Raw genomic sequence first — 288358 nt, 5'->3', positions numbered from 1 at the left:
TTGTATATAGCCCCCATATAAGCGACACCCATATTTCAATTCTGGCTCCCTACGTACCGTGCAAAAGTCTATAGCGATTCGTAATTATTTGTAGATTTACCTATACATACCTTTTTTGTCTAATATATACCACGTATGGACTAACTCACAATTTAGAAAACGATGTTAAGAAGTTTTAAGATACCACAACCCAAGTAATTCGATTGTGGATGACAGTCTTTCGTAGAAGTTTCTACGCTATCCATGGTGGAGGGTACATAAGATTCGGCCTGGCCGAACTTACGGCCGATATACTTGTTTTTGTATAATTTTTCTCCGTTTTTTTAGTTTATTTAACTAACGTACGCAAAAAATTATTAGAGTACCTGAAAAATTATCCAACCATAATAATTCCATGAACTAAAATAAAGTTTAATTGGCACATCGGATAAAAACTACAGATTCTAGCAGCCCAAGAAGTAAATTCGTGAGGTAGGTCTATATACCATTTTCTACACATCTCTTTATGGTCCTAAAATACCTCTAGATTTCCAATTTCTGGCAAATTAGATAAAAAACTGCGGATTCTAGAAGCCCAAGAAGTAAAATCGGGAAATCGGTCTATATAAGGGGGCTATACCAAAACATGGACCATCTTTAACACACCAATTTTTGGTCCTAAAATACCTCTTGATTTTCAATTTCAGGCAAATCGGATTGTAAATACAATTTCTAGACGCCCAAGAAGTAAAATCGGAAGATCGGTCTATATGGGGGCTATACCAAAACATGGACCCATACCCTCCATTTTCGGCACACCAATTTGTCGTCTTAAAATACCTCTAGATTTTCAATTGCAGGCAAATCCGATAGAAAATACAATTTCTAGACGGCCAAGAGGCAAAATCGGGAAATCGGTCCATACCATTCTATTGTGGTGGGTATACAAATATGAAAAAAGATTTTAAAATATTGGATTAAAAAACTTTGTATGAAGTTACAATGAAGAACATCTTTGGAAGTGCTTTTAAAATTGTGCCTTTAGCAGAGCTTCCAAATTTTTAGCTGGTAGTGCCCATATGTAATAGGTACTTTTAGTTAAATGTGGTATCACAATGGACTGAATAGTCTAAGTGAGCCTGAAATTTAATCGGGCTGCCACTTTAACCTAACCTTACCTAACCTAGCTGGGTGCCGATCACGGTTGCCACATGAGCCAAAAAAAATCTACCAAGCTTTGAAGAAAATTTTACCAAAAAACTACCAAATAGTTCATGAAAATTAGTTGATTTTAGTTTAATTTTTTTCCAAATGTAAGAACAAGTTTTATACAAATGTAGTACAAAATTTTACTAAATATAAAAATAGTTCATATTTTCTTAAAATTGGTGAAGTGTGCTATAACTGAGTTCCTAAGATTCTCAAATCGTATCATAAACCTTTTTTCGGAAGATTCAAGTGGGTCCATCCAACCATCTTGTAGTCTATAGGGCGTTGCCCAAATAAATTTGATAAACATTGTATTCCTCTGTTGGTTAAGCTAACTCATAACTTGTACTCGTAGTTTAGTCAACGCAATGGTTTTTAAGCTGAGATCAAAACAACAAATAAAATTTTATTTCTAGAGAAAATTTTGACAAAATTTTCTCTAGTAGTAAACATTTTGACAAAATTTTCTATAGAAATAAAATTTGTTCGTTTTGTTTTGTTATTGTTGGTGCAAGTAGAGGTTGCTGATGAGGAATGTGGTAATTCCGAAACGTGCGTCCATCCAACCATCTTGCTGTCTATAGGGCTTTGCCCAAATAAAATTGACAAACATTCTTTTCCTCTGTTGGTTGGCTGAAATAAACAAAACAACAACAATAAATAAAATTTGTTAAAAAAATTTACAAAATTTTCGACAGAAATCAAAATTTTATTTCTAATAGTAAATTTTATCAAAAAAATTTACTATTACAAATAAAATTTTGACAAAAATTTCTAAAAAAAATTACTTCTATAGAAAATTGTGTCAAAATTTTATTTCTATAGAAAATGTTGTGAAAATTTTATTTCTGGAATATTTCTACTCTTAGTTGGGGAGGAACATTTTGCAACATCTACCAAAACCACAAGATTTCTACCAAACAGTAAAAAAATCTACAACTTTTGGTAGAATTCTACCACCTATGGCAACCGGGGTACCGATAGGGTAGTGCTAGAGAAGTTTATGAAAACATTTGAGATGAACAAGATAATCATATGTGTTCCCTGACCATGGAGAACAAAAAAAAATAAAACTTATTTAAAATTATTAACCTTTCAATGTAAAACTGAACTTCAATCGAAAAAGGCAAAAAAAATAATCTGTTTTGCATGTCCACACCAAATAAAAACCTAAAGTGTTCTCTGTCTATATATTTCATTTTATTTAGGGAGAACAAAAAACAAAACCAACAATAATGAAATGGGAACCATTAACAAGTCTGCTAAGAGAATAGCATTAGCATTTATCCTTGGACATGCATTTTAATTTGCACAAGCATTTCAATGAACTAGCGCTAACACCAAAAAACAACACCAAGAGTTAATTGGAATCTCGTGTGCCAATAAACAACACTGGATTAAATTCTCACCATTGGATTGTCTGATTCACATTTTGATTCACGCGTAGCAGTAAGAACTTTCCGAAATGGTATTTTCTATATCTGGGAAACAAGAATTTTTTGCTCTCCCTCTCTTGTCTTAATTGTTGAAATTTAATAAAACCAAAGTTATATAGCGGGAAAAAGGCATTCATTTATTAAAACTACATATAAAATACATTGAAATAAGCCACCACACTTGAAGTTTGCAGAGTGGCAATTATTATTTGCAAACAATTAAACAGATTGTTTTGCGGTATATTATTGAAATATATTGTCAGCAAAATGACATGAAATTAGCTTAGGTTAAAGAGGCAGGCCAATTTATCTACAGTTCACTTAAGTCATTCAGTCCGTGGTGATACCACATTAAATATAAGTACCTATTACATATGGGCACTTCGACGTTAAACCGCTGAACATACTCGATTACTTTCTTCTGCTGAACCAACCAGACTGTTCCATTTACATTTACTTAATAATTAAAGAACTCATCGGTGAAATGAAATTGTGTATATCAATCTCTTTTTCCATTAATTATTTTTGTGTTGCTGTTATTAATAACAGAAACTATAGTTAAATAAAGTTGATTAATTCATTGATTTAACCCTTTCACTACCGAAATAAATCTAATGTTAAAAGCTCTAATTGTACCCTCCACCATAGGATGGGGGGTATATTAAATTTTTCATTCCGTTTGTAACACATCGAAATATTGCTCTCAGACCCCATAAAGTATATACATTCTGGGTAGTGGTGAAATTCTGAGTCGATCTAAGCATGTCCGTCCGTCCGTCTGTTAAAATCACGCTAACTCCCGAACGAAACAAGCTATCGACTTGAAACTTGGCACAAGTAGTTGTTATTGATGTAGGTCGGATGGTATTGCAAATGGACCATATCGTTTCATTTTTACCTATAGCCCCCACACACAAAAAATTTTCACGAAAATTTTTCCAATTACAATATTAATTGAGTTTTAAAAAATATTCAATTAAAAATTTAATTGATTCAACAAATTTTTTAATTGAAACAAAAATCAATCACAAAAATAATAATATCAATTAATTTTTTAATTGGATCAATTAACTTTTTAATTGACCTTCAATTAATTTTTTAATTGATACTATCATTTCTGTGATTGAAGACATTTCAATTAAAAATTAATTGGATCAATTAATTTCGTGATTGAATCAGAAAAAAGTTTTTTGTATGCATATAAATGGATCCCCAGATTTGGCTTGCGGAGCCTGACAGAGAAGCAAATTTCATCCGATCCGGCTGAAATTTGGTACATGAGGTTAGTATTTGGTATCTAACAACCATGCCAAAATTAATCCACATTGGTTCATTATTATATTGTTACGAATTTGATATTTCTAGATTTAAGTTTATTTCAATTAGTTTCCGTTAATTTAAATTTCGAATTGTAACGATAAAATTACGTCATAACTTGTTAGAGTCATTTCTTTATTTTCTAGTACTTTTCTAGACATCTTTTGTGTTCTTAGTTTTCCAATCGTTCATTGTAAAAGTAAAACCTTTTGTTTTACTGTTATAATTATCAGTAATATGACCAGAATGCACTAGCCAAGATAAGAATAAGCCTAAAAGTATGTGTGCCATATCACCTGTAAAATAACGCCCCATCGAAAGTTCAAGATAACCGAGACAATGAACATAAGTCGATAAATATGTGCAATGTCGCCGTGCGACATCTACAAGGTAGTAGCTTAATCTCGAAGATTGTAGGCCAATTAGCGAGAACATTCGAAATCGTCATATCTCGGTATATAAACCCCTAGCGGAGAGAGCAGTCAAGTCAGTCGTAAGCTAAAGTTTATACAGTACACATCGTAGAGAAAATAAGTGAAACCAATCAGTTAAACCAATAAATTGTAGATTGTCGTTATTTGAAAAGAACTGTGTTTTAATTATCGGGTAATTAAATACGCCTCAAAATAAAAACGTAACAATATATAGCCCCCATATAAACCGATCCCCAGATTTGACTTGCGGAGCCTCTAAGAGAAGCAAATTTCATCCGATCCGGATGAAATTTGAAACATGGTGTTGTTATATAGTCTCTAATCGGTCCACATCGGTCCATAATTATATATAGCCCCCATATAAACCGATCCCCAGGTTTGGCTTGCGGAGCCTCTAAGAGAAGCAAATTTTATCCGATCTGGTTGGAAATTTGGTATGTGGTGTTAGTATATGGTCTCTAACAACCATGCCAGAATTAGTCCATATCGGTCCATAATTATATATAGCCCTTATATAAACCGATCCCCAGGTTTGACCTCCGGAAGCGTTTGGAGGAGCAAAATTCATCCGATCCTGTTGAAACTTAGTACGTGGTGTTAGTATATGGTCTCTAATAACCATGCAAAAATAGGTCCATATCGGTTTATAATTATATATAGCCCCCATATAAACCGATCCCCCAGATTTGACCTCCGGAGCCTCTTGAAGGAGCAAAATTCATCCGATCCGGTTGAAATTTGGTACATTTCAATAGTGTATGGCCAATAACAACCACGCCAAAATTGGTCCGTATCGATCTATATTATATATAGCCCCCAAATAAACCGATCCCCAATCACAAAAAAAAATCACGATTGTCACTCGAGCCAAAAATAATCTACCAAAATTGTATTGTCAAAATTTTGTCAAAATTTTATACTTCTATAGAAAATTTTGTCAAAATGTTAATTCTATAAAAAATTTTGTCAACATTTTATACACACAAAAAAAATTTTCTCATTCAATCACGAAATTAATTGATCCAATTAATTTTTTAATTGGAATGTCTTCAATCACAGAAATGATAGTATCGATTAAAAAATTAACTGACGGTCAATTAAAAATTAATTGATCCAGTTAAAAAATTAATTGATTCTATTAATTTTTGTGATTGATTTTTGTTTCAATTAAAAAGTTTGTTGATTCAATTAAATTTTTAATTGAATATTTTTTAAATCTTAATTAAAATTTTAATTAGAAAAATTTTCGTGAAAATTTTTTCTGAGTATCTTTAGGAAATTTTGTCAAAATATAATTTCTATACAAAATTTTGTCAAAAATTTATTTCGTTTAACTCGACTTAACTGCAAGTGTAGCTTAACCAACAGAGGAAAAGAATTCTCAGGAAAAGAAAACTCAAATCGATGATTTGACGGTGGCAAAGGAAAAGAGATATGTTTGTACGAATTTATTTCGGCATAAGCCGGCTATCATGTAAAACCTATTTTCGGAAGGTTCAAGTGTGGTTCATTGTTGGGTTTAATGAACTGCCTGAATTTACTCTGATAATTGGTTGATAGTTTTTGCTGCAAGTAGAGGATGCTGATGAGGAATGTGGTAATTCCGAAACGTGCGTCCATCCAACCATCTTACAGTCTATAGGGCTTTGCCCAAATAAATTTGACAAACATTCTTTTCCTCTGTTGCTTAAGCTACACTTGTAGTTTAGTCAATGCATGGTTTTAAGCTGAAATCAAAAAAAAAAAAAAAAAAAACAACAACAACAATGATTAAAGAACAAAACCAACAATAGCAAAACAAACAAAAAATGTATTTCTATAGGAAATTTTGTCAAAATTTTATTTCTATAGAAAATTTTGTCAGAATTTTATTTATGTGGAAAAATTTGTCAAAATGTTCTATAGAAAATTTATGAAGCATTTCATAGTTAGAGAGAAATATTTTTGCAAAATCTTCCAAAACAGCAACAATTCTACCAATCAAACAAACAGTAAAACATCTCCCATTTTTGGTAGACACGTGTTCATAATTGTATATAGCCCCCATATAAAGCGACCCCCATATTTCAATTCTGGCTCTATAATTACCGCACGAAAGTTAACATCGGTTTGTAATTATTTCTTCCCTATATATACCGGTCAAGAACTGAATATATATGTATTTAATCGACCTTTCTTTTGTCTACTATATATCCCGCATGGACTAACTTACAATTTAGAAGATGATGTTAAGAAGTTTAAAGATGCCTTGCCATCGGCCGCAACCCAAGTAATTGAATTGTGGATGACCGTCTTTAGTAGAAGTTTCTACGCAATCCATGGTGGAGGGCAGGGATCCGGAGCGGAGCGTGGAGCGGAGCAGAGCAAGCCCTTTTTTACCCGGAGCGGGAGCGGAGGGGGAGCGGCATTTCTAAAATCCGGAGCGGAGGGGGAGCGGAGCGGTTTCCAAATGAAAAACCGCTCCGCTCCGAATAAAATATTACTTGAATGAAATGTGTAACTTTGAAATTACACTGTGTAGTTAATTTCAAATTTAGCTAGTACTTAGCGTAGTGTGAGCAAACGTTTAAAATGTACGATATGTATTTTTGTACGTACGTACATTGGGGAAAACACAACGTGTTTTTTTAGTAATTGTTTTCAAAAACGGCAAATGTCAAAATATATCTCTAGTATGTGTTGTAAAAGTAACAACAGTACTTTCGATCAATTTCATCCCGTATTACTACAAAGATGGTTGTAATGAACGTCAAATAAATGCAATTAAACGATCTTATTTATATTTAATTTTTTAGTTTTCTACACTGAAAAAAATATTGTCGTGAAGTCAAAGATTCCATGTCCTTAGAATAAGAATGCAAATTTTGCTTAACATGTAAGACGCATTTCTCTAAAATAAAGTTTTTTTTCTTGTCCAAAAGGCAATAAACTTTTGAATGAAGTTGTACTGTCCTTACAATTAAGTGATTTTACTTAAAAATGTGTATCATAACATGAAAGATAAAATTTTTGAGGTAAGGTCAACGTGACTTTAATAATTAAGAAAAATTCTTTAAAATTAATAAAATTGTCTTTAAATTTGTTTTCTTTTTGCATCTTGCCTACAAAGCAAAAAATCGTTAAAAAATAAGACATGTTTTTCAACACTTTATTTTAAAGACGCTTTTTACTTGAAACATAGCATAATTTCTACTGGAAGTCGAGCCTTAATATGGAAAAAAAATAACTCGTTAACTCGTTTTTAAAGGATTTTGATAACAACTGACGAAAAAAATCTAAAAAAATGAAAAATTAACATTTGCTTCCTAGAAGCAAGTACATAACCCCCAAATTTAAAAGAGAATTACGTTTTTAAAGTATCCTTACTTGTATTCTCCGCTTCTTTGGCTCGGAATTAATACCCAAACTGTTAAAGTAAAGACAAAATCTTTGGAACCGGGCATGCTTTTTTTCAGTGTAAGGACATTCATATTTGCTTTACTATTGTACTATATCCTAGCATTCTCTTATTTCTGATATTAGTACTCGAAAATTTAATTAAAATTATGGATAGTTTCAATTTTGGTTGAAAAATGTGCGCATATACATTTATTATACAATAAAGGGGAAAAAAGCGAAATTAGGTAACACTAGATCTGAGTAAGAATATTCGTAGGTATACCACGGACTGATGTCGATGGAGGTTGTTGCAAACATAAACATACACACACACATTACAAATATAACAAAACCTCTTCTCTACGTCTGTTGCAAAACAAAAAAAAAACTTTCGGAGAGTAGTTACTTCTACTCTGTGTATAGACTTTCAATTCCAATCAGCGTTGCCGTTTTGGTCCGATCGGACCAAAATTGGTCCAAAAGATTTCTAATTTTTAAATTTGGTCCGATGGTCAGACCAAACAGAATTTGGTCCATTTTCATAAATTTGGTTTCTATCACATATTAAATAGTAGATGGTGCACCGCAAAGAATATTGTCGGGAGGCCAAATATTTCACATGCTTAAAATACGAATACGAATTTTGCTTAGAATAGAAGACGTATTTCTCTGAAAAAAAGTTTTTCCTTGTCTAAAAGTCTCTAAACTTTTCAATGAAGTCTGTTTGTCCTCATAGCTAAGTGATTCGACATAAAAATGTGTATCCTAACATGAATGCAAATTTCGTTTTAATGAAGTCAAAATGGATTTAATATTTCTGAAAAAATCTTCAAAATTAATAAAATATTTCAACACATTGTTTTAAAGTCATTATACCCTAAACCACATAGTGGTTAGGGTATAATAAGTTTGATCTGCCAAAAAATGTGCCTACAAGAAATATTGATTTTAGACCCCATAAAATATATACCGATCGACTCAGAATCACCTCCTGAGTCGATCTAGCGCTTGGCGTCCGTCCGTCCATCCGTCCGTCTGTCCATGTATTTGTTGTTCACACGATTTCGGTCGCAATTATTAACCGATTTTGATGAAATTTGGTACAGGGAGTTTTTTTGGGCACAAGGACGAACGTTATTGAATTTGGAAGAAATCGGATCAAATTTAGATATAGCTCCCATATATATGTATTGCCCGATTTCGACAAATGGGGTCACGTTGCACTTTTTTACTAACCGATCGTCGTCAAATTTAGCACAAAATAATCTTCTGTATCACCCTTTAAGTCTGAAAAATTCATCGAAATCGGTTCAGATTTAGATATAGGTCCCATATATATGTATCGCCCGATTTTGTCAAATTAGGTCATAAAACCCTTATTTATCAACCGATCTTACTCAAAGTTGGCGAAATGTTATCTTCTATAGCACTAACTATATGTGCAAAATATCATCGAAATCGGTTCAGATTTAGCTATAGCTCCCATATATGTACCGCCCGATTTTTCTAAATAAAATAAAACTCAATTGAACAAATAATACAATGTTTGTACTATAATTTTCTCGAAGAGGAGCGGAGCGGAGCGATTTTTTTTTCTCGGAGCGGAGCGAGGAGCGGAGCGATTTTTTTTTCTCCGTAGCGGGAGCGGAGCTGAGCGAAAAAAATGGACCGCTCCGGATCCCTGGGGAAAACATCCTTTTTCCGCCATCACTGGCTGTGTTGATATTGTACCTACGGAGTTAGTATGCCACTAATATTGAGCCCATTATTAAAAAAGAGAAAATCGTTAAATTAGTGTGGGAAATAAATACAAATTTGTAAAAATCGAGCAATATTCTTATGTAAGAGCTACAAGTACGTATAAGTACGATCGGCTAGTACATCAAAATTTAAAATTTGAGTAACATTGGTTAATAAATAAGAGTACTATGTCCAAATTTGAGAAAATCGAGCGATGCATATATATGGAAGCTATATCTAAATCTGAACCAATTTGCATAATATTTTTCGGGTTTGATTAATACCACAAAAGGTACCTTGTGCAAGATTTGAGTATGATCAGTTAAGAAATGAGGCCTGTATGGTCAAACATAAGATTATTAGGGGCGAATTTTTCAAAATCGGGTGATACATATATGGGAGCTATATCTACATCTGAACCGATTTTGCACATATAGTTAGTACTATAGAGGACTGGACCTAGCCAACTTTTAGTAAGATCGGTTAATAAATAAGGGTTCTATGGTCAAATTTGAGAAAATCGGGCTATACATATATATGGGAGCTATATCTAAATCTGAACCGATTTCGATGAAATTTTGCAGACTTGAAGGGCGATGGAAAAGATTACCTTCTACCAAATTTGGTGACGATCCGTTTGAAAAAACGCGCAACGTGACCCCATTTGTCGAAATCGGACGATACATATATATGGAAGCTATATCTCAATTTGATCCGATTTCTTCCAAATTCAATGGTGTTCGTCCTTGTGCCCAAAAAAACACCCTGTACAAAATTTCATCAACAAATACATGGACAGACGGACGGACACCAAGCGCTAGATCGACTCAGGAAGTAATTCTGAGTCGATCGGTATATATTTTATGGGGTCTAAAATCAATATTTCTGTTAGGCACATTTTTTGGCCGATAAAACTTATTATACCCTGACCACTATGTGGTTTAGGGTATAAAAACGTCTCAGGAAGTAGTTAGAATTTCATACCATGGTATCATATTAGGTTCATATCACAAACATTTGAATAGACATTTTGTTGCATCGTGTTCAATAGCATTTGTGGCTGAGTGTGCTAAGGTGTAAAGAAAATAAAAGTGTAAAAAAATACCGATAAAAATAAAAAATGAAATTGGAAAAAAATTTAGTTTTTTGTTTTTTTTTTTTTTTAATTTCTTCATCCAAATGAACCTCCAAGGCACAACTTCTAAAGCAATGCAAACGATCCAAACATGGAGTTCTTCCGTCTTTTGACAAGCCCATGTAAAATTCATTGGAGATGATTCAAGTTTGCACTACTTCCGGATCACAAATTCTTCATCCAAATGAACTTCCAAGGCAGAACTTCTAAATCCATGCAAAAGATCCAAAAATGGAGTACTTCCGTCCTATGACAAGCCCATGTAAAATTCATTGGAGATGATTCAACTTTGCACTACTTCCGGATCACAAATTGGGGATCCATACTACTTTTTTGGATGCTCTTTGTTTGCTGGGAAGCAAAAAAAGGCTAAATATTTTTTCTACCCAAAAGTTACCTTTTTATACCCTCCATGGATGAGGTGTATATTAACTTTGTCATTCCGTTTGTAACACATCAAAATATAAAGTATATTCTGGGTCGTGATGAAATTCTGAGTCAATCTAGCCTTGTCCGTCCGTCCGTCTGATGAAATCACGCTAACTTCCGAACGAAATTAGCTATCGTGAAACTTGGCACAAGTAGTTTTTATTGATGTAGGTTGAATGGTATTTCATATGGGTCATATTGGACAACTTTTACGTGTAGCCCCCATATAAACCGGCCCCCAGATTTGGCTTGCGGAGCCTCTTAGCGTATCAAATATCATCCGATCCAGTTGAAATTTGTTACGTTGTGTTAGTATGTGGTCTCTAATAACCATGCAAAAATTGGTCCATATTCGTCCGTAATTACCCAGTAAAAGAGCGTCGTCAAAACAGTGGTCAAAATGTTCTTTTTGAATCCGGAAGTGGTGCATAATCGCTTCTGCTTAAATTTTGCATCACTTCCGGAATCGAAAATGAACATTTCACTACTTTTTGGCGGCGCTTAGTTTGCTGGATAGTTCTTACCGTTAAACCCATTCGATTAATTCCTTCTGTTGAACTAACCTGATTGTTACATATACATTAGCAGACTGCGTATGTTAACAATTTACAAGTCCTCTAGTAATCTAAAGCTATATGACCCTAAAATTCGCTTACGCCTTACACAAAATGCAAGACACTCACACAAGAGGTGTTTAATTGATTTCTTTTCCTCCGCATCACGACAGCTCCGCGACAGCAACCCGTTAAGAATACGTCTCTTCGTTAACCCTTCGTTGCATGATTTAATTTGAGCAAGGATAAAAATTATTTAGTATGTTAGAATTGTTGTATATGGAGTTATGATACCGTAAACCAATTTTCGTTCGATTCTGATCACTGAAGCAAAAGTTACGTAACATTGCATATGTGCAATTTCATGCAGATAATCAATTTCTTTAGTCCACTTTGTTATCTCTATATATCACAGGTAGAGGAAAAATTTAAAAAAAAATTTATTGCTGAATGGGGAAAATGGAACATTTTTACTTAAAAAAAATTTGTTTTCTCGCCAAACATAAAATGTTTGCCAAAATCAGATAGCATGGTTGCGTCAAACATGTTACATGTTCCCCATCGAAAACTAACATTTTACTTCAGAAACATGTTTGAGGTGATCACATTCCTTCTCGGGGTGCAATATTAAAAGTCAAACTCTTGGGATTCTAAATAATTTCTGCCTTTTTTGATGCACAGAATTCCCCAGTTTTGCATTTAACACAAAGGGATGTGAACTTGGAGAACGCAATCCCATAGATGCGAGACCGTTTGCCGTTTACCATTGCACTGTTCCACGTAGAACAGTGCAATGGTCGGAGGGGAGTGACCCAAACAAGAAAAACACTGGAGAACTACCATGCTTAAAGAAAAGAGGAACAGAAACGTCATAGCAATCATTACCTGATACCTAGAGTTGGAGGCACATCTGTGCCGAGTAAGAGCAGCGGATGTTTGTGTATGCAGTCGAAAAAGAGACTTTGGAACTCTATTTATGTCAAATTCTACGCTTATGAATCGGATGATGGAACAAAGAAGTTGGAGCGTACCACATGCTGAAAACTGGTTTTGTTATATACCAGCTTATATGATACACGGAAATCTGGACCCTCGTTTTTACTTAGGGTAGGTATAATGGCGACTTTTCAGTTAATTATGATACCACAATATTGACCTTCTGTTTATCACTGAGTGTAGTTCGATTCAATATTAAGCTCTATAGTTCCGAGTTCGAACGGTCTTCCACCATGAGGAAGCTTTTAAACACCTAAAATTGTCACCAATATATTGACAGGGGATAGACCACCGCAAAAACATGTTGAACCCATTTAACCTATCTATCACGATGATATACGTGTAACAATTACAACCCAGCAGCTTGTATGTTATACGATTCTCCAACGATGTAGGGCAAGGATCAAATCGAATCTTCTTCTACGACCTCGATTTATATCAAACTCGGTGTTCAAATCTCTATCATCATCAAAATACTCGTCTTTATATTCATATTCGTCGTTAAGTGTCCTAGTAGTAACAAAAATTGATTGAATGCATGACATTGCACATATGCAATTATATGGCATATATGCAATGACAGTTCATATCGGCTCAAACGCATGAAATTGCAGATATGATATCATTCATTGTAGAGCACTTGTAAATATAATTTGTATTATAAAACTATATACGTAGCGTTTAGAATAGAGTAAACTTTTCATTTTATATTTACATTTAAAAAAATGTTAAGAAAGTTTCATAACATTAAAACAAATAAGTTAAATTTTCGAGGTACTCAAAATGCTATTTTAATTTCGCTTTATTTAAATGAAATTGTTACGATACTGGACAAAATCTTTATAAAATTTAATCTACGGCTTCCAAAATGTGAATAACAAAAAAAATTATGTTAAAATATGTAAAAGAATAGGAGCTAGACAGGCAAGAAACTAACATTGCATGTATGCAATGTCATGCAACGAAGGGTTAAAAGTTCGTCTATTAGCCTAAGACACACAATTAACATGGCTAAACTGAACCAAATCTAATAATGATTTAATTTAAGTTATTATTTTTACCTTAGCCGAAAGGTGCAAACACCATGGGAAAAACATGGGTACTCGGAATATCCCAAAAATATTTAGACGAAGTTCCTTCCTACGTTGAATTAAGCACGTGCGTAAATCCGCCTAGTTGGTTGGATGGAATACATAATATCTACGAAGTTGATAAAGAGAAATATTCTCACGAGCATAACTCGATGGACCACACTTATCATTCATAGTCATTGCCATTATGATAGTCGCAATAGTCAAATTCTCAGAAGCACAACAAATCTCTTTATTTATAAAATTGAATTCAAGAAACCTTCTTCTACTGAGACTCAAACTGCTTTCATTGGCCCAACAGATAAATGCCTGCAAACTGTCACAGCGTTTTCAGGTATGGTAGAAAATTTCTTGTTATTCAAAAATCTCTAAAATATTTCATTATTGCAGCTGACGAATTCAAAACGATGATGGATGTCCCAATGCTTATTGCAGTTAAGAACAATTTTCCATTACAGCTACCACAGAAAAAAGGATTTCAACTTTTGTGCAAGAAACTACAGCCACCATACAAACCACCAAGGATTATAACTACACATTTTTTTTGCTGCGGTACCATGCAGGGTTATCTGGTATTAACCGCACATTATTTGCAATGTAGAAATATTCAAACGTTATTGGTATTAAATGTTTTAAATAATTTAATAGAATGATGATGGGGGTACGAGTATAATAAGTTTGTCATTCCGTTTGTAACACATCGAAATATCGATTTTCGACTATATAAAATATATATATTCTTGATCAGGGAGACTAGACTAAGACTATATAACGATGTCCATCTGTCTGTTGTAATCACGTTACAGCCTTCAATAAAAAATCTATCTTGCTTAATTTTTGCACAAACTCGTTTTTTGTCTCCAAGCAGGTCACGTTCGAAGATGTTTTGGTACAATCCCCATATAAATCGACGCCCTGATTTGGGGTCTTGGGCTTCTAGAAACCGTATTTTCTAACCGATTTCCCTGAAATTGGAAATCTAGAGGTATTTTAAGACCATAGGTTAGGTTAGATGGCAGCCCGATGTATCAGACTCACTTAGACTATTCAGTCCATTATGATACCACAAGTTCACCAACTTCTCTCTTATCACTGAGTGCTGTCCGATTCCATGTTAAGCTCAATGACAAGGGACCTCCTTTTTATACCCGAGTCCGAACGGCGTTCCACATTGCAGTGAAACCACTTAGAGAAGCTTTGAAACCCTTAGAAATGTCACCAGCATTACTGAGGTGGGATAATCCACCGCTGAAATCTTTTTGGTGTTCGGTCGAAGCAGGAATCGAACCCACGACCTTGTGTATGCAAGGCGGGCATGCTAAGCATTGCACCAAGGACCATAAATAAGTGTGCCGAAAATGGTGCCTGTTTCCGATGTCCATGTTTTCGTATAGCCCCCATATATACCGATCTCCCAATTTTACTTCTTGGGCTTCTAGAAACCGTATTTTCAATCCGATTTTCCTGAAATTGGACATCTATAGGTATTTTAGGACCAACAATAGCTGTGTCGAAAATAAGGTGTATCGGTCCATGGTTTGGTATAGCCCCCATATAAACCGATCCCCCGATATGGGGTCTTGGGCTTCTAGAAACCTTATTTTCTATCCGATTACCTGAAATTCGAAATTTAAAGGTGTGTTAAGGCCACAAACAGGTGGGCCGAATATGGTATGTATCGATCTATGGTTTTCTGTAGCCCCCATATAGCCCGATCTCCCGATTTTATTTCCTGAGCTTCTAGAAACCGTAGTTTTCAATTTGCTTGAAATTTTAAATCTAGAGGTTTTTGAGTAGGACCATAAATAGGTCCCGATTTAACTTCTTGGGCTTATATAAACCGTAGTTTTTATCCGACTTGCCTGAAATTGTAACGGATTTAGTTTTTTACTGCTCCATTTGGTAATGCCTCCATATAAACCGATTTCACTTCTTGGGGGTACAAAGGCGCACTGGTCATGAAAGTTGCTTGAAACTGAAAGTAAAAATTCCAAATCTATAGATTTTAGATTTCAAATCATACATTATCAAGTAACTCGCTACGACGAAAAGTTTCAAAGGTAACTGTTATATTTGATTCATGGTGGTGGGTATTTAAAGTCCGGCCTGGCCGAACTTACTGCTGTATATACTTGTTTTTTTTTTTTTAGTAAGGGACAGGTAAGGTTTGCACCTGACAGTCCACCGGTGTACCGGTCTCCATCACAATCAACGATACCGTCTAAAACCTCTTCCCTCTGGTTATGATTACAACTTCGGAAACGCCTTTGCATTACCGTCTCCTTTTAGTCCCCATCCACACTAAACCTTACATTATTCATGTCATCGTGTCCATGTCAACCTTTTTCTCTCTTGCCACAATTGTATGTCGGCTATAAGTCGGTGTGTCCACCTGCACTTTTCTCTTCTATCGTGCCATAATTGTATGTCGGGTATAAGTCGGTGTGTTCATCTACCCTTCGTCTCGTTCCTCCATCGTGCCTACCATTTATCAGCCGCGCCTTGTTGATTGCACGGAAGAAAAAGACTGTTTTTCATATGTTTGGGTGTAAAAATTATATGTTTGGAACTCAAAGTTTTTAAAACAATAGTTTTAAGTGCAAGCATACAATGTTCACAAACTAGCATAAAATGTTTGGGACATATATGTTAATATGTTATTATGTTTGTGATATAAAATGTTTGTAAATATAATATGTTTGGATGCAAACATATATTAATTTAGAAATAGCCTTTAAACATATATGTGTTTAGATAGAGAGACCTAGAGAGTATGCTGCAAGTAAATGAATGGAAGTAACCAACTTAAAAGTATATATACACAAAGAAAATTGCATTAAATTTTTTTTCTTCCAGTGTATGCCTAAGGTGAAACATAATATGTTTGAACAATACAAACAATATTTTGTTTGGACCAATCCTGAAAATATATATGCTTGAAGCAAAATGTGTTTGGGGTATATGTTACAGAAGCGATTTTTTTTGAGGGTGTGGATTTGAAAACCTTTTGTCGCTCAATAGCCTGGAGGTCTATTGGGATCGTTTCTGCTATTAACATACTAACGTGGATTTCCCTAATACTGTGCTGTATGCTGAAGTGGTTCTCACACCCTCAAAAAAATCGCTTCTTTAACATATGTTCCAAACATATTTTGCAGGAAGCACATATATCATTGGATACTGCCGAAACATTAATATGTTTGTTTTATGTGAACATATTATATGTTTGGAAGCATTTTGAGCCCAAAAATATTATATGCTTGGAAGAATTTTTTACAAAGACGATTGTGCTCATTGCCTAACATACTCTTAATTTTCACTTCCACGAAATATTTTAGTTCTTGGCACCTTTTTCTGTAATACAAATAATGTTGAAGAAATTATTCACTTTTATAAATTATTTAAATTTTACCTTTCGCCTGCACGGAGAATCGAACCGAGGACCATACAGTTTGTAAGCCAACACACTATCCACTGGGCTACGTAGCTGTTATAGTCACCAGCAGATAATTATCGTTATACGTTATATTTATATAGCATAGTTTGCAGCGCCCACGAGCCCATGCAAACATAACATTATTTAACAGAAACATACATTTGTTTGTCACGTGGAGCAGTGGTTACCATGTCTGCCTTGCATACAAAGGGTCGTGGGTTCAATCCCTGCTCCGACCGAACACTTTTTTTTTAATTTACACATTTATATTTATGCTATATTAAATTTTTATAATGAAACTTGGAAATGTGGGTTATTAAAGATTTATAGTCAGTAACAGTGCTTGATATAAACCAAATTGACTGATTTTTGGATAAAATACTATTTTTTTATTGCAAAAATAACAATTTTGTAACAAAAAACTGTTTTTGGTACAAAACTTTAAAATTTGGAAGGAATTCAAAAACTCTAACAAAAGAAGAACGTGGAGTCGAGTATAAACATACATAAATAATTTTATAATATAAACATAAATTTATTTAGGCGTGAACAGTTTTATACTAGCATTTAACGCCATCGCTCTAAAATGCCTTTTATTCTTTAATAATTCATTTTAAAGAAAATAAACTTTTTAAATTGTTGCAAAAAAATTGTTAATGCCCGCTTTTATATTTGAAGTTGTCCGTCAACTCCTCGTGGGCTACTTATTAATAAAGAGGAACTAAACTTTGTTTTTATACATTTTACTGTGTAATTTTTCACTATTTCCTCCTTATTTCATTTTACTGTCCCAACTCTAAAAAGAGTATAGTGCCCTTTCGTTATTTTTATGAAGACCCCTGATTTCTTTTAACGAACCAAGAAAAAAATTGTGCCCATAATGCCAAAATGATAAACAAAACACATGTCCACACATACATAACATAAAATGCTGCTCTCAAGGCGAAAACATATGCTGTTTGTTTTTCAAATGTCTATTCTCTTGGTTCCGAATGTCCATTCTCTTTATTCAAATTAAATAATATTTAGACTTAGCATATCAAATTTTTGGCCTTATCATAAAACAGTTTTCCGAAATAACATACAAGCGGTTTCACAGAAATTGTTCTCTTTTGATTCTTTCGCTGTGTTATGTTGATATCTTTTGTCAACTCTCCCGGTTTCCATCTCTATTTCTTTCTCTATACTCTCTCTGTCGCTTTGAATAAAATATCACAACATATGTATGTTTAGTCGAAATTTGTAAATTTATACATGTTTGCATTCACACGTATGATTTTTATGAAACATTCATGCCCCAAACATAATATATTCTAACATATTAACATAGATGTCCCAAACATTTAGTGTTAGTTTAGGAACATTACATGTTTGCACGTAAATATATTGTGTTTTAAAATTGTGCCCGAAACACATTTTGTTTATATCGGAACATATGAAAAACATATTTTTCTAAGAGTGCATATATACTCGTTCTCTCTACTGAAAGCAGCTTTTTCGCTCTATTAGCGTCGTATTCCTCGCTTTTATCACAGCGGTTATGTTATCAGTGTAGCCAACAAGAAATGTATCGTCTAGCATGGATACATTCAGTATTTCGTCGTATGTTGCGAGATCTGGTTCGAGAATTGAGTCTGGTATGGCACCTGAGGTTATTTCCATAGTGTCATATATCAAAATTGGGTCTTTCATATAGACTTTCAATATACTCGTTATTTGAAATTTCATATCTGACGTGTATATTGAGTCTGCAAAACTTATACTGTACTGTAATTGTGTTTTTGCCTCCTTATACGCAAAGTGTTCCGTCTCTGGTTCACAACTACAGTTACGTCTGAATTCATCGAAGTATAGTATGATTGACAATCTGCCTTGCGTCTCGTCTGTTCAGATTCTCCTCCGAGAGCCTGTCCCTTTTAGAGATTAAGGCATCCCTTTCGCGCTTATTGAATTTTTATCTTCTAGAAGTTTCGCGAGTTGCTCTTCGTCGTGTAGCAACTTCGCCGTGCAGCCGGAAAGGGACGTATTGGCGGTCACTTCCTGTGTATGTCTCTAGTACTCTCCATTATTTTATCTACTGAATAATATCCACAGACACAAAAGTAATACACGGAATGGTGCACTCACAGCCGGGTCGACGAAATGTAGCTGTAGTGCCAATATTCGCAACAGTCAAACCTATCCTTGCGAGCATATTTAGTATCTTCCATCCCCTTGTGTCTGCAGTTCTCTTTCCCCATTCAATCGCACGTTAGTTAAAGTCCCCCGATTTAACTAGATCGCTGTGTCTGATCGTGAAAGTCCTCGAAGTTATTTAATTTTGCCTGGAAGTGAGCGATGTTATCACTAGAAGTTTAGTAGCAGCTTACAATCGTGTAATTCGTAATCTGTACCCAAATGAAGTCATTTCCGCGTCCTTTATGGGTGGCCTGCAAGTTGGAAGCCATATTGCAGATATTCCACTCTCGTCTTCGAACCAAAATGCGTTTGTCATACTGCTATATTGCTCAGAGATAATATCAAAATCTCCATCCTCTTTCACAATCTGAAGTCTGCTAGTAAGAACTTCACTATTTGCTATTTGTCGTGGGGCTACAGCTACGGAAGTCCGGCATGTGTTCTGTTGCTTTACCCTAGCTCTTACAGCGTTTGAGACTCTAATCCCCAACTGTGAGGCGTGGTGCACACAGACCCCGGTGAATAAAGAATATATAGATTTCTACACTGATGGCTCCAAATTGGATGGACAAGTGGGTTTCGGAGTATATTCTAATGATCTGGAACTTCGAATAGCGAAAAGATTACCTAATCACTGTAGTGTTTTTCAGGCTGAAATATTAGCAATAAGAGAGGTGGCGAATTGGCTGAGAAGTAATGTTCCAAAAAATGTGGGCATTAATATATACTCAGACAGTCAACCTGCAATAAAATCCTTGGACTCTGTGTTCCTCAACTCGAAAACGGTCATCGATTGCCGCTAATCTCTCAATGAGATGGCTGAGCAGTACAATATTCACCTAATATGGGTGCCTGGCCATAGAAACATACCGGGGAACTGCGAAGCGGATGAGTTGGCAAGGCTAGGGACTACCTTACATATTCCAGGGGAACTAGAATCTGTTGGTATGCCCCTGGCTACATGCAAGCTCATGCTGCGTGAGAAGGCTGTTATGATGGCAAATGTTCGATGGGAGAATTGTAAGGCCTGTAACGACACCAAGCAAATATGGCCCCATTTAAACTTAAACCGCACACTAGATATGCTAGTGTTCTCGAGACGTCAGACATCACTCCTGATATCTGCTATAACGGGTCGCTGCCTGATATTCTCTTTTGTCCTCTGAAGTGTGTCGCCATAAGTCGTACACTGCCACTTTCCTAATAGACTCTCTTACCTTTCCTTCTGTCGTGAGTGCATCAAGGTCTTGGAAATCTATTGTGCCGTTTGTACAATTTAGTTCAATTTTCGTTTGAGTTTTACCGCCTTTCTCGGTATACCGCCTTTCCTTTCTTTCTCTGCCATCTTCCAGGTCTTCCGGCAGTTACCGATAAAATAAATTGTTCGTCTACCTTCGTTTTGAACATCCCTAGTAATGTTCTTTTGTCTATTTATTGCGGCCTTCATCTTTAGGAGTGTCAACTGACACTTAGCTAGGATTTTAACTTCTGATTTTCTCATTTTCATAATGAACTCGAACTGTAATTCGAAAAAGTTCTCTCCGATAGGGAGTGTTCTCCGTTTTCCCTTAGATTTCTCGGAGTTTTGGGTTCCTCGAGATTGGGATCTACTCAAATCACGAATGGTATATCTGTACCAGCCTTCCTTCATTAGCAAGTATCGTGCCTGTGGGAGGCGTTGTCTTTACTGGCGACCGCATTATCCTAGAACTGCTTCTAAAGATTGATCCTAGCTTTTTTATACCCTAAACCACATAGTGGTCAGGGTATAATAAGTTTGATCGGCCAAAAAATGTGCCTACCAGAAATATTAATTTTAGATCCCATAAAATATATACCGATCGACTCAGAATCACCTGCTGAGTCGATCTAGCGCTTGGTGTCCGTCCGTCCATGTATTTGTTGTTCACAGGATTCCGGTCGTAATTATAATCCGATTTTGGTGAAACTTGGTACAGGGAGCTTTTTGGGCACAAGGACGAACGCTATTGAATTTGGAAGAAATCGGATCAAATTTAGATATAGCTCCCATATATATGTATCTCTCGACTTCGACAAATGGGGTCACGTTGCGCTTTTTTTTAAACGGATCGTCACAAAATTTGGCGAAAGGTAATCTTTTCCATCGCCCTTCAAGTCTGCAAAATTTTATCCAAATCGGTTCAGATTTAGATATAGCTCTCATATATATGTATCGCCCGATTTTCTCAAATTTGGCCACAAAACCTTTATTTATCAACCGATCTTACTCAAAGTTGGCTAAATATAATCTTCTATAGCACTAACTATATGTGCAAAAAATCATCGAAATCGGTTCAGATTTAGATATAGCTCCCATATATATGTATAGCCCGATTTTCCCAAATTTGGCCATAGAACACTTATTTATTAACCGATCTTACTAAAATTTGGCTAGATCCAGTCCTCTATTGTACTAACTATATGTGCAAAATTTCATCGAAATCGGTTCAGATGTAGATATAGCTCCCATATATGTATCACCCGATTTTGAAAAATTCGCCCCTAATAACCTTATGTTTGACCATACAGGCCTCATTTCTTAACTGATCTTACTCAAATCTGGCACAAGGTAACCTTTTGTGGTATTAATCAAACCCGAAAAATATTATGCAAATTGGTTCAGATTTAGATATAGCTTCCATATATATGCATCGCTCGATTTTCCCAAATTTGGCCATAGTACTCTTATTTATTAACCAATGTTACTCAAATTTCAAATTTTGATGTACTAGCCGATCGTACTTATACGTACTTGTAGCTCTTACATAAGAATATTGCTCGATTTTTACAAATTTGTATTTATCACCCACACTAATTGGGCGATTTTCTCTTTTTTAATAATGGGCTCAATATTAGTGGCATACTAACTCCGTAGGTGCAATATCAACACAGCCAGTGTTGCTAGAAGTAGGGGAAATTCCCTATATGTAGGGTTTTTCTAATATTTAGCGCCTTGTAGGGACGTAGGGCCACAATGTAGGACATTTTCACTCAACACAATTTGTAATAATTTTTACATTTAGGTGGCTCTAGAGGAGGAAATTAGAAGCCGGCAAGGCTTGGTCTTTAACAATGTGTGGTAAACGTTATTCCTGTAAAAAATTTTGTCAAAATTTTATTTCTATAGAACATTTTGTCAAAATTGTATTTCTATAGAAAGTTTTTTTTCAAAATATTATTTCTATAAAAATTTTTCTCAAAATTTTATTTCTGTGGAATTTTTTCTCAAAATTTTATTTCTATAGAATTTATTGTCAAAATTTTATTTCTATAGAAAAATTTCTCACACAAAAATTTGTTTATAGAAACTTTTTCCAAATTTTATTTTTATAGAGATTTAACAAAAAAGATTACTAATTTGGGTAGAATTCTACCAACTGTGGCAACCGTGGTGGTAATATAAATTTATATTCTAAGTTATATACGTTGCATATTCATGTTTTAAGATAATAAAGTACTTAGAACCATTTTTGTTTTGTAAAATTTTTTAAATTTAACGAAAAATATAGTAGGGAAAATTGTTTGGGAAAGTAGGGAATTTTTTTTTGTCCTTGTAGGGTAAACCGAACATTTTCCCTGGCAACATTGACTATGAGCTATAGTCAGATTGACACAAAGTATCCATAGACATGTACCCCTTAATTTTCTTAAATATGCAACTGCGGTTTATCTCCCAGACCTATATGTTACCCCACAAATGCTTATGATTACTAATTCTGTAATGGTGGTTTAGGGTATGATATAGTCGGCCCCGCCCGACTTTCTACTTTACTTACTTGTTTATTTTATTTAATTAATTATTTCTAGAATTTATTTATATAAGCAAATGGCTCCAATATAACCCTTGTTATACATCATATATGTATACATAGAGTAGTTTCTAACAAAACCTAAAGTCTTCCCCGAGTTCGGCAATGGCATTGATGGTTAACTGCTGGAACCAATGAAGTATTATACGAGTATGTATTGTTATGTGAAGACCATTCAATGCTCCATAAGTTTATTGTTCTTCTCATAGAAATGAGAAAAGAAAAATGCATCAGAACAATTTGAAACTAAACTTTAATAGGGAATTATTTTAAAAGCCATTTTCAATGGAAATAAATAATACATTTAAGGTATTTATGTGTGAAATGCATTCATTTTGAAAATTTCACAGAGAATAATTTTTAATGTACTAATGAAATTAGATAGCACAAATAAGTTAAGTATTTTGCATCTAAAAATCCCTTTACCAATGAGAAAGAATGTTTAAACTAAATGAGAAACGACTTAAATAGAGCAACAGAACTATATTTTTAGTCAATACTACACCCATCGAAAGAAATTAATTTTTAAATGGAATGGTGATTTGATGAATTGAGAAAAATAATTTATACGATTTTGTTGAATTTACTTTAAACAAGTATATACAACAGTAAGTTCGGCCGGGCCGAATATTAAATACCCACCAACATGAATCAAATATAATAGCTTCCAATTTTGGAATCCTTTGAAAACTCTTCGTCGTAGCGGGGTACTTCATAACATAATATTGAAATCGTTCTATATGAAGACCTTATCAAATGGACCGATAAACATAAAATCCGTTACAATTTCAGGCAACTTGGATAAAAACTTATATAAAGCCCAAGGTGTTAAATAGGGAGATCAGTCTATTTAGGTGCTATGCCAAAAACACACCAAATTGTGTTTCTGAAAATCCCACATAATCTAGACCCCAAATCTGAGACATCCTATTTAGGGTCCTAACAAGTATACACGGCCGTAAGTTCGGCCAGACCGAATCTTATGTACCCTCCACCATGGATTGCGTAGAAACTTATACGAAAGACTGTCATCCACGATCGAATTCCTTGGGTTCTGGTATCTTAAAACTTCTTAACATCGTTTTCTAAATTGTGAGTCAGTCCATACGTGGTACATATTAGACAAAAAGGTATATATAGCTAAGTCTACAATTAATTACAAAACGATATGGACTTTTGCACGGTACGTAGAGAGCCAGAATTGAAATATGGAGGTCGCTTATATGGGGGCTATATACAATTATGATCTTGATATGGACCAATTTTTATGTGATTGGGGATCGATTTATCTGAGAGCTATATATAACTATAGACCGATATGGACCTAGTTAGGCATGGTTGTTAACGGCCATATACTAGCACAATGTACCAAATTTCAACTGACTCGGATGAAATTTGCTCCTCCAAGAGGCTCCAAATCTAAATCTCGGGATCGGTTTATATAGGGGCTATATATGATTATGGACTGATATGGACCACTTTTGTCATGGTTGTTAAATATCATATAATACCACAACGTACCAAATTTCAACCAGATCGAATGAATTTTGCTTTTCCAAAAGGCACAGGAGGTCAAATCTGGGGATCGGTTTATGTGGGGGCTATATATAATTATGGACTGATATGAACCAATTCCTGCATAGTTGTTGGATACGATATACTAACATCACGTACCAAATTTCAACCGAATCGGATGGATTTTGCTCTTCTAAAACTCTAGATTTCAAATTTCAGGCAAATTGGATAAAAACTACGGTTCCTAGAAGTCCAAGAACTGAACTCGGGAGATGGGTCTATATACCAAACTTTGGACCGATGCACGCCATTTGCTGAAAACCTATTTATGGACCTAAAAAACCTCTACATTTAAAATTTCAGGCAAATTGGATAAAAACTATTCTAGAAGCCCAAGAAGTAAAATCGGGAGTTCGATCTATATACTCACCATTTTCGGCACACCTATTTGTGGTACAAAAATATCTCCAGATTTCCAATTTAGGGCAAATCGGAGAGATATGCAGTTTCAAGACGCCCAAGAGTAAACTCAGGAGATAGGTCTATATGGGGGCTATACCAAAACATGGACCGATAGGCACCATTTTCGGCATACCTATTTGTGGTCCTAAAATTCTTCTAGATTCCTAATTTCAGACAAATCGGTATGAAACTACGGTTTCTAAGCAAGAATTAAGATCGGGAGATATGTCTATGTGGGGGCTATACCAAAACGTGGACCGATTCACATCTATTTGTGGATGCCCAAGACCCCAAATCTGGGTATCGGTTTATATGGGAGCTATATCAAAACCTTGACCGATATAGCCCATTTTCGACCTTGACCTGTGTTCAGACAAAAGACGAGTTTGTTCCAAACAGTGCTGCCGCTAGTGAAAAATTGAGTGAAGTAGATTTTGGAAAAAAGTGGAGTAGATTGAATAAAATTGAAGTAGCATACATTTTTGAAAACAAAACAATAGAATTCATTTTACTAAACCCTCCACCATAGGATGGGGGTATACTAACATTGTCATTCCGTTTGTAACACATCGAAATATTGCTTTAAGACCCCATAAAGTATATATATTCTGGGTCGTGGTGAAATTCTGAGTCGATCTGAGCATGTCCGTCCGTCTGTTGAAATCACGCTAACTTCAGAACGAAAGAAGCTATCGACTTGAAACTTGGCACAATTAGTTGTTATTCATGTAGGTCAGATGTTATTGCAAATGGACCATATCCGACCACTTTTACGTATAGCCACCATATAAACGGACCCCCAAATTTGGCTTGCGCGGACTCTACGAGAAGCAAATTTCATCCGATCCAGCTGAAATTTGGTACATGGTGTCAGCATATGATCTCTAACAACCATGCAAACATTGGTCCACATCGGTCCATAATCATATATAGCCCCCATATAAACTGATCCCCCGATTTGGCTTGCGGAGCCTCTAAGAGAACCAAATTTCATCCCATCCGGCTGAAATTTGGTACATGGTGTAAGTATATGGTCTCTAACATCGGTTAATAATTCAATGATTAAAACCGCTATGTTCATCGTAATTAAAGGAATAGGACAAACAATTAGGTAATATGAGGAAAAATTTTAAAATTTGAAGCAGAACAAAAAGTGAAGCAGATTTTTGAAAGAAGGAGTGACGAAGTAAATTTTGTGAAAATGAAGCAAAATACTTCGATTGAAGTAGTAGCGGCAGCACTGGTTCCAAATTTCAGGACGATAGCGCCATTATTGAAGACTTTAGCGTGATTACAACAGCCAGACGGACATGCTTATATCGTCTAAAAATTTCTCCCTGATTAAGAATATATACTTTATATAGTAGGAAATTGATTTATCGATGTGTTACAAATGGAATGACAAGCTTATTATACCACCATCCCCCATTATGGTGGATACACCGAAAAAAAAATTGAACTGTTTTATAGGAAGAATGAACTACCACGCACGAAAATTGAACTAACTTTTACTCCACATTTTGAGATTTCCACAAAGCGCTGTTAAAACCAGGAAATGTTAATGCCCTGTTGTACTTTTTAACTGCAGTTCACGAAATTACATCATCTCATACAAGAAAAAATTAACTAAAAGTAAAGAAGAAAATCATTGGCGCCAAATCATGACCATTTGAACCATACAGTAGTTCATTCTTACTATTTTTGGGAATCGTACGAAAGTTTTCATTTGTTTTAGTTCATGTTGAACTTATGTGTACGGTCATTGAACTTTATGCTCACGTTTAGTTCATAAAATTTTTGAGACATACTTAAAAAAATAAGATTTCATGAAGCTGTGGAAAATTTCGATAAAAATAATAAAATTTAACTACAAGCAAATAATTTTTTTCCAATAAAAATAAGTTAAATTTAGCGTTAGTTTAACTACGGAACTTTTTTTTGGTGTATAAAAGTCGACCCGTGGAGGTATGTTTTTAACAAATGTATTTGAATAATCCAACTGTTTTACTATAAAAGACACATTGTGTTGGCATTTGTATATCAGCTATATTTATACATATACTCACAATGGAGTGAAAAGTCTACATGAGCCTGAAATTAGCAAAAATAATAACAACCGTTGTGCTATAATAGCCTTTTGATATTGAACAGAAAAATATATTTTTGTCTTCAAACACAAAATTAATTGATCCAAATTAAATTTTCATTACATTTTGTTCCATCATCGAAAAGATAGTATCAATCACCAATGTCGATTAAAAAATTATGTTTTTGCTGCACCCTCAAAAACAAATCGCTTCTGTAACATACAGTCAGCAAAAAAAACAAAATTGTACACCTATCAATTTGAAATAAATTGTGAAACAACAAGAAAAATACGAAAAATAAATATATATGTATTATACCTTAAATCGAAGCTTGAGATCCGGGCTACAATACAGAAAGAAAATTATTTCAGATTTAAATTTGTTTAGGGAAATAAAAAAAAAAATAAAAAAAAAAAAAACAAACAAAAAAGAGTTAATTTCACTTCGCCAAAAAAAAAATACACTAAAAATAAATACAAATTATTGGTTTAAACGCTAAATATTACAAATTTTTAATATTTTGTAGGATAGCCCTTAGTATTTTCTACTGCCTGGAGTCTATTTGGCGTTGAATAGGTTAGAATTTTCGGGACGATTTGACGAGGTTATTTGCTAAAAATTGAGAATTACAGATGAATAGCCAAACTAAGCGCTATTCCGAAGCTTTTTGAGCGATTGGTTACTGATAGACTCGTTCCCTCATTAAGGTCTATATTTTCGGTGTATCAACACGGTTTTATAAAAGGGAAGTCGACGTCGACGAATCTTCTGGAGTTTACCTCATATATACATGATGCATTCTCAAGACGTAATCAGGTTGATGTTATCTATACTGACTTCAGCAAGGCCTTTGATAAGGTTAGTCGTCGTCTATTGTTGTATAAGTTATCTGCGCTAGGGTTTCCTCCAACTTTACTATGCTGGATTTCATCTTACTTGTCTGACAGGGTTCAATGCGTTATGTTTAAGGGTCAACCATCTCGTAAGATATCGGTTACATCTGGGGTTCCTAAGGGAAGCCATATCGGACCAGCACTGTTCGCTCTTTATCTTGACGATCTGTCATCGGTCATCCATCACTCAAATATATTAATGTATGCGGATGATGTGAAATTATTTTCGTCGATTAGCACGACGGTTGATTCTTGTCGATTACAGGGCGATTTGGATGAGGTTGTTCGCTGGTGCGACATTAATGGAATGTGTCTCAACTTTGGCAAATGCAAGAAGACGACCTTCTTTCGGTCCAATGCTTTATTGATGGAATATTATATTGACAACGTTAAATTGGATGACTTTAAACTATTTAATGATTTAGGTGTGTTATTTGATCGCAGACTGAAGTTCGATTCTCACATGTTGAGTCAATTGTCTCCAGGGCTATGTCCACACTTGCTTTCATTAAGAGATGGTCGAAGGAATTTAATGATCCTTACCTGTCGAAACGTATCTACACTTCACTTTTCCGTCCGGTCCTGGAATATGCGTCTGTCGTTTGGTCTCCCCGTTATCAATGTTATATTGATAGAGTAGAATCCGTTCAGAAGAGATTTCTACTTTTTGCGTTATGTGGTTAAGGTTGGCCTGATCCTTTGGATCTCCCGCCTTATGTCAATCGCTTGAAATTGATAGATTTACCGACTCTGGAGCGAAGACGTTTAGTGTTTAATGTAGTTTTGATTAGTAGACTCTTGAAAGGTGAAATTAACTCACAACAATTGATTAGTAAACTTGACATTAATGTTCCTTCACGTGTTACGCGACAATATTTTCCATTGAAACTACGAGTCTGTAGAAATAATTACGAGGAACACAGTTCCTTTTACCGGCTTTGTAAACATTATAATGAATTTAGAAACGTATTTGATTTATCTGATCCGATACATACTGTTAAACGGGTTTTGCTACACATCGCCCAGCATCGAACAACACTTTAAGCTTTGCCATGGAACTTCGTTATAATTCTACCTAAGTTTTTTCCCTGTGCCTTGAAAATTGGCTGTCTCGAGAATTGTTCCAGTAAACTTCTCTCCTGTTCCGATCGTTTCACTGTTCCTGCCTTCCAAGTTGTTCCTGCTAACCTATCTCACCTGTCAGAAAATTGTTCCTGCCTCTACCGTTCTATTTGTCTCTTCTATTTACTGTTTCCTGATTGTAGTCCCACCGATTTCCTGTAATCTGATCGCTTCAATTGTTCCTGTCACCGGCTTACAATTTTTGCTCCTGTTTGTGACTATTCCGTTATTATGCCAACGTACACCAGTTTTTTTTCTTCTCAACTTCAAAAAATTTGAATCTATCTATTTTGTTCATTAAACCCAGTTTTTTTATCCTTACTTATTTTTTTTTCTGGTCCGTATTTTTTTTTTTAACTTTAACGTAATTATAAACTTATTGTATTAATGAATTTATCTTTAATCTGGCTTACCATAGCTGAATAAATAAATAAATAAAATGTTAAAGTTCTTCACCTTGTCTTCATATATACCCACAGGTGTTCAATTAGATTCAAGTCCGGGTTCTGCGGAGGGTGAAGTGATACTTTTTTGGTGTTGTATAGCAAGTATTCCTTATGACAATAAGACGAATGCTTGGGGTCATTATATTGGACAAATCCGTCTTCCAGACCCGTTATTTGGGCAGATTCGGCCAAATTATTCTTCAGAATATATCAATTATCTATTGTGTGTATATTTCCCTCAAGAAATATAAGGTTTCCAACGCAATTTGCATGTCGTCTCATTCTTACCTACGTAGTTAATAGTATGCGTAATATTTCGTAAGCTTTAATTTAAGGTATAATACATATATATTTAATTCGTATTTTTCTTGTCGTTTTACAATTTATTTCAAATTGTTAGGTGTACAACTTTTTTTTGCTGACTGTATACTCCCAATACTCTGTATACTCTCAAGCATATACATTTTCCGAATTGGTCCAAACAAAATGTTGTTTGTATTGACATTTTTAAAGGCTTGGTTACTGCCATTTTTTACTTGCAGCATACCCTCTCTCTCTCCATCTAAACATATAGTGTGTTGGATTATAAAACAACTGGGATGAGTTCGCACTTTTTGGGTATCTTTATGGTAAAAATATTATTTTTGGAGAGCTGGTATGCTTGCGAAGAAGTACTTATTTTTCGACTGCTGATATGCGTGCACGGAAGTACTTTCCTCCAATGTCATGCCCGTATAAAAGTATTACTACTGATATATGTACGAGGAGGTTGTTACTAATTTGGCGCAGGCATACTCCCAGCAAAAACTGGTTAAGCACTCATGATTCTTCCAGTAATACCCGGTAATCAAAAGCTTATTACTTGCAGTATTACTTTGGATTTAAAAATAATAACTTACCTGTGTAGACCAAAAGTGATTCATTTTATTAATACCGGTAATCAAATGAGGTCCGGGTTCAAATCCTGCACTCTTAGAAAAATATGTTTTTCATATGTTCCGATATAAACAAAATGTGTTTCGGGCACAATTTTAAACCACAATATATTTAAGTGCAAACATGTAATGTTCCTAAACTAACACTAAATGTTTGGGACATCTATGTTAATATGTTAGAATATATTATGTTTGGGGCATGATGTTTCATAAAAATCATATGTGTGAATGCAAACATGTATAAATTTACAAATTTCGACTCAACATACATATGTTGTGATATTTTATTCAAAGCGAGAAAGTATAGAGAAAGAAATAGAGATGGAAACCGGGAGAGTTGACAAAAGATATCAACATAACACAGCGAAAGAATCAAAAGAGAACAATTTCTGTGAAACCGCTTGTATGTTGTTTCGGAAAACTGTTTTATGATAAGGCCAAAAATTTGATATGCTTAAGTCTAAATATTATTTAATTTGAATAAAGAGAATGGACATTCGGAACCAAGAGAATAGACATTTGAAAAAAAGCCTGTGTTTTCGACTTGAGAGCAGCATTTTCTGTATGTGTGGACATGTGTTTTGTTTATCATTTTGGCATTATGGGCACAATTTTTTTCTTGGTTCGTTAAAAGAAATCAGGGGTCTTCATAAAAATAACGAAAGGGTTGGGACAATAAAATGAAATAAGGAGGAAATAGTGAAAAATTATACAGTAAAATGTATAAAAACAAAGTTTAGTTCCTCTTTATTAATAAGTGGTCAAGAGGAGTTGACGGGCACCTTCAAATATATAAGCGGGCATTAAGTTCGAGTTTTGCAGCTGAAACAATTTAAAAATTTTATTTTCTTTAAAATGAATTATTAAAGAAAAATAAAAGGCATTTTAGACCGATGGTGTTAAATGCTAGTAAAAAACTGCTCACGCCTAAATAAATTTATATTTATATTATAAAATTATTTATGTATGTTTATACTCGACTCCACGTTCTTCTTTTGTTAGTTTTTGAATTCATTCCAAATTTTAAAGTTTTGTACCAAAAACAGTTTTTTGTTACAAAATTGTTATTTTTGCAATAAAAAAATAATATTTTATCCAAAAATCAGTCAATTTCGTTTATATCAAGCACTGTTAATGACTATAAATCTTTAGTAACCCACATTTCGAAGTTTCATTATAAAAATTTAATATAGTATAAATATAAATGTGTAAATTTAAAAAAAAAAAAACAAAAAAAAAGTGCTCGGTCGGAGCAGGGATTGAACCCACGACCCTTTGCATGCAAGGCAGACATGCTAACCACTGCTCCACGTGGCAAACAAATGTATGTTTCTGTTAAATAATGTTATGTTTGCATGGGCTCGTGAGCGCTGCAAACTATGCTATATAAATGTAACTTATAACGATAACTATCTGCTGGTGACCATAACAGCTACGTAGCCCAGTGGATAGTGTGTTGGCTTACAAACTGTATGGTACTCGGTTCGATTCTCCGTGCAGACGAAAGGTAAAATTTAAAAAAATTATAAAAGTGAATAATTTCTTCAACATTATTTGTATTACAGAAAAAGGTGCCAAGAATTAAAACATTTCGTGGTAGTGAAACTAACGAGTATGTTACGGAATGAGCACAATTGTCTTTGGGAAAAATTCTTCCAAGCATATAATATTTTTGGGCTCAAAATGTTTCCAAACATATAATATGTTCACATAAAACAAACATATTAATGTTTCGGCAGTATCCAATAATATATGTGCTTCCTGCAAAATATGTTTGGAACATATGTTAAAGAGGCGATTTTTTTTGAGGGTGTGCTAAGACCCTCCATTTTTAAAATTTTTTTTTTTTATTGAATATTTTGGTATCCATCAGGAATCATTCGTTTTAAATTAATTTTTTTTTTTCTTGAAAATTGGATTTTTTCTTGATTTTCTTTTAATAGAATAGCCTCTACAGCGATTGTGTATCGTTAAGTGTTGCATAAAGTAATGCTAAATCGCATTTCAGAAAAAATTGCAACATTATAATGACTAGATGCCAATAAAACCTACCCTTGTTTTCTTAAGTTGTATAATACATCATTTATATTGCAAAACTACACCATTGAATAAATCCATGCAGTAGAGTAGGGTGTTGGATTACAAAACAATAGGTCTGAGTTCGATTCCTCCTGGCGTGAACGACATTTGCAAAGTAGAAATTGTACCATAAATATAAACAGACGAAAAGACCGAGAATACGAAACCAACTTATAAGAGAGAAAAAATTTACTCACTCGCTCTTTTTGAATCTATTTATGGTAAAGCTATTATTTGTGGAGAGCTGGTACGCTTGCGACGAAGTAGTTATTTTTCGACTGCCTTCACCGAAGCACTTTCCTTCAATGTCATGCCCATGTAAAAGTATTACTGCTGATATATGTACAAAGAAGTTGTTACCTATTTGGCGCAGGCATACTTGTACTCATACCTGGTAATATGAGTTTTTGCTGGGTATGTTTGTAGGCAAACAATGATATGTTCTAACATATATATATTGCAAGCATCTTATGCTAGTTTATGAACATAAAATGCTTCCACTTAAAAATAATGGGCTAAATATATAATTATAAATATAATATATTATAAATAAATATAAATTTTTTACATTCAAACATATGAAAAACAGTCTTTTTCGTCCATGTGGGTAGTATGAATTTTTCTTTTCTTGTTTAGAACAACATAAAAAATTGTCTGATATGCCTCAGAAAATGTTTTTCAATTACTCAAATTAAAAAATTTTACGAGATTTATTAAAGTTTCCTTTTAAAGAAAATGCATCGTTGTGAAAGAGAGAGGGGGATTTCTCTAAAATAACAAGTTTTTATTTGCATTCCAAACAAATAACTATAAATTAATTTGTTTTCGTTTGAAAAAAAGGAAAAACAAAACTCATCCATACCGTTAGTTAAAAACCACAACATAACTCTTGGGCGCCAAAACTCTACCGCATCCTTTGCTATGATTATTTGCAGTACCAAATGTGCCTTGTTACAACTTCTGGTTTTTTTCATATCCAAATGTTTTCAAATGATAATAAACCACTAAAAATAAACTTTTTGCATTTTTTTTTTGTATCCAGGCATACTATATGACTATTATCAAAATTTGCCTAAGGCCACATACAAAAATATTTGTTACAGGATATTAGCCAAAATGTAACTGCCATAAAACAAATCGGACATAGCAATAATCTAATATTCCAACTCCATATTAAGGTCATGCTAAACATGAGATGTGCAAAAAAACAAATATATAAAAAATTTTGTTAATTAATTTCTTAACGGAAATGTAAATTTAAATGATATCTTTGCTCTGGAGGATAATTTGGGGATATTAAAAATTTCATTTAAATTTAAATATAATTGATGCAATTGCCCAGCGAAAAAAGGGATCGAAAATAGGATCGGAAGAAATGAATTTAACATGGTTTTTATACCCTTCACCACTACTGTGGTACAGGGTATAATAAGTTTGTGCATTTGTATGTAACGCCAAGAAATAATTGTCACAGACCCATCTTTTAGTATACCGATCGGCTTAGAATTAAATTCTGAGTCGATTTAGCGATGTCCGTCTGTCTGTCTGTCTGTCTGTCTGTCTGTCTGTCCGTCCGTCTGTCTGTATATGTAATTTTGTGCACAAAGTACAGCTCGCAATTTAAGTCCGATCGTCCTCAAATTTGGCATAGGGCCGTTTCTAGGGACAGAGACAATCGCTATTGGTTTTGGAAAAAATCGGTTCAGATTTAGATATAGCTGCCATATATATTTATCCCCGATGTGGTCATAGTTAGCGTGTTTATCAACCGATGTTCTTCAAGTTCAGTATATCCGAATATTTTGTGAGTCTCGAAAAACAAAATATCAGCCAAATCGGTTCAGATTAAGATATATCTCCCATATATATCTTTCGTCCGATTTAGACTCATATGACCACAGAGGCCAAAGTTTACTACCGATCTTCGTGAAATTTTGCACAGAGGGTAGTATTGACATTATACCAATGCTTGGTAAATTTGATTGAAATCGGTTTAACTTTAGATATAGCTCCCATATATATCTTTCGTCCGATTTGAACTTATATGGCCATAAAAGCCGGAGTTTTGCCGTGATTTGCTTCAAATTTTGCACAAGGGGTACGTTTAATAGTATCGTTAAGTGTGTCAAATTTTGTTAAAATCGGTTCAGATTTAGATATAGCTAACATATATATATTTCGCCCGATTTGGACTTATATGGTCTCAAAAGCCAGAGTTTTGCCCTGACTTTTAACGGTACTTTTAACGGTACTATTGTATGTGCCACATATGGTCAAAATCGATTCAGATTTAGATATAGCTCCCATAATATATATTTCGTCCGATTTGAACTTATATGGCCTCGAAATCCAGGGTTTTGCCATGATTTGGTTCAAATTTCGCAAAAGGAGTACGTTTAGTAGTATAGGTAATTGTGGCAAATTTGGTTGAAATCGGTTCAGATTTAGATATGGCTCCCGTATAAATCTCCCGTCCGATTTGCACTCGTATGACCAGGGGGGCCAAAGTTATACTCCCATTTACGTGAAATTTGGCATAGATAGCAGAATTATTATTCTAACTATGCATGTCAAATTTAGTCAAAATTGGTTCAGATTGTATATAGCTCCCATATATACGTACACCAGAGTTGGGGAAATATGGTAGACTGTTTCATAATTTAGACCCATTTTCAATGGGATTTTCCTCCAATTGACTGGATAGTTTCCTCAGAGAATACAAATATGGCCAAAATTCTCACACTTTACACAAAATTCGGTGATTATTTCCCCATATCTTAGCCATATCCTACACACTGCAATGCCAAAATTTCCACAGAACGGATGAGTTTTAAATAAGGCTCCAAGTCGCCCGACTAGACCAAATAATATATCACAACCCACACTTGACCACACATCTTGGCGAGATCTAACCAATATCCTTGTAAAATCGCCACTGCTGAGTAGCAAAAATTGTAAATATTACTCTAATTGTCCTATCTATACCTATATCTCGAATACATATGTATCGCCTGAAAAATCATAAATCTCTTTTGTACAATTGCATTAAAATTTCTCTCGCTTCATATTTCCCATATTTTTTACTAACATTGTGTTTCATCATAGGGCGTTAGCCGATTTAAATTTTAATTCTAGAGTTTTTGTAGAAGTACAAAAAATTGTTTCCATTAAAAGTATTTGTATCTGGAAATGCAAACTTTTATATAGCTCCCAGCAAATTTTAAGTAGTTGAGATGGTAACACAAATGTTTGTCTACATAGTGGCGAAGGGTATAATATAGTCGGCTCCGCCCGACTTTAGACTTTACTTACTTGTTTTTTATGTATTTAACATGGTTTTTTCATTACAGTGAAACCACTTAGAGAAGCTTTGAAACAATCAGAAATGTCACCAGCATTACTGAGGAGAGATAATCCGCCACTGAAAAATTTTTTGGTGTTTGGTCGAAACTGGGTTCGAACCCACGACCCTGTGTATGCAAGGCGGGCATGCTAACCATTGCACCATTGCACCACGGTAGCAATGGTTACATCCTATAACAACTTAGTAGTGTTACCTCTAAACAGCTCCTCATTAACTAACATAGTCTGGGACAAACTCTCCACTATAAAGAAAAACCTTTGGAGTATATTGAACAACAGATTATTTTGACAATTTTATTTTTGACAAGTACGAGTATATACGGCCATAAGTTCGGCCAGGCCGAACCTTATGTACCCTCCACCATGGATTGCATATAAACTTCTACTAAAGACGGTCATTGACAATTAAATTACTTGGGTTGCGGCCGATGGCAAGGCATCTTAAAACTTCTTAACATCATCTTCTAAATTCTAAGTTAGTCCATGCCGTACATGTATATAGTAGACAAAAGAAAGGTCGATTAAATACGTATATTTTCAGTTCTTGACCGGTATATATAGGAAGGGAAGAAGATAGGGAAGAAATAATTACAAACCGATATGAACTTTTGTGCGGCCTCTGGGGAGGGGGCTTAGACCCCTCCAGAAAAATTTTAGCCCCCCCCCCCCCCCAGAATTTGAAAGCCTATTTACGATTTTCCATTGTTTTTATATATCCAGCAAAAAAGCGTTACCAAAAAAGTAGTGAAAATGTTATATTTGGATCCGGAAGTGGTGGAAAATTGGCGCAGAAGTTATGAATTTAACTAGGACGGATGTCCACCATTTCAACAGCCGTTGCACTGAATGTGAACCACTTTTTAGGGTGTGATCTGAATTCAGTGTTTTGAATGTGAATTAAAAGTTTGTGTGATATTTTTCCAAATAAATAATTTTTATTTTTTTAATGTGCTCTTACACCGAAACGTTTGAACTCGAACATTTCCAAAAATTATCGATATTTCTAGAATAGATTTGGCTTTTTTGGGGCAAAATGTTATTAATGTTTACCCTTTTTTAATGTATTTAAAAAGATACCCATTAAAAAGGTTACAGAAATTGAATTTAAAAACTTCTTGTATAGCTAAAACAATTAGCATCTTAATGAGGACATTTTTGGAAGTGCTTTTACCATAAAATTGTGTCTTTAGAACAACTCTCAATTTTTTTTTTGCTGGGAAAAATTATGGAACTATGAGTTGCTTTATTATAAATAAATTTTCTAGTTATGTTAAAGTCTGACTTTTTATTTATTTTTATAAAATCAAATATTAACCCTCTAATGCCCCAATTTTTTTGCCAGCTGACTAAAACTCAATGTTAACGATACAAACTCAAGAAAACAAGAAAAATTTATACGGTAAAATTCAGTATATGCTGCAAAGCCTCTTGAACAGTTTTAACGAAATTTTCTTTTTATTTTACCCAGTTTTGTTGGCTTAAGGTGTGTTTTACTAAAGGCTTCCTCATATAACGAAGCCCGCCTAAAGGCAGGATTGGGCATTAGAGGGTTAAGTTAATCTATAACTTCAGTCTATTAATTTTTAGCTAGTGGGGCTATAGCCCCCCCTAGGAAAATTGTCTAGCTACGCTACTGGCGGTAATATACATAGAGCCGCAGTCGCTTTGATTTCAACAGACGGACGGACATGCTTAGATCGACCACGACCCAGAATATATATACTTTATGGGGTCTGAGAGCTATATTTTAATGTGTTACAAACGGAATGACAAAGTTAATATAAATTATCAATTATAAATTATCAACAATAATATCAATTTTCGAAGAAAATCATCTTCAGTGATGAGGCACATTTTCACCCCTGTGGATTCGTCAATAAACAGAATTGCCACATTTGGGCGAATGAGAATCCAAGAGTGATTGTCGGAAAACCAATGTACCCACAAAGAGTGACTGTTTGGTGCGGTTTATGGGCTGGCGGCATCATCGGGCCGTTTTTTTCCAAAATGAGGCCGGTCGGGCAGTTACTGTGAATGGTGTTCGTTATCGTGAGATGATAACGAACTTTTTATGGCCCGAATTGGAAGATATAGATGTGGACGATATGTGGTTTCAGCAGAACGGTGCCACTTGCCACACAGCTAACGAAACAATAGCTGTTTTGCGCAACAAATTCAATGGCCGTGTTATCTCACGTAATGGCGATGTCAATTGGCCGCCAAGATCATGTGATTTGACACCCTTGGACTTTTTTCTTTGGGGTTATTTGAAAGAAAAGGGGTACGTCGATAAGCCAGCAACAATTCAAGAGCTAAAGGATGAGATAATTCGGAACATTAACGGCATAGAACCTCCATAATGCCTCAGCGTCATCGAAAATTTGGACCGTCGGATGAAGGTGTGCCACCGAGGTCGCGGCGCCCATTTGGCCGATTTTTTGTTCCATACATAATTGAGTAATACCAATATATCATAATAAAATAAAATTACAATAATTTCCTAAATAGTTTGTGTTTTATTCAAAATCAAAATCGGCCCTTGAAATTTTAACCACCCATTATTTTTAAATTTCATGTATACTTTAAAAAGAAGCCTGTGCAAATATCATAGAATTATGTACCGCGTTCCCATTTATCGACAATCCTCTAATTTCAAAATTTTCAAAAAATTGGCCAAAGGGGAACCCTCTCCCCTCCTTCGGCCAGATATCGAGAAATCACGTACCCCATATTCATGTCACCAACTACCCAATCAATTCCAAGTAAATCGATGAAGTTAATTTCACTATTTCCCTTCCCCAACCAGACATCGAAAAATCATGTATCCTGTATTAATGTAGTCACCTTCTCCAAAATTCACTGTAAATTTCAAGTATAGTGTGATAATATATAGACAAATACAGAAGGGGATAGCACCCTTAACCTTCCCTAAAAATTTCAAGAAAATCTGGAAACTTTGTTCCAGTTTTAAAGTGTGTGGCAAGAAGAAGATTCCCTCCCCGTCCAAATGCCCAAAAATCAGGCATACCATATTAATTTTATAACCTTCTTATATGGCCTTTGCAAATTTCAAGTAAATTTGAGAATTTTAGTTTATTTCAGTTTTATAGGAGCCGATGATGTATCGTACCATGTGTAGACGTCCCAAAAAATTTCAAGCAAATTATAAGCCCAATTTGTAAAAAGCAGGGCAAGGGGAGGCCCCTCTTCCCGTCCGAATATCACAAACTCAGGTATCCAATATTAGTTTCATAACCTCCCCCTCATGTCCTCTGTAAATTTCAAGTAAATTGGAAAAGTTTAATTGTTTCACTGTATGCACTTAAGAAGAAAGTAGGTCTCCCTGTGCCCTTTTATTTTCACACGACCAATTATTAAAAAATCAGGTACCTCATATAAATTTCATAACCTCCCCCATGTTCTCCGTACAATTTCAGTAAGTAAGTTCCCCGCCTCATTTAACCTTCCCTAAAATTTCAAGCAAATTGGATAATTTTATTCCAATTTTCAAAAAGTAAATTTCTTAACGCCTCCTTCAATCTCCCCAAAAATTTCAAGCAAAATGGATAAGCCGTGCGAGAGAGAGGTTCCCCTCCCGTCCAAATATTAAAAAATCAGCCACCCCATAATATTTCCATAACATCGCCGCATGTTCTCTGCAAATCTCAAGTAAATCAAAGAGTTTTCGTCCCCCTCCCCGACCAAATATCGAAAAATAAAGTAGTGGATCTTTGTCTAGACATCACCCTTAACCTTCCTTGGAAAATTCACCCAACTCGGAGAACTTTGGTCTAATTTTGAAAAAGTCGGGTAAGGTGGAGGACTCCACCCTCCCCACCAGATATAAAAATAGAAGTACTATATTTTCACAACATGATAACATGATAACCCTCTACGTTCACCGAATTTAAGTAAATCGGTTCAGCCGTTTGCCAGCTTACTCGCAACATACAAACAATCAAATAAAAACACACAAAATTCTTTTCTGATTCAATCACAAAATAAATTGATCCAATAAATTTTTTAATTGAAATGTCTTCAATCACAGAAATGATAGTATTAATTAAAAATTTAATTGAAAATCAATTCAAAAATTAATTGTTACTATTAATTTCTGTGATTGATTTGTGTTTCAATTCAAAAATTTTGTTGAATCAATTAAAATTTTAATTGAATATTTTTTAAAACTCAATAAAGACTTTAATTGGAAAAATTTTCCACATACTTTGAATTTTATATATATATATATATATATATATATATATATATATATATATATATATATATATATATATATATATATATATATATATATATATATATATATATATATATATATATATATATATATATATATATATATAGATTATAAGATTCTTTTTTTTTAATCTGGCAAATGCGCTTGGCCTCAAAGTATATCCACAATATTCGTATTGTCTTCAATCACAGAAATGAGAGTATTAATTAAAAACTTAATGGAAAGACAATTAAAAAATTAATTGATACTATTAATTTTTGTTTCAATTCAAAAAATTTGTTTAATCAATTAAAATTTTAATTGAATATTTTTTTAAAACCCAATAAAGACTTTAATTGGAAAAATTTTCCTGAAATTTTTTTCTGTGCACATACTTTGAATTTTATATATATATATATATATATATATATATATATATATATATATATATATATATATATATATATATATATATATATATATATATATATATATATATATATATATATATATATATATATATATATATATATATATATATATATATATATATATATATATATATATAATATCCTTTTTTTTTTAACTGGCACATGCATTTGGCTTTAAAGTATATCCACAATATTCGTATTGCAAAGATTTTTTCTATTCTTCTCAATAACTCTAGGATTTTCGACCGCCATGTGCGACAATTTTGCCTATAAATGAATCATCCGACCTCTTGATCATCCTCATGGAGAATTTCCGAATTTTATACCTTTCTTATTTTGATTTTTTGTTTTTAATGATGTTCATTAATACAAGTACTTAACTAACCGGTTAACATGTTTACTTCACAAATCATTAATAACAAATGTTTTGCGTTCTAAGATAAAGCGGCGAATTTCTAAAAATATGTCCCAATAGAAAGTAAAAGTTTTGGGACAAATTGGCCTTAACACCGGCACAGTAACCCAAATGCTTAATGCGCATACGCAAGAAATGGCATTGGATGGATTTGAGTATGGAGGAATGGTCCATTCATCAACATCTTTCGAAAATGGGAACAGTTTGAAGTAGAGATGCCATTCGGGATTTAGTATTATAAAACCTGGGATTCGGGATTTAAAATATTGAATAACGGGATACCGAGATTTTCGACGAATTTTTTTTTGGTTCCCGCATTTTCGGGATTTTTAAAATATTTTGGGTAATAACAATATACAGCACCATCAAATTGTAGTACACAAAGCCAATTTGGTTCAAATGATATTAATAAAAAAAAACAAATACAACAAAAGAACATACGAGTAAATTAACAAGTATATACGGCCGTAAATTCAGCCAGGCCGAATCTTTTGTACCCTCCACCATGGATTGTGTAGAAACTTCCACGAAAGACTGACATCCACAATCGAATTACACGCAGAGAAGAAACATGATTGTCACAATCATATTCGAAGAGCAAAATAATATGATAGGAGCTATTTTTGCGGCAACCATGTGATCAATGTTTTTATAAAATTCTTTTCGCTGCAAAAAAAAAAAATTAAAAAATTAAATGGTCACGAAAACAATGTACATGGTCTTTATTGTCATGTAATGGTTCTAGACATGTCTATACGTAACCTATAAAAGTACTTTTTTTCTGCAACAAAGTGAAAAAAATGGATGGTCATGTACATGATTTCCCGACCATGTAATGGTCTCTCATTCTATCATTTAAATAATAGAACATGTTTGCGGCATTTGAGAACCATTTAAATGCTTATTGCCAACATATATTTTTCTCCGAAAATTATTTTTACAAAGACAAAATACATGGTTTTCGCGACAGGTAATTGTCGCTCTAGATAAGCATTAAATGGATGCGGCAACCATCTTCAAACATGTTTTTTTCTGTGCTTGTACTTGGGTTGTGGTATCTTAAAACTTCTTAACATCGTTTTCTAAATTGTGAGTTAGTCCATACGTGGTATATATTAGACAGAACATGTCTAATATATACTACGTATGTCTACAAATAATTACGAATCGATATTGAATTTGCAAAGTACGTAGAGAGCCAGAATTGAAATATGGCTTATTTGGGGACTATATACAATTATGAACTTGATATGGACAAATTTTTGTGTGATTAGGGATCGATTTATCTGAAGGCTATATATAACTATAGACCGATATGGACCTAGTAAGGCATGGTTGTTAACGGCCATATACTAGCACAATGTACAAAATTTCAACTGACTCGGATGAAATTTGCTCCTCCAAGAGGCTCCAAAACCAAATCTCGGAATCGGTTTATATGGGGGCTATATATGATTATGGACTGATATGGACCACTTTTGTCATGGTTGCTAAATATCATATACTACCACCACGTACCAAATTTCAACCAGATCGGATGAATTTTGCTTCTCCAAAAGGCACCAGAGGTCAAGTCTGGGGATCGGTTTATATGGGGGCTATATATAATTATGGACTGATATGAGCCAATTCCTGCATGGTTGTTAGATACAATATACTAACATCACATACCAAATTTCAACCGAATCGGATGAATTTTGCTCTTCCAAGGGGCTCCGGAGCTTAAATCTGGGGATCGGTTTATAAAGGGTGATACGGTCAAAATTTGGTCAAGGGAAAACGCGTGTAAATCGGTGAAATCGTTTATTTAAAAAATCAAATTAAATTTCTTTTTCAAGTTCAATTAGTATAAAATTCAGGAAAGATATTCAGTTAGGCTTTCGCTTTTCCAAATCCGAATTGCCGGGCCTCACGCTTGACACCTGCCATCAGATTTTGTACATCCACCTTGTCCACCTTCTTCGCCGCAGAAAGCCTTGAACTGCTGCTCGTCCTTAGCAGTTTGTTTTGGTCTTCTTTTGGTTCCGCTTGACAATAGCCGAGTATTTCTCAATTGGGCGGAGCTCTGGCGTGTTGGGAGGGTTCTTGTCCTTGGGAACCACCTGCACGTTGTTGGCGGCATACCACTCCATGGCCTTTTTACCGTAATGGCAAGATGCCAAATCCGGCCAAAACAGTACGGAACAACCGTGTTTCTTCAGGAAAGGCAGCAGTCGTTTATTCAAACACTCTTTCACGTAAATTTCTTGGTTGACAGTCCCGGAAGCTATGAAATGATGCTTTTCAAGCCACAGGTACAGATGGCTTGCTAAACCAGATATTTCTTTGCGAACTTTGACAGTTTTATGTGCTTGAAAATATCTGCTACCTTTCCCCTTCCTTTTGCCGTATAAAACTCCTGTCCCGGAAGCTGCTTGTAGTCGGCTTTGACGTAGGTTTCGTCGTCCATTACCACGCAGTCAAACTTCGTCAGCATCGTCGTGTACAGCCTCCGGGATCGCGCTTTGGCCGTCGTATTTTGTTTATCATCGCGATTTGGAGTCACTACCTTCTTGTAAGTCGATAGTCCGGCTGTTTTTTTGGCTCGATGCACGGTTGTAGACGATACACCCAGCTTATTTGCGGCATCTCGGAGAGAGAGGTTAGGGTTTCGCTTGAAACTACCGGCAACTCTCTTTGTCGTCTCAGCGGCTTCCGGTTTTCGATTTCCCCCCGATCCAGCCTCCCTGGCTGTCGACAAACGTTCCCCAAACACTTTAATTACATTTGTAACGGTTGATTTGGCAACTTTTAGCGACTTTGCCAGCTTTGCGTCGGAGTAGCTCGGATTTTCGCGATGCGCGAGCAAAATTTTGATACGCTGCTCTTCTTGCTTGGACGGCATTTTGAGAACTGAAGAGTGAATTCCAAAATCAAAATAGGAGCAACATTCTACACACACACACCTTCAAATTGAGGGGTGTTCAGGTGTTTAAATGCAAAATTGAAAGAAATACGTCAAGTTTATATTGATCAAATTTTGACCGTATCACCCTTTATGGGGGCTATATATAATTATGAACCCATTTCGACCAATTTTTGCATGGGAGTTTGTGGCCATATATGAACACCACTAACACCATGTACCAAATTTCAGCCGGATCGGATGAAATTTGCTTCTCTCAGAGGCTCCGCAAGCCAAATCGGGGGACCGATGTGGACCAATTTTTGCACGGTTGTTAGAGACCATATACTAACACCATCTTCCGAATTTCAGCCGGATCGGATGAAATTTGCTTTTCTTAGAGATCCCCAAGCCAAATTTGGGGATCCGTTTATATGCCCCATATAAACGGACCCCCTATACGTAAAAGTGGACCGATATGGCTCATTTGCAATACCATCCGACCTACATCAATAACAACTACTTGTGCCAAGTTTCAAGTCGATAGCTTGTTTCGTTCGGAAGTTAGCGTGATTTCAACAGACTGACGGACATGCTCAGATCGACTCAGATTTTCACCACGACCCAGAATATATATACTTTAAGGGGGTTTTAGGTTAACCTAAACCTAACCTAAGGGGGTCTTAGAGCAATAGTTCGATGTGTTATAAACGGAATGACAAAGTTAATACACCCCCATCCTATGGTGGAGTGTATAAAAAGCAATTTCACATCGCTACCGTACTAAACAAAAGGCTTTAAGGATTTTCTTTACACTGCGTACATTTTCATTGTTTAAAGTAGGTTAGGTTAGGTTAAAGTGGCAGCCCGATTTATTTTCAGGCTCACTTAGACCATTCAGTCCATTGTGATACCACATTAACTAAAATTACATATTACATATGGGCACTTCTAGTTTTAGTCGCTAAACCTACTCGATTTTTTTCTTCGATTGAACCAACCAAGTTGTTCCAAAAACATTAACAGACTACTTAAGTTAACATTTCCCAGGTCCACCAGTAATCTAAAGCTCTATGCTCCTAAAATTCGATTATGCCTTACACAAAATGCATGACATTCACACAAGAGGTGTTTAATTGATTCCTTTTCCTCCATACAGTAGTCATTATACTTCGCGACAATAGCTTTTGAAAACTCGCCTATCGGGTAGCCACCCGTTATCGCAGATATCAGAAGTGATATCTGACGTCTTGAGGACACTAGCATATCTAGTGTGCGGTTTAAACTTACATGAGGCCACATTTGCTTGGTGTCGTTACAACCCTTGCAATTCTCCCATCGAACATTTGTCATCATAACAGCCTTCTCACGCAGTAAGAGCTTGCAGGTAGCCAGAGGCATACCAACAGATTCTTGTTCCCCTGGAATATGTAAGGTAGTTCCTAGCCTTGCCAACTCATCCGCTTTGCAGTTCCCCGATAGGATCCTATGGCAAAGTACCCATATTAGATGAATATTGTACTACTCAGCCATCTCGTTGAGAGATTTGCGGCAGTAGATGTCCGTTTTCGAGTTAAGGAACACAGAGTCCAAGGATTTTATTGCAGGTTGATTGTCTAAGTATATATTAATGCCAACATTTTTGGAAACACTACTTCTCAGCCAATTCGCCACCTCTATTATTGCTAATATTTCAGTGTTTAGGTAATCTTTTCGCTGTTCGAAGTTCCTGATCTTTAGAATATACTCCGAAACCCACTTGTCCATCCAATTTGTATTTTCGCCTTGAGAGCAGCATTTTATGTATGTGTGGACATGTGTTTTGTTCATCATTTTGGCATTATGGGCAAATTTTTTTTCTTGGTTCGTTAAAAGAAATCGGAACGTACGAGGAGTAAGTCAAAATATTCAGGCAAAGGAAATTAAAAAAAAAACGGTGGAAAATATACAAAAATTACAAAGGGATCTTCATAAAAATAAAAATTATTTATGTATATTTATACTCGACTCCACGTCTTCTATAAATGTGTTAATAAAAAAATTGGTGTTCGGTCGGAGCAGGCATTGAACCCACAACCCTTTGCATGCAAGGTAGACATGATAACCACTGCTCCACGTGGCCAACAAATGTATGTTTCTGTTAAATAATGTTGTTTGCATTGGCTCGTGGGCGCTGCAAACTATACTATATAAATGTAACTTATAACGATAATTTTCTACTGGTGACTATAACAGCTACGTAGCCCAGTGGATAGTGTGTTAACTTACAAACTGTATGGTCCTCGGTGCGATTCTCCGTCCAGGCGAAAGGTAAAATTTAAACAAGTAAGTAAAGTAGAAAGTCGGGCGGGGCCGACTATATCATACCCTAAACCACCATTACAGAATTAGTAATCATAAGCATTTGTGGGGTAACATTGATATAGGTCTGGGAGATAAACCGCATTTGCATATTTAAGAAAATTAAGGGATACATGTTTATGGGTGCTATGCCTCAATCTGACTATAGCTCATAGTCAGTGTTGCCAGGGAAAATGTTCGGTTTACCCTACAAGGATAAAAAAAGTTCCCTACTTTCCTATACATTCCCAAACAATTTTCCCTACTATATTTTTCGTTAAATTTAAAAAATTTTACAAAACAAAAATGGTTCTAAGTACAACGTATATAACTTAGAATATAAAATTGTATTACGACCACGGTTGCCACAGTTGGTAGAATTCTACCCAAATTAGTAATATTTTTTGTTAAATCTTTATAAAAATAAACTTTTGGAAAAAGTTTCTATAAACAAATTTTTGTAAGAAATGTTTCAATAGAAATAAAATTTTGACAATAAATTCTATAGAAATAAAATTTTGAGACAAAATTCCACAGAAATAAAATTTTGAGAAAATTTTTTATAGAAATAATATTTTGAAAAAAATTTCTATAGAAATACAATTTTGACAAAATATTCTATAGAAATAAAATGTTGACAAAATTTTCTACAGGAATAAAGTTTACCACACATTGTTAAAGATCAAGCCTTGCCTTACAAATTGTGTTGAGTGAAAATATCCTACATTGTGGCCCTACGTCCCTACAAGACGCCAAATATTAGAAAAACGCTACATATAGGGAATTTCCCCTACTTCTAGCAACACTGGCTGTGTTGATATTGCACCTACGGAGTTAGTATGCCACTAGGTTAGGTTAGGTTAGGTTAGGTTAGGTGGTAGCCCGATGTATCAGGCTCACTTAGACTATTCAGTCCATTGTGATACCACATTGCTGAACTTGGAATGCCACTAATATTGAGCCCATTATTAAAAAAGAGAAAATCGTTAAATTAGTGTGGGTAATAAATACAAATTTTGTAAAAATCGAGCAATATTCTTATGTAAGAGCTACAAGTACGTATAAGTACGATCGGCTAGTATATAGAAATTTGAAATTTGAGTAACATTGGTTAATAAATAAGATACTATGGCCAAATTTCGGAAAATCGAGCGATGAATATATATGGAAGCTTTATCTAAATCTGAACCAATTTGCATAATATTTTGCTGGTTTGATTAATACCACAAAAGGTTACCTTGTGCAAGATTTGAGTAAGATCAGTTAAGAAATGAGGCCTGTATGGTCAAACATAAGGTTATTAGGGGCGAATTTTTCAAAATCGGGTGATATATATATGGAAGCTATATCTACATCTGAACCAATTTCGATGATTTTTTGCACATATAGTTAGTGCTATAGAAGACTACATTTAGCCAAATTTGAGTAAGATCGGTTGATAAATAAGGGTTTTATGGCCAAATTTAGAAAAACGGGCGGTACATATATATGGGAGCTATAGCTAAATCTGAACCGATTTCGATGATTTTTTGCACATATAGTTAGAGCTATAGAAGACTACATTTAGCCAACTTTTAGTAAGATCGGTTAATAAATAAGGGTTTTATGGCCAAATTTAGAAAAATCGGCGGTACATATATATGGGAGCTATAGCTAAATCTGAACCGATTTCGATGATTTTTTGCACATATAGTTAGTGCTATAGAAGACTACATTTAGCCAAATTTGAGTAAGATCGGTTGATAAATAAGGGTTTTATGGCCAAATTTGGGAAAATCGGGCGATACATATATATGAGAGCTATATCTAAATCTGAACCGATTTGGATGAAATTGTGCAGACTTGAAGGGCGATGGAAAAGATTACCTTTTGCCAAATTTGGTGACGATCCGTTTGAAAAAAAGCGCAACGTGACCCCATTTGTCGAAATCGGGCGATACATATATATGGCAGCTATATCTAAATTTGATCCGATTTCTTCCAAATTCAATAGCGTTCGTCCTTGTGCCCAAAAAACTCCCTGTACCAAATTTCATCAAAATCGGTTAATAATTGCGACTGGAATCCTGTGAACAACAAATACATGGACAGACGGACGGACACCAAGCGCTAGATCGACTCAGGAGGTGATTCTGAGTCGATCGGTATATATTTTATGGGGTCTAAACCAGGGATCCGGAGCGGAGCGGAGCAAGCCCTTTTTTTGCCGGAGCGGGAGCGGAGCGGGAGCGGCATTTCTAATAAATACTTGAATGAAATGTGTAACTTTGAAATTACTTAGTACTTAGCGTAGTGTGAGTAAACGTTTAAAATGTACGATATGTATTTTTGTACGTACGTACATTGGGGAAAACACAAAGTGTTTTTTTAGTAATTGTTTTCAAAAACGGCCAATGTCAAAATATATCTCTAGTATGTGTTGTAAAAGTAACAACAGTACTTTCGATCAATTTCATCCCGTATTACTACAAAGATGTTTGTAATGAACGCCAAATAAATGCAATTAAACGATCTTATTTATATTTAATTTTTTAGTTTTCTACACTGAAAAAAATATTGTCGTGAAGTCAAAGATTTCATGTCCTTAGAATAAGAATACAAATTTTGCTTAACATGGAAGACGCATTTCTCTAAAATAAAGTTTTTTTCCTTGTCCAAAAGTCAATAAACTTTTGAATGAAGTTGTAATGTCCTTATAATAAAGTGATTTTACTTAAAAATGTGTATCATAACATGAAAGATACAATTTTTGAGGTAAGGTCAACGTGACTTTAATAATTAAGAAAAATTCTTTAAAATTAATAAAATTGTATTTAAATTTGTTTCCTTTTTGCATCTTGCCTACAAAGCAAAAAATCGTTAAAAAAAAAGACAAGTTTTTCAACACTTTATATTAAAGACGCTTGTTACTTGAAACATAGCATAATTTCTACTGGAAGTCGAGTCTTAATATGGAAAATAAAATTGTCGTTAACTCGTTTTTAAAGGATTTTGATAACAACTGACGAAAAAAATCTAAAAAAAAATAAAAATTAGCATTTGCTTCCTAGAAGCAAGTACATAACCCCCAAATTTAAAAGAGAATTACGTCTTTAAAGTATCCTTACTTGTATTCTCCGCTTCTTTGGCTCGGAATTAATACCCAAACTGTTAAAGTAAAGACAAAATCTTTGGAACCGGGCATGCTTTTTTTTCAGTGTAAGGACATTCATATTTGCTTTACTATTGTACTATATCCTAGCATTCTCTTATTTCTGATATTAGTTATCGAAAATTTAATTAAAATTATGGATAGTTTCAATTTTGGTTGAAAAATGTGCGCATATACATTTATTTTAATTTTTTCTCACATTGAAAACTAATGACTTGATTTTATTATTGCATGTTATCTACTTTTTTGAGAACGAACATTTCTTAAAAACGCTGTTTGAAAATGTATTTTTACAATAAAGTGGAAAAAAGCGAAATTAGGCAACACTAGATCTGAGTAAGAATATTCGTAGGTATACCATGGACTGATTTCGATGGAGGTTGTTGCAAACATACACTGAAAAAAAGCATACCCGGTTCCAAAGATTTTGTCTTTACTTTAAAAAATTTGGTATTGATTCCGAGCCAAAGAAGCGGAGAATACAAGCAAGGACACTTTTAAAACACAATTCTCTCTTAAATTTAGGTTTTGTGTACTTGCTTCTAGGAAGCAAATTTTAATTTTTCGCTTTCTCAGCTTTTGTTCTTCATATGCTATCAAAGTCCTTTAAAAACGAGTTAACGGCAACTTTATTTTCCAAATTAGGACTCGACTTCCAGTAGAAATTATGCTATGTTTGAAGTAAAAAACTTCTTTAAAATAAAGTTTTGAAAAACATGTCCTATATTTGAACGATTTTTTGCTTTGTAGTCAATATGCAAAAAGACAACAAATTTAAAGACAATTTCATTAAATTTAAAGAATTTTTCTGAATTATTAAAGTCAAATTGACCTTAGCCTATAAATTTTTTGTTTCATGTTAAGATACCCATTTTTAAGTCAAATCATCAAATATTACAAAACCTTTTCTCAACGTCTGTTGCAAAACAAAAAAAAACTTTCGGAGAGTAGTTACTTCTACTCTGTGTATAGACTTTCAATTCCAATCAGCGTTGCCGTTTTGGTCCGATCGGACCAAAATTGGTCCAAAAGATTTCTAATTTTTAAATTTGGTCCATTTTCATAAATTTGGTTTCTATCACATATTAAATAGTAGATGGTGCACCGCAAAGAATATTGTCGGGAGGCCAAATATTTCACATGCTTAAAATACGAATACGAATTTTGCTTAGAATAGAAGACGTATTTCTCTGATATAAAGTTTTTTCCTTGTCTAAAAGTCTCTAAACTTTTCAATGAAGTCAGTTTGTCCTTATAGCTAAGTGATTCGACATAAAAATGTGTATCCTAACATGAATGAAAATTTCATTTTAATGAAGTCAAAATGGATTTAATATTTCTGAAAAAATCTTCAAAATTAATAAAATGTTTCAACACATTGTTTTAAAGTCATTATACCCTAAACCACATAGTGGTTAGAGTACAATAAGTTTGATCTGCCAAAAAATGTGCCTACAAGAAATATTGATTTTAGACCCCATAAAATATATACCGATCGACTAAGAATCACCTCCTGAGTCGATCTAGCGCTTGGTGTCCGTCTGTCCATCCGTCCGTCTGTCCATGTATTTCTTGTTCACAGGATTCCGGTGGCAATTATTAACCGATTTTGATGAAATTTGGTACAGGGAGTTTTTGGGCATAACGACGAACACTATTGAATTTGGAAGAAATCGGATCAAATTTAGATATAGCTCCCATATATATGTATCGCCCGATTTCGACAAATGGGGTCACGCTGTGCTTTTTTTCAAACGGATCGTCGCCAAATTTGGCAAAAGGTAATCTTTTTCATCGCCCTTCAGTCTGCAAAATTTCATCCAAATCGTTTCAGATTTAGATATAGCTCTCATATATATGTATCGCCCGATTTTCCCAGATTTAGCTATAGCTCCCATATATATGTACCGCCCGATTTTTCTCGAAGAGGAGCGGAGCGGAGCGATTTTTTTTTCTCGGAGCGGAGCGAGGAGCGGAGCGATTTTTGTTTCTCCGGAGCGGGAGCGGAGCGGGAGCGGAGCGGAGCGAAAAAAATGGACCGCTCCGGATCCCTGGTCTAAACTCAATATTTTTGGTAGGCACATTTTTTGGCCGATCAAACTTATTATACCCTGACCACTATGTGGTTTAGGGTATAAAAAAATATAAAATTGAATAATTTCTTCAAAATTATTGTGTTACCGAAAAAGGTGCCAAAAACTAAAATATTTCGTGGAAGTGAAAATTATGCGAGGGAATGAGCACAATCTTCTTTGGGGAAAATTCTTCCAAGCATATAATATTTTTGGGCTCAAAATGCTTCCAAACATATAATTTGTTCACACAAAACAAACATATTAATGTTTCGGCAGTATCCAATAATATATGTGCTTCCTGCAAAATATGTTTGGAACATATGTTAGAGAAGCAATTTTTTTGAGGGTGTATTTATGGATCTCAAAATTCTCTAAATTCAAAATTTCTGACAAATCTTATGAAAATTTTAGACTGGGAAAAAATTTTTAAAACAAATCGGAAGATAGTAAGATAGTTATATGTAAGTGCTATATCACAAAATTGTCCGTTATGACCCATCTTCGAACTCGACATGCCTGCCAAAAATTCAGAACATACTGCTGTATTGCCTTAAAATTGTATATTTATCAAGAGTACATATAGGGTCAAAAATCGATATTTTAATATGTTAAAAATGGACAATACAATTAATCAAATCAGTTCACATTCTAGTAAAACCAACTTTTTATATCACCGAGAAATTGCATCCATATAAATACACTTTGAATAGCCTGAAATCCAGCACTTCGTTTTTCGTTGTTCGATTAAAAACCCTAATCTATCTAATTTGTCAAATATTTTTTTAGTTACAAATATAGGAAGTATTTTTCACATTTTGTTTTGCCGGAGTCGACTCCGACTCCGACTCCAGCAAAATCTTCAGACTCCGGCTCCACAACCCTGGTAGAAATCTATATATCGTTTATTTTCCGGGGTCTGTGTGCACACCGCCTCACTGTTGGGAATTAGAGTTTCAAACTTTTTGTCGAAAAGTAATTTGCAGAGTGTAATCCACTACGTGTGGCACATCTGGCATTATTTTGAGGACCGCACTGTGAACGTACCTTTTTTCCGACCACAGCGATAGCTCGCGCAACCACACAGCCGTTGTTGCAGATGACTGTTTGGCCAAAATGTCTAAAGGCAGAGAATCTGTTCCTGTCTTACTGAATACGCCTGGCCGGCTGCTGAATTGCCGGCCACCAGACCACAACACCATATAGCATTATAGGTCTAACCACTGCAGTGTACAGTAAATGCACGATTTTCGGTTTTAGTCTCCACTTTGCCTTTTTGCACGAGTACAAGGCTACCGTATCTTTTCTCGCTCTTTCTTCAATATTCAGCTTAAAGTCCAGCTTCCAGTCCAAAATCACGCCAAGGTATTTTGGACACTCACCAAAGGGAATTTCAATACCCCTAAGGAGATGGGCTTAACCGTGGGAATTTTGCGTTCTTTGCAGTACATGACTATTTCTGTCTTTGCAGGATTTACCCCTAGACCATTCTCCTTCGCCCATTTCTCATCCGGAGGGGTTTCTGTATAATATATCTAATTATGGACGGAAAATTTCCCATGGCTAGGGATCTATAAATAGAATGATCGATTATTCGAATTTTTGCATACAAAATCTAGAAATCGTAAAAGATTATTAACCTAAAAATAATCGCAAAATCGATTTTAGATTTTCGATTTTCAACTATTTCCTAATTTTGACTATCAAAAATCGATTTTAATGTTTCCTGGTTTCATATTCATTGGTGTCAATTGAATTGGAAAATACTTAGATGTGGGGAACAGCGCACATATTTCTTAATTTTTATACCCACCACCATAGGATGGGGGGTATATTAACTTTGTCATTCCGTTTGTAACACATCGAAATATTGCTCTAAGACCCCATAAAGTATATATATTCTGGGTCGTGGTGAAATTCTGAGTCGATCTGAGCATGTCCGTCCGTCCGTCCGTCCGTCCGTCTGTTGAAATCACGCTAACTTCCGAACGAAACCAGCTATCGACTTGAAACTTGGCACAAGTAGTTGTTATTGATGTAGGTCGGATGGTATTGCAAATGGGCCATATCGGTCCACTTTTACGTATAGCCCCCATATAAACGGACCCCAAAATTTGGCTTGCGAGGCCTTTAAGAGAAGCAAATTTCATCCGATCCGGCTGAAATTTGGTACATGGCGTTAGTATATGGTCTCTAACAACCATGCCAAAACTGGTCCACATCGGTCCATACTTATATATAGCCCCCATATAAACCGATCCCCCGATTTGGCTTGCGAGGCCTCTAAGAGAGGCAAATTTCATCCGATCTGGCTGAAATTGGGTACATGGCGTTAGTATATGGTCTCTAATAACCATGCAAAAATTGGTCGACATCGGTTCATAATTATATATAGCCCCCATATAAACCGATCCCCCGATTTGGCTTGCGAGGCCTCTAAGAGAAACAAATTTCATCCGATCCGGCTGAAATTTGGTACGTGATGTTAGTATATGGTCTCTAACAACCATGCAAAAATTGGTCCACATCGGTTCATAATTATATATAGCCCCCATATAAACCGATCACCAGATTTGACCTCCAGAATCTCTTGGAAGACCAAAATTCATCTGATTCAGTTGAAATTTGGTACGTGGTGTTTATATATGGCCTCAAACTCCCATGCAAAAATTGGTCGATATCGGTCCATAATTATATATAGGCCCCATATAAACCGATCCCCAGATTTGACCTCCAGAGCCCCTTGGAAGAGCAAAATTCTTCCCATTCGGTTGGAATTTGGTACGTGATGTTAGTATATGGTATCCAACAACTATGCAGGAATTGGTTCCTATCAGTCCATAATTATATATAGCTCCCATATAAACCGATCCCCAGATTTGACCTCCGGTGCCTTTTAGAGAAGCAAAATTCATCCGATCTGCTTGAAATTTGGTACGTGGTGGTAGTATATGATATTTAACAACCATGCCAAAAGTGGTCCATATCAGTCCATAATCGTACATAGCCCCATACAATCTGATCCCGAGATTTGGTTTTGGAACCTCTTGGAGGAGCAAATTTCATCCGAGTGAGTTGAAATTTGGTACATTGTGCTAGTATATGGTCGTTAACAACCAAGCCTAACTAGGTCCATATTGGTCTATAGTTATACATGGCCCTCAGATAAATCGATCCCCAATCACACAAAAATTGGTCCATATCAAGTTCATAATTGTATATAGCCCCCATATAAGCGATCCCCATATTTCAATTCTGGCTCTCTACGTACAAAAAGTCCATATCGATTCGTAATTATTTGTAGACTTAACTATACATAACTTTGTTTGTCTAATATATACCATGTATGGACTAAATCACAATTTAGAAAACGATGTTAAGAAGTTTTAAGATACCACAACCCAAGTAATTCGATTGTGGATGATAGTCTTTCGTAGAAGTTTCTACGCAATCCATGGTGGTGGGTACATAAGATTCGGCCTGGCCGAACTTGTGGCCGTATATACTTGTTTTAGGTTAAAGTGGCAGCCCGATTAAGGTTCAGGCTCACTTAGACTATTCAGTCCATTGTGATACCACATTAACTAAAAGTACCTATTACATATGGGCACTTCTAGTTTTAACCGTTGAACCTTATCGATTATTTTCTTCTGTTGAACCAACCAGATTGTTCCAAAAAACATTAGCAGACTGCTTAAGTTAACGTTTTCCAGGTCCGCTAGTAATCTGAAGCTATATGCCCCTAAAATTTGCTTACGCCTTACACAAAATGCAGGACACTCACACAAGAGGTGTTTTATTGATTCCTTTTCCTCCGCATCATGACAGCTCATACAATAGTCATTATACTTCGCACCAATAGTTTTTGCAAAATCGCCTATCAGGCAGCGACCCGTTATAGCAGATATCAGGAGTGATATCTGGCGTCTCGAGAACACTAGCATATCTAGTGTGCGGTTTAAGTTTAAATGGGGCCATATTTGCTTGGTGTCGTTACAACCCTTACAATTCTCCCATCGAACATTTGCCATCATGACAGCCTTCTCACGCAGTAAGAGCTTGCAGGTAGCCAGAGTCACACCAACAGATTCTAGTTCCCCTGGAATGTGTAAGGTAGTTCCTAGCCTTGCTAGCTCATCTGCTTCGCAGTTCCCCGGTATGTTCCTGTGGCCAGGCACCCATATTAGGTGAATATTGTGCTGCTCAGCCATCTCTTTGAGAGATTTGCGGCAGTCGATGGCCGTTTTCGAGTTGAGGAACACAGAGTCCAAGGATTTTATTGCAGGTTGACTGTCTGAGTATATATTAATGCCAATATTGCTTGGATACCCTCCACCATAGGATGGGGGTATATTAACTTTGTCATTCCGTTTGTAACAAATCGAAATATTGCTCTAAGACCTATAAAGTATATATATTCTGGTTCGTGGTGAAATTCTGAGTCGATCTAAGCATGTCCGACCGTCCGTCCGTCTGTTGAAATCACGCTAACTTCCGAACGAAACAAGCTATCGACTTGAAACTTGGCACAAGTAGTTGTTATTGACGTAGGTCTAATGGTATTGTAAATGGGCCATATTGGACCACTTTTACGTATAGCCCCCATATAAACCGACGCTCAGATTTGGCTTACGGAGCAAAATTGATTCGATCCGGTTGAAATTTGGTACGTGGTGTTAGCATATGGTCTCTAAAAACCACGCAAAAATTGGTCCATATCGGTCCATAATTATATATAGCCTCCATATAAACCGATCCCCAGATTTGGCTTGCGGAGCCTCTAAGAGAAGCAAATTTCATCCGATCCGGCTGAAATTTGGTACATGGTGTTAGCATATGGTCTCTACCTACTACGCAAAAATTGGCCCATATCGGTCCTTAATTAAATATAGCCCCCATATAAACCGATCGCCAGACTTGACCTCCGGAGTCTCTTGGACGAGCAACATTCATCCGATCCGGTTGAAATTTGGTACGTGGTGTTACTATATGGTCTCTAACAACCATGTAAAAATTGGTCCATATCGGTCCATTATCATATATAGCCCCCATATAAATCAATGCCCAGATTTGGTTTTGGGGCTTCTTGGAGACGCAAATTTCATCCGATTCCGCTGAATGTTTGTATTTTGTGTAAATATATGAACAATACAAACCATGCAAGATTTTATCCATATCGGTCCATAATTACATATAGTCCCCATATAAACCGATTCCCAGATTTAACCTCCATAGCCTCTTTGACTCGGGTCCAAGGGAGGAAAAAGGATTTTGCTGCTTTAGAGATTCTAAAGCAGGAACTAAATGCAAAGGCCAAAGAAGGCTTTATTCAAGCATGGTAGAGGTTATAATAACGGTTGCCACAGTTGGTAGAATTCTACCAATAATGATAAATTTTTTACTGTTTGGTAGATTGATAGAATTAATGTTTCGGTAGATTTTGCAAACTATTCTTCTCCAACTAAGGGGTACATTATAAATTTGCTACAGAAATAACTTTTTGATAAAATTTTCTATAAAAATAAATTTTTGACAACAATTTCCAGAGAAATAAAATTTTGACAAAATTTTCTATAAAAATAAAATTTCGACAACAATTTCCATAGAAATAAAATTTTGACAAAATTTTCTAAAGAAATAAAATTTTGACAAAATTTTCTAAAGAAATAAAATTTTGACAAAATTATCGGAATAAATTCGGGTAATTCACTAAACCCAAAGTTAACTACACTTGAACCTGTAGTTAACTTTGGGGTTGAAGAAATAACATTTTGACAATAATTTCCACAGAAATAAAATTTTGACAAAATTTCCAAAGAAATAAAATTTTGACAAAATGTTCTCTTTTATATTTCTATAAAAAAAAAACAAGTAAGGAAAGTCTAAAGTCGGGCGGGGCCGACTATATTATACCCTGTACCACTTTGTAGATCTAAATTTTCGATACCATATCACATCCGTCAAATGTATATATAAAGGTTTGTCCCAAATACATACATTTAAATATCACTCGATTTGGACAGAATTTGATAGACTTTTACAAAATCTATAGACTCAAAATTTAAGTTGGCTAATGCACTAGGGTGGAACACAATTTTAGTAAAAACAAGTAAGGAAAGTCTAAAGTCGGACGGGACCGACTATATTATACCCTGCACCACTTTGTAGATCTAAATTTTCGATACCATATCACATCCGTCAAATGTGTTTGGGGGCTATATATAAAGGTTTGTCCCAAATACATACATTTAAATATCACTCGATCTGGACAGAATTTGATAGACTTCTACAAAATCTATAGACTCAAAATTTAAGTCGGCTAATGCACTAGGGTGGAGCACAATGTTAGTAAAAAAATATGGGAAACATTTAAATCTGAAGCAATTTTAAGGAAACTTCGCAAAAGTTTATTTATGATTTATCGCTCGATATATATGTATTAGAACTTTAGGGAAATTAGAGTAATTTTTACAACTTTTCGAGTAAGCAGTGGCGATTTTACAAGGAAAATGTTGGTATTTTGACCATTTTTGTCGAAATCAGAAAAACATATATGGGAGCTATATCTATATTGGGCACGCATAGCTACAATGCTAATTCTATTCCCTGTGCAAAATTTCAACCAAATTGGGCCAAAACTCTGGCTATTAGAACCATATTAGTCCATATCGGGCGAAAGATATATATAGGAGCTATATCTAAATCTGAACCGATTTCAATCAAATTTTGCACACTTAACTGCACTACTAATTGTACTCCTAGTGCAAAATTTCAAACAAATTGGACCAAAAATCTGGCTTCTAGGACCATATTATTCCATATCGGGCGAAAGATATATATGGGAGCTATATCTAAATCTGAATCGATTTCAACCAAATTTGGCGCGCATAGCTACAATGCTAAATCTACTCCCTGTGCAAAATTTCAAACAAATTGGGCCAAAACTCTGGCTTCTAGGACCATATTAGTCCATATCTGGCGAAAGATATATATGGGAGCTATATCTAAATCTGAATCGATTTCAACCAAATTTAGCACGCATAGCTACAATGCTAAATCTACTCCCTGTGCAAAATTTCAACCAAATTGGGCCAAAACTCTGGCTTTTAGGACCATATTAGTCCATATCGGGCGAAAGATATCTATGGGAGCTATATCTAAATCTGAACCGATTTCAATCAAATTTTGCACACTTGACTATACTACTAATTGTACTCCTAGTGCAAAATTTCAACCAAATTCGGCCAAAAATCTGGCTTCTGGGGCCATATTAGTCCATATCGGGCGAAAAATATATATGGGAGCTATATCTAAATCTGAACCGATTTCAATCAAACTTTGCACACTTGACTATACGACTAAGTGTTATGTTTGTACAAAATTTCAAGGAAATCGGTATAAAACTCTGGCTGCTGGGTCCATATTAGTGCATATCGGGCGAAAGATATATATGGGAGCTATATCTAAATCTGAACCGATTTCTTCCAAAATCAATAGGGTTCTATTCTGACCCAAATTAGGAACATGTGCCAAATTTGAAGGCGATTGGACTTAAATTGAGACCTAGCCTTTGATCACAAAAATGTGTTCACAGACAGACGGACGGACGGAGGGACGGACGGGCATGGTTGTATCGACTCAGGGACCCACCCTGAGTATTATTGCCAAAGACACCATGTGTCTATCTCGTCTCCTTCTGGGTGTTACAAACATATGCACTAACTTATAATACCCTGTTCCACAGCGTGGCGCAGGGTATAAATATGGGAAACATTTAAATCTGAAGCAATTTTAAGGAAACTTCGCAAAAGTTTATTTATGATTTATCGCTCGATATATGAGTATTAGAAGTTTAGGAAAATTAGAGTCAATTTTACAACTTTTCGACTAAGCAGTGGCGATTTTACAAGGAAAATGTTGGTATTTTGACCATTTTTGTCGAAATCAGAAAAACATATATATGGGAGCTATATCTAAATCTGAACCGATTTCAATCAAATTTGGCACGCATAGCTACAATGCTAGTTATACTCCCTATAGAAATTAAATTTTGACAAAATTTAATTTCTATATAAATTAAATTTTTCAAAATAAAATTTTTTGTGTATTATTTTTATTGAAATTTATACTTACATTCCCATTGGTTTTTTGCCCACTAAACAAACCAACAACCAATCGATTTATGCAGGATTTTTATGATATTTTTTTTTTATTTTCATTAAAACTTGCAAATAATAAATATCGTTTGCTACATTTTATATTTATTTAATTAATTTATTTATTTAATTTATTTAAATGATTATACACTTTTTCCAATTTTTATTATTAGTTTTACCATTTCATACACTGATCTGAATGAAGGACTATTTTATTTTATTCATTATTATTATTATTATATATATTTGGGTTCCATTTTTCATTCATTATTTGCTTTATAATCTAATACTACTTGTTGTTCATCTTCTTTATCTGCATCTGAATCTTTTGCTATTTCCTATTGTAGCTGATGGTTCCGTTTCCTGGGGGGAAATGAAATTCTTATTCTCTCTGGAATGTTAACGATCTTATGCTCCATCTTCTCAATAATTATTGTTGCTGTTGTTGTTGTTGTATATAGTTTATAATAAATATAAATAGTATTTGTTTTTTGGTATTTCTTTTATTTTGTGGCTTCATAATATTCGCTCTTTTTCATATCATTTTCTTATTCATTCGCAATTTTCCACTAGCTTGTATGGATATTTGGATTTTTTTGTTGTTTATTTTATTGTTAATAATACTATTTTGTTTTCATTTTGTTGCTGTTTTTCTTGTTCACTTATGAATTTATTTGCCAATTTCTTTATCGCTCTTTGTTCTTTTCTTTGATTGGTTTGGTTTTGGTTTGCAAAATAAATAAATTTGTTTGCTTTCCTTTTCAAATATATGTATGTATATATATATGTGAATGTATATATAGATATTTGTATATATAAAGTAGTATATATGTATGTATAGGTGTAGCTTAAAACCGAAATTGAATTCTCTAAGAAGCACACATACACACACGCACACATATTGAAAAAATTATCTAGAAAAACGAATCCTTGAGAGTGTGAGTGAGAAATAGCGAGAGCGAATTGTGGGGAAAACCAAATTAACTACATTTAAGCATTTTTGTTGTTGTTGTTGTTGTTGTTGTTGTTTTTGTTTTTTTTTTTTTTTTGTCTGGAGAAAATCAACAGAACGTGAAAATCTATAGCTAAACATTCTCAAATAAATAAATAAATACACAATATATATATAAATAATATCAAAACATGGACTATCATAAATACATTTAGAAAAAAAAAATTAAAAAAAAAAATATTTATATATGTTTACAAAAATATTACTTCTATGTACAATTGAAAATATATATTTATATTTATTTTCTTTGCTTTATTTATTTTATGTATATTTCGTATGTATGTATATAACAAATTCAGTTAATAGCAATAATTATAAATATTTATAAACAAACAAAAAAAGGATTAAAACATTTTTTTTTTGTTTTCAATTACAGTTGTATGCAAATATAAGTAGCAGTAGAAACTGTTTAAAGTTTTGATTTTTCTAATATGAAAATTTTATTACAAAAAAAATCTAAAAATGTTTTGGCGCCCTACGTAAACATGAAATTATCATTGAGGTGGCGCCCAATGCAAAAAGAAGACGGAATAAAAGAGTATGTCGTATATTAGTGAAGTGGGCTAGAATGACCTATATTTTCTCTGTGGGCTCAATGTATATATAAAACTTCAATAGTGGCGCCCAACGGAACATGAAAACGAATGACGAGAATGTCCAATAGTAATTGAGATTATTAGAAAGCGTATGTTTTTCTCTGTGGCAACCATTGCAATCATGGAATTAACATTGTTAAGAGGTTATTTTGTTAGTATAAACCATTAATGATATTGCAACTATCAATAGTGTGGCACCCAGCGGAAAAAGAAGACCGAAAAGCTTCGATTTCTTTAAATATCAAAATTTTATAAAACAAAAAAAAGCTGATAATGATTTGCCGGCCTATGCTGACATGGAATTATCAATAGAGTGGCGCCCAACGGAACAAGAAAACGGATGACAGAGAATGTCTTATAGTAATTTGGAATATCGTATATTTTCCTCTATGGCAGCTTTTGTAAACTTGGAATTATCATCATTAAGAGATAATCAAGACATCATTTTGTATTTGATTATTTAGTTATTGAAACTATCATTAAAGTGGTGCCCAACGGAAAACGAAAATCGAAAAGCATCGATTTCTTTAAATATGAGATTTTTATAAAAACAAACACAGTATGATTTGGCGGCCTACGTAGACATGGAATTATCATTAAAGTGGCGCCCAACGCAAAAAAGCTATAAAGTGGGTTAGAATGACTTATGTTTCCTGTGTAGGGCCCAAATTATGCCATATCATTAAAGTGGCGCCCAACGGAAAAACAAAATGCCTAACAGAATATATCGTATATTAATTAAAAGAATTATAATTATGTTTTCCTCTGTGGAGACCATTATAAACATGTAATTTTCAATAAACATGCTCTGTACTTTAAGATAAATACGAAATAACAGCATTAATGCGATTGAATTTAATTTATTGTCTATAACATCCATTTCAAATATTTCTTTCACTAATTTTCTTTAAAAAAGAAATTAGCTAATATTATATTTCATTGTTGTTTTCCTTTTACTTTTAATTTTGACTCTCAACATAATTTTTCATAATAGAAAAATTAGTGGAATCAAGATTTTCCCATAGGACTATGGGAAAAATCAATATCTCCATCAATATCTCTTTCCAATTCAAAAGCATTCATCCTTGTACAAAGAAACGCTTTAACATATTCAATTTAAATAGATGGGATACAAAATTCCTAACTTTACCGCCAGCTACTGCTAGATGGACTCAGTAGGATATTTTGAGTGGATGTGTGTTTAATACAAGGTCCAATATTCTCTTTAAATCAATGCTGGTTGTTGTAATTGTGGCTCTTTGAGTACATATAGGCACAAGGCAATATCTAACCACCATCACCTGAATCCGATAAGTCGAGGAAAAATATCGATTTCATTTAAAAATTACCTCTATAGGCCGATAACATAGTCAAATTCTCGAAATTCGAATTTGGAAATTCTTTGGAACAAATCAATTTCACTATTTATACCTCAATACGAAATCGTTAACATGGTAATCAAATCCTGAATGCAATAACCGATTATTATTTATAAATGATTATCAATTATAATCGATTATTATTTATAAATGATTATCAATTTTAAGCGATTTATTTTGAAAAAAATGAATTATAATTGTTTTATTGGCAATAACTTTTTCGCAATGATTGTGTTTTTTTATATATGGCCATTTGTTTACTTTCCGACGCAAGGCAATATCTGACCAGTATTTCTTGATAATTCGATAATTCGTGGAAAATATCGAAATCATTAGAATAAACTTCAATAGGTTTGGTAACATAGTTATCGATTTTAAAACTACATCCTTTTCAAAATATAATCGTTTGCTACATTAGCACATTCAATTCACGGAAATAGTTATCCCCTATGTTCCGATATTCGGACTCGGATATCACAAGAATCTTGTTTTACTTTAACGAAAAAATTGACATACTCGGGGACATAAATCCACTTTCAAATTTAACTTCTCACACACAAAAAATTTTTTTCTGATTCAATCACGAAATTAATTGATCCAATCAATTTTTTAATTGAAACGTCTTCAATTACAGAAATGATAGTATCAATTAAAAAATTAATTGATGCTATTAATTTGTGTGATTGGTTTTTATTTCAATTAAAAAATTCGTTGAATCAATTAAATTTTTAATTGAATATTTTTTAAAACTCAATTAAGATTTTAATTGGAACATTTTTTCCTGAAAATTTTTTCTGTGCATTACGTACCATGTCAAGTTTTTTGGTTATGGGGTGTACAATTTTAAAAATTATTTTCTTGTGTTATATAAGTTAATTATATTTTTTTAAGTTTTGTTGAAATTTCTTATACATCTTGATGCAGGGAGAAATAGAATAGAACAAAATATATAAAATACATTTATATGTTTTTTTTTTTTGTGGGAATTGAATTAAATAAGTTTAAAATATCATTAATAGAATTTTTGATTCTTATTTACTTGTTTCAAAATTCAAGAAAAAACAAAACAAATACATCAAGTTTAAGTTAAATGTAACTTTTAAAGATTATTTTCTTTACTAGGATTATTACAAAACAAAAATAAGAGATTAAATATTTTAGAATTTATTTTTTTTAATAAATATTTTAATTAATATTTGATCATGGGGCTTATTTTGTATAAACTTTGTGACATTGTTTTTTTTTTTTTGGAGGGGGAGATAAACATTTATATATTTCTTTCTTTCCTTTTAATTTAATGTGGATGTATTTAATGTGGTCGTATTTCTTAATTCCGAAACGAGATTTTTAACAATATGACTTTTCTATACAGGAAACTTGAGGGACATATGACTTTTACCCCCTTAAAACTTGATTAGGCCATAACAAATTTATTTGTTTTTGTTTGCGTTAATTTATAGTCGTTGACGAAAAGAATCTAATTAGACCTTTTAGGGTCTTTTGATTTTAAACTCTAATATGAGTACAATTTTTGTTGGAATAAACTAATCGCTCTAAAGAGCTTATTAAACATTTTGTTATTTCATAGAGTTTTATTTGTGTACTATAAATTGAGCTATTATCCTGAGAGAATTAATCTGATAATGGACTATTTTTACCGCAAATAGACAATATTTAGACCAAACATCACATGGATATATTGGCTAAATATTTATATATACACATAGAATTTCTAAAAACCTTTGGTTTTTTTTTTTGAGTTTTCATAAGAAACTATTAAATATAATAATTTTTTGGAAATTATTATGCCTTACAAATAAAATGCATTTTTCATTAAGTATGACATGTTTAAAATACCATTGCTAGGTTTAAGTATTGGCTTACTTAGGACTTTAAAATACTGCTATTGTATATATAGAAATTTTAATGCATACAACTGTTTTTAAATTTAAATAATAATATCAATAATACAATAATAATAATAAATACATAAACCTTGTTTAATAAAAATTTAAAATCTGCAGCATTGCCTTTTCATCTTCTTCTTCTCATTCTTTCTGTTTAAATATAACCAACAATAAAGCATTTGAATATGTTCCGTATATAATAGATAATAGTTGTAATAATCAATTTTGAAAATCTCTTGGGGTTTTTTCTTTAGTTTTACTTAATTTCTTGTTGATGCTTACATTTAAAAATTATTTTCTTGTGTTATATAAGTTAATTATATTTTTTTAAGTTTTGTTGAAATTTCTTATACATCTTGATGCAGGGAGAAATAGAATAGAACAAAATATATAAAATACATTTATATGTTTTTTTTTTGTGGGAATTGAATTAAATAAGTTTAAAATATCATTAATAGAATTTTTGATTCTTATTTACTTGTTTCAAAATTCAAGAAAAAACAAAACAAATACATCAAGTTTAAGTTAAATGTAACTTTTAAAGATTATTTTCTTTACTAGGATTATTACAAAACAAAAATAAGAGATTAAATATTTTAGAATTTATTTTTTTTTTAATAAATATTTTAATTAATATTTGATCATGGGGCTTATTTTGTATAAACTTTGTGACATTGTTTTTTTTTTTTTGGAGGGGGAGATAAACATTTATATATTTCTTTCTTTCCTTTTAATTTAATGTGGATGTATTTATCTTGCTTCATTTGCTGCCGCATTTTCTACGGTTCTTATATATGTTTTTGTTTTTTGTAAAATACATTCTTTTTGTTTTTTTTTTTTTTGTTTCTTAAATATAATATTTTTAGTTTTTCTTCTCTGGTTATGGGGAGGGTTTTCATTTTTTTGAGATTTTTTCTTTTAATATAATTTCAATAATTTCTTTATATATTAATTATAATTAAATTTTCTGTGTGTGTGTATGTTCTTTATCATCTTAATTTTCCTTATATAAGTAAATGTAAACAATCAATGCCTGCATTTTCATTATTCATTTTGTTCAATATTTGGTTTTCTTTTTCATTTTTTTTTTTCATTTGTTCATATTTATCGATGGAATCCGTTTACTTTTAGCTTCTTAAGGGCCCATAATGTTGATTAGATGAGATAGTGACCCTTTTTTATTTTAATCCTCCTGTAATTCTGATTTATTGCACATTTTTGTTTTAACAAATTTTCCTATTTGCCTGTTTTTCTCCATTTCAATCACAATTCCTTGTTTTTTCCCAATTTCATATGAAGTTGGAAATTTTCCTATTGATTTTTAGAATAGAAAGTGTGTTGCTGTGTGTTTTGTGTCCCAAGGGGAATGGAGGATTGGTTGCGACATCGGTTTTCTTTAGTACACTAAAACGGATTCCATCGTAATCGTATCTCATTTATTATTACTACCAGTATTTGTAGCAATTGTAGCTTGGATTTGTGATGCGGTTTGTGAGGCGGTCTCTTGTGTGCGTCTGGCCAAACGAGATCTGTAAAATAGAACATTTAAGTTACGCTTGTTTTATTATTTAATTTATACCATAATTAAGTTTTATGAAATACCTGATTTGTCCAGCCAACAATGGATTAATGGCATAGAGCCAATCGTGAACCTCTTTGTCAGCCAAAGTTTGCAAAAGATAACCACGATGTTTGGTCACCACACTGTAATAAGAAAAGAAAAAAACAAAACATGAAATAAAATGTTGGGGTGTAAAGGAAACAAACAAAACTGCTATAACAGCAGAAAGTATATGATCATAAATGGTTATTAGCCACTGACAGTTAAAATTATAATAACAAAGGTTATTTCTAGGTTAGGTTAGGATTCAGGTTGCCTTGTCTCATATCGGCTGACATACACCTAAGCCAGTATTCGGCTTACTGCGTGCTTTAATTTCTTCTTTCCCTTCAATTATTCCAGGAACTTTGTGTCTAACGAATTCCCTAATTTGTTTCCAGCCCCTGTTTCATATCACACATGTCCCAAATCGCCTCTTGGCCCACATCGCTTTATGGTCTCTCGTGGCCATTCATCCAACTCTGCCCGTGTTGCCTCTATTGACTTTGCGTTCTCAAGGTTCACTTCCCTATATAACTTAGCTCTCATCGCCAGTTCATTTTCTTTTACGCTTCCTCTTGTTTCGGCATGTCCCGTCACTCATATTATGTGGATCCAGCCGTATTCCGAATATTCAGTGATCATTGTTTTGTATTCTAATAGGGTTCGTGATCGAACCGTAATGCGTGCTATTGCCTTCATTGCCCTGCGACAATCTGTGAAAATGTTCACGTTTTGTAGCCTCTTGTTTTTTTTCGGGCCAATTAATAAATTCCGTGATGGCACGTACTTCTGCCTGCGAGATTGGGTCATTCATATATACGCCCAGTCTCCTCCTCTCACCCATCGGCGTTATTTTTATTTTTTCTTCACTTTCGAAATCTCGGTAACGCTGTCTACCTGGCCGCACACCACAATTTACCATGGCCGAAGTTACCGATGTCATCAACAGCGCGAAACCATCCAAAGCGCTGGGCCCTGACGGAATCTCTATGCTAATGCTGAAGCATCTGGGAATACTTGGAGTTGAGTACTTGACCAGACTCCTCAATTTGTCATATAATGAATACACGATGTCTGGAAAATGGGAGGGTGATTCAACTACTGAAAACAGGCAAAGAGTCGAGCAAGGGTGAATCGTACAGACCGATTTCACTTCTCTCGCCAGTAGCCAAGACAATTGAGGCACTACACTTTCCCAGCCTTGTGGAGAATTTTCCAGCTGCTAATCATCAACATGGAGTCCGCAAAGTACACAGTACTATAACGGCTTTGCATACCATTCCAACATTTATAAATAGGGGACTCAATCAGCCCAAGCAGTGTCACAGGACGGTCCTAGTGGCAATTGACCTATCGAGGGCATTCGATACGGTCAACCATGCCAGACTTTTCGAGGACATCGAGAACACGTCCCTACCGACAGGAACCAAGCTTTGGGTTACTAATTATCTGTGCGGACGCCAGTCGTATGTGGAATTTAGAGATAGGAAATCAAGACCCCGCCCAACAAAAAATGCAGTACTATTTAAGCAGTATTGTAAGGGAGAGAGGCAGTACCAACTGCTTACAAAACAACCAAATCAGCGCTGATATAATCTTGAGTATAGCATTGTTGGCGTGAAGGAAAACAGCACTACCGATCCCACGGCGGCGGATCCCACCGGATCAACCCGATGGTCCCCATCCATTGGCCAGCGGCTGCCACATCAATGTACGTGTTGTTTCGTCCGTCTTTTTGTGTTGGAGAAGGTGCATCCCGGGGAGCCTTCTCCGTTTGCTGTTGGTCCGAGCCGGGATAGAGGAGAACCCCGGACCATGTTATTGTTATGTCTGCCGAAACCTGATCCACCACCGTTCGGTTTCGGTCAGGTGTAACCGGTGCTTGGAGTGGGTGCACTTCCGGAACTGCTACGGCTTAACATCGCTGCGGGAGTATAGTCATACTGACTACGTTGCAGGATGCTGTGCCAGCGATAGCAGCAGCGGATCGTCTGACTATGCCACTCCCCCGGCATCTCCCGTACAACAATATACTCCGCCGCAGCATCTCACACCCAATATTGTTGTTCCAGTTCCGGATAGTGCATCGTTTTTGTAATTTAATTGCAACGGGCTCCGGGGTAAGATTAGCGAGATCGTCGACTTTATGAATCGGAAAAGGAAAAGGGTCGCGGCGATCCAGGAAACTAAACTGAATTTCACCTGCAGCTTACGTCATTGTGATGGATACAATGTGCTTCGAAAGGATCGCACTAGAAGTGGAGGTGGTGGCCTGGCTTTCATATTACACCGTTCCGTGCAGTATAGCCCTATACCGCTTGTGGCAGACACTAGTGACCCGTATATGGAATGTATGGGGGTAGAAGTCAAGTCTGGGGCTGCCGAGATAGAGCTATACAATGTGTATATACCGCCGGTTGGTAGCTGTGCTCCAGGTTATAGCCCAAACATTGAGTGGCTGTTGTGCGGGCATAACCGATTGGTTCTAGGAGACTTTAATACCCACCATGAACTTTGGCATTCTCTCCTAGGTAATGACCAGAGAGGCATAGCTTTGGCAGAGCAGATAGATAGGTTAGGTGGCAGCCCGATGTATCAGGCTCACTTAGACTATTCAGTCCATTGTGATACCACATTGGTGAACTTCTCTCTTATCACTGAGTGCTGCCCGATTCCATGTTAAGCTCAATGACAAGGGACCTCCTTTTTATAGCCGAGTCCGAACGGCGTTCCACATTGCAGTGAAACCACTTAGAGAAGCTTTGAAACCCTCAGAAATGTCACCAGCATTACTGAGGTGGGATAATCCACCGCTGAAAAACTTTTTGGTGTTCGGTCGAAGCAGGAATCGAACCCACGACCTTGTGTATGCAAGGCGGGCATGCTAACCATTGCACCACGGTGGCTCCAGATAGATGACTCCACATTTTGCACGGTGAACGAAGAGGCACCCACGAGGATTATGAGTGACTGCAGCAGTTCGCCAGATTTATCTTTAGCGTCGCCTGGTCTGATAAATGACGTCTCCTGGCAACCCGTCATTTCATTGGGATCGGACCACCTCCCCATAATTCTCACCATCAACCGACCCTCCGATTTCATAACCTCTGAACGCCGGACGTTTATTAATAAAAAGAAAGCCAACTGGGAAGGCTTCAGAGAATACACCGATCGCCGCTTCAGTGAGATCCCGTCCCCCTCTCATGTTTATGTTGCCCAGAGACGTTCCGGGACATCATCAACGCAGCAGCCGCTCGCTTCATACCCGCTGGTCGAGCATGATGAACGCCGTCGTGCTAACTCTGCTGATCCTAGAATCAGAGAACTAAATCTAGAAATTAGTAAGATAGTTGACGAGCACTGAAGCATTGTAACTTAGGCACAGGGACTGGTAAATTGTGGTCAACATTTAGAGGCATCTCGAACCCCGCTACAAGGGATGATGGGATTTCAGTCACCTTTGGCGACGTGACTGTGACTGATCCGAAGAGATGCGCCAAATACTTCAACCGACAGTTTGCTGAGCATCCCGAGAGTGATAGAGCGAAAAGGAGAGCCACTCGTCGCATACGTGGTCTCCGAGCCGACGACACACCACAATTTACTGCAGCCGAAGTTACCAATGTCATCAACAGCGCGAAACCATCCAAGGCGCTGAGCCCCGATGGAATTTCAATGCTAATGCTGAAGCATCTGGAAATACTGGGAGTTGAGTACCTGACCAGATTCCTCAATTTGTCCTTAGAATCACTCATTATACCCGCCAGTAGCCAAGACACTTGAGGCACTACTCCTCCCTAGCCTTGTGGAGAATTTTCCAGCTACTAATCATTAACATGTATTCCGCAAAGTACACAGTACGACAACGGCTTTGCATGCCACTTCAGCATTTATAAATAGGGGACTCAATCAGCCCAAGCCATGTCACAGGACGGTCCTCGTGGCAATTGACCTATCTAAGGCATTCGATACGGTCAACCATGCCAGACTTTTCGAGGACATCGAGAACACGTCCCTACCGACAGGAACCAAGCGTTGGGTTACTAATTATCTGTGCGGACGCCAGTCGTATGTGGAATTTTGGGATAGGAAATCAAGACCGCGTAGAGTGAAACAGGGAGTTCCCCAGGGTGGGATGATATCTCCGGCACTGTTTAACCTCTACCTAACCTCTATTCCACACCCTCCAGACGGGGTCGAGATTGTATCATACGCAGACGATTGTACAATCTTGGCATCTGGGCCCAATCCCAATATTGATGACATCTGCGATTGTTTAAACTCCTACAACGCTAATCTTACCAGTTATTTCACTGCGAGAAAATTGAGGAAAGAGCTGTTTTCTTTTAGCACTGGATACCCTAAGCCGTGAAGGACTAAAAGAAAACAGAGTACTCGTTTATCCAGAACATCTCCAAAAATATGCAACACTGTCATCAGCTGTTTAAAAGCAATCACAGAAAAGAAGTGAAATCTTGCATTTTTAATGTATGAAATGCTCCAATTAGTAATAAATATTTACTGCTGCGATTATTTATGACACTGTGCCACTTTAAATTTCATGTTCTTCGATAAATTAGTCACAATAAGTTGCTATTGTGAATAGATGAAGCGTCACTTTATCAAAATACAATCTGGCAACATCGGCGCGCCTTGCACTGATGAGATGTTCTGGATAGAACACCAGTGCAACGATGTTCTGGATAGCCCATACAAATATCGCATCCAGTCCAAAAGAAAACAGCCCTGAAATTGAGTTGAGTCACTTACCGGCAGTACTTGGGGTGCGGACAAAGAAACCTACCTATAAGGCAATTGGCCGGTCAGTGGACACAGGCAGACTAGTGATACGCAGTGGAATAACATACAGACCTTCCAGAACGCTGCCCTTAGAACTGCGACTGGGTGTCTCCGCAGCACACCCCTGGATCACCTTTATGTGGAGACAAAGCTCATCCCTGTGCGAAAACACAACTACATGTTATCAAAGCAGGATCTCTTAGGTTGTTATCATCCAAACCACCATCTTATGGATACACAACCACCACCCAGGAATGTAAGGGTTGATATACATCATCTAGAGCGCGAGATCCAGCGCTACAAAAGAGAGCCTCTAGATCAAGCAGCGTACCAGGTAGGTTTGAACAGGATTCATAAGAATACTGTAGGTGAAGCGGTGAGAAGCTACAAGGTTAATCCTGTTCTCGGAGTCCAACCACCGCCCATAGCACCGGAGGAAAGATACCTCCCACGGCAGACTAGGGTAGTTTTAGCCCAATTAAGATCAGGCAAGTGCAGCCGTCTCAATTCCTATTTATCAGTGATTGATAGCAGCGTAGCTGACGTATGTCCAATTTGCAACCAAGGGCCATACGACACGCGTCATCTTTTCTCTTGCCCAGCTAAACCAACCCGACTTACCACCAGATCACTCTGGACACACTCTACCTTAGTCGTACTTCAAGCTGAAGTACAAAAGCGTATTACATAAAATGGATGACATCACAATAAACTGTTACAACAACAACAACCTGGCTGCAGAATAACATCCCGAGATTGCGTTTCGCTGTCCTTGTCTGAACCAGCTGTGATAATCATCCCTGTATAACTCGTCCTTTTCACAAGGTGCCCTATTGTAAAGTCTTCGGACCTCTTTCTCAATGTCAAGGACTTACTTTGTCACCGAGGGGGGTTTTTTTTGCAGTGTGGACAACTCTCTTCGAAGGCCCTTACTAGTGTCGCCGTTAGTGTCTCAACATTTTTATCAATATCCTTTACCCCTGGTCTGTTTGGGCTAAATCGCTCGGTTTTCGCCTTATTTCGGAATCCTAATGGGCCCGGTTCTGTCCCAGATAATAACAGACAATGTTTTAATATTTCAATAAATGATTACTTTCTTTTTTAGCAGACTATTTGGGCTAAATCGCTCGGTTTTCGCCCCAGATAATAGCAGACAATGTTTTAATATTTCAATAACTGATTACTTTCTCTTTTAGCAGACGTTTTAATGTTTTAGCAGATTTTCGGGTTGTGTCTACTATGAAATTTCTTTATCTGCATAATCCCAATATACATTCATGATCACAATTGATATAAAACTTATAAAGTATTTGCTTTTCTTAATATCGTATAGAAATCTTTGAACAAATTCGATTTTATATTTACCTGAATGTATTTGGAATTTTAACCATGGCTGCTTGATCCTCACTGCATTCAACCTGGGCTGTGCCCAAATTCAAAATTGCACGTTCCACTGGATCTTTTTCAGATTTGTAAATAAAGACATAAGGACGGCGGACAATCTAAAATAAAACAAATGAACATTTTTAAAATAAATTTAAATTGAATTGCGAGTATACCACGATAACTTACCACCCAGCGTTTCTTCCAACCAGAACCGCCATGTTCCAAGACATTTAGTAAACCCTTGCGGGCCACAACAGGGCTAACACGAATCTCTTCCAGTTCGGGGACATACAAACGAAGAGGGAGAGCTGGTTGAGTAGCTGGAGCTGGTGCTTCCCAGCCATTGGGGGCATCTGATCGATCAGGAGAACATAATCTAAAGAAAGAAAAACGAAATTAAACGCAACGTTAGTTTCCAAGGATTTCATAAGAACTTTTTTCTTTGAACAAACGATTAACATTGAGAGAGCATTAGTTTCGACTTTTGGAAATTTTGAATTTGAAGCATTTTATATAATATAAATATTTATGAAAACATTAATTTTAGTTAATTAAATTTTTAGAACAATATTAAATTTATTTTAATTGACTACAAACACAAGAAATAACAAAATCAAAGCCACATTAATAATAGTAAGGGGGGTTAGGAAAGGATATAATGGTGTTTATATAAAGGTAACGAAAAATATTTTGAACGATTAGTTACTGATGAAGAGAGGAAAACGAAAAAAATAAAGTAATAGAAATTTGTTTTACCTTCGTCTAATACGGTAGTAACCAAATAAGAGTATTTTTTTAAATACACATAAATATGAAAAAGAAAAAGTTTACAAAGTTAAAAAGAAAGGCAAATAATTGATGTTTTTTTAGATTTTCTTTTCTTTAAATAAATAATTTGAGTGTATGCTGGCCTATTAAAAGTATGTTTAATAAACGAATATTAAGAACGCCGAATACAAATGTGAAAAATTGTAGAAGATTTGCTCTAAATAATGCCCCTTATTCCAAAATTCGGAATCGCAAAATTTTCGTTTGGCCATAATTTCTTAACTCTAAACTAGTTTGATGATTTTTTTGCAAAACAATCTACAAGTAAAGTAATCAAAGCCGTGGGACGAGGTTTATCTTCGTACAATGATTGTCCGTTTTGATGAACGTCCTATTTTGGATGCACGCATAGAATCGGTGTTTTAAAGAACACAACAACAGACTTTCCAGTTTTGTTTTATTCAGTGAATAATTGCCAATTTGATGTGTCAAATGTAGGCATATACATTTGACTATTTAATAAACTGTAATGAAAACTCTTCTGCAATTTAGAAAAAATGTGCCTACAATATTTTAAAAAATTATCGAATTGCTTTTCGTTTATTTTTCATGACAATAAAATTCGATTTTCCCTTCAAACTTACGTGTTTTTATAAAAACCGAACCGATTTTGGCGGTTTAATGTTTCAAAATCGACCGTCAACCGATTTAGTGAAATTGATCCGTTTTTTTTTTAACCGATAAAAGTCGACACCCAAAATATGAGGCTTCTTTATAGATATAACAAAATAGAGATTAAATCCGAAGAGAACCCTGGCAAACCACAGAATTTCAGTCTCTCAAAAAATATTGAGTGGTGTTAGTTTAGGTATAGTGGCAGCCCGTTATTTCAGGCTCATTTAGAATATTCAGTCCATTGTGATCAGAGAATGAGGCCTACCCATTTTTGTCGCAGCGGCTTACACTAATTTTTTGCATCCGGCGACGGCGACTTGACGGCTAAGCCTATATAAATTGGTGGATTCGGCGGCGGACATTTATCCAATTATCCATTATAAAATCAATTTGAATTTATCCAAATGGTAATGAGATTAGTTGTACAACCAATCTTACAATCATATTTAAGGTGGAATTACATACCATGCGGTCATGCGTGCGTACGTTGTATTCGAATGCGTTGACGAATACGATTCTTCAATTGAGTTACACAGCATGCGTCGGAACACCAATGAATTTGCTGATTACATTCCTTGCCTCTGCGCTTTTTGTTGTGTTCTTGCATTCCACGCACTTTTTAAAGTATAGGACTTTATGTATTTTAACTTCAATCAATAACTTTTCGTCCATATTTTAGATTGTTTTTCGTTTCTTGATTTGTTTACATGTTGTTTAATGTTTTCAATGCACCCGACGCATTGAAAAGTTAAAAGTTCGTCAACTTTATGCGTCATATGCATACGTTACTTTTGTCGTGTAACTCAAACAATTGTAGTTGCAACATTTTAACTTTTTTTGACAATAGCATATAACGTATGCACGAATAACCGCATAGTATGTAATTCCACCTTTACATTTCATTCAAATTTTCTGAACTAAATTTGTGCAAAATTATTATAGCAACTTGATACTGACGGATTTTGGATGGAAAGTCAAACATTTTCACAAAAAAAAATATAACAATTATGAATAATTTTTTCTGATTTAACTCAATTATTTGATTAATTGGCCGCTAAATTTGAGTCGAGAAGAGTCGACATATTCGGCGGCGGCTTCGATTGGCAAAAATTGGTCGGCGGCAGCTTCATTCTCTGATTGTGATACTACTGTGGTGAACTTTTCTCTTATCACTGCCTGATTCTATGTTAAGCTCAATGACAAGGGATCTCCTTTTTATAGACGAGTCCGAACTGCTTGCGGTGAAACGACTTAACGAAACTTCGAAACACTCATCCACCGCTGAAAAACATGTTGGTGTTTAATCGAACTGGGATTGAATCTACGACCCTATGTATGCAAGTCGGGCATGCTAATCCCCATGCAACCCCCGTGCAAACATGTGAGAATAGTAGTGCAAGTACCTGGAAGAGACCGATCTTAGATTTGGGTGTGAAAGACGAAACCAGACACTGGTATCACAAACAAATGAACAACAGCTGCCACACTGTCGCAAGCAGAAGGCTGTTGAGAGCATACTATTTCAACGGTCCCCTGCGGTCATTAGCCACAAACTGGGTGATATGTATCTCGCTTACCAAGGGTTTTTTTTGCAAAAATATCATTGTGAGGGATAGAGCTTTCAAAACTTTCCTATCATCAAGTATGAAGATTGGCAGATGGGAGCGATAACATCTGAAGAGAAACCCCGGTCAATCACAGGATTAATCCATATCGCTGACCCATATCTTCAATTCATAATTCGAAACCTTTGAAATTTCAGATTATACAAAGTCTCTGAAAAAAAATTGACTGTCCAATTTCCCACATTGTATAAACATCAGCAAGGTTTTCGCTTGGAGGAGCACTACTATTACCCTGTGTGTTATGAGCCGTCCAGACTATAAGTTTATCCGGACGACAGTGCTCGTGTCGAACATATCCCAGATATTGACCACACTATAAGTTAAGTCCGAAAGCATAATCAATAATGCTGTATGTTTATGGGATCGATAACACATTTACAGATTATTTAGTCATCACCGACAATTGGTATCGATTGGCCACACTGTAAGATTCTTTGCAAACACAGACATTCCGTCCGGAAAAAGTTATAGTCTGGACGGCGCATTAGTTCATTCATTAGAGATTTTACTGATATCTTCTTCCTTGATAGTCTTAAAATATCATTCAATAGATACAAAACTGATAAATAACACTATGTGGTATTCCGAGACATGAGACGTCACCCTAATTTTTTATATCTAAAATTCTACTCCGATGTTAGCTTATAAGCGACTGCTTAGTTCGGAATGCCAAGGTCTTTAAGGTCAGGATTTATACTTGCAGAAGATTTTGCATTTTTCTGCCCAGTTCGGCGGTAACCTAATTCTCGCCCAAGAATTTAAATCGGGATATCGGTATTGGTCCAAAAAATGGACCAATACATACCATATTCGGTACACCTACTTGTGGTCTCTAACTTTAGATTTCCAATTTTATTCTAATCAAAGCAAAAGTGCGGTACCTAAAAGTCCAAGAATTCAAATCGGGAGATCGGTCTATTAGAGATCATGCCAAAACATGAACCAATACACATCATATTCTGTACAGCTATTTGTGGACCTAAAATTCCTCCATATTTCCAATTAAGACAAATCGTATGAAAATTGCAGAGTTTGACTGCTCAAACTACTCTGGGGTCAGTTTATATGTGGGCTATATCAAAACCTGGACCCATATAGCCCATCTTCAAACCCGACCAATTTGCAAGCGAAAAAGGTATCTTTGCCAAATTTCAGAATTTCTGCTATCAAAAAGTGTAGAGCGATTACAACAGACAAATAGACGGTTATCGTTAGACCGTTTTAGAATATCTCACTAATATATATACTTTATGCAGTCGTAAATCGTTATTATGATACCCACGGATTGGCAACGCCTTTTTTCCGATACGAAATCGCCCTATAATTTCCATAACGCGAAACGTTCATTGGTCCATTATTAAACCAGAATTATTAAACTGAAATCAAAAGAATCCCCATACTTACTCTATAGAACTGCTGGATATACAACTGACAGTCATATCAGCACATCCTTCATCGCTGGGTGATACATCCGATTGTGTTTGGTTATCATTATTATCTGATTTGCTGGAACGGCCTAATTTGATATCAAGGAAAAAATAAAACAATTTATATTGGAATTCTTTATGCTATTTCTCATTTTGGGCCCTCACTTACCTTGTATAAGTTTTAGACATTTGTTCATCAGTTCAATTTCACGTTCATTGTACTCTCGGTCGGGTACAATCTGTTGCGAATCTTTAACTGGGGTTTGTGGTGATGGTGGTATCACCATATGTACAGGTGATGTAGCTGCTTTAGCGGCCAAATTGCAAACATCTTTTTCGGTTTTTGTTGTTGGATTTGGATTTGTATCCATGCCCAAACGTTCACGCAATAAAAGTAAATGACGTACTCGTCCAACCTCTTCGAGGCGTGTCAATTTCTCCAATTCCCATTGATGATCGAATATGAGCGAATCGCCACGTGGACGCCAGCCATGTAAGTTTTCTTCACCGCGGACATAGGTTGAGCTAGTATCAAGAACACGACGTTGTCGCCGTTGTACACCTTTTTGAAATGATAATTTTTTTTATAAAAAAAAGATAAAATAAGAACGTTAAGTATGTTTGTACACCAAGTGATTTATTTGCAAAGTAAGCATCTAATTGCATTTTATGGAGAAAAATAACGGTGTGATTAAGCTCAGCTAAAAAGCTGTCAAAGACAAATGTTTTGAAAGACTAATATAAGCTTTTTACTAAAATTTCAAAGCAGTGGTTAACGTAATACTTGAAAGGTATTAAGATAAGATTCAAGTTATCCTTTTTTGGTATATGAAACAAACCTTTCAATTTTAATACAAATTCTTCCGAAACCTGGTATCTTAATTTAAAAGACTGGGGGTCTAGGATTATGAGATCAAGCAATTTAGTTTTTGATTAGGATATAAAATATAATCCAAGCTATTTATATTAGATCTTTTACTGAAGTCCGGTTTTAGTTGGAAGTTGCACTGAATCCCCTCGATTTTTTCTTTGTAATTGTCCTAGCTTATTTTATCGCTATTTGATGGAAAGCCACCACTTGAATTTGATAGTTCAAGGGAGTAACACGATTTACTTACTATAGACAACATTCGTTGCTTAGCTTTATGCTCTTCATGTGACCGTTTGAAAACATTATAGTATGATCACAAATATAATATACCTAATGCTTACAGGAATTAGCGTCAATATTTACAAGCAGAAGGCAAAGGCGTGTCTTAAACGCACTCATACAGGACAACTTCCCTATGATCATCAGCCAAGAGTGTGTACTCCAAGCTATAAAGGCCGCCAAAACTCCACAGACGTCGGCCCAGGTGGTTTGGCTACGAGGATGTGAAAGCACATTCAAGAGAATGGCGCTAGGTTTCTGGCCGATACCTTCAATGGTTGCTTGAACACCCTCGAAATACCAGATATCTGGAAAATAGAGAATATTGTTCCAGTTCCGAAACCAGGAGAGCAAGCACATCTTGGAGACTCGTATCGGCTTATTACTCTTCTTTCCCCCATCCCGCAGATTCTTGAAGCTAGTTTACTGCCCTACTTACAGAACATCTAATATTGGCAGAACTTCAGCATGGTTTGGGTATAACCACTGTGTAATGTATAACCACTGTGTAATGTTTACAGAAATTTTGGTCAACATTTACAAGTAGAAGGCAAAGGCGAGTCTTCCGCGCACTCATACATGACAGCTTATCTATGGTTATCAGCCACGAGTGTGTACTCCAAGCTATAAAGGTCGCCAAAAGATCCACAGCTGTCGGCCCAGGTGGTTTGACTACGAGGATGCGGAAGCACATTCGAGAGAATTGCGCTAAGTTTCTGGCCTATACCAGGCACATCTTGGAGACTCGTATCGGCCTATTACTCTTCTTTCCCCGTCAGAAGATTCTTGAAGCTATATTACTGGCCTACTTCACAGAAAATGAACATGGTTTTCGATTTGGCAGGAGTGCGACCACTGCATTGTGTGAATTAACAACCAACATTGCAGAGAGATCGAATAGTAAAATGGCGCAAAAACGTTCGATTCTCGTAGCATTCGATAAAGCGTTTAATACAGGGAACCATACCACCCTCTTAGGAGATATTATGGAAACCTCCTGCCTCCCCCTAATAATCTTAAGAGGTGGTTGGCGAACTATATCTTATGTGGAATTTAGAGCAAAGCATCTTTGTCCAGGAGAAATAAATAAGGCGTACTTCAAACCAGTGTGTTGCCCGTCCTCTTTTTAAAATGTATGTGGCAGAAACTCCTCTTCAACCACCAGATATTCATCTTATAACCTAAGCGGACGACTGTTCCATAGTAGCATCACATAGAGACGTCAAGGAATTTGAGGTGAAGATTAATGACTGACCTGCCTGCACTATCTTTGTCAACACACTCTGACAGAAGGAATATGATAACCTCGATCACCATGTACGATGTTTGTCGCAAAAATGTTGTTTTCTCGCCACACATAACATTCTTGCCAAATATCGTGAAACATGGTTGAGATGAATCTCAAACTAAATGCTCCAAAATCTAAGGCAACTATTTTCACATCGTGGACCAAAAAAGTGAATCAGGAGTTTGCTATCCATATTCGTGGCCAGAGAACCCCAAAGTTCTTGGTTCGATAATTGGTTGCTAAAAACGTTGGGAGAAGAAATAATTATCCTGAAGGCATTGGCTGGTTTCATTAGGGAGAAACATAAAGAGACGATTTAAAGCACATATGAGTCCATTGGTCGTCCCCTTTATCGATTATGCGACCTCCATTTGGACTCCCAACATTAGCGATACCCAATGGAGAAATCTTCAAACCATGCGCAGCGAATTGCCACTGGATGTCACTCGAAGACACCAGAACAGCATCTGCACCATGAGTTAAAAATGCTGTCGGTGAGGCAACACTGCGCCCTCCTCACCCACCAGTATCTGATAAAGTGCATGTGTTCTAAACAGTAAAAATCAAGCATATGTTTCGCAAAGATACTAAAAGTTGCCACTTTTCCAAAAAGCCTTGTTATTTTTCTTGTACGCTAAATAAAGGTTTTAACGTTGTGCCACTTTTACAGAGCATTGATACTATAATCGAACTTAAGCACCCAATGCTACAATTTTGAGCAGTGTTTTTCTGCTCATGCTACAGTTTTTGAAGCGAACATTTGTGTCGCAAAGGAAAATTTCTGTAGCAGGTAAATGAAATGAAAAAAATAATAATTCGATTAAAAAACGTGTGTAACCTATTTTTGTGTCAGTGTGCTGCTTCTCTTTTTTGCTGTATGGGAGATTGGTAGAATTCTTGATGTTTTTGTAAATTCTGCAACATATTCCTCGCCAACCAACGGTACCTCACAATTTTTTTTAATAATTTTCTATAGATATAACGTTTCTACAAAATTTTCTATGGAAATAAAATTTTAGCAAAATTTTCTATTGAAATAAAATTTTGACAAAATTCCCTATAGAAATAAAATTTTGACAAAATTTTCTATAGAAATAAAATTTTGACAAAATTTTTTATAGAAATAAAATTTTGACAAATTTTTTATAGAAATAAAATTTTGGCGAAGTTTTCGATAGAAATAAAATTTTGCAAAAAAAGATTTGTTTTCGTTTGGTAAAAGTTTCTTTAAATTTTGGTAAATTATTTTTGGCTCGCGTGGCAACCATGATCTTAAATCCGGCATTCATATATGTTTGTCTTATTTTAAAGGCCCCATGTAGGAAGGAGAAAATCCATACCCCAGGTCACGTGTAAGTTACACATATTTAGTCTTAGCAACAATAAGAACCAATCTTGGGTCAGGCTCCTTATAAACCCTAGAGAATCACAATAGAACCAATGTATGGAAAACATTTTTGATTTCAATCCCAATCCATTTCCACCTTAACAACTCTCAAATTTTAAATAAAGCAACACAAAAAAGTGCAACAGCAACGACTACATTTAAAAATTTCTACCTGGACTACCTGCATCTGATGCTCTTCTCAATGACAATTCATAGACTCCAGATAAACGATTGGCCTCGGGATTACGATATTGACCAGAGAACAAATGTTTCAACGAGCGTGGACCGGTACGAGCATCACGACCATAAATAATCATACTCAAATCTTTGGTTATAATAGCTGGGCGAGCACAATTCTCCAACTGCAAGAAGAAGAAGAAAATTTATAAATATGCTAGAAATAAATCCGTTTCAGCAATTAATCTGGAATTAGATGATTACCTCCAAATAAGCACTCAATGTTATATAAACAGTTTCACCACCCTGTGACACACGATTCAACAAAGCCGAATTGTGAAGACTAGAATCCCAAGCAGCTTCAAATCTAAAGAACGAGCGATCATCACCAGGTACTTCGATCACTTCGCCAGGGAATAGACCCAGGGATAAAACACATGAATCTTCATCATCATCCGATGATTCTGGTGTATTGCGAATGCGACCCACAACTAATTCACGTATATCTTTCCATTTGACTTCAGGTGTGGGCTCATGGACGATGGTAATACGTATACGTCGCTGAATACCTTGATGCAATAGGAATAGGCCACGGCAAGGAAGATCATCACTATGTTCAACAACCTATGGGGAGAGGAAGAGTAGATCACTAAATGCAATCCTGGAATTGTTGGCAACCTATTTATTGTATTGTACTTACCGCCGGTACATATTCACCGTTGGGCGCCAATTCGCATATTTCAAACCACACCAAAACATCATGCTTTGCCAAGACCGTCGATGATGGAGGACATGGTAGTGGTCCAAATTTAGGACTACGTACTGGTTGTGAAATCGGTATACTTGGTGGTAACATGCGTCTTGGTGGTGGTCTCGATACGAATTCCTGTTTAGCATCCTTGTGCAATGGATGTGTCTGATAGTGGCCAAATACTTTAAACATAATCGGTTGTGTTTTCAAATATTCTATAAATGATTTGGTTACTGGTACAGTTATCTGAAATAATAAATATAGAAAAAAGAGCTTCAATAACTAAGTCAATTAAGGGAGATGCGTCATTAGCACAGAGTTGACAGATTTTTTTACAAGGGCTTTAGAAATGTTAAAGTGATAACAGGGCGATGTTAAACTTTGCGACTTTTCTCTAGATTTCAGAAGCATTATCCTAAGGGTTAATTTACTCCATGAATCACTACCATCCATCCATGTTTTCGTCAAAAAATGATTTCATCAAAGATAGACTCCTGTGTAGTTTCTGTGGTTGAGGCGATTGCCTGGTATCTTTCGAGCATTGTACTGTGACCAAGCTATGTGGCAGATTGATTTAGATGCAACATGGCGTTAGGAGTATTTGTTCCTACTTTACTATGGTAGGTTTAAAAGACGTACCACTGTGCCATATTACAGTGCCTGCCGTGATAGCCAGGTATTATTGGCCGAACTCTTCTTTCGATCAAGCTATTGTTGTTACCGCCGACTAATTTAGATGTAATATGGCACCAGAAGCACATGTGCCTATTCACCCTAAAACATCATCTACTCCCTGATCGACATTCCACCTGACCGTAGTCCCACTCTTCTTTAGTAGATCGCTAGTCCCCTTTGATTTGTGATCCAATGATTCATAATGTTTCCAACTTTGTTAAGACAGTCGCACTAGTCCACTTCTCTCTAGTGCCAATTCCGGCCATGTGGCATATGGATGCATTTCGCTGTCTAAGTCAACTGTTCTCTCTAACTCATTCATTCCAGTCAATTTCTTCTCCCCTTATGTTAGTGCTGAGATACATTTCGAACATCGCCGGATTTCCTCTTGCCGGATTATGCTCTGATATGTCTGCACATCACATATTTGCTTAGTCCCGTCCTCTTTCTCATTTTAAACCCATCTATGTAACAGTGTTATATTCTGTATTCCCAAACCAGAAGGACGGTATTTCTTACTTCTGAATCCCAATATCAGGGATCATACCCAAATCGGGTATATGACCATGACTTAGAACCGATTTTTAATATCAGATTAATAAGAGCTAATTGTTAACGGCAGAATGTTGGAGGAGGTTCATTCCGCAAACCTCGTTCGTTTGCTTTTGAGCCAATGATGAATAGAAGAAAAATACGGATCGTGGGTCCTTTCATTCTTCTAGAACCAGTCGTTTTAACTACCGATTAGGGAGCCACCGTGGTGCAATGGTTAGCATGCCCGCCTTGCATACACAAGGTCGTGGGTTCGATTCCTGCTTCGACCGAACACCAAAAAGTTTTTCAGCGGTGGATTATCCCACCTCAGTAATGCTGGTGACATTTCTGAGGGTTTCTAAACTTCTCTAAGTGGTTTCACTGCAATGTGGAACGCCGTTCGGACTCGGCTATAAAAAGGAGGTCCCTTGTCATTGAGCTTAACATGGAATCGAGCAGCACTCGGTGATAAGAGAGAAGTTCACCAATATGGTATCACAATGGACTGAATAGTCTAAGTGAGCCTGATACACCTAACCTAACCTAACCTAACTACCGATTAAATGAAAGAAAATGTATAAGCACATGTAGCAGTTCTAGAAAAATTTAATGATAGCCTTTTGTACGTTGACCGAAGATGCCCTAACCAGAATAAAGAGGGATTGCAGCAGCGCCTAGTGTGATAAATGATTTAACTATCCAACACATCATTCCACTGAGTTCAGATCACCTCCTCATAGGAAAGTCAATTGAGACGGCTTTAGAGAATACCCCGATTGCCGATTCAGTACCGAGAGGAAGTTCAGGAACATGATCAACGTGGCTACCACTCGTTTCACACCTGTTGGTTGAATTATTCAGGTGAGGTAAATAGAAGCACAGACTAGAATTAGGGAATTGAATCTAGAGATTGGTGAGATAGTCAAAAACACAAGCAGAACACAATGCTTTCTGGTAGGGCTAAGTTGTCAACTGCAATTTTAAAAGCCTGCAATGAAAACTGAGGTCTGATCCGAAACAGAAGAACTTGCAGACGATCATGAAAAGCTAAGTATTACTATACTAAACCTGCTGATCCTATAAGCAGGTAACTGAATTGAGAGATTGGCGAGATAGTTAAAAATACAGGTGAGACTCATTGCTGGAGCACCCGAACGGATGCACAGAAGTTCCAATCAATAGGTTATTGAGAACCGCGGAAGACATAAAGATAAGAGAAGAGACTTTCGTCTCATCCGAAATTCCCGATGCAATCTACTCGGTAAAATCTTCTAAGGTGCTGGGCGTCGCCAAATCTAAACCCTTATGTTGTTATATCTGTAGCTCAATACCTCCCCAGTCTATTATTATCCTGTATTTACTCATGGATGCGAGTAAGAGAGAAACCCTTAACTCGCCAGTAGTCACTAATCCATCGGAACACCGAAAAGAACACCACTTTCACATTCAGTACTTTGTGGTACCACTGGCGGCGATTTTTTCCCTTATAATTACGTGGTGTCCGAGTCAATGTTAAACACATTTATAAGGGACATACTTATTATAGTCGAGTCCAAACGGCTTGTCACTCCATTTTTGAAACAAACATGGAAATCATTAGATGTGACATCATCAGTTCTGAGAGTAGGTAAATTGCCGCTGAAAAACGTTTTGGGTGCTGGTCGAATTGCCCTTGTAGGGCTAACTTTCCAATAGAAACCGCGAAACTGGCAGACGATCTCGTTAAACTTCACTAGTAGGGATGGTAGGCTTCAGGGAACTGAATCTAGTGATTGGGAAGACAGTCGAAAATGGGTAGAGCGCCAGTCAAAGATTCGAATAAGGTAAATCGTACAGGCCGGCATCCCTCGTTTCGCCAGCTGCCACGACACTTGATGTACTAATCCATCTGAACCTCACTTAGCTATTCAGTCCATTGCAATACCATAGATGGCGAATTTCTCCCTTATCAGTGAACGGTAATTCTATGTGAAGCTCCTTATTATTGTCGAGTTCGAAAGGCCCCAGCAAAAAATTGAGCACTATTTCAGCAGCATTGTGAGGGAGAGAGGCAGTACCAACTGCTTACAAAACAACCGAATCAACCGAAATTGGGTTTGAACCCACAAGATGGATTCCCCAAACACCAAAACCCACTAATATCTTTACATGTTATTACTCCACATAATATAAGAGGTCTCTACGAGTCGAAACCGTGACATTTGTCAAGCCACTTTTGTACAAGTGATTGCTAACACGTCTCTGTCGCCAGGATGGAAGTGTTGAATTCCTGTGCAGTAATTCAACACTTCCCTCAATCACGATTCATTCGACTATATTTGCCACAAAAACTTACATCTCCAGTTCCATTGAATAAGTATCCAATCATTTCGCGATCATCTCAAATATCTGCGTATGGAAAACAGTATCCTAGTTAATACTTACATTTTGGACATGATAGAAACCCAAACGATCACCAGCCGAATTCTTAACAGGTTCTGTTGAAAATGCCTCCTCATGGCGATGTAAGAAGCTAACGGAGAAAAATTATTAAATAAATCAAGAAAATTCTTAATAATTTATAGAAATTACTTGAATTGGCAGAATATGTCAGCATATTCAGCACCAATGCCTGTGGCCTGTAATACGGTAACGCGGAATGTAAACTCTTTGCCAACTTGTAAATGTTCACCAGGTTCATCTTGGGCCTCTTGGCATTCAGAAGCAGAATTGGAATCAATACCACGGCCAGAATCAACATCACCAAGTTCTAATGAAACAACAAAACATATATTGTTAAATTCCTATTTCTATTACAAATACGAAGCTAATCACCTTCCAATTTACTATCCAACACACTACCATTCTCAATATAACGTTGAACGTCATCCTTTTCATTTAGAGCACGATAACGTGGTTTAGCATCATCTTCATTGAATATCAAACGGGCCGATTGTTTAACACCATTATTGAAATCCAAAGACTCTTCATCCTGGAAAGATAAGAATTCGATTACTATGTGAATTGGATCCTCTTCATTTCCATTAGGTCCAACTTACCAAAACAGGTTGTACAGCTATACGCAAATAGCCCCTAACATCACCACGCTCATTAACAATGGCCACTTTGTGAACCAAGGGTACAGGATACAAAAGATTACTCAAGTAGACAAATGAACGTCCCACCATACGGAACCAAGGGAAACGATCATAGAATGGATCACCTCCGGTTAGAGATTCAACATTGTAATCGGGCGATGAAGGACTGAGTTCGGCTTCATTGTGATACATTTCACGCATTAGCTCCAAACGTTGTCTAAAAAGAAATTTATAGAAATTTGTTTTCATTGAATATTATCTGCAACTTCATTTATTGCGGGCAGTTACAAAAAATATTTATTTTGATTTTATAATTAAAAAGCAAATGTATTTGCAATTTATAAACAAAAAGCTTAGATTATATACACATATTTGTATGTTCTAGCTTATTTTATTAATTATAAAAGTGTTTTCTATTAAGTTAAGTGATCAGAGATGCGATAGAAATTATAAAATCCCAATATCAACAATAAGAGTTAGATTATATCTTCACTACTCTTCCTTAACAGGTTGGCTGATAAGTCCCCGCTCTGACACATAGATGGCGTCGCTAGTATTAAATTCATATTATTTTTATATAGTACCAACCTTCAAATGATTCGTGTCAAAATTTGACGTCTGTAAGTCAATTAGTTTGTGAGATAGAGCGTCTTTTGTGAAGCAACTTTTGTTATTGTGAAAAAAAAATGGAAAAAAGGAATTTCGTGTTTTGATAAAATACTGTTTTCTGAAGGGGAAAAATACGGTGGAAGCAAAAACTTGGCTGGATAATGAGTTTCCGGACTCTGCCCCAGGGAAATCAACAATAATTGATTGGTATGCAAAATTCAAGCGTGGTGAAATGAGCACGGAGGACGGTGACACCCGAAAGAGGTGGTTACCGACGAAAACATCAAAAAAAATCCACAAAATGATTTTGAATGACCGTAAAATGAAGTTGATCGAGATAGCAGAGGCCTTAAAGATATCAAAGGAACATGTTGGTCATATCATTCATCAATATTTGGATATGCGGAAGCTCTGTGCAAAATGGGTGCCGCGCGAGCTCACATTTGACCAAAAACAACAACATGTTGATGATTCTGAGCGGTGTTTGCAGCTGTTAACTCGTAATACACCCGAGTTTTTCCGTCGATATGTGACAATGGATGAAACATGGCTCCATCACTACACTCCTGAGTCCAATCGACAGTCGGCTGAGTGGACAGCGACCGGTGAACCGTCTCCGAAGCGTGGAAAGACTCAAAAGTCCGCTGGCAAAGTAATGGCCTCAGTTTTTTTGGAATGCGCATGGAATAATTTTTGTCGATTATCTTGAGAAGGGAAAAACCATCAACAGTGACTATTATATGGCGTTATTGGAGCGTTTGAAGGTCGAAATCGCGGCAAAACGGCCCCATATGAAGAAGAAAAAAGTGTTGTTCCACCAAGACAACGCACCGTGCCACAAGCCATTGAGAACGATGGCAACAATTCATGAATTGGGCTTCGAATTGCTTCCCCACCCACCGTATTCTCCACATCTGGAGAATCGCTCGACATATATGTATTAGAAGTTTAGGAAAATTAGAGTCATTTTTACAACTTTTGGACTAAGCAGTGGCGATTTTACAAGGAAAAAGTTGGTATTTTGACCATTTTTGTCGAAATCAGAAAAACATATATATGGGAGCTATATCTAAATCTGAACCGATATCAACCAAATTTGGCAAGCATAGCAACAATGCTAATTCTACACTCTGTGCAAAATTTCAACTAAATCGGAGTTAAAAATTGGCCTCTGTGGTCAAATGAGTGTAAATCGTGCGAAAGCTATATATGGGATATATATCTAAATCTGAACCGATTTCAACCAAATTTGACACGCATAGCTACAATGCTAATTCTACTCCCTATGCAAAATTTCAACTAAATCGGAGTTAAAAATTGGCCGCTGTGGTCATATGAGTGCAAATCGGGCGAAAGCTATATATGGGAGATATATCAAAATCTGAACTGATTTCAACCAAATTTGGCACGCATGGCTACAATGCTAATTCTACTCCCTGTGCAAAATTTCAACTAAATCGAAGTTAAAAATTGGCCTCTGTGGTCATATGAGTGTAAATCGGGCGAAAGCTATATATGGGAGATATATCCAAATCTGAACCGATTTCAACCAAATTTGGCACGCATAGTTACCATGCTAATTCTACTCCCTATGCAAAATTTCAACTAAATCGGAGCAAAAAATTGGCCTCTGTGGGCAAATGAGTGTAAATCGGGCGAAAGCTATATATGGGAGCTATATCCAAATCTGAACCGATTTGGCTGATATTTTGCAAGTTTTTCGAGACCCATAAAATATTCGGATGTACGGAATTTGAGGAAGATCGGTTGATATACACGCCAATTATGACCAGATCGGTGAAAAATATATATGGCAGCTATATCTAAATCTGACCCATTTTTTCCAAAATCAATAGGGATCGTCTTTGAGCCGAAACAGGGCCCTATACCAAATTTTAGGACAATCGGACTAAAACTGCGAGCTGTACTTTGCACATAAAAATACATCGACAGACAGACAGACGGACAAACAGACAGACAGACGGACACCGCTAAATCGACTCAGAATTTAATTCTAAGCCGATCCGTATACTAAAAGGTTGGTCTATGATTACTCCTTCTTGGCGTTACATACAAATGCACAAACTTATTATACCCTGTACCACAGTAGTGGTGAAGGGTATAAAAATGGTATCAAAAAATTGGAAGGTAGTTATAATCGTTGTATCGCTCTTGAAGGGAACTATGTTGAATAATAAAAACGAATTTTGACAAATAAAATGCGTTTTTCTTTGTTAGACCGTGGACTTATCTGTTACTGTTACTATCAATATTTTGTTATCTCTTCGTTGTCTTTAAAGACTTTATTTTTAAAGTTCAAAGAGTTTCATTTAAACCCTTTATATAAAATAAATATATAAAATATGAAATGTGGCAAAATAATAGAACTTGCAAATAATACTATATAATCCTCAAAGGCAAACACATTAAAATTTAAACCACAATCTGGAAAATATATTTAAAACATGCTTAAATTATGTTAAAAAAAACTTCGGTAAATCGCCAATTAAAAATGGTATAAAAAATCTATATTTTTTAAATACATCTTTGAATTGACTTTTGATCTCAATGGACGATTATAGAGATAAGGTTGTTGTTGTCGTCTATTTACGATATGGCTGAGCAGCTCCATAATGGATATATGCCCGGCCGAATAAATTTAATAGGATGTTGGGTTAGGTTAGGTTAGGTTAGATGGCAGCCTGATGTATCAGGCTCACTTAGACTATTCAGTCCATTGTAATACCACAGTGGTGTACTTCTCTCCCATCACTGAGTGCTGCCCGATTCCATGTTAAACTCAATGTCAAGGGACCTCCTTTTTATAGCCGAGTCCGAACAGCGTTCCACATTGCAGTGAAACCACTTAGAGAAGCTTTGTAACACTCAGAAATGTCACCAGCATTACTGAGGTGGGATAATCCACCGCTGAAAAACTTTTTGGTGTTCGGTCCAAGCAAGAATCGAACACACGACCTTGTATATGCAAGGCGGACATGCTAACTATTGCACCACGGTGGCTCCCATATTTGGTACATGTTATAGATCTTTAATACCTTTAAATTTCCAATTTCAGATGAATCGGATAAAAATTGCGAGCTCTAGAAGGCCAAGAAGTCTGTATAGCCTTCTACACTGAAATACTCTGAAAAAATATTGTCGTTAGGCCAAAGATTTCATGTCCTTAAAATACGAATGCGAATTTTGCTTAGCAAAGAAGACGCATTTCTCTGATATAAAGTTTATTTCCATGTCCAAAAGTCGACAAACTTTTCAATGAAGTCGTATGTTATTATCCTTATAATTAAATGATTCGACTTAAAATGAATATCTTTACATGAAAGAAAATTTTGTTTGACTAAGGTCAACTTGACTTTAATAATTCTGAAAAATTCTTCAAAATTAATGAAATTGTATTTAAATTTATTGCCGTCGGCATCTTGATTTCAAAACGAACAAGTATATGCGGCCGTAAGTTCGGCCAGGCCGAATCTTATGTACCTTGCGTAGAAACTTCTACGAAAGACTGTCATCCACAAATTTCAACTCACATGGTTGTTAAATATCATATACTACCACCACGTACCAAATTTCAACCACACTGAAAAAAATGTTGTCGTGAGGTCAAAGATTTCACGTCTTTAAAATACGAATACAAATTTTGTTTACCATAGAAGACGCATTTCTCTAAAATAAAGTTATTTTCATCTTGACTACAAAGCAAAAAATCGTTCAAATATAGGACATGTTTTTCAAAACTTTATTTTAAAGAAGTTTTTTTACTTCAAACATAGCATAATTTCTACTGGAAGTCGAGTCTTAGGTTAGGTTAGGTTAGGTTAGGTTATATGGCAGCCCGATGTATCAGGCTCACTTAGACTATTCAGTCCATTGTGATACCACAGTGGTGAAGTTCTCTCTTATCACTGAGTGCTGCCCGATTCCATGTTAAGCTCAATGACAAGGGACCTCCTTTTTATAGCCGAGTCCGAACGGCGTTCCACATTCCAGTGAAACCTCTTAAAGAAGCTTTGAAACCTTCAGAAATGTCACCAGCATTACTGAGGTGGGATAATCCACCGCTGAAAAACTTTTTGGTGTTCGGTCGTAGCAGGAATCGAACCCACGACCTTGTGTATGCAAGGCGGGCATGCTAACCATTGCACCACGTTTGGAAAATAAAGTTGCCGTTAACTCGTTTTTAAAGGACTTTGATAGCATATGAAGAAAAAAAGCTGAGAAAGCGAAAAATTAAAATTTGCTTCCTAGAAGCAAGTACACAAAACCTAAATTTAAAAGAGAATTGTGTCTTAAAAGTATCCTTACTTGTATTCTCCGCTTCTTTGGATCGGAATCAATACCAAATTTTTTACAGTAAAGACAAAATCTTTGGAACCGAGTATGCTTTTTTTTCAGTGCAGATCGGATGAATTTTGCTTCTCGAAAAGGCATCGGAGGTCAAATCTGGGGATCGTTTTATATGGGTGCTATATATAATTATGGACCGATAGGAACCAATTCCTGCATGGTTGTTGGATATCCAATACTAACATCACGTACCAAATTTCAATCGAATGTGAAGAATTTTGCTCTTCCAAAGAGCTCCGGAGATCAAATCTGGGGATCGGTTTATATGGGTTCTATATATAAGTATGGACCGAAATCGACCAATTTTTGCATGGGTGTTTGACACCATGTACCAAATTTCAGCCGGATCGGATGAAAATTGTTTCTCGTAGAGGCTCTTCAAGCCAAATCGAGGGATCGGTTTATATGGGGGCTATATATAATTATGGACCGATGTGGACCAATTTGTCCATGGTTGTTAGAGACCATATACTAACACCATGTACCAAATTTCAGCCGGATCGGGTGAAATTTGCTTCTCTTATAGGCTCCGCAAGCCAAATCGGGGAATCGGTTTATAAGGGACTATATATAATTATGGACCGATGTGAACCAATTTTTACACGGTGGTTAGAGACCATATACTAGGTTGTGGCAGCCCGATGTATCAGGCTCACTTAGACTATTCAGTCCATTGTGATACCACAGTGGTGAACTTCTCTCTTATCACTGAGTACTGCCCGATTCCATGTTAAGCTCAATGACAAGGGACCTCCTTTTTATAGCCGAGTCCAAACGGCGTTCCACATTCCAGTGAAACCACTTAGAGAAGCTTTGAAACCCTCAGAAATGTCACCAGCATTACTGAGGTGGGATAATCCACCGCTGAAAAACTTTTTGGTGTTCGGTCGTAGCAGGAATCGAACCTACGACCTTGTGTATGCAAGGCGGGCATACTAACCATTGCACCACGGTGGCTCCCGACCATATACTAACATCAGGTACCAAATTTCAGCCGGATCGGATGAAATTTGCTTCTCTTAGAGGCCTCGCAAGCCAAATCGGGGAATCGGTTTATATGGGGGCTATATATAATTATGGACCGATGTGAACCAATTTTTTCATGGTTGTTAGAGACCATATACTAACACCATATACCAAATTTCAGCCGGATCGGGTGAAATTTGCTTCTCTTAGAGGCTCCGCAAGCCAAATCGGGGAATCGGTTTATATGGGGGCTATATATAATTATGGACCGATGTGAACCAATTTTTGCATGGTTGTTAGAGACCATATACTAACACCATGTACCAAATTTCATTCGGATCGGGTGAAATTTGCTTCTCTTAGAGGCTCCGCAAGCCAAATTTGGGGGTCCGTTTATATGGGGGCTATACGTAAAAGTGGACCGATATGGCCCATTTGCAATACCATCCGACCTACATCAATAACAACTACTTGTGCCAAGTTTCAAGTCGATAGCTTGTTTCGTTCGGAAGTTAGCGTGATTTCAACAGACGGACGGACATGCTCAGATCGACTCAGAATTTCACCACGACCCAGAATATATATACTTTATGGTGTCTTAGAGCAATATTTCAATGTGTTACAAACGGAATGACAAAGTTAATCCCCTATCCTATGGTGGAGGGTATAAAAAGGAAGTGGAGTCTGAATTTGAAAATTTATATTGTCGTCAACACGTTTGTAAAGGACTTTGATAGCATATGAAGAAAAAACTTGAAATAACAAAAAATTAAAATTTGCTTCCTAGAATCAAGTACGCAACACCCAAATTTAAAAGAGAATTGTGTCTTAAAAGTAACCTTACTTGAATTCTCCGCTTCTTTGGCTCGGAATCAATACCAAAATCATTAGTGTAAAAACAAATCTTTGGAACGGGACACGCCTTTTTTGAAGTGCATGGACCGATATACACAGTTTTTGGCACACCTTTTGATGCACCTCTACATTTTGAATTTCATGTAAATCGAATAAAAATTGAGGTGTCTAGATTCGCAAGACCTAAATCGTTGGGGGCTATATAAAGACATGGACCTATTATATAGTATATCTTCGAACTTGACCAGCGTGTAGACAAAACACGAATTTGTGCCAAAATTCAGGACGATAGCGCCATTATTGAAGGATGTAGCATGATTACAACAGACCGACAGTCAGACATGGTTATATCGTTTTACAATTTTTTTCCCGATCAAAAATGTATATATACTTTATATAGCCGGAAATCGATATTTCGGTTACAAACCGACTGATAAACTTATTATACCTTCATTAGCCTATTATAGCGCTGAGTATAATTAATTGATCCAATTAAAAACTTAATTAATACAATTAACTGGTATGATTGATTTTAGTTCAATCAATTCAATCAATTTTTAAAATTAAAATTTTAATTAGAAAAATGTTGGTGATAAACAACAAAATTTTTTCCTTTCTGTAAATATTCAAGCAGAAATGTGCATCAACTTAATTAAAGATCAGGGATGGGAATGCAGGGAATTATAAATAAATATTCAAAGATTATTTGAAATTAATATGCATAACCAGAAATGCAAATAAAATTAATAAAAAACTATACATATTATATACAAAATAAATAATTATTTATATATAACTAGTTAGTTACTTAATTAGATACATATGTATGTAGATAATATACAGCATATAAGAATAAGTTTAGAAATGAAAAAAAGAGAGGAACCTCGAAAAAATGAAAGCCAACCTAGAAGGCATAAGATTTGCCAATGATAGACGGGATGGTGAATTGTTGTTGTTTGATTTCATTTGATTGGTTTTAGATGGTGATGCTTGTTGCTGCTGTTGTAATTGTTTCTGCTGTTGTTGTTGCTGTAGCAATTGCTGCTGATGCTGCTGTTGATGCTGTTTAACAACATTTCCCAAATAACCATTTAGGCCAAAATCTTGCAAACGATTGCAACATTCACTCGTTATACTGGCAACCGTTGATGATGTGGCCGTCGATGAATAAGGATGAGAAGGATCAGATGTGGTGGTATGGGGAATTGGGGGATGATAATTTTGTATGGCCGGACCATCAGTTATGGCTGAAGTATCGTAGAGCATCGATGATGGTGGTGATTCCACATTGTATATTTGTCTCATCATTTCCAAGCGATAACTAATTTTTTTTAGTGTGTGTATGTGTTGGTGGGTAATTTGGTCAAAATTAAGTATGTATGTGTTAGGGAGAGGTTAATTTGTATATAGGAGGGCAATTGTAATGAGTTTATTGGTTAGTTTAAGTAAATTAGAAAAAAATAATAAAATAGTTGTTTTACAATTAAAATAAACTTAGAAGTAGTAGATCAAACATAAAAGATGATGTATTATGGTTAATTATTCAATTAAATTAAGTATAAAAGAATAAAAATCGATACAAAGAGGAACATGAAAAGGTTTTTTTTTTGTATTAAGGATTGTGAATCGTGTTATGGTGGTTCAAGCGTGATTATTAAACTTTGTTACATATTATTTTTGTTATTAGGCTAGTGCGGATTATTATAGACCTCAATCTGTTTATACGACAACAAATTCGCTTTTTCATAAATCAAGAACAATATTAACATCATTGTTGAATCGTTGATGATAGTTATGGAACCTAACCTACCCAGCAAAAAAAAAGCGTCGCCAAAAAAGCCGTGCAAATGTACTTTTTGGATCCGGAAGTAATGCAAATTTGGCGCAGAAGCGATGAATTTAACATGGGATTGTCATAGGAGGGAATTTGCATCACTTCTTAAGGTGTCATCCGAATTCTGTATTTTGGATGTGAATTAAAAAATGTTGTGATATTTTGCTAAGTAAATAATTTATTTATTTTTTATGATTTTTTATGCATTCTACCGCTTGTCTGAAACATTTGACTTCAAAACTTTTAAAAAATTCGCAATTTTTCTAGAAAGAATATTTCATTTTTTTTCGACAAAATCTTAAAAATTTGTACCATTTTATTAATTCTTACTCTGTTTTTAACTTTTTTGAAACAAAAAAGTTAAAAATACCTACTAAAAATATGGAAAAGTCGAGTTATAAAAATTGAATTAAAAGAACTTCCTCTGTAGTTAAACTAAAGAACATCTTTGGAAGGACATTTTTGGAAGTGCTTTTAAAGTTGTGCGGTTAGAAGAACTTCCAAAAATTTTGCTGAGTAATTATGGAATACGACACAGCCGTGAGAATAATGAGGATCAAGGGATTTGGAAGTTCTTCCCAAGTTACTATTTTTAATGTACATCCAAACATGCTCTTCCGCTATTTTCTTATATCTTCATGATATAAGTAAACCTTTTTGTTTTACGCTATCAAGCAAAAAAAAAAATCATTATTTTAATGTTAATCCAATTATACCCTTCTAGAGATGGACTTCACATGAAGTTCTTTCATGAAGTTAATTCATTTTTCGTAATTATTTATTGCTTCTGATGCGATTTTCCATAACTTCCGGATCCAAATATTCCTTTTTCATGTGTGTGTTTTTTTGGCGGCAGTTTTTTTTAATAAAAAATACGATTTTTGCTCGTTAATGCGAACATAGTACCGGCAGTTAGGGAAAATTACTACCAATACCAAAGCTATTCACATTTCTGTCCCAAAAGACAGAAGTGCTGGCTTGGCTCATCTAAGCATCAGTTTTGTATTTCCCCTTAAATTACTTATACATTATGTTAGGTTAGGTTAGGTAGGTCTTAGCAGTTTATGTTTCTATTCTGTCCCTAGATAGGACAGAGAGTGTAATCGGTTGGTAGAATGGCCTTTGTTATCTATGATTCTTTGCGATGCATGCCCATGCAATCACTGCGATAATACCTCGAAAAAGCGCGCAATATTTCTGAATTAACAATTAATACTGAGCCTTTCAAGGGGGCCATTTATCGCTTACATGATCTACAAACCTACGACACTGCTAAAGCTACTGATATCATAAACATCGACAAAGATTCCATTGCTCAGATCTTAGGTAGTCTATACCGGCACTAGGAATATGGGCCTCATGAAAATTAGCCTCAAAATCTAAATGAAGTAGGATACCGAAAACTTATATTCTTTTGGGGCCATTTTTATGAAAATAAAAAATGAATGAGTGAAGCCCAAGTTATTTGTGCTTCGTTTTCATGTGGGGCATATTTTCGTTTTCTACACTGGAAAAAATATTTACGTGATACTAAAGATTACGCAAACTCAATTGAATAATGAAATTTTAATTAAAAGGAACTTTATAATATTTGCTTAAAAAAAATTTTTTTTTCATTAAATTTAGGACACACATTTTGAAAGTTTTGCGTCCCATCGTTAAAGTTGCATGTCTTTAAACTAAGGCAAATTTTCCTTAAAGTAAAGAAACACATTTTTGATTTAAAGAAATCGTCCTTAAATTAACTGAAATATTGTTTATTTAGATCTAAGATATATTTAGATTTAAGATAAAGACTAAGACTTATTTTGAGGATTTGAGGTTTGACGTTTTTTTGGAATTAAGAAAATATTTTTTACTTCGAAGTATCCGTCATAATTTGGATTTTTAAACTGGCATTTATTTTTACGTGAATAGCTTTATTAATATACTGGAAAAATAGAATGAGAACTGTATCCTAATTTTAATTTAATAGATTCTAGATTTAAAGCCAGATAGGTCGTAAAAAATGTCCTTGTTTTAAAGAACCCGCATCTTTGGCTCGGAATCAATACCAAATCCTTAAAGGAAGGTCAAAATCTTTAGATCCAAGTAAACTTGTTTTTGAGTGTACAATTTGAATATTTTCGGGGTTCAAACGCGATTGCATAGTGGTATAAGTGGCAGGACTTTGGCCGGGGCTTATGATGTTCTCCTCTGGACAGAGACCAAAATGGGCTAATCCGATTCCACACTGAAAAAAAAGCATGTACGGTTCCAAAGATTTTGTCTTTACTCAAAAAGTGTTGGTATTGGTTCCGAGCCAAAGAAGCGGAGAATACAAGAAGGGACACTTTTAAGACACAATTCTGTTTTAAATTTGGGTTTTGTGTACTTGCTTCTACGAAGTAAATTTTAATTTTTCGTTTTTTTCAGTCCTTTAAAAACGAGTTAACGACAACTTTATTTTCCAAATTCAGACTCGACTTTCTGTAGAAATTATGCTATGTTTCAATTAAAAAACGTCTTTAAAATAAAGTGTTGAAAAACATGTCCTTTATTTGAACGATTTTTTGCTTTGTAGCCAAAATGCAAAACACAACAAATTTAAAGACAATTTCATTAATTTTAAAGAATTTTTCTGAATTATGAAAGTCCTTATAAAGACCTTAGCCCAAACATTTTTTCTTTCATGTTATGATACTCATTTTTAAGTCAAATCACTTACATATAAGGACAATACGACTTCATTGAAAAGTTTATCGACTTTTGGACAAGGAAAATGACTTTATATTAGGGAAAGGCGTCTTCTATGCTAAGCAAAATTTGCATTCGTATTTGAAAGACTTTGACCTCACGATAATATTTTTTTCAGTGCAAACTGATAAAAGCTAGGATGTAGAACTTTCTTCTATGGACAGATTAAAAAGTCCAAAGAGTGTTAACACGATTCCAAAGTTATATAAGCGGCAAGGAGCCTTCGGCCGGGGTTTAAGACTCTCTCCCATGGTGGGCCATCGCTAATATAAACAGACTTATATGGATTTATTTTCCATAGAAATATAATTTGGACAAAATTTCTACAGAAATAAAATTTTGACAAAATTTTCTATAGAAATAAAATTTTAACAACATTTTCTATAGAAATAAAATTTTGACAAAATTTTCTTTAGAAATAAAATTTTGACAAAAATTACTATGCAAAATAAAAATACTATGCAAAATTTTGCAAAATAAGATTGTTTGTTTGGTAATTTTTTGGTAAAATATGTTATTCTCCAAAGTGTGGTAGATTATTTTTGGCTCGAGTGACAACCGTGCATGCAACACGTAATTTACTGGCGTAACATATTGTTATCGTATTCAGTAATGATATGTTCCCATTGACTCGTTTTCCAAAACATTTCACCGTTCATACCGAGTTGAGATGTTTTACTTTGGCAGTTGCCATGGAAACGCTAAATTCCTATTTACTCTAAAAACAAATATACGCACCGTTTATTCATATAAATATCGCGAAATTTTTTGTGGCATATTTTTAGGAAAAACTATTAAATTCATCATCCTTTTGTAGTTTACCAGCGAATCGGGTGGTAAATGGGGGGTGTTTAGCTCTCGATTACTGTTTTAAATAGGAAGTAAAACTGGTTTGTTCCGTCTTTCCCATTACTGAGTAAAACACAATACTCAATAATCGGCATCCGAAACCCTTACGTATCGGTAATTAAGTTGTAAGGGGTATCATTATGTTTTCGTTTACTTTGTCATGAAGATTGGGAAGTACTTGACTGCTTATGACACGTCAACGTAAAAGTAATACAGAAAATTGATTGGAAATGTGGAGTAGTTGCCTCGACAAAATCGGTAGGATGTAATCGATTTCGTAATGTCGTTTTTTACCACTGGGAGGCGTTTACATTATAAAATTGACGTGTTTTGGAGGAAAACTTGTGTTTTGAATTTGATTTTGTGTATGGGGAAAACGACTCGTTTTGAAATGCTTATAAAGGGAAAACATTTTTTTTTTTTTTTTTTTTTTTATTTATTTCATTTATATACAGTGTATTACAATATTCAAATATGTAATGCCTCAGCGCCCAGGGGCTTAAGAGAGGCTAAAAAAGAGCAAACCCCAAACATGCTTGGTGAGAACGTCGAATAACACATATTTCATTTTCCATCAGTTAGGGTTGATTTTCACACAGTAGTTTAAATCCAAAGTGACAACGAGCCCTAACGTTGCTATTCTTCAGTTACATTTTCTTGGTGCTCATACTCATTATGAAGCGTCGACTCACGCTTCATACCGCCGGCTAATCTGTGCTATCAAAAGCCTAGGCAAAAATACCGACCACCTGACTACAATAACCCATTTATTAGAACGTATAGTACCTGATACGGCGTCAATTAGTAAAACATTCTGTTTTCAACGTTTGTGTCCTTACAATCACATAGGCTCAATAAATGGGTTTTAGTGCATTGGTCCAATGGTAATGTGATTAAACTGTCTGTCAATATGATCTAGATGTTCTAGTTACAAACTATTATCTAATATAATCTATGACATTTTCGTCGAAGACTTCGTCAACAGGTACATTAAGAGATCGCAACCTATTAATGTCCCAATTCCTTTATATTCCGTCTCCAAACTTCGCCATAGGACACAAAATCATTTTTCGAGGTAACTAGTCTCACAATCATGATTATGGAAACAGATTATAATTAAAAAATGTCATTTATTTTATTTCTATATTGTATTCATTAAGTCCGTAGGAAAAAATCTTTTACTTGTATTTATTTCTCATTTATACTTCAATGATTCAATTAATGCTAAGTGCTAAATATTTTAGTAATTAAAACCAAAAAACAACCACCATGCACGTTCCATGTTAATTAATTTTCGTTAAAAGAATAAAAGAACGAAACTTAAAACTGAATATAAGCTCCAACGATTATCATCTAAATAAAAAAAATTATAAAGCCTTTGAGGTTATGAAGAAGACTTAAATGAAATTAGGAACAAACTTTTAAAACAGATAGAACTCTTTGCCGTTTGCTAAACAATGAAATGTGTGAAGAAAGAAAAAAACTCAAACTAGGAAAACAAAATCTCTTCAGAAAACGAGAACAAATATCTGAAGAGTAGAGAAGAGTGGAGAGGGAGCGAAAAATAAAACAAAGACGAAAAGGGGAACTTTCCACTTACCGTAATTTCTCCAAAGACCAATAATGAGTGGCACCATTTTTGGTGTCGGTAACTTCAACGGCCACCAAGGTCTTAGACACAGGTGGTGTACCAAATTCATCTTCGGCTTGTAATGGAGAAGCTGAAGAAGCCAATTCTGGGGGCAAGGGTGAATAGAGAGTGTCTGTGAGTAGGGTGAATTGGAATTGAACTTTCTTTTTCAATTCCACCGAAATGGCATTGGCCTCCTTGAGGAATATGGCATTGCCCCATAAATCATCGCGTAGAGAAGTGAATTGATGATAACGCCATTTGCGGAAAGCCCAGGCAGCCAAGCCGGCCTCACGGGCACTCCAACATGATTCGTAAGCTGGATTAGCTAAAAGAGAAAGCAAGGTTTTAGAATTTCATATCCCAAATTAAATTTTAGTTGCAAATATGTTACTTACAATAGACCTCCTCATCTTGTAGATCTTCGGGAGTGTAACTGCTATACATGGACATGGTCATGGATTGTTCTTCAACCTGTTTTTGCAAAGCATCAATACGGGCCTCATAGGACTAATTTTGGAAACACAAAGAAGGACAATTGAGTTAATACCATTCCATTTTTTTCAGCTTCTCTTCACTTACTTTACGCTGTTCTTCGAATTCCTGATCGGCTTGTAGCTTCTCACGTTTATATTGTTCTTCCAGAACATCCAAACGTTTCTTCATCTCGGCCTTTAAATCTATACCCTGTTTTTCGAGCAATTCGCATTGAGCGAAATTCCAATCAACTTCCTGTGTATCACATTTCTCATTTTCATTTTCAGAATTCTCCACAATTTTCTCACGTATCTCACGAGCCTGATCGGGATTGGTAAAACGGAATACATGATTTTTACCCAAAATAACACGTGAACCAGTACGCAACACTTCGGGTTCCATCAATTGGCGACCATTCAAATAAACCAAAGCATCTTTGTGTGGTATAAGGGTCACTTGATTATTACGATTCTCAAATGTACAATGCTCTTTTAAGATGTGCGAGCCGGAGAGTTGTATATCCTGTGGTACATTAGCTTCGTGGGTACCCAAACGTGTTATGCCATCTTTGATGTAATACAAAAGGCATTCCGACAAATTGGGATCCTCATTGAGATTCACCAAATGTGGAGTCTTTTTGGGGGAGAAAACACCCACTGTAATGCCATCCTCTTTAACAGCAACTCCCATTTCGGCAAAGACAGCCTCACGCTGTAAACGAATTTCTTCGGTACGCTTAAGTTTCTCCTCCCAGGTTTCATTGAGCTCTGAAAGAAATTTAATGAAGAGAATGATGTATTCAGTTTGGAAAGTGGGGGAAATTCGTAATGCAACTAGCTTGGAAGTATAATCCAGGCACTGGAAGAACTTCATTGTACATGAAGAGAAGGAATATGAAAGATGTTTCATGTTTTTGGACGGTGGACATGGATTATTTTTGCCTCCAAAATATTATTTTCGGACATTATATATCTGATTTTGACAAGCGTTTTATGTTTGGTGAGAAAACATTTTTGCGGTAAAAATGTTCCATGTTCCCTATCCCAAAAATAAGATTTTGCTCTAGGAGGTGATTATATTGCTTCTATGTGTGTGTATCAACGAAATGCGTCATAAAAATCGAGCCAACGAAACAAATTCGTAAATTTAACGAAATTTTTCATTATAACAAGGAATTTTTCTTTTAAACAACGAGACATTTCGTACTATTAACGAAAATGTTCATTGTCTTAATTAAAACTATTCGTTGGCTTGATTTTAATAAAATTTGTCTTTGTGTGCTGCATTACAGCGAACGCTAGGTCGATAGAATCCACCCCGTCTGAGATAAAACAAAATGGCGGGCTGGACGCATTTTCTCGGTCGATCGGCACTCCGAATAGCAGGATCTGGAGAACTACTAAAATCGAATAAAAGTTTGCTGCTTACCTGCAATCAATTTTTCACTGGCCTGCAATTGATCCACGGCCATTTCAGTGGTTGATCCATTACGATTACGATTATTGATGGGGGATTTAATGGTTCCACCACCAACACCACCTTTAATTTCATCTTCTGCAAGAAAAATATATATGAGACATTTTTTTTTACAAAAAAACATTTTGTTTATTTGTGCATATTTATGCAATAATTTTTGTATAAATAAAAAAAAATATTATGCGCATTTCTATATATACATTTTTAAGCAATATTTCTATGGTAAATTTTATAAAAAAATAATAAAACAAATATTATTACAAATAAAAAATTTAATTGAATTAAAATACAAAGTGATTATTACAACGGCTTGAAGACGGACAGTGGTTTGGACGACGAAGAAGACACAAAAAATTGTGGACTCTTGGATGATATTCATAGCTTGCTCTATTAAGTTCACTGTAACTTGGTGAGGTAGTTGTTTTGTGGTTTTGTGGCAAACTTGGACTACGACTATGTGGGATGATTAATGGTGACACTGTTAATCTTAATTTAAAATTGCTTAATGGTAAAGTCAGCCCAGAAATTATCCGAAAAGCAAAGGCTAGATTTGATCAACATATACGCAATAGTGATAGAAAACTTGCTCGGGAGCGAGCTGAAGATATCGCGAGAACGGATGCAACGAATATTGACAAATGAGCTCGGACTAAAGTCATTAAAGTTCCAAAAATTGCAAGATCTCACCAATGCAAACAAAGTTAGACTGAACAGAGCCAATGGAAAGTGGCCAGGGTTTCTTCTATGAGAAGACATTCCAAGTTGAGTAGTTTGTGAAGAAACACAATGATCGGGTTTACTTGCCAAAGAGGTCAGCAGAAAATATACACCTTCGATTAGCCTCCAGAACTCAATTTCGCACGAATTGAAGATCTTATCGCCGAATAAACGAATTCGATATGTTCGTATCACCTGCTAAACACATTGACGAAATCATCAATTACCGATTATCTAGAAATCGAAATTCTCACCTCAATCGAATCAAAGAATCCATAAATTCTGACCATTTACAGATCGACACATTAATCAACCTCCGGCCATCCGTGAATTAAAGGTACCGAATTCGTTTACACAACGACCAATTCACCCTTTTCTGCGAATCAACATTTCCTTATAATCATATGGAGACCCAACCTAAGCTGACGATAATATTAATTTTTCGGAATTTTACAACTAAAATAAGGGAAATTTCCAAAAAAAAGTTTCCGGGCAGACGTGGGATAAGCAATAAAATATTTTCTATTATTCAAACGTATTTATATAGAGATAACAAGTATATACGACCGGCCAGGCCGAATGCTATGTACTCTCCATCGTGGATTACGTAGAAAGTTCCACTAAAGACTGGGTTTTTGTAACACTTGCAGATGACCGGCTTAAAACTTCTTAACATTGTCTTCTAAATTGTAAGTTTGCCCATATGATGTCTATGGCAGACAAAAACAAGTAAGTAAAGCAGAAAGTCGGGCGGGGCCGACTATATCATACCCTAAACCACCTCTACTGAATTAGTAAACTTAAGCATTCATTGACAAAGGTTTGGGTACATGCTTATGGGTGCTTTATCTCAATCTGAACAGAAATGTCTGATATTAGGAGCTATAGTTGACTTTGCAGGTTTGGTTGATACCACAGAAGGTTACCCTGTGCTAAATTTGAGTAAGATCCGTTTAAAAAAAGGCCATTATGATCAAAAATAGGGTTATTAGGGACAAATTTTTGAAAATCGGACAAAGTGTATATATGTTATATGGGGGTTATACCAAAAAATGGACCGATACATCTCAATTTCGGCACACCTATTTGTCGTCCCAAAATACATCTAGATTTCCAATTTCAGGCAAATCGGGTAATAAATACAGTTTATAGAAGCCCAAGAATACAAATCGGGAGATCGGTCAATATGGCGCCTATAACAAAACATGGACCGATACGGACCATTTTCGACACACCTCTTTACGGTCCAAAGTACTTCCAGATTTTCAATTTCAGGCAAATCGGATGGAAAATACAGTTTATAGAAGCCCAAAAATAAAAACCGGGGATCGGTCAATATGGCGGCTATACCAAAACATGGACCGATGGGCACCATTTTCGGCACACCTTTTTATACCCTCCACCATAGGATGGGGGTATATTAACTTTGTCATTCCGTTTGTAACACATCGAAATATTGCTCTAAGACCCCATAAAGTATATATATTCTGGGTAGTGGTGAAATACTGAGTCGATCTAAGCATGTCCGTCCGTCCGTCTGTTGAAATCACGCTGCCTTCCGAACGAAACAAGCTAACGACTTGAAACTTGGCACAAGTACTTGTTATTGATGTAGGTCGAATGGTATTGAAAATGGGCCATATCGGTCCCCTTTTACCTATAGCCCCCATATAAAGGGACCCTCAGATTTGGTTTGAACAGAAGCATGTTTCATCCGATCTGGCTGAAATTTTGTACATGGTGTTGGTATATGGTCTCTAACAACCATGCAAAAATTGGTCCATATCGGTCCATAATTATATATAGCGCCCATATAAACCGATCCCCAGATTTGGCTTGCGGAGCCTCAAAGAGAAGCAAGTTTCAACCGATCCGGCTGAAATTTGGTACATGATATTGGTATATGGTCTCTAACAATCATGCAAAAATTGGTCCACATCGGTCCATAATTATATATAGCCCCCATATAAACTGATCCCCAGATTTTGGTTGCGAAGTCTCCAAGAGAAGAAAATTTCATCCAATCCGGTTGTAATTTGGAGCATGGTGTTAGAATATGATATTTAACAACCGTGCCAGAATTGGTCCATATCGGTCCATAATTATATATAGCGCCCATATAAACCGATCCCCAGATTTGGCTTGCGGAGCCCCAAAGAGAAGCAAATTTCCTCCGATCTTGCTGAAATTTGGTACAGGGTGTTAGTATATGGTCTCTAACAACCGTGCAAAAATTGGTCCACATCGGTCCATAATTATATATAGCGCCCATATAAACCGATCCCCAGATTTGGCTTGCGGAGCCTCAAAGAGAAGCAAGTTTCAACCGATCCGGCTGAAATTTGGTACATGATATTGGTATATGGTCTCTAACAATCGTGCAAAAATTGGTCCACATCGGTCCATAATTATATATAGCCCCCATATAAACTGATCCCCAGATTTGGGTTGCGAAGTCTCCAAGAGAAGAAAATTTCATCCAACCCAGTTGTAATTTGGGCATGGTGTTAGCATATGATATTTAACAACCGTGCCAGAATTGGTCCATATCGGTCCATAATTATATATAGCCCCCATCTAAAACGTTCTCCAGATTTGACCTCCGGAGCCTCTTGGAGGAGCAAAATCCATTCGATCCGGTTCAAATTTGGAACGTGGTTTTAGTATATGGCTGCTAACAACCATACCAAAATTGGTCCATATCGGTCTATAGTTATATATAGCCAATCTCCAATCACATAAAAATTGTTCCATATCTGTTCATAATCATGGTTGCCACTCGAGCCAAAAATAATCTACCAAGATTTTATTTTATTTCTGTAGAAATTTTTGTCAAAATTTTCTTTCTATAGACAATTTTGTCAAAATTTTATTTCTATAGAAAATTTTATTTCTATAGAAAATTTTATTTCTATAGAAAATTTTATTTCTATAGAAAATTTTGTTAAAATTTTATTTCTGTAGAAAATTTGGTAAAAATGTTATGCCTATAGAAAATTTTGTCAAACTGAATTACATACGTATTTGATCGATCTTTTTTGATTTAATATATACCACGTATGGACTGACATACAATTTAGAAGACGGTGTTAGGAGGTTTTAAGATACCTTGCCATCGGCAAGCGTTACCGCAACTTAAGTAATTCGATTGTGGATGGCAGTGTTAGAAGAAGTTTCTACGCAATCCATGGTGGAGGGTACATAAGCTTCGGCCTGGCCGAACTTACGGCCGTATATACTTGTTATGTTCCCAAATACCTCTAAATTTTCAATTTCAGGCAAATTGGATCGTAAATACAGTTTTTAGAAGCCCAAGAAGCAAAATCAGGAGACCGGTCTATATGGGGGCTATACCAAAACATGGACCGCTGGGCACCATTTTCGGTACACCTTTTTATGGTCCTCAAGTACCTCTAGATTTTCAATTTCAGGCAAATTGGATTAAAACTACGGTTTTTATAAGCCCAAGACCCCAAATCGGGAAGTCGTTTAATATGGCGACTATATCAAAACTTGGACCGATATAGCCCATCTTCGAACTTGACCTGCCTGCAAACAAAAAACGAATCTGTGCCAAATTTCAGGACAATAGCGGCATTATTGAAGGCTGTAGCGTGATTACAACAGACAGACAGGCGAACAGACGGACATGCTTATTATACCCTGCGCCAAACTGTGGAACAGGGTATTATAAGTTAGTGCATATGTTTGTAACACCCAGAAGGAGACGAGATAGACACATGGTGTCTTTGGCAATAATGCTCAGGGTGGGTCCCTGAGTCGACATAACCATGTCCGTCAGTCCGTCCGTCCGTCCGTCCGTACGTACGTCCGTCCGTCCGTCCGTCTGTCTGTGAACACATTTTTGTGATCAAAGTCTAGGTCGCAACTTAAGTCCAATCGCCTTCGAATTTGGCACATGTTCCTAATTTGGGTCAGAATAGAACCCTATTGATTTTGGAAGAAATCGGTTCAGATTTAGATATAGCTCCCATATATATCTTTCGCCCGATATGCACTAATATGGACCCAGCAGCCAGAGTTTTATACCGATTTGCTTGAAATTGAAATTGTACAAACATAACACTTAGTCGTATAGTCAAGTATGCAAAATTTGATTGAAATCGGTTCAGATTTAGATATAGCTCCCATATACATCTTTCGCCCGATATGGACTTATATGGCCCCAAAAGCCAGATTTTTGGCCGAATTTGGTTGAAATTTTGCAGTAGGAGTACAATTAGTAGTATAGTCAAGTGTGCAAAATTTGATTGAAATCGGTTCAGATTTAGATATAGCTCACATATATATCTTTTGCCCGATATGGACTAATATGGTCCTAAAAGCCAGAGTTTTGGTACAATTTGGTTGAAATTTTGCACAGGGAGTAGATTTAGCATTGTAGCTATGCGTGCCAAATTTAGTTGAAATCGATTCAGATTTAGATATAGCTCCCATTTATATCTTTCGCCCGATATGGACTAATATGGTCCTAGAAGCCAGAGTTTTATCCTAATTTGCTTGAAATTTTGTACCAGCAGAACAATAAGTACTATGGTCAGGTGTGCCAAATTTGATTGAAATCGGTTCAGATTAAGATTTAGCACTCATATATATCTTTCGCCCGATATGGACTTATATGGCCCCAGAAGCCAATTTGGTTGAAATTTTGCACTAGGAGTACAATTAGTAGTGTAGTTAAGTGTGCTAATTTTTTTGAAATCGGTTCAGATTTAGATATAGCACCCATATATATTTTTCGCCCGATTTTCCGTCATAAGACCACAGAGTTCAAAGTTGTAGTTCGATTTACGTGAATTTTGCACACGGAGTAGAATTAAAATACTAAGTATGCATGTCAAATTTGGTTGAAATCGGTTCAGGTTTCTATATAGCTTCCATATATATATTTTTTCCGATTTGGGCAAAAATGGCCAAATTCCTTATAAAATCGCCACAGCTAAGTCGAAAACTTGTAAAAGTGACTCAAATTTCCCTTTATTTCTAATACATCTATCGACCCATAAATGATAAATACACTTTCCTCAAAATTGGTTCAGATTAAAATGTTTCCCACATTTTTTTGCTAACATCCCGGGGCATTAGCCGACTTAAATTTTATATTATAAATTTTGTTCAGATGGAGTCAGATTTAAATGTTTTTAGTTGGGACGAAAACCTTTATATGTAGCACCCAACACATTTGACGGATTTGATATAGTATCGTAAATGTGGATTTACAAAGTGGTGCAGGGTATAATATAGCCGGCCCCGCCCGACTTTAGACTCTCCTTACTTGTATCGTCTTAGAATTTCTCCCTGATCAAGAATATATATACTTTATACAGTCGGAAATCGATATTTCGATGTGTTACACACGGAATGACAAACTTGTTATACCCCCATCACCATTCTATGGTGGTGGGTATAATAAAATTGGTACGATGTCTTCATTAGGACCATACAAAAACAGACTGTATATACATGTAACATATCTTTCTGAGCCATACCTCCATATGTAAAAAAGTTAAAGAAAACTTCAAGCCTACTTTTACCTTCGATAAACTGTCAATAAATTATTTTACATATGGGCAATAAACTTTAAAAATTTATAACATATTTTAAATCACAACATAGCTACTTATACAGTTCATTTCAAATTTCACCAACAGCAGATGTAATGAAAACTCTGTTAAAAAGAAGTTCAAAAATGGTGGAATTGATATGAGTACATATTTTAACGTTATAAGTTCGCAATATCTAACGCAAATAGTAATTAAATGATTACTTTTCCTTAATAATTTTAAAGAAAATAAACTTTCTAGTTTAGAACATTTAATGAAGTTTGAAGAATTGAAGAATGGTTGGCTCGGAATACAAATTAATGTACATAGGCAATGTTTACAATCTTCACATGGGAAAAAAGACAGGTAGACTTTGACACAATATATATGTAAAATAATGTGGGTAATAGTATATATGTAAATATTCGAATAAATAGACATACATATATAAAAAAACGAAAGCTGTTGTCGAGTATATTATAGCAAAGCAAGTGATAAAGACTATTTGGCAAGTTGCGTATTTTTTTTTTTCAAATATTTTTGATATAACAATACAAATGAAATAAGTTCATGATTAAAAATATGAATACTTAGTTTCTACAGTTGTCGAAAAATTTTAGATAAAATACTTTTATGCAAATATTTAAAATTGAATTTTTATATATTTTTTGAAAATCAGGAATTGGTGATTCTGGTTAATGCAATCAATGTAATTTCATTTCATTAAATCTTCTTGAAAAAACATGAACTTATTTGAATTCCATAGTCTCCAAATTACAGATAACCCTCTCTAAACACTTTAAGAATTCAAAGAGTTATCCAAAATTTTCGAAAACGAATGTTATATCAAAAACTATTATTTTATTTGTTATAGCGTTTAGCAATTTATGTATGACAATACGTTTACAAACATACATATATGTAGAATTAAAAAAAGGAATAAGTAGCATATTTGGATTTTTATTACGATTTTTTTTACGAATGATGGCAATCGTTTACGAAACTACTTACTATTTGTATCGCGTTTTTCACAAACCACTTTGCCATCAGGCCCTAAATATGAATAATGGAATTAATTACCAATAAAAAAAATAAATCATAAATTTCTAAACATATACCACAAATCAATCTAAGAATAAGGATTGTAGGTTGTAGAGATAGAGCTTGGTGTGCTGATAGCGATAGAAAGATGATAGTGCACTGAAAAAAAGCATGGCCTGTTCCAAAGATTTAGTCTTTACTTTAACAATGTTGGTATTGATTCCGAGTCAAAGAAACGCAGAATACAAGTAAGGATATTTTTAAGACACAATTCTTTTTCAAATTTGGATTTTGTGTACTTGCTTCTAGGAAGCAAATTTTAATTTTTCGTTTTTTCAGTTTTTTGTTCTTCATATGCTATCAAAGTCCTTTAAAAACGACAACTTAGCGACAACTTTATTTTCCAAATTCAGGCTCCACTTCCAGTAGAAATTGTACTATGTTCATGTAAAAAATGTCTTTAAAATAAAGCGTTGCAAAATATGTCCTATTTTTTAATGATTTTTTGCTTTGTAGTCAAGATGCAAAAAGACAACAAATTTAAATTAATTTCATTAAATTTAAAGAAATTTTATGAATTATTAAGTCAAGTTGACCTTAGCCTAAAAATTTGAGCTTTCATGTTATGATACCCATTTTTAAGTCAAATCACTTAATTATAAGCACAACACGACTTCATTGAAAAGTTTATCGACTTTTGGACAAGGAAAAACACTTTATATTAGAGAAATGCGTCTTCTAACAGGTTGGCTGATAAGTCCCTGGTCTAACAAAGAAAAACACATTTTTTTGTCAAAATTCGTTTTTATTATTCAACATAGTTCCCTTCAAAAGCGATACAACGATTATAACGACCTTCCAATTTTTTGATACCATTTTGATAGTAATCCTTCGGTTTTGCCTCAAAGTAGGCCTCAGTTTCGGCGATCACCTCTTCATTGCAGCCAAATTTTTTCCCTGCGAGCATCCTTTTGAGGTCTGAGAACACGAAAACGTCGCTTGGGGCCAGATCTGGAGAATACGGTGGGTGGGGAAGCAATTCGAAGCCCAATTCATGAATTTTTGCCATCGTTCTCAATGACTTGTAGAACGGTGCGTTGTCTTGGTGGAACAACACTTTTTTCTTCTTCATATGGGGTCGTTTTGCCGCGATTTCGACCTTCAAACGCTCCTATAACGCCATATAATAGTCACTGTTGATGGTTTTTCCCTTCTCAAGATAATCGATAAAAATTATTCCATGCGCATTCCAAAAAACAGAGGCCATTACTTTGCCAGCGGACTTTTGAGTTTTTCCACGCTTCGGAGACGATTCACCGGTCGCTGTCCACTCAGCCGACTGTCGATTGGACTCAGGAGTGTAGTGATGGAGCCATGTTTCATCCATTGTCACATATCGATGGAAAAACTCGGGTGTATTACGAGTTAACACCTGCAAACACCGCTCAGAATCATCTACACGTTGTTGTTTTTGGTCAAATGTGAGTTCGCGCGCGGCACCCATTTTGCACAGAGCTTCCGCATATCCAAATATTGATGAATGATATGACCAACACGTTCCTTTGATATCTTTAAGGCCTCTGCTATCTCGATCAACTTCATTTTACGGCCATTCAAAATTATTTTGTGGATTTTTTTGATGTTTTCGTCGGTAACCACCTCTTTCGGGCGTCCACTGCGTTCACCGTCCTCCGTGCGCATTTCACCACGCTTGAGTTTTGCATACCAATCAATTATTGTTGATTTCTCTGGGGCAGAGTCCGGAAACTCATTATCAAGGCAAGTTTTTGCTTCCACCGTATTTTTTTCCTTCAGAAAACAGTATTTTATCAAAACACGAAATTCCTTTTTTTTTTCATTTTTTCATAATAACAAAAGTTGCTTCACAAACGACGCTCTATCTCACAAACTAATCGACTTACAGACGTCACATTTTGACACGAATCATTTGAAGGTTGGTACTATATAAAAATAATATGCATTTAATACTAGCGACGCCATCTATGTGTCAGACCGGGGACTTATCAGCCAACCTGTTATGCTAAGCAAAATTTGCATTCGTATTTTAAGGACATGAAATCTTTGGTCTCACGACAATATCTTTTTCAGTGTGATAGTGATAGGAAGATGACATATGGTAAGAGGATATTTTGGAATGGTCAATAAGTATCAAGCCTATATAGATCTGTATAAAGATCTGTATAAATTAGAATATGTAGCAACTTTCTAAGGAAATTCTAGGAGGATTCCATATCTTATGTATCCTCTAATTCCCCTGATTGAAATCGATTATTCTCTTTAATTTATTTTAACAATTTGACTTGATACTTGATACGGATTATTTGCTTTGAAGGTTACACTTTCCAAGCTATACGCTTAAATGCTGGTAGTAGTTATTTACATTAAATTCATGAACTTTTTCTTTTGCGTGAATATGGCAATGACCTTCGCATTTTTGCAAACAATTAAATATGTAGGCTAAACGATTAGATATGTACCTTCAAATAAAATAATCCCTATAGATATGAGTAGATGTGTGTTAAATAGATTTCATGTGATGAGTTTAATAAATATTTTATACTTGTATACCAGCTCTATATCGAAAGTATTAAATGCCAATCTATCATTTTCAATTTGATCAATTTTCTTTATGGTAATTCGATGTAACAATGCTTATTCATAAATATAGTAGGAATCAAAATGTGTATTTTCAATTATAAACACAAAGAATAAAAAAATACACAAATCAATAAATAATGTTTACATTTTAAATAAAAACAGATGAAATCGACTTAACATTCTATGGATTTAAAGATTGGAGCTATACAAATCGGAATAGCGTAACTTGCAAGTTTTATTTTATCTAACAGACGGCCATTTTTACACGGCTTACACTTACGATAGCCCTAGTTAATGGTAGTTAGAGGCCATAGGCTGACATTCACGGGATCGCATGAAATTTGTTCCTCCATGAGGCTCAAGATATCAAATCTGGGGACCGATTTATATGCGGGCTGCGTACAATGATGGGCCGATATGGACAAATTTGTAAATGACTATTAAAAGGCATATACAGATTCTTCCAAGAGGAGCCAAATCTCGGTATGGGTTTTTAATTATTGACCGATATGGGCTAATTTTTGCGAGATTAAAGGGTGATACGGTCAAAATTTGGTCAATATAAACTTGACGTATTTCTTTCAATTTTGCATTTAAAAAAAACTGAACACCCCTCATTTTGAAGGTGTGTGTGTAGAATGTTGCTCCTATTTTGATTTTGGAATTCACTCCTCAGTTGTCAAAATGCCGTCCAAGCAAGAAGAGCAGCGTATCAAAATTTTACTCGCGCATCGCGAAAATCCGAGCTACTCGCACTCAAAGCTGGCAAAATCGCTAAAAGTTGCCAAATCAACCGTTACAAATGTAATTAAAGTGTTTGGGGAACGTTTGTCGACAGCCGGGAAGTCTGGATCGGGGGGAAATCGAAAACCGGAAGCCGCTGAGACGACAAAGAGAGTTGCCGGTAGTTTCAAGCGAAACCCTAACCTCTCTCTCCAAGATGCCGCAAATAAGCTGGATGTATCGTCTACAACCGTGCATCGAGCCAAAAAACGAGCCGGACTATCGACTTACAAGAAGGTAGTGACTCCAAATCGCGATGATAAACAAAATACGACGGCCAAAGCGCGATCCCGGAGGCTGTACACGACGATGCTGACGAAGTTTGACTGCGTGGTAATGGACGACGAAACCTACGTCAAAGCCGACTACATGCAGCTTCCGGGACAGGAGATTTATACGGCAAAAGGAAGGGGAAAGGTAGCAGATATTTTCAAGCACATAAAACTATCAAAGTTCGCAAAGAAATATCTGGTTTGGCAAGCCATCTGTACCTGTGGCTTGAAAAGCAGCATTTTCATAGCTTCCGGGACTGTCAACCAAGAAATTTACGTGAAAGAGTGTTTGAATAAACGTCTGCTGCCTTTCCTGAAGAAACACGGTTGTTCCGTACTGTTTTGGCCGGATTTGGCATCTTGCCATTACGGTAAAAAGGCCATGGAGTGGTACGCCGCCAACAACGTGCAGGTGGTTCCCAAGGACAAGAACCCTCCCAACACGCCAGCGCTCCGCCCAATTGAGAAATACTGGGCTATTGTCAAGCGGAACCTAAAGAAGACCAAAAAAACTGCTAAGGACGAGCAGCAGTTCAAGGCAAACTGGCTTTCTACTCCTCCAGGGCATGCTAACCGTGGTGCAATGGTTAGCATGCCCACCTGGCATACACAAGGGCGTGAGTTCGATTCCTGCTTCGACCGAACACCAAAAAATTTTTCAGCGGTGGATTATCCCACCTCAGTAATGTAAGGCGCTGAGCCCCGACGGAATTTCAGTGCTAATGCTGAAGCATCTGGGAATACTGGGAGTTGAGTACCTGATCAGACTCCTCAATTTGTCCTTAGAATCACTCATTATACCCGATGTCTGGAAGATGGGTACGGTGATTCTACTACTGAAGCCAGACAAAGACTCGAGCAAAGGTGAATCGTACAGACCGATATCCCTTCTCTCGCCAGTAGCCAAGACACTTGAGGCACTACTCCTCCCCAGCCTTGTGGAGAATTTTCCAGGTGCCCACCATCAACATGGATTCCGTAAGGTACATAGCACGACGACAGCCTTGCATGCCATTTCAGCATTTATAAATAGGGGACTCAATCAGCCCAAGCCGTGTCACAGGACGGTTCTCGTGGCGCTTGACCTATCGAAGGCATTCGATACGGTCAACCATGCCACACTATTCGAGGACATCGAGAATTTGTTACGTCCCTACCGGCAAGAACCAAGCGTTGAGTTCTGAATTATCTGTGCGGACGCCAGTCGTATGTGGAATTCAGGGACAGGAAGTCAAAACCCCGTAGAGTTAAACAGGGAGTTCCTCAGGGTGGGGTGATAAATATCTCCGGCACTGTTTAATCTCTACCTGTCTTCGATTCCACCCCCTCCTGACGGCGTCGTGATTGTATCATATGCGAACGATTGTACAATCATGGCATCCGGGCCCATTGTTGATGACATCTGCGATCGATTGAACGTCTACCTCGCTGATCTTACCAGTTATTTCACTGCAAGAAATTTGAGGATATCCTCCACCAAATCCTCAGCCACACTATTCACTACATGGACGGCGGAAGCACGCAGGCAGCTGAATGTCAGAGTCGACGGCGAAATAATTCCGACCACAAATTACCCCAAGATTCTCGGGGTCACATTCGACAGCCTTTTTAGGTCGTCCGCCTATGCCACAGTAATTTGTGATAAGCTCCGCGGTAGAAACAAGGTCCTCAAGTCGCTTACCGGCAGCACTTGGGGTGCGGACAAAGAAACCTTGTGGACTACATATAGACAATTGGCCGGTCAGTGGTATACTATGCAGCGCCAGTGTGAACACCTCAAACGAGCGACACGCAGTGGAATAACATACAGACCTGTCAGAACGCTGCCCTTAGAACTGCAACAGGGTGTCTCCGCAGTACACCCCTGGATCACCTTTATGCGGAGACCAAGATCATCCCAGTGCGTCGACACAATTACATGTTGTCAAAGCAATACCTCTTGGGTTGCTATCGTAGTTGTCATCCAAATCACCATCTTGTGGATAGACAACCTCCACTCAAGAATGTAAGGGTTGATCTACACCTTCTAGAGCCCGAGATGTAGCGTTATAAAAGAGAGCCTCTAGATCAGGCAGCATACCAGACAGGTCTGAACAGGATTCATGAGGATACTGTAGCTGAAACGGTGAGAAGCTACAAGGTTAATACTGTTCTCGGAGTCCGACTGTCGCCCATAGCACCGGAGGAGAGAGACCTCCCACGGCAGGCCAGGGTAGTCTTGGCCCAACTAAGATCAGGCAAGTGCAGCCGCCCCAATTCCTACTTATCAGTGATTGATAGCAGCGTAGCTGACGTGTGTCCCATCTGTAATTAAGGGCCACGTGATACTCGTCACATTTTCGCTTGCCCAGCTAAGCCTACCCGTCTCACCACCAGATCACTCTGGATACACCCCATCCTTGTCGCAGAGTTCCTTGATCTGGCTACTAGTTGAACTACACAAGCATAGGACAAAATGGATGAAACTACATCAAAAAAACTGTTACAACAACAACAACAACCTCAGTAATGCTGGTGACATTTCTGAGGGTTTCAAAGCTTCTCTAAGTCGTTTCACTGCAATGTGGAACGCCTTTCGGACTCGGCTATAAAAAGGAGGTCTCTGGTAATTGAGCTTCTCTTTTAAATTTGGGTTTTGTGTACTTGCTTCTAGGAAGCAAACTTTAATTTTTCACTTTTTCAGATTTTTTTCTTCGTCCTTTAAAAACGACAACTTTATTTTCAAAATTAAGAATCGACTTCCAGTAGAAATTATGCTATGTTTCAAGTAAAAAACGTCTTTAAAATAAAGTGTTGAAAAACGTGTCCTATATTTGAACGATTTTTTGCTGAAGTCAAGTTACAAAAAGACAACAAATTTAAAGACAATTTCATTATATTTAAAGAATTTTTCTAAATTATTAAAGTCAAGTTGACGTTAGCCCAAACATATTTTCTTTCATGTTATAATACCCATTTTTAAGTTAAATCACTTAATTATAAGGACAATACGACTTCATTGAAACGTTTATCGACTTTTGGACAAGGAAAAAAACTTTATATTAGGAAAATGCGTCTTCTATGCTAAGCAAAATTTGCATTTGTATATTAAAGACATGAAATCTTTGACCTCAGGACAATATTTTTTGCAGTGTATAGCCGACTATATATGTATGTAACTACCTTACGGGAAATTGGTGCAAATTGCCACTGGCGGACCTAACACAGGACGAGCTATCTATTGCTTAGATAGAAAAAATTTATTTGAAAAAAGTTTAATTTCTGTAGCGATTCGATTGTCCCAGACTGGCTCAAGAGGTCTGTCAATGGGGTGGTCCTACTAAACTGGTCTAGGACGTGGCAAAGTCGTGTCTTAAAGTGTAAGTTTATCCCATCAGTGACACGAGATAGTACCGGTGCTTGGAATGAATCATTTCCCGTAGGGCACTTAGAAACACCGTAGGAGATAAAGCACAACGGAAAAACTTTTGGTATTCGGCAAAGCGGTCATGCTAACCATTCTCTCCCTCCATTCTCTAAGTCTTCCCTTATCTCTTTTTCCAAGTGCGATTATGTTCGGAAATAGCCCTCATGTTCCATTAATCGGAATCGTAAATCTCAAGAATTTATTTTTCTTATAACGGAAAAATCGAGATGCTATCAGACTTCAATGCAATCTCAATATGAACTACTCATTTTTAAAATTTTTATACCCTTCACTACTACTGCACTGTTAGAAAAATATGTTTTTCATATGTTCTGATATAAACAAAATGTGTTTCGGGCACGATTTTAAACCACAATATATTTAAGTGCGAACATGTAATGTTCCTAAACTAACACTAAATGTTTGGGACATCTATGTTAATATGTTAGAATATATTATGTTTGGAGCATCAATGTTTCATAAAAACCATATGTGTGAATACAAACATATATAAATTTACAAATTTCGACTAAACATACATATGTTGTGATATTTTATTCAAAGCGACAGAGAGAGTATAGAGAGAAATAGAGATGGAAACCGGGAGAGTTGACGAAAGATATCAATATAACACAGCAAAAGAGTCAAAAGAGAACAATTTCTGTGAAACCGCTTGTATGTTGTTTCGGAAAACGGCTTTATGATAAGGCCAAAAATTTGATATGTTTAAGTCTAAATATTATTTAATTTGAATAAAGAGAATATACATTCTGAACCAAGAGAATAGACATTTGAAAAACAAACAGCTTATGTTTTCGCCTTGAGAGCAGCATTTTATGTATGTGTGGACATGTGTTTTGTTTATCATTTTGGCATTATGGGCACAATTTTTTTCTTGGTTCGTTAAAAGAAATCAGGGGTCTTCATAAAAATAACGAAAGGGCACTATACTCTTTTTAGAGTTGGGACAGTAAAATGAAATAAGGAGGAAATAGTGAAAAATTACACAGTAAAATGTAAAAAAACAAACTTTAGTTCCTCTTTATTAAAAAGTAGTCCACGAGGAGTTGACGGACACCATCAAATATAAAAGCAGGCATTAAGTTCGAGTTTTACAGCTAAAACAATTTAAAAAGTTTATTTTCTTTAAAATGAATTATTAAAGAAAAATAAAAGGAATTTTAGAGCGATGGTGTTAAATGCTAGTAAAAAACTGTTCACTCCTAAATAAATTTATGTTTATATTATAAAATTATGTATGTATGTTTATACTCGACTCCACGTTCTTCTTTTGTTAGTTTTTGAATTCCTTCCAAATTTTAAAGTTTTGTACAAAAAAAGTTTTTTATTACAAGATTGTTATTTTTGCAATAAAAAATAATATTTTATCCAAAAATCAGTCAATTTCATTTATATCAAGCACTGTTACTGACTATAAATCTTTAATAACGCACATTTCAAAGTTTCATTTAAAAAAAAATTAATATAGTATAAATATAAATGTGTAAATTAAAAAAAAAAAAAAAAAAAAAAAAAAAAAAAAAATGTTCGGTCTGAGCAGGGATTGAACCCACGACCCTTTGCATGCAAGGCAGACATGCTAACCACTGCTCCACGTGGCAAACAAATGTATGTTTCTGTTAAATAATGTTATGTTTGCATGGGCTCGTGGGCGCTGCAAACTATGCTATATAAATGTAACTTAAAACGATAATTATCTACTGGTGACTATAACAGCTACGTAGCCCAGTGGATAGTGTGTTGGCTTACAAACTGTATGGTCCTCGGTTCGATTCTCCGTGCAGGCGAAAGGTAAAATTTAAAAAATTTATAAAAGTGAATAATTTCTTCAACATTATTTGTATTACAGAGAAAGGTTCCAATAACTAAAAAATTTCGTGGAAGTGAAAATTACGAGTATGTTAGGGAATGAGCACAATCGTGTTTGGGAAAAATTCTTCCAAGCATATAATATTTTTGGCTCAAAATGCTTCCAAACATATAATATGTTCACATAAAACAAACATATTAATGTTTCGGCAGTATGCAATAATATATGTACTTCCTGCAAAATATGTTTGGAACATATGTTAAAGAAGCGATTTTTTTTGAGGGTGTGTGGTACAGGGTATAAGTTTGTGCATTTGTATGTAACGCCAAGAAGGAGTAATCATAGACCAACCTTTTAGTATACGGATCGGCTTAGAATTAAATTCTGAGTCGATTTAGCGATGTCCGTCTGTCTGTCCGTCTGTCTGTTGGTGTATTTTTGTGTGCTAAGTACAGCTCGCAGTTTTAGTCCGATTGTCCTAAAATTTGGTATAGGGTCCTGTTTCGGCTCAAAGACGATCCGTATTGATTTAGATATAGCTGCCATATATATTTTTCACCGATCTGGTCATAATTGGCGTGTATGTCAACCGATCTTCCTCAAATTCCGTACATCCGAATATTTTATGAGTCTCGAAAAACTTGCAAAATATCAGCCAAATCGGTTGAGATTTAGATATAGCTCCCATATATAGCTTTCGCCCGATTTACACTCATTTGCCCACAGAGGCCAATTTTTTGCTCCGATTTAGTTGAAATTTTGCATAGGGAGTAGAATTAGCATTGTAACTATTCGTGCCGAATTTGGTTGAAATCGGTTCAGATTTGGATATATTTCCCATATATAGCGTTCGCCCGATTTACACTCATATGACCACAGAGGCCAATTTTTAACTCCGATTTAGTTGAAATTTTGCACAGTGAGTAGAATTAGCATTGTAGCTATGCGTGCTAAATTTGGTTGACATCGGTTCAGATTTAGATATAGCTCCCATATATATGTTTTTCTGATTTCGACAAAAATGGTCAAAATACCAACATTTTCCTTGTTAAATCGCCACTGCTTATTCGAAAAGTTGTAAAAATGACTCTAATTTTCCTAAACTTCTAATGCATATATATCGAGCAATAAATCATAAATAAACTTTTGCGAAGTTTCCTTAAAATTGCTTCAGATTTAAATGTTTCCCATATTTTTTTTTACTAAAATTGTGTTATACACTAGGCATTAGCCAACTTAAATTTTGAGTCTATAGATTTTGTAAAAGTCTATCAAATTCTGTCCCGATCGAATGATTTTTAAATGTATGTATTTGGGACAAACCTTTATATATAGTCCCCAACACATTTGACGGATGTGATATGGTATCGAAAATTTAGATCTACAAAGTGGTGCAGGGTATAATATAGTCGGCCTCGCCCGACTTTTGACTTTCCTTACTTGTTTAAATTACGAAAATTTTGAGATTCACGATTCCATATATTAGAATCCTCTAAATGACGAAATCTGTGTCTTCTGAAAGAAAGGCAAGTGTAGAGAAAACTTCATAAATACACATTCACTGGTGTTTGCCGCTGCTTTTCAACACCAACGTGGCCCGTCAGAAGGCTCACGGCCCTGCTGATAGGTACAATATGCACATTCAATGACAGCTGTATAAAAACGTCATGGTCTCAATCCCCGTTCAGACCGAACACCAACAATATGTTCAGTACTACTATGTCTGTTAATTAAATTAAACTTAAAATTAATCGAAAATATACATTATTAAACAAAAATGATTGAATCTGTGAATAAAAATTTTATTTTCTCTATTAAGCAATTTTACTTAAATAATTATTTCGACCAATTAACGTTATGATTGAGTCGTCTAAAATTCAACCAGAGAAATATGACTACCAAAGACTAGCTCTTAATTAGGTAAAATACATACTACTGTCACTAGTCAAGCTCAAATCAAGTCACATCAATTCGCTTAATCTAGAAACTCAATTTGGTATATGAAATTGAATTTTTATAATAAAATACACATTTTGATTCCATATACACAAAGTATTAAACCAAGGACTACTATTTGTTCGAAACAATAAATATCGAAAACGAAAAACTATTACAATTTCCAAATTACCTTCTTGGACTTCAATGCCTTCGGCTTTAAGGAGATCACGAAGCTTCTGAATTTCTTCCTTAAGTTCTCGGATAAGTTTAGCATTGGCATCTTCATTGACCACGGCTTTGCAGACAATAGCCTTGGCACGATCAGCATAACTAGAATAATTAAAGATGGTATTTAAATAATCAATAATCAATTCAATTACTATTTTTTTAAATCATAAATTAAAAAAAAAAAACAAGTATATACGGCCGTAAGTTCGGTCAGGCTGAAGCTTATGTACCCTCCACCATGGATTGCGTAGAAACTTCTTCTAAACACTGCCATCCAAAATCGAATTACTAAAGTTGCGGTAACGCTTGCCGATGGCAAGGTATCCTAAAACCTTAAATTGTCTGTAAGTCCATACGTGGTTATATTAAATCAAAAAAGATCGATCAAAAATTTCTATAGACATAAAATTTTGACAAAATTTTCTATAGAAATTAAATTTTAACAAAATTTTCTATAGAAATCAAATCTTAACAAAATTTTCTATAGAAATTAAATTTTAACAAAATTTTCTATACAAATAAAATTTTCACAAAATTTTCTATAGAAATAAAATTTTGACAAAATTTTCTACAGAAATAAAATCTTAATAAAATTTTCTATTGAAAAAAAAATTTTAACAAAATTTTCTATAGAAATAAAATTTTGACAAAATTTTCTATAGAAATAAAATTTTGACAAAATTTTCTATAGAAATAAAATTTTGACAAAATTTTCTATAGAAATAAAATTTTGACAAAATTTTCTATAGAAATAAAATTTTGACAAAATTTTCTATAGAAATAAAATTTTAACAAAAATTTTCTATAGAAATAAAATTTTAACAAAATTTTCTATAGAAATAAAATTTTAACAAAAATTTCTATAGAAATAAAATTTTGACAAAATTTTCTATTGAAATAAAATTTTGGTAATTATTTTTGGCACGAGTGACAACCATGATTATGAACCGATATGGACCAATTTTTGTGTGACTGGAGATCGGCTATATATAACTATAGACCGATATGGACCAATATTGGTATGATTGTTAGCGGCCATATACTAACACCATGTTGCAAATTAAAACCGGATCGGATGAATTTTGCTTCTCTTGGAGACTTCGCAAGCCAAATCTTGGGACCGGTTTATATGGGGGCTATATATAATTATGAACCGTTGTGGACCAATTTTTGCATGGTTGTTAGATACCATATACCAACATCATGTACCAAATTTCAGGCGGATCGGATGAAATTTGCTTCTCTTTGTGGCTCCGCAAGCCAAATCTGGGGATCGGTTTATATGGGGGCTATATATAATTATGGACCGATGTGGACCAATTTTTGCACGGTTGTTAGAGACCATATACCAACACAACATACCAAATTTCAGCCGGATCGGATGAAATTTGCTTCTCTTTGAGGCTCCGAAAGCCAAATCTGGGGATCGGTTTATATGGGGGCTATATATAATTATAGACCGATGTGAACCAATTTTTGCATGGTTGTTAGAGACCATATACCAACATCATGTACCAAATTTCAGCCGGATCGGATGAAATTTGCTTCTCTTTGAGGCTCCGCAAGCCAAATCTGGGGATCGGTTTATATGGGGGATATATATAATTATGGGCCGATGTGGACCAATTTTTGCGTGGTTGTTAGAGACCATACACCAACACCATGTACCAAATTTCAGCCGGATCGGATGAAATTTGCTTCTGTTAGAGGCTCCACAAGCCAAATCTGAGGGTCTTTATATGGGGGCTATACGTAAAAGTGGACCGATATGGCCCATTTGTAATACCATCCGACCTACATCAATAACAACTACTTGTGCCGAGTTTCAAGTCGATAGCTTGTTTCGTTCGGAAGATAGCGTGATTTTAACAGACGGACGGACGGACATGCTTAGTCGACTCAGAATTTCAACACGACCTAGAATATTTATACTTTGTGGGGTCTTAGAGCAATATTTCGATGTGTTACAAACGGAATGACAAAGTTAATATACCCCCAATCTATGGTGGAGGGTATAAAAATATATATAATACAATTTTAAAATTTAAACTTACCGTAAAGTACTTAAAGTTTCATCATAGTTAATATCGGCAGGAGAAATAGCTGCTATCATAGCAGTTTTGGAATTTCCACCCAAATTTTCACGCAACAGCCAGGTTAAGACTGAATCACGATAAGGAATGAAATCGGCTTTTTTGGATTTCTTATTTTTGGAAGCCTACATAAAATACAATAGAATTAGTAACAGCGAAGAGATCTAACGTTTATTATTTTTTTAGAGAGTTTTATTGTAGAGATAGAAAAAAGTCATGAGGGTTTCAATGACCGTCATCACGAGTTCTATAACAGAAATTAAAGGCAAAAAACATGCATTTGCATCTACTGATAAGAGACGATTTTTTCTCTAAGTGTTTCTGATAGTAATTTAATGTTTGAGATTTTTAAAATGAGGTTTAAACATAACTATATCGTTGTAGCATGACGATGGAGGACAATATATCTACACATGCATAGATGTAAGATCCATGTTTCATTACACAGAAAAAATTTTCACGAAAATTTTTCCAATTCAAATCTTAATTGAGTTCTAAAAAATATTCAATTAAAAATTTAATTGATTCAAAAATTTTTTAATTGAAACAAAAATCAATCACAAAAATTAATAGTATTAATTAATTTTTTAATTGCATCAATTAATTTTTTAATTGACTGTCAATTAATTTTTTGATGGTATCATTTCTGCGATTGAAGACATTTCAATTAAAAAATTAATTGGATCAATTAATTTCGTGATTGAATAGAAAAAATTTTTTTTTGTGTAGTGGCATAGTCTACACAGAAAAAAATATCACCGACCTTGCAGCATCGACATAGTTATATTTAAAATTTAAGAAATTTTGCAAAATACGCTACATTTCAATTTCTTATTTATTAGTTTAACCCCAGTGCCATTCCATTATATACGGTCTTCTGGATTACGTGTACATGAAATTTTGGATATGCTATAAATTTTTAATATTATTTTTTTAGTGTTTTGAATAAAAACTATGAAATGTTTGTGATATGTTGTGAAACAATAGTAACGAAATTTAAACTTGGAAAAAATGTTCAACGGTGAAATATCACACTAACAATTAATTTTATTTTTTCATTTCTTTTTTTTAGAATAAAATTTAGATTTTTTTACTTTATAAACAAACTCAAACGAAGGAACGTTATTAACATTTTATTTAATAAAATTGATACTTGATCAAAAACGTATATAAAAGCATTTCTTTTTTTGTTTTTTCTTTCATACTTACAGACTGTAAAAGTTCAAATATCGCATTTGTGGTCATTATGGATAATCAATAGATTTTTATTGTATAAAAATCATTGATTATAGTATGGGTGATTGAAAGTAGAAAGCAAAATGAACGGAGATTTTACGAAAATTTAGAAAAATTTTTGTAACAATGATTTTGCACTAAAAACTAGGTCATATACAACATTCAACTAAAAACCGTAAATGGAGAAACAAATTAAGATGAAGTGGAAATTATGATAGAAAAAAAAAATATTGTATGACATGATAAACCAAAGGTAAATGGCAATGTCTTTCTTTATGCTACATAAACCTATCTATGGTACGTTACTTACAATTTCTGCTAGGGCTGAGATAACTTTGCCCAGCGTAGTCAAGGACTTGTTAATATTGGCGCCCTCCTTCAAACGTGTACCCTTGGCACCTGTAGAATCAGCTCGCTCTGACCCAGCCAAATCGACCAAACTAATTTTGGAAACTTTTTCTGTGATCAAATCGGTCATGGTATCATGACGTTGTTGGGTAAAGAATATTGTAAATACAGCGTGGGAACGAGAACTTGTCTCATTCATATTGGTCGCGGCCACAGTACGGGCTTTATTGCCCTCATCAATGAGATCGTGTATGTCTTGATAGCTGGTAACAGCCAATTTTGAAAGATCTTCAACATAAGGACCCAACAAAGGATGTTCACGAACTCGAAGATTTCCCTTATTTTTGGGATTAAGTAAATCCCTTACTCGCTCACAATAGATTTCCATATAAGATACTTCAACCTGCAAAATGAGAGAAAGAAATTAAATTATTGAATTAATTTGTTCTGTGTGTTTTCCTATCTTACCGAATATTTCAAATCAGCTGATTCTGTAGAGGCTATACGCCTAAAGAGATCTTTACATATCATGGGTATTATACCCTCTTGATGTTCTTCCTGTTTACCCATCATGGTGTATGATTTGCCAGCTCCAGTTTGCCCATAGGCAAATATACAAACATTATAGCCATCAAAGGAATGTTGCAACATCTCCTCGCCAATGTCTTTGTAGACCATGGCCTGTGTGGAGAAGCATGGATCTTTGGGCTGAAAATGGATATGAGGGGAAATGTTAAAGCAGTTAAGCATCAATCGGGAAGAATGGGTCCAACATAATCTCACCAAAGACCCTGTATTTATTTACTAATATATTATTTATTTACTTACTACAATTCTAAAAACTATAATAAACATTAAATCACTAGGTACAATGGCTATCAGCTTTTTATATTATAATTTAGATTAATTTAATTTATATTTTCTTTCCAAGCCGCAAAGCAATCTTAGATTAATTGGTTGCATTTATTTATTTTATATTTCAATGCTAATATTATGTTTTATTAAAATTAAATTAATTTATATAATTTTAATTTAATTAATAAATACTTTATTTAGTTTAGTATGTAATTGAATTAAATTTAACTTAATTTATTCATGCACTTAGTTTATAGTACTTATATTATTTAAATTTAAAACATAATATAACACTTATTTCAATATAATTTACAGTAATTTATTTCAATACATTAAAATAAACTCTTTTTTAATTATAATTATATTACATACAATTAAAATAAATTTAAAAAAAACGCTGAATTAAATTTCATTGATTTATTAAATTAAATCAAACTTAAATTAAAACAAGTATATACGGCTGTAAGTTCGGCCAGGCCGAAGCTTATGTACACAGAAAAAAATATCACCAAAATATTTCCAATTAAAAAGTTAATTGAAGTTGAAAATTTTTTCAATTAATAAATTAATTGATACAATTAACTTTTTAATCAAATTCGGAAGACTAATTCCCTTTCACTACCGAAATAAACCTAATGTTAAAAACTTTAATTTTTCTTCTGTTTTTACTTGAACTAACAGCATGTAGAACAAAAATTGCCATTTTGAAAACCTACTTCAAATACTTCAAGAGCTATATGAGCTTGTTTTGTAAATTTGATTCTTGAATTGTGACCAAGTGGCCTTACGAAAATAAGCGCTATTTGGCCTATAATGTCCTTCAAAGTGTGAGCAAAAATACAAAAAAGAACCCGAAAAAGTGTCAGCTATAGTTTTGTTATGAATGTCCATTTACTAGAAACATACAGTAGAAAAATTGTCTCAAATTTACGTATTTTTCGTTTATTTCTAAAGAAGTTTACAAAAATGTATTTTGGACCTCACCAATATGGAAAATATTTATAGGTTATTTAGATTACTTCAAAATAACATCGAGAAATAAATCAAAACTAAGGGGAAAAATAGAATTTGGTGTCTTTTTCGAATGTCCTTCAAAGCGGACATCGGTAGTGAAAGGGTTAAAAAAAAGTGCTGATTTTTTGTTTAAATTTTTAATTAAAAATGTATTTCAAACAATCATTTGTTAATCCAAATAAAAACTCTAAGCCAATTCAGAAAGTAATTAAAAATAGTTACCTTTTTTAATTGATAAATTAATTGAGTTTTGCAATCAACATCAATTAAATTTTTAATTGAATCAATTAAAAAATTAATTGAAATTTGCTGAAAAAATCAATTAATTTTTTAATCAAGAATTTTTCTATGCCCAATTAAAACTGTGATTGGTACTATCATTTTCGTGATTGAAGACATTTCAATTAAAAAATTAATTGGATCAATTAATTTGGTGATTGAATCAGAAAATTTTTTTTTGTGTGTACCCTCCACCATGGATTGCGTAGAAACTTCTACTGTAGACTGTCATCCACAATCGAATTACTTGGGTTGCGGTATCACTTGCCGATGGCAAGGTATCTTAAAATTTCCTAACACCGTTTTCTAAATTGCAAGGTAGTCTATATGTGGTATATATTAAACTAAAAGAGGTCGATTAAATACGTATATAATTAAGTTTGACAAAATTTTCTATAGAAATAAAATTATGATAAAAGTTTATAGAGAAATAAAATTTTGACAACATTTTCTGTAGAAGTAAAATTTTGATAAATTTTTTTATAGAAATAAAATTTTAACAAAATTTTCTATAGAAATAAAATTTTGTCAAAATTTTCTATCGAAATAAAATTTGGTCAAAATTTTCTATAGAAATAAAATTTCGACAAAATTTTCAATAGAAATAAAATTTTGACAAAATTTTCAATAGAATTAAAATTTTGACAATATTCTCTATAGAATTAAAATTGTGACAACATTTTCTATAAATAAATAAAATTTTGACAAAATTTTCTACAGAAATAAAATTTTGACAAAATTTTCTATAGAAATAAAATTTTAACAAAATTTTCTATAGAAATAAAATTTTGACAAAATCTTCTATAGAAATAACATTTTGACAACATTCTCTATAGAATTAACATTTTGACATCATTTTCTATAAATAAATAAAATTTTGACAAAATTTTCTATAGACATAAAATTTTTCCAAAATTTTCTATAGAAATAAAATTTTGACAAAATTTTCTATAGAAATAAAATTTTGGTAGATTTTTTTGGCTTGAGCGGCAACCATGATTATGAACCGATATGGACCAATTTTTGTGTGATTATTTACGGTTAGAAGGACACTCAAAATAAAGAATTACATTAAATTTACTTTAAAAAAAATTTTAAAAATAATTAGGACTACAATCAAGGACTGCAAAGAAGGATACTCAAAATAAAGAATTACATTAAATTTACTTAAAAAAAAAATTATAAAAATAATTAGGACTACAATCAAGGACTGCAAAAACTTGACATATTTATTTATTTATTTATTGTTTATTTTATTCATACAGTAAATGTATGATAAAAAAAAGGGAAAAGTAGCATTGTCTGCTAAGGCCATCAGCTATAACTTGACATATAATTACACCTAAATACTAAGTATATATCTTACTACTATATGTAGACCACGTTACAAAAACAATTTGATATATAAATATAAAAATTTAGGAATTGATTACTACTCTCAAATGCCTACTAACGCAGGTTATTAACCAATAAGTTTAATTATTTGCAACTATAAATTTAATATTTTAAATAATATATATTTTTATGTTAACAATTTTTAATCCTCGAACTTATATATTTGAGTTATTTTATATATTATATATTAATTTAATTAAATTTAATTTTTTATGAATATAAATGAGTTCATTTACTTTAAATTAACTACATAGATAAATTAAATAAAGTTACATGGACTAAAATAATATACAAAGGTATTAATAATATTCATTAGCTAAGATATATTCAATTTCAACTATAATCAATGAAAGTCTTTTTGATTTCAGTTTGTGTTAATTTAATAACTCAATGTAAAAGAATTTGGCTTCATTTATTTTAATTTAATAACTCAATGTAAATGAATTTGGCTTCATTTATATTTTTATTTTACACAATATAATTATAATTAAAAATATAGAATCATTCAATGCATTGAAAGAAATAATTATTTTTAAATATTAATAATAAATTACTTAAATTAAATTAATGAACATACAATTAATTTATAGAATATTAATTAAAACTAAAGTACATTAAATAAATATATTAAACGGAAGTCTATTTTTTAAAATTTATTTTAATAATTCAATGTAGATTATTTTGATTTACATTAATTTATTTTAATAATTCAATTTAGTTTAATTTGGCTTAAATTAATTTATTTTTAATTTAATGTAATACTCGTATAATTATAATCAAAAATATAATACAATTTACATAATTTTAATATTAATAAAATTTTATTGGATTTATAGTAATTTATTTTAATTTAATTTAATAGAGATAAATGTAATCTGATCTAATTTTATATTGAATAATTTACTTTAATGATTTCATTTATTTATCTTGTAATAACTAAATGAATTTATCTAATTTTCCTCTTCGTTTTTTAATCAAAAATAACTCTATATATATTTTTTTTCTGATGATTAATAATAATTTATTTCAAACAGCGTTGCCAGAGTTGGTTCACCAAAAACCGCTCGATTTTCCAAAAAAAAAAAAAAATATAAACGTATTTTTATTGTATTCGACCTGTATTTTGATTTTTCCCAATTAAAAATTATTGACAAAAGCGAGCTCGAGGTTTGTTATACACCCAGAGAAGGAATATGATCACCTCAAACATGTTTTAAGAGCAAAATGTTATTTTTGGCTGGTGACCATGTAACATGGTTTTCGCAACCATGTTATTTTCTCGGAAATCATGTATCTGATTTCGGCAAGCAGGTTATATTTGACGAGAAAATAACATTTTAGTGACAAACATGCTACATGGTCACCATACAAAAATAACATTTTGCTCTTGAAACATGTTTGAGGTGATCATATTCCTCCTCTGTGTGTACCCTCCACCATAGGATGGGGGGTATATTAACTTTATCATTCCGTTTGTAACACATCGAAATATTGCTCTAAGACCCCATAAAGTATATATATTCTGGGTCGTGGTGAAATTCTGAGTCGATCTGAGCATGTCCGTCCGTCCGTTGAAATCACGCTAACTTCCGAACGAAACAAGCTATCGACTTGAAACTTGGCACAAGTAGTTGTTATTGATGTAGGTCGGATGGTATTGCAAATGGGCCATATCGGTCCACTTTTACGTATAGCCCCCATATAAACGGACTCCCAAATTTGGCTTGCGAGGCCTCTAAGAGAAGCAAATTTCATCCGATCCGGCTGAAATTTGGTACATGGTGTTAGTATATGGTCTCTAACAACCATGCAAAATTGGTCCACATCGGTCCATAATTATATATAGCCCCCATATAAACCAATCCCCCGATTTGGCTTACAGAGCCTCTACGAGAAACAATTTTCATCCGATCCGGCTGAAATTTGGTCCATATCGGTCCATAATTATATATAGCCCAAAAAAAACCGATCCCCCGATTTGGCTTGCGGAGCCTCTAGGAGAAGCAAATTTCATCCGATCCGGCTGAAATTTGGTACATGGTGTTAGTATATGGTCTCTAACAACCATGCAAAAATTGGTTCACATCGGTCCATAATTATATATAGCCCCCATATAAACCGATCCCCCGATTTGGCTTGCGGAGCCTCTAAGAGAAGCAAATTTCATCCGCTCCGGCTGAAATTTGGTACATGGTGTTAGTATATGGTCTCTAACAACGATGCAAAAATTGGTTCACATCGGTCCATAATTATATATAGCCCCCATATAAACCGATCCCCCGATTTGGCTTGCGGAGCCTCTAAGAGAAGCAAATTTCATCCGATCCGGCTGAAATTTGGTACATGGTGTTAATATATGGCCTCAAACACCCATGCAAAAATTGGTCGATATCGGTCCATAATTATATATAGGCCCCATATAAACCGATCCCCAGATTTGACTTCCGGAGCACCTTGGAAGAACAAAATTCTTCCCATTCGGTTGAAATTTGGTACGTGATGTTAGTATAGGGTATCCAACAACCATGCAGGAATTGGTTCCTATCAGTCCATAATAATATATAGCTCCCATATAAACCGATCCCCAGATTTGACCTCCGGTGCCTTTTGGAGAAGCAAAATTCATCCGATCTGGTTGAAATTTGGTACGTGGTGGTAGTATATGATATTTAACAACCATGTGAGTTGAAATTTGTGGATGACAGTCTTTCGTAGAAGTTTCTACGCAATCCATAATGGAGGGTACATAAGATTCGACCTGGCCGAACTTACGGCCGTATATACTTGTTTTTTGATTTATTTTTATTATTTTCATTGAAAGACTCATTGGAACAAAAATAAATTAATTAATAAGGCCAGAAAAAAACTCTACATATTTTTTATACCAAGCGTCACGACAGAATTTATGGTTAATGTTTGGATTGAGCTTGAACAAGTTGAAAGTCTTATTCGGGCAGCAGGGTTTAGGAAAAAACGAGTTTTGTCCATATTTCAATAAAAATGGCGTAAATAAGAAATGCTAAAAACCGGTAATAAAACAAATTTTTTCCCGCTAAAAGACTTCAAAAAAAGGCCAGATCTAGCGGAAAACAATTTAAATTAGCAACGCTGCTATCAACATAGATTTAATAGATTTAATTTAAATTAATCTAATTACAGTTAATTTCATTTAATTTTATGTTAACTCATATAATTGTGTTTTAAATGAACAAAGTATTTAATTCAATACATATATACAATTTAATTTAGTTCATATTCGACTTAATTTGCCTTTGTTTATTTTGATGGTATAGAAATTTAGTAATTTGGGTTTAATTTATTTTAATTGTATATAATTAAGTTCATTTCTAACATACAACTAAATCCTAAACTCATGAAACATATTAAAAAAATGTATCTTCCTTCGGTGAGAATATATAAATAATTTTACAAATATATTTTATATAAAATCAACTTACATCATGTGACCAATATGAATAATCAAAATTGAAACGTTTAACCGATTCACTGGTATTTGGTGGAACTTTTGGATTTGTGATGGCTGAACAAAAAAAATATACAAAACGAGAAATTATTTTCATCATTCTTTAAAGTGTATCGTATATTTTTGCAATTACCTGTTGTTGTATTATCGAACATTTCTATGATACATTTTGATTCTCGCCCTATTTCCCGTGAGTTGAAGGGACGCACTCGAACCGCCACTTTAACCGAAGACATCTTGGCGGCGAGAGGCCCAAAAATGGCCTAATACGACGTGGAGATGAAAAATTTACGATGATGTGATCTGCAATGATATTAAGAAATAATTCAATTAATATGAAAGTCAGTACATACATAGAAATAACTTAATTTTTTATAGCTATTCGAATAACAAAAATTAGCATAAACTGAAAGAACAGTTTTCTTTTTTCAGGAACGAAATTTAAAACAAACGATTTTTTCTTTTGTCTCTAAAAACTGTTCATGTAGTGCAAATGAAACAGATGAGAGACAAACATGACACAACTTATAATAAACTTAAGACTATTTTCTACTGAAGAAAATGTTTTACAACAAAATGGAATTTCTTTTCTCCTAAAATTTGTTCGAGAAGAAAGTATTGTTTCTTCGGGTGTATGACAAACCATGACAATCTTATTGTCGTAAGTACAAAAAGTTTTTATCCTATATTTTATTGATTTCTCTGATCTGAATAATTTCACTTGAATTAAATCAAAAATTCATTAAGTCCTTAATAATTCTGAAAGGTTACATCAATATTATGGAAATATGTAGTCCTTCAATTCGACGATTTTTTCAAAGTACAAATCTAAAAAATAAAGAAGTTACACTGTTAGAAAAATATGTTTTTCATATGTTCCGATATAAACAAAATATGTTTCGGGAAACAATTTTTAAACACAATACATTTAAGTGCAAACATGTAATGTTCCTAAACTAACACTAAATGTTTGGGACACATATGTTAATATGTTAGATTATATCATGTTTGGGGCTTGAATGTTTCATAAAAATAATATGTGTGAATGTAAACATATATATGTTGTGGTATTTTATTCAGAGAGAGAGAGAGAGAGAGTATAGAGAAAGAAACCTGGAGGGTTGACGAAAGATATCAACATAACACAGCGAGAGAATGAAAAGGGAGCAATTTTTGTGAAACCGCTTGTACACACAAAAAATTTTCACGAAAATTTTTCCAATTAAAATTTTAATTAAGTTTTAAAAAATATTCAATTAAAAATTTAATTGATTCAACAAATTTTTTAATTGAAACAAAAATCAATCACAAAAATAATAGTATCAATTAATTTTTTAATTGGATCAATTAACTTTTTAATTGACCTTCAATTAATTTTTTAATTGATACTATCATTTCTGTGATTGAAGACATTTCAATTAAAAATTAATTGGATCAATTAATTTCGTGATTGAATCAGAAAAAAAATTTTTTGTGTGTATGTTGTTTCGCAAAACTGTTTTTTGATAAGGCTAAAAATTTGATATGCTTAAGTGTAAATATTATTTAATTTGAATATTGGAATGAGTATTCGGAGTAAAGAGAATAGATATTCGGAACCAAGAGAATAGACATTTGAAAAAAAAAAACAGCATGTGCTTTCACCTTAAGAGCTGCATTTTATGTAATGGTTGGCTGATAAGTCCCCGGTCTGACACATAGATGTCGTCGCTAGTATTAAATGCATATTATTTTTATATAGTACCAACCTTCAAATGATTCGTGTCCAAATTTGACGTCTGTAAGTCAATTAGTTTGTGAGATAGAGCGTCTTTTGTGAAGCAACTTTTGTTATTGTGAAAAAAGGAAAAAAAGGAATTTCGTGTTTTGATAAAATACTGTTTTCTGAAGGGAAAAAATACGGTGGAAGCAAAAACTTGGTTTGATAATGACTTTCCGGAATCTGTCCCAGGGAAATCAACAATAATTGATTGGTATGCATAATTCAAGCGTGGTGAAATGAGCACGGAGGACGGTGAACGCAGTGGACGCCAGAAAGAGGTGGTTACCGACGAAAACATCAAAAAAATCCACAAAATGATTTTGAATGACCGTAAAATGAAGTTGATCGAGATAGCAGAGGCCTTAAAGATATCAAAGGAACGAGTTGGTCATATCATTCATCAATATTTGGATATGCGGAAGCTCTGTGCAAAATGGGTGCCGCGCGAGCTCACATTTGACCAAAAACAACAACGTGTTGATGATTCCGAGCGGTGTTTGCAGCTGTTAACTCGTAATACACCCGAGTTTTTCCGTCGATATGTGACAATGGATGAAACATGGCTCCATCACTACACTCCTGAGTCCAATCGACAGTCGACTGAGTGGACTGCGACCGGTGAACCGTCTCCGAAGCGTGGAACGACTCAAAAGTCCGCTGGCAAAGTAATGGCCTCTGTTTTTTGGGATGCGCATTAAATAATTTTTATCGATTATCTTGAAAAGGGAAAAACTACCAACAGTGACTATTATACGGCGTTATTGGAGCGTTTGAAGGTCAAAACGGCCCCATATGAAGAAGAAAAAGTGTTGTTCCACCAAGACAACGCACCGTGCCACAAGTCATTGAGAACGATGGCAAAAATTCATGAACTTGGCTTCGAATTGCTTCCCCATCCACCGTATTCTCCAGATCTGGCTCCCAGCGACTTTTTCTTGTTCTCAGACCTCAAAAGGATGCTCGCAGGGAAAAAATTTGGCTGCAATGAAGAAGTGATCGCCGAAACTGAGGCCAATTTTGAGGCAAAACCGAAGGAGTACTACCAAAATGGTATCAAAAAATTGGAAGGTCGTTATAATCGTTGTAGGGAACTATGTTGAATAATTAAAATGAATTTTGACAAATAAAAATGTGTTTTTCTTTGTTAGACCGGGGACTTATCAGCCAACCTGTTATCTTAGAACTAGCGTCGATTCAAGTTTGCTCTCGAAACGACAGCATGCATACTCGAAGGGCAGGTCTTCTGAGACCGCATTGCATGAACTAGTCAGCTTTATTGAAAGCTCACTATCGGTCAATGAATACACAATCGTGGCGTTTCTAGACATCGAAGGGTCATTCAATAACGTCCATCCGAGCTCGATATTAAATGGACTGGCAAATATGAGTGTTGATCCAGGTATACTTAGGCTGTTAGACGAACTTCTAATGAAGAGACCTATTTCAGCCACACTAGGACAAGCAAACATACAAAGGTATGTGAACAGAGGTACTCCCCAAGTAGGAGTTCTATCACCTCTTCTTTGGAATGTTGCTATAAACAACCTTCTGGTTTCCCTAGAAAATGAAAGGATAAAAGTGGTGGCATACGCAGACGATATAGCTCTAGCAGTCAGGGGAAAATTCCCATCCTCAATGAGAGATATTATACAGAGAGCCCTTCGGATGACTGAGAAATGGGCGAAAGTGAATGGTCTTGGGGTAAATCCTGCAAAGACAGAACTAGACATGTACTGCAAAGATCGCAAAACTCTCGGTTAAGCCCATATACTTAGGGGTATTGAAATTCCCTTTGGTGAGTGTGCAAAATACCTTAGCGTTATTTTGGACAGGAAGCTGAACTTTAAGCTTAATATTGAAGAAAGGAATAGGAAAGCAACAGGATATAATATAGTCGGGCGGGGCCGACTATATTATACCCTGCACCACTTTGTAGATCTAAATTTTCGATACCATATCACATCCGTCAAATGTGTAGGGGGCTATATATAAAGGTATGTAAAATTTAAATATCACTCGATTTGGACAGAATTTGATAGACTTTTACGAAATCTATAGACTCAAAATTTAAGTTGGCTAATGCCTAATGCCAACTGAAACACAATGTTACTAAAAAAATATGGGAAACATTTAAATCTGAAGCAATTTTCATTTTTACAACTTTTCGACTAAGCAGTGGCGATTTTACAAGGAAAATGTTGGTAATTTTGTCGAAATCAGAAAAACATATATATGGGAGCTATATCTAAATCTTAACCGATTTCAACCAAATTTGGCACGCATAGCTACAATGCTAAATCTACTCCCTGTGCAAAAAAAAATGGAGTTCAAAATTGCAAGAATGTCTTTAGCGCCATACGCATTTCAAGATGGGCGCAGTAAAATTTACAAATTTAAGGAAATAATGAACAGTTTTGTGAGAAGTACCAATTTAGTAAACTTATGCTACATTTGTGTATAATTTTTTCCTATTTTTTAGTTCATTTAACTAAGGTACGCTAAAAATTATTAGAGTATAGGAAATTTTCTCCAAACATAATAATTCCATAAAGTTAAATTGGCTTTAGTGAAATAGAGGGTTCACTTTTTTGAGTGTATATAAAGCACTACAACTGGGCCCGAATATAAAGATTTTTCTGTTCAAAATTAATAATTTCCAAACATAACCTTCTATTACCTTTACTACACGCAAAGAAAAAAAAACGTTTGGAAAACGTGTACCGAAAACGGTTTTCTTTTGTTAGAGTTTTTTGAATTGCTTCGAAAATTTTAAACTTTTATCGCCAAAAAAATTCGTTTGTTACAAAATTTTTATTTTTTCAATAAAAAAAGTTATTTTTGAAACAACAACACAGTCCATTTCGTTTATATCAAACACTGTTCTTTTCTGACTTTAGGTCTTTAATAAGACATATTTTACAGTTCAAAATTTAATATACTACAATGTAATGTTGAACATTTTTTCGGAATCTCCCGAACATATCTGGAATATATGTAAAAAAAAAAACAAAAAAAAACTTCGGTTCGAACCCACGACCCTTGGCATGCAAGTCGGACGTAGCAACCACTGCTCCACGGTGCCAAACTAAATGTTTGTTTCTGTTAAATAAACTTTGTTTATTCGGTTCGTGGGCGCCGCAAGCTATGCTATATAAATATAACTTACATGGGTAATTGTCTATTGATGACAATAACAGGTACATAGCTCAGTGGATAGTGTGTTAGCTTACAAATTGCATGGTCCGCGGTTCGATTCTCCGTCCAGGCGAAAGGTAAAAAAAATTTTAAAAATTTATAAAATCGTATAATTTCTTCTACATTGTTGTTATTACAGGAAGAGGTGTTAAGAACTAAAAAACCTCGTGGATGTGAGAAAGATGTGAGGGAAAATGCAATTAGCAAGAAAACAATGTGTTTTTTTGAGTTAGTCTTTATGTAATTGTTTTTACATCCTGGAAAAGAATAAACGTTTATCACAAAAAGTATATACTTTTCTTCCAAATACACTTACTTACAGCGAAAAGCAAATGAGAAACGAACTTTGTTTGTCTAAAATTTCGTTTGGGAGGAAAGAATTATTTTTTTGCGTGTACTTATTCCAGAGTTGAGTAGAGAATTACTATTTTGTATCCCCTTTTATAGGTGAATAACCTAAGAAGTTGCACCCCTTTCCCTTAGGACTATAGGGAAAAGAAACATAAGAAAATAGTTACATCTTGAAGATACCTTCCAAACACCTCTACATCTGCGTAAACAAAACTTTTCATAGCAACAAATCAAAAGTAATAATCCTTTTTATGGTACCCACAACAAATCAAAATTTTTGGCGTTTACAAGTAAGAATGTCCACATATCATTTTCTTAATGCACTGCAGCAATGATACACAACAACTAAATCATTTCATTCCATGGAATTGTCATGAAAGCATAGATTCCACAATTCGTACATAAACGAGGGGAAAAATGACAAAACTAGCGAATATTTCCAATGCGCACATAACATCCACACTGAATGGTAGAAAATTTGAAAAACAGAAAAAGTACAACAAGCAACGAACGAACTATGGCCAATGTCTACGTAACACACTTCCAGAATTCATTGTATGAGTCATACAAAAGAAAAAGGATACAAAGGACATGATGGAAGGCAGTGGTAGTGATGTAAAGACGTAAAAGAGTAGACAAAGGAATTTTTATTTGAACTCACACAATCACAAACGAAGACAATTTCACATGGAATACAAACACAAAAAGCAAAAAAAATCCCATATCGCGAAATGGTAATAATTCATGGTAGAATTTATTTCTTGTTTATTTGTATTAGAGTATTTTTTGGGGGATTTATTACGATATACAAATGATAAATGTATCAAAGATTTGTTTCCCACCCTACTTTTCATTTCAGTACAGGTGAAATATTGATTCATAAAAAAGCCATATCCAATTGAATTCGTATGCGTCACATTCATATTTGATAACAAGCAATTTGGAATTGGATATACAAATGCTTTTTACACGCAAAAAAAAAATATCTAAATTTTAGATCAACGAACTGGGTTTGAACAGGGTTTTCTTTTTGGCAAAATTTAACTAAAATCAATTCATTTTCATGGACTAAAATTAAGTTAAGTAGAAATTTTTCGTTGACTTTTTCCAAAAATTGTTTAAATTTCTTTTAATATCATTTTCTCTATATTTCTCACACACTTAAAAAAACAGCTTGCTCGGTTCCACAGATTTTGTCTTTCCTCTAATAATTTTGGTATTAATTACGAGATAAAGAGGCGGAGAAATGCACTAAAGATACATTTAACACGAAAATCACTTTTAAATTTAAGTTCAGCGTACTATATACTAGGACTCAAATCTCAATTTATTCATGGTTTCTTCTGTTTTGACATTACATAAATGTCAAAGTCCCTCACAAATAACATATATTAATCCAAAAATAAAAATTTCCAAATTCAAACTATTGAAGGTTAGGTTAGGTGGCAGCCCGATGTATCAGGCTCACTTAGACTATTCAGTCCATTGTGATACCACAGTGGTGAACTTCTCTCTTATCACTGAGTGCTGCCCGATTCCATGTTAAGCTCAATGACAAGGGACCTCCTTTTTATAGCCGAGTCCGAACGGCGTTCCACATTGCAGTGAAACCACTTAGAGAAGCTTTGAAACCCTCAGAAATGTCACCAGCATTACTGAGGTGGGATAATCCAGCGCTGAAAAACTTTTTGGTGTTTGGTCGAAGCAGAAATCGAACCCACGACCTTGTGTATGCAAGGCGGACATGCTAACCATTGAACCACGGTGGCTATTGAAGGCTAGTTTGTATTTGGAAATATGCAGTCGTATTCCTTAAAATAAAGTTTTGAAAGATCTCTCCTATTTTTGAATGATGTTTAGCTTTATAGTCAAGACCAGTGTTGCCAGTCTTGGGGATTTTCCCCAAATCGGTGATATTTTTTCTTGGATGGGTACGAAATTTTCGAAACATGGGAAATTTCTAGAAATTTGGGGATTTTTGTTGGATTTTTTTTAAATCTGTTCAGTATAATAAATTTGGTTTGGCGTAATGGTTTATATGAAATTCTTTTTATCTACATTTTTAAAGAGGGCTTAAAATATAAAAAAAAATCTTTCTATATTCCAAGGCATTTATTTGGGGGGCCCAAGCGCTAATTTCACAGAAAAAAATATTAGTAAATTAATTGATACTCGTATTAACTTTTTAATCAAGATAAAAGCATTGTGTTAACTATATCAATGATTAAAAATTTTAAAATTGTTAATTAAAACATTAATTGATACAATTAACTTTTTAATCAAACGCGGAAGACTAAGTCAAGCTAAAAACAAGTATATACGGCCGTAAGTCCGATCATCTTAAGTACCCTCCGAATCTTAAGTACCCTCCACCATGGATTGCGTAGAAACTTCTACTACAGGCTGTCATTCACAATCGAATTACTTGGGTTTGGCATGGTTGTTAGCGGCTATATACTAGCACACTGTGGATCGGTTTATATGGGGGCTATATATATTTATGGGCCGATATGGAATAATTTTTGCATGGTTGTTAAAGACCACGTACCATATTTCAACAAAATCGGATGAATTTTGCTACTCCAACAGGCTCCGTAGGTTAAATCTGGGGATCGGTTTATATGGGACCTATATATAATTATGGACCGATAACGATAAATTTTTGTATGGTTGTTAGATACCACATACTAACATCACGTACTAAATTTCAACAGATCGGATGAATTTTGCTACTCCAACAGGCTCCGCAGTTTAAATCTGGGGATCGATTTATATGGGACCTATATAATTATGGATTTTTGTATGGTTGTTAGATACCATATACTAACACCACGTACTCAATTTGAACCGGATCGTATGAAATTTGTTCCTCCTACAGGCTCCTCAGGTTAAATCTGGAGATCGGTTTATATGGTAGCTATATATAATTATGGACCGATATCGATAAATTTTTGCATATTTGTTAGAGATCATATATTAACATCATGTACTAAATTTCAACAGGATCGGATAAAATTTACTCCTTCAAGAGGCTTCGGAGGTCATATCTGTGGATCAGTTTATATGGGGGCTATATATTTATGGACCGATATGGACAAATTTTTGCATGTTTGTTAGAGACCATATACTAACACCACGTACCAAATTTTAACAGGATCGGATGCAATTTGCTCCTTCAAGAGGCTTCGGAGGTCAAATCTGGGGATACATATACTAACACCACGTACCAAATTTCAACCGGATCGGATGAAAGTTGCTCCTCCAAGAGGCTCCGGAGTTCAAATTTGGGGATCGGTTTAAATGGGAGCTATATATTATTATTGACTGATATGGTCTAATTTTTGCATGGTTGTTAAATACCATATACTAACACCACGTACTCAATTTCAAACGGATCGTATGAAATTTGCTCCTCCAACAGGCTCCTGACGTTCAATCTGGGGATCGGTTTATATGGGTGCTATATATAATTATGGACCGATATCGATAAATTTTTGCATGGTTGTTAGAGACCATATGCTAACACCACGTACTCAATTTCAACCGGATCGTATGAAATTTGTTCCTCCAAGAGGCTCCGGAGGTCAAATCTGGGGATCGGTTTATATGGGGGGTATATTTATTTATGGACGGATATGGACAAATTTTTGTATGGTTATTAGAGACCATATACTAACACCACGTACCAAATTTCAACCGGATCGGATCAAAGTTGCTCCTCCAAGAGGCTCCGGAGTTCAAATCTGGGGATCGGTTTATATGGTGGCTATACGTAAATACGGTCCGATATATCCCATTTGCAATACCATCCGACCTACATCAATAGCAACTACTTGTGACAAGTTTCAAGTTTATAGCTTGTTTCGTTCGGAAGTTAGCGTGATTTCCACAGACGGACATAGCTAGATCGACTCAGAATTTCACCACGACCCAGAATATATATACTTTATGGGGTCCATAATATATATACGGAATGACAAAGTTAATATATCCTATGGTGGAGGGTATAAAAAGTGATGGATTTTTTTTTTAAATTTTTAAATAAAAATTTATTTGAAACAATCAATTTTTAGTCAAACTTAAAACACAAAGTCAGATAAGAAAGTAATTGTAAATAGCTACGTTTTTAATTCAAAAATTAATTAAGTTTTGCAATCAACTTCAATTAAATTTTTAATTGAATCAATTAAAAGATTATTTGAAATTTTCAAATTAAATCAATTAATTATTTAATCAAATATTTTTTATAACCAATTAAAACTGTGATAGATGCTATCATTTTCATGATTGAAGACATTTCAATTAAGAAATTGGATCAATTAATTCCGTGATTGAATCAGAAAAAAAAACAATTTGTGTGTTATAATTTTCTATACTTGGCGAAGAAATGTTTCTGCTATTGTGAAATTATTTCTTGAGGACTCGGGTCGAAACGTTGCCCCTAATGTATGTACATCACTGATTTAGACAATATATCCCGTAAATATAGAATAGGATTGTATCGACCCCAAAAAGTCGTCATATTAATCGATCTCCCAATTATATTTATGGACTAACATATTTAGAAGTAATCTTTAAACAAATATAATTAATTTTTGATTCATAAATACACATTTTGACCGAACACCCATTTTTAATTATCGAGCATTTAGAAGACAATTTGCATAAGAGAAAAATTCGATGACTTCACACACTCAAAAAAAAGTGAATCCTATATTTCACTAAAGCCAATTTAATTTTATTTCAGTTCACGGAATTATTAGGTTTGGAGAAAGTTTCCTTTACTCTAATATTTTTTTGCGTACCTTAGTTAAATGAACTAACAAAACGGGGGAAAAATTTATACAAACACAAATGAAGCATACAGATTTACTACTACTCACAAAATAGTTCATTATTTCTTTAAATTTGTAAATTTTACTGAAAATGTACCCATCCTGAACTTCGTATGGTACTAAAGACATTCTTGCAATTTTGAACTCAATTTTTTTCCTTCAAACTACAAAATTCTCTATAACAATTGAAAAAATTAAGTCTAATAATTTTTCGAAAAATATTTACTTATTTTTGTGATATCGATTTGATGTCGGCTTCTGTAATACAGTTTAGTTAAAAAATTTTAAAAATATTCAAACTTCTCTAAAATTAACCAAAAGTTTTCTTTCAGGTGGATTCACTGTTTTTTCAGTGGACCCATAATTCCTTCTGATGAGGGCTTGTATCGGATGTTATTTTGAACATTCATCTCCTGGTTTTGTATTTTGAAAACTTGATCTCATTGTAACTCGCAAATAAGCATAACAAAAATTTCATAGTTTTTTTTTTCAATTTTTTAATTATTTCGGATTTTGTTATTTTTTTGTTTCAAAAAAAAAAATTGGAGATTTTATGAGGAATTTTAATTTAAATTGGAAACGAAAGCGTTCCAATTTGGGGAATTTTTCAGAATCATTAAAGCCAAATTGATCTTAGTCCAACAAAATTTTCTTTCACGTAATGATACCATTTAAAGACCAATCACTTAACTCTAACGAAATGCGTCTTTTCTGCTACGCTAAAATGTCATTCGTATTTTAACGACGTGAAATCTTTGTACTTATGACAAGATTTTTTTCTTTCTCGAACGATTTTTTGCTTTGTAGTCAAGATACAAAAAGACAACAAATTTAAAGACAAGTTTATTAAATTTAAAGATTTTTTCTGAATTAATAAAGTCAAGTTGTTCTTGGCCAAACATTTTTTCTTTCATGTTATGATACCCATTTTTAAGTGGAATCACTTAATTATAAGGACAATACGACTTCCATGAAAAGTTTATCGACTTTTGGACAAGGAAAAAACTTTATATTAGAGAAATGCTTCTTCTATGCTAAGCAAAATTTGCATTCGTATTTTAAAGACATGAAATCTTTGACCTCACGACAATATTTTTTTCAGTGTATATAGGCATTTAGGTTAGATTAGGTGGCAGCCCGATGTATCAGGCTCACTTAGATTATTCAGTCCATTGTGATACCACATTGGTGAACTTCTCTCTTATTACTGAGTGCTGTCCGATTCCATGTTAAGCTCAATGACAAGGGGCCTCCTTTTTATAGCCGAGTCCGAACGGCGTTCCACATTGCAGTGAAACCACTTAGAGAAGCTTTGAAACCAGAAATGTCACCAGCATTACTGAGGTGGTATAATCCACCGCTGAAAAACTTTTTTGGTGTTCGGTCGAAGCAGGAATCGAACCCACGACCTTGTGTATGCACCACGGTGGCTCCCCATTAGACAAACAAAGACATTTAATCTGCCTTTGTTTGTCTAACATAGACTCCATATAGACTAACTTACAATTTAGAAGTCGGTGTTAAGAATGTCTAAGATACTTTGCTATCGACCACAACCCAAGTAATTCGATTGTGGATGAACTTTCCACACTAAAAAATATTTACGTGGTATTAAAGATTTTAATTTTAGAATGCGCAATTTATACAATATTAAGGACAAATTTCATTAAAATAAAGAAATTTTAATTAAAAGTAAATTTATAATTTTTGCTTCAAAAATGTTTATGAAATTTGCGTCCCGTATGTCTTTGTACAAAGGCAAAATTTTCTTAAAGTAAAGAAACCCACTTTTGATTTAAAGAAATCCACTTTTGATTTAAAGAAATCGCCCTTAAATTAACTGACATATTGAATCTTTAGATTTAAGATAAAGACGCTTCAAATATAGACTAAGACTTATTTTGAGGATTTTGTCTCTTTGGTTTAAGGTTTTTTGAATTAAGAAAACATTTTTTACTGAAGTATCTGCTATAATTTGGATTTTGTAACTGTAGTTTATTTGTACGATATTAGCACAAAGAGAAAGAAAGTTCCATAAATGAAATCTGTATCCTTATTTTAAATTTATTGTTGCTAGATTTAAAGATAGATAGGTCCCTAAAAATGTCTTTATTTTAAAGAAGCCGCATCTTTGGCTTGGTACCAAAATCCTTAAGGCAAGGTCAAAATCTTTGAATTCAAGTAAACTTTTTCTAAGTTTACACAATCCATGGTGGAGAGTACATAATATTTGGTCCGTTCTAATTTGCGGCCGTATATATTTAATTGTTTTTTAAGTTTTACCTTTTGGCTATATGACGAAGCGACCCACTGACCATAACATACTGGGCTATGTAGCTCTTATACTCAACAATACACAAATATCGCTATAAGCCAAACAGATATATTTATAGACCATGTACCCAGCAAAAAAAAGCGTCGCCAAACAAGTAGTGCAAATGTCCTTTTTGGATCGGGAAGTGGTGCAAAATTGACGCCGAAGCGATGAATTTAACATGGGCTTAGGGAGCCACCGTGGTGCAAGGGTTAGCATGCCCGCCTTGCATACACAGGGTGTGGGTTCGATTCCTGCTTCGACCGAACACCAAAAAGTTTTTCAGAGGTGGATTATCCCACCTCAGTAATGCTGGTGACATTTCTGAGGGTTTCAAAGCTTCTCTAAGTGGTTTCACTGCAATGTGGAACGCCGTTCGGACTCGGCTATAAATAGGAGGTCCCTTGTCATTGAGCTTAACATGGAATCGGGCAGCACTCAGTGATAAGAGAGAAGTTCACCAATGTGGTATCACAATGCACTGAATAGTCTAAGTGAGCCTGATACATCGGGCTGCCACCTAACCTAACATGGGCTTGTCATAGGACGGATGTCCACCATTTCAAAAGCCGTTACACTGAATTCGCATCACACCTTAAGGATGTAAATTAAGAAATTTTGTGATATTTTGACGAATAAATAATTTAAAAAATTTTTTTAATGATTTTTAGTGCATTTTAACACTTGACTTGAACGTTTGGTATCAAATATTTTCAAAAATTCGCAATTTTTCTAGAAAGGATTTAGCATTTTTTTCGGCAAAATTTAAATAATTTGTACTAGTTTATTAATTCTTAATCTGTTTTTACCTATTTGAAACAATAAAATTTTAAATTTCCCATTAAAAATATGAAAAAATTGAGTTATTAAAAAATTGACATAAATGAACTTCCTCCGCAGTTAAAATAAAGAACATCTGTGGGAGGACATTTTTGGAAGTGCTTTTAAAGTTGTGCCTTTAGAAGAACTTCCAAATGTTCATGCTGGGTATATATAAAGCACACAAAAGCATATTTAAAGAAACTTCGTTTAAAGAAAACAAAATTTTGGTTGCAAACGCCTAGGGCTCCGTTAATGCAATTTTTCACCTTTTTCTATTTTTTTCTTCGTACAATTTCGGGTAAATGTAGGATATATAACATTGTATAGCCCTCTATGGGAGCTATGCCTTATTATGGACTGCTTTGAAGCAATTTTTGTGTGATTTCTTCCAGCCTGATCAATTGAAAAGTAAGTTTTCAGGACGCTCAAGATGTCAAATCTGATGATCGATCTACATATATGGGGGAAAAATTAAGAGTGTTGGGAATCGGCGACTGTTATCCTTCGATGGCTACCGGTAAAATTTTGGCTTAACGAGTTTCAACTTTGTCTCAAGTCTCAAGGAAGATAAAATGACTAAAATTAGCAGATGACCAATGGAAGATACGTGAGATAACTGAGACTTTAGGTATTTCAAGAAATTATGTGGATAATACCCTGCCCGTAAGTTTGACTCCAGACTCCTGCGATGTCTAGAAAAACCACAATTGTGTATTCATTGGCAGATCGGGAGCTTTCAATAAATCTGACTAGTTCATGCAATGTGGTTGCACTAGACATGTTCTCCCTCGAGAGCAATCTTGAATCAATATTTATCATTGAACAAGATATTTAATATTTATCATTGAACAAGATGGTTGGTCGAAAATCATTCACACCCGAGAGAAAGAATTTTACCGCTTTAGGAATGAAAACTATTTTGTCCTCTTCTGCTTTCCTAGTATATATATGTTAAGTTGATACAACCTTTATATATTGCCGACAACTAAAAAATAATTCTGTCATTTACTGCCCGTAATTTCACCGGAGTAATTCATTTTTCTTACTTTAGATTTTTGATGTAGTCGAAGATCGACTAAACGACTTTTAACGAATAATATATCTAGGAAGGTTAGGTTAGGTAGCAGCTCGATGTATCAGGCTCACTTAGACTATTCAGCCCATTGTGATACCGCATTGGTGAACTTCTCTCTTATCACTGAGTGCTGCCCGATTCCATGTTAAGCTCAATGACAAGGGACCTCCTTTTTATAGCCGAGTCCAAAGGGACCTCCTTTTTATAGCCGAGTCCTCAAACATGTTTAAGAGCAAAATGTTATTTTTGGGTGGTGACCATGTAACATGGTTTTCGCAACCATGTTTTTTTTTTCTCGGAAATCATGTATCTGATTTCGGCAAGCAGGTTATATTTGACGAGAAAATAACATTTTAGTGACAAACATGTTACATGGTCACCATACAAAAATAACATTTTGCTCTTGAAACATGTTTGAGGTGATCATTAGATAGGGTCACGGCCTAAAGGAAAAAAAAAGGTTGATGCGGTCACCCCCCAGTTTTGTAGCATATTCGAAGACAGTTTCAGAACACCAAAACTTTTTTTTCCGTGCACCCTACGACCCCCCGAAATACAATTTATTGTGCTGTGTCGTCATTTGAAGTCCGATCGAAAAGAAACGCATATCGTTGTTCGTGGTTAATTAGGGGCTATATTTCGTGCATTGGTCATTTTTGACTCCGACGTCAAATTTGATTTTTAATTTTTTTATTTCGCTTCGTATACCACTATAATGCCCATATCTTATAACCATTATAAAGATCTCAACAAAATATGAAACTTTTGCTTTTGAAGTATTAACTTATATTCATAAACAAAAAAGTTACAGAGATTTTAAAAAGTCAATAGGTCACCCTACACACCACCAAATAGTTTTTGATGTGTTGTCATGATGTCCGATCGAAACCACATGCACATCGTTATTCATATCTACGAAATTAATTTATAAGGCATTTAGAACACAAAACCTGTTTATCTGTAAATTTCTAACGGTACCTTTGTATACATACTCGTTGTTTGCACTACGGCATTTCCTGCGTTATGCAAAGTGCATGTGTTTTTGACAATTTTGACAACAATTTGAGAGCCTACTGTTTTCATCATGTTTATTTATAAGGTTTATTAATAATTTTCTAATTTATGTATTTCCGACAGTTTGAATTTTCGTAACTTTCCACAATTCTGTTACCACTTTTATTGCAACTTGTATATAACATGTAAGCTTTTTATTTTTTTTAACACTTGTGGTGCCTGCTTTCTTTAAATATAAAAGGAATTCAATAACTTGATGATTTGTTGGTAATTTAGTTTTGTCGATATCCCGAGCTTCGAATTTTGTTTTCACTTTTTTTTCAAATACTATCAACAGCCTTCTCTCACAAAAATATGGACAGACTTAAAAAATCATGTAGCGAAAGTGATTGTTAGAATTTTAAAACAGTAGGCTCTCAAATTGTTCTAGCAAAAACACATGCACTTGGCATAACGCAGAAAATACCGTAGTGCAAACAACGAGTATGTATACAAAGGTACCGTTAGAAATTTACAGATAAACAGGTTTTGTGTTCTAAATGCCTTATAAATTAATTTCGTAGATATGAATAACGATGTGCATGTGGTTTCGATCGGACATCATGACAACACATCAAAAACTATTTGGTGGTGTGTAGGGTGACCTATTGACTTTTTAAAATCTCTGTAACTTTTTTGTTTATGAATATAAGTTAATACTTCAAAAGCAAAAGTTTCATATTTTGTTGAGATCTTTATAATGGTTATAAGAAATGGGCATTATAGTGGTATACGAAGCGAAATAAAAAAATTAAAAATCAAATTTGACGTCGGAGTCAAAAATGACCAATGCACGAAATATACCCCCTTATTAACCACGAACAACGATATGCGTTTCTTTTCGATCGGACTTCAAATGACGACACAGCACAATAAATTGTATTTCGGGGGGTCGTAGGGTGCACGGAAAAAAAGTTTTGGTGTTCTGAAATTGTCTTCGAATATGCTACAAAACTGGGGGGTGACCGCATCAACTTTTTTTCGTGACACTATCTAGTGATCATATTCTTTCTCTGCGTGCAGTGAAACCACTTAGAGAAGCTTTGAAACCCTCAGAAATGTCACCAGCATTACTGAGGTGGGATAATCCACCGCTGAAAAACTTTTTTGGTGTTCGGTCGAAGCAGGAATCGAACCCAAAACCTTGTGTATGCAAGGCGGGCATGCTAACCATTGCACCACGGTGGCTCCCATATATCTAGGAAACTCTGAGAATATCTGTAGACAATATAATTTATTTTAAATATTATTTTAAAAGGGATTTTTTACTTGACCAAAAAGTTTTCTTTGAAGGCGTTTTGTTAGTACATTCGACTTGTAAGAGCAGCTCAAATGTTTTAAAAATTCTAAAAGTCGAATTTTTTTGTGAATAAGTCGAAAGGTAGAAAAATCTACTGTTTGATTATGATTATAATAACTACACTTGCGATATCACCATGTTTATGTTAGTAAAAATTTATTTATTTATTTTATAATAATTTTTAATAATATTAATATTGTGCAAATTTCGTATCTCTCATAGCAGATTATCTACTTCTTACTAAGGCAATATTTTGTTCAATTTGAAAATCTCATTTTTCATCACATAAACATTATATACACTAATTGAATATTATTTTAAACAACCACAAGGGGTTGTAAAAAATGATTGAGCTGTAAATACCAACCTTGTTATTTAGATTAACTAATCCAAAGAATGGAAGTCATTTATTGCATTTATGTGTTTTTGTTTTGTAATTATTTTATTACTTTAACTGAAATTGCACTGTTCAACTCAATTTATTTAGGGATTTTTACTTCACTTTTTCTGTAAACACTGTTAAGATATTAATATATTTTTATAGATTTAGTTTTCACATTTAAATATAGGTTTTTAATTTTTAATATTTTGTTTAATTGATTTATGGGAATAATGATTTTTTAAACATGCACATTTAGATTTAAAAGAAAATAAATATAAAAAAAATATGGAAATAAAAAAATGTGACTTTTTTTAAATATTGCGATACTAATGCATTCAAACTCTATATGAATTTATTATTCACCTAAAAAATATATTTAAACCAAAAGAAAAAATTTTTCCTCCGGAACAAAAGACAAACTAAATTCTTCTTTGTTCCAAAGTATTTTCTTAAACCCGAATTTACGAAGCGATTACACGATTTTCCCAAATCATGTTTATTTGATTTAAAGAATTTTTTAATGGCAAAAGAAAACTTCTTGTGTTTAAAATTTCGTTTTAGTAAAAACCCACGGAGGGGTTTTTATTAGCCGTAATATCTAATTTTATATATGCTAATAACTTTATTGAGTATTTCTATTTGCCTTGAGTGTACTTCATTGTCCAGTACCAATCCTTAGCTTATTATAGAAATCGACTATAGTTTTTTTTTGTTTTTCAATACAAAGTCTAAATGAGCTTTAACTTTTCAAAAGGCTATGTCAAAAGGCATACTCGTTGATAATAAAACTGGAATATTCTTGGCAAGAGATGCTTCTTTGTTCTTATTCTTCGAAGCAGTAATAATAGAGAACTCATGAACATCTATTATAACTGCCTTCACATTACACTTGAGAGAAAAAGTATATGAGGCTTTGGAATAGAAACTATCAAAGTGAAAAAAAAAACAACAAAGGATATGAATATATCCTACAATAAAGGACTATGATTAGAGTAGACAGACAACAAAAGGTCCACAAAACAAAAATAAAACTTGGCAATGGAAATATTCTTTGTTTCTTCAACATTATAGTAGAGATATGATATTAATATCATTATCCCTTGATGGTAGAATGCTTTATTTTTGTATTTATAAACTTCAAGTAATAAAGTTGTATTTTCATTCAATACTACAATACTAATCAGTGGAGAAATGAAATTATTATCATTATCCCTTGATCGTATAATGTTTTAATTTTTTGGATTTATAAACTTCAAGTAATAAAGTTGTATGTATTTCCATACAATAACAATCCTAATCAGATGATAGCTAGGTTTATAATTTAACCCTATGACAATACCATATGATCTCTTCTCTTCTATTTATTAGTCATATAATAACGTTAAATGACAACTCAATAAAAAATACAAGTGAATCCATAGATGTTTGTGTATGTGTGTGTCTATCTTTTTTTCTTCTTGTCATTGACTTTATTATTGTTTTTGTTGTGATTGTTATGGATGGATGCCCACATAAAATAAGCAACATCCTACCACCATTTATTCAAGATATAGTATACAAGGGAAATAATCATCCCTTGATCCTTTGTCTTTGTTTGATTTTTTCGCTTTTTTTTTTTTGTTTTTTGCCTATACATATTATCTTGACCTTTATTAATAAATTTTCATGTTATCTCTATACTACAGACTTACTACACATAAGAGCTAACAGTTATAAGGAGCCCAAAAGAGAGAAAGAGAGCGCGCGAGAGAAAGAGTATGTGTGTATAAAGATTATAGTGTTGTTAAATGTATTAACCCAGAGAGAATGAATAAGGCTGGTTTGTTTTGATTTCATTCGAAATAACGGTGGGTGGATGTGTGTGTGTGTAGGTAGGTGGTTTGGGGGTTTAAGCATTAACTGTAGTTACGGCTTTAAGAGTATTTACACTATTCAACAGAGAACACAAAACTCTTTATTTTCCATGGTAATTTATTAGCTTTTACCAGAGAAGAGATTTGGTGGATACCCTAAAATCTCCTATTCTAAGAGGTGGACAAAAAAAAAGCAACACTCCCCTATAAAATTTTCACGAATACCCATGGAATGATTAAGAAAAAAAAACTATAATCTATACTAGGGAAAATAGAAAAAAAACGAAAGAATTAACAAAAAATTACACAAATTTTGATGAATTTTGTTTATGAGATTTTACTTTAAGTTTTCTCTTTTAATTTCTTTAAAGAATTTTGTAACTTTTTTTACCAATTTTTTTTTTCTTTTGCTTGTATATATGTTATTTTTCTATTGGGGAAATTGTAAAAATATTGGCTGTTTGTCTTTAATAAAATGTTGCGATTTTAAAACAACATTTGAGGCTGTCGTTGTTGTTGTTGCTGAAGAGGATGTGGAGGTGGTGGTGGTGGTAGTCGAAATAGCCGTAATTGTTGTATTGAATAAATTTTGGACTTGGAAATCAATTAAATGCAGCAACGTTTTCTGTTGTGTAGTGGCACAGATCAGTAATAAAATTAAAATTGTTGTTAAAATCAAGGAAAATATTAAAAAATATCCAAATGCGCACATTAGTTGATCAAATATAGGAAGTTAAAAACAAATCAATATTCATTGGGGTTTGTTTTGACAAAATATTTTTTCTTTCGTTTTTATTATAAAACAAATTTTCGTTTTTTTTTTATTTTTACTTTGAATTTTTAGAAAAAAAAATTTTCCTCTTTTTCACTGGCACTCTTACACACAAACACGCACTTGGCCACAATTTTCTTTTTCCCTTCTTCAAGTATTATACAGAAAAAATACGAGGAGGATTTTTTTCCAACTTTGTGTGTGGCTCGTGGATGAGGGACGTTTTTTCACTTTCTTCGTCACTAAATTTCTGTATATCTATAGATTTTTTTCTTAGTTATATTTCACTTTTATTTAGTTTTAATAATTCTAATAAATTCTTTAGAAATTTTTCATTGATTTTTTCTGGTTTTTATTAGGAAAAAGATGTTATGAAAAAAACTCTTGCAACCGTTGCCGTTTTATGATTCACTCTACTTTGCTTAGTATTCCCCAGCTCTATTGGTAACTTTTTCTGTTCGTTTTATCGTATAGCCACGGCCGTGTTGTATACCCAATAAGGGTAGAAATCGTTTTAAAACCTACGACTAGTCAACTGACTTATGCCACCTCAGAGGGTAACAAAAATTTGCTAGTTTCAGCTTTTGTGTGGGGGAGAGATATTCCATGTAAGTGAATGAGTAATAACAGCTGAGAGATAAAAAGAGAGGGAGAGAACCATAAACAATTCGATAAGGCGCAAGCGCTTCAAACCAAAGTAATTGTCAAACTATTAGAAAAATAAGAAAAAAACATAAATAAAACAATAACATAATTTAAAAAATAAAATAAATTGAAATAAGAATTAAGATATTAAGAAAAATTAAGAAAAGAAACCACGAAATGTTATATATTCTGCATTTTTTTATTTTGCTTCTCCATGTTCTCACAAAGCAACTATCTTATTCTCTCCCAAGCTTTTTTCTCTTTAATCTATTTATCTTACTGCAGTAATATCTCTTTATTTTTGATTTTCTTCTTCTTCTATCACTTCATCACATATTCATTCTTTGTCATAACAACAAAACAAGAAATTTTACAATATCTATACACTTTTCTTAAAAAGCAGCCTACCTCAGATGGGGCTAAAGGTGATGAGCTGGTGTAACATGAAATTTATTTGGGTAGTAATTAAGTTAGACAAGCAGCAATCAGTCTGAGTGAAATCTGTTTTATAACTCCCATCCTACGCATACAAACAATATTGAAGAAAATGGGAAAATATTTCCAATTACGCAAATATGGAATTTTATAGAAAATAGCAAGAATATAAATTATTAGAATAAGGATATCTGTGGTAACAAATAAGAGCGTTATATCAGTAGAGACCAGTTGTGTTATAACATAGGTCTGATAAATTGTGGTAACTTCAAAAATTTAAATACGATGCTAAAGAGAGATTTTTTAGCTATTATCTTTTTGCCACACTGGTTTAAACAGCTGATACACGTTTCGTACATGTACACGTACACTGATGTGGCAGCCGCTGGCCGGTGAATTGTATCCAACTGGTCAATCCGCTACATCCGTGGGATTGCTGAACGTTTCGTGTTTTGTTTCATTGTCAAATATCTTCAGTTTGATCTATAATTTAACCATGAAACAAACAACGTTTGAAGCATTTCAAAGGCTATCGATGCATCCAGAAAAAGTCACAGTTTGGTGCGGTTTATGGACTGGTGACATCATTGGTGCGTACTTCTTCAAAGATGATGTGAATCATAAGACAGGGACCTTTTTTTAATAGTCGGGTCCGAACGACGTTCCATATTGCGGTGAAACCACTTAGCTTAACTCATGACCTTTTATATGTAAACCTTTGTATGTAAAATGGGCATGCTAACCATTGCAGTACGGTGGCCCCCCAAAAAGCTTCAACATATCGTTGCAATCTACATGCCGTAGACAACTAAGGGTGAAAACTCGACCGCCTTGGTAGACTACGGAGTTGAGTAATATGAGAAAATCTTGCGATTGGGAGAACAATCTGATAGGAAATAAGCGAGAACTGAGAAAGGCTCAGAACAACGTTTGGACTGATTACTGTAATAGTATTGGAATCACATCCGAAGCTCCTAGACTCCGGGTTTCATCAAAAATCGGCGACCAACTGGACAATATGGCCCTTCAACGAGGCACTGTATGTGCTATTGAACATACATTTTCCTCGAAATCAGACCACTAAAGCATCTACTGGCAATAACGTAGAGGTTCAACGGTCATTTAATCGTATCGCAATCTAAAATAAATTGGGCTTTAATCCACCGGCCCTGATTGAATTACGCCGGCGGTAATGGAAGCAGAGACTGACAGAATAATCCCGGGGTTTTCCCCGATATACAAGGGCTGTATCAAATTGTCATATATTCCGGAAAAGTGAAAGGAGACAAAAGGTAGTATTCATCCCTAAAGTTGGGATATCCTATCACTCGTGTCCTAAGGATTTCCAATCAATCAGCTTGACCTCATTCCTTCTTAAGATCTAAGAACTGGCATTGATTCAAGATTGGTCTCGAAACAAGCATAAACTTACTCGAAGGGCAGGTTTACTGAGACCGCTTTAAATGAAAGCTAACTGCTTTATTGAAAGCTAACTATCTGTCAATGTGGTGTTTCTTGACATCGAAGGGGTGTTCAAAAACGTCCATCCGAGTACAATAGTAAATGCATTATTAACTCTAAATTTTTATCAAGGGATAGAATGATAGAAGGGATAGAATTCGATACAATGACGAATTTTAGCTACTCTACGACAAACAAACATTCAAAGGAATGTAAACAAAGACACTCCTCAAGGAGAAGTTCTATCACCTCTTCGTTGGATTGTTGCTATAAACAGCCGTCTGGTTTCCGTAGAAAATGAACGGGTAAAAGTGGAGCATACGCAAATGATGTAGTACTATGAGTCAGATGAAAATTCCCAGCCACTATTAGGGATATTATGCAGAGAACCCTCTGAACGAATGAGAAATGGGCAGCGGGGAATGGTCTTGGGGTAAATCCTGCAAAGACAAGACTGCAAAGAAAGAAAAATCCCCATACAGGCTACCCGTTCCGTTAGGTAGCATTAAAATTACATTTAGAGAGTTTATTGGACAGGCGGCTGAATTTAAAGCTTAATATTGAAAAATAGGAGAGGAAATCCACGGTGCGGCGTGTTTGTGTATCTCAGGAGCATTCAGTAAAGGGTGATACGGTCAAAATTTGGTCAAGGGAAAACGCGTGTAAATCGGTGAAATCGTTTATTTAAAAAATCAAATCAAATTTCTTTTTCAAGTTCACTTAGTATAAAATTGAGGAAAAATATTCAGTTAGGCTTTCGCTTCTCCAAATCCGAATTGCCGGGCCTCACGCTTGACACCTGCCATCAGATTTTGTACAGCCACCTTGTCCACCTTCTTCGCCGCAGAAAGCCAGTTTGCCTTGAACTCCTGCTCGTCCTTAGCAGTTTTTTTGGTCTTCTTTAGGTTCCGCTTGAAAAAATCCCAGTATTTCTCAATTGGGCGGAGCTCTGGCGTGTTGGGAGCGTTCTTGTACTTGGGAACCACCTGCACGTTGTTGGCGGCATACCACTCCATGGCCTTTTTACCGCAATGGCAAGATGCCAAAACAGTACGGAACAACCGTGTTTCTTCAGGAAAGGCAGCAGACGTTTATTCAAACACTCTTTTACGTAAATTTCTTGTTTGACAGTCCCGGAAGCTATGAAAATGCTGCTTTTCAAGCCACAGGTACAGATGGCTTGTTAAACCAGATATTTCTTTGCGAACTTTGAGAGTTTTATGTGCTTGAAAATATCTGCTACCTTTCCCCTTCCTTTTGCCGTATAAAACTCCTGTCCCGGAAACTGCTTGTAGTCGGCTTTGACGTAGGTTTCGTCGTCCATTACCACGCAGTCAAACTTCGTCAGCATCGTCGTGTACAGCCTCCGGGATCGCGCCTTGGCCGTCGTATTTTATTTATCATCGCGATTTGGAGTCACTACCTTCTTGTAAGTCGATAGTCCGGCTCGTTTTTTGGCTCGATGCACGATTGTAGACGATACACCCAGCTTATTTGCGGCATCTCGGAGAGAGAAGTTAGGGTTTCGCTTGAAACTACCGGCAACTCTCTTTGTCGTCTCAGCGGCTTCCGGTTTTCGATTTCCCCCCGATCCAGACTTCCTGGTTTGCGTGCGAGTAGCTCAGATTTTCGCGATGCGCGAGCAAAATTTAGATACGCTGCTCTTCTTGCTTGGACGGCATTTTGACAAAATCAAAATAGGAGCAACATTCTACACACACACACACCTTCAAAATGAGGGGTGTTCAGGTTTTTTTAAATGCAAAATTGAAAGAAATACGTCAAGTTTATATTGACCAAATTTTGACCGTATCACCCTTTAAGACAGTAACCGATTTTTTAATGTCATATTCCATCTATTGTCTTTAGATATATTGGTAAAACATTCAGTAATACTGCTGCGCTGAGTATCGCTGTGTTCAGAACAAGTACGGTTCCCAAAATAATGTCAGATCTGTCAACTGTATTTGATTACACTTTTACGAAACCCCTTTTCGAGGAGAAATTTGAAACACTAATTGCCAACATGAAGCGTGATACACACACATCCTGGGGTATAAAAGTTATTGGAGAATAAATTGACAAAGCGGAATCCACAAGAGTTTACGTAGTTCGGGATATACGTATCATCATCATTATCATTTCTAACATAGCCAACATTTAAATGGCCACCGTGGTGCAATGGTTAGCATGCCCGCCTTGCATACACAAGGTCATGGGTTCGATTCCTCCAGCGGTGGATTATCCCACCTCAGTAATGCTGGTGACATTTCTGAGGGTTTCAAAGCTTCTCTAAGTGGTTTCACTGGAATGTGGAACGCCGTTCGGACTCGGGTGTAAAAAGGAGGTCCCTTGTCATTGAGCTTAACATGGAATCGGGCAGCACTCAGTGATAAGAGAGAAGTTCACCAATGAATTACAATGGGCGGAATAGTCTAAGTGAACCTTATACATCGGGCTGCCACCTAACCTAACCTAACATTTAAATGACAACAACGTTCAAAAAGTGGAAGAAAAACGGAAATTATCCGACAAGTGAAGGCCCTATTTGATCCAAAACTTCCTGGTGACCTGAACATGTTCCGAGGACGGATACCAAACAGTGCATTTAAATTCCAAACAGTGCAAGAATTCACCAATGCATACAAAAGATAGACTGGGAAGATCAGTTACCGAATTTTGGTTTTATCGGATGAGAAGCCATTCCAAATTGAAGAGTTTGTGAAGGAACAAAATGATCGGGGTTACTTGCGAAAGAGGTCAGCTGAAAATGTACACCTTCATTTGGCCACCAGAACTCAAACGCCACTGATGGCCTCCGTAAAGGTCAATGGTCGCTGCCAGTTCGTATTAATCGACCGCGGGTTCAAAATAAGTGCCGAATATCATCGTGAAAATTACCTAGAGACAGTACTGAAGCCCCGAGAAGACAAAAATTTCCAGCCGCAGATCATGAACATACCAACAGGACTCAGCATCACCGCAATCAGCAACTAAGAATGGCTTGAAAAGTATGTTCGTCGCTTTATTTCTACCACCAAAATATCGGGATCACAATCCGTTGGACTTTTTCGTCTGGGGGACTTGGGAGAGTAAGGTTGTCACTAAAAAAATACCAAAGTGTCAAGCATTTTATAACAATGCTTCACCGGAATAAGCCAAAATACCGCAGAACCACTTTCTTGTCGGCCGTTTTATAGACATAACTGGCAGTGGAATAACATACCAGACCTGTCAAAATGCTGCCCTAAGAACTACGGCAGGTTGTCTCCGTAGCACACCCCTGGATCACCTTTATATGGAGACCAATATCATACCTGTGCGCAGATACAATTATATATTGTCAAAGCAATATCTTCTTGGTTTCTATCGCAGTAGTCATCCAAATCGCCAGGAATGTAAGGGTTGATCTTCACCTTCTAGAGCGCGACATCCAGCGTTACAATAGAGAGCCCCAAATTAGGCCAGAGAGGTCTGAACAGGATTTATGAGGATACAGCTGAAGCGGTGAGAAGCTAAAAATTTTCCTTAGCTAAACCATAATTTCCTCATCACATCGAAACATTTTACTGAATCTTCACATCAAATGTTCGTTAGATGTAATTTGTCCATCACAAAGTGGAATATGAAATTGCAAAGTTTTCCATAGATGTCCATCAAATATGTTCTACATTATTTTCCATAACCTTTGAAGAAATAATACACGTTTCATCATCGTCATCATCACAAACAAGAAGTTGGTATTATTGCCAACCTACGCATTGACTTGGTTTGTGCATATTTGTACTTTTCACCAAGACCACCAATTCATTCATTCCCATAGAAATGTGTTTGCGCTGACCTCTGTTTGAATCTGCCTGCATACTCTCTATTTATGTAGTGGGATAGAATAATCAGCAATTTTCCTCCTTGCACCTCGCCTGCTGCTCCAACAGTTAATATTCGTTGTCAAGTTCAAAATGTATTTGTTTTTATTATAACATGCGTTTGTTCGTAAACTTAGTCCATATTAGACCAACTATGGTTGTTAATAACGTCAACGAAATTACACTAGAAATCCCTCTTTGTACTGCCGCCGTCTCACTCTTCTGTCTGTCTTCTTCACAAATAGCCCAGGGAAAATATGAAAAAGAGAAAATAGCAGAATTTATATACGCACTGGTTAGTATGACATACCACAACAATGAAGGTAAAATTTTATCGCATTTTCCATGACTTGTGTTGATGGTTGTTGGGAATGTCGTGTCATATTGTCTACTTTTAATGTGGGTATGAAACCAATATAGGTGTTTGACGAAGTTTCTCTGTGTTTATGACTGATATTGTTGGATTGTGCAGATATTACCCTCTACTTCAGCGTGAATATTATCAGGATTTTATGAATAGAAAAGTTTTTTTTATTCTATATATTTCATTTTGCGTTGCAGGTACTGATGGGATTGTCAGGTGAATACAGAATAATATAATAGAACTGTACAATATTGTATTGCATGAATTCATAAAGAACATTTATTTGCAATAATTCATGGGGTTTTGTTGGATGGCTGTTCATATGAAGGGTGCTCAAAGTTTCTTCAAAGAAAACATTTTTGATTTAAAGAAATACTCTCTAAATTATTTGAAATATTGAATCATTGGATTAAAGATAAAATCAAGATTCATATACAGTCTAAAACTGATTTCGAGGATTTTACATTTTTGGTATCAATTTTTTAATTAGGAGAATATTTTTATACCCTCCACCATAGGATGGGGGGTATATTAACTTTGTCATTCCGTTTGTAACACATCGAAATATTGCTCTAAGACCCCATAAAGTATATATATTCTGGGTGAAATTCTGAGTCGATCTGAGCATGTCCGTCCGTCCGTCCGTCTGTTGAAATCACGCTAACTTCCGAACGAAACAAGCTATCGACTTGAAACTTGGCACAAGTAGTTGTTATTGATGTAGGTCGGATGGTATTGCAAATGGGCCATATCGGTCCACTTTTACGTATAGCCCCCATACAAACGGACCCCCAAATTTGGCTTGCGATTGCTCTAAGAGCAATGAAATTTGGTACGTGGTGTTAGTATATGGTCTCTAACAACCATGCAAGAATTGGTCCATATCGTTCCATAATTATATATAGCCCCCATATAAATCGATCCCCAGATTTGACCTCCGGACCCTCTTAGAGGAGCAAAATTCATCCGATCCGGTTGAAATTTGGTACGTGGTGTTAGTATATGGTCTCTAACAACCATGCAAGAATTGGTCCATATCGTTCCATAATTATATATAGCCCCCATATAAATCGATCCCCAGATTTGTCCTCCGGAGCCTCTTGGAGGAGCTAAATTCATCCGATCCGGTTGAAATTTGGAACATGGTGTTAGTATAAGGCCGCTTATAATCATGCCATAATTGATCCATATCGGTCTATAGTTATATATAGCCGATCCCCAATCACACAAAAATTAGTCAATATCGGTTCATAATCATGGTTGCCACTCGAGCCAAAAATAATCTACCAAAATTTTATTTTTATAGAAAACATTGTCAAAATGTTATTTCTATAGAAAAATGTGTCAAAAATTTATTTCTATAGAAAAATTTGTCAAAATTTTATTTCTGTAGAAAATGTTGTCAAAATTTTATTCCTATAGAAAATTTTGTCAAAATTGTATTTCTATAGAAAATTTTGTCAAAATTTTATTTCTATGGAAAATTTTGTCAAAACTTTATTTCTATAGAACATTTTGTCAAAATTTTATTTCTATAGAAATTTTTTTCCAAATTTTACTTCTATAGAAAATGTTGTCAAAATTTTATTTTGTCAAAATTTTATTTCAATAGAAACTTTAAACTTAATTATATACGTATTTAATCGGCCTTTTTTAGTTTAATATATATCACGTATGGACTATGTGGTATATATTACGGTGTTAGGAAGTTTTAAGATAGCTTGCCATCGGCAAGTGTTACCACAACCCAAGTAATTCGATTGTGGATGACAGTCTTGAGTAGAAGTTTCTACGCAATCCATGGTGGAGGGTACATAAGCTTTGGCCTGGCCGAACTTACGGCCTTATATATACTTGTTTTGTTATTGTTAGTTTGTTCTTCAATCATTATTGTTATGATTTGAGCTTAAAACCATACGTTGACTAAACTACGAGAGTTATTCCATCAGAAGTGGTAAAAATGTTGTGTTATATCAGGTCAGTGCAATTCTGGTGAATTCGAGACATTTGTTTGTATGCATGGTAGACAGCTTCGACCGAACACCCAAAAAGTATTTCATCGGTGAATTATCCCACCTCAGTAATGCTGGTGACATTTCTGAGGGTTTCAAAGCTTCTCTAAGTGGTTTCACTGCAATGTGGAACGCCGTTCGGACTCGGTTATAAAAGAGGAGGTCCCTTGTCATTGAGCTTAACATGGAATCGGGCAGCACTCAGTGATAAGAGATAAGTTCATCAATGTGGTATCACAATGGACTGAATAGTCTAAGTGAGCCTGATACATCGGGCTGCCACCTAACCAAACCTAACCTATGGTAGACAGCATAAAAATCATTACACGTTCTCCCTTCTCAATTTTCTCTTTCGCTTACAATATAAAATCTTGCAGCATAAAAGTAAAGCTTGATTTATAGCACAATTAAAATAACTTAAACATCAGTTTCACTACGTAGTAACACTCATACAATGAAAGCGATGACAGTTTTATGACTTTTCAATGACTTGGTGGTAGCTGATAAATTTATGTAACATCGTAAATTTTTGGAAGACAAATCGTATGTGGAGCTTTATTCATAATTAGTTTTCAATGAAATGTAAAACCACCGACACGAAGGAAAATAAATTTAAATATCGAAAGAGATTTCAAGTCTTGAAAAGAAAAAGTAGAAAAACTTGGTTTGATGAGTTTCCGGACTCTGCCCCAGGGAAATCAACAATAATTGATTGGTATGCAAAATTCAAGCGTGGTGAAATGAGCACGGAGGACGTTGAACGCAGTGGACGCCCGAAAGAAGTGGTTACCGACGAAAACACCAAAAAAATCCACAAAGTGATTTTGAATGACCGTAAAATGAAGTTGATCGAGATAGCAGAGGCCTTAAATATATCAAAGGAACGTGTTGGTCATATCATTCATCAATATTTGGATATGCGGAAGCTCTGTGCAAAATGAGTGCCGCGCGAGTAACGATAATATAACATATTATCTTAACATCAATGTTAACTAAATTATTTTATATTTACATTCTCTCCTTCTCCTTTTCTTTTATTCATTCATTTCTCCTTTAGTTTTAATCTTTGTAAATTCTATTTAATCAATACTCTCTTTCGAACTAATTCTCTCTACTTAATCACTCTCTTAATCTCTTTAACTATCTCTTTAATTTTAAGTATTCGAAATAACGGTAAATGTTGATTTCATCAGAACAATTTATATAAATGTAACCTATGTTAAGTATTTCAGGCAATCTATTGTCATACATAGAACTGTTCAGTTGTTGAATATAAAAATAAAGTTTATGAACAGAATCTATAATTGTTTTATTTCGGAAAGTAAATTATAGTTACATAACTGGCGCAGTCTACACATCGAACCTAAAAAAAGTAAACTTAAGTTTATGAAAAATCGTTTTTTAGTGTTAAAAAAAGCAAACAAATCACTTTTTGGCTGCAAAGAATTTTATTGTAAAAAAGTTCAATGTGAAATACTATCAAGAAAGAAAAGTGGAACTTTAATTGACAAATTAAAACGTTAAAAAATCCAAATTTGAATTTTTCTTACCTACAAAGTTCTAATTAAAAATGAAGTAAAAACAAGAAACTATGAATTGGTTGTGAAGTATCGTTCCCTTATTACATCATTATTTTTGAAACTTGGTCATAAAGAATATAGACGCAATAAAAAAATTAAAAAAAAATAGCGGAGATAAATATTATTATTATTATTTATTAATAGATTAACAATTCATAATTCCTAAAATACATATAAATTTGTAAGTTAATCTATATATGACGTAGCAGTTCCGCTGTATGTCATATTACTTAATTATAATTCTGTTTAATGGACATATTCTTTTAAACGTTGAATTCATTCAAGATTAATTTCCTATATTTTATGCAAGATTCTAAGTAATTGTATAGTATTGAAAAGTTCGTGCCATTTAATATATTAATAACTTCGTTTTCATTTAAAGACGTTTTACCAAAATAAGACATTCTAAATCCGCGATAAATTGGACATATTCCTAAAAAGTGAAATGTGTTTTCCTTCGCATTCATATTACACATGCTACACATACCATCTAACACACTTCTGAAGGAACGAGAGTTTAAGTCCAGCAAACCTCCTCTAGCTTTTACAATTAAACTCGTTGCACGAGAGGATAAATTTTCTGTGAGTGTTGGTATATCATTATACTCCAACTTCGGATAAAGGTCATGAGATTGCGAATTAAGAGCATTCATATAAAAAAAGATAAATATATGCCGATAAAAATGGCAAAGTGAACACAAAAAAAAAGAGAAAAATAAAAGGAAGAAATAGGGTTAAAAAATTTATCTATCATATACTCTTCTGAAACTTTGTTCTTATACATCTCTTATACAAATTAAAAAAAAAAAAAAAGAAAATTGAGAGAAGAGAGAAAAAGAACAATGGAGTCTTCATTTGCGATCTCCCTCAATGAGGTACTTAAGGATGCACAAAGAATACATGAATTTAAAGGGGACGATTCGTTTGCTCTAACTTCATTTCTGCGTGAAGTCGATACAGTGCTGGATTTAGTGAAAACAGATCAAGGATTTTGTAATTACATATATAATCGAGTCATATTAAACAAAATTCAAGGCGATGCGCTACATGTTTTGAGAACACTTGGGCCAAACCCAGATTGGAATGAAACGAAAAAGGCGTTAATAAGTAATTTTGGCGTGAAAGAATCATATCATCATCTATACCAGGAAGCTTTTGGAGCAAAAAATTATGATATTGTAAGCTATTATACTCACTTATTATCAATACTATGTAAAATTAATGAGAAATATGAATATGATTTCGAACGGCCAATTGAATTTAGTCCAGAAAATGCAGAAAAGATAATTTTGAGAACTTTTATAAATAATATTGACGTTAATTTAGCTTCCGTAGTCATTAATAAAAATATTAATAAATTACGGGATGCTTTTAGTTTGCTTGAACAGCAGGGATTGATAAGAGACAATGACAAAACATATGGTAACCATACGCAAAGGAAAGATTTGGGTTTTAACAGAAAATATAATGGCAACAAACCTGTAGGTAATGTTCGACATTCGATTGGGGCGAAGAATAATAATGTTAGCCGTGACAATGGAAATGTTCGCGGAAATTTTCCGGGAAACGGAATTCCCCATAATCATTCATACACAAATCTAGGCATGGCATCAGGACAAAATCGTATTTTTAATGCCAATGAACTCGGTCAGACAGGAGTCTCATTTGATAAATTTCAGGGCCCTAGAAATTCAGAACAATTTCGGAATAATCATGGTAATTTTAGACAGACTAGCAGTACTGCGATGGAGATTGACCATATTGATGCAATGGTTCATTGTCCAGAGGGGGTAGAAGAAAATGTAAATTTTCATACAATAGCCTCAAAAAGACACTTCCAATAGTTAACCTCACCATTGGCAATAATCACATCAGATCTTTAATAGATACTGGGTCGACGACTTCAGTGTTAAACGATGGTAAGCTAGGAACATACGAAAGAATACCTCTCAAGGACCATATATATTTTTCCTCTTTAAATGGAAGGACCAAAATTACACATGAGATTATAACGGAGTTACCTATAGAGTTTGGGGAGGATGCAACAATGTCCTGGAAGTTGACAAATTTTGCAGGAAGGAATTTTGATGCTATTCTAGGACAGAATATTTTACGACCTTTGGGTGCTGTTATTAATATGGAAAATGAAACTCTGACAATTAATGGAAGAAGTATACCATTTATACAATTTTGTCCTTTCACCGGGGATGAAGTATACCAGCTGGAACATTTAAATATAGATGAGAAGATTATGAGACATTTATTTTCGAGTTTGAATAAGGAGGAATCCTCGGCATTGGAACGACTACTAAATTCGTTTAAGGACTTGATATATATTGAGGGACAGACCTTAGGAAATACAGATATTATACAACACGAGATAAAGACTGTCAGTGATAGGCCAATATACTGCAAGATGTATAGATACCCACATATTTACGAACAGGAAATTTATGACCAGATAGAGGATATGCTTAAACACGGCATCATAACGGAAAGCAATTCTCCATATAATAGTCCGTTGTGGATCGTTCCGAAAAAGACCGACTTCTCCGGGGAAAAGAAATTTCGGATTGTGGTAGATTATCGGAAATTAAATGAGATCACAGTGGATGATAAATTTCCTATTCCTAATATTGAGGCTATCCTTGACAGACTTGGACGTGCTCAATATTTCTCAACAATCGACCTAGCGAAGGGTTTCCACCAGATCTTAGTGAGGCCAGGGGATAGATGTAAAACGGCTTTTTCTACGCCATATGGTCATTATGAATTTGTTAGAATGCCTTTCGGCTTAAAGAACGCCCCGGCAACATTCCAACGATTAATTAATTATGTGCTTCGAGAATTTATAAATAAGATTTGCGTAGTTTACTTGGACGATATTTTGATATTTTCGACCAGTTTTCAGGAACATGTAGTTAATATAAAGAAAATTTTTGTAAAACTTAGAGAGGCAAATCTTAAAATTCAAATTAACAAATGTACATTTTTTGCAAAGGATACGCTATATCTAGGCCACCTTTTAACAACAGAGGGTGTAAAGCCGAATCCGTCTAAGATTAACACCATATTGCAGTTGAAACTTCCTTCTACCGTAAAGGGTATAAAATCATTTTTGAGCATGGCAGGATTTTATAGGAAGTTTATAAAGGATTTTTCTAGAATTGCTTATCCTATGATAATATATCTTAGAAAGGGTGCTCGTTTGGACATTAATAATTCAAATTATATAAATGCTTTTGAGAAGCTCAAGAATATTCTTACTCAAGCTCCGGTACTTAAGTATCCGGATTTTGGGAAACCTTTTCAATTAGCAACAGATGCGAGCTCCGAGGCAATCGGTGCTGTTCTACAGCAGAATGGTCATCCTATTTGCTATGCCAGTAGGACTTTGAACAGCCACGAAAGAAACTACTCGGCTACTGAAAAAGAACTTTTGGCAATTGTGTGGGCTACAAGTTATTTTCGGCCGTACTTATACGGATTTAAATTTGATGTCCTTTCGGATCATCAGCCACTTAAGTGGTTATTTATCAAATCACAGGGCAGAGAACTGAATCCTCGATTATATAGATGGTTAATAAAACTTAGCGAATTTAACCTTACTGTAGACTATATAAAGGGTAGCCGGAATAATGTTGCCGATTTTTTAAGTAGAATAAATAGTGAAACAGGAGAAATTAATCTTCTACACCGATCCAATAGCTCACTATATAATAATAGTGTTGACGAATTGGCTATAGTACATTCTCAGACCGAAGGGCCAAAGGATTTCATTGGTATCTTGGATACAGTGGTGAATCGTTTTAAGGTACAGATAATTTTGACAGAGGTAAAGACGAAGGATATTGAGATTGTAAATGGAAACACGAGAATTTATATTTCTTCGGATGACTTAGGAAATGGGCTGGAAAAAATCCTTACTGATAATGTGAAAAAGGGAAAGGTAGGTATATACTCGGAGGTAGAGGATAGCCGTTACTTCATCCTTCAGGAAAAGATAAGAGATATATTTGAGGATCATTCAGAAATTAAATTTTTCCGCTGCTCTTATTGGGCTCAAGACATGTCTTCTGAGGATGAAGTGTACAGGTATATCCACCAGTATCATCGTAATGAGACCGGGCATACAGGGATAAGTGAGAACTACGAAGGGCTTAAGCGATTGATACACTTCCCAAATTTGAAGACTTTGATTCAAAAATATATTAATAATTGTGATGTTTGCCAAAGATCTAAATTTGATCGTAGACCAATAAAAGTTAAATTCATTTTAACAGAAACTCCAACCGATATACGACAAATAATCCACATGGATATATACACAAATTCTAAATCGAACTTTTTGACCTTTATTGACCGATTTTCAAAATTTGCTACGGCATTCTATTTGGAGGATAGAAATAACCAAACTATTATAGAGAAATTAAGACTTTATAAATCTCAGAAAGGGACTTTTGAAAAACTGATAACTGACAATGAATTTAAAAGTGTTAATATAAAGGATTACCTTAGGGAAGAAGGTATTGAATTACACTTAGTAAAGTCAAATACTCACACTGGTAATGCTGATATTGAGAGGCTCCATAACACTTTAACTGAGAAAATAAGAATATTATATATAGAACAGAAATCTCTTACAATAAAGGAAAAAATGAGTAAGGCTATAGAGTATTACAATAACAGCTTCCATTCAGTTACCAGGGAGAAACCATTTAATGTTGAATTTGGGAATTGCGATAAGAAGGAAATTCATAGAAGAATCCAAGAAAATAAGGAAAAAAACATTACAAAACTAAATTTGTGTAGGGAATCGTATTCCGAAAGTAGGGAAGAAGGCTATATAAAGAATTATAAATCAGTTAGGCATAAGGAAGAACCCAAATTTAGATTTAGCAAATTACATAATATTCACGGTGTTAATATAAAAAGGAACACAAAATATAATGGCCATGTAAATATTTCCGAAATAAATTGAATTATGTTACTATTATTTATCATTATTTAATGTACTATTAATTTTAAGAATTACAAATATGTCTTGTATATACATATTGTAAAGATCGAGAGAATGAATAGGACAAACAAAAATTTTTTGAATTTCTTTGTTTTTCTCTCTTTTGGTTTTAATTTAATAAAACAGAATGAATAAAAATGACAACCCCACTGCTTAAATTTAACGGGGGAGAAGTAACGATAATATAACATATTATCTTAACATCAATGTTAACTAAATTATTTTATATTTACATTCTCTCCTTCTCCTTTTCTTTTATTCATTCATTTCTCCTTTAGTTTTAATCTTTGTAAATTCTATTTAATCAATACTCTCTTTCGAACTAATTCTCTCTACTTAATCACTCTCTTAATCTCTTTAACTATCTCTTTAATTTTAAGTATTCGAAATAACGGTAAATGTTGATTTCATCAGAACAATTTATATAAATGTAACCTATGTTAAGTATTTCAGGCAATCTATTGTCATACATAGAACTGTTCAGTTGTTGAATATAAAAATAAAGTTTATGAACAGAATCTATAATTGTTTTATTTCGGAAAGTAAATTATAGTTACATAACTCGCGAGATCACATTTGACCAAAAACAACAACGTGTTGAAGATTCTGAGCGGTGTTTCCAGTTGTTAACTCGTAATACACCCGAGTTTTTCCGTCGATATATGACAATGGATGAAACATGGCTCCATCACTACACTCCTGAGTCCAATCGACAGTCGGCTGAGTGGACCGCGACCGGTGAACCGTCTCCGAAGCGTGGAAAGACTCAAAAGTCCGCTGGCAAAGTAATGGCCTCTGTTTTTTGGGATGCGCATGGAATAATTTTAATCGATTATCTTGAGAAGGGAAAAACCACCAACAGTGACTATTATATGGCGTTATTGGAGCGTTTGAAGGTAGAAATCGCGGCAAAACGGACCCATATGAAGAAGAAAAAAGTGTTGTTCCACCAAAACAACGCACCGTGCCACAAGTCATTGAGAACGATGGCAAAAGTTCATGAATTGGGCTTCGAATTGCTTCCCCACCCACCGTATTCTCCTGATCAGGCCCCCAGCCCCCTGGATGCTCGCAGGGAAAAAATTTGAAAAAATAGGCCGAAACTGAGATCTATTTTGAGGCAAAACCGAAGGAGTACTACCAAAATGGTATCAAAAAATTGGAAGGTCGTTATAATCGTTGTATCGCTCTTGAAGGGAACTATGTTGAATAATAAAAACGAATTTTGACAAAAAAAAATTGTTTTTCTTTGTTAGACCGGGAACTTATTAGCCAACCTGTTATATCAGATTCTGGATTTATAAGAACCATTTTTGTTTGAGTTTTAGAGGAATCATTAACATCTCTTGTAAGTGTGCAAGAAAATGATGAAATAACGCCTTTAGATTTTCACCCCCTTAATCTGGAAAAATTTGGAAATTGTACATTCAGTTTCAAGCACTTTTCATGATCAGTGCGCCTTTTATACCCTCAAGAAGTGAAATCGGTCTACATAGAGGCCTTACCAAATGGAGCGATAAAAACTAAATATTCAAACTAAGTATCGGTCTTATGGGGGCTATACTAAAATATGGACAGATACTCACCGTTTTCGGCCCACCCCCAAATCGTGAGGTCGGTTTATATGGGGACTATATGAAAACCTGGACCAGCGTTGCCAGAATTGTTTCACCAAAAACCGCTAGAAAAAAAGCTAAATTTTTTTGTATCAAAAGTCACATTTTTGATTGAAATTTAACAAACTTACCCCCATTTTCATAAAGCTCCGTTAGTGTTCCGTTAACTAACCAACCTTTGAACCGTATAATGAACGAAGCTGCCATCTTGCATATATATTCCATATGCCAGTTAGGAACTTAACTGACGAAAATGTTTTAGTTAAAGTGAACTGGAGAGAAGATATTTGCAATTTACTTTCTGTTAACTGGCAGTTAAAGCCTAACGGAGCTACATGAAAATGGCCGTTAAAGGCTTTATTTCACTTACAATGCATATTATTTTCATTTTAATTCCACTTCTGTGAGACTAACAATATCTAAGGCATATTAGCTCTGTTTCGTTTTGTGGGAGCTACCTTCCCAACACCTCTATTTTATTTACTTGTTATTTTAAAATATTAAATGATCTAATGCTTTGGATTTGGTAAAAAAATGATTAGCCATTTTTTTAAATAAAATTTTAGTTTGGATTTGAAATTGTGAAAAATTCGAAATACATTACTTTTATTTAAATTGTAGAAAATACCTATAGTTTACATTTCCCAGTAAAAACATTTTCCTTTTCTTCATGAGCTATCAAAGTGCTTTAAAAACGTGCTAACGCCAACTTAAATTTCCAAATTCAGACTCGACTTCAAGTAGAAATTATTGTATATATACGTTTTTAAAATAAAGTGTTGAAAAACATCTTCTATTTTTGAACGCTATTTTGGTTTGTGGTTAAGATGCAAAAACTCCTCACATTTAAAGACTATTTCATTAATTCTTCCTTCTTTCATGAAAACATACCCATTTTTAAGTTGAATCACTTAATTATAAGGACAAAACGACTTTATCGTCTTTTGGACAAGGAAAACAGTTTATATAAAAGAAACTCACAAATGCTATTATAACCAAAATTGGCGTTCGTATTTTAAGGAGACGACAATATTTTTTCAGTGCACAAAGCTATTCACATCTACTATTTTAATTTAGTAATATCGTAATAACTTTAGAATATTATAATAACATAAAAAGGATAAACGAGTCAAATGATAATATTCCCAATAATTCACTGACAGGTTATCTAACAAATTTGTATGGTAATAGTAGATTTAAAGTTTACGATAACTTTTATGTATATAATGAAAAAACTTTACAACAAGGTGTATTTGCTACAAAAATGCCCGCATAATGGCTGGACTCATTATTAATGTTTCAACTGAGCTTTGAAATATGTGGAAACCCTTATACTTGCAGTAAGGCTTAGATAAAAACGCCGATTTATCCATATTTCAATAGAAACGTGTCGAAAATAAAAAAAGCCAAAAATAGCTAAAAGGGTCATGAAAAAAGCCAGAAAAAAAGCTAAAAGCTTAATGCATTTTTTTCCCGCTAAACGTCTTCAAAAAAAGCCAAATCTAGCGGGAAAAAGTTAAATTGGCAACGCTGACCTGGACCGATATAGATCATCTTCGAACTTGACCTGCCTGCAGACAAAAGACGAGTTTGTGCCAAATTTCAGCACGATTGTTTCATTATTGAAGACTGTAGCGTGATTACAACAGACAGACAGACAGACGGACGGACATGGCTATATCATCTTAGAATTTCACCCTGATCATGAATATATATACTTTATGTAATCGGAAATCTATATTTCGATGTGTTACAAACGGAATGACAAACTTATTATACCCCCGTCACCATTCTATGGTGGTGGGTATAAAAATGAGAGAAAATAATCGCGGATATAATGAAACAATTAATTGCTGCAATTAACAATTTAATTATAAAATTTAATCGATGTCGATTGCAAAACTCAATTAATTGTTTAAATGATTTAATTGAAAATTAACTAAATAATTAATTGAATCAATTAAAAAAATAATTTAAATTTTTAAATGAAATCAATTAATTTTTTAATCAAATATTTTCTTTAAATCAAAAATGTGTTTCTTTAATTTAAAGAAAATTTTCCTTAGTTCAAAGGCATGCGACTTTAACGGAGGAATGCAAATTTACACAATTTGTGTCCTAAATTTAATGAAAAAAATTTTTGAAGTAAATATTATAAATTTTGTTTTAATAAAAATGTCATTATTTTAAAGAAATTTGTCCTTAATAGTTTGTAAATTGCGCATCCTAAAATGTAGGTTGCATAATCTTTAAAAGCACGTTAATATTTTTTTCAGCGTATCCTTACTTTAATTCTCTCCATCTTTGGCTCGGAATCAATACCAAAATCATTAGTGTAAAGACCTGGCAACCTTTTTTTCAATTTAATATCTTCATTCTTTCTTGGCGTAACGTATTTCCCCCTTCTGGTGTAGGGTACAAGAAAATACTTCGGTAACATAATTCCATATGACGCAATAAAAATATATTTTATTAGCAGTTTAATATTTCCCACTTGGGTTGGCAGAAACTCAAACTCTTGATAATTGCTATCATTTTCATAGACAATTAAAACTTTGGCAATATTTGAACTATGTCCACCACTTACATCTACTTCCTCTGTCTCATGGTGGACACATTCATCTTACTTTAATATGCCATCATATTTGACTTAGGGGTCATTAGCAAATATTTGCCAGGTTTTGCAAGCTTTTACGGTGTAAGGGAAAAACGGAAGGTATATCTTGTACAAGGATATCAACCAAACAAGAAAAGGCCATTAAAATAGACCTCCGGCCCCCAAAAATAAAAACACACATTTTCTATCTCTTTAGAACTACTCGTATAACCACAAAATATTATGGCGATCTCTGGCTTATGACTCACCAAAGTATGTCTAGGCTAGCTAATAAGTAGTGTGGTGAGTCCTAAGGGAATTGATGCGACATTGTTGAATAACCTTGTTATTTAATGCAATTGTTTTTGTTTGTATTTGCCGGAAGATTCCGTCATAAAAAAATATGAATCCTCCGGTCAATATGGTATGGCTAGAATGTTCGTTCTATTTTTGTTCTAATCTCATTTTATTGCTCAAACTAATAGGCAATATGAGAAACAGCAAAAACAGTAGAGACCCTAAGAGATTCCTATCTACATAGATGTAGTAATGACAGGATGAGAATGGGAAATTGAATTGTGATGTCTACGTCATTGCGTCATTCAAATCAACAATTCAAATAAGGAATACATTGGACTTTGGGCAGAGTGATGAGATAGACACTAAGCTGCATTAATAACAACCTTAAAGTCTAAAAAAAGAGATAAATTGATAGTTAGATGGAAAACAGTCTCTTAGAAAAATAAAAATAATGGGGGAGAGAGTAGTTGATATTAAATATCTTAGCTTTTGTTGGATCCAGCTTTAACTCCGAGATTTCCTAAAAAGTCACACATTTTCTCAGATATTTCAATATAAGAAAATGTGCTACTGTATGATCTTACTGCATGCTGTGTTTGCTGTTCTAAATTCAGTTTCGCTAAAGCCAAAACCTGGGAAATTGGTTTTATCTTACCAACCAAGGCATACAGCTTGTTTAGAGTGATGAGATGAGACATTAAGGCTCATTAAAAATATAACTCTCTACAAAAGAGAAAAATGGATAGTTTGGATGGAAAAAGTCTCTTACATAGAAATAACATATCTCTCTCACAGAGGGAAGAGAGAGAAAGAGTTGTTAATGTTAAATATCTTATCATTTGCTGCATCCAAATTTAACGCTGAAAGTTTCCAAACAGTGTCATTTTTTGAAAAAGTTATTTCAATATGGGAAAATATTGGTTGTTCTGAATTAGGTTTTGGTAAAGCCAAAACTTGCGAAATTGAATTGTGATATTTAGGTTGGGTTAGATATAGTGGCGGCCCGATATTTCAGTCTCACTTAGATTATTCATCACTGAGTGCTGCCCGATTCTATGTTAAGCTCAATGACAAGGGACCTCCTTTTGATAGCCGAGTCCGAACGGCGTTCCACATTGCAGTAAAACCATTTAGAGAAGCTTTGAAACACTCAGAAATGTCACCACCATTACTGAGGTGGGATAATCCATCATGAAAAACTTGTGGGCGTTTTGGTCGAAACAAGGTTTGTATGCAAGGCTCGGTGGCTCCCCTTTGTGATATTTGCATCATTGCGTAATTCAAATCAACAATTCAAATAAGGTCGAGCTTGGACAGATTGATGAGATAAAAATTAACTGTGTTAATAATAAGTACGAGGGCAGTTCGGAAACTTCTTAGCCTAGCACAAAAAGCGTGGTGCAAACCGAAAATAGTTAAGTCTTTTGGAAACTTCCATCTCTGTTATGAACACATGTTAAATTTTGTTTCGATCTGGCAACTCCTTCATATAGAAACAGGTGTTCATAAAAGACGCATCCGAATTTTTTTTCAATGGAAAAATTAGAAATGCGTGCTGTCTTTAAATATTTACATAAAAAGTGTTATCGGTACAAGAAATTCATAATGATATGGTGAATGTGTTAGGTGAAAGTGCTCCTTCATGTGCAACAATAAAAAATTGGGTTGCTGAATTTAAACGTGGTCGTACAAGCATTGAAGATGTGGACGTCCAAAAACAGCAACAACAACAGAAATTGTAGCCAAAGTGCATGATATGGTATTAAATGATTGACGAATAAAAGTACGTGAAATTGCTAATATCATGGGCATCTCAAATGATCGAGTCCATTTAATTTTGCATGCCGCATTTGTTAACAGTCGATCAAAAACGCATAAGAATGAATATTTCTCAAGCTTGTTTGGATCGGTTTAAGCGAAATAAAATGGATATAAAGCGTCGTTTCATAACTGTTGATGAGACATGGATCCACCAGACACAAAAGAACAATCCAAACAATGCACTGAAGCTGGAGGAAGTGCCCCAAAGAAGGCAAAAACAATTCAATCGGCTGGTAAGGTTATGGCAACGGTTTTTTGGGACTTCAAAGGTATTTTATTGATTGACTATCTGCAACCTTTTGGATTTAATTGATTTTTTAATTTTTTAATTGATTTAATTGATTAGAGTACTGTTGCAAACTTTTGGATCAATTAAATGTACAAATTCGAGAAAAACGTCCTGGCTTACAACACACAAAAATAATTTTTCCTCAAGACAACGCACCAGCGCACAAGAGTGTTTTAACAATGGCTAAAATCAACGAATTAAAGTACGAGTTGCTTGACCACCCACCTTATTCTCCTGATTTAGCTCCCAGTGACTTTTACTTGTTCCCAAATCTAAAAAAAATCCTTGCTGACAAGCGTTTTACCTCAAATGAAGATGCAATTACAGTTGTAAACCACTATTTTGATTACCTTGAGGAAACCTATTTTAATCAAGGGATAGAATTGCTAGAAAAGCGTTGGACTAAGCGTATTGAAGTTTCAGGAGATTATGTTGAAAAATAAAAATATTTTTGAAAAACTAACTATTCTCTTCCATTGATAGGCTCAGAAGTTTCCGAACCGCCCTCGTATATACAGCAGTAAGTTCGGCCGGGCCGAATCTTAGTAAATACTCACCACGACCATAAATCAAATATAATAGTTTCCTTTAAAAACTCTTCGTCGCAGCGGGTTACTTAATAATATATTTTAGGGGGTTTTGATGACAGATATTCTCCCAAGCAGATCAGTTCAACCAGTACGCTTGCCGAAGATAAATTTAAAGATTCTACCCATGAAGACTAGATCAGATTCTACATTTATAAGAAGCATTTTTGTTTGAGTTTTAGAGGAATCATAAGTGTGCATGAAAATGATGAAATAACGTCTTGATTTGAAATTTAAAATCTATAGATTTTTACCCCATTATTCAAATGATTACGAGAAGTAAGATGTGAAAATTTTACTTTCAGTTTCAAGCAATTTGGATGGACAGTGCGATCTATATGGAGACCTTTCCAATTGGACCGGTAAAAACTAAATCTGATACAGGTTTTTTGAGTCTAAAATACCAGTATATTTACATTTTCGTTCAAATCGGATAAAAGCTACGGTTTTTAGAAGCCCAAAGAGTTAAATTGGGAGATCGGTCTATATGGAGCTATGCCAAAAACAGGGACCGATGGACACCATTTTTTGCATACATCTTTGTGGTTCTACGAAATCTCCAGATTTCCAATAAAAACTACGGTTTTCAGAAGCCCAAGAAGGATATAGGTCTAAATGGGACTATACCAAAACATGGACCAATACACACCATATTCGGCACACCTGTTTGTGGTCCTAAAATACCCTTTAGATTTCTAATATCAGGCAAATTAAATAAAATCAACGGATCCTAAGAGTCCAAGCACCGGGATATCGGTCTATATGGGAGCTATACCAAAACAGGGACCAATGCACACCAGGTTTTGCACACCTATTTGTGGTCCTACGAAACCTCCAGATTTACAATTTCAGGCAAATTGGACGGAAACTACGGTTTCCAGAAGCCCAATAAGTAAATTCGGAAGATAGGTCTATATGGGGGCTATACCAAAACATGGACCGATATAGCCCATCTTCGAACTCGATCTGCCTGCAAACAAAAACCGAATCTGTGCCAAATTTCAGAACAATAGCGCCATTATTGAAGGTTGTAGCGTGATTACAAGAGACAGACAGACAGACAGACATGGTTATATCGTCCTAGAATTTCCTACTGATCAATAATATATATACTTTATATAGTCGGAAATCGATATTTCGATGTGTTACAAACAGAATGACTAACTTATCACCATTCTATGGTGGTGGATATAAAAATTGAAAAATGGATAGTTTGAAGGAAAAAACTCATTATTGTTATTTTGATTTCAGCTTAAAACCATGCATTGATTAAACTACAAGAGCAGCTTAATCAACAGAGAAAAAGTATGTTTTTCAAATTTATTTGGACAAAGCCCTGTAGAATGTAAAATGGTTGAATGGACGGCCGTTTCGGAACTACTACCTTGCAGCGAAACTATCAATCAATTATTACAATAAATTGGGATAATTCACTAAACCCAAAAGTGAATTACACTTTTACACCTCCAGAAAAAAGGTTTTGTTATGGCCGACTTTGCCTTAATAAAATTGCAAATAAGCTCCGGCAACTGCACTAAAATCGATGATTTGACTTTGATAAAGGAAAAGTGATATGCTTTTTGCAAATTTATTAAGACAAAGTCGAATAGGCGCACTGAAAAACAAAGCAGCCTGTCAATTATTAGCTCTCAGATAAGCCGATACCCGGATTTGATATACGAAGCCTTTTCGAGAAACACTTAATTCGATCCGATTGAAAATTGGCCCTGTAATTAGCATGCAAAGATTGGTACATATCGGTTAAGTTTATAAATAAACTCATCTGCAGTGAGCGTTATAATAAGCCTTTGGCACGAAGGATGGTCCTCATAGCCCAACAAGGCCATCACACGTTGCACGAAAATTGCTCTTGAGATGATCGACACTTTGTATTTTTGGTGTCAACCTTATGCTATGGTCACACTAGGCAAATATTTGACAAAAATAAAAAAGAATCCGTCGCCGTAGCCAAACCAGCAAATATTGTTAGCTCATATGGGATACATAACATCATGGTAGAAATATTTTCCAAAACCCGTATCCAGATATTTGGGTAATGGTTCTGGAAAAATGTTTGACACACATTTTGGTCAAATATTTCCCTAGTGTGACCTTAGCCTTACTCTCGAAAATTCCCTAGGTGCAAAAGTCCAACGGATTGAGTTCCGGAGATTTTTGATGACCATTATAGAAATGAAGCGAGGATTCTCCTTTGTTGACGATTGCGATGGTTTTGAGTCCTGTTGGAATGTCCATGGTCTGCGTCCGAATTACAGTCTTCTCGATTCTCATTTGACTTCTCTCTGGAGCAAGATTACTATTCCTAGATTCCATTTTTGAATTTTCAACTACCACACAGAAAAAAATTTCACGAAAATTTTTCCAATTAAAATCTGAATTGAGTTTTAACAAATATTCAATTAAACATTTAATTGCTTCAACAAATTTTTTAATTGAAATAAAAATCAATTACACAAATTAATAGTACCAATTATTTTTTTAATTGAATCAATTAATTTTTTAATTGACTGTCAATTAATTTTTTATTGATAGTATAATTTCTGTGATTGAAGACATTTCAATTAAAAAGTTAATTGGATCAAATAATTTCGTAATTGAATCAGAAAAAAAATTTTTGTGTGCATTGACGAAATTATTCCTTCTCATACAAGCAAAAAAATGTAAAAATAAAACTCATTGGCGCCAAATCACTGCCATATTAACCACGCCAAATTACATTCTTACTAGTTTTGAGAAGTAGAAGAAAATTTTCTTCTGCTTTAGTTAGCATTGAACTTATTTGTGCGATCTTGGAATTTTACACTCACGTTTAGTTCACAAAATTTTTATACCCTCCATCATAGGATGGGGGTATATTAACTTTGTCATTCCGTTTGTAACACATCGAAATATTGCTCTAAGACCCCATAAAGTATATATATTCTGGGTCGTGGTGAAATTCTGAGTCGATCTAAGCATGTCCGTCCGTCCGTCCGTCCGTCCGTCTGTTGAAATCACGCTAACTTCCGAACGAAACAAGCTATCGACTTGAAACTTGGCACAAGTAGTTGTTATCGATGTAGGTCGGATGGTATTGCAAATGGGCCATATCGGCCCACTTTTACGTATAGCCCCCATATAAAGGGACCCTCAGATTTGGCTTGTGGAGCCTCTAACAGAAGAAGCATATTTCATCCGATCCGGCTGAAATTTGGTATATTGTGTTGGTATATGGTCTCTAACAACCATGCAAAAATTGGTCCACATCGGTCCATAATTATATATAGCTCCCATATAAACCGATCCCCAGATTTGGCTTGCGGAGCCCAAAGAGAAGCAAATTTCATCCGATCCGGCTGAAATTTGGTACATGATGTTGGTATATGGTCTCTAACAACCATGCAAAAATTGGTCCACATCGGTCCATAATTATATATAGACCCCATATAAACCGATCTCCAGATTTGGCTTGCGAAGCCTCAAAGAGGAGCAAATTGCATCCGATCCGGCTGAAATTTGGTACATGGTATTGGTATATGGTCTCTAACAACCGTGCACAAATTGGTCCACATCGGTCCTTAATTATATATGGCGCCCATATAAACCGATCCCCAGATTTGGGTTGCGGAGCCTCAAAGAGAAGTAAATTTCATCCGATCCGCCTGAAGTTTGGTACATGATATTGGTATATGGTCTCTAACAACCATGCAAAAATTGGTCCACATCGGTTCATAATTATATATAGCCCCCATATAAACCGATCCCCAGATTTGCCTTGCGAAGTCTCCAAGAGAAGCAAATTTCATCCAATCCGGTTGTAATTTGGAACATGGTGTTAGTATATGATCTTTAACAACCGTGCCAGAATTGGTCCATATCGGTCCATAATTATATATAGCCCCCATATAAAACATTCTCCAGATTTGACCTCCGGAGCCTCTTGGAGGAGCACAATTCATCCAATCCGGTTCAAATTAGGCACGTGGTGTTAGTATATGGTCGCTAACAACCATACCAAAATTGGTCCAATCACACAAAAATTGGTCCATATCGGTTCATTTCTATAGAAAATTGTGTTAAAATTTTATTTCTGTAGAAAATTTTGTCAAAATTGTATGTCTACTTTGTCAAACTGAATTATATACGTATTGGATCGATCTTTTTTGATTTAATATATACCACGTATGGACTTACATACAATTTAGAAGATGGTGTTTGGAGGTTTTAAGATACCTTGCCATCGGCAAGCGTTACCGCAACTTAAGTAATTCGATTGTGGATGGCAGTGTTTAGATGAAGTTTCTACGCAATCCATGATGGAGGGTACATAAGCGTCGGCCTGGCCGAACTTACGGCCGTATATACATGTTGAACATTGCAATAGGAAAATTTCATTTGGATAGGGAATATTAAAAACAAGTATATACGGCCGTAAGTTCGGCCAGGCCGAATCTTATGTACCCTCCACCATGGATTGCGTAGAAACTTCTACGAAAGACTGTAATCCACAATCGAATTAATTGGGTTGTGGTATCTTAAAACTTCTTAACATCGTTTTCTAAATTGTGAGTTAGTCCATACGTGGTATATATTAGACAAAAAAGTTATGTATAGGTAAGTCTACAAATAATTACGAATTTATATGGACTTTTTGCACGGTACGTAGAGAGCCAGAAATGAAATATGGGGGTCACTTATATGGGGGCTATATACAATTATGAACTTTATATGGACCAATTTTTGTGTGATTGGAAATCGATTTATCTGAGGGATATATATAACTATAGACCGATATGGACCTAGTTACACGGATGAAAAAGACTGTTTTTCATATGTTTGGCTATAAACATTATATGTTTGGAACACAAATTTTTAAACACAATATTTTTGAGTGCAAGCATATAATGTTCATAAACTAGCATAACTTGTTTGGGACATATATGTTAATATGTTAGAACATATTATGTTTGGGACATAAAATGTTTGTAAATATAATACGCTTGGATGCAACCATATATTAATTTAGAAATAGCCTATAAACATATATGTGTTTAGTAGCTTGGAGCGCTGCTTAACAGGGAGCGATATTGAACTAAGTTGGTGGTTGTTGCTTGTTATTACAAAATTAACATTTTATTTTTCCTTGGGCAATTGATCAGCTACTTCTTTGATCCTTACAAACTGTGTGGTCCGCTGTTCGAATCCCCGTCCGGCAAAAGGTAAATTTAAAATAAAAAAAATCATAAAATTGAATAATTTCTTCTACAATGTTTGTATTACAGAAAAAGGTGCTAAGAACTAAAAAATCTCGTGGAAGTGAGAAAGATGTGGGGGAATATACAATTAGGCAGAAACAAAATTTTGAGCATTCAGGTCGAAAACCTATGTTGTTAGCACCTATATTACCTGTTTATTTTCATAATTCATTATGATTGTAAATATATAAATAAATAAATAAAATTTTGAGCACAATATTGTTTGGGAGAATTTTTTTTAAGCATATAATATTTTTGGGTGCAAAATGCTTCCAAACATATTATATGTTCACATAATAACATATTGTTTTTTGGAAGACAATATTATTGAATTTGGATGCAAAAATACAAAATGTTTGGAACTTAGACTACCCAAACATATATTGTTTAGACCAATATGCTTTCAAACATATTATATATTGGAAGAGATCAAACATATAAATGTTTGGGCAATACCCAAAAATGTATATGCTTGAAGCAAAATATGTTTGGGAGTATATGTTACAGAAGCGATTTTTTGTGAGGGTGTAGGCATTGTTGTTAACGACCATATACTAGCACAATGTACCAAATTTCAACTCACTCGCATGAAATTTGCTCCTCCAAGAGGCTCCAAAACCAAATCTCGGGATCGGTTTATATGGGGCTATATATGATTATGGACTGATAAGGACCACTTTTGGCATGGTTGTTGGATACCATATACTAACATCACGTACCAAATTTCAACCGAATGGAAAGAATTTTGCTCTTCCAAGGGGCTCTGGAGGTCAAATCTGTATATATATAATTATGGACCGATTTCGACCAATTTTTGCATGGTTGTTAGAGATCATATACTAACACCATGTGCCAAATTTCAGCCGGATCGGATGAAATTTGCTTCTCTTAGAGGCTCCGCAAGCCAAATCGGGGGATCGGTTTATATGGGGGCTATATATAATTATGGACCGATGTGGATTTTTGCATGGTTGTTAGAGACCATATACTAACACCATGTACCAAATTTCAGCCGGATCGAATAAAATTTGCTTCTCTTAAAGGCCTCGCAAGCCAAATCGGGGGATCGGTTTATATGGGGGCTATATATAATTATGGACCGATGTGGACCAATTTTTGCATGGTTGTTAGAGACCATATACCAACACCATATACCAAATTTCAGCCGGATCGGATGAAATATGCTTCTGTTAGAGGCTCCACAAGCCAAATCTGAGGGTCCCTTTATATGGGGGCTATACGTAAAAGTGGACCGATATGGCCCATTTGCAATACCATTCGACCTACATCAATAACAACTACTTGTGCCAAGTTTCAAGTCGATAGCTTGTTTCGTTCGGAAGTTTGCGTGATTTCAACAGACGGACGAACGGACATGCTCAGATCGACTCAGAATTTCACCACGACCCAGAATATATATACTTTATGGGGTCTTAGAGCAATATTTCGATGTGTTACAAACGGAATGACAAAGTTAATATACCCCCCATCCTATGGTGGAGGGTATAAAAAAACTTTTAAAAATAAACTAAAACAAAATATATTTGTTTTTGCAATAAAAATAAATTAATTTTAGCATCACTTTAATAATGTATTTTTTTTTTTTCAGTGGTTACCCAAACAAAACACAATTAAACTGTATACAAATCCAATAAAATAATGAATTTATAATTTATAACATTTTAATCTCATTTGGCTTAAATACATCACTGTTATAATTACAACCTTTTCTTCTCATTCTCTCTTTCTCTACCTCTCATTGTATCTGTATACATTGACATACTCTGCTCGTTCCATCATCAAACTTATTTTATATTGTTTTTCCAGAGGATATTGAGAAAACATTGTAAATCCTATAAAGAAGGAAAATACCTCCCTAGAGGTCTTTGCAACAACAAGAAGACGTCTCTGACACATGATACGCTGAGCAAAAGAGATTGTTAGGAAGTGACGGAAAGAGAGAGGGAGTAGAACTTTTCTTATTATGAGAGCTACAGTGTAGGCGTCTGTCTCTACCATCTCATTCCCATTGCATGTTATTGGCGTAGGATGACAGAAAGGATAGCATATGTTTGCATTTGTGTGTGTGTGTACGTTTAAGTTTAATAATAAAAATAGCTTGGAAATGACGCTTTATATTTTTCATAAATACAATGGAAAATGTACGGAATTATAAAAATGTACGTGTATGCATTTCGCTACTTTTGTGTGGTGTTCATTTGTTCACAAATAAGGACCTCTGTTTGTGATTGATTTTATTTTTACAAATATCAACCATATGGTGTCGCTTACAAATCATTAGAGTATGGGATTTTTATTGATATACATACGTATATTTAAAACGCAAATAAACAAAGGCATATCAATCTAAAAATTTCAACTTATGTTGAAGAATTGTCGGGGACATTATAGAAGGGGTGTCTAGGATGACATACTCAGGAGATGGAAGAAAAAACGTAATGAACTACGATAGAGAATATTCAAAGAAAATTTATCTGATTTCACAAACATTAGGTCCGTCCAACTATGGGACGGAACGTAGAAGAAGGGTCTCCGTTATCGCTGTAAATTTTCGAATGGTACGACGAAATTCATTTGAAATAAAAATTGCAAAGAAAATTTCAAAGTATATATTTTATTCGATCCCTAGCGATACCCAATGTGATAAACATTATCAATGAGTGCTTCCCGATTTTATCTAAATGACATGAAAGATGGCACTTCGTTTTTATAACCGTGTCTGAACGGCATTTCACGCTTGGAGAAGTTTTAAAACATTCAGAAATGTCACTAGAAATACCATACATTCAGAAATGTCACCGCAGAGCCTAAGAGAAAATTGCAATAGGATGGCTCAAAAAAAATAATTAGAATGATTGAATTTTTTATTTGATACTAGCCGAACCCGGTCCACTTCGCTGTGACTTCTTGGTTTTTTAAACTATTTGCTACATTTTGGGTTAACTTAGTCAACTATATCCTTCACAGAATATTTCGAACGATGAGATAATAATATAAGCCTTCTGAAACAAAATAACAAAGAATTGGAACACTTTTAAAGGGTAGGGCCAGGGTAGTCTCCTTATTGACAAAACAAATAAAGCACTGCTTTTTCCCTACAAGTACCTCCCCTGCCGTGCATATATCAGACAATTAAGTTCCTAGTTAGGGACCACCTTCCCAGCACATTTCACGAAAATCGGAAAACTTGAAATTAAAAAAAACAACAGGCGAAAAATCACGTACCCTCCCCCGATCAAATATCGAAAAATAATGAAGGTGATTTTTGTCTAAATAGCCCCATCAAAATTCCCTTCAAGCAAATCGGGGAACTCTACTGCAGGGAACTCTTTTCTAGAGACCTCCCTCAGCCTTCCCAGAAAATTTCAAAAATCGGGGAATTCATCTTTAAGTTGTCAAATGTAGGGCAAGGTGGAGGTCTCCTTCCCCGACCAAGATTTGAAACAACGGTGGGAATTTTTTTCTTTAGTTTAGAAACTATTTTCAAGTTTTAAAATTTCGGACATGAAATTAAGTCTCTCTACCCGAACAAATATAAAAAATCAGGTACTCTATATTAATTACATAAAACCCCTACCTCCTTTGGAAATTTAAAGTAAATCGAAGAATTTTTTTTTAACTTTACTTACAAAAAATAAAGTAGCGGATGTTAATCTAGTGACCACTCCAACCTTCTCCGAAATTTTCAAGCAAATCAGAGTAATCAAGCCCAATTTTCAAAAATTCGTCAAAGGGAAGGTCCTCAAAAATGTATAAAACTCAGGTTCTCAATACTAATTTCAAGGAGAAGTCCCCCTCCTCGACCAAATATCTAAAGTAGCGTATCTTTTCTCAAAACTTTACGCATATGGAACAAATTCGATCCAATTTGAAAAAGTTGGGCAAAAGGAAGGTCCCCCTTCCCGACCAGATATCAAAAAACAAAATGACGTACTTCATTCAGAATTTTAGAACATTAAAGGGCAAATTTCTTTAAAATAAAATAATTTTAATTGAAATAAAGTTTATAATTATTCTTTTCAAATTTTACTTATAAAAATTTAAGACGCTGTGCTTTGAATTAAGGCTACTTTTTTTCTCAAATAGCTTTGTTAATATATCGAAAAAAGAAAATGGATATTACTCTAAATGATATTTGTACTCTAATTTTAACATTATAGACTCCAGTGTTTAAACAGGATTATTGCTGAAAACATTCTTTGTTTTAGAGAAGTTGGATCTTTGACTTCATTAAATTTAGGATTCTTTTATTTTTATACCCTCCACCATAGGATGGTGGTATATTAACTTTGTCATTCCGTTTGTAACACATCGAAATATTGCTCTAAGACCCCATAAAGTATATATATTTTGGGTCGTGGTGAAATTCTGAGTCGGTCTGATCATGTCCGTCCGTCCGTCTGTTGAAATCACGCTAACTTCGGATGGTATTCAAATGGGCCATATCGGTCCACTTTTACGTATAGCCCCCATATAAATGGACCCCCAAATTTGGCTTGCGGAGCCTCTAAGAGAAGCAAATTTCATCCGATCCGGTTGAAATTAGGTACATGGTGTAAGTATATGGTCTCTAACAACTATGCAAAAATTGGTCCACATCGGTCCATAATTATATATAGCCCCCATATAAACCGATCCCCATATTTGGCTTGCGGAGCCTCTAAGAGAAGCAAATTTCATCCGATCCGGCTGAAATTTGGTACATGGTGTTAGTATATGGTCTCTAATGACCGTGGAAAAATTGGTTCACATCGGTCCATAATTATATATAGCCCCCATAGAAACCGATCCCCAGATTTGACCTCCGGAGCCCCTTGGAAGAGCAAAATTCATCCGAATCGGGTGAAATTTGGTACGTGACGTTAGTATATGATATCCAACAACCATGGTTCATATCACACCATAATTATATATAGCCCCCATATAAACCGATCCCCAGATTTGACCTCCGGTGCCTTTTGGAGAAGCAAAATTCATCCGATCTGGTTGAAATTTGGTACGTGGTGGTACTATATGATATTTAACAACCATGCCAAAGGTGGTCCATATCAGTTCATAATCATATATAGCCCACATATAAACCGATCCTGAGAATTGGTTTTGGAGGCTCTTGGAGGAGCAAATTTCATCCTAGTCAGTTGAAATTTGGTACATTGTGCTAGAATATGGTCGTTAAAAACCATGCCTAACTAGGTCCATATCGGTCTATAGTTATAAATAGCCCTCAGATAAATCGATCCCAATCGCACAAAAATTGGTCCATAACAAGTTCATAATTGTATATAGCCCCCATATAAGCGACCCCCATATTTCAATTCTAGCTCTCTACGTATCGTGCAAAATTCCATATCGGTTCGTAATTATTTGAAGACTTACCTATACATACCTTTTTTGTCTAATACATATATACCAGGTATGGACTAACTCACAATTTAGACAACGATGTTAAGAAGTTTTAAGATACCACAACCCAAGTAATTCGATTGTGGATGACAGTCTTTCGTAGAAGTTTCTACGTAATCCATGGTGGAGGATACATAAGATTCGGCCTGGCCGAACTTACTGCCGTATACTTGTTCACTTTAAGGAAATAGTTTTTAAACTAACTGATATTTTTAATCGCTTGATGATTTTTTGTTCATTTTTAACCGAGTCTTTGGCTCGGAATCAATCCCAAAAGCTTTAAACGAAAGTCAACATATTTTCATACTAATAAACTTTTTATAGGGTAAAAAATGTTTAATGAAGAGTGCAATATTCTTGATTAAAATCTCACTCAATTTCAAAATTGGAAATAATTTACCTGGATTTTTAAACATAAAGCTTACCCGAAAAATATGTGCACTTCAAGGAGTTTATCTTATTGATAATGCTAGAACTATTTCACCACCTTACCTGGAAATAAAGAAAGTGAAAATTTTTAATTTAAATTGATGATATAGAAATAGAATATATACATATAATGGGTAGCTGACACAAAATGCTACAAATCAAACGAGCTTATTTTTGGAGTGCATTTTTTCTTTATACAGAATAAGCTTGCTTTTGCTCTATATGACCTCCTTTTGCCATTATTATTGCTCCCAGCCGGTCAGTTGAAGTTAACACACCAGGAAGAAATGAATTTCAGAAATTAATTAATTGACATGAAGTATCATATCAACCGGAATGAATGAAATTTACATATCAACCGGATCGAATGAAATTTACTCCTCCAAGTGGATCCGCAAACCAAATCTGAGGGTGGGTTAATATGGGGGCTATACCTCAAAGTAAAATTCCATCCAACCCACATCAATAACAGCTACCTATGTGTTTCAGGTCGTTAGCTTGTTTCGTTCGAAATTTAGAGTGATTTCAACAGACGGACGGAGGGACATGCCCGAAATAGTTCACTAGAAAGTATCTACAACCCAGTAAGTTCATATTACTTCATATTTAAACAAACAAGTTCTGGGTAAATCTGCTAATCTTTTTTATGGAGAAGTTTTCCCATCCTTGATTCAGATTTCTAATTTCCATAAAAATAAGGAAATATTTTAGTATTTTACAACGATTATAAAGTTCCCAAAATAAATATGAACAGAATATTATCTACATTTAAACATTATCACCCCCTCTTCTTATTTTGAAAGTTCATCAAATTGGTTATCCTTTCCCATCATGATGGACCATCCCAAATATTTATACTCAAATTCCATCAAAAAAAACTGTTTTGCCAACAACACACTTCACATCCACTGCAGTTTAAATGGAAATTTTCAAATCCATTTATCCAAATACATAGCGACGTAAATTGAAATTAAATGAACCTAAAATAAGTTGCCATGAATAACATCGTCCTACTCTCCAACCATTCCATAATCCCAAAACCCCATTATGGGAGTTTGTTTGCCCGACGGGCCTAAACATGAACACACGGACTCTCATTCGTTCATATCCAATGGATGGGGTGTTTTTGGGATCCATGGAAGTGATGTCTCCCTGCTGTCGCTACTGCCTGATGGCCCAATGATGATATTGAAGAAATTTTCACAGACGTGTAATGTAACTTGAGGCCAACAATCGAATGGATGGTGACTAAGTCTGGTTTGGAGTGGCATATGAACGACAGCGACAAATTTGCATAGCAATGCTCAATTTCAATGGTCGGCAATAATAGAAGAGTAGAGGTGTTTGAATGAAAAGGGGAGAAAGTACTTAACAGCAGCAACAGCGTAGTAGCTGAAGCAAAAAAAAAAGGACATCGGTGACAAGCACTTATCCATCCAGGAGGGTTCATTCAAAAAAAAAAAAATAAAAGCAAAATGTATTGCGAACAATACCCATTCACACTTTGTCTTATAGCAAGTGGAACAAACTTCGAATGACAGCAATTGAAACTGGAGCTAAGAGCAACAGCAGCAGCAGTTCCCTTTAGCTGCTACTGCTACACTACTGCTTAACACCTATCCCATACTATGGAAGAGTACTCGTCTACTACAATCCGACCACTGTAATTGCGTATAAGTAACCCTCATCGAAATTTATTGAAACTACAATGGACTCTACTGACTCATGTACTGACTGCATGTGGCAAAAATCATCACTGACAACATAGAGAGTATCAATGGAACAGTGTGCCAAGGAATATAATTCCACATTGCCCTTTTTTAATTTTTTTTTAAATTATTATTTTTTTTTTTTTTGTGATAAAAGTCTAAACTTTTCGAAGAGATACACGAAACTGTAACATTAGAACAACGTTTGCTACATCCGTTATCCTAACAATTTATTTGTTGTGGTCATTCTGCTTCATCATTTTGTCATTTTACATAGTACATATATGTACAACTATGCTTTGTAGTCGTAACTGGTCCTTGATGTCTGAGTCAATCACATATATATCCCAACTCATCCTTTTCCGCATCCTTGATCCGTAATAGCGTTTTCACTTCAAATGATACTTTTTTCGTTATTAATGAAACCTTTTTTCACATTATATGAAACTTTTTTCATTATTAATGACACATTTTTCAACTTAAGTGAAACCGTCTAGAATATACTCATATGGTATACATTAGACAAAAAAGGTATGTATAGGAAAGTCTGCAAATAATTACGAGTCGATATGGACTTTTGCACGGTACATAGAGAGCCAGAATTAAAATATGGGGGTCACTTATATGGGGGCTATATACAATTATGAACTTGATATGGACCAATTTTTGTGTGATTGGGGATCGATTTATCTGAGGGCTATATATAACTATAGACCGATATGGACCTTGTTAGACATGGTTGTTAACGGCCATATACTAACAGGTTGGCTGATAAGTCCCCGGTCTGACACATAGATGGCGTCGCTAGTATTAAATGCATATTATTTTTATATAGTACCAACCTTCAAATGATTCGTGTCAAAATTTGACGTCTGTAAGTCAATTAGTTTGTGAGATAGAGTGTCTTTAGTGTAGCAACTTTTGTTATTGTGAAAAAACAAAAGAAGGAATTTCGTGTTTTGATAAAATACTGTTTTCTGAAGAGAAAAAATACGGTGGAAGCAAAAACTTGGCTTGATAATGAGTTTCCGGACTCTGCCCTAGGGAAATCAACAATAATTGATTGGTATGCAAAATTCAAGTGTGGTGAAATGAGCACGGAGGACGGTGAACGCATTGGACGCCCGAAAGAGGTGGTTACCGACGAAAACATCAAGAAAATCCACAAAATGATTTTGAATGACCGTAAAATGAAGTTGATCGAGATAGCAGAGGCCTTAAAGATATCAAAGGAACGTGTTGCTCATATCATTCATCAATAATTGGATATGCGAAAGCTCTGTGCAAAATGGGTGCCGCGCGAGATCATATTTGACCAAAAACAACAACGTGTTGATGATTCTGAGCGGTGTTTGCAGCTGTTAACTCGTAATACACCCGAGTTTTTCCGTCGATATCTGACAATGGATGAAACATGGCTCCATCACTACACACCTGAGTCCAATTGATAGTCGGCTGAGTGGACAGCGACCGGTGAACCATCTACGAAGCGTGGAAACACTCAAAAGTCCGCTGGCAAAGTAATGGCCTCTGTTTTTTGGGATGCGCATGGAATAATTTTTATCGATTATCTTGAGAAGGGAAAAACCATCAACAGTGACTATTATATGGCGTTATTGGAGAGTTTGAAGGTCGCAATCGCGACAAAACGGCCCCATATGAAGAAGCAAAAAGTGTTGTTCCACCAAGACAACTCACCGTGCCACAAGTCATTGAGAACGATGGCAAAAATTCATGAATTGGGCTTCGAATTGCTTCCCCACCCACCGTATTCTCCAGATCTGGCCCCCAGCGACTTTTTCTTGTTCTCAGACCTCAAAAGGATGCTCGCAGGGAAAAAATTTGGCTGCAATGAAGAGGTGATCGCCGAAACTGAGGCCTATTTTGAGGCAAAACCAAAATGGTATCAAAAAATTGGAAGGTCGTTATAATCGTTGTATCGCTCTTGAAGGGAACTATGTTGAATAATAAAAACGAATTTTGACAAAAAAAATGTGTTTTTCTTTGTTAGACCGAGGACTTATCAGCCAACCTGTTAGCACTATGTACCAATTTTCAACTGACTCGGATGAAATTTGCTCCTCCAAGAGGCTCCAAAACCAAATCTCGGGATCGGTTTATATGGGGGCTATATATAATTATGGACTGATATGAACCAATTCCTACATGGTTGTTGGATACCATATACTAACATTACGTACCAAATTTCAACCGAATCGGATGAATTTTGCCCTTCCAAGGGTCTCCAGAGGTCAAATCTGGGGATCGGTTTATATGGGGGCTATATATAATTATGGACCGATGTTGACCAATTTTTGCATGGGCATTTGAGGCCATATATTAACAACACGTACCAAATTTCAACTAAATCAGATGAATGTTAGTCTTCCAAGAGGCTCCGGACGTCAAATCTGGGGGTCGGTTTATATGGGAGCTATATATAATTATGGACCGATGTTGACCAATTTTTGCATGGTTATTAGAGACCCTATACCAACACCATGTACCAAATTTCAGCCGGATCGGATGACGGACATGCTTAGATCGACTCAGAATTTCACCACGACCCAAAATATATATACCATACTTAACCCTTATATAAAACTTTTTTACGACGTTCCGAGTCTCCCAACGTGCCCAATCGTGTACTACTGTTGAAGTCGTAGAATCTCCTATAGTTAACCACAATATCCCTTCTCTTCTGACCCGTGTGTCTATACGTCTAATGTTCGAAATTGGCTCTACATTTCTTGTAGATGTGGTTCACTTTGCCCGTTTACTTTGAAACAATATTTCTTCAGGAACCATTGCAACGATTTTCTATTCCGTTTGTATTTAATAGAGTGGGTACGCACTTTATAACATGACCATTTTCACACTGAGTTCTTCGCATCTACAGTTCCACAAATGAGTTCTTCAGGACTACAATTCCAACCCTTATCTCTTCAGATCTACAGTTCCGCCCATGAATTTGCAAGAATCTACAGTTCCACCACTGAATTCTTCAGATCTACATTTCCCTACTGAGTTCTTCGGATCTATAGTTGTCCTATTATTTCCCTAGTGTCTAGTGGTGCATTGCAGCATATGTCTGCTTGTATTTCGTTAGTTTTTTAACTCTATATTTCCAACTGTTAGATTTTCTGATTTGCAATTCTAGCACTGATTGCTACGGATCTACAGTTTTCACACTGCGTTTTTAAGAACCTCACCGAATTACTTAGATTTATAGTTCGCCACTGAACTCTTTCGGTCTAAAGTTTAACATCCGTGCTCTTCTGTTATATAGTTCCAACAATGACTACAATACAGGATTTACAGTTCCATCACTGAGTACTACGGATCAACAGTTCTCCACTGAGTTCTTCGGATCTATAGTTCCACCACTATTATTTGCCTCGTGTCTATAGTTTCGCAGTTTCCACACTGAGTTTTTCAGATCCTCACCGCATTACTCAGATTTATAGTTCCCCACTGAACTCTTTCGGTCTACAGTTTCACATCCGTGCTCTTCATTTATATAGTTCCAACAATGAATATTATACAGGATTTACAGTTCCATCACTGAGTTCTTCGGATCTATAGTTCCACCACTATTATTTGCCTCGTGTCTATAGTTTCGCCATAGAGTTCTTCTCCGAAATATTCCAAAATATACGCAAACGAATCACAAATCGGCCAAAATGTTTGTTTGACCATACAGCTTGAAAAATGTTTTCAGCCACACCAGCACGATTTTGAAGTACTTCTTAACTAGTACGTCGGCCGAGTCGCTTTTATTGTTGCGGTTTCCCAACAAACAAAAACTCATAAGAACAGATTGAGACTTGGGCATTACAGCATATTTCTTCTTACAGTTCGATATCAAATTTTACGTGAGTTCTCCACACCTGCTTTCCCAACAGTGAGTTCTTCGGATTTACAGTTCCATCACTTCATGATGCGGTTCTGTGGTTTCTACACTGTGTTCTTCGGATCTTCACTAAGGTTTTGGGATCTACGGTTTCATCGATGAATTCTCAGCATCTACAATTCCACCACTGAGTTTTCGGATCCATATTTCGAATACTTAGTTCCTCGGTTAGCTAGTGAAGTAGTTTACATGCGTTATGTGTAACATTAACAGTCAATATTGCAGAGGGATTGAATGGTAAGAGGCCGCATAAACTTTCGGTTCTCGTAGCATGGGACTTCTCTAAAACGTTTGATACGGTGAACCACACCAACTTCTTAGGAGATATGCGAACTTCTCTCCCTAATAACCTTAAGGGATGGTTAGCGAACTATAACCTTAAGAGATTAGCAAACTATATGAATGTATATTTCTTCACGTAGGAGAAATATTCAAAGCGGACATCAAGGCGATGTGCTGTCGCTCCCTCCTTTTTAACTTTTACGTGGCAGGAACTCTCCTTCCACCATCAGATTTCCACTTGATAACCAATGCAGACGACTTTTCCATAGTCACATCAGGTAGAGACATCAAGGAGCTTGAGGTAAAGTTTAACGGCTACCTCCCTGCACTTAGGGACTTCTTTGTCAGCAGGAAACTGAAAATTTCTGCTCCTAAATAGACGAAAACTATTTCCAAATCATGGACATTCGTGGCCACAGGATTCTCACATGCAAGAGCCTCAAAGTTCTTGGTGTGACGCTTAATAGTTTGTTCCTCTTTGGAATGCATGCAGAAATGGTAGCTAAAACGTTGTGGGTAGAAACAAGATCCCGCAGGCATTTGCTCTTAGCACTTATGGGGGAAGATAAAAAGGCCATACAAAAGACCTATGGGTCTATTGGTCGTCTCCCTATCGATTATGCGGCCACGTTTGGACTCCCAGTATTACAGAACAGCAGTTGCTGTTCTCTTGGTTAGGCAACACTGCGACATCCTCACCCACTAGCACCTGATAATATGCTTTTACCTTTCCTTTCTGAACCCGGCTATTCAAAATGTCTGCCCAAATTGTGGACATTTGTCTCGCATCACAAAGCATCTCTTCTTGTGTTCTCTACGTAACAATAGCTACCCCTTTACCAAATGCCATAAAGACTTTTCGAACTTTATGATATTCCGCATAGGAACGGATGACCTCTATCCAATAATATTCTACGGACAGGGCGAGTTATGGAAGAACAGTGCGACGGATGGAAGGACAGTCCAACGGATGGAAGGACAGTCTAACGATGGAAGAACAATCGGACAGATGGTAGGACAGTCTAACGGATGGAAGAACACTCCTACGGATGGAAGGACTCTCCGACGGATGGGAAAACAGTCTGACAGTCCAACTAATGGAAGAACAGGCCGGCAAATGGACAGATAGTCTGTCAGATGATTCAAAGTTGAAGAGATACAAAACTTCACAAAACTAAATAAGAATTACAACGTAAAGCCAGGGCTACAGTTAAAGAGATGACTTCTCAGCAAGATGATTCTACTTCCATTCGTGACAAATCTAGAGCCACTGTATTTTCAACGATAACGATAATTTTTTTATTTTGTTTATATTTCAGTCTATATTACAAATACGACGGGTGGTGATAATGATGGCGCTCCTTACATTGTGTGTGGGATAGAATGATGCTGTTTGTTGGGATACTGTTGCCAGTACTGTTTCACATCTTTAGCTTTTTGTGATGGTGATGTACATAAAAATTCAAATTTAAATGCTCATTTTTGTGTTCAGACTCAAGACTTTATGACTGAGTGAAAACTCACTTTGTAACTGGAACATAAAATTAACATAACTTTTAGATGGCCTGGCCAAGGTGGAAATCATGGGAGGACGCAAAGAAGGACACCAGCCAACAATCAATATGTGGGTGGCAGTCGTGATGTTGGTTGTTTTCCTAAGAAATGTTAGCAGCGCAGCGAGTATGCATCAGCTGGCTCAAAACGGTTGGTGTTCTTTATGACTTGTTTATATTTATGAACATGGTTTTAAAGTGGTATTTTAGATATCAAGGATTTGTATCCTTCACTGCTTTTATATTGTGAAGGACAAAAGTGGAAAATGTTTTTAAAAACATGGAGAGTTAATGTATTTGCACAAGATTTTGTAGAACTAAGTTCTCAGTTCTCATAAATTGAGAGATTTAATAAATCAAAATTAAAACAATTAAGAAAAGTAAAAAGGTCGGGCGGTTTCGGCTATATCAAACCATAAACCAACCCTACTGAATTAGTAAACATACGAATTTGTGGGGTATTATTATTAGATGAACCGTATTTCCGTATTTAAGAAAATTAATGGGTACATATTTATGGGGGGTTTATCTAAATCTGAACAGAAATGCCTTATATTTCTCAAATCTAAGAAGTGCTGACAAGTAGTAGCCTGTGCTAAATTTAAAAAATGCTGAGTTGATACTATTTATAGTAGCTTACATTATGCCAGTTTTGAGTCAAATCGGTCCATACATATGGGTATTAAGCGATACATACCAAAGGCCTGCACAAGCCTGTTCTAGTGAAGGCTATACACTCCACAAATACTTCGATTAATGAATAGAACAGAAACACTGTAAAGCGATTATAGTGTCAAGCATTGCAGAGCCATCACATTCAAAAGGAATCGTTGTATAGTTAAATCAAAATTTCAAAAGATAATTTAAAGCAAATTAAAAATAAACAAGTAAAAAGGGTGGTTAAATTATAAGGGCCGATGTTGAATGTGAACCACACCTAAACGCCAAGTTTTTTCCCGAATTTTATTTGACATTTAGCTATTTCAGACTTACTTAATTTGAACCATGAAGAGATACACAATTCAACAACGTGTTAAATGGTTCCAAGAAATGGCAACAGTGGATAATCAATTTTCGAAGAAAATCATCTTCAGTGATGAGGCACATTTTCACCTTTGTGGATTCGTCAATAAACAGAATTGCCGCATTTGGGCGAATGAGAATCCAAGAATGATTGTCGAAAAACCAATGCACCCACAAAGAGTGACTGTTTGGTGCGGTTTATGGGCTGGCGGCAACATCGGGCCGTATTTTTTCCAAAATGAGGCCGGTCAGACAGTTACTGTGAATGGTGTTCGCTATCGTGAGATGATAACGAACTTTTTATGGCCCGAATTGGAAGATATGGATGTGGACGATATGTGGTTTCAGCAGGACGGTGCCACTTGCCACACAGCAAACGAAACTATGGCTCTTTTGCGCAACAAATTCAATGGCCGTGTTATCTCACGTAATGGCGATGTCAATTGGCCGCCAAGATCATGTGATTTGACACCGTTCGACTTTTTTCTTTGGGGTTATTTGAAAGAAAAGGTGTACGTCGATAAGCCAGCAACAATTCAAGAACTAAAGGATGAGATAATTCGGCACATTAACGGCATAGAACCTCCATTATGCCTCAGCGTCATCGAAAATTTGGACCATCGGATGAAGGTGTGCCCCGAGGTCGCGGCGCCCATTTGGCCGATATTTTGTTCCATACATAATTGAGTAATACCAATATATCATACTAAAATAAAATGACAATACTTTCCTAAATAGTTTGTGTTTTATTCAAAATCAACATCGGCCCTTGAAATTTTAACCACCCTTTATATACAGCAGTAAGTTCGGCCAGGCCGAATCTCCCCCATGGATTGCGTAGAAACTTCTACGAAAGACTGTCATCCACAATCGAATTACTTGGGCTGTGGTATCTTACTATAACTATAGACCGATATGGACCTAGTTAAGCATGGTTGTTAACGGCCATATACTAGCACAATGTACCAAATTTCAACCGAATCGGATGAATTTTGCTCTTCCAAGGGGCTCCGGAGGTCAAATGCGGGGATCGGTTTATATGGGGGCTATATATAATTACGGACCGATTTCGACCAATTTTCGCATGGGTGTTTAAGGCCATATATTAGCACCACGTACCAAATTTCAACTGAATCAGATGAATTTTGCTCTTCCAAGAGGTTCCGGAGGTCAAATTTGGTGATCGGTTTATATGGGGGCTATTTATAATTATGGACCGATGTGGACCAATTCCTGCATGGTTGTTAGAGACAATATACTAACACCACGTACCAAATTTCAACCGCATGTCCGGACGGAAATGCTTAGATCGACTCAGAATTTCACCACGACCTAGAATATATATACGTTATGGGGTCTAGAGCAATATTTCGATGTGTTACAAACGGAATGACAAAGTTGGTGGAGGGTATAAAAATTAAACCGAAGATGCAAAATTCTCAATACAAGTAATAGCCTATATTTGATGTTTCTTAAAAGGAAATTTACTTCACTTCAAAGTCCTACGGCCTTAACGGAGGGAAACAAATTTCAAAGATTTGTGGTCGAAATTAAAAGAAACAAGTATATACGACCGCAAGTTCGGCCAGGCCGAATCTTATGTACCCACCACCATGGATTGCGTAGAAACTTCTACGAAAGACTGTCATCCACAATCGAATTACTTGGGTTGTGGTATCTTAAAACTTCTTATTCCTGCATGGTTGTTGGATACCATATACTAACATCACGTACCAAATTTCAACCGAATGGGAAGTATTTTGCTCTTCCAAGGGGCTCTGGAGGTCAAATCTGGGGATCGGTTTATATGGCGCCTATATATAATTATGGACCGATATCGACCAATTTTTGCATGGGAGTTTGAGGCCATATATTAACACCACGTACCAAATTTCAACTGAATCAGATGAATTTTGGTCTTCCAAGAGGTTCCGGAGGTCAAATCTGGTGATCGGTTTATATGGGGGCTATATATAATTATGAGCCGATGTGGACCAATTTTTGCATGGTTGTTAGAGACCATATACTAACATCACGTACCAAATTTCAGCCATATCGGATGAAATTTGCTTCTCTTAGAGGCCTCGCAAGCCAAATCGGGGGATCGGTTTATATGGGGGCTATATATAATTATGGACCGATGTGGACCAATTTTTGCATGGTTGTTAGAGACCATATACTGACACCATGTACCAAATTTCAGCCGGATCGGATGAAATTTGCTTCTCTTAGGGGCCTCGCAAGCCAAATCGGGGGATCGGTTTATATGGGGGCTATATATAATTATGGACCAATGTGGACCAATTTTTGCATGGTTGTTAGAGACCATATACTAACACCATGTACCAAATTTCAGCCATATCGGATGAATCGGGGGATCGGTTTATATGGGGGCTATATATAATTATGGACCGATGTGGACCAATTTTTGCATGGTTGTTAGAGACCATATACTGACACCATGTACCAAATTCCAGCCGGATCGGATGAAATTTGCTTCTCTTAGGGGCCTCGCAAGCCAAATCGGGGGATCGGTTTATATGGGGGCTATATATAATTATGGACCGATGTGGACCAATTTTTGCATGGTTGTTAGAGACCATATACTAACACCATGTACCAAATTTCAGCCGGATCGGATGAAATTTGCTTCTCTTAGAGGCCTCGCAAGCCAAATTTTGGGGTCCGTTTATATGGGGGCTATACGTAAAAGTGGACCGATATGGCCCATTTGCAATTCCATCCGACCTAAATCAATAACAACTACTTGTGCCAAGTTTCAAGTCGATAGCTTGTTTCGTTCGGAAGTTAGCGTGATTTCAACAGACGGACGGACGGACGGACGGACGGACATGCTCAGATCGACTCAGAATTTCACCACGACCCAGAATATATATACTTTATGGGGTCTTAGAGCAATATTTCGATGTGTTACAAACGGAATGACAAAGTTAATATACCCCCCATCCTATGGTGGTGGGTATAAAAATTGTAAAGCACACTGAAAAAAATATTGCCCTGAGGCCAAAGATTGCATGTCCTTAAAATACGAATGCAAATTTAGCTTAGCATTAGAAGACGCATTTCTATAATATAAAGTTTTTTTCTCATTGTCCAAAAGTCGATAAACTTTTCAATGAATTCGTATTGTCCTTATAATTAAGTGATTTCACTTAAAAATGGGTATCATAACATGAAAGAAAAAATGTTTGGGCTAAGGTCAACTTGACTTTAATAATTCAGCAAAATTCTTTAAATTTAATGAAATTGCCTTTAATTTTGTTGTCTTTTTGCATCTTGACTACAAAGCAAAAAAATCGTTCAAATATAGGACATGTTTTTCAAAACTTTATTTTAAAGACGTTTTTTACTTGAAACATTGCATAATTTCTACTGAAAGTCGAGACTGAATTTGGAAAATAATTTTGTCGTTAACTCGTTTTTAAAGGATTTTGATAGTATATGAAGAAAAAAAGCTGAAAAAAAAGGAAAATTAAAATTTGCTTCCACAAATACCCAAATTTAAAAGAGAATAAATAGTGTCTTAAAAGTATCCTTATTTGTATTCTCCGCTTCTTTGGCTCGGAATCAATAGCAAAATTGTTAAAGTAAAGACAAAATCTTTGGAACCGACATGCTTTTTTCAGTGCAAGTATTATGTACTTGTCCTTAATATTGTGTAAATACCGGTCCTAAAAGTTCTTTGGCAATTGACAAATTTTCCAACATTAATCGCACAAGAGAAATGTATAGCAAAGAAATTAAATAAAAATCACACCTATGGAGACAGTATTACCATCATAATGCCATGACAATGATACAGACAATTTCTGTTCACCAAAGAAACAACACAAAAACCCCATTACGAACTTTTCTTTCGATGGGTGTAAAACTTTTCCTTAATTCGCAATTAATAAGAAATTTTTGTCTGGTAGACACTCCTACCATTTTCCAAGTAACAAAATCACTTTTCCGGCACAAAGACAAGATTAATTGGCATTAATAAATAAATTCACCAGATGATGTACAAATATTCTCTGGCAACATGCTCCTGTGGCAGATAGGTTTCCAATAATGGTTAAAAACCTTGCCCGTTTTGTATGGAGGCTATGGGAATTTGAGCACAAAAGAAAATTGGAGAAAAATCCCCTTAAAGATAAAAGCAAAAGGAAACTAAGACTAAGACTAGAACACTGCTGGCTGGCTCTGTTAACCCCTTGTCTTTTGTCTGTAATTTTTTCTTTATTAAAATAACGAAAATTTATTGCCAAAATAACACCCTGCTGGTTGGTAGTTACTACCATAGTAAACCACTTCCACTTGTCTATGATTACCACTATCGACATTAATGCAGTGCCCCAATAGCTATAACTAAAACTGACACAATACCAGCTTTCTGTGATTACCACTACAGCTGTAACCAAAACTGACACCAAACACTTTTAGGTGTTCCTTTGTGGTTCCTTTGGATTATATCTTGGGTTTTTTGGGGAGTAAAAAATGTCATGTGTGAGCAAAAGTTTCATCTATGAAAACCCACTATGATATGGTTGCCTTATTGCAAAACATCCCCTATGTTATTGACTAATGTGTTATGGGATTGCTTTTGTGGTTAATAGAAAAAGAAAACCAGGTAAGATTGGCGTAAAGCTCGGCTTTGCCGAAGGATGAGAATATCCTACATTGTTAGGTTGTATGACTGGCTAAAAAAAATAACAATTTAATAGGAAAGGTTAGGTTAGGTTATGTGGCAGCCCGATGTATCAGGCTCACTTAGACTATTCAGTCCATTGTGATACCACAGTGGTGAACTTCTCTCTTATCACTGAGTGCTGCCCGATTCCATGTTAAGCTCAATGATAAGGGACCTCCTTTTTATAGCCGAGTCCGAACGGCGTTCCACATTGCTGTGAAACCACTTAGAGAAGCTTTGAAACCCTCAGAAATGTCACCAGCATTACTGAGGTGGGATAATCCACCGCTGAAAAACTCTTTGGTGTTCGGTCGTAGCAGGAATCGAACCCACGACCTTGTGTATGCAAGGCGGGCATGCTAACCATTGCACCACGGTGGCTCCCATTTAATAGGAAAAATTTCACACCTTTTCATTTTTCAGATCACCAATCGAATCGGAAAATCGGAAGATAACAGGTTGGCTGATAAGTCCCCGGTCTAACAAAGAAAAACACGTTTTTTTGTCAAAATTCGTTTTTATTATTCAATAGGCCTCAAAATAGGCCTCAGTTTCGGCGATCACCTCTTCATTGCAGCCAAATTTTTTCCCTGCGAGCATCCTTTTGAGGTCTGAGAACAAGAAAAAGTCACTGGGGGCCAGATCTGGAGAATACGGCGGGTGGGGAAGCAATTCGAAGCCTAATTCATGAATTTTTGCCATCGTTCTCAATGACTTGTGGCACGGTACGTTGTCTTGGTGGAACAACACTTTTTTCTTCTTCATATGGGGCCGTTTTGCAGCGATTTCGACCTTCAAACGCTCCAATAACGCCATACAATAGTCACTGCTGATGGTTTTTCCCTTCTCAAGATAATCGATAAAATTTATTCCATGCGCATCCCAAAAAAACAGAGGCCATTACTTTGTCAGCGGACTTTTGAATCTTTCCACGCTTCGGAGACGGTTCACCGGTCGCTGTCCACTGAGCCGACTGTCGATTGGTCTCAGGAGTGTAGTGATGGAGCCATGTTTCATCCATTGTCAGATATCGACGGAAAAAGTCGGGTGTATTACGAGTTAACAGCTGATATGACCAACACGTTCCTTTGATATCTTTAAGGCCTCTGCTATCTCGATCAACTTCATTTTACGGTCATTCAAAATCATTTTGTGGATTTTTTTATGTTTTCATCGGTAACCACCTCTTTCGGGCGTCCACTGCGTTCACCGTCCTTCGTGCTCATTTCACCACGCTTGAATTTTGCATACCAATCAATTATTGTTGATTTCCCTGGGGCAGAGTCCGGAAACTCATTATCAAGCCAAGTTTTTGCTTCCACCGTATTTTTTCCTTTCGGAAAACAGTATTTCATCAATTTTTTTCACAATAACAAAAGTTGCTTCACAAAAGACGCTCTATCTCACAAACTAATTGACTTACAGACGTCAAATTTTGACACGAATCATTTGAAGGTTGATACTATATAAAAATAATATCCATTTAATACTAGCGACGCCATCTATGTGCCAGATCGGGGACTTATCAGACAACCTGTTATGAAGGGTCTAATTTGGAATATAATATCCAGTCGATTGGAGGAAAATCACATTGAAAATGGATTTAAAATATGAAACAGTCTACAGTCCATAACTATGGTGTATATATATGGAAGCTATATCTATATCTGAACCGATTTTGACTAAATTTGACATGCATAGGTAGAATATTAATTCTGCTACCTCTTCAAAATTTAACGTAAATGGGAGTATAACTTTGGCCCCCGTGGTTATGTGTAAATCGGACGAAAGATATATATGGGAGCTATATCTAAAACTGAACTGATTTCAACCAAATTTGGCACACTTAACGACACTGTTAAACGTACTACTTGTGCAAAATTTTGAAGCAGGTCATGGCTTTTGAGGCCATATAAGTCCAAATCGGCGAAAGATATATATGGGAGCTACATCTAAATCTGAACCGATTTCAATCAAATTTACCAAGCTTTGGTAGAATGTAAATTTTACTCTCTGTGCAAAATTGCACGAAAATCGGTGGTAAACTTTGGCCTCTGTGGTCATATGAGTCTAAATCGGACGAAAGATATAAAGGGTTATACGGTCAAAATTTGGTCAATATAAACTTGACGTATTTCTTTCAATTTTGCATTTAAAAAACCTGAACACCCCTCATTTTGAAGGTGTGTGTGTGTAGAATGTTGCTCCTATTTTGATTTTGGAATTCACTCTTCAGTTGTCAAAATGCTGTCCAAGCAAGAAGAGCAGCGTATCAAAATTTTACTCGCGCATCGCGAAAATCCGAGCTACTCGCACGCAAAGCTGGCAAAATCGCTAAAAGTTGCCAAATCAACCGTTACAAATGTAATTAAAGTATTTGGGGAACGTTTGTCGACAGCCAGGAAGTCTGGATCGGGGGGAAATCGAAAACCGGGGGGAAATCAATTTATACTAATTGAACTTGAAAAAGAAATTTAATTTGATTTTTTAAATAAACGATTTCACCGATTTACACGCGTTTTCCCTTGACAAAATTTTGACCGTATCACCCTTTATATGCGAGCTATATCTAAATCTGAACCGATTGGGCTGATATTTTGCCAGCTTTTCGAGGCTCATACTTTGGCCTCTGTGGTCATATGAGTCTAAATCGGACGAAAGATATATATGGGAGCTATATTTAAATCTGAACCGTTTTGGCTGATATTTTGCAAGCTTTTCGAGGCTCATAAAATATTCGGATGTACGGAATTTAAAGAACATCGGTTGATAAACATGCCAATTATGACCAGATCGGGGATAAATATATATGGCAGCTGTATCTAAATCTGAACCGATTTCAATAGCGATTGTCTCCGAAATCAATAGCGAAATCAATAGCGATTGTCGCTGTCCCACAAAACGACCCTATGCCAAATTTGAGAACGATCGGACTTAAACTGCGACCTGTACTTTGCACACAAAAATACATGAACAGACGGACGGACGGACATCGCTAAATCGACTCAGAATTCAATTCTAAGACGATCGGTATACTAAACGATGGGTCTCAGACCTTTCCTTCTTGGCATTACATACAAATGCACAAACTTATACCCTGTACCACAGTAGTGGTGAAGGGTATACAAATATTTTTAAAATAAAGATTATAAACTTTGTTTTAATTAAAATGTCATTATTGTAAAGAAATTTATCCTAAATATTTTGTAAATTGTGAATCCTAAAATTTAAGTTGCATATTCTTTAATATCACATAAATATTTTTTTCAGTGTGTAAAACTCCGGAATATGGCTATGTTTTGTTCTGAAATTCGCTGAAGTTCGCTAAAGTGAACATTTTCGTTAACGTGAACTGTCTTTGTTTTAATTAGTTCACGTTATAGCGAGTGCACTGTATATTCCAAATTAGACCCTTCATAGACGTCCCAATAAATGTTATAGATTTAAGATGGTACCAAAAATGTTGGTGAAGGGTATACTATTGCCGGCTCCGCCCTACTTTAGACTTTACTTACTTGTTTTCTTATTGCTTTAAATAAATATTAATATAATAGAGACGATAATATCCAAGCGATTTGGTCTCTGCCTGGATTTCAAATAATTTTTTTAAGATGTTTTTTTTTAACACATTAGCTTCATTTCAAATTTTGCTTCATAAATTTCCCATATGCATATTACTGTGCCATACCATAAAATCTTAATGATACCGTCACAATAAATGAGCATTATTTCTATACCATTATAGAATTAATGAATAAAACAACATTAGAACAAACCCATACATATGGCTCTTCTCAAGGAATATTAGAAAAATTTTATTTCATAACTTTCATAAAAATGAACTAAAGCAAAAAACAAAAACAATAATAACACAATTCTAACAAAAGGAAATCGAGGCCACACATATGCTGCCACTGGTGATCCAGTTTTTCTGTAGGAATGATAGAATCCAAAAAAAAGCACCCAAAGTGTCTCAAGAGCCTTGCCACCCCACAAAACAAAACCATATTCTAGTCAGCCAAGTAATAACTACATCTGTCGGCACAAAGTTAGTTTAGCTACCTTAACATAAATTTTGTTAAAACCATTTTTATGCGAAAAAAAAGCTAAACCAATGGTTAGGGAAATCCCCTAACAACGACGAATTAAAGAAAAAACCTAGCTATTATTACGGCTCATACAAAAAGAAGAAAACAATAATCATAAAAAAGGACCAAAAGAAGAAGAAGGATAACTCGCATAACATCATAGCAGGTTTCCCAAAGGCATGGCAAGAAATCCTAGTGACATGCACTGAGACAAAAAACCAACACCCATAAAATGAGTTCAATGGAAGTAGAACTGCTGTCATTCAAAACCCAGCTATGGGGGCCTAGAAACCACAACAATAGCCAAAAGAACCAGAAACAAGGCAACAAAATAAAAAATAAAAACAAGTCTCGAATTGAAATTAAGAAAAAAATCGAAACGGCAAAGACAACTGTAGCGAATTCATAGATTTCTCCAAGGCATACAAATTCTCATTATTCTTATATAAATCCGAATGGCATGGAAGCACCAGAGAATGGCATTAATGCAGATTCATCGTCATCGTTGTTTTAGAGCTGGAAATACATACGCAAGCCTCTTGCATATAAATCCCCCTCTCCCCCACCAAACAAATCTATCCGCCGCCCATTCATAGAGCAAAGCTTGATGAAACATTGGCACGAATGGAGGATCTCGGTCTCATAATTACAAGGATTTGAATCTAACAACAAGTATGAATGCAAAAACATATGCGCCTTTCTATGATCTACCAGTTGCCAGCAACTTGCGTAATATGGCCGTGTTTCGGGGTCGAAATGTAAAACAAAGAACGACCCCCACAACAAAATGTCAAAGTATATAATATGGGTGGATCATATTCATCCTAAGATAGGGTCTAAAACAAAAGGACTTAACAATCCTGATTTCATAAAATATATTTTGTTCATTTAGAATTTTTGTTTTTATCTACACTGAAAAAAAACCATTGCCCCAATATGAAAGAGTATGCAAACTAAATTTTAACTTAGACAATATTAGGCATAAATTTCTTTAAAATAAAGAAATTTTAGTTATTTTTGAAATTTGAGTACCTCTGTAACAATTAAAAAAAAATATTTGGATCCAAAGATTTTGACCTTCCATATGGTATTGATTCCGAGCCAAAGATGCGGCTTGTTTAAAATAAAGCAATTTTTTTAACGACCTATCGGGCTTTAAATCGAGGTTAGGTTAGGTTAAAGTGGGAGCCGGACTATTCAGTCCATTGTGATACCACATTTAACTAAAAGTACCTATTACATATGGACACTTCTAGTTTTAACCGCTGAACCTTCTCGATTATTTTCCTTTGTTGAACCAACCAGATTGTTCCGAAAGCATTGGAAGACTGCTTAAGTTAGCGTTTTCCAGATCCGCCAGTAATCTGAAGGTATATGCTCCTAAAAGTTGCTTGCGCTTTACACAAAATGCAGGACACTCACACAAGAGGTGTTTAATTGATTCTTTTTCCTCCGCATCATGACAGCTCATAAAGGGTGATACGGTCAAATTTTGAAGGTGTGTGTGTGTAGAATGTTGCTCCTATTTTTATTTTGCAATTCGCTCTTCAGTTGTCAAAATGCCGTCCAAGCAAGAAGAGCAGCGTATCAAAATTTTGCTCGCGCATCGCGAAAATCCGAGCTACTCGCACGCAAAGCTGGCAAAATCGCTAAAAGTTGCCAAATCAACCGTTACAAATGTAATTAAAGTGTTTGGGGAACGTTTGTCGACAGCCAGGAAGTCTGGATCGGGGGGAAATCGAAAACCGGAAGCCGCTGAGACGACAAAGAGAGTTGCCGGTAGTTTCAAGCGAAACGCTAACCTCTCTCTCCGCGATGCCGCAAATACGGTGTATCGTCTACAACCGTGCATCGATCCAAAAAACGAGCCGGACTATCGACTTACAAGAAGGTAGTGACTCCAAATCGCGATGATAAACAAAATACGACGGCCAAAGCGCGATCCCGGAGGCTGTACACGACGATGCTGACGAAGTTTGACTGCGTGGTAATGGACGACGAAACCTACGTCAAAGTCGACTACAAGCAGCTTCCGGGACAGGAGTTTTATACGGCAAAAGGAAGGGGAAAGGTAGCAGATATTTTCAAGCACATAAAACTGTCAAAGTTCGCAAAGAAATATCTGGTTTGGCAAGCCATCTATACCTGTGGCTTGAAAAGCAGCATTTTCACAGCTTCCGGGACTGTCAACCAAGAAATTTACGTGAAAGAGTGTTTGAATAAACGTCTGCTGCTTTTCCTGAAGAAACACGGTTGTTCCGTACTGTTTTGGCCGGATTTGGCATCTTGCCATTACGTTAAAAAGGCCATGGAGTGGTACGCCGCTAACAACGTGCAGGTGGTTCCCAAGGACAAGAACCCTCCCAACACGCCAGAGCTCCGCCCAATTGAGAAATACTGGGCTATTGTCAAGCGGAACCTAAATAAGACCAAAAAACTGCTAAGGACGAGCAGCAGTTCAAGGCAAACTGGCTTTCTGCGGCGAAGAAGGTGGACAAGGTGGCTGTACAAAATCTGATGGCGGGTGTCAAGCGTGAGGCCCGGCAATTCGGATTTGGAAAAGCGAAAGCCTAACTGAATATATTTCCTGAATTTTATACTAATTGAACTTGAAAAAGAAATTTAATTTGATTTTTTAAATAAACGATTTCACCGATTTACACGCGTTTTCCCTTGACCAAATTTTGACCGTATCACCCTTTAGTACGAGCTTTATTTATTTGACCTTATATACGTATAATGCTTATGTTTGCAATGTATCCTGGGGAGTTGGTGATTTTTTATGTCGCCTCTTAGTAATGATGTCGGCGGATCGGTTGTTGACGATTTGGTTCGGGTAAAGTCGTTGATACGGTGTCGGTGATTGTTCGGTGACGACGGTTGATGGCTCGGTTGATGATTCGGTGGTGGTGATGGTGATTTGCTGGTCAGCCGTTGGTGGCTGTCCGGTGTCGATGAGTCGATTGTGTTGGTTTGGTCGGCTGTCGGTGGTTGGCCAATGTTTATGATTCGAGTGATGCGGCGGTAGGTTGATGTTTCGGGTGATGCGACGATATGTTGATGATTCGGGTCATGCGGGTTATGTAGATAATTCGGGTGATGCGGCGATTCAGAATTGATAGTGTATGTTGATAATCCGGCTGATGATGCGATTCGGTGTTGATTGTTGATTCCCCAGCAAAAAAATTGGAAGTTGTTCCACAAACATTTCTTTTAAAGCCCATCCCAGAATCCCCCATCGAGTTTTTTCAACTTCTGATGCAGTCATTTTGGACAAGTCCACAAACATTTCTTCTAAAGCGCATCGTGGGATCCCCCAATGATTTTTTCCCACTTCCGATGCAGTCCTTTTGGACAAGTGCACAAACATTTCTTCTAAAGCGCATCTTGGGATCCCCCAATGATTTTTTTCTACTTCCGATGCAGTCCTTGTGGACAAGTATTAGAAAGAACGCAATCAGGTTATTTTAAGTGCAAATTTTGGACAATTAAATTTTACAAAAAAATAGAAAACTAATAAAAAAAACTAAAAAAATGAAAATTAATAAAAGAGTAAAAAAAATTCACCCCCGCTGGGATTTGAACCTACACTGAAAAAAATATTGTCGTGAGGTCAAAGATTTCATGTCTTTAAAATACGAATGCAAATTTTGCTTAGCATAGAAGACGCATTTCTCTACTATAAAGTTTTTTTCCTTGACCAAAGGTCGATAAACTTTTCAATGAAGTCGTATTGTCCTTATAATTAAGTGATTTGATTTAAAAATGGATATCATAACATGAACGAAAAAATGTTTAGGCTAAGGTCAACTTGACTTTAATAATTTAGAAAAAATCTTTAAATTTAATGAAATTGTCTTTAAATTTGTTGTCTTTTTGCATCTTAACTACAAAGCAAAAAATCGTTCAAATATAGGACATGTTTTTCAACACTTTATTTTAAAGACGTTTTTTACTTGAAACACAGCATAATTTCTACTAGAAGTCGAGTCTTAATTTGGAAAATAAAGTCGTCGTTAACTTGTTTTTAAAGGACTTTGATAGCATATGAAGAAAAAAAGCTGAAAAAGCGAAAAACTAAAATTTGCTTCCTAGAAGCAAGTACACAAAACCCGATTTTAAAAGAGAATTGTGTCGTAAAAGTATCCTTACTTGTATTCTCCGCTTCTTTGGCTCGGAATCAATACCAAATTGTTTAAAGTAAAGACAACATCTTTGGAACCGGGTATGCTTTTTTTTTCAGTGTATGCCGTTTTTTTTGAGAACGTTTTGCAAATTACGAGAATTTTTAATTTTTGTTGTTGATTTTTAATGGAAAAAATATATTTATACGAAGATATATGCCGAAAATAAAAAATAAAAACAATTCATGACATAAAAAATAATTTTTAAGAAAAATATTTGATAAAAAAATTGCTGGTGAGATTTGAAACTGCGTTTCTTATTTGTTCGTTCATACTGATAAAGCACATCTCGAGAAGCAATTAGAATGTTATTCCTTGGTTTCGTATTACGATTATATCACAAACATTTGAATTGACCTTTCGACGCGTTATGTTCAATGGCGTTTGTGGCTGAGTGTGCTAAGGCGTTCTATTATGGTGCCAGCAAACCCAGGTTCAATCCCTGGTCGGAACGAAACAGTTTTTCAAATTGTAAAAATTAGATAATTGGAAAATAATTGTGTAATAAAACATATGGATGAAAAAAAAAGTGAAATTGGTTGAAAAAAAATTGTTTTTTTTTTCGCTTTTTAAATTTCTTCATTCAAATTAACTTCCAGGGCACAACTTCTAAAGCAATGCAAAGGATCAAAAAAGGGAGTACTTCCGTCCTATGACAAGCCCATGTAAAATTCATTGGAGATGATCCAAGTTTGCACTACTTCCGGATCACAGATTGAGGATCCAAACTACTTTTTTGGAAGCTCTTTTTTGCTGGGTCGTTGTTAGGTTAGTAAAGGGAGCCACCGTGGTGCAATGGTTAGCATGCCCGCCTTGCATACACATGGTCGTGGGTTCGATTCCTGCTTCGACCGAACACCAAAAAGTTTTTCAGCGGTGGATTATCCCACCTCAGTAATGCTGGTGACATTTCTGAGGGTTTCAACGCTCCTCTAAGTGGTTTCACTGCAATGTGGAACGCCGTTCGAACTCGGCTATAAAAAGGAGGTCCCTTGTCATTGAGCTTTACATGGAATCGGGTAGCACTCAGTGATAAGAGAGAAGTTCACCAATGTGGTATCACAATGGACTGAATAGTCTAAGTGAGCCTGATACATCGGGCTGCCACCTAACCTAACCTAGACCTATAATGCTATATGGTGTTGTAGTCTAGTGGCCGGCACTTCACCAATCGACAAGTTTAGACAAAGTTAAGCGTATGACGTGCTTGTGTATCTCAGGCGCATTCAGCAAGACAGGAACAAATTACCTTAATATCATGCTGCATCAATTGCCCTTAGACATTTTAGCCAAACAGTCAGCTGCAACAACGGTTGTGTGGTTGGGCGAGCTATCGCTGTGGTCGGAAAAAAGTTACGGTCACAGTATGGTCCTCAAAATAATGCCAGATGTGCCTAACGTAGTGGATTATTCTTTGGCGAGACAACTTTGCGCCAAAAAAGGTTTGAAAGTCTAATTCACAACAGTGAGGCGTGGTGCACACAGGCCCCGGGGAATAAACGATATATAGATTTCTACACTGATGACTCCAAATTGGATGGACAAGTGGGTTTCGGAGTATATTCTAAAGATCTGAAACTTCGAATAGCTAAAAGATTACCTAATCACTGTAGTGTTTTTCAGGCTAAAATATTAGCAATAATAGAGGTGGCGAATTGGCTGAGAAGTATTGTTCCAAAAAATGTTGGCATTAATATATACTCAGACAGTCAACCTGCAATAAAATCAGTTGACCCTGTGTTCCTTAACTCGAAAACGACCGTCGACTGCCGCAAATCTCTCAATGAGATGGCTGAGCAGCACAATTTTCACCTAATATGGGTGCCTGACCATAGGAACATACCGGGGAACTGCGAAGCGGATGAGTTGGCAAGGCTAGGAACTACCTTACATATTCCAGGGGAACTAGAATTTGTTGGTATGACCTGCAAGCCCATACTGCCTGAGAAGGTTGTTATGATGGCAAATGCTCGATGGGATAATTGCAATTGGGTTGTAATGACACCAAGCAAATATGACCCCATTTAAACTTAAACCGTACACTAGATATGCTAGTGTTCTCGAGACGTCAGATTTCACTCCTGATATCTGCTATAACGGGTCGCTGCCTACAGATAGGCGATCTTGCAAAAACTATTGGCGCGAATTATAATGATTATTGTATGAGCTGTATAATAGAGAAGGTTCAGTGGTTAAAAATAGAAGTGTCCAATATGTATTTATTATTATATAAATACCACCAAATCGTGTGTTCTTAATTTAAGGTTTGTGGGTCCTTAAAATTGATCCTGGACGACCACTGGTCTACCTCAGCCGACGACAAACCCACGTTACAATGCTCACAAAATTAAAAAAAGGAACTTAATTCGAGATCATCGACGCAAGTATCATTCAAACTCTGAAATAAAAATCGACATTTTGATGTGCAAAAACTTATTTTGCTCATATCTACTAAACTAAACGCTATAGCGCGAAACGGAATTTAATTCGTGATAACTCCCAACCAATCGAATTTCCAAGCCTTGAATCTAAATTTTTGAGAAACAGTTTTTGTTAATATTTCTTAAACTACGCGTCGTAGAGGATACAACAAGAAAAAAAAATCGCACGTCTTAAAATTTTAACTGAATTCTACGAATCAAGTTTAAAACCTCATAAAGCGATTTTAAAAAAATGTGTGTTTTTTTCGGAAAATCTTTAGTACTTCTGTGTAATCTGAAACCAAAGCTGAAAATAAAATTTTTCCCGAAAATTCAAAAACCTACAAGAAATAAAAGTATTGTTGGTAAAAAATCACGAGGGTGTTAATCCTTCCTATAAAACAGTTTTTCTGAGTAAAAAAAATCTAAATTTATATGAAAAACTTATTTTGATCATGTCTACTAAACTAAGCGTCCTACAGAGAAATGGAACTTAATTCGTTGTCACTCTAAAAAAAAACATAAAATTTACGTCTAATTAAAATCTAAATTTTTATATAAAAAAAACTTATTTTGCTTATATCTCCTAAGCTATTCGTCGTCGAAGCTTAATTCGTCATCACTCTCAAAAATCAAAACTTCCCTCAAAATTATAAAAAAACGAAATTTTTATATGCAAAACTTATTTTGCTCATATCTCCTCAAATAAGGATTTTTCAGCGAAAAGAAGCTTCAAAGAAAATTTCCATATACAATTCATGAATGTAGGAACACAATTTTCAGCCTGTCCGAATTTATGAGCTCTGCCTTTGAAAATTGCATTTCAAACTGTGTTAATTTAGCTGTCTCATCCCAACCTTTGGTTTTCGGTGAATGACATGCCTCATTCAACACGGAGTATGTCCACCCCAAAATGTAATCAAAATCTGTAAATTGCAATTTCGCACTGCAATTGACAACAAACACATTTGTCTCTCTCGAAAACAGTACTTAAGTATGTTTGCGGATGAACTTCTGGTACAAATTTGTGGTAGATATCTCGGTTGAGGATATAGCAAAGCTCTTTATGAACGACTATAGAAAACCACATTAAGTCCCCAAAAAGGACGATGACAACAAATGAAAAATACTCATGGCATAGCAAAAACCAAACAACTAAGGAAACAGTCAACAAACGAAAGAGAAGGGAGGAGAATGAACTGTTTCATGTTTTTGTTGGTATTGTTGCTGTTGTTGTTTTTGTTTTTGTGGTTAGGATCCGACTTCTTGGCACCAAACGTGAAAACAGACCGACCTAACGACTACTAATCTACCCCAGCTCTTTATTCACAAACGAAACGATACGCCAGTCGCTATAAAGCCCACAAACAGATGGAATATAACAAAGCAAACAGGGATACAGGAGCGTAGTTCAAATACTTATGGTGAATGTATTCCTAGGGAATTCTTTTTGTGCAGAGCTTTGAAAACGAATGGAAAATGTTGATATGGATCTCAACCATAGGTGCCATCATCAACATCACGACACTTTGACGCGAAAATGGACAACTCTAGACGTAATGGTCATAAAATACAATTGTAGCTACTGGAGGAATGGCACCAGCGGGTTTTGTTGCCAATAATTCGTAGCAAGTGAATGAATGAGTCACGAATGAAATTCAAAGGAGACGGATAACCTATGTCCATGGATAGATTTATGTGATGGATGCGAAGAGGGATTTTGTTTCCGTAGACTTAATAGGGAAGAAGGTATAAAAGATTTAAATCTTTTATAATTAACTTTTTCCATAAAATTTTCACGAATGAAATTTTTCTATAAAATGGTAATATGGTACTTTTCCAATAAATTGTACCCTAGGAAGCTTTTTTTCTAAAACGAAACGTTTTCTAATGGCCTTTTTCTATAAAATGTCCATTAACGATATTTTTCTAAAAATTGTTCACTAATTAACTTTTTCCAAAAAAAAAGTTTACCATTGAACTTTATTCATAACATATCCACTAATGAACTTTTTTTTAAGAAAAAAAAATAAAACGATTAATAACTTTTGCAAACTTTTAAACCAAAAGTTCACAAATTATCTTTCTGCAAAAAGTTAAACAATGAACGTTTTCATTAAATATAATAAATAGCTTGATATAACAGTTACTAATCGGCCGGTTCTATAAACAATTCCACCAATGAACTTATTCTATAAACGGTTGATCTTTTTCCATAAAAAGTTCCACCAATGAACTTTGTCTATAAAAAACCCACCAAAGAACTTTTCTATAAAAATTTCACTAACAATATTTTTATAAAATGTAATTTTTATAAAATGTTCACTTTTTATAAAATGTTCACGTTTTCTGGAAATTTGTACTAATCAATTTTTTCTAAAAAAAATGTTGGAATTGAGTTTTATGTTTTTTTATAAACTGTTCACTAATTACCTTTTTCTTTTTTCTAGTTCATCAGTTCACTTTATCCATAAAATGTACAACGATTAACTTTTAATTCTCTATTGTACTTTTAGTATAAAAAGGTTCAGTAATTATATACTTCTACAAAAAGATTACTAATATTTTACCAAGTTGAACTTTGAACATTTTATAATACAAAATTACTAATAAACGTTTTCGATTAAAAGTTCATTAATTGACTTTTTCGATAAAACATTTTTTCACCAACAAACTTAATCTATAAAATTTTTGGTAAAGAAAATTTTCTAAAAAGATTTCTCCAATGAACATTTAAAATAAAATTTCACAAATGAACTTTCTTATAAAAAGTTTACAACTGTAATTAATTAAAAATTAAAATTAATTAATTTAATATTAATAATTTAAAGGATTCAAAATGCACGTTTTCCTCCCCAATTAACTTGTTCTATAAAAATGTCCACCAATGAACTTTATCTATAAAAGGTTGCACCAATGAACTTTTCCTATAAAAAGTTTAAACATTGAACTTTTCCTATAAAAAGTAACATTAATCAACTTTCCCTATAAAAATGAAATTTTCCTAAAAAAAGTTGCACCAATGAACTTTCTTTATAAAAAGTGTCATCAACAATCTTATTCTATATATAGTTCCACCAATGGACCTATTCTATAAAAAATAAACGAGTGAACTTCTTCTATAAAAAGTAGCACCAATGAACTTTTTCTATAAAATGTACAGCCATTAAATAGTATTTTTTTATAAAAAGTTTCAAAAAAAATCTTTTTTATAAAAAGTTCCACAAATGGACTTTTTCTATAAAAAGAGCCACCAATGTACATTTTATATAAAAATTTACACAAATTAACATTTTCTATAATAAGGTTCACAAAAATGTACACGAATGAACTTTTTCTATAAAAAGTCCCACCAATGAAATTTTTCTATAAAAAGTCCCACCAATGAACTTTTTCTATAAAAAGTCCCACCAATAAACTTTTTCTATAAAAAGTTCCACCAATGAACTTCTTCTCTAAAAAGTTCCACCAATGAACCTATTCTATAAAAAAATAAAAGAGAGAACTTTTTCTATAAAAAGTACAACCACTGGATTTTTTCTATGAAAGTCCCACCAATAATCTTTTTATAAAAAGCTCCACCAATGAATTTCCATCCATCAACGAACATTCCTCCAAAGAACTTTTTCGATAAAAAGTTCCACCAATGACCAATTTAAATTTAAATTTAAATTAAAAATTTAAATTTACAATAATTAATTTTTTCTATAAATAGTTCTACCAAGGAACATTTTAATAAAAAGGTTCACCACTGAAAAAAAAAGTTCGCCGCTATAGAAAAGATCACCAATGAATTTTTCTATAAAATGAACGTTCACTAAATTTTCTATAAACTGCTTACTAATTAACTTTATCTAAAACAAGGTCACCGATGAATATTTTCTATAAAAAAAGTTCACCAATTAACTAAAACAATATTACAGAGAACTTTATATATGTTATATGTAGTTCACCAATGAATTTTGTTATAGAATAAATTCACCAATATGTTTTTTCCATAGAAAATGTACATCAATTTTTTTCTATAAAAAAAGTTCACCAATGAACTGTTTCCACAAAACAACATCACAAAAACTTTGCATATATGTAGTTCACCAATTAATTGTTTCTATAAATAAATGTCACCAATAATTTTTTCTATGGATTTTTTTACCAATGAACTTTTTCTTTAAAAAAAGTTTCCAAAGAACCAGTCACCAAATAATATAATAATAACTTTTGCTATATAAAAAAGTTCACCAGTGAATTTTTTCTATGAAGTAGAGGTGTGCACGTGAGTAATAGTTTACTCACGCTCACGCACACTCACGACTGAAAAATCATACTCACGCACACTCACGCACGATATTTTTTGGTAGGACTCACGCTCACGCACACTCACGAAAAGAAAATTTGTACTCATGCACACTCACGCACGAAAAGTCGTGACTCACGAAAAATACCGTGACTCACGAAAAATATCGTGACTCACGAATACTTTTATGATTAATTTACCTTACGGAAGTGTCTGAAGACATGAGCATTATTAAAATCGAGAGTGTTATTAAACTCTTAACATCACAGGTGTCACTAAAATTGTAATTGAATTTAACTCTTAAGCGTTTTATGTTGGTGAGCAGGAATATTTTCGTGAGTGTAATTCGTTACTCACGTACACTCACGAAGATATTATTTTCGTGACTCACGCTCACGCACGACATTTTGGTTTGTTAATCACGCTCACGCACACTCACGCTGTTGTCATGAGCGTGACTCACGACTCACGCACGAATCACGAAAATTTTCGTGAGTCACGACAATTTCGTGTCACGTGCACACCTCTACTATGAAGTTGTGCTTTCACAAATGAAAATTTTCTATATTAAAAAGTTAATCAATAGATTAGAAAAAATTCACCAAATAATTTATTTTCAATGGAAAAAAATTTCCAATTAACTTTTTCTATAAAAAAAAGTTGCCCAATGAACTAATCACCAAAAAAAAGTTTATACAAAAAAGTTCACCAAGGTTTTTCTATACTAAAAAGTTCACCAAAGAACTTTTTTATACCAAAAAGTTCACCAATGAATTTTTTCTATACACACAAAAAATTTTTTTTCTGATTCAATCACGAAATGAATTGATCCAATTAATTTTTAATTGAAATGTCTTCAATCACAGAAATGATAGTATCAATTAAAAAATTAATTGAAGGTCAATTAAAAAGTTAATTGATCCAATTAAAAAATTAATTGATACTATTATTTTTGTGATTGATTTTTGTTTCAATTAAAAAATTTGTTGAATCAATTAAATTTTTAATCGAATATTTTTTAAAACTCAATTAAAATTTTAATTGGAAAAATTTTCGTGAAATTTTTTTGTGTGTACAAAAAAAGATTACAAATAAACTTTTTCTACACAAAACAATTTACCAATGGACAGTTTCCATTGAACAAAAACTTTGTCTATATACAGATCACCAATGAATTGTTTCTATAGAAAAATTTCACCAATATTTTTTTGTTGTTGTTTTTTTATAGAAAAATTTCTTTTTTTTTCACCAATGAACTTTTTCTATAAAAAAGTTTCCCAATGAACCCTAATTTGAACTTTTGCTATACAAAAAAGTTCATCTGTGAATTTTTTTATGAACTTTTGCTATACATCAATGAAAATTTTCTATATAAAAAAAGTTAATCAATAGAATAGAAAAATTTTACCAATGATTTATTTTCAATCCAAAAAATTTTCGATTGAACTTTATCTATAAAAAAAAGTTGTCCAATGAAATCACCAAATAATTGTTTTTATACCAAAAAGAACTTTTTTCTATACAAAAAAGATTGCTAATGAACTTTTTCTATACAGAAAAGTTCACCAATGAACTTTTGTATACAAATAAGTTACCCAAGGATATTTTTCTATAAAACGTCAACAACGACATTTTCTATATAAAATTTAGAAAAAGTTCGTCAATGAACATCTACCAAAAAATCGTTGATGTAACTTTTATCAATTATTTTTGTTTAAAATGTTCTTCTATACTCTTTGTAAGAAGGTTAATCAATGTTTTTTTTATATAAAAAGCTACTAACAAATTAACCTTTTCTATGAAAATTCCACTATAAAATTGTTTTATATAAAGAAACTATTCAATTATTCAATTAACTTTTTCAGATATTGCGAATAACATTTCTTTATAAAAGGGTCACCAAGGATTTATTCATAAAGATTAGAAATGTGTTTTGCTTCAACAGTTGGACTACTAAACCTTGTCCATTAAAGTTTCGCAAATGAACTATTTTTAGAAAAAGTACTAAATATATAGAAATTATACGCTTCTGTTTACATAAAACCACACCAGTTTTCTTAGCTCGAATTACAAACTATCCCCTTTATAAAATTAACATAAAAAATTCACCATAATAGCACACATCATAATGCGTCTCAAACGAAAATTATGACATGACAGCTAAACTCACATAGAGTCCTGCAGTTGCTTTAATTTTACTATTCATAAAATGTTAAATAATTTAAGTATGAAAATTATAGAGCACAGCCTTGCCCGCCCTTTAAAAGATAATGGAAATTTTGCACTAGTATCTAAATATACAACAAGCGGCCTTTTACATCCTTTGTAGTTGGACAAGTATCACGGACAGATTTCATTTTCTCTCAAGGAGGAAATCAAGCCAAAGACAAGGGAAACAAAGAATGGAGAATTATAACAAGAAGCAAACACAAAGTATGAATCATCATCACCAGTCGGTGTTTCCTTCTTCGTTTCTGTCATATGATGGGGGGCCATTGCCATATCACATTGGCTAGCCCCTCGGCATAATGGAACACTCTTGACAAATTGTTCAATATATAGCTTGGTCGTTAGGCAAGTAGGTAGGTGCCTTTGACATCTGTTGTCGATAGTTTTTCCTTTGAATAGCTCTGAAGAGCTACTGTAAACATGCCTATTTAAGAGAATAGCCATACTCTTTTGATTTGCGAGAATGTTTTTCTCATTTGTAAGAATTCTTGTTCTCTTTTGTTTGTATTGAGCATGGCTAGGAGTACAAAAGCTATCAAAAGTATAAACTCTCCATAAAATTAGATTTCTCCCTATTGAATTTCCATGGTTGGTGAATTTGTTTGTATTTGTGTTGTGCTCCTTTTCGTGTAGAATATCAGGAATCGGTAGTGAAGACAAGAGGCGACAACTGTTTTATTTTAAGGATTCCTGCCATTATGTGTAGGCAAACAGTCAGTAGTTATTCTTCTGTTTTGCTTCATACGACTGTATTTTGCGTGAAGAATATAATGATGAATACACTGGCTCATATACAAACCAACAAACTGTTTGAAGAAGTTTAAATTTTATGTATACAGTATGACGAAAATGGCATCGGTATGCCGAGGGTCTACCAAAGATTACGAGTGGTTTTTTCTCGCCAGAAATTATGCGAAGTATAGTGTTAGAATCACTGTTTCCACGGTTGGTAGAATTCTACCAAAAATGGCAGATTTTTTACTGTTTGGTAGAATTTGCAAAATATTCCTCTCCAACTAAGAGGTACTTCACAAATGTTCTATAGAAATACAATTTTGACAAAATTTTCTATAGAAATAATATTTTGCCAAATTTTCTATAGAAATAAAATTTTGACAAAATTTTCTATGAAAATGAAATTTTGACAAAATTTTCTATAGAAATAAAATTCTGACAAAATTTTCTATAGAAATAGAATTTTGACAAAATTTTCCATAGAAATAGAATTTTGACAAAATTTTCTATAGAAATAGAATTTTGACAAAATTTTCCATAGAAATAAAATTTTGACAAAATTTTCTATAGAAATAAAATTTTGACAAAATTTTCTTCTAAAATAAAATTTTGACAAAATTTGCTATAGAAATAAAATTTTTACAAAATATTCTATAGAAATAAAATTTTGACAAAAGTTTTTATAGAAATAAAATTTTGACAAAATTTTCTATAAAAATAAAATTTTGACAAAATTTTCTATGAAAATTAAATTTTGACAAAATTTTCTATAGAAATAAAATTTTGACAAAATTTGCTATAGAAATAAAATTTTTACAAAATATTCTATAGAAATAAAATTTTGACAAAAGTTTTTATGAAAATAAAATTTTTTGGTACAATTTTCTCCAAATTTTGGTAGATTAGTTTTGGCTCAAGCGGCTACCGTGGTTAGAATGCAGATGGAGCCACCGTGGTGCAATGGTTAGCATGCCCGCCTTGCATACACATGGTCGTGGGTTCAAACCCAGTTTCGACCAAACAATGCTGGTGACATTTCTGAGTGTTTCAAAGCTTCTCTAAGTGGTTTCACTGCAATGTGGAACGCCGTTCGGACTCGGCTATAAAAAAGGAGGTCCCTTGTCATTGAGCTTAACTTAAAATCGGGCAGCACTCGGTAATAAGAGGGAAGTTCACCACTGTTGTATCACGAAGTCACTTAGAATACCTTTTTTCCACGGTGGACTTTTCTTTGGAATTCTCTTTCCTACAGAACTTTTCTGTAAAATTTTAACATAAAACCTGGAGAAAATTCCCTTTGTAACTTTTTCCTAGATAATTTATTCTATAAAAAGACAATATCTTCTGGAAAATTCCCTTTATGAAACTTTTTTTCTAAAAAATCCTCTACTGTAGAACTTTTTCTATAAAATTTTCCCTGTTTCTTACAAAAAGTTTCGAGGTGAACTTTTTCTTCCAAATGTTCCCCTAGCGAACTTTTTCTAACATACAAATGTTTCCCTTGAGAACACCGATTCGTCAAGTTCGGGGCTCAAGCGCGAATTTTTAATTTTACTCAGTTTGGGCCTAAGTATTACCCCTTATTATAGAAATAGAAATGATGATGGTTCACCTTCATATTGATCTACCATATGATTTTATTACTTGAGTATTTAGAAGTACATTTTCTATGATAAATACACACAAAAAAAATCTGATTCAATCACTGATCCAATTAATTTTTTAATTGAAATGTCTTCAATCACGGCCGTAAGTTCGGCCAGGCCGAAGCTTATGTACCCTCCACCATGGATTGCGTAGACACTTCTACTGAAGACTGTCATCCACAATCGAATTACTTGGGTTGCGGTATCACTTGCCGATGGTAAGGTTTCTTAAAACTTCCTAACACCGTCTTCTAAATTGCAAGGTAGTCCATATGTGGTATATATTAAACTAAAAAAGGCCGATTAAATACGTATATAATTAATTTTGACAAAATTTTCTATAGAAATAAAATTTTAATAAAAGTTTATATAGAAATAAAATTTTGACAACATTTTCTATAGAAGTAAAATTTGGACAAAATTTTCTATAGAAATAAAATGTTGTTAAAATGTTCTATAGAAATAAAATTTTGTCAAAATTTTCTATAGAAATAAAATTTTAACAAAATTTTCTATAGAAATTAAATTTTGAAAAAATTTTCAATAGAATTAAAATTTTGACAGCATTCTCTATAGAATTAAAATTTTGACAACATTTTCTATAGGAATAAAATTTTGACAAAATTTTCCATACAAATAAAATTTTGACAAAATTTTCTATAGAAATAAAATTTTGGTAGATTATTTTTGGCTCGAGTGGCAGCCATGATTATGATCCGATATGGACCAATTTTTGTGTGATTGAGGATCGACTATATGTAACTATAGACCTATATGGACCAATGTTGGCATGGTTAGTAGCGGCCATATACTAACACCACATACCAAATTTCAACCGGATCGAATGAATGTTGCTCCTCTAAGAGGCTCCGGAGTTCAAATCTGGGGATCTTTTTATATTGGGGCTATATATAATTATGGACTGATATTAACCAATTTTTGCATGGTTCTTAGAGACCATATACTTACACCATGAACCAAATTTCAGCCGGATCGGATGAAATTTGCTGCTCTTAGAGGATCCGCAAACCAAATCTGGGGATCGGTTTATGTGGGGTCATAAGCGTAGGAAGGCCTCTGGGGAGGGGGCTTAGACCCCCCAGAAAAATTGTAGCCCCCCAGAATTTGAAAACCTATTTACGATTTGTTATATCTTTTATATAATATTAAACAAGTAAATAAAACCGCACAAAGTTTCAATAAAGAATTTCATATATTTAGCACAAGTTCCGCTAAAGAATTTTCATTTCAATTGCCTATGACAATATATAGCTTTATTTTTATATAAGTGAATTATTTATTATAAGTGAATGTCTGAAGTCTGATATTTATGAAATAAAACTTTGGTTGAACTTATGATTTAAGTTCCTAAATTTATGTTTAGTTTAATAACTAAAGCACCTTTATTAATTTGTTTAGTCAGAGTTCTAGTCGATTTAATTAAAAAAATTGTAATTGATATTAAAACTATTCTTTTATAAATGAATATCTTAATAACGGTGCAAAAAACCAGAATCTCCAAAAAAAGTTATGAAACTGTTCTTTTTGTGTCCGGAAGTGATGCAAAATTGGCGCGGAAGCGATGAATTTAAGATATGTCATAGGACGGATGCCCACCATTTCAACAACCGTTGCACTGAATTTGCATCACTTCTTAAGGTGTGATCCGAATTCAGTGTTTTGAATGTGAATTAAAAAATTCAAATTGATATTTTCCCAAATAAATAATGGGAACGTTTGACCTAAAATATTTTCAAAACTCCGCAATTTTTCTAGAATGGAATTAGATTTTTTTCGACATCATTTAAATAATTTTTGTCATTTTATTAATTCTTACTTTTTTATCCTATTTGAAACAAAAAATACCCATTAAGAATATAAAAAACGAGTTATAAAAATTGGGTTAAAATAATGAACTTCCTTGTGAGGAAGCGCTTTAAAGTTATGCCTTTATAACAACTCCCAATTTTTTTGCTGGGAAAAAGTGTGGAACTATTTTTAGTTGCTTTATTATAAATTAGTTATCTAGTTATGATAAAGTCTGATTTTTATTTATTTTTATAAAATAAAACAGTAATTGAACCTATAACTTCAGTCCATTAATTTTTAGCTAGGGGGGGCTATAGCCCCCCCTAGGAAAATTGTCTAGCTACGCTAATGTGTGGGGTCTATATATAATTATGGACCGATATGGACCAATTTTTGCATGGTTGTAAGAGACCATATACTAACACCACATACCAAATTTCAACCGGATCGAATGAATTTTGCTCCTCTAAGAGGCTCCGGAGTTCAAATCTGGGGATCGGTTTATATGGGGACTATATATAATTATGGACCGATATGGACCAATTTTTGCATGGTTGTAAGAGACCATATACTTACACCATGAACCAAATTTCAGCCAGATCGGATGAAATATGCTACTCTTATATGTTAGGTTCCGCAAGCCAAATCTGTGGGTCCGTTTATATGGGGACTATACGAAAAAGTGGACCGATATGGCCCATTTGCAATACCATCCAACCTACATCAATAACAACTACTTGTGCCAAGTTTGAAGTCGATAGCTAGTTTCGTTCGGAAGTTAGCGTGATTTTAACAGACGGACGGACGGAACTGCCATGCTTAGATCGTCTCAGAATTTCACCACGACCCACAATATATATACTTTATGGGGTCTGAGAGTAATATTTAGATGTGTTAGAAACGGAATGACAAAGTTAATATACCCCCATCCTATGGTGGAGGGTATAAAAATATTTGATACTATTACTATGGTACTCGTTTCGTGGTTAGGTTAGGTGGCAGCCCGATGTATCAGGTTCACTTAGACTATTCAGTCCATTGTGATACCACAGTGGTGAATTTCTCTCTTATCACTGAGTGCTGCCCGATTCCATGTTAAGCTCAATGACAAGGGACCTCTTTTTTATAGCCGAGTCCGAACGGCGTTCCACATTGCAGTGAAACCACTTAGAAAAGTTTTGAAACCCTCAGAAATGCCACCAGCATTACTGAGGTGGGATAATCCACCACTGAAAAACTTTTTGGTGTTCGGTCGAAGCAGGAATCGAACCCACGACTTTGTGTATGCAAGGCGGGCATGCTAACCATTGCACCACGGTGACTCCTGGTGTTGTGTTTTGAAATCTTGATCTTGAACTTTTACTTTATCTTTCAATTTTACAAAACTCTTACATATTTCTCTCAATTTTAAAAATTTTACTGATTTTCTACATCAGAACCTATTTCTTTATTTTTTGTGTAAAACTTGCCAAATATTTATTGAGGATGTTTGTGAGGAACTTTAATTTAAATTGGGGTTTTTTTGGGGATGATCCAGAACAATACTGGCAACACAGCCCTTAGGGAACATTGTCTACACACCTAAGTTCCCCTTGAGAACGTTTTTTCTAAATATTCCCCCTAGAAAACGTTTCCTACATAAAGTTGCCTATACATCTTTTTCTACAAAAAGTTCCCCTAGAGACCATATTCGACAAAATGTTCTCCATGATATGTTTTGCAACAAAGTTGCTCCTCGTATCTTTTTCTACGAAATATTCCCTTAGACAAGGTTTTCTTTAAAAAAGTTCCCTACAGAATTTTTTCTAAAAGATCTAACGGATCTTCTAGGAAACTTTTTCTACAAAAAGATCCCCTAAAGATACTTTACCCAACTTATCATACATCCCATGAAAGATTTGAAACAAAAATACTCGATATTGTTATGGTAATAAAAATGACGTTAGTCTGTGTTTTCGTTGTTTTTTTTTTTTTTTTGCCTTTTCCGTAGGGAGGGTTGATGGGTCCTTCAGTGGGCTTATATGTTTGCTGGCGCTGCTCTTCCCTTCATGAATGGATAGCTAGCAGAATATCGAATAAATACTTGGGTATCCAAATACATTTGGTTTATTGTAGTTGTAGTAGTTGTTGGTTTTGTTATTGTTGCTTTTAAATTGTGCACGATGAGTCATTCGCAACAAACACGCACTTTTAGTTTAAACACGAATACAAACGAACATTCGTGCATACATAAAGGCACCAAACGCCCGTTTGTGTTCACCAACATTCCGAAAGAGAGCGGGGCACAAAGGCACGGAAGGACAGCTAGACGGACGGACGGATGTAAAACTATTTTTGTTGCTCTTTCGTTGCCAATAGTTTTAGTGTGTCTTTTGTGTGATTTTTCATTTTATTTACGAAGCTTTAAATAGAAAAAAACGTATTTTTCCTCTGTGAATTGAAAAAAGAGAGCAAGTGTATAATCCTGCGAGTGAATGAGAGTGAATATATATGTACATATATGCGTATATATGAATATATAATGTGCATGAGTAAGTCAGTACCATGGAATGTGTTAGAGCCATGATACTTTAATTTTTGCCAGAATTTTTTACAAGCGCACATCAGAGTTGATAAAGTTGACACTTTTGTACCTTTTTTGATACATATCGACTGTCAAAAGCACCGTGGCACGACCACGAGCCATTTGGTACTTTTTCATCACAATTACTCTATATCCCAGCAAAAAAAGCGTCGCCAAAAAAGTAATGAAAATGTTCTTTTTGGATCCGGAAGTGATGCAAAATTGACGCAGAAGCGATGAATTTAACATGGACTTGCCATAGGACGGAAGTCCCTCCATTTCAACAGCCGTTGGACTGAATTTGCATCACTTCTTTAGGTGTGATCCGAATTCAATGTTTTGGATGTAAATTAAAAAATTCTGTGATATTTTGTCAAATAAAAAATTTTTATAATTTTTTTATAATTTTTAATGGATTCTAACGCTTGTCTGAAACGATTGACCTCAAATATTTTCAAAAATTCACAATTTTTTCAGATTGGATTTAGAATTTTTTCAACAAAATTTAAATGATTTGTACTATTTTATGAATTCTTACTCTGTTTTTAACCCATTTAAAACAAAGTTAAAATTACCCATTGAAAGTATGAAAAAAGGATGTTAATTAAAAAAAATTAATGAAAAGAACTTCTTGTGTAGTTAAAATAAAGAACATCATTGGGAGTGCATCCTCTGGAAGTGCTTTTAAAGTTTTGCCTTTGGAAGAACTTCCAATTTTTTTGCTGGGATAGAGTTATTCTGCACTAAATGTGAACGTTTCTCAGGTATCAACTCAACTCAAAATTATAAATGGCGAACACTGAAGAAATAAACACATTCCAAAACAAGTAAGGAAAGTCTAAAGTCGGGCGGGGCCGACTATATTATACCCTGCACCACTTTGTAGATCTAAATTTTCGATACCATATCACATCCGTCAAATGTGTTGGGTGCTATATATAAAGGTTTGTCCCTAATACATGCATTTAAATAGCACTCGATGTGGACAGAATTTGAAAGACTTCTACAAAATCTATAGACTCAAAATTTAAGTCGGCTAATGCACTAGGGTGGAACACAATGTTAGTAAGAACAAGTAAGTAATGTCTAAAGTCGGGCGGAGCCGACTATATTATACCCTTCGCCACTATGTAGACAAACATTTGTGTTACCAACTCAACTACTTAAAATTTGCTGGGAGCTATATAAAAGTTTGCATTTCCAGATACAAATACTTTTAATGGAAACAATTTTTTGTACTTCTACAAAAACTCTAGAATTAAAATTTAAATCGGCTAACGCCCTGGGATGAAACACAATGTTAGTAAAAAATATCGGAAATATGAAGCGAGAGAAATTTTAATGCAATTGTACAAAAGAGATTTATGATTTTTCCGGCGATACATATGTATTCGAGATATAGGACAATTAGAGTAATATTTACAATTTTTGCTACTCAGCAGTGGCGATTTTACAAGGATATTGGTTAGATCTCGCCAAGATATGTGGTCAAGTGTGGGTTGTGATATATTATTTGGTCTAGTCGGGCGACTTGGAGCCTTATTTAAAACTCATCCGTTCTGTGGAAATTTTGGCATTGCAGTGTTTAGGATATGGCTAAGATATGGGGAAATAATCACAGAATGTTGTGTAAAGTGTGAGAATTTTGGCAATATTTGTATTCTCTGAGGAAACTATCCAGTCAATTGGAGGAAAATCCCATTGAAAATGGGTCTAAAATATGAAACAGTCTACCATATTTCCCCAACTCTGGTGTACGTATATATGGGAGCTATATACAATCTGAACCAATTTTGACTAAATTTGACATGCATAGTTAGAATAATAATTCTGCTATCTATGCGAAATTTCACGTAAATGGGATTTGCACTCATATGCCCCCCCCCCTGGTCATATGAGTGCAAACGGACGGGAGATTTATATGGGAGCCATATCTAAATCTGAACCGATTTCAACCAAATTTGCCACAATTACCTATACTACTAAACGTACTCCTTTTGCGAAATTTGAACCAAATCACGGCAAAACCCTGGATTTCGAGGCCATATAAGTTCAAATCGGACGAAATATATATATGGGAGCTATATCTAAATCTGAATCGATTTTGACCATATTTGGCACATACAATAGTACTGTTTAAAGTACCGCTTGTGCAAAATTTGAAGCAAATCACGGCAAAACTCTGGCTTTTGTGGCCATATAAGTTCAAATCGGACGAAAGATATATATGGGAGCTATATCTAAATCTGAACTGATTTTAACAAAATTTGACACACTTAACGATACTATTAAACGTACCCCTTGTGCAAAATTTGAAGCAAATCACGGCAAAACTCTGGCTTTTGTGGCCGTATAAGTTCAAATCGGACGAAAGATATATATGGGAGCTATATCTAAATTTGAACCGATTTCAATCAAATTTACCAGGCATTGGTAGAATGTCAATACTACCCTCTGTGCAAAATTTCACGAAGATCGGTAGTAAACTTTGGCCTCTGTGGTCATATGAGTCTAAATCGGACGAAAGATATATATGGGAGCTATATCTTAATCTGAACCGATTTGGCTGATATTTTGCAAGTTTTTCGAGACTCACAAAATATTCGGATATACTGAATTTGAAGAACATCGGTTGATAAACACGCTAACTATGACCACCTCGGGGATAAATATATATGGCAGCTTTATCTAAATCTGAACCGATTTTTTCCAAAACCAATAGCGATTGTCTCTGTCCCAAGAAACGGCCCTATGCCAAATTTGAGGACGATCGGACTTAAATTGCGAGCTGTACTTTGTGCACAAAATTACATATACAGACAGACGAAAGGACAGACAGACAGACAGACAGACGAACATCGCTAAATCGACTCATAATTTAATTCTAAGCCGATCGGTATACTAAAAGATGGGTCTATGACAATTATTTCTTGGCATTACATACAAATGCACAAACTTATTGTACCCTGTACCACAGTAGTGGTGAAGGGTATAAAAATGGGAAACATTTAAATCTGAAGCAATTTTAAGGAAACTTCGCAAAAGTCTATTTATGATTTATCGCTCGATATATATGTATTAGAAGTTTCGGAAAATTAGAGTCATTTTTACAACTTTTCGACTAAGCAGTGGCGATTTTACAAGGAAAATGTTGGTATTTTGACCATTTTTGTCGAAATCAGAAAAACTATATATGGGAGCTATATCTAAATCTGAACCGATTTCAACCAAATTTGGCACGCATAGCTACAATGCTAATTCTACTCCCTGCGCAAAATTTCAATTAAATCGGAGTAAAAGATTGGCCACTGTGGTCATTAGAGTGACCGCAACTTATATGGGGCAAACAAATTTCGGAATCTTGTTCGCCTTAACCCCACAAAACGAATCCCCTTTCCAGATATTGGGATAGCCAAAATATGAGCCCGATTAAACGACGTTAACACGTGCCGCTCATCGCTAAAAATTTAAAAAAAATGATTTTTTTTGGCCAAAAAGTTGACGTATTGAGCCATAACTCGAGAACGGTATATAATAAAAACACGCACGATATCATTCGTTTTGTGGAGTTAAGGCGAACAAGATTCCGACATTTTTTTTGCCCCATATAAGTTGCGGTCACTCTAGTGGTCATATGAGTGTAAATCGGGCGAACGATATATATGGGAGAGAAATAAAATATTGACAAAATTTCCTATAGAATAAAAATTGGGCAAAATTTTCTATGGAAATAAAATTTTGACAAAATTTCCTATAGAAATAAATTGTTGACAAAATTGTCTATAGAAATAAAATTTTCTATAGAAATATATTGTTGGCAAAATTTTCTATAGAAATAAAATTTTGACAAAATATTCTATGGGAATACAATTTTGACAAAATTTTCTATCGAAATAAAAATTTGAGAAAATTTTCTATAGAAATAAATTGGTGACAAAATTGTCTATAAAAATAAAATTTTGACAAAATGTCCTAAAGAAATAAATTGGTGACAAGATTTTCTATAGAAATAAAATTTTCAAAAAATTTTCTATAGAAATAAATTGTTGAGAAATATTTCTGTAGAAATAAAATTTTCTATAGGAATAAAATTTTAACAAAATTTTCTATTGAAATCAAATTTTGCAAAATAAGATTTTTTTAGAAAACCTAAAAAAAATTCAAATCAGTCCAGATTTAAATATACGTATACATTTACAATAGTCTTTAAATTTGATATTATGTAATTGTAGCACCTTTTGGCATCGAAAAGTACATTTTAATACATTTTTAGTACTTTTTCGCCAACAACATTTATCATCCCTGGCGCACATACGTATGTATGTGTTAGTGGATGTGTGTGCACTACGTATTTGATTTCATTACATTATATAGAGAGGGATTATTTTCTTTATTTGTTTTATTTAAATTTATTGCTTATTTTCGTATATTTTATTACCAGACCCAACAAATACACGAACATGAAAACCAGCAGAAAACAACAAAAATCGTAATGAACTTGCAAATAATCTAACATTCCTATAGTTTTCCCCTCTCGGCAGAGTGGAAGCAAGCAACCCAATATGCAGCTTTAATGTTAATTTAACATGAGAGCATTGCTAAATCGTTATAATTACAGCAGACCAATTTATTATATCGCTTTGTATTTAAATTGAATGGATAGCAATACAGGGAGAGAGATTGAAAGAGAGAAGAGAAAGATAATTAGGGGATTTACTTAAAACATTGCATATGATATGGGCGTTAGAAAAGTATGTATGGGTTTCCTACGAAGTACAGGGTAACTGACACGAAGAATTACCAAAACAAACGATCATATTTTTATACACTCCACCATAGGATGGGGGTATATTAACTTTGTCATTCCGCTTGTAACACATCGAAATATTGTTCTAAGACCCCATAAAGTATATATATTCTGGGTCGTGGTGAAATTCTGAGTCGATCTGAGCATGTCCGTCCGTCCGTCTGTTTAAATCACGCTAACTTCCGAACGAAACAAGCTATCGCCTTGAAACTTGGCACAAGTAGTTGTTATTGATGTAGGTCGGATGGTATTGCAAATGGGCCATATCGGTCCACTTTTACGTATAGCCCCCATATAAACGGACCCCCAAATTTGGCTTGTGCTTGCTCTAAGAGAAGCAAATTTCATCCGATCCGGCTGAAATTTGGTACATGGTGTTAGTATATGGTCTCTAACAACCATGCAAAAATTGATCCACATCGGTCTATAATTATATATAGCCCCCATATAAATCAATCCCCAGATTTGGCTTGCGTAGCCTCACAGAGAAGCAAATTTCATCCGATACGGCTGAAATTTGGTACATGGTACTAGTATATGGTCTCTAACAAGCATGCAAAAATTGGTCCATATCGGTCCATTTTTACGTATAGCCCCCATATAAACGGACCCCCAAATTTGGCTTGGGATTGCTCTAAGAGAAGCAAATCTCATCCGATCCGGCTGAAATTTGGTACATGGTGTTAGTATATGGTCTCTAACAACCATGCAAAAATTTTTTAATTGAAACAAAAATCAATCACAAAAATTAATAGTATCAATTAATTTTTTAATTGGATAAATTAATTTTTTAATTGACCTTCAATTAATTTTTTAATTGATACTATCATTTCTGTGATTGAAGACATTTCAATTAAAAAATTAATTGGATCAATTAATTTCGTGATTGAACCAGAAAAAAATTTTTTTGTGTGCGTGGTGTTAGTATATGGTCTCTAACTACCATGCAAAAATTGGTCCATATCGGTGCATAATTATATATAGCCCCCATATAAACCGATTCCCAGATTTGGTTTGCGGATCCTCTAAGAGAAGCAAATTTCATCCGATCTGGCTGAAATTTGGTACATGGTATTAGTATGTAGTCTCTAAGAACCATTCAAAAATTGATCCATATCAATCCATAATTATATATAGCCCCTATATAAACAGATCCCCAGATTTGAACTCCGGAGCCACTTGGACGAGCAAAATTCATCCGATCCGGTTGAAATTTGCAACGTGGTGTTAATATATGGCCGCTAATAACCATGCCAAAATTGGTCCATATCGGTCTATAGATATATTTAGCCGATCCCCAATCACACAAAAATTGGTCCATATCGGTTCATAATCATGTTTGCCACTCGAGCAAAAATAATCTAGCAAAATTTTATTTCTATAGAAAATTTTGGCAAACTTAATTATATACGTATTTAATGGACCACTTTACGTTTAATATATACCACGTATGGACTACGTTGTATATATTACGGTATTAGGAAGTTTTAAGATACCTTGTCATCGGCAAAAGTTACCGCAACCCAAGTAATTCGATTGTGGATGACAGTCTTCAGTAGAAGTTTCTACGCAATCCATGGTGGAGGGTACATAAGCTTCGGCCTGACCGAACTTACGGCCGTATATACTTGTTTTTTTTTTTGTATTTGGCATATTCCTTAAAAACCAAACTACACACTGCACAGAAAAAAAATCACGAAAATTTTTCCAAATGAAGTCTTAATTGAGTGTTAAAAAGTAGTCAATTAAAATATTAATTGATTCAACAATTTTTTTAATTGAAATAAAAATCAATCACGTAAATTAATAGTATCAAACAATATTTTAATTAGATCAATTAATTTTTTAATTGACTTTCAATTAATTTTTTAATTGATACTATCATTTCTGTAATTAAAGACATTTCAATTAAACAATTAATTGGATCAATTATTTTCGTGATTGAATCAGAAAAAAAAATTGTGTGAAAAACAAGACATATTTTTTATTGTTATGGTAATTGGATTGGTAGAGTTCTTGATGTTTTGTTAGATTTTGCCAAATATTCCCCTCCAATTATGAGGTACTTCACAAATTTTCTATAGACATAAAATTTTGACCAAATATTCCAAAGAACTAAAATGTTCACAAAATGTTCTATAGAAATAAAACATTTTGACAAAATTTTCTGTAGAAATAAAATTTTGACAAAATTTTCTATAGAAATAAAAAATTTTGACAAAATTTCCTATAAAAAAAAAATTTTGACAAAATTTTCTATAAAAAAAAAATTTATAGAAATAAAAATTTGACAAAATTTTCTATAGAAATAAAATTGTGGTAAAAATTTTTGTAGAAATAAAATTTTGAAAAAAATTTTCTATAGAAATAAAATTTCCAAATTATCGATAAAAAATAGAACTTCGAAAAATATTTTTTTTTTTGTTTGGTAGTTTTTTTGGTAGAATTTTCTTAAAATTAGATTAAAATTAGATTATTTTTGGCTCGTGTGGCAACCGTGCCCTAGAAGCCAGAATTTCATATTGAGTTCGTTAAAATGTACAACTGATTGTATCGTAAAGTACGCAAAAATTGGTCAATATCGGTTCAGATTTAGATACAGCTTCCATATATATCTTACGTCCGATATAGATTCATATGACCACCAAAATTTCATTCCGATTTACTTGAAATTTTGCACAGCGAGTAGAATTTACATTTTAGCAATATGTGCCAAATTTATGTTTACTCATACCCATATATACATAGAAAAAAATTTCACGAAAATTTTTCCAATTAAAATTTTAATTGAGTTCTAAAAAAATATTCAATTAATAATTTAATTGCTCCAGGTACTCCAGGTGGTGTACCTAAATCTCATTCTAACAGTATTCCAATTGTAATTTTAAGGTGTAGTGTTCCAAAAATAGACCGATATAAGAATTCTATTTTGCCATATGTGTCTATATGTCCTAAAGAACCCTAATTTTAAATTTTGATACGACTCGACGACAAATGTCAGCATTTTAACTCTACATTTTAATGTCATGCCAATAAATTAAAATACGACACAAGACTTAATAGAGACCTCATCAAAATATGGGTATATAACAACAATCTCCGGAATATGTACACTGAAAAAATGCATGCCCGGTTTCAAAGATTTTGTCTTTACGTTAACAATTTTGGTATTGATTCCGAGCGAAACAAGCGGAGAATTAAAGTCAGGATACTTTTAAGACACAACTCTCTTTTATATTTAGGTTTTGTGTACTTTGTTCTAGGAAGCAAATTTTAATTTTTCGTTTTTTCAGCTATTTTTCTTCATAAGCTATCAAAATCCTTTAAAAACAGGTTAACGACAACTTTATTTTTCAAATTCAGACTCAACCTCCAGTAGAAATTATGCTATGTTTCAAGTCAAAGACGTCTTTAAAATAAAGTGTTGAAAAACATGTCCTATATTTGAACGATTTTTTGCTTTGTTGCCATTATTAAGTCAAATCATTTAATTATAAGGACAACCCGACTTCATTGAAAGGTTTATCGACTTTTGGACAAGAAACAAAACGTTATACGAGTATTACAGAAATGCGCTAGGCAAACATCGATTTATAAATTAATGTAAAGAATTTCGAGTGGCTTTGATGAAACAAACATTCTCCCAAAAGACCGGATCAGATAGCACGTTAGCCGAGGTTCAATTTAAAATTACAGCTTCCAAGGACATGGGTGTATATGGAGATTTCTCAAGAAATTATCTCCATATACAAAATCTGGGCCGACGGTAAATTTCCAAATTTATTTATGGATCTCAAATAACTCAACATTTCTGACAAATCTTATGAAAGTTTTAGACTGGCAAAAACTTCTTAAAACAAATCGGAAGATGGGTTTATATGTAGGTGCTATATCACAAAATTGTACGGTATGACCCATCTTCGAACTCGACATGCCTGCCAAAAAAATTAGAACGTTAGGTTTTACTGCTATATATAAAATTGTACCTTTATCAAGAGTACATATATGGTCATAATTGATCAATTCAGCCCATATTCTAGTAAAACCTACATAAAAAGTAGGTTTTACTAGAATACAGTTTGAATGGCCTTAAATCCATTACTTCGTTTTTCGTTGTTCGATAGAATAGGATCAAAGTTTGTTTCGGAGTTGGAGTCGAGCAAAATTTCTGCGACTCCGGCTCCGTCTCCGACTCCAGCAAAATCTTCAGACTCCGACTCCAAGACTCCGACTCCGGCTCCGACTCCGACAAACACAATTAAAAAATTAATTGATTTCATTAGCAAATTTCAATTAATTTCTTAATTGATTCAATTAAATATTTAATTGATGTGGATTGTACCCTGCCAGCATTTCAAAGTTCCATTTCATCCTCATCGCTACCACAGACTCGTAAATGTCACCACAACCATCGCGAACTGTGATTGGGGAAGCATATCAAAAAGTACAAAATGTACATGAAAGTATTTTGCCATCACTACTGTTAGAAGAGCCATTTTATTTTTTGTGAAACGCCAAGCGCAACCAGCTTGTTATATTTTATTTAAATAAAAACGAAAATAAAGTTTTGAAAACATAGATATTACGCTTAAAATTGTGAAAGGTATATGGTGAACAATTTTCGACTTTCCAAATAGAATAAAGTGATCGTTTTTCAAATATTTTTCCACGCACGCTGTCTCCATCGAAAATAAACCAACTGGCTGATAGACGCTGCAATATGTAACTTGCTACTTAAAACTCAACATCATTCTTTTATTAATGCAAAAAATTATGTTAAATGTGATGAGATAAACCGAAAAATGTTATATTTATAAGAAATTATAAATGTTTAATCAAATCAATAAACATCTACACAATCGTGTTTTACTTGACCACAATGATTCTTCTACAATTATCTTAAAATGCACTTTTTCTGATAGTTTGCAGGGGTTCTTATTAGCGTCCTTCGAAATTGATCTAAATAGGCACCTAATAATTGCACTGGTGAGAAACTTTTTCGTAGTAACTTGGCGTGGTACAACTTCTCAATAGTGACGGCGCTTTTCCGACGAGTTTTTGATGTCGTATATGATTGTTTTCGACGTAGTGGGGATTCTCAGAAGCGCCCCCAAATTCAAAAAATGTTGGCAGGGGTAAAACTCAATAAATTTTTTAATAACTAATTTTTAATTAATCTAGATTTCTAAAGCTTTTCTGCCTTTTGGTAATTCAACGTTGTTCCTAAATTTTATCTTCCATAGCATTTTGCCATTTTTTACTATCAGAACATTGAATAGCTTCTTGGTATGCGTTTGGCTCTTCCTATAGTTTGCCTTTGGTAGTCCTCGGGAAGTCGTACTTCAGCCGACTTAAAGCACAGATATTATTCTTTCTGATTACCACTTTTTCCAATCGATGACGCATGATCTGGCTGATCACCATTTTGGTTCTTATGAGGATGCCAAAAATTGGGTTGATATTTGCATATTGAGCCCAAATACGCGTCGATATTTCGTCGCGGTATACCTATGTTGGGAGCCACCGGCTTGCATACACAAGGTCGTGGGTTCGATTCCTGCTTCAGCGGTGGATTATCCCACTCCAGTAATGCTGGTGACATTTCTGAGTGTTTCAAAGCTTCTTAAGTGGTGTCACTGCAATGTGGAACGCCGTTTGGACTCGGCTATAAAAAGGAGGTCCCTTAACATGGAATCGGCCAGCACTCAGTGAAAAGAAGTTCACCACTGTGGTATCACTATAGACTGAATAGTCTCTGTGAGCCTAATACATCGGGCTGCCACCTAGCCTAACCTAACCTACCTATGTTGCCAGAAAGATGGGAAAAAGTTGTTGGCTGGCGAAGGACAATACTTCGGTTGATCTGTCTGATACAATTTATTTTTTCAGAATAAATTTTCAAACATTAAAAAAACCCACATTTTTAATTTGCGCTCCAAATAGTTTATTGATTTAAATGACAAAAATACGCGCAAGTAATTTAAAATTACAGGGAAATAATTTAAATTTTACTCGATTTGATCACATTTTGCTGTGCAAGCTGTATGAATATGATTTGGCGGTGTCCCATAACTGTGCAATGACTTTCTTCAGCACATAATGTGAGAAATAGAAAAGTCCATGCGATTAGCATATGGCGAAATGGACGGTCTTTATATGGATTTTTTAGCTACTCTTGCATATAATTTTTTAGCTACCCTTGGACCGACGAAGCTCGAAAGCAGCTTTGAAATGTTTTCCCTATAATACATACATACATACATATATCGCATTTACTTTGACGCCAGGCTCAATGAAAATTTGAGAACGGCTAACGGCAGTAACAACTAGCCACTCTATCACTTGAGATGGAATGTTCGATTGCTCAATATTCGAGTCTTTGGTTTAGAGCCATATGCTTTTGTTTTTTTTTTTTTTTTTTTGTAACAAAATGTCATACTTTTTTAATCTTGTGCCACGTTTTTACGAGCCTTTTTATTTTACGTCACCCTGATCAAGTCATTCCATTCGATTCCAGGCTAAAATAATGTTCATACGTGAATTATTAAGTTCATCAATTATTCAGGAAACAGCCAAAACTCCATTCTGGACTAAAATCAACGCTTAATAAGCCCAACAAAACTCTAAAGAAAAGCAGCCCTCTAATGGAGAATAATGGTGTTAGTATTCGCAATATAATCGGCTGCTTTCAAGCCGTAGCTAAATCAATATTATCTTATGGATTATCACATCAGCTTCTTATTGTAACGATCACTAAATCCATAGATAAATAACAATTATTATGGTTTTAATTTTTTAATACATAAATAAATATATGAATAGTAATTAATACATAAATAAATATATGAAGTTTTTGCGGAACTTTTAAAGAGTTGTTGCCTATGGAGTGTATTCTTTGGGAGCTATATACGGACAGTGCTCAATATTTCATGTTTTTCTCAGGAGAAATTATTAAGCTCTGATTAAAATATATAAAAAAATATATACAATATAGAATACAATTTTTTATGGAAATATGTATGTGTACAATAATTTTCTCCTTATTGTGTCTAATATAAAAATTCAAGTTCAGCCTCAAAGACAGTTAAAATCAAACATTGAACTCATCATCGTATTTATTAGTCATCGTTTAATGACTTTTTCTCACATTCGGCACAACAAACAAATTGATGGTATAGTTGGACAATAATACAGTTGATGATGACGGTGTTTTATGACAAAACAAACAAACACATCAAAAATTGTACATTAGGATATGAAAAATGCTGAAATAAATTTTGTGAGAAAAGCAAAACAATCAATCCTTAGAAATTCATATGTATGGACACCGGATACAATCCACAGTTACAAAAATTGCCATCTCTGCCGCAAAACTTATAGAATAAGTGAGAAAGAGAAGGATTGTCATTCCTAAGTGGAATGTGGAATATATAAGAGATCCAGCCATCAAAGGAAAATTGATTTTTCACCAAGGCAAAAGGGAAAAAAATTCCAAGAAATTTTATAAAATTCACTATTTGATAACAACTAGCAAGTATATGCTTACCTTATTGTTGATGAAAAAATTATAAAATTCCGTAATTAAGGTTTCAGGCTTTTTCACAGTATTTTTAAACTTTTGTTTCAAGATTCGATAATAGTACCAACTAAATTTTGTAATATATCAGTTTTCACTTTTTTGGATTTAGTTGTTACTTTCTATTCTATTTCACTTTTCCACAGTTACCCCTTTATTGCTTTGGTTATTTCAACATTTATTTGCCACAATATTTTTGATTTTTTGATGGAAACTTTTTTGTTAGTTAAGAACCGTCGTTACCATAGACCGTTTTCAACAACGCAATTCTACGTTCTGGCCAATATTGTCCATATCCTTTTACTCGTTTATTGATGTTCGTAAGTCCTTTGGAACTCAAGAAAATTCACGATTTTCTTCTAGTTTTACAACAAAACTTCACACAAAGCAAGGAGTATTGTAACAAGTGCATACTTCCCTTCCCAATAAAATCCACATTTGCTCGTTATTTTGTATTCAAATACTGCGCAAGTCCTTTCTTATTGGAATACAAGCAGGCACCCATGGACTACAAAGTGCTCCATAGACAGCTGATAATCTGTTGTTTATATTTTTGTTTTTATGAAACCAAGAGCTGCCAAATGGTGAGTAAGGTCGCCAAAGCTACCAGATTTTTGAAGTAAAACGAGAGATAACTATAGGCGATTGGCGTCACAATTTCAAACACATAAATGTCGTTTGTTGGTAGGCGTACAGAAAAAAGCCGGATAAGAAAAACTGACGGCGTCGAAAAAAGTCAGCGTGTCTGGAAAAATACATGAAAAACAATCCCATTTGGAAAGTCGAAAATTGTTCACCAATATACCTTTCACAATTTTAAGGAGAGTAACAATGTTTTCAGCACTTCATTTCCCTTTTTATTTAAATAAATGATAATTAGTTAGTTGCGCTTGACGTTTTACAAAATATAAAATGGCTCTTCTAAGAATAGTGATAGCAAAATACTTTCATGTACATTTTGTACTTTTTGATATGCTTCCCCCATCACAGTTGTCGATTTTTGTAGCGACATTTGCGATCTGTGGTAGCGATTGGGATGAAATGGAACTTTGAAATGCTGGCAGGGATGTAAATTGATACTTGTAACTCAACATCATTCTTTTATTAATGCAAAAATTATGTTAAATGTGATGCGATAGTCGTTTAAATTTTATATTTATAAGAATGTATTAATGTTTAATCATAAAAATAAACATCGAGTTTTACTTGACCACAATGATTCTTTTACAACTATCTTAAAATGCACTGTTTCTGATAGTTTGAGGGGGCTCTTGTGGGTGTCGGCCAAAATCCTAGTTTACGAGAATTTCGTGTCTAGTGCGACGTAGTATAACAGCCTTTTTCGGTATGTCGAACGAGCTCTATCGCTCGACTGAAATGGAAACAAACAGCTGAATTTATAACCAAAAATCAGCCGTTTCTATGCATACCACGTCGCACTAGACACGAAATCCTATGCCATTCTAAAAACAGTAAAAAATATCCAGTAAAAACTGGCAAGAGAGTAAGACTGTATTTTACACTCTTTGCTTAAAATTGCTGAAAAGTACACGAACGGTATCCAGTAACTATTTGCACATTGGAAATTTCAGCTGCTAAAACATTGAAAACAAAAAACTAATCCTGTATATTCCCTGCCAACATTTTTTGAATTTGGGGGCGCTTCTGAGAATCCCCAGTACGTCGAAAACAATCATATACGATATCAAAAACTCGTCGGAAAAGCGCCGTCACTATTGAGAAGTTGTACCACGCCAAGTTACTACAAAAAGGTTTCGCATGAGTGCAATTATTAGGTGCCTTTATAGATCAATTTAGAACGACGCCAAAAAGAGACCCTCCAAACAATCAGAAAAAGCACATTTTAAGATAGTGGTAAAAGAATCATTGTGGTCGAGTAAAACACGTTTGTTTAGATATTTATTAATTTGATTAATCATTTACAAATTCTTAAAAATATAACATTTATACCACTATCACATCACATTTAACATAATTTTTTGCATTAATGATGATGTAGAGTTACAAGTAGCGAGTTACATGTTGCAGTGTCTATCAGCCAGTGTTTTTATTCGATGGAGGCAGCGTGTCTGTAAAATATTTGAAAAACAATCACTTTATTCCATTTGGAAAATCAAAAATTGTTCACCAATATACCTTTCACAATTTTAAGCGTAAAATCTATGTTTTCAGAACTTTATTTTCGTTTTTATTTAAATAAAATATAATAAGCTGGTTGCGCTTGGCGTTTCACAAAAAATAAAATGGCTTTTGTAAAAGTAGTGATGGCAAAATACATGTATGAAGTACATTTTGTACTTTATGATATGCTGCCCCCCCATCACAGTAGGATGGTTGTAGTGACATTTACGAGTCTGTGGTAGCGATGAAGATGAAATGGAACTTTGAAATGCTGGCAGGGTTTAACTTCGAATCGTAGTTGCCGAACATATACATTGTATTGGTACTTCGTTTGTTATCAGTAACCAGCTGGCAACGTATGCTATGGTCTGCAAGATTTTACTGGGAAAAAAACTCTAGCAAAAACTTGCAATTTCTCTAATAACTGTCAAATGTAGTCTCTCTCCGGCTCTCTTTTGCTGGCGTTTTGGTGTAAACGAACGACTTCCAGTAAAAATTTGTAATAATTATCAAAAACTATCGGGTTCTCGAACGGAGCTATTATTACATCTGTGGCGGACGCTCTAATTCCAATTTTAGGGAAGTGCATTTAACAACCGGGTCGTATATATATGCAGCTGTGGGCAACACTATCCATAGACCAAAAAAATATAGAGACATCCCAATAAACACAAACGTTTGAAAAATACTAAAATTCAATAATTTTTCAAACATTTTTTCAAAGGATTAGGGTAATAATCAAGTTGAGAAATTGTTGATAAAATTGCGTTCTCAACAAAAAACAGACATTACCCTCAACAGTAAAATTCAACACAACAGCAATAATTTCTCAATTGTAATCCTCAAATTGAAATGCATCGCTACTCAATAATTTCTCAAACAGTTTTCAATGTGATAAAAATAAAAAATTAGGATTGTTGCGAATACTTTCAAACCACAATTTGTATGAAAGTCAATCCTAGTTCTAACTGAAAGTCAATACTAAATTTCTAGAGATTTTGTAAATTTTATTATTTTTTTCGTTAACAAATATAATAATCTTAAAAATAACATTAATAATATATAAAAATAATAATATAATACCAATCAAAATGTAATTATCTTATTAAACGTATTAATAAATAAAACTATGAATACAACTTTAAATACCTTAAACATTTTTACATGTATAATTCCATTTCCTCCATAATGTTGGTGTCAAATAACTATTAATTAATATGCTGGCAATTTGAAATAATTACTATCGAGGAACTTGCTGGCTTGTGTGTTAGAATAGATTCCAGCAAGAGGAAATCACAAAATATCAAACTGATGACGGGATGTAAATTGATGTAATGCACATTTCCATCCAGAAGTTCTTGATATAGGAATTGCTGCACTTTGTTTTAATTGGTTGCACTTTGTAAGTTTTCTGAAAACTTTTCTTTGTTGTTCCCTTCATCGGTTTTTCATCGGCCAACATCTTCCAAGAATATACCCCCCAATGATTTTAGTTTTCTGCAAAACAATCGAGTTTTGTGATTTCCATTATGTTTTCATTTCACTTTTTATTTTGACTTACCAATTTGTATTTCTTCCAATTGACCACATACTTCGTGATTTCCTCAAGAACGTTGGTGTTACAAAATTGTTGTTATTAAAATACTGGCAATTTTCAGGAACTTGATGACCAGATAATTGGAATAAATTTCCAGCAATTTCAATTCACAAAATAACAAATTAAACTGATGATGCGATGTAAATTAAACTATCGATGTGATGCGAATTATCATCCAGTAGTTGTTGATATGGAAAAGCATAAATACCAAGTTTTTTTGGTTGCACTTTGATTTATGGAAACTTTCTCTTCTCGATAAGCCATTTTTCATCGGCCAGCCTCTTAATGTGTCCAAGAATCAGCATCCAAATATTTTAGTTGTCTGCAAAGAGATTTGATTTTAGTGACTTCCTTAAAGTTTTCATTTCGTGTTTTAGTTTTACTTACCAATTATTATAAGCAATTTCAATTGATTATTAAAAAATTTCCACATTTTTGTATTTCTTCCACGAACTTTGTTGTCCAAAGTAGTATTGAAAACCATGTGGTTTTTTCGTTGCATTTCAGGGTAGTATTTTGTCAAAGTTTTCTCCAATTATCTTCAACACATTTTCAAAGTTTTCGTCAACATTTTGCCAAATTGGTTGTAATTCGCAAACAATTCGAAGATGTATTGAAGATGAGCTGTTTCAAGTCAAGTTGAATTTATGTTGAAAATTATATTTACACTCAAACTGAAAAGGTGTTGCATTTGAAAAACGCTAATCCTGTGTTTATTGGGATACCTTGATAATTCACCATGGTTTTGTTTATTTGCAGTGCGCAGTCATTCCACTCAATTGCGCAGTCAAGTGACTCAATTTATTTTTGGAAAACGAGAATAACCTATAAATTAGTCAATTTGCATTACAAAAAAGGTGTGGATGAATAGTATTTTATAAACTTTCACAATATTTGGTGTTTCAACGAAAGAACAAAGGAAAGAAAACGAATTAAAGCCAAATTATAAAATCACTCAATTGCATACGAAAAAGAGCCATCTACGGTGTGCAGACAAACTACAGCGCTGTGAATTCACTTGAGATGTCTATACCTTCCTTGGTCTATGCTCAATTGCGCAGTCAAGTGACTCAATTTCTTTTTGGAAAACGAGAATAACCGTATAAATTAGTAAATTTGCATTACAAAAAAGGTGTAGATGAATAGTATTTTATAAACTTTCACAATATTTGGTGTTTCTACGAGAGAACAAAGGAAAGAAAACAAATTAAAGCCAAATTAAAGAATCACTCAATTGCAGACGAAAAAGAGCCATCTACGGTGTGCAGACAAACTACAGCGCTGTGAATTCACTTGAGATGTCTATACCTTCCTTGGTCTATGCACTATCTCCCAACCAGCTGTATCATATTTAAAATTTCTCTTTCGTTGAAGGCTCATTGTTCACCCGATAAGCAAGTGGAGATCGCTACATAGTGCTGTGAATTTTGAATTCTAATAATTCCAGGGTAAGTTTTTGCATCATAAATCTCAAGTGAAATTCCACAATAGATAAATATTTAGCAAACCAAAGGAAATAAAAATCATTTTTGTCCTATCAATGATTCAGTAATTAACATTTCTCCCGCATATTAGGTCAAATAAATTTTTTTTTTTAATATAAATTACTTGTATCAAATTTCTACCAATTAAAAATTTATAGACATCCTCTTGTTAGTTATCGGTATGATCTCTGGCCTTTCCTAAGCTTTCGCTTCATTAACATTGGGGATAGAAAACATATCTGTATATGTACACTGGTTAATTTCGATTATATGTGTATGGTTGTATATGGAAAGCAGGTTCCAAGGTTGTCTTTAATGTCAAATAAAAACAATGTCACGCGGTATGATCACTATGGGTTTTTGGGATATCTCTTCAGATTATTCTTCAAATGTTTGTACAGTCTTAAGTGTTTCGTTGACGAAACCATAAACTGATAATATGCTTTAATTTGAATACAAAGTTCTCATTGCAGAGATGATTTATTTAGATATTAGAATTATATGGTAACTTATTTTGAATTTTCTTTTTTTTTACAGTACTATTCGAGATGTTCAAACCTGAAGCACACGGCTTAAGGCCGGACTTCCAATTAACAAAATTCTCAACTTTACGTGGGTGAGGCTGTAAAATACCCCAGGATACTTTAAACAAGTATCTATTGGGAACAGAAATTTTAACAGTCAACAAACCGAAAGATAAGAAGACAAATGAACACGACGATTATATTGGATCTGGCATGGATTGTGCAGTGATACCTTTAAAAAAACATACAGATTTGCGTTTAGTACAGACTGTGGATTTCTTTTATCCTTTGGTCAATGATCCATACACGATGGGAAAAATTGCATTGGCAAACGTGGTGAGTGATGTTTATGCTGTAGGTGTTACAGATTTGGACAAATTGGATATTGTTCTGAGTGCGCCAACGGATATCAGCGAGGAGGAAAGGAACATCATTATGCCTTTGATTACTTTAGGCTTTCGAGATGCCGCTAGCGAAGCGCAATGTAAACCTTATTTTAAAAACTCGGTTATTAATCCATGGTGTATGATTGGAGGCATTGCATCTGCTGTAGTTAAAAGAGAACAAGTTATTATGCCCAGCAATGCAAAGGCTGGTGACCACTTGGTTCTTACAAAACCTTTGGGTACCCAATTGGCCACCAATGCCTATCTATGGCTTTACGACAAAACTGAGAAATATACGGAATTGATTAAACATTACACGGAAGAGGAGATCATTGCTACTTTTAAAATGGCTGTTAAGTCCATGACCTATCTAAATCGAAACGCTGCCCTTCTAATGCACAAATATCAAGCCCATGCTGCCACCGATGTTACCGGTTTTGGTCTTATAGGTCACGCACAAAATTTAGTCGAATTTCAAAAAAATAATCTACGATTTGTAATCGAGAAATTGCCAATTTTGAAAAATATTTTGGGATTTGCCGAGAAGCTCAACTACACTAATGCAAAAATCAGATCAGGAAAATCTGTTGAAACATCTGGTGGGCTTTTAATAGCCATGCCTGCGGAAGCTTCATTCGAATATTGCAAGGAATTCAATGCCATGACAAATGGAGAACAAAATGCCTGGGTTGTGGGCTATGTTGAGAAAAATCAGACAAAAGAAGCGGTGCTTAGCGAAAGTGTGCAATTGTTAGAAGTAGAATTGCCTGTTGACTGTTAAAATTGTAAAAAAAAAAATAGTTTTTATGCTCAGTGCTGGTCGTCGGAACTTATGACGAGCATTTCATAAAGATAATCACATATCGGGAAATGGTCTGACAATTTTTTTCCAACGATCGCATTGAGGTATTTTTTTATATATTTAAATAAACAATTTCCATAGAAAAGTGAAATGAAAATATTTTTCAAGTTTTATTTTATTTAATTTTTTTTTATAATTTCTTTCATTTGATTTTTATAATGAAATGCAAAAGGGGTAATGTTTTTGTAGATTTGACAACTCTAGGACCAAAAAAGGACCTCTGGTCCTCAAATGCAACCAGCTTAAATCCTTGATAACAACCGGCCTCTTAGTGTCGAGGATCTGGACCGGGGAACTTTTCCAGCACCTGTGAGTAGACGCCAGACAAAACATTCTGAATTTCCCCCCACTTGTGCCTTGGAACAATACCGTCCACTGCTCCTCTGTTGACAATCGCCATGACAAGACTGTTGTTTGGCACTGACCCTGCCAACATTTTTGAATTTGGCGGCACTTCTGGGAATCCCCACCACGTCAAAAATAATCGTATACGACGATTGAGAAGTTGTACCACTCCAAGTTACTACAAAAAAGTTTCGCATGAGTGCAATTATTAGGTGCCTTTTTAAATAAATTTAGAACGACGCCAATAAGAGCCCCTTCAAACAATCAGAAAAAGTGCATTTTAGGATAGTTGTAAAAGTATCATTGTTGTCAAGTAAAACACGATTGTTTAGATGTTTATTAATTTGATTAAACATATATAAATTCTTATAAATATAACATTTATACCACTATCACAACACATTTAACATAATTGTTTGCATTAATAATAGAATGATGTTGAGTTACAAGTGGCAGGTTACATGCTGCAGCGTTTATCAGCCAGTGTTTTTATTCTCGATGGAGGCAGCGTGTCTGGAAAAATATCTGAAAAATGGCTATAGCCCCTAGCTAAAAATTAATAGACTGAACTTATAGGTTCAATTAAAGTTTCACAATCCATTCTAGAAAAATCGATATTTTTTGAAAATATTCCAGGGCAAACGTTTCAGATAAGCATTTCGGATCGGATCACACCTTATGAAGTCATGCAAATTCAGTGCAACGGCTGTTCCATTTTGTTCCAATTTTGCACAACTCACAGACCAACTGAGAACTTTTTTAGCTGGGAAGTTCATATTACAGTCATCGCTTCTCCGCCAATTTTGCACAACTCCCAGACCCAAAAAGAACTTTTTCACTAATTTTTTGGCGACGCTTTTTTAATATATGCATTATTAATATATGCATTTATGAAAGAATAGTTTTAATATCAATTAATATTTTTATACCCTCCACCATAGGATGGTGGGTATATTGACTTTGTCATTCCGTTTGTAACACATCGAAATATTGCTCTAAGACCCCAAAAAGTACATATATATTCTGGGTCGTGGTGAAATTCTGAGTCGATCTAAGCATGTCCATCCGTCCGTCTGTTGAAATCACGCTAACTTCCGAACGAAACAAGCGATCGATTTGTAACTTGGCATAAGTAGTTGTTATTGATGTAGGTCGGATGGTATTGCAAATGGACCATATCAGACCACTTTTACGTATAGCCCCCATATAAACGGACCCAAAGATTTGGCTTGCGCAACCTCTAAGAGAAGGACATTTCATCCGATCTGGCTGAAATTTGGTAGATGGTGTAATTATATATAGCCCCCATACAAACCGATCCCCAGATTTGATCACCGGAGCTTCTTGGAGGAGCAAAATTCTTCCGATCCGGTTTAAATTTGGTACGTGGTGTTATTATATGGTCTTTAACAACCATGCGAAAATTGGTCCATATCGATCCATAATTATATATAGCCCCATATAAACCGATACCCAGATATGACCTCCGGAGCCTCTTGGAGGAGCAAAATTCATCCCATTCGGTTGAAATTTGGTACGTGGTGTTAGTATATAGCCGCTAACAGCCATGCAACAATTGGTCTATATCGGTCTATAGTTGTATATAGCCGATCGCCAATTGTTTAATTAATTAAGTTTAAACGGCACAATGGAATGTGCTATCATATTAATGATGGAAGCCTCGATTTGCATACGAACCGATATGTTATAGCAAATTGAACACCGGAGTTCCTAAACCACTAATTCTATTTTTATAATATGATATTTTAATAATATCATATTATAAATATTATAATATTTTTATAATATCCCTCTATTGCCAGAAGGTAGCAGTTATCATTGGTTACATCAGCAATCTGACGAGGTCTTATAACGCACCGGGTTAGTCTAACATAAATGTAATTCCCAGATGTGTTCCGTACAAGTGGTATGCTTATATCAAGGGTTTGTGCAACACTTTTTAAAAATGTGTTAATGGTTACTATAATAACTTCATCAGAGTCCCGTCCACAGGACTCTAAAATCCACACAACTTCAAAATATATTAAATAAAAACAAAAGCTTTATGGTAATTTTATCATAATGGTTTTTATTCTTTAGAATGATCACACAATGGTTTTACAAAGATTATTACTCTACATGTTATGCTAAACTGTTACTAACAGTGTTCAATATTCGGAGATGCCCATTACAGTTGGTCCACAACTGTTTACTTGGCAGCAGCAAAACGTTTGGAGATATCATTCCAATTAGCAATATCCCAGATGGCCTCTACATAGGAGGGACGCAAGTTTTTGTATTGCAAATAGTAGGCATGCTCCCAGACATCAATACCAAACAATGGTACTAAACCTACATAATTAAAAAAAATTAAGAAACCTTCTCAGGGATATTTGCTAAAAATTTTCTTACCAGTGCTAGCTTCCAATGGATCTTGATTTGGCATGGCAACAATTTGCAATTTTTGAGTTTTCTTATTGTAGCCCAACCATCCCCAACCAGATCCTTGGACAGCAACAGTCAATGCGGTCATTTCCTTTTTGAAGGCATCCAAACTTTTCCATTGGGCTTCAATGGCACTTTTCAAGTCAGCTGAGGGTTGTGTCTTTTCACTGGTCAAGTTTTGCCAGAAGATCGAATGATTGATGTGGCCACCACCATTAAAACGCAAAGCGGGAGCCAAAGAGATAATTTTAGTAACGTCATTTTTGCTTTGGGCCTCAGCCAATTGCTCTTCGGCAGCATTCAAATTATTGACGTAGGTCTGATGATGTTTGGTGTGATGCAATTCCATTATCTCACGGCAGACAATGGGCTCCAAGGCAGCATAGTCATAGGGCAATTTGGGTAAGGTGTGTTTGCCACGAACTGCATTCCTAAAAGTTAAATAAAATTTGTAGCTTGTTAATCTACATGTATAGTATATACACAGTGTATAGTGTATCGGCTTTTAGGGCTTCTATGATTTATGTAATCATTATATCCCTTTTGTTTCGATTTTTTTAAAACATCGTTTTACTATAGTTAAAAAACTCTATACTCTTGGTTAGATATATTTCAACTTACTTGGCTACATTGCTGACATTACGGCTGAGGGCAAACATTTTTCCTTTATATCCCCGATTTACTTGCGACCGGTAATCTTCAACAAAATCTTCAAACTGCACGAACAACAAATTCTAAATTTGCCCAGTTCTGTTCAGTGTTGCCACGTATATTTTTCGGTTTACCCTACAAGGCAAAAAAGTTCCCTACTTTCCCATACATTTGCCAGAAAAAAAACAAATCTCTACAATTTCCCCTACAATATTATATATTTTTCGGTTTTCGAGTTAAAAATCGTTTTTTTTGCGATTACTTTTCGAGAAATGATAAAATTATAAATAAAAACAAACATTTCTTAAAATCTTAAAACTGCACAAACAAAAAATTCTAAACTTTTTTGACAAAATCATGACGGCGTTCAAATTGTATACTGGTGGCGGAAATAGCCGGGGTACAAATAAATGACGGTGTGTAGAAAAAAAGACGTTGGCCGTTTTTACACTAATCGTAGTACTGCCAGCCTATAATTGTAGAATATGAAACGAATACAAACACATGGATATTGCATATTACAGTAATAACGGCTTTTGCCGAGGGTATGCTGCGTTATTATAGTCGATATTCGCATTAAAATTGTATGCAAAATCTAAACATAAAGACGCCAACAGGATTTTCCCTAAAAAACATGGCCACTCATTTCTTACAGTTAAGGTGGGTATTAAGTTCGAATTTAGCCGCTAAAAATAAATCTGTAAAAGCAGTATAACCTTACAAGTTTATTGGAAATTTGTATTTTAACTTGACGGGGCATGATCTAAAGCATCAATTGAAAACGTTTATTTCATTTAAATCAATTATTAAACAAAAGTAACCGTTATACTACATATTTAGCTAGATTTAAAAAGAAAACAATTTTTTGTGATTCAATCACGAAATTAATAACCTTAAAAAAATTTTCAATTTTTTTCGCCACTTTTAATTAATTTTTAGCTAATTCATTTAAAAACTTAAGGAGGGTATTAAGTACGAGTTTAACCGCTATAATACTTTTCTTTAATAATACATTTTAAAGAATATAAACTTTCTAAAAAGTTTCTTTGGGTTATTCCCCATCAAGTTATATTGAAATTTACATTGAAGAGGTGTAATTTTATGCTTCTTTAATGATTTATTTTTGATTTTAGCGGCTAAGCTCGAACTAAAGTGAACCACTATGAAGGAAAAATTAGGTTTATTTGGAAAAAATTAACTAAAATATTTCACTAACTGCAAATTGGAGACATTTTATTATACCCTCCACCATAGGATGGGGGTATATTAACTTTGTCATTCCGTTTGTAACACATCGAAATATTGCTCTAAGACCCCATAAAGTATATATATTCTGGGTCGTGGTGAAATTCGAGTCGATCTGGGCATGTCCGTCCTTCCGTCTGTTGAAATCACGCTAACTTCCGAACGAAACAAGCTATCGACTTGAAACTTGGCACAAGTAGTTGTTATTGATGTAGGTCGGATGGTATTGCAAATGGACCATATCGGTCCACTTTTACGTATAGCCCCCATATAAACGGACCCCCAACTTGGCTTGCGATTGCTCTAAGAGAAGCACATTTCATCCGATCCGGCTGAAATTTGGTACATAGCGTTAGTATATGGTCTCTAACAACCGTGCAAAAATTGGTCCATATCGGTCCACTTTTACGTATAGCCCCCATATAAACGGGCCCCCAAATTTGGCTTGCGATTGCTCTAAAATAAGCAAATTTCATCCGATCCGGCTGAAATTTGGTACATGGTGTTAGTATATGGTCTCTCACAACCATGCAAAAATTGGTCCACATCGGTCCATAATTATATATAGGCCCCATATAAACCGATCCCCCGATTTGGCTTGCGGAGCCTCTAAGAGAAGCAAATTTCATCCGATTCGGCTGAAATTTGGTACATGGTGTTAATATATGGTCTCTCACAACCATGCAAAAATTGGTCCACATCGGTCCATAATTATATATAGCCCCCATATAAACCGATCCCCCGATTTGGTTTGCGGAGCCTCTAAGAGAAGCAAATTTCATCCGATTCGGCTGAAATTTGGTACATGGTGTTTGTATATATATTCTTATATATACCCCATATAAACCGATCACAAGATTTCAACCCCGGAGCATCTTGGAAGACCAAAATTCATCTGATTCAGTTGATATTTGGTACGTGGTGTTAATATATGGCCTCAAACAACCATGCAAAAATTGGTCGAAATCGGTTCATAATTATATATAGGCCCTATATAAACCGATCCCCAGATTTGACCTCCGGAGCCCCTTGGAAGAGCACAATTCATCCGATTCGGTTGAATTTTGACGCGTGATGTTAGTATATGATATCCAACAACCATGCAGGAATTGGTTGTTGGATATCCTCCTGTGCCTTTTGGAGAAGCAAAATTTATCCGATCTGGTTGAAATTTGGTACGTGGTGGTAGTATATGATATTTAACAACCATGCCAAAAGTGGTCCATATCAGTCCATAATCACATATAGCCCCCATATAAACCGATCCCGAGATTTGGTTTTGGAGCCTCTTGGAGGAGCAAATTTCAGTTGAAATTTGGTACATTGTGCTAGTATATGGCCGTTAACAACCATGCCTAACTAGGTCCATATCGGTCTATAGTTCCATATCGGTCTATATATCACACAAAAATTGGTCCATATCAAGTTCATAATTGTATATAGCCCCCCATATAAGCGACCCCCATATTTCAATTCTGGCTCCCTACGTACCGTGCAAAAGTCCATATCGATTCGTAATTATTTGAAGACTTACCTACACATACCTTTTTGTCTAATATATACCACGTATGGACTAACTCACAATTTAGAAAACGATTTAAGATACCACAACCCAATTAATTCGATTGTGGATGACAGTCTTTCGTAGAAGTTTCTACGCAATCCATGGTGGAGGGTACATAAGATTTGGCCTGGCCGAACTTACGGCCATATATACTTGTTTTTATTTAAAATATTTTTCCTATTGTTAAAAAACTTTCATATTTTTGTAGAAAAAAAATTAACTAATTTGTGTTTGTATTTCGAATTATATACTTCATTTGTATACAACTTTTGGAAAAATTGAAAGTTCTTCTAAAGGAACAACTTTAAAAGCACTTCCATAAATGCCCTCCCACAGATGTTCTTTATTTTAACTACTTAGGAAATTCTTTTGATTCAGTTTTTTAAAACTCGATTTTTAAGAAATTTTAAATTATTTTGTTTCAAATAGATTAAAAAGAGAGTAAGAATTAATAAAATGGTACAAATTTTTTAAATTTTATTGAAAAAATTCTAAATCCATTCTAGAAAAATTGCAAATTTTTTAAATATATGTGTATAAAGTTTTTCCGGTTTTTAGTTCAATTTACTAACGTACGCAAAAAAATATTAGAGTAAAGGAAACTTTTTTGTAAACAAAATAATTTCATGAACTAAAATAATGTTATATTGGCTTTAGTGAAATAGAGGGTTTACTTTTTTTTGAGTGTATTTTAGTTAAAATTTTCTTGATAAACCTACATTTTGTTTCGTAGTGGGCTCACTTTTTTGGGTGTGAGAATGTTACGAATTGCAAAAAGTGTCCTGAATTAAAATATACCTAATCTTTCGTATTAGTTGTGATATTGATTATATTCAATACGATCAATGTCAAATCGTGAGTCATAATCTTTCAAAAATATAAACAATGGATGGCAAACTGAATGCTTGGGCTATACACCGAAGTTGGGAATCATATTTCAAAAACGTAGCCAACGAAGTTTTCTCTCGAGATGCAAACCACAAAAAGTTTCCAATTTGGGTCATTATACCCAAAATGTTGCGACATGCACAACCGGAACAATTGTACCTGAAGCATTCTAATGCTTTATGTCAAACCAAGTTAAAATGATACAGGTTAAAATGGCATAATGGTTAAAAGATATTCGCTTGCCTGAAAATCCGTTTCTTGCACGTGACTGATTTTAGTTACGGATGTGGCACAAATGCGATTGCAGTTCATTGAAGTCCATTGGATATAATAATTTTCATAAATTAACAACAGTTATTTGAAGATTTCAAATTATTAAAACGATGATGTTCGCAAGACAATTAGAGAAACAAACAAATTATGTAGTATGTGAGAGAGGCTCAGACGTCATTCATTCACCTCCATTCCTTTCCCATTCGACATTGTTGTCACGAATTGTGACGACGTGCCTTCTTAGACTTAGCAGAAGAACAGATGAATGAGTGCACATCAAATTACGCAACTCTTCCATAAGTACCTATTGGCTGAAAACATTGTAAGCAACGATGGTTAAGATCATAAAGCACGAACCCCATTAGGAGATCCGTATTTAGTCAAGATGCTACCAAAAGCGCAAATATAGATGTGTATGTGTGTGTTCGATCAAAAGAAGAAGGCCCTAACTAACCAAGATTCTACGCAGTCGCTGCATTTGGGGCCAAAACACGTGATATATCATCGTCACCATATATACGCCACATTTAAGTCATTCAACATATCCATGTAGATGGATGCTTACTTTTGGTTGATTTGCTGGCTGGGCCATACAAACAAAAGCTCTCCATGAATCATGAATATGACATGATGACGTGGAGCTGTCCTTCATATGATGCCAAGCAATTCATTATTGCTTCCAATTTTTTTTTTTTTGTTTTCTGCCACGCTTTATTTCTTACCCCCTGAAGTTCATATAATCTTTAGCAGCATTATGCGTTTCTGTTGAACTCATATTTCAAGAGATTTGGATCTATGTCGTTGTGGTGTTGGTGGTGGTCAAATGTGGTCTTCTATGATGGTGATGATGTATGGCATGCATTTTGTGATCTCCACTTTGCCATTGACATTAAGAGCAGTAGCTCGCGCACAGCTCATGTAAAATTTTACATTCACATCATCTAACACCAACAGTCAAGTCAGTCCCTCTTATGTTGTGATCACTTTGATTGTTCTTTGGTTCGATCAATGCCATAACAATTTTTTCCTATGCTACTTTTAAATAGGCATTTTAATGCTGTAATTATTTGGAACATTGTTATTAATGGTCATTGGAAGAGTTATTTGGTTTTTGTATTCATCAGCTTTCAATTTATATTAATTTGGGATATAATTTTATGGCATATTATTGAAAAGCTACAAAGTTGACTTGTTGTGAAAAATTCTCAAGCTAAAAATGCGGCTTCTTTAAAAATGAAGATATTTTGAGGAAGCAAGTAAACTTTAAATCCAAGTTTAAATTGCGAACAGATAAATGTCAATTAAAAACAAGTATATACGGCCGTAAGTTCGGCCAGGCCGAATTTTATGTACCCTCCACCATGGATTGCATAGAAAATTGTACTAAAGACTGTCATCCACAATCGAATTACTTGGGTTGCGTTAACACTTGCCGATGGCAAGGTATCTTAAAACTTCTTAGCACCGTCTTCTCAATTGTAATGTTAGTCCATACGGGGTATATATTAAACAAAAAAGACCGATTAAATACGTATATAATTCAGTTTGGCAATATTAAAATAAAATTTTAACAACATTTTCTACAGAAATAAAATTTTGACAAAATTTTCTATAGAAATAAAATTTTGACAAAATTTTCTATAGATATAAAATCTTGACAAAATTTTGTATAGTAATATAATGTTGACAAAATTTTGTATAATAATAAAATGTTGACAAAATGTTCTATAGTAATAAAATTTTGGTAGATTATTTTTGGGGATCGGCTATGTATAACTATAGACCGATATGGACCAATTTTGGCATGGTTGTTAGCGGCCATATACTAGCGCAATATACCAAATTTCACCACGTACCAAATTTCAACTGCATCGGATGAGCTTCGGAGGTCAAATCTGGAGATCGGTTTAAATTGGGGTTATATATAATTAAGACCGGTATGGAACAATTTTTGCATGGTTGTTAAATAGATACCATATATTTAATAACACCACGTACCAAATTTCAACCGGATCGGGTGAATTTTGCTTTTCCAATGGGGCTACGGAGGTCAAATCTGGGGATCTGTTAATAGGGGGCTACATATAATTATGGACCGATATGGACCAATTCTTGCATAGTTGTTAGAGACCATATACTAACACCATGTACCAAATTTCAACCGGATCGGATAAATTTTGCTCCTCCAAGAGGCTCCGCAAGCCAAATCTGAGCGTCGGTTTATATGGGAGCTATACGTAAAAGTGGTCCGATATGGCTCCATTGGGCCAACCTGTTATCATTATTTTGAAGACCGAACTGTGACCTTGCGTTTTTTCTGACCACAATGATAGCTCACGCAACCGTACAGTGTATAAACAATTTAGAAGAAACTGTTAACAAGTTTTAAGATATCTTGCCATCGGCAACTGTTACTACACAGAAAAAATATCACCAAAATATTTCCAATTAAAAAGTTAATTCAAGTTGAAATTTTTTTCCATTAATAAATTAATTTATACAATTAACTCTTTAATCATGATAGAAACATTAAGTTAATTAAGTCAATGATTGAAAAGTTTAAAATGTTTAATTAAAAAATTAATTCACACAAAAATTTTTTTTTCTGATTGAATCACCAAATTAATTGATCCAATTAAATTAAAACTGTGATTGATACTAATTAAACTGTGATTGATACTATCATTTTCGTGATTGAAGACATTTCAATTAAAAAATTAATTGGATCAATTAATTTGGTGATTGAATCAGAAAAAAAAAATTTTGTGTGTACAATCCAAGTAATTCAATTGTGGATTACAGTCTTTAGTAGAAAACATTCCCTTACCTTACTTCAAAGACGGAGAGACGCAAAAAAAAAAACAAAACGGCCGTAATTTTGGCCAGGCCGAACCTTATAGACCCTCCACAATGGATTGCGTAAAAAGTTCTACTAAAGACTGTCATCCACAATTGAATTACTTGCACCCAGAAAAAAGTGCCTTCGAAACTAAAGGAAAAAAGTTAATCGATTTCCTTGAGCCATTTTATTTCCATTAAGTTAAATTTTTGTGTGAAATAATGAAATTTACTTGTTTTAGTAAAAAATACCTAAACTGAAAATAGTTTGGAATAGTTCATTAACTTGAATAAGGCATGGAATTTTACTAATACTGTTTTCTTCGCGGGATATAAAAATTTACTACTGAACAAGAAAATTTTATTCACTGATAACGAAGCATTCGTAAAAATAAACAAAAATCTAACTAAAACCATGTTTCCTCAAATTTAGTAAAATTTCTTATAAAATGATAATTCTGACTTCCTTTATTATTCTTAGAAAAGCGCGGTATAAACAGAAAAAAGTTAAGTGTTTTGCAAACTTCCATCTCTGTTATGAACACATGTTAAATTTTGTTTCGATCTGGCAACTCCTTCATATAGAAACACCAAAGATAATTGAGAAGAAGATGCAGTCTTGACATAGCAAAAATGAAACACCAGAGGACTCTGCCAACAAAATATCATAAAGTTTGCGTCGACGTGTCTCTCAAATGTACTGCCGTTTGCATTTGTGGTTTTCATAAATTTCTGAATAAAATCCCACAAAAGCAATACCAAAACGATTGTAGAAAATTAAAATAATACGTATGTGTATATTAAAGCGAATATGAATTATGGTTTTATGTGAATATTGCCGTTTAAATTTATTCCTGGGCAGAGCTGCTTTGGAAAAAATTGACAAATAAAACAATTTTTTTCTCATAGCCCTCTACACCTTGACATTTGTTTTCTCTTTATAAGAGCACAATGCTTAATCTTGTTATACTCAATTATCTTTGGAAACACCAAAGATAATTGAGAAGAAGATGCAGTCTTGTCATAGCAAAACTGAAGCACCAGAGGACTCTGCCAACAAAATATCATAAAGTTTGCGTCGACGTGTCTCTCAAATGTACTGCCGTTTGCGTCGGAAAATATCATAACATTTGTATTTTTCATAAATTTCTGAATAAAAACCCGCAAAAGCAATACTAAAACGATTGTAGAAAATTAAAATAAAACGTATGTGTATTTTAAAGCGAATATTCATTATGGTTTTATGTGAATATTGCCGTTTTAAATTTATTCCTGGGCAGAGCTGCTTTGGAAAAAATTGACAAATAAAACAATTTTTTTCTCATAGCCCTCTACACCTTGACATTTGTGTTCTCTTTATAAGAGCACAATGCTTAATCTTGTTATACTCAATTATCTTTGGAAACAGAAATGCGTGCTGTCATTAAATATTTACATAAAAAAGGTTTAACGGGACAATAAATTCATAATGATAAGGTGAATGTGTTAGGTGAAAGTGCTCCTTCATATGCAACAGCAAAAAATTGGGGTGCTGAATTTAAACGTGGTCGTACAAGCATTGAAGATGAACCACGTAGTGGACGTCCAAAAACAGCAACAACAACAGAAATTGTAGCCAAAGTGCATGCTATGGTATTAAATGATTGACGAATAAAAGTGTGTGAAATTGCTAATATCATGGGCATCTCAAATGATCGAGTCCATTTAATTTTGCATGAAGAACTACAGATGAAAAAGCTTTCTGCAAGATGGGTTCCGTATTTGTTAACTGTCGATCAAAAACGCATAAGAATGAAAATTTCTCAAGCTTGTTTGGATCGTTTTAAGTGAAATAAAATGGATTTGAGGCGTCGTTTCACGACTGTTGATGAGACATGGATCAACCACTATACTCCAGAGACAAAATAATAACCCAAACAATGGATTGAAGCTGGAGGAAGTGCCCCAAAGAAGGCAAAAACAATTCAATCGGCTGCTAAGGGTTATGGCAACGGTTTTTTGGACTTCAAATGTATTTTATTGATTGACTATCTGCAAAAGGGTAAAACAATAAATTCTGAGTACTATTGCAACCTTTTGGATCAATTAAATGTACAAATTCGAGAAAAACGTCCTGGCTTATAACACAAAAAAATAATTTTTCATCAAGACAACGCGCTAGCGCACAAGAGTGTTTTAACAATGCCTAAAATCAACGAATTAAAGTACGAGTTGTTTGACCACCCACCTTATTCTCCTGATTTAGCTCCCAGTGACTTCTACTTGTTCCCAAATCTAAAAAAATTCCTTGCTGGCAAGCGTTTTACCTCAAATGAAAATGCAATTACAGTTGTAAACCACTATTTTGAAGACCTTGAGGAAAACTATTTTAATCAAGGGATAGAATTGCTAGAAAAGCGTTGGACTAAGTGTATTGAAGTTTCAGGAGATTATATAGAACAATAAAAATATTTTTTAAAAACTAACTATTCTCTTTCATTGATAGGCTAAGAAGTTTCCGAACCGCCCTCGTAGTTTTCACTTTGCGTCGTTAGATTTTCAAAGTTGCGTTATTATCTATCTCCAATATTTGCAAAGTTTGCCATAGAAACTCATAATTCACTTTGCGTTATTTCAGTTTGCATCGTGTTTTTTGCAACGTATCTGCGACGCAAAGCGAGGTCTAGGTGATTCTAGGTAATTCAGTTCTTGATCGGTATATATATGAGAGTCTATAAATAATTACGAACCGATATGAACTGTTGCGTGGTAATTAGAGAGCCAGCAGTGGAATATGGGGGGGGGTCGATTTACATGGGTGCTATACACAGTTATGAACCGATATGGACCAATTTTTGTGTGATTGGATCGATATGAACCAAGTTTGGCTCTCCAAGAGGCTCCACAAGCAAAATCTGTCGATCCGTTTATACGGGGGAGACATATAATTATGGACCGATTTTGACCAATTTGTGCATGGGTGTTAGAGGCCATATATCAACACCACGTACTAAATTTCAACCGGATCGGATGAAATTTGCTCCTCCAAGAGGCTCCGGACGTCAAATCTAGGGATCCGTATATATGGGGGCTATATATAATTATGGACCGATTTAAGCTAATTTTTTGCTTGGGTATTAGAGGCTACACACAGAAAACAAATTTGTTGGGACAACCAATTCTTTTGCCAACCGATATATTTGGTTCCACCTACTACCAAGAAATAACTGACATAATTTGTTACTACAACCAACTGTTGTGTGACATAACTTGAAACACATTTGTTTGGATAACTAACATATGAGTAGATGAACCATATATTGGCAATCACAACCACTTCGATTTATTATGTGATTAGAACAATCAACTGTTGTCTATGCTAATAATATGTTGAATTATCGAGGCAACCAATATTTTGGTATCAGTACTATTTGTTTAGCACGAAAACCGTGCAAAATTTTAAAGAAAACTCATTCAAAATATTTTAAGTTTTTAAATTAATTTTTGTATTCATAAAAACGGAAAATAAAAGCATATAAATATTAAATATTTAGTAATCCCAAACAACAAATTCTTCGCCAGTAGCGGATATAGACACATGTGACCAACAATTTACATTAATTTTTTTAAAGTCAATAATAGTATTAATACAGTCAGTAGAACTTATTTTATACGCAAAATAGTGATTATCAAAGTATAAAGTTTTTAAAAGCTTAGCTTCTTACATTGATTGACGGGAATAAATATGGCAATAATATAAACGCGACCTCCTTTTTGTTTCCTGCATAGATTTAATAATATGTTGGATGTAAATTATATTATCATTTGACCATGAAACATACTTTCAGACAATCCTTCTATTTTGTCTAGAATTTTTTTTTGCATTAAGATCCTTAGTTTTGCTCAGTCTTAAAAACACTTTTGAATATAAATTATCCCAGACTGCAATGCTGCTGCAACTTGGATAAAAAGTTGTTACGTCGATCTTAAAAAGTTCAAATATTGGTATATCATTAGAGTTGAAGATGGGAAACAATTTTAAATAGTCGGATGTAGGCAAATCACTATTTTGCAGTAAATGTTTTCTCTCCGACATGCAGTTAACCCATTTGGAAATATATTCCTCATTTAAGATAGTATTATTTTTAACGTATGCGAAATCATCGGATTCATCTGAAAAAAAAACTAAAATATGTCGAAGGCGTTTAAATGTTATATCAAATTTTACCGTTAAATGAAATAATCCCACTATTTTTAAATTGGTATGTTCGCCGTTTCAATAGACCTGATTTACATAAACGTTTTCTCAAATTATTAAAGGCATCGTATATAATCTAAAGAATGCAAAATATATAAAATATTAATAACGTATTTAACACACATATATGTTAATAACGTATTTAAAGATTTCACTTACCTCAGATCCAATTCGAGCACAGAATTTAATGATGTTTTTTTTATATTTTTGTATTTTGATTTTTTCCAATTGACGACAAACAGATTGTCAAATATGTTTTTTTATTGAACATGCAAAGTATAAAAGAATTGGGTTAAGTTTGCTTTCGCATGCGTGATTTATGCGACTTGCAAAGAACATTCGAAGCCGCTTTCGTGGGTATAAATTCTGTGATTTTCTGAATGATATTTGGTTACAAACTTCGACTTCTAAATTTTTTTTTAATTATAAGCTCTATAAGTTATAGCACCCAAATGATTGTTGGAGCAACAATACCTACAATTTCCATTTATAACTTCGAATCTGTTATCACAACCAAATTATTTGTTCTGTTGATACTTTGAAAAAACAAATAAGTTGTCATGACAGAGTAAAATAGAACAAATATTTTTTTACTTGCATAGATGTAGAATAACTAATATTTGGTCGTATGTACTACCATTTGGTACCATTGATACTTTTTTGGTTATTCTAACAATAAGATAAAAGAAATAACTGACAAATAGTCCACACAACTAAATAATATGAGTTCCAACAATCTATCTGTTATCCTGCTCGAATTCCAACCAATCATTTCTCTGGGTGTATATATCAACACCAGGTACCAAATTGCAACCGGATCGAATTAAGTTTGCTCCTCCAAGAGGATCCGGAAGCAAAATCTGGAAATCGGTTTATATTAGGGCTATATATAATTATGGACCTATATGGACCAATTTTAGCGTGAATGTTAGAGACTATATACTAACACCACGTACCAAATTTCAACCGGATGGGATGAAATTTGATTCTCCAAGGGGCTCCGCAAGCCAAATCCTGGGGTCAGTTTATATGGGGGCTATACGTAAAAGTGGTCCGATATGGCCAATTTGCAATTCCATCCGACCTACATCAATAACAACTACTTGTGGCATGTTTCAAGTCGATAGCTTGTTTCGTTCGGAAGTTAGCGTGATTTCCACAGACGGGCGGACTGACATCGCTAGATCGATTCAGAATTTCACCACGACCCAGAAAATATATACTTTATGGGGTCTTAGACCTATATTTGGATGTGGTACAAACGGAATGACAAAGTCCTATGGTGGAGGGTATACAAATTAACACAAAAAAGAAGTGAACCAATCATGAAAGGAAACGTGGGTTTATTTTAGAAAAAAAATCAACTTCAACAAATCAGGAAATTTTCTTCAAACATAATAATTCCATGAACTAAAAATAAGTTAAATTGACTACAGGGTTCTCTTTTTGTTGAGTGTAGTCAGTAGGATGAGAACAACTATTAAGACGATGTAGCTCTTCCATACTGCAGACAACCACGCCACAATTCTGGAAATAGGGTACATTAAAAAAAAGTGAACCCACCAGGAAGGAAAATGTGGATTAATTTATGAAAAAATAAACTGTATTACAAACGCTTCCACCCACCGTGGAAGAAAATGTAGGTTTATTTTAGAAAATTTTAACTAAAATAGTTTTCTAATTGCCACATGTTACAAATAAGTTAATACTTTTTGTCAAATTGAAGAAATTTTTTTAAAAATAATTAATTTTTTTCTGTTGTTTAAGAAAATTTCATATGTTGGAAGAAAAAATTGGATTTAAAAATTGTTAAAATGTCTTTAGTTCGAGACAGGTACAATTTTAGTAAAATTTACTCATTTGAGAGACTTATAAACTCAATTTAACCAAACTTCTCCCATTTTAGGTAAATATGAACTATTTTATTTTTTAGTAAAATTGTGCACTATATTTGTATACAACTTTTTTTTCTTATTTTTAGTTCACGTCATTAAAGTTAGCAAAAAATTATTCAAATAAGGAACATTTACTCATATTGTGCAAAATTTAACTAAAATCAACTAATCTTCAATGACTAAAATAAAGTTCAGTTGGCATTAGAGCCCTTTTTTCTGGGTGAGATATCACACCGATTTCACAATAAGTTAATATTATTCGATAGTTTAAGTCAAGGAATCTTTCTCAAAACATGGTAATTTCAAGCACTAAAATAGAGTAAAATAGAGATTTAGTGCCATAGAGTGTTCACATTTTTTTTGAGTGTAAAAAGCAGAGTTTTTAAATTTCTTTAATTTGTATTGCGGAGAAATTTTGTTTTCATTCTTGTAGATTAAGCTCAGAAGCTGAGTTAATGAATTCACAAATAACAACATGCAATGTCACATTTAATTATCTCACATGTAATGGAAGTAATTTATTCAAATATTGTTGTCTTTCAGCTTAAATGGCAACACTCTCTACCAAAAGTAAGTATATAGGCGTCTTTGTTGTATACAAGACCACCAATATTTGCATACCAGAGATAGCAAGTCAGCTAAAGATTTGGATGTTTGTTTGGAACTTTGGATTGGGTACGTCCATGAATACAATGAGGATTTTTAAGAACTTATATATTAAAATCGATAAGAGGTTATCAGCCAATGTAATTTAATGCAACAAAGTAAAGCGCTTTATTTTTGTACATTTTTTATTCGAAAGCAAAAATGTAGGAGAAAACATTAAATTTTAGAATCAGTTTATAATTTAGAATCGGGTAACTTTGGTTCGAATTGTGGCCTTTAAATGACCGACAAAGCCATCACACGCGGGACTGCAGTGCACCCTTAGTAAGAATGACCATGATTTGGCGCCAAAGATTTTTTTCATCTAGATAAGTTCATGATTTTCCTATAAATTAGTTCATGTATTGCATCGTATTTTAGTTCATTATTACTACGCTGTGTGAAGAATGTACTCACACTCATACAAAATATTCCTGCTATCTGGAAAAATGAACAATGTTTTGGGAAAACTATATTAAGAAATTGGTGTTAAATAAACTGTTTGTCAGTATAATTTTCAAAAGAGAAATTAAATTTCAAGAGAGAAATTAAGGAATCAAAGGTACAACAAGCCTGTATACAACTAAGAAAGTTTTCGTACAAGTCAACTTTCTATAACCACCAGTAACACTTTATTTCAAAAAATCTAATATATAAAAATAAATCGGGGTTTCCTTCCTGACGCAATAATTCCAGAAAGCACCAACGGTTTTGCATTCGTTGGAAAGATCTCGGGCTCCGTGAGGTTTATAGCAAAGAAAATTCAAGAAAAGTTTCAACAGAAAAGCGGGGAAATCTGTTTTATATACAGCACACATTAAAAAAATTTATAATTGCTTTTGTTATAAAATAATTTTATTTTTTCACATGAAAAATGTTCGGAAAACGTTGAGGGTAATTATGTGGTGAAAATAGGGTACCACATTTTTTGATATGTGGTAAGGGAGGGGGACTTTCCTCTTGCCCGACTTTTTCAAAATTGGGCCAAAGTTCTCCGATTTGGGTGAAATTTCCAAGGAAGGTTAGGGGTGATGTCTATACAAAGACCCGGTACTTTATTTTTCGATATTTAGTCACGGAGGTGGACCACGCCTTTATACGATTTTCGTTTAAAGTACACTGAAAAAACAGTGAACCCACCAGGAAGAAAACTTTTGATTAATTTTAGAAAATTTTGAATATTTTTAGAAATTTTTAACTAAACAGTATTACAAGCACTGGCATCGCGCCGATATCACAAAAAATAAGTAAAAATTTTTCGACAAATTCAAGAAAATTTATTGGACATACATATTTTTTTCACTTTTTAAAGAAAATTTTGTAGTTTGAAGAAAAAAATGGAGTTCAAAATTGCAAGAATGTCTTTAATAACAGAATGTCTTCAAGTTCATGATGGACGCTTTTGTAGTAAAATTTACAAATATGAAGAAATAATGAACTATTTTATGGCAAATATGAATTTAGTAAATCTCTGTCCTTAACTAGTGTATAATTTTTCCCCATCTTTTAGTTCATTTAACTAACGTACGCAAACAAATATTAGTGTAAATGAAACTTTCACCAAATATAATAATTTCATTAACTAAAATATAGCTAAATTGGCTTTAGTGAAATAGTGAGTTCACATTTTTTTGAGTGTACAGTAAGAAAAACAAAAATTCTCAGATTTACTTGAGATTTACAGAGAACACGCCGTGAGGTTATGAATTTATTATGGGGTACCTGATTTTTTAATATTTGGACGGGAAGGGGGACCTCCCCCTTGCCCGACAAAAAATTGGAACAAAATAATGCGATTTGCTTGAAATTTTCAAGGAAGATTGAAGGGGGCGTCTAGGCAAAGAACAGCTACTTTATTTTTCGATATTTGGTCGTGGAGGGGGGCCTCCCCTTTGTCCGACTTTTTTTTTAAGTAAATTGAAAAAACTAAAATCTGTCGACTTACTGAAATTTTACGGAGAACTTGGGGGAGATTATGAAATTTATATGAGGTATATGATTTTTTAATATTTGGTCGGTGAAAAATAAAAGGGCACAGGGAGACCTCATTTCTCCTCAAGTACATACCGTGAAACAAACTTTTCCAATTTACTTGAAATTTACAGATGATGTGAGGTAGGTTATATAATTATAATGGATATCTGATTTTGTGATATTCGGAAGGGAAGAGGGGCCTCCCCTTGTCCTGATGTTTAAAAAGTGGTCTTATAACTTGCTGGAGATTTTCTGGAACGTCTACACAATATACGCTATTGATCGATATTGGGACGGGGAGGGAGACCACCTCGAAAACTGAAAAAACAAATTGAATTCTCAAATTTACTTGAAATTTACAAAGGCTGTAGGGGAATCAATAGGGTGAACTTGATTTTTGGGTATTTTGGCGGGAACCTTCTCCTTGCCCCACACTACGAAACTTGAAGGAAGTTTACAGATTTTCTTGCAATTTGCAGAGAAAGTGACGTCCCTTTACAAAAAATAGAGCAAAATCTAACCTTCTGCGATTTACTTGAAATTGAGAGGAGATGATTAAATTTATACTGGGTACATGATTTTTCCATGTCTGGTTGGGGAAGGGGAATAGTGAAGTTGGTAGTTTGTGAAATGAATATAGGGTACGTGAATTTACGATATCTGGTCGGGGAGGAGCGAAGGAGAGGAGTTCCCTTTTGTCCGATTTTTTGATAATAGAAAGTAGAGGATTGTCGATAATTTTTTTTGTTTTATGATTTTTCCACAGACTTTTTTAAGTAAAAAACTTAAATTTTCATGAAGTTGGAAGGCACCCTCTTCGTTTTCTGTATACACAAAAAAAGTCTGTTGTAAAACTGATGCTAAAATGAACTAATATTTATTACAAAAATTTTATTTTGTTTTAGTTAATTTTTAAAACTTTGTAAGAAATTTTCCCCAGCCCAAAGATTTTTTCTTTATTCCAGGTATGTCTCAAAAATGTTATGAACTAAATGGTAAAATTTCAACGAATTATAAAGTAGTTCAATTCTAACTAAAAAAAAAGTTTTTCGTACACTTCTCAAAAATAGTAAGAATGAACTACAACGTTCTTAAAATGAGAATGATTTGGCGCTTAAAATTTTTTCTTTATTTTTAGTTCATTTTTTCTTTCCGAGAAAGATGCATTGCGTAAATGGTAATTAAAAATCCAAAAATGTCGGAAATTTTTCGTCAATTTAAAGAATCTCAAAATTCGGAATACAATTTAGTTCAATTTTCGCACGAGATAGTTCATTTTTCCCATAATGTAGTTTACTTTTTTTCTGTGTGTTTAGGAAAGACATGTGTTTAGGAAAGACATGTTCTCCGTGTCCAACAAATGTTAACAAATTTTACTTTTTTCCGATTTATTGGACGGCATGTTGTCCGTTTTACGTCTGCATAACCGCCCTATTTCTGTATATAAACGAAAAAGCAAGTAGTCCAATTTTTTTGAAATGTACGGGACACGTGTGTGGAAAACCATGGAGTGATTAATCAATACTTCAGTTTTTGTGCCAGACTTCCCCTGACCCTACTCTTTAAAAGAGCTCAAATCTTTTCGAATTTGTTTTCAGATCGAAGGATATGGTTGACTAAGTTAAGGAAAATATGCTTCGGGAGGCGCAGCGAAGCGGGTCGGGTTACGCTAGTTTTCTATAGAAATAAAATGTTGACAAAATTTTCTATAGAAATAAATTTTGACAAAATTTTCATAGAAATAAAATGTGGACAACATTTTCTATAGAAATAACATGTTGACAAAATTCTTCAATAGAAATAAAATTTTAACAAAATTTTCTATAGAAATAAAATTTTGACAAAATTTTCTATAAAAAAAGATTTGAAGTTTTCTATTACTGCGGCGAGGATTTTCATTAAATCTGGCTTTCACTTCTCGCATCATTTCAGGTATTGTTACCATTTCTTTCATCCACTTCTTGAAAGCGATGCAACACGACCAGTATCACGGTAAGCAAGCTATGGTAACAGAAGAAATTGTATTCAGAATTAAATGCTGGAGGGCTCTAACGAATGCCAAGTATAAAACAATCGTACTATAACCCTTGAATTTCACCACAAATTACTTTATTTCTGAATGCAATAGATCAAAATGCTTTTGAAAGCTACCAAAAAATTAAATGAACTGTTACTGGAAAAAATCTATCAGTTTTCAGACGAGCGTTTTAGAAATGATAGCAACCTGAAGTTGGTTACAATAAATAAAAAAATTGTTGGAAATTTATATGGATATTCAGGTATAATCTTTTAATTAAGCGGTAAAATTTTGTTTAACTTTTTTACTGTTATTACACAAATGTAAGCCCTTGTCCATATAGCTTAGGGATAGCTCCCAAGTGACCAATATTCAAAAAGTCTCCCGAAATCCTCCATTCCACTTCCACTTCCATGTGGTGAGTTTTCCTTAAAATTTATCCTTTTACTTGGAGTTATTTTATTTTGTAGTATACCTTTGAGCTTCGACTGTGGTACAGTGCGCCGGCGTGAAAATAAGGTAACCGTATGTTTCCAAAGCAAATTTGACAAATATGATTTTCAAGATTTTTTCTTATCGAATACTATGCTGGCCAGCTTAGCATACTAACATATGTAAAAATCCAGTCGCGACTACTGTTTATCAATATCCGAAAATCTATCAGTATAGGAAAATCATTTCACAAATTACCCTCGTTCTAAACTCTCTTAAAATCCTGTAGTAGAAACACGCATTTTTTAAATTTCAATGTACCATGACTGAGTGCAAATATTTACGTTTTTGGTGTATTCTTGGTTTTGCAGTCTCACTTTATGCCACATACGTGGAGTTTAAATTAATATTCAATAGTGAATATAAAGCTCTATGTGATTTAGCTCCAAAAATAAGTTGCACCAATGTTTTCAATTCTCCGTAAGTGGAAAAGGACGAACAATATTGTGAAATTATTTTGATAACGCTTGTGATTTTTCGTAGATATGGTAAAGGTTTTGGACTGTTGACCAATATTGTTCCAACTTCTGAAGATTCTTTCTCATTTTGGAATCCACCAAATGGTATTTTTGGAATTATATATTATGCCGTATTGTATTCAACAGGTAAAGTACTAATTAATTGAGAACTATAATACAAAGTGCAAGAATATCGCTAATATTTTTCAAATTAAGATATAAGATGAATTTGAAAACAATATACAATTAAAAAATTCATAATCATTTTAAATCATTAATTTTTTAATCAAAATAAAATTTAATCACAACGATTAATAAAATCATTTAAACTTTTAATAGGAACAATTATTTTTTTAATTAGCGTTGATGATTGACATTATCAGTCTCCTGATTGGGGAAATTTCAATTAAAAATTAATTTCGTGATTAAAAGTAAAAATTCTGGTGAAAAGAGTCATTTGGTAAATACGTTAATCTTTTTACGGTTTTGGTATGAAAGATTATGGAAGGGGGTTTACCCCCCTGTTCTAGTTTAATAATCCGCAAAATGCAAAATGTTGTATTGCCAATAATTCTTAAGACGATACGTCTTTTGTCATGACATTTTTACCGATTAAATTTCGCATTCATACCAAAAAAGGTAGATTTTTACTCTTTCGTAGATTGGAATTCTTTTCAAAGTATATATATATATATATTTATTTTCTATAGAAATAAAATTTTGACAAAATTTGCTATAGAGATAAAATTTTGTCAAAATTTTCTGTAGAAATAAAATCTTGATAAAACTTTCTAAAAAATTAAATTAAATAAACAAAATTTTTACAAAATTTTCTAAAGTAAAAGTAAAATTATTGTTGTTTTTGATCTCAGCTTAAAGCCATGCATTGACTAAAGTACAAGTGTAGCTTAACCAACAGAGGAAAAGTACACGCAAAGAAAAAAAAACGTTTGGAAAACGTGTACCGAAAACGTTTTTCTTTTGTTAGAGTTTTTTGAATTTCTTCGAAAAGTATACACTTTTATCACCAAAAAAATTCGTTTGTTACAAAATGTTAATTTTTTTAATAAAAAAAGATTTTTTTTACCCAACAACACAGCCCATTTCGTTTATATCAAACACTGTTCTTTTCTGACTTTAGGTCTTTAATAAGACATATTTTACAGTTCAAAATTTAATATTCTACAATGTAATGTTGAACATTTTTTCGGAATCTTCCTAACATATCTGGAATATATGTACAAAAAAAAAAAAAAAAAAAAACTTTGGTCGAAGCAGGGATCGAACCCACGACCCTTGGCATGCAAGTCAGGCGTAGCAACCACTGCTCCATGGTGCCCAACTAAATGTATTTTTCTGTGAAATAAACTTTGTTTAATCGGCTCGTGGGCGCCGCAAGCTATGCTATATAAATATAACTTATATGGGTAATTGTCTATTGATAACAATAACGGCTACATAGCTCAGTGGATAGTGTGTTGGCTTACAAATTGCATGGTCCGCGGTTCGATTCTCCGTCCATGCGAAAGGTAAAAAAAATTTTAAAAATTTATAAAATCGTATAATTTATTCTACATTGTTTGTATTACAGAAAAAGGTGCTAAAGAACTAAAAAACTTCGTGGAAGTGAGAAAGATGTGAGGGAAAATGCAATTAGCCAGAAAAATTTTTTTTTCAGTTAGTCTTTATGAAATTGTTTTTACATCCTGGAAAAGAGTAAACGTTTATCACAAAAATTATATACTTTTCTTCCAAATACACTTCCTTTCAACGAAAAGCAAATGAGAAACGAACTTTGTTTGTCTAAAATTTCTTTTGGGAGGAAAGAATTATTTTTTTTGCGTGTATGCTTGTCAAATTTATTTGGGCAAAGGAAAATAGATATGCTGGCAAATTTGTTTAGGCAGTAGCCGACTATCAAACCCTTTTTCGGGAGGTTCAAGTGTAGTTCAATTTGGATTGAGTGAATTACCCGAATTTATTCTGATAATTGGTTGATAGTTTTGCTGCAAGTAGAGGATGCTGATGAGGAATGTGGTAATTCCGAAACAGCTTTACATCCAACCATCTTGCAGTCTATAGGGCTTTGCCCAAATAAATTTGACAAGCATACATTTCCTCTGTTGGTTAAGCTACACTTGTAGTTTAGTCAATGCATGGCTTTAAGCTGAGATCAAAAACAACAATAACGATTGAAGAGAAGCCAACAATAACAAACAAAACGTAAAAGTAAAATTTTGACAAATTTTTATATAGAAATAAAATTTTGACAAAATTTTTTTATAGAAATAAAATTTTTACAAAATTTTCTTTAGAAATAAAATTTTGACAAATTTGTTTATGGGTGAATAATCTGAAATGGCTCCTTTTCTTTGAGAAAAATGGGACAGTCTTCATAATCAAATAAAAGCAAAACAAGTACATACGGCCGTAAGTTCGGCCAGGCCGAATCTTATGTACCCTCCACCATGGATTGCGTAGAAACTTCTACGAAAGACTGTCATCCACAAATTTCAACTCACATGGTTGTTAAATATCATATACTACCACCACGTACCAAATTTCAACCAGATCGGATGAATTTTGCTTCTCCAAAAGGCACCGGAGGTCAAATCTGCTCTAATTTTGCTCTACGAAGGTGCTCCGGAGGTCAACTCTGGGGATCGGTATATATGGGGCCTATATACAATTATGGACCGATATCGACCAATTTTTGCATGAGTGTTTGAGGTATATTAACATCACGTACCAAATTTCAACTGAATCAGATGAATTTTGGTCTTCCAAGAGGCTCCGGAGGTCAAATCTGGTGATCGGTTTATATGGAGGCTATATATAATTATGGACCGATATGGACCAATTTTTGCATGATTGTTAGAGACCATATACTAACACCATGTACCACATTTCAGCCGGATCGGATGAAATTTGCTTCTCTTAGAGGCTCCGCAAGCCAATTCGGGGGATCGGTTTATATGGGGGCTATATATAATTATGGACCGATATGGACCAATTTTTGCATGATTATTAGAGACCATATACTAACGCCATGTACCAAATTTCAGCCGGATCGGATGAAAATTGTTGCTCTTAGAGGGTCTGCAAGCCAAATCGGGGGATTGGTTTATATGGGGGCTATATATAATTATGGACCGATATAGACCAATTTTTGCATGGTTATTAGAGATCATATACTTACGCCATGTACCAAATTTCAGCCGGATCGGATGAAAATTGTTGCTCTTAGAGGGTCTGAAAGCCAAATCGGGGGATCGGTTTATATGGGGGCTATATATAATTATGGACCGATATGAACCAATTTTTGCATGGTTGTTAGAGACCATATATTAACACCACGTACCAAATTTCAGCCGGATCGGATGAAATTTGCTTCTCTTAGAGGCTCCGCAAGCCAAATCGGGGGATCGGTTTATATGGGGGCTATATATAATTATGGACCGATATGGACCAATTTGTGCATGTTTGTTAGAGACCGTATACTAACGCCATGTACCAAATTTCAGCCGCATCGGATGAAAATTGTTGCTCTTAGAGGGTCTGCAAGTCAAATCGGGGGATCGGTTTATATGGGGGCTATATATAATTATGGACCGATATGGACCAATTTTTGTATGGTTGTTAGAGACCATATACTAACACCATGTACCAAATTTCAGCCGGATCGGATGAAATTTGCTTCTCTTAGAGGCCTCGCAAGCCAAATTTGGGGGTCCGTTTATATGGGGGCTATACGTAAAAGTGGACCGATATGGCCCATTTTCAATACCATCCGACCTACATCGATATCAACTACTTGTGCCAAGTTTCAAGTCGATAGCTTGTTTCGTTCGAAAGTTAGCGTGATTTCAACAGACGGACGGACGGACGGACGGACATGCTCAGATCGACTCAGAATTTCACCACGACCCAGAATATATATACTTTATGGGGTCTTAGATCAATATTTCGATGTGTTACAAACGGAATGACAAAGTTAATATACCCCCCATCCTATGGTGGAGGGTATAAAAAACAATTTTAAACAGCCGGACACAGAAAGGAGTCATTTAAGATTATTCACCCATATAGAAATTTTTATATATCTAAATAGAAATTGTGGCAAAGTTTCTATAGAAATTTATTTTCCTCTGTTGGTTAAGCTACACTTGTTGTTTAGTGGTGAAGGGTATAAATAGTTAATAAAAAAAAACAATTTTAAACAGCCGGACACAGAAAGGAGTCATTTAAGATTATTCACCCATATAGAAATTTTTATATATATAAATAGAAATTGTGGCAAAGTTTCTATAGAAATTTCTTTTCCTCTGTTGGTTAAGCTACACTTGTTCTTTAGTCAATGCATGGTTTTAAGCTGTAATCAAAAACAACAACAATGCTTAAAGAACAAAACCAACAATAACAAAACAAAACGAATAAAAGAAAGAGGAAGCACGCTCAAAATAAACCCAGCCAACTGCACTCAAATCGATGATTTGACAGTGGCATAGGAAAAGAGATATATTTGTAGGAATTTATTTCGGCATAAGCCGGCTATCATGCAACACTTTTTTCGGAAGGTTCAAGTGTGGTTCATTGTTGGGTTTAATGAACTGCCTGAATTTATTCTGATAATTGGTTGATAGTTTTGCTGCAAGTAGAGGATGCTGATGAGGAATGTGGTAATTCCGAAACGTGCGTCCATCCAACCATCTTGCAGTCTATAGGGCTTTGTCCAAATAAATTTGAAAAACATTCTTTTCCTCTGTTGGTTAAGCTACACTTCTAGTTTAGTCAATACATGGTTTTAAGCTGAAATAAAAAAAAACAACAACAATACAAAGAAATAAAATGTTGAGAAAATTTTCTATAGAAATAAAATGTTGATAAAAATTCTTATAAAGGCAATATTAAGACAACTTCTATAAAAATTTTAATTCTGTTCATACTATCAAAGGCAAATGTCCCTTGTTGGTGCAAGCTAAAAATATTTAAAACTTCGATGCATATATAATTCAGATGTTTAGCGAAATCGTCAAACAGAATAATGAATATGAGTATGTAACCTAAATTTTACGAAACCAAATTAGAACAATATTAAGAACTAATTTATTTAAATTACAGAAATGCTATTTTGAAAAAAGTTTATAATCTTCGTTTTAAGTTTTCAATTAAATTAAAATTTCGCCTTCAACAAATATGCAACCTTCCGATAAAGTCATGACATTTCGAAGTATGACAAATTTATCTGGTGTAAAGAAAAAAATTTAAAAGAAACAACCATATATGGCCGTAAGTTCGGCCAGGCCGAATCTTATGTACCCTCCACCATGGATTGCGTAGAAACTTCTACGAAAGACTGTCATCCACAATCGAATTACTTAGGTTGTGGTATCTTAAATCGTTTTCTAAATTATGAGTTAGTCCACACGTGGCATATATTTGACAAGAAAGATATGTGCAGGTCTACAAATAATTACGAATCGATATGGACGTTTGCACGGTACGTAGGGAGCCAGAATTGATATATATGGGGGTCGCTTATATGGGGGCTATATACAATTATGAACTTGATATGGGCCAATTTTTGTGTGATTGGGGATCTATTGGGATCTGAGGGCTATATATAACTATAGACCGATATGGGTCTAGTTAGGCATGGTTGTTAACGGCCACATACACAATGTACCAAATTACAACTGACTCGGATGAAATTTGCTTCTCCAAAAGGCACCGGAGGTCAAATCTGGGGACCCGTTTATATGGGGGCTATATATAATTATGGACTGATATGAACCAATTCCTTTATGGTTGTTGGATACCATATACTAACATCACGTGCCAAACTTCAACCGAATCGGATGAATTTTGCTCTTCCAAGGGGCTCCTAAGGTCAAATCAGGGGATCGGTTTATATGGGGGCTATATATAATTATGGACCGATTTCGACCAATTTTTGCATGGGTGTTTGAGGCCATATATTAACACCACGTACCAAATATCAACTGAGTCAGATGAATTTTGGTCTTCCAAGAGGCTCCGGAGGTCAAACCTGGTGATCGGTTTATATGGGGGCTATATATAATTATGCACCGATGTGGACCAATGGTCATTAGAGACCATATACTAACACCATGTACTAAATTTCAGCCGGATCGGATGAAATTTGCTTCTCTTAGAGGCTCCGAAAGCCAAATCTGGGGATCAGTTTATATGGGGGCTATATATAATTATGGACCGATGCGGACCAAGTTTTGCATTGTTGTTAGAGACCACATACTAACACCGTGTACCAAATTTCAGCCGGATCGGATGAAATTTGCTTTTCTTAGAGGGTCTGCAAGCCAAATTTGGGGGTCCGTTTATATGGCGGCTATACGTAAAAGTGAACCAATATGGCCCATTTGCAATACCATTCGACCTACATCAATAACAACTACTTGTGCCAAGTTTCAAGTCGATAGCTTGTTTCGTTCGGAAATTAGCGTGATTTCAACAGACGGACGGAACTGCCAAGCTTAGATCGACTCAGAATTTCACCACGACCCAGAATATATATACTTTATGGGGTCTTAGAGCAATATTTCGATGTATTACAAACGGAATGACAAAGTTAATATACCCCCCATCCAATGGTGGAGGGTATAAAAAATTGGGGTCATCTGATAACCCAAATCGTATTGATCATCGCCACATTTTTTACTGTTGGAATATAAATTAAAATTCTTACTACTCAGCATATATTGAATTCATATTGAATAGTAAGAACTTTTAATACCGTTCCAGTATGAAGTGTGCTGTATGGAATGTGCTGTATGAAATGTGCTACGATGTTTGTTATCAAATGACCCCACGTAGTACGAGGGTTAAAGAAATAATCTTTAAATTATTTAAGATATCGAATCTTTGTATTAAAGATAAGAAGAATAAATAAGGATTTTATTTAAGAAAAAAAATTGATTTTAGTCTTTGTTAAATTTTGGATATTTAAACTGGCATTTACCTTAGGTTGCTTAAGGACCTTTTTTATACCCTCCACCATAGGATGGGGTGTGTATTAAATCGAAATATTGCTCTTAGACCTTATAAAGTAACATAGTAATATCCCATTATTTTATTGCGTAAATGTGGCAATGAAGCAAATCACTCTCTTGTTGGAAGGATGATGGGTTGAGACCATAGACCTTATAATACATAGATGAGCCATGGGTGTCAAACCATGTTTGAAAGTTCCGAAGATTAAGAATAAACGAGAAAAATAAGAGCACGCTTATATTCTCTTTCGTTTTCCTTTTTGTAGTTTGCCAATTTTACACAAAATTGGAACGTTTATGATGCACCAGAGGATTTATAAATAAATTAATATATTAAAAGTTCATATTTGAACAAAAAATTGTGACCAAAACCGCGAAAATAAGAAATTTAATTTTGAGCAGCATTGCTCTTTACGAACAACACAAAAGCTAATGCACGAAAATTAATGTTTGGGACTGACTCTTTACGAAATGTCAGAAAATTAATTTTTGGAACTGACACATTTTTTTAAAAGAGAATAGTGCGTCATCTATGTATTATAAGGTCTATGGTTGAGACCGAGGCTTCTTGGTGCATTAACGAAGTTGACTCGCTCTCTTTTCATCATCACCACCAAACATAGAGGTTGATTTCCTTCACCAGCTCACCATTGATCTCATAATATGTAAGTTAGAAGTCTCTAATGTACACACAAACACACTCAATGAATATATAAATTGTGAACTCATACATCCTCGTCTTTCATTTCAAAAGGCAAATTATAAATCTTCTCCATTTAACGAATATTTCGAATGTCTCATTTTCGAAATATTTCTATAAAATTTTGTGTTTTCAAATTTGGTCGGTTCAATTTTACTTAAATAACATAACTACAACCAGGGCTATGGAGTCGAGCCAATTTTGCTCCACTCCGACTCCAACTCCAGCATTTTTCATCAGCTCGACTCCGACTCCGGAGTCGACTCCGGGTAATATAACTAAATCTCATTTTAATACCACTAATTTGTAGTTGTATTGTGGGAGTACCGTAAGTGGATCGATATAAAATATCGTATTTATTTATGTGTGCAAAAAAAAGGTCTTAATTTCACATTAGATGCCAATTGAACTCTATATGTCAAATTTAGGACAATGTTTAATAAATAAAATAATGATATAAATACCCATCATAATATGAGAAGATACCAACAGTATATGTATTTGTGGACCAAAATACTATCTCAAATCCTTTAAATTTGTTGCGAGCTATATAAAGGTTTATATTTCCATATGCATGAATTTGAATATGAATGGATTTAGACAAAATTGTATATACTTCTACAAAATCTATGTACTTAAAATTTAAATCTAACGTTATGGCGTAACACAATTTTAACGAAAAATAAAAAGGAAAGGAAAGTCTAAAGTCGGGCGGGCCGATTATAATATACTCTGCACAACTTTGTATTTAAATCTACATTTTGATAAAATTTCAAATCAGACTTCTACAAAACTCGGGCAATATTTGGAAAATATTTATAATTGTTTAGACAATTTCGCAAAAATGCATTTATGATTCATTTATTGAAAATTTTGAAAATTTGAGTCATTTCTACAAGTTTTCGACTTAGCAGCAATTTTTCCAAATTGTATGCTCACTGAATACAATTTTGGAAAAATTTTTGTCTAGGAAATAAAATTTCTATATAAAATTTTGCAAAATTTTCTACAGAAACAAAATTTTGACTAAATTTTCTATAGAAATAAAATTTTGGCAAAATTTTCTATAGAAATCAAATTTTGACCAAATATATAGAAATAAAATTTTTATAGAAATAAAATTTGGCAACATTTTTTATAGAAATAAAAGTTTGAAAAAATTATCAATAGAAATATAATTTAAAAAAAAAAATTGTGTAGCAAACAAAATTTTGCAAAATTTTCTATAGAAATAAAATTTTGCAAAATATTCTATACAAACAACATTTTGACAAAATTTTCTATAGAAATAAAATTTTGACAAAATTTTCTATAGAAATAAAATTTTGACCAAATTTTCTAATAAAAAATCTATTACTATAAAATGTTGGCAAAATTTTCTATAAAAATAAAATTTTGACCAAATTTTCTAATAAAAAAATAAAATTTCTATATAAAATTTTGCAAAATTTTCTACAGAAACAAAATTTTGACTAAATTTTCTATAGAAATAAAATTTTGGCAAAATTTTCTATAGAAATCAAATTTTGACCAAATATATAGAAATAAAATTTTTATAGAAATAAAATTTGGCAACATTTTTTATAGAAATAAAAGTTTGAAAAAATTATCAATAGAAATACAATTAAAAAAAATTGTGTAGCAAACAAAATTTTGCAAAATTTTCTATAGAAATAAAATTTTGCAAAATATTCTATACAAACAACATTTTGGCAAAATTTTCTATAGAAATAAAATTTTGACAAAATTTTCTATAGAAATAAAATTTTGACAAAATTTTCTATAGAAATAAAATTTTGACCAAATTTTCTAATAAAAAATCTATTACTATAAAATGTTGGCAAAATTTTCTATAAAAATAAAATTTTGACCAAATTTTCTAATAAAAAAATTTTCTATAGAAATAAAATTTCGACTTAAATTTTTATAGAAATAAAATTTTGACTTAAATTTTTATAGAAATAAAATTATCAATAGAAATAAAATTTTGAAAAAATTTTTGTGTAATAAACAAAATTTTGCAAAATATTCTATAGAAACAAAATTTTGACTCAATTTTCTATAGAAATAAAATTGTAACAAAATTTGCTATAGAAATAAAATTTTGACAAAACTTTTTATAGAAATAACATTTTGACAAAATTTTCTATTATATTTCATGTTAGCCTGATACCGAAACAGGCAATTGACGTCCAAATGCATTATGTCTAATTACACTGAAAAAACAGTGAATCCACCAGGAAAGATAACTTTCGATTAATTTTAGAAAATTTGGAACTTTTTTTAGAAAATTTTAACTAAACGGTATTACAAGCGCTGGCATCACTCCGATATGGCAAAAATAAGTAAATATTTTTCGACAAATTCAAGAAAATTTATTAGACATAACTAAATTTTTTCAGTAGTTAAAGAAAATTTTGTAGTTTTAAGAGAAATCTTGGAGTTCAAAATTGCAAGAATGTCTTTAGTGACATACGAAGTTCACAATGGACACATTTTTGGTAAAATTTACAAATTTAAAGAAATAATGAACTATTTTGTAAGAAATACGAAATTAGGAAATCTTTATGCTTTATTTGTGTATAACTTTTTCCCGTTTTTTAGTTCATTTAACTAACATACGCAAAAAATTATTTGACTAAAATAAACTTTTTCCAAACATAATGATTCTATGAACTAATATAAAGTTAATATGGCTTTAGTGAAATAGAGAGTTCACTTTTTTTTGAGTGTATACATATATTAAATTAAAATAAAAATAATATCGATTGTTCGAAATATTTCAAATAAATTGAACATTCTAGGAAACATAAAACGATAGCCGTAATTGGAAGTTGATTTTCATTTACAATCATGATGTACATTGATCGAATGAATAACGCAATGGAAACTAATTTGCGTAAAAACTTGCTTAGTTACAAAAATGTGAAGTGTTTTAAAAAATTTGGTTTAGCCGGAGTCGGAGTCGAGCAAAATTTTTACGACTCCGACTCCGGCTCCACAGCCCTGACTACAACTTCATAGTCTAAATTTTCTTCGTATAATTGTTATTCCTAATTACAAATATATTTGTTACAATCCCGTAACAATATTGAACAAATAGACTATAATTCAGATCAACATTCAGTGATCAGAATTTTATAAACTTAATTTTAATAATGATTAATTAATTAACAAACATACACATATACATACAATTAATCACATTAGCTAAGGAAAATTGTAACAAACATCATATTCAAATGAACTTTTCTATTTTTATTTCAGCAAATGTTAATCATCAACTGATAAGGATACTCCAATTGCTATGCTGCATATTATCCAATATAATGTCAATATATTTGGCATATATCCTATATATACTAGACGATATATGTGTGGTGTGCATCACAATTTACATAATCAATTTTATGTGCCTATGGGAGATGTTACGGAATAAAAAACATATGTGGATCCAAAATATTCCCTTCCTCAATAGAAAATCAATAAAAACGGCTTAAAATTAAAATCAATAAATACAATTGTTCATAGGTAAATTTTTATATATTTTAGCCAAAAATAAACTTGAAATAGCCCATTAAAGAGTTTTAATATCCAATTCCCAACATCTTCGATCTTTGTGGTGGTTTCGTAATGTGAACACAAAACAATTTGGTAATCTCCTAATTTGAATCTGTGATCATTATCGCCACCATTATGTATAATAAATACATGTCTAATTTGTAAAGTAGTAAAAAACAATAAATAGGTTTTGTCACGGGGTAAATGTGCCATACTAATAGGAAATCACAGAAAAAAACACCAAAAACTAGCATCGTCCTCGACGAGATCCAACTTTGTATAGAAGATGGTTTCAACATTACAGTGATGCCTTTGGAAAATCTAATAACGTCAAATCAATGACATCATTTTGAACATTTTTTATGAAGACGACATATTAACTAAACATTGCAATTGGGATTCTCAACACTCGGGGAGAAAAGTTAGTTGAATATTTATGTTAACCCTTAATGCCACTGTTGAGTACAAAAGACGGACAATAGATATTATCATAACGTATAAGCAGAGTATGAAGATACCAACAGCTCAACCGTTAACTTTAGTGTCACCGAAAAAAATATTTACAATGTTTGCTTTTGTAGACAAAAATCGTCGCCTGTAAAGAGACCCAGAAAAAAACATGGAAGTCGTTCTAAAGGCACATTATTTTCTTCTTATTTTCAAAATTTAATTGTTATAGGTATTTATTATAGGATATGTTTTAACATGTATAATCCTACACTGTAATTATAAGATTTTAATCTTGGTGTGTAGGTACTCAATAAAATGAAAAATAGAATTTATTTGAATTCAATTTTTTATAAACCGCATTTTCCATATTTTTAATTAATAATTTTAACTTTTTATACCCACCACCATAGAATGGTGACGGGGGTATAATAAGTTTGTCATTCCGTTTGTAACACATCGAAATATCGATTTCCGACTATATAATGTATATATATTCTTGATCAGGGAGAAATTCTAAGACGATATAACGATGTCCGTCTGTCTGTCTCTCTGTTGTAATCACGCTAGAGTCTTCAATAATGAAGCAATCGTGCTGAAAATTTGCAAAAACTCGTCTTTTGTCTGCAGGCAGGTCAAGTTCGAAGATGGGATATATCGGTCCAGGTTTTGATATAGTCCCCATATAAACCGACCTCCCGATTTTGGGTCTTGGGCTTATAGAAATCGAAGTTTTTATCCAATTTGCTTCAAATTTGAAATCTAGAGGTATTTTATGACCATAAAGAGGTGTGCCAAAAATGGTGAGTATCGGTCCATGTTTTGGTATAGCCCCCATATAGACCGATCTCCCGATTTTACTTCTTGGGCTTATAGAAATCGCAGTTTTTATTCAATTTACCTGAAATTGGAAATTTAGAGGTATTGAAGGACCACAAATACGTGTGCCAAAAATTGTGAGTATCGGTCCATGTTTTGGTATGGTCCCCATATAAAACGACCTCCCGATTTGGGGTCTTGGTCTTATAGAAACCGTAGTTTTTATCCAATTTGTCTGAAATTGGAAATCTAGAGGTATTTTAGGACCATAAAGAGGTGTGCTGAAAATGGTGAGTATCGGTCCATATTTTGGTATAGCCCCCATATAGACCGATTTCCCGATTTTACTTCTTGGGCTTCTAGAATCCGAAGTTTTTATCCTATTTGCCTGAAATTGGAAATCTAGAGGTATTTTCGGTTCATTAAGAGGTGTGCCGAAAACTGTGAGTATCGGTCTATATTTTAGTATAGCCCCTATAAGAACGATCTCCCGATTTAACTCCTTGGGTTCCTAGAAATCGTAGTTTTTATCTGATTTGCCTGAAATTGTAAATATTCTGGTATTTTAGGCTCACAAAAGCGTGTATCGGATTAAGTTTTTATCGGTCCATTTGGTAATGCCTCCATATAGACCGACTTCACTTCTTGAGGGTATAGAAGGTGCACTGATCATGAAAATTGCTTGAAACTCAATGTAAAATTTCCAGATTTTACTTCTACAGATTTAAGATTTCAAATCAAGACGTTATTTTATAATTTCCTTGCACACTTACAATAGATGTTAATGATTCCTCTAAAACTCAAACAAAAATGGTTCTTATAAATCCAGAATCTGATATAGTCCTCATACACTGAAAAAACAGTGAACCCACCAGGAAGAAATGTTTCGGTTAATTTTAGAAAATTTTGAATATTTGTAGAAAATTTTAACTAAACAGTATTACAAACGTTGGCATCACGCCGATGTCATCAAAATAAGTAAATATTTTTCGACAAATTCAAGAAAATTTATTAGACATAACTAAGTTTTTTCACTTGTTAAAGAAAATTTTGTAGTTTGAAGGAAAAACTTGGAGTTCAAAATTGCAAGAATGTCTTTAGTGATATACGAAGTTCATGATGGACGCATTTTTGGTAAAATTTACAAATTTAAAGAAATTCTGAACTATTTTGTAGAAGGTACGAATTTAGTTAATCATTATGCTTCATTTGAGTTTAGTTTTTTCCTCAGTTTTAGTTAATTTAACTAACGTAAACAAAAAATTATTAGATTAAAGGAAACTTTCTCCAAACATAATAATTCCATGAACTAAAATAAAGTTAAATTGGCTTTAGTGAAATAGAGAGTTCACTTTTTTTTGAGTGTAGGTGAAATCTTTAAATTTATCTTCGGGAAGTGTCCTCAAGCCCTCCTAAAATTTTAAAGGAAACCCTAATATTTGGTTCATGGTGGTGGGTATTTAAGATTCGGCCCGGCCGAACTTAGTGCTGTATATACTTGTTTTGTTTCAAATAGATTTATTTAAATTTTGTCAAAAAATATTTGAGGTTCAAACAAGCGTTAAAAATCTTAAATAAATTTAAAAATATTTATTTGGCAAATTATCACAAATTTTTTTAATTCACATCGAAAATACTGAATTTGGATCACACCTTAAATATGAAGTGATGCATATCCAGTGCAACGGATGTTGACGTCCTATGACAATTCTTCGCGCCAATTTTGCACCACTTCCGAATTCAAAATAGAGGTGTGCACGTGAGTAATAATTTACTCGCGCTCACACACACTCACCACGTAAAAATCTTACTCACGCACGATATTGTTTGGTAGGACTCACGCTAACGCACACTCAAGAAAAGAAAATTTGTACTCACGCACGAAAATGTCGTGACTGACGAAAAATACCGCGACTCACAAATAATTTTATGAGTAATTTACCTTAGCGACGTGTCTGATTTAAAAAGAAAGTATTTTTTGTTGGCAATCAAGTGTGTGATCGTTTTATATATGGTTGGAAAATCACAATCGGCTATTTTTGACGAACTCAAATTAGGGCTGCAAAACTATCAATAGTTTCGAAAAAACAAACCTAACGCTTTAAATTTAATTTTTAAATAAGCAATTCATTTCATACAAAGCAGTCAACTTTAGGAAAAAATAATAATAATATTTTTAAGAATTTTTCATTTTTGGTTTATTTTTACCTATATCGGTGGTATTTTTTTACTGGTCTGGGTTTATTCGATAGTATCGCTATCGGAAAATAAATATCGATAGTACCTTAAAAATAAAACTATAGATAGTTTTTTTAGCTCTAACTCAAACGCTTCAAAATCAACGTGATTAAAATGTTTGTGTTTCGTACACAGAAAAAAAATCCGTAGTTAAACTAACACAAAACTTAACTTATTTTTATTGCAAAAAAAAAATATATTAGTTTAATTCTATTATTTTTTCGAAACTTTCCACAGCCTAATGAAATATTACTTTTTTTAAATATGTCTCAAACATTTTATTAACTTAACGTGGTTATAAAGCTTAATGACATTACAAATAAGTTAAATTTAAACTAAAGGAAAATAAGTTTTTCATAAGATTCCCAAAACTAGTAAATGGTTAAAATGACGCAAATTATTTTTTTTTTATTTTTATACCCTGCGCCACACTGTGGAACAGGGTGTTATAAGTTAGTGCATATGTTTGTAACACCCATAAGGAGACGAGATAGACACATGGTGTCTTTGGCAATAATGCTCAGGGTGGGTCCCTGAGTCGATATAACCATGTCCGTCTGTCCGTCCGTCCGTCCGTCTGTCTGTGAACACATTTTTGTGATCAAAGTCTAGGTCGCAATTTAAGTCCAATCGCCTTCAAATTTGGCACATGTTCCTAATTTGAGTCAGAATAGAACCCTATTGATTTTGGAAGAAATCGGTTCAGATTTAAATATAGCTCCCATATATATCTTTCGCCCGATATGCACTATTATGGACCCAGCAGCCAGAGTTTTATACCGATTTGCTTGAAATTTTGTTCAAATATAACACTTAGTCGTATAGTCAAGTGTGCAAAATTTGATTGAAATCGGTTCAGATTTAGATATAGTTCCCAAATATATCTTTCGCCCGATATGCACTTATATGGCCCGAGAAGCCAGATTTTTGGCCGAATTTGGTTGAAATTTTGCACTAGGAGTACAATTAGTAGTATAGTTAAGTGTGCAAAATTTGATTGAAATCGGTTCAGATCTAGATATAGCTCACATATATATCTTTCGCCCGATTTGGACTAATATGGTCCTAAAAGCCAGAGGTTTGGTCCAATTTGGTTGAAATTTTGCACAGGGAGTAGATTTAGCATTGTAGCTATGCGTGCCAAATTTGGTTGAAATCGGTTCAGATTTAGATATAGCTCCCATATATAACTTTCGCCCGATATAGATTAATATAGTCCTAGAAGCCAGAGTTTTGGCCCAATTTGTTTGAAATTTTGCACTCGGAGTACAATTAGTAGTTCAGTTAAGTGTGCAAAATTTGATTGAAATCGGTTCAGATTTAGATATAGCTCCCATATATATCTTTCGCCCGATATGGACTAATATGGGTCTAAGAGCCAGAGTTTTGGCCCAATTTGGTTGTAATTTTGCACAGGGAGTAGATTTAGCATTGTAGCTATGCGTGCCAAATTTGATTGAAATCGGTTCAGATTTATATATAGCTCCCATTTATAGCTTTCGCCCGATTTACACTCATATGACCACAGAGGCCAATTTTGAACTCCGATTTAGTTGAAATTTTGCATAGGGAGTAGAATTAGTATTGTAGCTATCCGTGCCAAATTTGATTGAAATCGGTTCAGATTTATATATAGCTCCCATTTATAGCTTTCGCCCGATTTACACTCATATGACCACAGAGGCCAATTTTGAACTCCGATTTAGTTGAAATTTTGCATAGGGAGTAGAATTAGCATTGTAGCTATCCGTGCCAAATTTGGTTGAAATCGGTTCAGATTTAGATATAACTCCCATATATATGTTTTTCTGATTTCGACAAAAATGGTCAAAATACCAACATTTTCCTTGTAAAATCGCCACTGCTGTGTCGAAAAGTTGTAAAAATGACTCTAATTTTCCTAAACTTCTAATACATATATATCGAGCGATAAATCATAAATAAACTTTTGCGAAGTTTCCTTAAAATTGCTTCAGATTTAAATGTTTCCCATATTTTTTACTAACATTGTGTTCCACCCTAGTGCATTAGCCGACTTAAATTTTGAGTCTATAGATTTTGTAGAAGTCTATCAAATTCTGTCCAGATCGAGTAATATTTAAATGTATGTAAAACCTTTATACATAGCCCCCAACATATTTGACGGATGTGATATGGTATCGAAAATTTAGATCTACAAATTGGTGCAGAGTATAATATAGTCGGCCCCGCCCGACTTTAGACTTTCCTTACTTGTTTTATATGAGATAGTATAATTTCGTGAACTGAAGCTAAAAAGTACAACTAGGCATCAAAAATTTCCAATTTAGTAATTCGTAGACTTCCAAACGAACGCCCACCCAAAGTAATTTTACATCTCAAGAGAAGGCATGAACAATTGTCGTTTACAGCACATAGATGCATAACATTTAAAAATACGTAACAGAGTAACGAAATTTAAGTAAAAATTACTCCAAATCTGATTGATGTTACAAATACTGGCCCCACATTATTCCAATTTTGCAACAAAGAAAGTTTAGGGTCAATATTTGGCGATAATATTTAGAGATAAGCGTGAAAATGAATCTGTTCATAATTGCGAATTTTACAGCTGAAACAAAATTTCACACAACCAGGGTTTCCAACTTTCAAGGCCATGGATCCTCGATGGACTTTCTAAAAGATTTTTTTAGCTATTTCCTGTTTGGCAACACTGGTCTAAACCGCTGACACACGCTTCATGTTGTATTTCTCTGTCGAACATCTTCAGTTTGGTCTATAATTTAAAATGAACAGCACAGAAAAAAATATCGCTAAAATATTTCCAATAAAAAAGAAAACTTTTTCAATTAAAAAATTATTTATACAACTAATTTTTAATCAAATTGGAAACATTACGTCAATTATGTTAATGAGAGAACATTTTTAATTAAAAAAAATAGTTATACAATTAACTTTTTAATCAAACTTGAAAGCCAGTTAAAAAATTATTGAATTTTTAAATTTGTAATAAAAGAATTCAATAAATTTGTTAATTCACACAAAAAGTCAAAAAAGTGATTGAAAATAGTTACGTCTTTAATAAAAACAAGTATATACAGCAGTAAGTTCGGCCGGGCCGAATCTTAAATACCCACCACCATGAACCAAATATTAGGGTTTCCTTTGAAATTTCAGGAGGGCTTGAGGACTTGAGGACACTTCCCGAAGATAAATTTAAAGATTTCACCTATGAGGACTATATCAGATTCTGGATTTATAAGAACCATTTTTGTTTGAGTTTTAAAGGAATCATTAACATCTCTTGTAAGTGTGTAAGAAAATTTAAAATAACGTCTTGATTTGAAATCTTAAATCTGTAGATTTTCACCCGAGAAGTAAAATCTGGAAATTTTACATTGAGAAGCAATTTTCATGATCAGTGCGCCTTCTATACACTCAAGAAGTGAAGTCGGTCTATATGGAGGCATTACCAAATGGACCGATAAAAACTTAATCCGATACACGTTTTGTGAGCCTAAAATACCAGAATATTTACAATTTCAGGCAAATCAGATAGAAACTACGGTTTCTAGAAACCCAAGGAGTTAAATCGTGAGATCGTTCTTATGGAGGCTATACTAAAATATGGACCGATACTCGCCGTTTTCGGCACACCTCTTTATGGCCCGAAAATACCTCTAGATTTCCAATTTCCGGCAAATTGGATAAAAACTTCGGATTCCACAAGCCCAAGAAGTAAAATCGGGATATCGGTCTATATGGGGGCTATACCAAAACATAGAACGATACGGACCATTTTCGGCACACCTTATGATGGTCCTCAAGTGCCTCTAGATTTTCAATTTCAGGCAAATTGGATAAAAACTACGGTTTCTATAAGCCCAAGACCCCAAATCGGGAGGTCGGTTAATATGGGGACCATACCAAAACATGGAACGATGCTCACCATTTTCGGCACACCTCTTTACGGTTCTAAGGTACCTATCGATTTTCAATTTCAGGTAAATTGCATAAAAACTGCGGTTTCTATAATCCCAAGAAGTAAAATCGGGAGATCGGTCTATTTGGGGGCTATACCAAAATATGGACCGATACTCACAATTTTTGGCACACGTATTTGTGGTCCTACAATACCTCTAGATTTCCAATTTCAGGTAAATTGAATAAAAACTGCGATTTCTATAAGCCCAAGAAGTAAAATCGGGAGGTCGGTTTATATGGGGACTATATCAAAACCTGGACCGATATAGCCCATCTTCGAACTTGACCTGTCTGCAGACAAAAGACGACTTTGTGCAAAATTCCACCACGATTGCTTCATTATTGAAGACTGTAGCGTGAATACAACAGACAGACAGACAGACGGACAGACGGACATCGTTATATCGTCTTAGAATTTCTCCCTGATCAAGAATATATATATACTTTATACAGTCGGAAATCGACAAACGGAATGACAAACTTATTATACCCCCGTCACCATTCTATGGTGGTGGATATAAAAAAAAAAATAAATAATTGATATAATCATTTTTTTAATCAAAATAAAATTTTCGCAATTTTTATTAAACAATTAAATGTCCCCACTAACAATTTAATTAGAGAAATAATCGATGTCGATTGCAAAACTAAATTAATTGTTTAACTGATTTAATTAAAAATTTAATTGGTAATTAGATTGAAGTTTAACCAAATAATTAATTGAATCAATTAAAAAATAGATTGAGTTTTCCAATCGACATCACTTACATTTTTGATTGAATCAATTAAAAAATTAATTGATTTTTTCAGTCGACATCAATTAAATTTTTAATTGAATCAGTTAAAAAAATCAATTATAAATCAATCAAATGTTTTGAAGACATTTCAATTAAAAAATAAATGGATCTCTTTATTTCGTGTTTGAATTTTATTATCAAAATGCTGCTAATTGGCCGCCAATTGTGCGATTTAACGCCTTTAGGCTACTTTTTAGGGGGCTATGTTAAAGTTCATGTCTATACAGACAAGCCCGATTATATTGACGCATTGGAAGACAAAATTGAAGTATTTATTCGTGAAATACCGGCTGAAATATTGCAAAGGGTATGCCATAATATGACTAAGCGGATGGGCCTTTTGAGGAACATTCGCGGTTAACATTTCCATGAAATAATCTTCAAACATTAAATTATATGGACCGTGTAAGCCGGGACTTACTTATTAGCCGAGTAAATAAATAAAAACAAGTATATATGGCCGTAAGTTCGGCCAGGCCGAATCTTATGTACCCTCCACCATGGATAGCGTAGAAACTTCTACGAAAGACTGTCATCCACAATCGAATTACTTGGGTTGTGGTATCTTAAATCGTTTTCTAAATTGTGAGTTAGTCCATACGTGGTATATATTACACAAAAAAAGTTTGTGTAGGTAAGTCTACAAATAATTACGAATCGATATGGACTTTTGCACGGTACGTAGGGAGCCAGAATTGAAATATGGGGGTCGCTTATATGGGGCTATATACAATTATGAACTTGATATGGACCAATTTTTGTGTGATTGGGGATCGATTTATCTGAGGGCTATATATAACTATAGACCTATATGGACCTAGTTAGGCATAGTTGTTAACGGCCATATACTAGCACAATGTACCAAATCTCAACTGACTCGGATGAAATTTGCTCCTCCAAGAGGCTCCAAACTAAATCTCGAGATCGGTATATATATATATATATATATATATATATATATATATATATATATATATATATATATATATATATATATATATATATATATATATATATATATATATATATATATATATATATATATATATATATATATATATATATATATATATATATATATATATATATATATATATATATATATATATATATATATATATATATATATATATATATATATATATATATATATATATATGATTATGGACTGATTTAGACTACTTTTTGCATGGTTGTTAAATATCATATACTACCACCACGTACCAAATTTCAACCAGATCGGATGAATTTTGCTTCTCCAAAAGGCACCGGAGGTCAAATCTGGGGATCGGTTTATATGGGATGTATATATATAATTATGGACTGATATGAACCAATTCCTGCCTGGTAGTTGGATACCATATACTAATCTTGCTCTTCCAAGAGGCCCCGGAGCTCAAATCTGGGGATCGGTTTATATGGGGGCTATATATAATTATCGACCAATTTTTGCATGGGTGTTTGAGGCCATATATTAACACCATGTACCAAATTTCAGCCGGATCGGATGAAATTTGCTTTTCTTAGAGGCTCCGCAAGCCAAATCGGTTTATATGGGGGCTGTATATAATTATGGACCGATGTGGACCAATTTTTGCATGGTTGTTAGAGACCATATACTAACATCATATACCAAATTTTAGCCGGATCGGATGAAATTTCCTTCTCTTAGAGGGTCTGCAAGCCAAATTTGGGGGTCCGTTTATATAGGGGCTATACGTAAATGTGGACCGATATGGCCCATTTGCAATACCATCCGACCTACATCAATAACAACTACTTGTGCCAAGTTTCAAGTCGATAGCTTATTTCGTTCGGAAGTTAGCGTGATTTCAACAGACGGACGGACGGACGGACATGCTCAGATCGACTCAAAATTTCACCACGACCCAGAATATATATACTTTATGGGGTCTTAGAGCAATATTTCGATGTGTTACAAACGGAATGACAAAGTTAATATACCCCCATCCTATGGCGGAGGGTATAAAAATACGAACCGTATTAAGATTTCATGTCTTTTTTAATTTTTTTTAAATCACCCTTTATGAAACTTAACCCATTTCTGAAGGGGATGGTGACTGGCAATGAAAAGTGGAATTCATTGGAAACGATGACAATTGCACTACCTATGGATCACAAATTTGGAAAAAAAAAATTAATACCAAATTTACAATATTACACTTTTCTGTGATGACGCCTTTTTTTGTGTGTGTACTTTAATCATCTTACGGCTGATGAATGTTTTAATACATATATTTTTTTATTTTTCAATGATAATGAATTATGAATATAAAAACGAATACATTAGCATCAAACTACAAATATTTTAAAGCCAGGAATGAATGATGTGTGAACCCACCAATACTTTGGTGTCGTTAGATGACGAACTCACAATCCAATTTTGAGTGTAAACTACTTACAATAAAGTGAAGGTAGTTAAAAAAATCTATCCGGTTGATTGTCTAGCATGATCTAGCTATCCAAGTACGATTCATGGAAGAGAAGATGTTACCTTGCCAAACATGTACATATGAGACATTGCAACAGCATCCCAAAAAAGGAGGTTACTTGTGGATGGATGAATAGATGAATGAATGAATGGATGGTAGCTTTTGATTCGTTTTCTGGTTAGTTTTGGCTGAGTCTTTATATTATTTTTTGTTGGACTTCTTTACAGTTTTAATTTATGATATCACGAAATTTAGTGACAATTTACATAAAAATAAATTTTAGCAAATTTTCTAAGTTTCAAATACTAGCATACATCGCCAACTAAATACATACGTACATATAAAGTGATACATATCCATACATATGGAGGATAATATGGATATATGGATTAAAAGCAAATTGTAATTTAAGATTGCTTATGTCATCTAATTGCAATGCAAGAATTCCCATAATCGTTATATTCCCAATATCAACTTCATAGTAGATCTTTCAATTGCTCAACATTCAGCCATGGAAACAATGGAACAAAAGAATACTTACCCAACAATGATTAATCTATCCTACTTAAATATTTTTCCAGATTAGAATTTTGACTGGGGAAATATATTGATGAATTGGCAGCCAAAATATGTAACTCATAGGGATTGTATTTAGAACGAAATTTGTAATCTTTTCGTCTATTTGAACGATTTTTTGCTTTGTAGTCAAGATGCAAAAAGACAACAAATTTAAAGACAACTTCATTAAATTTAAAGAATTTTTCTGAATTATTAAAGTCAAGTTGAACTTAGCCCAAACATTTTTTCTTTCATGTTATGATACCCATTTTTAAGTCAAATCACTTAATTATACCCTTCACCACTACTGTGGTACAGGGTATAATAAGTTTGTGCATTTGTATGTAACGCCAAGAAGGAGTAATCATAGACCAACCTTTCAGTATACGGATCAGCTTAGAATTAAATTCTTAGTCGATTTAGCGATGTCCGTCTGTCTGTCTGTTGGTGTATTTTTGTGTGCAAAGTACAGCTCGCAGTTTTAGTCCGATTGTCCTAAAATTTGGTATAGGATCCTGTTTCGGCTCAAAGACGATCCCTATTGATTTTGGACAAAATCGGTTCAGATTTAGATATAGCTGTCATATATATTTTTCACCGATCTGGTCATAATTGGCGTGTATATCAACCGATCTTTCTCAAATTCCGTACATCCGAATATTTTATGAGTCTCGAAAAACTTGCAAAATATCAGCCAAATCGGATCAGATTTAGATATAGCTCCCATATATAGCTTTCGCCCGATTTACACTCATTTGCCCACAGAGGCCAATTTTTATGCTCCGATTTAGTTGAAATTTTGCATAGGGAGTAGAATTAGGATTGTTGCTATGCGTGCCATATTTGGTTGAAATCGGTTCAGATTTGGATATATCTCCCATATATAGCTTTCGCCCGATTTACACTCATATGACCACAGAGGTCAATTTTTAACTCCGATTTAGTTGAAATTTTGCACAGGGAGTAGAATTAGCATTGTAGTTATGCGTGCCAAATTTGGTTGACATCGGTTCAGATTTAGATATAGCTCCCATATGTATGTTTTTCTGATTTCGACAAAAATGATCAAAATACCAACATTTTCCTTGTTAAATCGCCACTGCTTAGTCGAAAAGTTGTAAAAATTACTCTAATTTTCCTAAACTTCTAATACATATATATCGAGCGATAAATCATAAATAAACTTTTGCGAAATTGCTTCAGATTTAAATGTTTCCCATATTTTTTTACTAAAATTGTGTTCCACCCTAGTGCATTAGCCAAATTAAATTTTGAGTCTATAGATTTTGTAAAAGTCTATCAAATTCTGTCCAAATCGAGTGATATTTAAATTTATGTATTTGGGACAAACCTCTATATATTCAGCACCCAACGCATTTGACGGATGTGATATGGTATCGAAAATTTAGATCTACAAAGGGTATAATATAGTCGGCCCCGCCCGACTTTAGACTTTCCTTACTTGTTTTAAGTACAATACGACTTCATTGAAAAGCTTATAGATTTTTGGACAATGAAAAAAACTTTATATTAGAGAAATACGTCTTCTATGCTAAGCAAAATTTGCATTCGTATTTTAAAGACATAAAATCTTTGACTTCACAACAATATTTTTTTAGAGTTCATTTGTGTATAATTTTTTCCAATATTTTGTTTAATTTAACTAACATATACAAAAACAAGTATATACAGCAGTAAGTTCGGCCGGGCTGAATCTTAAATACCCACCACCATGAACCAAATATTAGGGTTTCCTTTGAAATTTCAGGAGGGCTTGAGGACACTTCCTGAAGGTAAATTTAAAGATTTCACCTATGAGGACTAAAGGGTGATACGGTCAAAATTTGGTCAAGGGAAAACGCGTGTAAATCGGTGAAATCGTTTATTTAAAAAAAATTAAATACCAATTAAATACCAAATTAAATTTCTTTTTCAAGTTCAATTAGTATAAAATTCAGGAAAAATATTCAGTTAGGCTTTCGCTTTTCCAAATCCGAATTACCGGGCCTCACGCTTGACACCTGCCATCAGATTTTGTACAGCCACCTTGTCCACCTTCTTCGCCGCAGAAAGCCAGTTTGCCTTGAACTGCTGCTCGTCCTTAGCAGTTTTTTTTTGGTCTTCTTTAGGTTCCGCTTGACAATAGCCCAGTATTTCTCAATTGGGCGGAGCTCTGGCGTGTTGGGAGGGTTCTTGTCCTTGGGAACCACCTGCACGTTGTTGGCGGCGTACCACTCCATGGCCTTTTTACCGTAATGGCAAGATGCCAAATCCGGCCAAAACAGTACGGAACAACCGTGTTTCTTCAGGAAAGGCAGCATACGTTTATTCAAACACTCTTTCACGTAAATTTCTTGGTTGACAGTCCCGGAAGCTATGAAAATGCTGCTTTTCAAGCCACAGGTACAGATGGCTTGCCAAACCAGATATTTCTTTGCGAACTTTGACAGTTTTATGTGCTTGAAAATATCTGCTACCTTTCCCCTTCCTTTTGCCGTATAAAACTCCTGTCCCGGAAGCTGCTTGTACACTGGTAGAAAAAGTTTCGTTAATACGATGAATTTCTACGTTGTATTAACGAAATTCTTCATTAAAAGTCAGCCAACGTAGCATTTCGTTAGAACAACGTAATTTTACGTTATATTTACGAAACCATTTATGGAATACATTTCGTAGTATTAACGAATAATTACGTTGCTATTACGTAGCCTTTTCGTTGTATTAACGAATATTATTCGTTGTATGAATGAAATGTATTCATTGTATGGATGCAGCTTATACGTTGTATGAACGAAAATAATTCATTGTATGAACCCAGTTTTTTCATTGTATGAATGAAAGGCGAACGTTGTATAAATGAACACAAACGTTATATTAATGAAACCCAACCAATTATTGCATATGAATGTAGTCATTGGTAGTGTATTATTTTTTGTTAAGTTCTTTGAAATATGATTTATATACACTAGGAAATAATATTTATTGATAAATTAAGTAATTTAATAATCATATATTGTGACTTTCACTTAAGAAAAAAAGCC

The 288358-nt window shown here is 34.5% G+C and overlaps 4 protein-coding genes and 1 long non-coding RNA gene across 14 annotated transcripts; 2 read left to right on the top strand and 3 right to left on the bottom strand.

Moving 5' to 3' along the window:
- Positions 1–59818: 59818 nt before the first annotated feature.
- Positions 59819–234327, bottom strand: unc-104 (kinesin family member unc-104). Of its 10 annotated transcripts, none has more exons than XM_075313049.1 (27): positions 150184–151060; positions 147925–148073; positions 130984–131153; positions 130825–130907; positions 124292–124531; positions 123786–124226; positions 122201–122364; positions 120109–120248; positions 109040–109081; positions 101700–101825; positions 100377–101038; positions 100193–100304; positions 99765–100122; positions 93629–94066; positions 85909–86164; positions 85685–85841; positions 85442–85619; positions 85295–85382; positions 81611–81907; positions 81175–81534; positions 80906–81095; positions 77078–77470; positions 76886–76997; positions 72600–72789; positions 72393–72529; positions 66227–66328; positions 59819–66153 (listed from the first exon to the last, which is right to left on the bottom strand). In XM_075313049.1, exons 3-27 carry the CDS (start codon positions 131084–131086, stop codon positions 66057–66059), a joined length of 5466 nt encoding a protein of 1821 aa, XP_075169164.1. In that variant the 5' UTR covers positions 131087–131153; positions 147925–148073; positions 150184–151060; the 3' UTR covers positions 59819–66056. The 10 variants fall into 10 exon arrangements, with proteins under 10 accessions (XP_075169164.1, XP_075169165.1, XP_075169166.1 ...); XM_075313050.1 differs by having other exon boundaries at positions 150624–151060; XM_075313051.1 differs by having other exon boundaries at positions 150674–151060.
- A 3164-nt stretch (positions 234328–237491) lies between these two features.
- Positions 237492–238179, bottom strand: LOC142240966 (uncharacterized). The gene is made up of 2 exons (XR_012723442.1): positions 237915–238179; positions 237492–237849 (listed from the first exon to the last, which is right to left on the bottom strand). It is a non-coding gene; the product is annotated as an uncharacterized LOC142240966 (long non-coding RNA).
- Positions 238180–238733: 554 nt separating this feature from the next.
- Sps2 (Selenophosphate synthetase 2) lies at positions 238734–240880 on the top strand. The gene is made up of 2 exons (XM_075310350.1): positions 238734–238975; positions 239549–240880. Exon 2 carries the CDS (start codon positions 239560–239562, stop codon positions 240700–240702), a length of 1143 nt encoding a protein of 380 aa, XP_075166465.1. The 5' UTR covers positions 238734–238975; positions 239549–239559; the 3' UTR covers positions 240703–240880.
- Positions 240881–243190: 2310 nt separating this feature from the next.
- Sod2 (superoxide dismutase 2) lies at positions 243191–244352 on the bottom strand. The gene is made up of 3 exons (XM_075310604.1): positions 244195–244352; positions 243541–244004; positions 243191–243480 (listed from the first exon to the last, which is right to left on the bottom strand). The coding sequence occupies exons 1-3, from the start codon at positions 244230–244232 to the stop codon at positions 243338–243340; spliced, it is 645 nt and encodes a 214-aa protein (XP_075166719.1). The 5' UTR covers positions 244233–244352; the 3' UTR covers positions 243191–243337.
- An 18134-nt stretch (positions 244353–262486) lies between these two features.
- Vkor (Vitamin-K epoxide reductase) lies at positions 262487–274063 on the top strand. The gene is made up of 3 exons (XM_075311956.1): positions 262487–262712; positions 262776–262897; positions 273749–274063. The coding sequence occupies exons 1-3, from the start codon at positions 262555–262557 to the stop codon at positions 273979–273981; spliced, it is 513 nt and encodes a 170-aa protein (XP_075168071.1). The 5' UTR covers positions 262487–262554; the 3' UTR covers positions 273982–274063.
- Positions 274064–288358: the final 14295 nt, after the last annotated feature.

The sequence above is a fragment of the Haematobia irritans genome, chromosome 5 (assembly GCF_050003625.1).
Source record: "Haematobia irritans isolate KBUSLIRL chromosome 5, ASM5000362v1, whole genome shotgun sequence".
NCBI classification, from domain to species: Eukaryota; Metazoa; Arthropoda; class Insecta; order Diptera; family Muscidae; genus Haematobia; species Haematobia irritans.
This window is presented reverse-complemented; position numbering and strand designations above follow the sequence as displayed.

What these genes read in the sequence shown, in the direction of transcription:
- unc-104 (XM_075313048.1), bottom strand. Translation starts at nt 131,086, where the DNA reads ATGTCTTCGGTTAAAGTGGCGGTTCGAGTGCGTCCCTTCAACTCACGG. An exon ending in ATTCATATTGGTCACATGAT is followed by an intron (nt 124,532 to 130,824) that starts GTAAGTTGATTT and finishes ATCCATTTTCAG; the next exon opens with CCCAAAGATCCATGCTTCTC. An exon ending in TTGTTGGCTGGACAAATCAG is followed by an intron (nt 66,154 to 66,226) that starts GTATTTCATAAA and finishes TCTATTTTACAG; the next exon opens with ATCTCGTTTGGCCAGACGCA.
- Sod2 (XM_075310604.1), bottom strand. Translation starts at nt 244,232, where the DNA reads ATGTTTGCCCTCAGCCGTAATGTCAGCAATGTAGCCAA. An exon ending in AATGTCAGCAATGTAGCCAA is followed by an intron (nt 244,005 to 244,194) that starts GTAAGTTGAAAT and finishes TTTAACTTTTAG; the next exon opens with GAATGCAGTTCGTGGCAAAC. An exon ending in TCCATTGGAAGCTAGCACTG is followed by an intron (nt 243,481 to 243,540) that starts GTAAGAAAATTT and finishes TTAATTATGTAG; the next exon opens with GTTTAGTACCATTGTTTGGT.
- Vkor (XM_075311956.1), top strand. Translation starts at nt 262,555, where the DNA reads ATGACTGAGTGCAAATATTTACGTTTTTGGTGTATTCTTGGTTTTGCA. An exon ending in ACCAATGTTTTCAATTCTCC is followed by an intron (nt 262,713 to 262,775) that starts GTAAGTGGAAAA and finishes GATTTTTCGTAG; the next exon opens with ATATGGTAAAGGTTTTGGAC. An exon ending in TGCCGTATTGTATTCAACAG is followed by an intron (nt 262,898 to 273,748) that starts GTAAAGTACTAA and finishes TTTTTATTTCAG; the next exon opens with CAAATGTTAATCATCAACTG.